This window comes from Mobula birostris, chromosome 2, assembly GCF_030028105.1.
Source record: "Mobula birostris isolate sMobBir1 chromosome 2, sMobBir1.hap1, whole genome shotgun sequence".
In the NCBI taxonomy this organism is placed as follows: Eukaryota; Metazoa; Chordata; class Chondrichthyes; order Myliobatiformes; family Myliobatidae; genus Mobula; species Mobula birostris.
The window spans coordinates 245552184-245840541 of NC_092371.1; the positions used below are offsets into that span (position 1 = coordinate 245552184).

The following is a 288358-nucleotide window of genomic DNA, read 5'->3' on the forward strand; positions in this document are numbered from 1 at the left end:
TGTGAGGTGGTTCATTTTGGTAGGTCAAATATGACGGCAGAATATTGTATTAATGGTAAGACAATTGGCAGTGTGGAGGATCAGAGGGATCTTGGGGTCCAAGTCCAAAGGACACTCAAAGCTGCTGCGCAGGTTGACTCTGTGGTTAAGAAGGCATATGGTGCATTGGTCTTCATCAATCGTGGGATTGAGTTCAAGAGCCGAGAGGTAATGTTACAGCTATATAGGACCCTGGTCAAACCCCACTTAGTGTACTGTGCTCACTTCTAGTCACCTCACTGCAGGAAGAATGTGGAAACTAGAAAGGATGCAGAGGAGATTTACAAGGATGTTGCCTGGATTGGGGAGCATGCCTTACAAGAATAGGTTGAGTGAACTTGGCCTTTTCTCCTTGGAGCGACAGAGGATGAGAGGTGACCTGATATAGGTATGTAAGATGATGAGATAGTCAGAGGCTTTTTCCCAGGGCTGAAATGGCTAACATGAGAGGGCTCAGTTTTAAGGTGCTTGGAAGTAGGTACAGAGGAGATGTCAGGAGTAAGTTTTGTACGCAAAGAGTGGTGAGTGCATGGAATGGGCTGCCAGTGACTGTGGTTGAGGCGGATACAATAGGGTCCTTTAAGAGACTCCTGGACAGGTACATGGAGCTTAGAAAAATAGAGGGCTCTGGGTAACCCTAGGTAATTTCTAAAGTAAGTACCTGTCCGGCACAGCATTGTGGGCCGAAGGGCCTGTATTGTGCTGTAGGTTTTCGATGTTTCTATGTTTCTGTGTCTATAATTAAGTTTCTGCTGCCTTCCTCTGTTCTTAAAGAGTGGAATGACATTTGCAATTTTCCAGTCCTTTGGCACCATGACAGGGTCTAATGATTTTTTTGAAAGATCAGTACCTATGCCTCCAGAATCTCTAACTCTACCACTTTCCGAATTTATGTCTTTCAGCTTTTTGAGCACCTTTCCCTTGTAATAGTAACTGCACTCAATTCTCTTCTCTCACACCCTCGAACTTTTTGCACACTGCTAGTGTTTTCCACAGTGAAGACTGATGCAAATGCTCATTTAGTTCATCTGCCATCTCCTTGTCCCCCATTATTATTTCTCTGGCCTAATTTTCTGGTGGTCCTATATCCATTCTCATTTCTCTTTTATTTTTTACCTTTGAGGTGGCATGGTAACTTAGCAGGTTAATGTAACACTAATACAGTGCCAGTGACCTGGGTCAATTTCGCCACTCTCTGTGAAGGACTTATACGTTCTCCCTGCATGCTCACGGATTTCCTCTGGGTGCTCTGATTTTCTCCCGCATTCCAAAGATGTTCAGGTTAGTAAGATAATTGGACACATATGTATAATTGGTTGGCATGTGCTTGTGGGCCAAAAAGGCAAGTGACAATAAGGTATTTCTATCAGAATTTGAATCAGGTTTAATATCACCAGCATATTGCTCTTATGGTGATATAATCATATGACCATAAGATATAGGAGCAGAAGTCGGCCATTTGGCCCATTGAGTCTGCTCTGCCATTCAATCATGGGCTGATCCAATTCTTCCAGTCATCCCCACTCCCCTGCCTTCACCCCATACCCTTTGATGCCCTGGCTAATCAAGAACCTATCTACCTCTGCCTTAAATACACCCAATGACTTGGCCTCCACAGCCACTCATGGCAACAAATTCCACAGATTTACCACCCTCTCACTAAAGTAATTTCTCCACATCTCAGTTCTAAAAGGACGCCCTTCAATCCTGAAGTTGTGCCTTCTTGTCCTAGAATCCCCTACCATGGGAAATAACTTTGCCATATCTAATCTATTCAGCTTTAACATTCGGAATGTTTCTATGAGATCCCCCCTCATTCTCCTGAACTCCAGGGAATACAGCCCAAGAGCTGCCAGACGTTCCCCATACGGTAACCGTTTCATTCCTGGAATCATTTTCATGAATCTTCCCTGAACCCTCTCCAATGTCAGTATATCCTTTCTAAATTAAGGAGCCCAAAACCGCACACAGTACTCCAAGTGTGGTCTCACGAGTGCCTTATAGAGCCTCAACATCACATCCCTGCTCTTATACTCTATACCTCTAGAAATGAATGCCAACATTGCATTCTCCTTCTTCACAACCAACTCAACCTGGAGGTTAACCTTCAGGGTATCTTGCACAAGGACTCCCAAGTCCCTTTGCACCTCTGCATTTTGAATTCTCTCCCCATCTAAATAATAGTCTACTTGTTTATTTTTTCCACCAAAGTGCTTGACCGTACACTTTCCAACATTGTATTTCATTTGCCACTTCTTTGCCCATTCCCCTAAACTATCTAAGTCTCTCTCCAGGCTCTCTGTTTCCTCAACACTGCCCGATCCTCCACCTATCTTTGTATCATTGGCAAATTTAGCCACAAATCCATTAATACCGTAGTACAAATCATTGACATACGTCATAAAAAGCAGTGGTCCCAACACCGACCCCTGTGGCACTCCACTGGTAACCGGCAGCCAGCCAAATTAGGATCCCTTTATTCCCACTCTCTGTTTTCTGCTGATCAGCCAATGCTCCACCCATGTTAGTAACTTCCCTGTAATTCCATGAGTTCTTATCTTGCTAAGCAACCTCATGTGCAGCACCTTGTCAAAGGCCTTCTGAAAATCCAAGTACGCTACGTCCACTACATCTTTTTTCTTCTCTGTAATTTCCTCAAAGAATTGGAGTAGGTTAGTCAGGCAGGATTTTCCTTTCAGGAAACCATGCTGGCTTTAGCCTACCTTGTCATGTGCCTCCAGGTACTCCGTAATCTCATCCCTAACAATCGATTCCAACAACTTCCCAAACACTGATATGTACAATATGTACTCTGATAATACATTTTACTTTGAACTTTGATATGTCATGAAGTTTGTCTATGGCAGCAGTACATTCCCCCAAAGAGGATTGATGAGTTCCCTCGTCTTAGCCTTTAAAAACTGCATTAAAAACAATAAAAATAAATAATAGGCAGCCAAGAAGATGAAGAGTGCAGTCCCTGAGACCATTCTAGCGTTGTGGATTGCTATTGATGATCAAGAGTGCTGTTTTCTCAAGGGAAGGGTATTTATCTGTCATGGGAGGGGTAAGAGTTCAAAGGAAATGACTGTGATTTGTATTTGATATCTTGGTGCAGGGAATGGGTGAAAAAGTTAAGAGCCTGAAACATCGACTGTTTATTCCTCTCCATAGATGCTGCCTGATCTTCTGAGTGCTTCCAGCATTTTGAATATATTGCTCACTGCGGTGTTGGTTGTTAATACAAATGACAAATTTCATTGTACATGTAAGAAATAAATACATCTAAAAATAAATCTGAATCAGATATCTAGCACCCATAGTATCTTGTGTCTGAGTTAAGAACTACAAATGTAAATGAATCAATGGGATTGGTGTAGATATGTGCTTCGTGGGCGGCCAGGAATCTGAGATGCAGAGGACCTTGGGAGTCCTTGTGGAGAACACCATAAGGGTTAATTTGCAGGCTGAGTCGGTGGTGAGGAAGACAAATGCCATGTTAGCATTCATTTCAAGAGGTCTAGAATACAAGAGCAGGGATGTGATGCTGAGGCTTTATACGCCACTGGTGAGGCCTCACCTTGTTAACAGTTTTGGGCCCCTCATCTGTGAAAAGATGTGCTGGCATTGGAGTGGGTCCAGAGGAGGTTCACAAGGATGATTCCAGGAATGAAAGGGTTATCATACGGGAATGTTTAATGGCTCTGGATTTGTACTCGCTAGAATTCAGAAGGATGAGGGGGGATCTCATTGAAACCTTTCGAATATTGAAAGGCCTAGACAGAGTAGATGTAGAAAGGATGTTTCCCATGGTGGGAGAGCCTAGGACAAGAGGGCACAGCCTCTGGATTGAGGGGAGCCCTTTCCAAACAGAGATGCGGAGAAATTCCTTTAGCTAAAGGATGATGAAGTTGTGGAATTTGTTGCCACATGCAGCTGTGGAGGCCAGGTCATTGGGCAGAGATTGATAGGTTCTTAATTGGACATGGCATAAAAAGTTACCAGGAGAAGGCTCGGAACTGGGGTTGAGGAGGAGATTTGAAAAAGGACCAGCCATGATTGAATGGCGGAGTAGACTCGATAGGCCAGTTGGCCTAATTGTGCTCCTATGTATTATGGTCTGATGGTCTCTAATGGTCTAAGGGGCTTGTGTCTGTATGCTGTGACCTTTGGAATCTATTACTGTGAACCGCAGACTGTTTCTGGAGCAGTGAACACTGAAACACTCCACCTGCTTCTGGAAGATTATTAACCTGTTTTAAGACTCCCTCAGGTCTGTTTGAGGGTTGATGTTCTTTCACTGCAAAGAGCTATCTGTAACCACATGAATCCTCTTAGAAGTTTGTGAAGATTTGGCATGTCCTCTCATCTAAAACTTTGGCAAACTCCTTTAGCTGCACGGTGGAGAGTATCCTGACTGGTTTCATGATGGTCTGGTTTGGGAACAACAATGCCCAGGCATGGAAAAGCACACAAAAGCTCAATCCATCTCTGGAAACACCCTGCCCATCACTGAGCACATCTTCAAGGAACACTGTCACAGGGAAGCAGCATCCACCAACAAGGACCCTCTAGACAGGGGTTCCCAACCTTCTTTATGGCATGGACCAATACCATTAAACAAGATTTCCATGGACCCCTAGGTTGGGAACCCTTGGTTGCTGGTAGAAGTTGATAGGTGAAGCCATATTGGTGGGGGAAGGGGATGAACTAAGAATCTGGAAGCCCCAACCACCAGGATTCACCTATCACCTTCTAGCTTGTCCTCCTTGCCCTCCCATCATCTTCTTATTCTGGCTTCTTACCCCTTCCTTTGCAGTCCTGATGAAGGGTCTCAAACCAAAATGTTAACAATTTATTCATTTCCATAGATGCTGCCTGACCTGCTGGGTTCCTCCAGCATTTTGTGTGTGTTGCACTGGATTTCCAGCATCTGCAGAATCTCTTGTGTTTATACATTACCACCCTATCTACTTGTTTTGCTACTTTCATGGGGGTATGGGCTTGCACCTTGAGATCCCTCCATACATCAATGTTCCTAAGGCTCCTGATATTTATTGTATACTTTCCTCGTTCATATGACTTCCCAAAATGTATCACTTCACACTTATGGGATGAAACATCATCTGTCATTTCCTCACCCATATTTTCAACCGGCCTGTATCCTGCTATATCATTTGACAGCTTTACTCATCACCCACAGCACCACTAACTTGTGTGTTGTGAGTAAACTTACCAATCAGACTACCACACTTTCCTCCGTATCATTTACATACTGTATATTACATACTTTACAACACTTATTCTTGTGGAATAGACCACTGATCAGAGAAACATCACTCCACCATTACCTTGTGTGATCTATATCCAAGCCAATTCTGTATCCAACCATGGATACAAGGATCTTGTTGAACACTTTACTAACGTCAAGGTAGATAACATCCACTATCCTACCTCTATTGAGCTAATGATCACAATTCCATTAATTTCAGGATAATTATGGAGAAGGTTAGGTCTGGTCCTCAGGTTAAGATTCTAAATTGGAGAAAGACAAATTTTAATGACATCAGAAAGGATCTGGCAAGTGTGGATTGGGATAGGTTGTTTTCTGGCACTGCTCTGCTTGGTAATGGGAAGTTTATAAAAGTGAAATCTTGAGAGTACATAGTTTGTAACAGCAAATAAGGCCATCAAAGCTTGCAGCAGGATCTGGAACAGCTGGAATAAATGGGCTGACAGGTAGATAGGGTTGTAAAGAGAACTTCTGGAGCATTGGCCTTCATGAATCAACGTATTCTTTTTCAATATTTTTATTAATTACTTACATAGATGAATACAAAATACACTATGATATTATGGAACCAGAAACAAGATTGAAATGCCCCATATCTATGTGTAGTAAATTAACCTAATATTGAAAAGGTATATTTTATTCTAATCTAAAGGAAAATCAAAACCCCATAACTAACAAAAAAAAGAGAGAAAAAAAACAAAAAACAGCTGTTTGGTTAGAAGAAAAGAAAAAAAATCTTGGACACATAGTCGTAAATTCAAACATATAATAGCCATCGTCATTGCTGAACAAGTTGAAAATTGTGAAAGTAGTTCTAAAAAGGTCCCCATAATGTGAAAAAATCTTGACTTGGTATAGAAATAGAACACCGAATCTTCTCTAGATTTAAACATGACATAACATCAATCAACCAATGGGCATGAGCAGGCAGAGTGGAATCTTTCCATTTAAGCAACAAAACTCTTTTGGCTAAAAGAGAAATAAAAGCCAAAATCTGCAAATCATTTCCTCCAACAATGCCAAACAAGACAGTCAGAGGGTTGGATTTAAAGTTTACTTTAAAAAGCTCTGAGAAGGTTTGAAATACAGCTTTCCAAAACTTATCAAGCCACGGGCAGGACCAAAACATATGAATTAGAGAGGCCTCTTCGACATTACACCTATTACAGTATGGAGAAAAATCCGAGTAAAAACGAAAGAGCTTATCTTTAGACGTATAGGCTCTATGAACCACTTTAAATTGTAAAAGAGAGCGACGCGCACAAAACGAAGAGGTGTGAACGTTTAAAAATTTCATTCCAAGCATCCTCATCAATTGAAATCTATAGAACTTGTTCCCAGAGGTTTTTAATTTTGTCTAATGGAATGTTTCTCATTGCCAACAACATACTATAAATATTAGAAATAGATCCATTATAGAAAGGTTTCAGAGTAAAAATTGTACAAATTAAATTCTTATCTGGACATTTAGGAAATGCATGAAGTTGAGAATGCAAGAAATCTCTAATTTGTAGATATCTAAAAAAGTGAGCTTTACGAAGATTATATTTAATAGATAATTGATCAAATGAGGAAAGACTATCTCCATCAAACAGATCCTGAAAACATTTAATATCTAGTCTATTCCACTCTTTAAAAACTACATCAGTCAAAGAAGGTTTAAAAAAAAATTAGAAAAAATGGGACTAGAGAGTGAAAAACCAAATAACCCAAGAATTTTCTAAATTGTAACCAAATCCTCAAAGAATGTTTAACTACATAATCATCAGTTAAATTACTTAAGGATAGAGGAACTGAAGAACCAAGAAAATAAATAATAGAAAATTTATTAACAGAATTAACTTCGGAAGAAACCCAAACCGGACACGAATAATATAGTATAACCAAGACGTGAGGTTGCGTATGTTGACTGCCCAGTAGTAAAACCTAAAATTGGGTAGGGCTAATCCCCCATTTTTTTTAGTTTTCTGAAGATGAACTTTTTTTAATCGGGGGGTTTTATTCTTCCATGAGTAAGAAGATATAATTGAGTCTAAAGATTCAAAAAAGGATTTCAGAATAAAAACAGGTAGGGCTTGAAATACATATAAAAATTTAGGCAAAATATTCATTTTAATAGAATTGATACGTCCAATCAGCGATAAAGAAAGGGGAGACCAATTTGATAGTACCTTCTTAACATACTCCAAAAGAGTGATACAGTTTTCTTTAAAATGAAATTTATAATTCCCAATAATTGTTATACCTATATAAGTAAATTGATTTCTAACAATTTTAAAAGGAAAGTCAAAGTTGACTGATTATTCAAATTATTCAAAGGAAAAAGTTCACTCTTATGAAGGTTAAGTTTATATCCTGAGAACTGACTAAATTCAGAAAGTAAAGAAAGTATTGAGGGTAGAGAGGACTCCACCTTAGAGATGTAGAGCAAAAGGTTATCAGCATAAAGCGACACCTTATGAGTAATACCCCTCCTTAAAATACCGGAGATGTCAACGGATTCACAAAATGCCATGGCTAAAGGCTCTAAAGCCAAATCAAAAAGCAAAGGACTCAAAGGACATCCTTCTCTAGTTCCACGTTGGAGATTAAATGGTTTGGAACTCTGAGAGTTAGTGAGAACCTGTGCAGTGGGAGATGAATGAAGTAATTTAATCCATTGAATAAAATAGGACCCAAAGTTAAATTTTTCTAATATTCTAAATAAATAATTGCGTTCAACCCGGTCAAAGGCTTTCTCAGCATCTAAAGAAATCACATATTCAGAAGTTTCTTTAGAAGGAGAATAAATAACATTCAGTAAATGACGAATGTTAAAATGAGAATAATGATTTTTAATAAATCTGGTCTGGTCATCAGAGATAATAGAAGGCAGAATGTCTTCTATTTAGATAAAATTTTAGCATCAACATTAAGTAAAGAAATAGGTCTGTAGGAAGAGCAATCAGTTGGATCTTTATTCTTTTTGAGAATAAGTGAAATAGAGGCGTCATAAAATGATTGTGGCAACCTGCCTAATTTGAAAGTCAGAAAGGACAGAAAATAAGTGAGGAATAAGCAAAGGAGCAAAAGTCTTATAGAACTCTCCAGAAAATCCGTCAGGACCGGGAGCCTTCCCCAAACTCAGAGAATGGACAACCCGGGCAATTTCCTTAGAAGGAAAAGGTTGATCTAACCATTTTTGATTGTTTAGTGTAAAATTCTCTAAAAGTATTGTTTATTTCTAATTGATCAGAAGTTATATCACCATTCGCTTTGGAGATTTCCTTAATTTAACTATTAAGGTTTTAAGTTGATTAGCCAAAAGTTTGCCCATTTTATCACCATGAACATAGAATTGACTTTTATCTTTTAAAAGTTGAGTTTCAACAGGGTAAGTTAAGAACAGATCATATTTAGTTTTAACTTTCGTACATCTTTTATATGAGACAGGATCTGGATCAGAAGCATATTTTTGATCTAGATGTTTCAACCGTTTGGCTAAATCAGTTCTCTCCTTATTGGCTTTTTTCTTAATACTTGCTGTATAGGAAATAATTTGGCCTCTAATATAAGCCTTGAAAACATCCCAAATAAGAAGGCTAGAAGTGGCATCTAGCATATTCTCTTCAAAGAAAAAAGTAATTTGATTCTCTAAAAAATTTTTTTAAAGCCTTATCCGATAGTAAAATTGGATTAAAACGCCAAAATCTGTTTGATCGAGAAACACCCAGAAGATTTAAAGATAAAAAAATGGGGGCATGATCTGAAACAGCAATTTCTTTATAATCACAGGATCGCACAGAGGGTATCAAATGAATATCGACAAAAAAAACCAATCCTGAAATAGGTATGATGAACATGAGAAGAAATGAAAAATTCTCTACTTGTTGGGTATAAAAAACACCAAACATCAATAGTGTCACATTTTATTAGAAAAGATTGGATGTAGGAGGCAGATCTATTAATATTCAATCGTTTCAAAGATGAATAGTCTAAAACTGGGTCAAGACAGCAATTAAAATCACCTCCCAAGATTAAGGAGTACAAATTTAAGTCTGGTAAAAAAAAAAGAAAAAAACGTTCAAAAAAGCCAGGATCATCTATATTTGGAGCATAGGGATTAGCAAAAACCATTAGTTTGTTATCTAATTTCCCTGAGACTATAACGAACCACCCATTGGGGTCAGATGTTACATCATGTTGAACAAAAGCAACTGAATTGTCAATCAAAATCAAAGTAACTCTGGCCTTGGCTTGAAAGGAAGGATGAAAAGCTAGACCATTCCAACGTTTGAACAAATGCCCACAGTCAGACATGTGTCTCTTGTAAAAAAATAATTGAGGCATTCAGTTTCTTAACGTAGGTAAAAATCTTATAATGTTTCACAGGGTGGTTTAAACCATTCACATTTAAACTAAGAAAATTAATATTGTATACCATTTAAATATGCTTAAAACAGAGGTTAAACATATAAACCACTGGAATAAAACAAACATCCAAACTTTAAAATTCTTGACCAAACAATAGACGAAGCAGGGATAACCAAACAGCTGATAAAAAGGAAAAAGAAAAAAAAAACAGCCCACTCCCGCCCACTCCCCTCCCAAAAGAAAAAAATCACCCAAGAGAGGGCGAAAGCTAATCTACTGATAAATCCCACCCTCGATATCCTACTGTCAAAGCTCCAGGAGAAGAAAAGATTGGTACAGAATGAGTTCCAACCTAGACTAAATAACCTTAAAAAGAACTAAAAAAATTTCAAAATATAATGTTTGCAAGAAATAATTACAAAGAAAACTTACTGAAGTTAAGTCTATTAATTTTCTAAACAGAAAAAATAAAAAATTGAAAAGTAAAAGAAGGATTATTTATGAAAATATATTGAAAAAAAGAATTGTTCAAAGAAAGAAGTAATAAACAGATAAACTGCACAATTGCAATGAATTGATCAGTCAAACTGAGGAAACAAGATTATATGAAGCAGAAATAAACATTTAAACTTCTGGAGTTGATAGACTAAATATTTTTCAAAAGAGCTAAAGAAGAGTTCAAAACATCATGTTGAAAAAAAATTAACTCAGCAAAGAAAATACAATAAGAACAGAAACTAATTATAAGAGTATACAAGAATAGAAGAGAGAATTGTTCAAAAGAAAGACGTACTAAACAATTAGATTGCAAACTTCCAAAAACAAAGAATCCGTTAAGCTAAGGAAGCGTAGTTTGATGATACAGTATTAAACAATTAGTGTTCTGGACTTGATTTGGCCTGAAGAAAATCATGCACTTCCTCAATCAAAAGAAACCACTTAGGAGAACCATTTTCCAAAATGATCCTGAGGCGAGCGGTGTAATTTAATGAAGGTTTATAGCCTTTGTTATATAACTCCACTGACATTTTTATACTTAAAACGTTCATTTAATACCTCAGGTGAATAATCTTTGACCAGCCTTGTCTTATAATTTTCAAAGTTAATCATACCTAACTGACGAGATTGACCAATTATAGTAACCTTTGTTTGGAAGTCATGAAAAGCAATTATCACAGGTCAAGGTTTTTGTTGAGAAGCGGGTCTAAACACTGGGACTTGGTGTGCCCGGTCTATTCTTGGTGGAGAATCCAAAACATCAGAAAACAAACGAGCCAACAGATTTGCAAAAAATTCTAAAGGTTGTTTGCCTTCAACCAACACAGGAAGACCCAAAATTCGTATATTGTTACTTCTTGATCTATTCTCCAAGACAACAATCTTTTGTTTTAAAGATTCCCAATGATTTTCGATTGTTTATCTTCAAAAATTTCCAACTCATCCATCTTAGTATCCAGTCTTGTTAAAGCATCTTCATGTTCTTGAATGTGAGTAGTATGTTCCTGTAAAGTTTTTTGAATAGCCTGCAGCAGAATCTCCATTTGTTTAAGCTCTGTGAACATAGAACATAGAATAGTACAGCACAGTACAGGTCCTTCAGCCCACAATGTTGTGCCGACCCTCAAACCCTGCCTCCCATATAAGCCCCCACCTTAAATTCCTCCATATACCTGTCTAGTAGTCTCTTAAACTTCACAAGTGTATCTGCCTCCACCACTGACTCAGGCAGTGTATTCCATGCACCAACCACTCTCTGAGTTAAAAAACCTTCCTCTAATATCCCCCTTAAACTTCACACCCCTTACCTTAAAGCCATGTCCTCTTGTATTGAGCAGTGGTGCCCTGGGGAAAAGGCACTGGCTATCTACTCTATCTATTCCTCTTATTATCTTGTACACCTCTATCATGTCTCCTCTCATCCTCCTTCTCTCCAAAGAGTAAAACCCTAGCTCCCTTAATCTCTGATCATAATGCATACTCTCTAAACCAGGCAGCATCCTGGTAAATCTCCTCTGTACCCTTTCCAATGCTTCCACATCCTTCCTATAGTGAGGCAACCAGAACTGGACACAGTACTCCAAGTGTGGCCTAACCAGTGTTTTATAGAGCTGCATCATTATATCGCGACTCTTAAACGCTATCCCTCGACTTATGAAAGCTAACACCCCATAAGCTTTCTTAACTACCCTATCCACCTGTGAGGCAACTTTCAGGGATCTGTGGACATGTACGCCGAGATCCCTCTGCTCCTCCACACAAGTATCCTGCCATTTACTTTGTACTCTGCCTTGGAGTTTGACCTTCCAAAGTGAACCACCTCACACTTCTCCGGGTTGAACTCCATCTGCCACTTCTCAGCCCACTTCTGCATCCTATCAATGTCTCTCTGCAATCTTTGACAATCCTCTACGCTATCTACATCACCACCAACCTTTGTGTCATCTGCAAACTTGCCAACCCACCCTTCTACCCCAACATCCAGGTCGTTAATAAAAATCACGAAAAGTAGAGGTCCCAGAACAGATCCTTGTGGGACACCACTAGTCACAATCCTCCAATCTGAATGTACTCCCTCCACCATGACCCTCTGCCTCCTGCAGGCAAACCAATTCTGAATCCACCTGGCCAAACTTCCTTTGATCCCATGCCTTCTGACTTTCTGAATAAGCCTACCATGTGGAACCTTGTCAAATGCCTTACTAAAATCCATATAGATCACATCCGCTGCACTACCCTCATCTATATGCCTGGTCACCTCCTCAAAGAATTCTATCAGGCTTGTTAGACACAATCTGCCCTTCAGAAAGCCATGCTGACTGTCCCTGATCAGACCATGATTTTCTAAATGCCCAGAGATCCTATCTCTAAGAATCTTTTCCAACAGCTTTCCCACCACAAACGTAAGGCTTACTGGTCTATAATTACCCGGACTATCCCAACTACCTTTTTTGAACAAGGGAACAACATTCGCCTCCCTCCAATCCTCATGTACCATTCTCGTGGTCAACGAGGACATAAAGATCCTAGCCAGAGGCTCAGCAATCTCTTCCCTTGCCTCATGGAGCAGCCTGGGGAATATTCGGTCAGACCCCGGGGACTTATCCGTCCTAATGTATTTTAACAACTCCAACACCTCCTCTCCCTTAATATCAACATGCTCCAGAACATCAACCTCACTCATATTGTCCTCACCATCATCAAGTTCCCTCTCATTGGTGAATACTGAAGAGAAGTATTCATTGAGGACGTCGCTCACTTCCACAGCCTCCAGGCACATCTTCCCACCTTTATCTCTAATCGGTCCTACCTTCCCTCTTGTCATCCTTTTTTTCTTCACATAATTGAAGAATGCCTTGGGGTTTTCCTTTACCCCACTTGCCAAGGCCTTCTCATGCCCCCTTCTTGCTCTTCTCAGCCCCTTCTTAAGCTCCTTTCTTGCTTCCCTATATTCTTCAATAGAGCCATCTGATCCTTGCTTCCTAAACCTCATGTATGCTGCCTTCTTCCACCTGACTAGATTTTCCACCTCACTTGTCACCCATGGCTCCTTCACCCTACCATTCTTTATCTTCCTCACCGGGTCAAATTTATCCCTAACATCCTGCAAGAGATCTCTAAACATTGACCACATGTCCACAGTACATTTCCCTGCAAAAATATCATCCCAATTCACATCCGCAAGTTCTAGCCTTATAGTCTCATAATTTGCCCTTCCCCAATTAAAAATTTTCCTGTCCTCTCTGATTCTATCTTTTTCCATGATAATGCTAAAGGCCAGGGAGCAGTGATCATTGTCCCCCAGATGCTCACCCACTGAGAGATCTGTGACCTGACCCGGTCCATTACCTAGTACTAGGTCTAGTATGGCATTCCCCCTAGTTAGCCTGTCCACATACTGTGACAGGAATTCGTCCTGGACACACTTAACAAACTCTGCCCCATCTAAACCCTTGGAACTAATCAGGTGCCAATCAATATTGGGGAAGTTAAAGTCACCCATGATAACAACGCTGTTATTTTTGCACCTTTCCAAAATCTGCTTCCCAATCTGCTCCTCGGTATCTCTGCTGCTACCAGGGGGCCTATAGAATACCCCCAATAGAGTAACTGCTCTGTTCTTGTTCCTGACTTCCACTCATACTGACTCAAAAGAGGATCCTGCTACATTGCCCACCCTTTCTGTAGCTGTAATAGTATCCTCGACCAGTAATGCCACCCCTCCTCCCCTTTTTCCACCCTCTCTATCCCTTTTAAAGCACTGAAATCCAGGAATATTGAGAATCCATTCCTGCCCTGCTACCAGCCAAGTCTCTGTAATGGCCACTGCATCATAATTCCATGTACGTATCCAAGCTCTCAGTTCATCACCTTTGTTCTTGATGCTTCTTGCATTGAGGTACACACATTTCAGCCCTTCTACCTTACTACCTTTACACCATTTATTCTGTTTCTCTTTCCTCAAACTCTCTCTATGTGTTAGATCTGGCTTTACTCCATGCACTTCTTTCACTGCTCTATCGCTCTGGGTCCCATCCCCCTTGCAAATTAGTTTCAACCCTCCCGAACCATGCTAGCAAACCTACCTGCTAGGATATTGCTTCCTCTCGAGTTCAGGTGCAACCCATCCAATCTGTACAGGTCCCACCTTCCCCAGAAGAGATCCCAATGATCCAAAAATCTAAAACCCTGCTCCCTGCACCAACTCCTCAGCCATGCAATTCAACTGCCATCTTCTCCAATTCTTACCATCACCGTCACGTAGCACTGGCAGCAATCCTGAGAACGTCACCCTTGAGGTCCTGTTCTTCAGCCTTCTGCCTAGTTCCCGAAACTCACACTTCAGGACCTCATCCCTCTTCCTGCCTATGTCGTTGGTCCCTACATGTATCACGACTTCTGTTTGCTTTCCTTCTCGTACAAGGATGTCGTGCACCCGGTCAGAAACATCCCGGACCCTGGCACCCGGGAGGCAACAAACCATGCGGGTGTCCTTCTCACGTCCACAAAATCTCCTGTCTGCCCCCCTGACTATAGAGTCTCCAATGACGACAGCTCTCCTCTTCTCCGTCCCACCCTTCTGCACCACAGGGTCAGACTCAGTGCCAGAGGCCCTGCCACCGTGGTTCACACTTGGTCAGTCATCCCCACCAACAGTATCCAAGATGGTAAACTTATTATCCAGGGGAATGGCTACAGGGGTGCCCTGCACTACCTGTCTGCTCACCTTCGCTTTCTCCCCTCTGATTGTCACCCAACGACCTGCTTCCGACAGCCTAGGTGTGACTACCTCCCTGTAGGTCTCATCTACGACTGCCTCATTCTCCCTTATGAGTCGAAGGTCATCCAGCTGCTGCTCCAGATTCCTTACACGGTCTTCCAGATCGCCCAGCCGTGTGCACTTCTGGCAGATGTGACTCTGCGGGAGAGGGGCGTTCCCCCAAGACTGCCACATCTCACATGAGAGGCACATCACCGTCTCAGGAGACATTGTAAAAACTAACTGCAAGCTAGCTTGTCCTCTGCCTCTTCTCTTCAAAGCCTCTCGAGTCAAAGCCTCAAAGCTCCACTCCTTCATTGGCCCACTCTCTCACTGGCCATTTCACTTGTGCTATCCCTCTATTTATTTGTTTGAGCTTTTCAAAATGCTTGGTCACCTGAGCTCGATTGCCCAATCAGCTGCTTTCTGCTGAGTCTGAGCTATTCAAATCTTGATTGTCTAATCAACGGCTTTCCGCTGATCTATTCAAATCTTGATTGACTTGATTGCACAGACTAACTGCCAAAACTGCCAAAATCTCTCGAGTCAAAGCCTCAAAGCTCCACTCCTTCACTGGCCCAGTCACTCACTGGCCGCTTTCCACATTAACTTTCAAATACACATCCGAAAGTTGTTCAGATGTTTTGCTCTGAGCTTTCTGAATTAGCTCGGCCATAGCTTCCATGGTCACGGGAAGGTCCTCTTCTTTTTCAGAAGTTTTAGCACAAGACATCATAATACTCCAAGAGTAAATTTTCGAAGTAGATTGGATTCAGTAATTTAAAAACACGTCTATTCCATTCATTGCCAGTAGGAGGAGTCTATGAATCAAAGTATTAAGATGTTATGTTGAAGTCGCTGAGACCAGATTCAAAGTATTGTATACAGTTCGAGTCAATGAGATAGAAAGATTACAGATAACATTTACAAAGATGTTGTCGGGACGTGAAGTGGATGGGCTACAGCAGTCGAAGATCATACCCAGTTCCACTCCTGACTTGAGGATCTGTGTAACAGGGAAAGGACTTCACTCCATTCAGCAAAGTGGATTGAGGGAAGATTTGATCGAAGTATACAAAATTATGAGGAGTACAGATAGGTTAAATGCAAGCAGGTTGAATGAAACTACAACTAGAGGTCATGGGTTGAGGGAGAAAGATGAATTATTTAAGGAAACCTGGAGGGAATTTTTTTACTCAGCAGATGTGCGAGTGTGAAAAAACTGCGAGTGGAATTTGTGGATATGGGTTTGATTTTGACACAAGAGAAATTTGGATTTGCACTACGTGGATGGGAGGGGTATGGAAGGCTAATTGTCCAGGTGCAGGTTGAAAGTACTCGGCAGATTAATAGTTTAGCATGGACTAGATGGGCTGAAGGGTTTCTGTGTTCTCTGACTCTATATGGAGCCTAAATAATACCACGTCTCACTAATCCCTGAGTCAGTTTGTGTTGTTTTTGTTTTACTCTGTTCCACCACAGTGCTCCATGCAATGAATTGATCTGCATCAACATATGCAAGACAAGCTATACCTGCTTTTCAGTGCCTGTGACAAAAAAAACCAATTCCAATTCCGATGATGCTGACTAGGTGAGGCACCCAATTCCAGACTCCTACTCAAAAATTTTATCTTCAGGTGTTCATATCTCATAATCAGTAGAAAATATTTTCTTCAGAGAGTTTGAGGTTTAACATTAAGCACAACTTGGTGGTATTTCAATTTATTCTTTTTACTTTAGTGGATGAAAATAAAGCTCAATAAATGTGTGAGTTAAGACAGGAAACCACGAGACTGAGAAACACTAATAGCTTAGTAGATCATTTCACTTGCTTCAGCATCCCTTCAGTGAGACATTTATTTTCATTTTTCTCCGAGAATCTTCACCTTGTCGTGGTGGAAAAGCTTGTGAGTTCCTGAGATCCCAAGAGTGATGCCGTTTTGTGTTTAGCTCCTGGTAGGGTCACCCATGGTGGAAAGGTCAAAGGGAAGGTTCCAGACAAACTGCGATCCAACCACGAGCTAAACGCTGGAGCTGGCGGAAGATGACGACACGTCACAATGGCAGTGAAGGCGGAGGAAGGCTTCAGCAGGGGAGGGTCCCCATTGGTCTTGCATGCCATGTCACTGGACCCTGACCCCGATCTGCCAAAGACCATGTGGTGGCTGCCCGTGCAGCAACCTCCCCGCGTTAAACAAAGTCACACACAGGTGTTCTCCATTATTTTCATTCCATGTTTGCTCTTGCATCTGTCATAAATACTATCATCTGTCAAATAATACTTCAAAGAATTACCTTAAGACTCAGCAATTGTACCAATACTGTGTTGATAAGCAAGGAGGAAAACAAATATTGATAAATTTGACGGGTTTAGCTGTTGCTAATATGTTCCAGGTTATTTTGATATACTTTTATTTATTTAGAGATGCAGTGTCTAACAAACCCTTCCAGCCATTTGAGCCGTGCCACCCAGCAACCCACAGATTTAACCCGAGCCTAATGACGGAACAATTTACAATGACCAATGAACCAACTAACCGGCACGTCTTCGGAAACCGGAGCAACTGGAGGAAACCCACGCAGTCATGGGGAGAAAGTACAAACTCCTTAGAGAGGGCATGGGAATTGAACTCAGAACTCCAATGCCCATTACACTAGCTCAAACACAATGATCTCCACAAAATGACCACTGGCAGTCTACTGAAGAGCAATAACCATATAACCATATAACAATTACAGCACGGAAACAGGCCATCTGGCCCTTCTACTTCATGCCGAACTCTTACTCTCACCTAGTCCCACCGACCTGCACTCAGCCCATAACCCTCCATTCCTTTCCTGTCCATATAGCTATCCAGTTTAACTTTAAACGACAACATCCAACCTGCCTCAACCACTTCTGCTGGAAGCTCGTTCCACACAGCTACCACTCTCTGAGTAAAGAAGTTCCCACTCATGTTACCCCTAAACTTTTGCCCTTTAACTATCAACTCATATCCTCTTGTTTGAATCTCCCCTACTCTCAATGGAAAAAGCCTATCCACGTCAACTCTATCTATCCCTCTCATAATTTTAAATACCTCTATCAAGTCCCCTCTCAACCTTCTACACTCCAAAGAATAAAGGCCCAACTTGTTTAACCTTTATCTGTAACTTAGGTGATGAAACCCAGGTAACATTCTAGTAAGCCTTCTCCGTACTCTCTCTATTTTGTTGACATCTTTCCTATAATTTGGTGACCAGAACTGGACACAATACTCCAAAGTTGGCCCCACCAATGCCTTGTACAATTTCAACATTACCTCCCAACTCCCATACTCAATGCTCTGATTTATAAAGGCCAGCATACCAAAAGCTTTCTTCACCAGCCTATCCACATGAGATTCCACCTTCAGGGAACTATGCACCATTATTCATAGATCCCGCTGTTCTACAACTCTCCCAAACACTGCTGCTTACAGCTCAAGGTGATTTCAGAATTTCAGATTTCCCACAGGAGCAGTCCTCAATATTTAGAGCCTTTCCCTGCAACGTCATGATTTTCATGGAAACACACAGTAATCAGGACATTTTGGACAGCTGAGAGTTTCCTGGGATGGGGTCAAGAGGCAAAGGGGAGCAGTGACCAAAAATGAGTTTAGGATGACTAGGGGATAAGATCAAACACATTGGACTTGGGGTCCTCTAAGGATGAGTATTGGGTTAAGAATTAGAAGATGAAGGGAAATGGCTGCTTTAAACCAGAAAATAAATGTTGTCAACAAACTAGAATCTTTCTACTTTCAAGGTCAAAGTAAACTTATTATTAAATTATAGATACCCTCAGTACAGGAGCGGACCTGGTGTGGTCTTCCACTGTTGTAGCCCATCCACCTCAAGGATCGACATGTTGTGCATTCAGAAAAGCTCTTCTGCACATCACTGTTATAATGTGTGGTTATCTGAGTTACTGTCACCATCCGGTCTGGCCATTCTCCTCTGACCTCTCTCATTAACTAGGTGTTTTTGCCCACAGAACTGCCGCTCACTCGCTTTTTTTGTTTGTTTCTGGTACCATAATCTGTAAACTCTAGAGACTGTGGTGTGTGAAAGTCCCAGGAGTTCTACGGTTTCTGAGATACTCAAACCACCCTCTCTGGATCCAACAATCATTCCATGGTCAAAGTCACTTAGATCTTCCGCATTCTGATGTTTGGTCTGAACAACAACTGAACTTCTTGACCATGTCTGCATGCTTTTATGCATTGAGTTGCTGCCACATGATTGGCTGATAAATTGACCAGAGTGTGTGTTACTCTATACTAACTTGAGATCCATTTTCAAAGTTCAAAGTAAATTCATTATCAAAATATATATACGCCACCAAATGCAACCCCGAGAATTAGCAAAAAAAAATTAAATAAGATGAGTTCTTGACCTCAAAATCTACCTAGTTATGATCATGCACCACACTGTCTGCCTGAACTGCTATTCTGCAGCTGTTGCACTTTAATCTGCATTCTGCTACTGTTTTACATTGTTCTACCTGAATGTGCTGTGTAGTGATTTGACCTGTATGAACAGTATGCAGGACAAGCTTTTCTCTGTATCTCAGTGCATGACAATAATAAACAAATGCCAATTCCAATTCAAGTTTGTTTTATAAGAAGCTCAGCAGTAAGTTCAGGCTGTGTCAGAAAATGATATTCTTTCAACATTCCTTTCTAGGATGTTTCCTATGATGGAGGAGTCGAGGACTAAGGGCACAGCCTCAGAATAGAGGGGCATCTATTTAAAATGGAGATGAGGAGACAGAGGACGGTGAATCTGTGGAATTCGTTGCCACAGGTAGCTGTGGAGGCCTGGTCTTTGGGTATCTTTAAGGCAAAGGTTGATTCTTGATTAGTCAGGGCATGAAGGAATGTGGGGAGAAGGCAGGAGGTTGGGGCTGAAAGGAAAATGGATCAGCCATGATGTAATGGCCAAGCATATTCAATGAGGTAAATGGCCTAATTTTGCTCCTAGACCTTATGGTCTTATGGGGTTAACATATGAGAAGCATTTGGCAGCTTTGGGCCTGTACTCACTGGAATTTAGAAGAATGCATGAGGATTTCATTGAAACCTACAGAATGTTGAGGACTAGATAAGGTGGATGTGGGGAGGATGTTTCCTATGATGGGGGTACCTAGAACTAGAGGGCACAGCCTCAAAATTGAGGGGCGACCTTTTAGAACCCAAGTAAGGAGGAATTTTTTTTAGCCAAGGAGTGGTGAATCTGTGGATTGCAGTGGAGGCCAAGTCCATTGAGTGTATTCAAAGTGGAAGTTGATAGATTCCAGACTGGTCAGGGCATCAAGGGAGATGGTGAGAGAGCATGTATATGGGATTGAAGGGAACCTGAGATCAGACATGGTGAAATAGTGCAGCAGACTTGATGGGCTGAATAGCCTAATTCAGCTCTTATGGTTATGGTTGTATGATCTTATGGTCTTCTTTCAGGATTGTCGGCATTCTTATCTGGCACTTTGATCTTGATCTTAAACTTGTTGCATTTTTAGCATTTGAGAAACTATGTTCCTAGGATCCTAATGGTCTTTGTTCTTTCCTTTTATAGGACACATTATGATGTCAACTCATAAAGGAATTTTACATACCTTGTTAATTTCCATCATCATTTTGGGCTGCCTGGTAACTTTGTTGTTACTCTATGTTAAACCATCTAACAGCTGGATATATGCTCCCATGGAATCTGCCACCTCTGTTCTACGCATGAAAAATATCTTTGCTTCACAACAAGAGGACAATGCAACTATTGTGCTCATTTGGCTGTGGCCCTTCGGTCAGACATTTGAGCTCAATTCTTGCGAATCAGAGTTCAACATCTGTGACTGTCGCTTGACAGTGGATAAGAACCTGTATAACAAATCCCACGCTGTCCTTATCCATCACCGGGACATCAATGCAGATTTGTCCAACCTGCCCATACAGCCTCGGCCAATATTCCAGAAGTGGGTTTGGATGAATTTGGAGTCACCTACTCACACTCCAAAGAAGACTGAGCTTGACCGACTCTTCAATCTGACATTGACCTATCGAAGGGACTCAGATATCCCTGTGCCTTATGGATCACTATCAATTAATAAAGTTCCACCGGCCTTTGAATTGCCAAGTAAGAGCAGTCTAGTGTGTTGGATTGTCAGCAACTGGAACTCTGAACATGCCAGAGTCAGGTATTACAATGAACTCTACAAGTATGTTGAAATCAACACATACGGTCAAGCTTTTGGAGAATATCTGAGCAATATTGATTTTATCCCAACAATATCCAAATGCAAGTTCTATCTTTCCTTTGAAAACTCGATACATGAAGATTACATCACTGAAAAACTCTACAATGCTCTTCTTGCAGGGAGCGTCCCTGTGGTCCTGGGCCCACCCAGGGAAAACTATGAAAATTATATTCCAGCCGATTCCTTCATTCATGTGAATGACTTCCTGTCACCGAAAGAGCTGGCCGACTACCTTCACATGCTGGATGGCAACGAAGATTTATACATGAACTACTTCAAATGGAGGAAATATTATACAGTGAGGATGACTCGCTTCTGGGATGAGCACGCCTGTTCTGTCTGTGAACATATTCAGCAACATAAAGAATACAAAAGCCTCTCCAGTTTGGAGAAATGGTTTTGGGATTGAACTCGAAAATATGTAAATAAGGTCAATCATCAGCAGCATCTATTATATTCAATTGGCTTTTATCTCAAAAGAACATATTTTTGGATTAATTCTCTAATTTGACTAAAGAATTGTTTTTATTCCATTACACAAGAATTCAACGCAGAGCGATGGATTGCTAATGGTTAAATTCTCAATGTACACTGACCTCCAGTAGAGACGTAGAAATAAAAAGCATCAGAAATGCTCAGCAGGTCTGTGGAAAGAGAAACAAGAGTTAATGTTTTGGGCTCAACTCCTTGATCAGAACTGTGGAAGAGGGAAAACACATTAATTATAAGTTTCAGAGAGAATGGGAGGAAAGATCTACGGAATTAGTAAAAAACTTTGACGGGCTTGGCACAGGGATAAGTTATAGAGGTATTTCAATCATTGGCTAACCAGGAGAGAAATGAAAAAAAAGCTAGGGAGTAAAAGTATGAGCAAAGAAGCCGTGAAATGCTGAGCCTTGGAACGAAGGAGGAATTGATGGAGGTATACAAAATTATGAGGGGTATAGATAGGGTTAATTACTGGGGGTTTTCCGCTGAGGTTGGATGAAGCTAGAACTAGAGATCATGGGTTAAGGGTGAAAGGTAAAATGTTTAAGGGGAACATGAGGGGAAATGTATTCACTCAGAGGGTGGTGAGAATGTGGAACGAGCTGTCAGCACAAGTAGCACATACAGTCTCAATTTTAATGCTTCAGCAAAGTTTCAATAGGTACAGGGATGGTAGGGGTATGGAGGGCTAGGGTCCCGATGCAGGTCGATGGGAGTAGGCAACACTCATACTACGCTAGAGGAACTCAGCAGGTCGGGCATCATCCGCAGAAATGATCAGTCAACATTTCGGGCCGGAACCCTTCATCAGGTGTGAGTATTGTTTTGACCCCAGCATCTGCAGAGTATTTTGTGTTTACGATGGGAGTAGGCAGTTTAAATGGTTTGGCATGCACTAGGATGGGCTGAAGGGCTGTTTCTGGGCTGTGCTTTTCTGTGGTTCCATAAACATAAAGTTGTGAAAAGCTGGCCTGTGGGACAAAGGAGCGTAAAAGTTGTGAAAAGCTGGGCTGTTGTGGGCATGCTCAGTCTGTCAGTCTGAGAGATAATGAACCTCAGTGTGAATTATAGACCGAGATGGGTGGTGGGGTAGCGGGAGAGATGGAGGCAGAGGAAAGTGAACGGGGAAGAGATCTGAAAAGGTATTTGAAATCTAAAGCTGTTAAAGTTTGTGATATTCAACATCTGAGAAAATGGTTGCAGCATCAATGCAGAAGCAATTAAGTGGAACTGAAGTCAAGAACAGCTGACGGGGGGAGAGATGTAATGTAACTGCAGAGGGGGATCATGGGTGCACATATGATTTGGTATGGCATTAAGATTAGATTCAGGATGAAGTGATTATGTGCGTACCTACGATCCAGCGTAGATCCAGATTGGGAAGGGTGAAATCTATATGAGATGTGCCAGTGTGGAAACATTCCCTAAGAAAAGAGACAATTGCTGTAAAATCTGGAGATGAGAAGGAAAACAAAATCCATGGAGAGTGAACAAGCAAAGACTCAGATGGAAATTCTGTTGGTGAATGAAGAACTATGTCTTCAAGGATGACAATACTGGAAGAGAAATAGTACTGACTTCAAAAATCAATGAAGAGCATCTACAGTAAGTTCCTTTTTGTTATTAAGTTATTGTGATGATTTTATTGATGCCGAGCACCCCTGAGAAACAGTCTGTGTAGCCTCAAACAGCCACGTTATTCTCTGACAACTCAATGGCCAAATGAGTGAAATAACAACCATTCTTCATGGACATGTTGGACTCCAAATAGTTTGGCAAGAAACCAACACAAATACAATGGTACCAGTTTTGGGTAGTTCCTTTGGATGGAAACTGTTGGAATGAAAGCATTTGGAATGGAGTGAGAAACTACTTCTTTTCTCTTTTGGCCAAATACAGACTTAATTTGTAGACATCTGAGATGCTTATTCCAAACTTCTTACATATGCAGATCGGGCTATGTTGCTTACATAAGAGGAACATATTAAATGGTAAGAACATAGAGGATTGAACAGTATAGGCAGGCCCGTCGGCCCATTATGTTGTGCCAACCTTTTAACCTACTGTAAGATCAATCTCACCCTTCCCTCCCACATAGCCTCCATTTTTCTATCACAGACATTATTGAAGGAAACCTGCCACTGCAGTCAGTAGATGCCAATAAAAAAAAACATTTTAAGCTTTTTGGTTTATTTGTGGCAAGCTTCAAAAGAAACAGAACTTCAATTCACAGTCCTCTAGGGACTCCAGGGATGTGTGTGGCTCTCTCTAAAGCACTTTACACACTGCAACTCATTTCCACAGGTCCTTTGTAGTTAGCACTGCTAACAGAATTCAACTCTCATCCAGAGGTTTCATATTGCCTTTTAAAATTGTCCATCCTATCTCCTGTAACTCCCAGGACACCTGTTACTTGCACTGGGAGTTAATGTCATTGGCATTGACACAATTGGACTCTTTCTGGGCTGTGTACTTCTTTCACTGTAGATACCATAAATACCATATTCTGTCATGCTGTGTGTCTCTCCAGGCTACCACAGCTCAGCAGCAACTAAGAATATCATCCTATTGATCTTCTGGAATTTCAACACCTGCCTTGAAATCAGCTAAAAACTGTTGGAAGAGTACAGTACAGTACTGGCCCTTTGGCCCCCAGTGTTGTTCCAACCTTTTAACCTGCTCCAAGGTCAATCTCACTCTTCCGTCCATTTTTCAATCATCCATCTGCCTATTGATTGCATCTTTACCTCGATCATTAATCCTCCATATCATCAACTATTTGACTCAGTATATGTCTTGTGTATGTCAAAAAACTAGGAAGACATTGCACTCAACAGATACATCTGGAGGAAATCTGTTCAAGAGGGAGCTGAACGACATGAGAACGACCTTTCGCTGTGTCGCAGAGAACAAGCTGCAGCTGCGAAGCAAGAGACTGAACAACCAAAAGACTTCAGCAAGGCATTTGACAAGGTCCCGCATGAGAGGTTAGTCCAGAAGTTTCAGTCGCTTGGCATTCAAGCTACGGTAGAGAATTGGATTAGAAATTGGCTGTGTGAGAGAAGCCAGACAGTGGTAGTAATGGTTGCCTCCCTGAGTGGAGTCCTGGGGCTAGTGGTGTGCCGCAGTGATCGATGCTGGGTCCTTTGTTGTTTGTCATCTATATCAATGATCTGGAAGATGATAAGGTTAACTGGATCAGCAAATGTGCGGATGACATCAAGACTGGGGCTGTAGTGGTCAGCCAGAAAGGCTATCATGGCTTGCAGTGGGATCTGGACCAGATGGAACTTAATGCAGACAAGTGCGAGGTTTTGCACATTGGTAGGACCAACCAGGGTACGACTTACTTGGTGAACGGTAGGTAGGGCACTGAGGAGTGTGGTAGAACAAAGTGATCTGGGAATACAGGTCCATAATTCATTGAAAGTGGTAGATAGGTTTGTAAAGAAAGCTTTCGGCACATTGGCCTTCATAAATCAATGTACTGAGTACAGGAGCTGGGATGTTATGTTGATGTTGTATAAGATGTTGGTGAGGCCTAATTTAGAGTACTGATGCAGTCTTCATCACCTACCTACAGAAAAGATGAAATCAAGGTTGAAAGAGTGCAGAGAATATCTACATGGATGTTACTGGGTTTGGAGGGCCTGAGTTGTAAGGGAAGATTGAATAGGGTAGGACTGTATTCCTTAGACAGTAGAAGATTGAGAGGAGCTTTGATAGAGATATACAACATTATGAAGGGTATAGATAGAGTTAATGCAAGCAGACTTTTTACACTGAGGCTGGGTGAGAGTATAAGCAGAGGTCCTGGGTTAATAGTGAAAGGTGAGAAGTTTAAGGGGAACCTGAGGGGAAACTTCTTCACTCAGAGGGTCATGAGAGTGTGAAATGAGCTGCCAGCATAAGTGGTGCACTCAGGGCCAACAATCCTGACTAGTCAAACAAAACTTCTATGGAAACAGCAGTGAAGAATCCTTTCACATCTGCATGCTCTTATTCCTGGGGCTTGTATGTCTGACAGCGTTGAAAACAGTGAGGAGGCCCTGAACACCGTCAAAACCAAGATGGTCAAGGACAGACAGAGATGGAGACCTTCATTACTGGCCCAAATGCCAGCAAAATAACGGGCAGTAAGTAACACTGCACCAGGATATATGTATCTCGGATTAGCCTGAGTACCGAGCAATAGACAACCCCTTAGGAGAACATCATACTCAACTGGAGTGATCACACAACCACTACAACATGATTTATACATTTGAAGTACTATTTCAGTTCAAAGTGTTATATCCTGTTAAAAACTAATGTTGAATTGCACTGGGTCCGCTGGATAAAGTGATCAGTGAAACTATCATACACTTCTACTCATTTGGCCTCCATCTCAGTCAATGGTTAATCACATATCACTTCTCAGCTCTCTTTTGTACTTTCAGTGAGAAACTTCAAAGTAAATTCATTATCAAAGTAATACGGTACTGTGCAACTTGTTACGTACACCTGTTAGGGTGCATTCTCCAGTTACCTTATGAGGTAACCGTAGCCTTCAGCCAGGAGCAGATGTCAGCAGATGGTTCCCAGCCTTCACCGAGTGTTTCGACCCTTAACCACGACACTCTCCAGTTGGTGGGCCAACAGTGGTGGCCAAATCACTGCCCGTCTGCTCCTGGCTTCCAGCTCCCCTCCTCTCGCCTACTCCAAATCCAACAAGAAGCTCGTTCTGCCTCTTCCCCCATCCTACGAGCTGCTTGTTTTTAGCTCCTTTCATCTTAGGCACACATATATAGCTAGGGTACCTAGGACTTCTGCGCAGAACTCTACGAGGGGTGATTGATAAGTTCGTGGCCTAGGGTAGAAGGAGATGAGTTATACAGCTCTCGTTACATGCACATGCAGTTCAACTCTTTGTGTAATTATGCAGAAAGTTTGGAGTTAATAACTCATTTCCTTCTACCTTAGGCCATGAACTTATCAATCATCCTCGTATTTGTCAACATGGAGCAGAGAGTGAGTTGGCAAATCAGTCAGGAGCAAAGAATATTGGGAATGGTGAGGCTGGAGTGCCACAGGAGGGGTGTGGGACAGGTGGCAGAGAAGGGGTGCCAGGGGCAGGAGGTGGTGTAGGCACAGCCAGCCATGAGACACCAGGCAAGGCCATTTGATTCCAAACAATTAGTTTATTGAGTATTACAGAATGTCTCTCTGGTGCTTCCCACTCCCTGCCCTCTCCCTTCCACTTTTCCCAACCATGATTCTCCTCTCCCTGTCCCCTTCCCACTCTCAGTCCACAATAGAGACCCGTATCAGAATCAGGTTTATCATCGCTGACATATGTCATGAAATTTGATTTTTTTCATGGCAGCAGTACAGTGCAAAACATAAAATTACTGTAGTACTGTGCAAAGGTCTTAGGCAATCTTGCTATCTATTTGTGTCTAAGGATTTTGCACAGAACTGTACCTGCGGTAAATAAATCTGATTCTGTACCTGAGTTACAATTAGAACTTTAAAGACCTTCCTTAAGCAGGTACCAAACTAACATAAGATATGTAAAACAACAGAGCAGTCTGAGCAAAGAGCAAAGCCTTCCCCTTTTACCAAACATGATTACCTTCTCCCTGACCCCTCAGTCCACAATAGAGACTCATATCAGAATCAGGTTTATCATCAATTACATCGATTATGAAATTTGTTTTTTTATTTGTGGTAGCAGTATAGTGTAATGCATAAAATCACTACAGTACTGTACAAAATCTTAGACACCCTATCTATATATATGTCCCCAATACATTTGCACAGTACTGTAAATGTTACCATATATACCACCTTGAGATTCATTTACTTGCAGGCATTTACAATGAAAGGAACACAACAGGATTTTACAAAAACACTTATAGAAACAAAGATTGACAGACAACTGATGTGCAAAGATAAACAGCAAATAAAAAGAAGAGTCCTTGAAAGTGAGTCTACAGGCCGTGGAGTTAATTTAGCATTGAGGTGAATGAAGCTATGTATCCATCCTAGTTCAGGAGCCTGATGGTTGAAGGCTAATAACTATTCCTGAAACTGGTGGCATGGGAACTGAGGCTCCTGTACCTCCTTCTTGATGGCAGCAAAAGAGAAAAGAGCATGGCCTGAATGGTGGAGGCGCTTGATGACGGATGCCAGCACTCGTTTAGATGTGCTCAGTAGTGGGGAGGGTATTCCCTCTGATGGACCTGGCTGTATCCACCATTTTCATTAGACTTGTCCAGGCCTGGGCATTGGCATCTCCATACCGGGTCATGATGCAACCAATTAACTCCACTGGGCATCTATAGAAGTTTGTCAAAAAATTTAACAATGGAGTGATGTTGACTAAGCTTAATGTGTTTATCTCTTCCTTTGGAATCATTATTTGAATATATTCCATGATTAGTACATTCTGTGGGCATTTTTTGGCTAACAGGAATTGTTTTTGATTCATTATCATGCCAACAGCATCCACGGAGCAAGAAATCTTAGAGAGACAATTTTTTACCCCTTTGGCATTTCTGTTGTCAGTTTCACACATTTTGTACTTTTAGCAATAGATCTATTTTTTTCACCTCATAAAAATTTTATGCACCACGTTTCTATATACTGAAATTATCAGCAGTTTGAAATTTTGTAATTGTGAAAGGTCTGATAACAGCACAATGGAATTTACTGTCTTTGAAGGATCTGGGTGAGGACAAAAACTCTTCAATGTGACTAATATATATAAATAATTTAAATTTTGTAAAAAATGTGTTGGAAAAGATATTATATGTATGTTGATAAAATTACCATTTCTAGCATGATGTAGTTTGCTTATTAGTTTACCAATTGCAATTACATTTGCACTAAGCAGCTAATATCATAAATCTATAATTAATATGGCTTCTATTTATGCTTCCTCCTGTAGACAGCAAAACTATGGATCTGCTTTAGACTTTGCACAGGGTTACTGAGTGGAGGTGATAATGCATTCTGAACCAAGTTTCTGAGAAAAAACTTCAAAGGAATAATTAGAAGTACACTCAATGGCTACTATATTAGTTACCTCCTGTACCTAACAAAGTGACCACTGAGTCTTGGTCTTCTGCTGCTGTAGCCCAACCACTTCAAGGCTCAATTTGTTGTGCATTCAGAGTTACTGTCACCTTCCTGTCAGCTTGAACCAGTCTGGCCATTCTCCTCTGGTCTCTCTCATTAACAAGGCATTTTCACCCACAGAACTGCCTCTTATTGGATTTTTTTTGCTTTATGCACCATTCTCAGTAAACTCTAGAGCAGGGGTTCCCAACCTTTTTACTGCCATGGACCCTTACTATTAACCGAGAGGTCTGTGGACTCCAGGTTGGGAATCCCTACTGCAGAGACTGTTTTGTGTGAAAATCCATGGAGATCAGCAGTTTCTGAGATATACAAACCACCCCATCTGGCACCAGCAATTATTCCATGGTCAAAGTCAGTCAGATCACATTTCTTCCCCATTCTGATGTTTGGTCTGAACAACAACTGAACCTCTTGATCATGTCTGCATGCTTTTATGCATTGAGTTGCTGCCACATGATTGACTAATTAGATATTTATATTTATGAGTAGTTGTACAGGTGGACAATAAAGTGGCCACTGAGTATTTATTTACACCTAACTGGTTACAAATGCCACACAGAAATAGTTCTTAATTTAGAATTATTGTATTGTAGAAAGGAACATCAGTGTATTTTTTGCTTAAATGATAAGAACTTGAACGCTATCCTTGTTCTGTCACTGAACTCTCTGGCTGTTATAATTTCACATGGATATTTTCAGTTAATACAAGTCATTCTTTTAAAAACAACTAAAATAGTTTGAAATTTTATATTCAAATTTAAATAGGGAAAAACAGCAGTAATAAATAACAAATACAAAATTGAAAGAGAAAAAATTTAATATTTTACAAAACCACCTTCAATATAAGGTTTTCACCTTTCTGCTTGTACAAGCGAACTTTTATTGATATGTCTGTCTGTGGTGTTGCATGTTTCAGCTCTTAACACTAAACCCTGGACAATAATGAACTACAGACCATTCACACCAGCTAGAAGTAGACATTGCCATAAAACTATATTGTAATAACTGTGCTCAAGGTGATGACTTGTCCTGAGTAACTTTGTGAGTTGACTCATTTGTTGAATATTTCACCATATTTTGTCAAATGTGCTTTAGAGTACTGCCATTTCTAATACCAACCTGAAAATGATAAAAAAAAACTGACCATAATTTTGTATATAACAGAACAAACATATTAAAATAAATAAGATGTGTTTCTCTGCATTCTTGTCATTTTTTACTTGGACTGTTTCTCCATATTATAAATTCCTTCAAAATTTCTACTGTACTTGTTGGAGTTTAGAAGAATGGAGCGGGAGTTATTGAAAGGCCTAGACTCCCAGCTTGGAGTCCATGAACCCTTCAGTTAATAGCAAGGATCCTCAGCATAAACAAGTTTGGGAATTCCTGGCCTAGACCGAGTGAACATGGAGAGGAGTCCAGGAGCAGAGGGCACAACCTCAGCATTAAAGAATACCCCTTTGGAACAGAGACAACAAGGAATTTCTTCAGTCAGAGGATGGTAAGTCTGTGGACTTCATTACCACAGATGGCTGTCTAAACATTCACCAAAGCTGCAACGTTTGATGTGGGCACAGAAAGGTAAGAAATTATTGAGACTATAAATTGGGAGCAACACACATAAAAGTTGCTGGTGAACGCAGCAGGCCAGGCAGCATCTCTAGGAAGGGGTGCAGTCGATGTTTCAGGCCGAGACCCTTCGTCAGGACTAACTGAAAGAAGAGCTAGCAAGACATTTGAAAGTGGGAGGGGGAGGGGGAGATCCAAAATGATAGGAGAAGACAGGAGGGGGAGGGATAGAGCCAAGAGCTGGACGGGTGATTGGCAAAAGGGATACGAGAGGATCATGGGATAGGAGGCCCAGGGAGAAAGAAAAGGGGGAGGGGGGAAGCCAGAGGATGGGCAAGGGGTATAGTGAGAGGGACAGAGGGAGAAAAAGGAGAGAGAGAAAAAGAATGGGTGTATATATATATATAAATAAATAAATAAATAACAGATGGGGTACGAGGGGGAGGTGAGGCATTAACGGAAGTTTGAGAAGTCGATGTTCATGCCATCAGGTTGGAGGCTACCCAGACGGAATATAAGGTGTTGTTCCTCCAACCTGAGTGTGGCTTCTATAAATTCTATAAATTGGGAAATTGTGCTTTTGATCTCCTTGTGAATTCCTTAGACCTTAATAATCACTTCATATAAAAACATATGTATTAAGGTAATGAAGAACAATATGCAGATTACATAGGAACTATCAATGTTATGCTGAAATGAATATTCTGGTACTACAGGTGCCAATTAGATTTTTCTTGGAGCCATAAATGTACATTTTAAGTTGCACAAGAGATTCTGCAGATGCTGTAAATCATGAGTAACAAACACAAAATGCTGGAGGACCTCAGAAGGTCAGGCAGCATCTGTGGAGGAAAATGGACAGTCGATGTTTCAGGTTGAGACCCTGCATCTGGACTGAGAGATGAAAGGGAGATGGAGAGGTGGAGCAAGATCTGGCGGCGATAGGTAGATCTGGCTGGCGGCGATAGGTAGATCTGGCAGCCGGTAGGTAGATCTGGCTGGCGGCGATAGGTAGATCTGGCAGCAATAGGTAGATCTGGCTGGCGGTGATAGGTAGATCTGGCAGCTGGTAGGACGATCTGCCTGGCAGCGATAGGTAGATCCAGGTGAGAAAGGCGATTGACAGGTGGAGACACACACAAAATGCTGGAGGAAATCAGCAGGTCAGGCAGCAGCTATGGAGGGAAATAAAATCTCCCTCATTCACCTCCTTTTTCTGGCTTCTTCCTCCATCCTTCCCAGTTCTGAGGAAGGGTATTGGTCTGAAACGTCAACTGCCTAACCCTGTGAGTTCCTCCAACATTTTGCGAATGAACACTTTCAGCTTGATTTGAACAGTCAGATGAATTAGTTTCAATGAGATTGCAAGCACTCTCATGCATGCTGGAAGTAGGAAGAGCCTGTGATGTTGGTGCTGGAAGCATGGCGACCCTTGCAAGCTTCCCCCAGCACACCCTCGGACAGTGTTGGCCATTGACGCAAACGGCACATTTCACTCCATGTTTCAATGTACATGTGACAAATAAAGCTTATCCGAACTGTTTTGGGACTGGTAGCCAGGTGAATCGAACAACTGAGTCTGCAGTAAAATCTTTAAATTAAATGAAGGAGGATTTGGATATTTAGAAAGTCGCAAAACATAGAACATAGGATAGTACAGCACAGTACAGTCCCTTCGGCCCACAATGTTCTGCCGACCCTCAAACCCTGCCTCACATATAAACCCCCAACTTAAATTCCCCAATATACCTGTCCAGTAGTCTCTTAAACTTCACTAGTGTATCTGCCTCCACCACCGACTCAGGCAGTGCATTCCACACACCAACCACTCTCTGAGTAAAAAACCTTCCTCTAATATCCCCCACTCTTGTGGATTAACTACGTGACAGTCACACCTTCGTATTCGAATGGAACTCAAACTCACCCTTACGGGCTACTTAGAGAGAGAGTCCGAACAGTGACTTCTTTGTCACTAGGTTTCTTCTGTTTCAAACCTTTCTCTCCCCTTGACCACAACAAAGGGGACCATTCTTCTGTGGTAGAATTATCAACCCAGGCAAGGGTCAGACACACGAATAACTCCCCACCGGTCACACCTTTTCCACACTGTGAGAGCCACTGATCGATTCCCCTGTTCAATCCTCCAAAAAACCCACCCTTCTGTGGCCACAACAAAGCTCATCCAGTGTCCAAAACCATGTGCCTGTGAGTCTATCATCTGACAGTATATTTATCTCACCATGCTGAACACCAGCTGTCCATCAAGTAGCTCCTCCCTTCTCTCTCCGTAGGAACACAGAAGCTGGCAGTGCCCTTGCAGAAGTGTAAACATGCTGCAGAGAAACCATAACACCATCTCCAAGCAGTCCTCGCCTCTCTCTCTTTCTTAATGACAAGGTGTCTGTGTTTTACAACTCTCGCTCTCTTTTTAAAAGGTATAGTCCATAAAAAAATATGACCCCTAGGGGTACATAACAGTGACCATACACTTTCCAACATTGTATTTCATTTGCCATTTCTTTGCCCATTCTCCAAAACTATCTAAGTCTCTCTGCAGGTTCTCTGTTTCCTCAACGTGCTCCGCCACCTACCTTTGTATCATTGGCAAATTTAAACACAAATCCATTAATCCCATAGTCCAACTCATTGGCCTACATCATAAAAAGCAGCGGTCCCAACACCGACCCCAGTGGAACTCCATTGGTAGCCAGCAGCCAGCCAGAATAGGATCTCTTTATTCCCACTCTCTGTTAGAAACATAGAAACATAGAAAATAGGTGCAGGAGTAGGCCATTCGGCCCTTCAAGCCTGCACTGCCATTCAGTATGATCATGGCTGATCATCCGACTCAGAGCCCTGTACCAGCCTTCCCTCCATACCCCCTGATCCCTTTAGCCACAAGGGCCATATCTAACTCCCTCTTAAATATAGCCAATGAACTGGCCTCAACTGTTTCCTGTGGCAGAGAATTCCACAGATTCACCACTCTCTGTGTGAAGAAGTTTTTCCTCATCTCGGTCCTAAAAGGCTTCCCCTTTATCCTTAAACTGTGACCCCTCATTCCGGACTTCCCCAACATCGGGAACAATCTTCCTGCATCTAGCCTGTCCAATCCCTTCAGAATTTTATACGTTTCAATAAGATCTCCCCACAATCTTCTAAATTCCAGCGAGTATAAGCCTAGTCGATCCATATGAAAGTCCTGCTATCCCAGGAATCAATCCGGCGAACCTTCTTTGTATTCCCTCTATGGCAAGAATGTCTTTCCTCAGATTAGGTGACCAAAACTGCACACAATACTCCAGGTGTGGTCTCACCAAGGCCTTGTACAACTGCAGTAGTACCTCCCTGCTCCTGTACTCAAATCATCTTGCTATGAATACCAGCATACCATTCGCCTTTTTCACCGCCTGCTGTACCTGCATGCCCACTTTCAATGACTGGTGTATAATGACACCCAGGTCTCATTGCACCTCCCCTTTTCCTAATCGGCTACTATTCAGATAATAATCTGTTTTCCTGTTCTTGCCACCAAAGTGGATAACCTCACATTTACCCACATTAAATTGCATCTGCCATGAAGTTGCCCACTCACCTAACCTATCCAAGTCACCCTGCATTCTCTTAGCATCCTCCTCACAGTTAACACTGCCGCCCAGCTTCATGTCATCTGCAAACTTAGAGATACTGCATTTACTTCCCTCGTCTAAATCATTAATATATATTGTAAACAACTGGGGTCCCAGCACTGAGCCTTGCGGTACCCCACTAGTCACTGCCTGCCATTCTGAAAAGGTCCCGTTTATTCCCACTCTTTGCTTCCTGTCTGCCAACCAATTCTCTATCCACATCAATACCATACCCCCAATACCATGTGCTTTAAATTTGCACACTAATCTCCTGTGTGGGACCTTGTCAAAAGCCTTTTGAAAATCCAAATATACCACATCCACTGGTTCTCCCCTATACTCTACTAGTTACATCCTCAAAAAATTCTATGAGATTCGTCAGACATGATTTTCCTTTCACAAATCCATGCTGACTTTGTCCGATGATTTCACCGCTTTCCAAATGTTCTGTTATCACATCTTTGATAACTGACTCTAGCATTTTCTCCACCACCAATGTCAGCCTAACTGGTTTATAATTCCATGGTTTCTCTCTCCCTTCTTTTTTAAAAAGTGGGGTTACATTAGCCACCCTCCAATCCTCAGGAACTAATCTAAAATCTAAAGGGAGTTTTGAAAGATTATCACTAATGCATCTACTATTTCTTGGGCTACTTCCTTAAGCACTCTGGGATGCAGACCATCTGGCCCTGGGAATTTATCTGCCTTTAATCCCTTCAATTTACCTAACACCACTTCCCTACTAACATGTATTTCCCTCAGTTCCTCCATCTCTCCAGACCCTCGGTCCCCTACTATTTCCGGAAGATTATTTATGTCCTCCTTAGTGAAGACAGAAGCAAAGTAGTTATTCAATTGGTCTGCCATGTCCTAGTTCCCCATGATCAATTCACCTGTTTCTGTCTGTAAGGGACCTACATTTGTCTTAACCAATCTTTTTCTTTTCACACATCTATAAAAGCTTTTACAGTCAGTTTTTATGTTCCTTGCCAGCTTTCTCTCATAATCTTTTTTCCCTTTCCTAATTAAGCCCTTTGTACTCCTCTGCTGGACTCTGAATTTCTCCCAGTCCTCAGGTGTGCCGCTTTTTCTGGCTAATTTGTATGTTTCTTCTTTGGAATTGATACTATCCCTAATTTCCTTTGTCAGCCACGGGTGCACTACCTTCCCTGGTTTATTCTTTTGCCAAACTGAGATGAACAATTGTTGTAGTTCATCCATGCGATCTTTAAATGCTTGTCATTGCATATCGACCGTCAACCCTTTAAGTATCATTTGCCAGTGTATCTTAGCTAATTCACGTCTCATACCTTCAAAGTTACCCTTCTTTAAGTTCAGAACCTTTGTTTCTGAATTAACTATGTCACTCTCCATCTTAATGAAGAATTCCACCATATTATGGTCACTCTTACCCAAGTGGCCTCTCTCGACAAGATTGCTAACTAACCCTTCCTCATTGCTCAATACCCAGTCTAGAATGATCTGCTCTCTAGTTTGTTCCTCAATATGTTGGTTCAGAAAACCATCCCGTATACATTCCAAGAAATCCTCTTCCTCAGCACCCTTACCAATTTGGTTCACCCAATCTATATGTAGATTGAAGTCACCCGTTATAACTGCTGCTCCTTTATTGCACACATTTCTAATTTCCTGTTTAATGCCATCCCCAACCTCACTATTACTGTTAGGTGGTCTGTGCACAACTCCCACCAGCATTTTCTGCCCCTTAGTGTTATGCAGCTCTACCCATAACGATTCCACATCCTCCCGGCTAATGTTCTTCCTTTCTATTGCGTTAATCTCCTCTCTAACCAGCAATACCACCCCAGCTCCTTTTCTTTCATGTCTATCCCTCCTGAATATTGAATATCCCTGAATGTTGAGCCCCCTTCCTTGGTCACCCTGCAGCCATGTCTCTGTGATCCCAACTATATCATATTCATTAATAACAATTTGCACATTGAATTCATCCACCTTGTTATGAATGCTCCTTGCATTGACACACAAAGCCTTCAGGCTTGCTTTTACAACACTGTTAGCCCTTATACAGTTATTTTCAAATGTGGTCCTTTTTAATTTTTGCCCTAGATTTGCCTGCCTGCTACTTTTACTTTTCACCTTACTACTTTTTGCTTCTACCCTCATTTTACACCCCTCTGTCTCTCTGCATTTGTTCCCATCCCCCTGCCACATTAGTTTAAATCCTCCTGAACAACAGTAGCAAACGCTCCCCCTAGGACATTGGTTCCCGTCCAGCCCAGCTGCAGACCGTCCTGTTCGTACCAGTCCCACCTCCTCCAGAACTGGTTCCAATGCCCCAGAAATTTGAATCCCTCCCCCTTGCACCATTTTTCAAGCCACGTATTCATCTGAAATATCATCCTATTTCTACTCTGACTAGCAGGAGTGTTTTCTGCTGAACACCCAATGTTCCACCCACGCTAGTAACTTCCCTGTAATTCCATGGGCTCTTATCTTGCTAAGCAGTCTCATGCATGGCACCTTGTCAAAGGCCTTCTGAAAATCCAACTACACCACTTCTACTGCATCCCCTTTGTCTAACCTGCTTGTCATTTTCTCAAAGAATTACAGTTGGTTTGTCGGGCAGGATTTGCCTTTCAGGAAACCATGCTGGCTTTGACCTTTCTTGTCATGTGCCTCCAGGTAGTCCATAATCTCATCCCTAACAATCGATTCCAACAACTTCCCAACCACTGATGTCGGGATAACAGGTCTATAGTTTCCTTTCTGCTGCCTCTCACCCTTCTTAAACAATGGAGTAACATTTGCAATTTTCCAGTCATCCAGTGCAATGCCAGAATCTATCGATTCTTGAAAGATCATTGTTAATGCCTCCACAATCTCTCCAGCTACTTTCTTCAGAACCCGAGGGTGCATTCCATCAGGCCCAGGAGACTTATCAACCCTCAGAACATTAAGCTTCTTGCGCACCTTCTCAGTCGTAATTTTCACTGCACAAACTTCACTTCCCTGACACTCTTCAATGTCCGGTATACTGCAGACGTCTTCCACTGTAAAGACTGATGCAAATTACGCATTGAGTTCCACTGCCATCTCTGCATCTCTCACTACAATATCTCCAGTGTCATTTTCTATTGGTCCTATATCTACCCTTGACTTTCTTTTACCCTTTATATATTTAAAAAAGCTTGTAGTATCTTCCTTGATATTAGTCACCAGCTTCCTCTCATAATTCAACTTTTCCTTCTGAATGACCTTCTTGTTTTCTTCTGCAAGTTTTTAAAAGCTCCCCAAACCTCTATCTTCCCACTAGCTCTGGCTTCCTTGTATGGCCTCTCTTTTGCTTTTACTTCGGCTCTGACTTCACTTGTAGCCGCGGTTGTGTCCGTCTTCCCTTTGAAAATTCCTTCTTATTTGGAATATATCTGTCTTGCACTTCCCTCATTTTTCACAGAAACTCCTGCCATTGCTGCTCTGCTGTCTTTCCTGCAAATGTCCCTTTCCAGTCAACTACGGCCAGAACCTTTCTCATGCCATTGTAATTTACTTTATTCCACTGAAATACTGACACATTGGATTTTATTTTTCCCTCTCAAATTTCAATGTGAACTCGATCATATTGTGATAACTGTTCCCTTAGGGTTCTTTAACCTTGGTGGTTGGATCCAGTGGGAGGTGGCACCACACGAAAGCAATAAGTTTGCATCAACACAAAGGTGTTAGGTAGCAAATGCTAGCTGAATTCATTGCTCTGGACAGCTGTGGAGACCAAATTACTGGGGCTGAAAGGATTAATGTATGAGGAATGTTTGATGGCACTGAGCCTGTACTCGCTGGAGCTTAGAAGAATGATAAAGGATCTCATTGAAATCTACTGAATATTTGAAGACCTAGATAGAATGGATGTGGAAAGGATGTTTCCTATTGTGGAGGAGTCTAGGACCAGATGGTACAGCCTCAGAATAGAAGGATGTTCTTTTAGAAGAGAGATGGTGAGGAATTAATTGACTCAAGTGGCTTTGGAGGCCAAATCATTGGGTATTTTTAAAGTAGGGGTTGATAGGTTCTTAAGTATTAAGGGCATCGAAGGTTCTGGGGAAAAGGCAGGAGAATGGAGTTGAGAGGGATAATAAATCAGCCATGATGAAATGGCTAAGCAGATTGATGGGCTGAATGGCCTAATTCTGCTCCTTTGCCTTATAGTGGCACTAACAGTTTTCTGCTCTTGAAGTTATGTCTTTTTTTTGTATTTACCATATAACCATGTAATAATTACAGCACAGAAACAGGCCATTTCATGCCGAACTCTTACTCTCACCTAATCCCACTGACTTATATAACCATAAACCATTCCTGACCATTCTTGAGGGCACTTCTCTGTTTTCGTGGATGTTTGCGAAGAAAAAGCATTTCAGGATGTATATTGTATACATTTCTCTGACATTAAATTGGACCTTTGAACATTCTGGGAGAATTCTGCCTAATGAAATTAAGGAGTCCCAACAATAGAATATGAAAGCAATGTTGCCAACATATCCTTTTTGGGCCCTGTATCTCGAAAGGATGTGTTGTCATTGGAGATAGTCCAGAGGAGGCTCAAGAGGATGATTCAAGATTCAAGATTCAAGATTCAAAAAACTTTATTGTCATTCTAACCATACATCAGCTCTGCAGGGCAGAATGAGACAGTGTTTCCCAGGAGCAGTGCAATCATAACATAACAAATGCAACACTAAATAATAAACATAACAATAAATAGTAAAACACAACAGCCACATGTCAGTTAAGATCAATTTATAAAGTGTCCAGTGCAAGTTAAAAGTGTCCAAAGCAGAGTCAGGTGGAGCAGCTATTTAGCAGTCTGACTGCCTGTGGGAGGAAGCTGTTTAGTAGCCTTGTGGTTTTAGTTTTGATGCTCCTGTAACGTTTGCCTGATGGCAGAAGAACAAACATTCTGGGAATGAAGGGGTTAACATACGAGGAGCATTTAGCAACTTTGAGTCTGTACTCACTGAAATTTAGAAGAATGCGGCGGGGTGGAATCTCGTTGAAACGTACCAAATGTTGAAAGGACTAGATAAGCTAAATATGGAAAGGATGTTTCCTATGGTGGGAGTGTCCAGAACTAGAGCAGTGGTCCCCAACCACCGGGCCGCGGACCGGTACCGAGCCACAGAGCATGCAACACACATCAAAGTTGCTGGTGAACGCAGCAGGCCAGGCAGCATCTGTAGGAAGAGGTACAGTCGACGTTTCAGGCCGAGACCCTTCGGCAGGATAGTCCTGACGAAGGGTCTCGGCCTGAAACGTCGACTGTACCTCTTCCTAGGGATGCTGCCTGGCCTGCTGCGTTCACCAGCAACTTTGATGTGTGTTGCCTGAATTTCCAGCATCTGCAGAATTCCTGTTGTTTGCGCAGAGAATGCGCTACCGGGCCGCGAGGAAGCGATATGATTTGGCCAGCTGCACCTTTCCTCATTCTCTGTCACGGCCACTGTTCAGCCACTACGCACGCGAGGTCATCCGTGTCAGGGTGGGAAGAAGATCAACTCCTCGAGTTTGCAAATGACGACGGGCTGCAAAGTATGTTTGACATAACATCTCTGCCGGCATTCTGGATCAAAGTCAAGGCTAAGTATCCTGAGATAGCCACGAAAGCACTGAAAATGTTGCTTTCATTTCCAACATTTTTTTCTGCGAAGCGGAGCTTTCTGCAATGAATGCAACGAAAACTAAATTGCGGAATAGACTGGACATAAGGAACCCCCTTCGAGTATCGCTGTCTCCCATCACCCCTCGATAGGACCGTCTTGTTGCAGGGAAACAAGCCCAGGGCTCCCACTGATTCAGCGATATTGGTGTGTTGCAATGATTTCATATGTTCATACGGGGAAAATATGTGCTGTGCGTTTAATATCCAAATATTACTTAAAATGTTACGATGCTATTGATTTATAAGTGACCTATATAACCATATAACAATTACAGCACGGAAACAGGCCATCTCTGCCCTTCTAGTCCGTGCCGAACGCTACTGTCACCTAGTCCCACCGACCTGCACTCAGCCCATAACCCTCCATCCAATTTTTTTAAATGATCATATCGAACCTGCTTCTGCCACTTATACTGGAAGTTCGTTCAACACGTCAAGCTCCCCTGATAATTGACTTATCATTATATCCATGCGAGGAAAATATGCGCTGTGTGTTTAATATTAAATTCATTAGATAAACCCTTTTAGAAACAAAATTGAGTGTATTACCCACTTATCACCTATATTCCGGTAGTGATTAACACCCCCCCTCCCGCCCCACGAACAGAATCGCCAAAAAGGATTTGCTGGGGGGAGGGGAGGGGGCTGAGGAAACGGCAGGTCACGATGCGCATGCGCATTGGTGCCCGCGCAAGGCTTCATGGTCATTGTAGTCTTTTGGGTAAACGCATTGGACTGCTACTCTTGTTCGTTGGCAACCCTACCCCCCGCCCCGCCCCGCCCCCTGGTCGGCCGGTCCGCAAGAATATTGTCAATATTAAACCGGTCTGCAGTGCAAAAAAAGTTGGGGACCCCTGAACTAGAGGACACAGCCTTGAAATTGATGAGCGACCTTTTAGAACAGAGGTAAGGAGGAATTCTTTTTAGCCAGAGAGTAGTGAATCTGTGGAATGCTTTGCCACAGACTGTGGTGGAAGCCAAGTCTGTGTGTATATTAAGACGAAAGTTGATTGTTTCCTGATTGGTCAGGACATCAAAGGATATGGTGAGAAGGCAGGTGTATGGGGTTGTTTGGGATCCAGGATCACCCATGATGGAATGGTGGAGCAGACTCGATGGGCTGAATGGCCTGATTCTGCTCCTATGTCTTATGGTCATATATGGTGACATATATGCACTTTGATAATAAAATTATTTTGAACGTTAGAGAAAGTTAAAAGGTCAGCACAACATTGTGAGACGAAGGGCCTTTACTGTGCTATAGTGTTCTATGTTCTAAAGGCAGTCATACTGCAATTAAACTCAGTATGTGCATGCCATTCCTCAGCTCCCTATCGACACGGCCCACTTTGCAGCACTTGTGCCATGGTATTTTCAGGTGCTTATCTGTAAATACCTCTTATGAGTATCCTCCACCTCCCCGTGTCAAGCAGTGTGGTTTCAACCAGTATCTACATCAAATCAGCTCTAAGTCTCCCACCGTTACTCTTATCAACTTTAGTGATCATGGGGCCATTTATAAGGTAGCATTTTAACTTATCAGATGTTCTCCAACTTAGTTCACTTTTGGAGTCTGAAAATCTCAAAAAATATTGAAATTACACAGAGCGGCCAAGGCTTCTTGACTTCAGGTGACCAAAACTACAGAAATTAAAAATATCACCTTTACATTATGTTTGATACAAGATTTGTTTCTCTTTGGCTATAAGTTTTATTACCTTTATGGTGGATTGCTGGTTAGGATCTTCTCTTGAAAAAAGTCGACCCACACCGACAGAAGGTAACTGTGTCTGGAACACAGATATGCGCCCTCCTGTCGGAGACATAAGTTTAAATGCAGAGCTGGCCCCAGCGCACTATGGGTCTCTCTTGTGCTAGTGATTATTGTGGGTAGCATTTTCAGTAAATCCTTAACAAGTTCTCCGTTTTCTGCCTTGCTTGAAATAAATCTTTATTTTTTTCTGAAGATCTCATTTCAGTGATGGTGTACAGGAGTTGCACCGGAAGTCGACATGCCCTAAAAACACACTGCACAATCTGTTCACATTCAATTTGTTGTCCCTTCAGGGAACAAGATCTTGCGCCACACACACACACACACACACACACACACACACACAATGCTGGGGAGACTCCGCAAGTCACAGGTGTTCAAAGCGACCTGTGGTCAGCCTGGATACAATCCTATCTAGGGTAACCCTTTCATTGCTGGGATCATTCTCATCAAATAGCCTTTCAGAAGGACCAGGATCAGTCTCTTAGGGTTCAGAATCAGAATCAGGTTTAATATCACCGGCATATTTATAAACACGAGAGATTCTGCATACACTGGAAATCCAGTGCAACACACACAAAATGCTGGAGGATCTCAGCAGGTCAGGCAGCATGTATGGAAAGGAATAAACAGTCGACATTTCAGGCTGAGACCCTTCTTCAAGTCTGGAAAGGAAAAGGGAAAATGCCAAAACAAAACGTTTAGGGAGGGGAAGCATATTTAAATGAAATTTGTTGTTTTGCAGTGCAGTGCAATACATAATTTAAAAAGTAGATTACAATAACATATATGCATTAAAGATTTAAATAAGTGGTGTAAAAAGAGAGCAAAAAACTGGAAAAACTCATAAACACGCAAGTGATTAAAAAACATGAAATCAAAGCAAAATATTCTGCAGATGCCGGAAATCTTGAGAAACCTGTAAAATGCCGAAAGAACTCAGCAGGTCAGGCAGGTGTCCCAGATATCCTGGGATCAGCTGAGATACAGCCCTGTTGCTACACGCAGGGACAGAGAAACATAGTTAATAATATTTGGTCTTTTGGCAGCACTGCTACGAGTTAGAAATGTTATCACTAGGGAAACTTACCATCAGGAAGAGAAGAGCAAAAGGAAATCTGTGATAATGTGGAAGGTGGGAGCTGGTAACTAAACGGGTAGTGTAGTGGCACAACAGTTAGCATGACACTATCACAGCACCAGTGACGAGCGATCGGGGTTCAATTCCCACCACTGTCTGTAAGGAGTTTGTACGTTCTCCCTGTCACAGGGAGAGCTAGATTGAACTGAACATGCCTGCACTTGTTCAATTTTGCATTTTATATTCTGTGTTTTTTGCTTGATTGGTTTTCCTTTTTTGCCATTTGCATGATTTGTTTTTCTTTTTGCACATTGGGGAGTGGGTTTGATGTTTTTCTTTGGGTGGGTTCCAGGGTTTTCTTTGTTTTGTAACTGTCTTGGGAAGACAAATTTTCAGGGTTGTATACTGCATAATTACTTCAATAATACGTATTTTTATCAAGGTACTGTCCAAAGACCTATAGGTTGGGATGAGTGAGTTGTCGGCGTGCTGTCTTGTGCTAGAAACATGGAAAACTTGCTGTCTGCCCCCCACAGAATCTTCACTGATTTCATTCAATACAAAGGGCACATTTCACTCAATGTTTTGATGGCTTAATTCTGCTCCAATGTCTTATAGTTTTATAGAACATAGAACAGTACAGCACAGTACAGGCCCTTTGGCCCACAATGTTGTGCCGACCCTTAAACCCTGCCTCCGCACCTTAAATTCCTCCATATACCTGGCTAGTAGTCTCTTAAACTTCACTAGTGTATCTGCCTCCACCACTGACTCAGGCAGTGCATTCCACGCACCAACCACTCTCTGAGTAAAAAACCTTCCTCTAATATCCCCCTTGAACTTCCCACCCCTTACCTTAAAGCCATGTCCTCTTGTATTGAGCAGTGGTGCCCTGGGGAAGAGGCGCTGGCTGTCCACTCTATCTATTCCTCTTAATATCTTGTATACCTCTATCATGTCTCCTCTCATCCTCCTTCTCTCTTATGGAGTTTGAAGCATCACAAACTTGCAGGATGCTCCAAGCACATAGTGGGGACTCTGCTGGACTTTTTCACAAATGAAGTATTTCACTGTGTGTTCTGATGTTTCAATATATATGTGACAAAGAAAACTAATAAGACCATAAGAATTCAGCCATTCAGCCCATCGAGTCTGCTCCACAATTTCATCATGGCTGTTCCATTTTCCCTCTCAGCCCTAGTCTCCTGCCCTCTCCCCATAACCTTTCACACCCTGACTAATCAAGAATCTATCAACCTCCGCTTTAAGTATACCCAATGACTTGGCCTCCACAGCCACCTGCAGCAATGAATTCCACAGATTCACCACTCTCTTGCTAAAGGAACTCCTCCTCATCTCTGTTCTAAATAGATGTCCCACTATTCTGAGGCTGTGGCCCCGGTCCAAAACTTCCCCACCATAGGAAACATCTTCTCCACATCCACTCTGCCGAGGCCTTTCAACATTCAATAGGTTTCAATGAGATCAGTTCATTTCCCTTAAGCTGCCTAACCAGATTTTGTTCATTACCGTCCTTAGATCATACTTGAGCCAGCCTACTTCACTTTCTTTCCCCTGGCCTGACCATACTGGCATTAGAAAGGAGTTAAGGCCAAAATAAATCCACCAAGATCTGAATGACTGACCAGGCAGTCTTTATAGGCCTGGAGGCCTGCTGGCCTGCTGTAGCATCCGCTTCCTTGTGATTATTACTGACTTATTAATTACTTATCTTCACTCAACTTCACTTGCCCCATCATGATCCAACCTATGGGCTCACTCTTCATCTCATGTTCTCAATATTTATTGCTTATTTATTTATTATTATCATTTCTTTCTTTTTGTATTTGCCGTTTGTTGTTTCCTGCACTCCAGTTGTCTGCCCTGTTGGTGCGGTCTGTCATTGATTCTGTTATGGTTCTTGGATTTATTGGGAATGCCAGCAAGAAAACAAGCTCAAGGTTGTATATGGTGACATATGTGTATTTTGATAATAAATTTATTTTGAACTTTAGACAGTGAAAGATTGCTGCGTGCTGCTGTGCAGAGGGACTTGGGAGCGCTTGGGAATCACGACAGGTTGCTTTGCAGGCGCATCAGGACACCAAGAAGGCCTTCATTGCTAGAGGTTTTGAATTTAAGAGCAGGGAGGTTATGCTGCAACTGTACAGGGTCTGGAGTACTTCGTGCAGTGGGAGGGAGGGAAGAATGGGGCTTGTTCGTTATTGTTTTGTTGCTGGTTGTGTTCTGTGTTGTTGTACTGGACATTGTGGGTAGCTACGCTGGAACTGGAAGGTGCAGTGACACTTGTGGTCTGTCCCCAGCACACTCTTGGGTGTGTTGGATGTTAATGCATTTCACTCTATGTTTCAATCTATATGTGACCGATAAACTTGAATCCTGTGGTGGGTTTACTTGCAGAAAGATATACCAGCTTTGGAATTACGCAGAGGAGGCTCACAAGTTTGATTCTAAAAATGAGGGGGTTAGCCTCTGAGGAGAGAGTTACCTGGAACATAATGCAATTCAGAAGAATGAGAGGGGATCTCATAAAAAAACATTTAAAGTTATTGAAGGGATTGGTAAAATAAAGGCAGGAAACTTGTTTCCACTGTTAAGCAAGACTATTACTAGGGGACATAGCCTCAAGATTTGGGGGAATAGATTTAGGACAGAGATGAGCAGAAACTGCTTTTCCCAGAGAGTAGTGAATCTGTGGAATTCCCTGCCCGGAGAAGTAGTCAAGGTTTCCTTAGTAAATATGTTTCAGACACAGTTAGATAGATTTTTGCTCAGCAGGGGAATTGGAATTAAGAGTTCTGGGGAAACAGCAGGTAGTTGGAAATGCATCGATGGCCAGATAAGCCATGATTTTATTGAATGCCTGCACAGACCCGACTCCTGCTCCTCGTTCTACTGTTCTTGTGCCCTGTCGTGGCGTGGCACCGCGGATCCAAACTTCACTGCCGTCACTGTCCTGTGAAGTGCGGCCACCCAGAAATAGAGATTTGACCTCTCGCCCTGCCTACAGAGCTCCTAGTGGTATTCAGATCGTTTGCTGAAGTGAACAGAGACATTTAAAATCAAATTCAAATAATTAAAAGGATAAATATTTTCACAGATTTAAAAAATTAATGATATAAGACCATAAGACAAAGGAGCAGAAGTCGGCCATTCGGCCCATCGAGTCTGCTCCGCCATTTTATCATGAGCTGAGCCATTCTCCCATTTAGTCCCACTCCCCCGCCTTCTCACCATAACCTTTGATGCCCTGGCTACTCAGATACCTATCAACCTCTGCCTTAAATACACCCAATGACTTGGCCTCCACTGCTGCCCATGGCAACAAATTCCATAGATTCACCACCCTCTGACTAAAAAAATTTCTTCGCATTTCTGTTCTGAAAGAGCGCCCTTCAATCCTGAAGTCATGCCCTTTCGTACTAGACTCCCCCGTCATAGGAAACAACTTTGCCACATCCACTCTGTCCATGCCTTTCAACATTCAAAATGTTTCTATGAGGTCTCCCCTCATTCTTCTAAACTCCAAGGAATACAGTCCAAGAGCAGACAAACGTTCCTCATATGTTAACCCTCTCATTCCCGGAATCATTCTAGTGAATCTTCTCTGTACCCTCTCCAACGTCAGCACATCCTTTCTTAAATAAGGAGACCAAAACTGCCCACAGTACTCCAAGTGAGGTCTCACCAGCGCCTTATAGAGCCTCAACATCACATCCCTATTCCTCTAGAAATGAATGCCAACATTGCATTTGCCTTCTTCACTACTGACTCAACCTGGACGTTAACTTTAAGGGTATCCTGTACGAGGACTCCCAAGTCCCGTTGCATCTCAGAACTTTGAATTCTTTCCCCATTTAAATAATAGTCTGCCCGTTTATTTTTTCTGCCAAAGTGCATAACCATACACTTTCCAACATTGTACTTCATTTGCCACTTCTCTGCCCATTCTTCCAATCTATTCAAGTCTCTCTGCGGACTCTCCGTTTCCTCAGCACTACCGGCCCCTCCACCTATCATCATATCGTCAGCAAACTTAGCCACAAAGCCATCTATTCCATAATCCAAATCGTTGATGTACAATGTAAAAAGAAGCGGCCCCAACACTGATCCCATCACACCACTGGTAACTGGCAGCCAACCAGAGTAGGATCCCTTTATTCCCACTCTCTGTTTCCTGCCAATCAGCCAACGCTCTATCCACGTATGTAACTTTCCCGTAATTCCATGGGCTCTTATCTTGTTAAGTAGCCTCATGTGTGGCACCTTGTCAAAGGCCTTCTGAAAATCCAAATATACAATATCCACTGCATCTCCCTTGTCTAGCCTACTGGTAATTTCCTCAAAAAATTGTAATAGGTTTGTCAGGCAGAATTTTCCTTTAAGGAATCCATGCTGAGTTCTGCCTATCTTGTCATAAGCCTCCAGGTACTCTGTAACCTCATCCTTGACAATCGACTCCAACAACTTCCCAACCACCGATGTCAAGCTAACAGGTCTATTGTAAAGCATTGGATAATACTTAAAATTGTAAGGCTTAAGTGATGGTTCCTTAAGGTTGTTATAACCGGTGGGGGCTGGGGGTTGTGGTAGTAGGGATAAGCTCCCACTACCTATTAAATGCTCCAATAGTGTGCCTCTCTCAAATAGACTCTGGCAACCAGGTCCAGCTCCTGGCCTTTACATGTGAATTAGTTACTAAGTATGACGGAACCATTTCTACTGACAGGAGAAGGGGCAAAGGAGGGTTACCGCTGCCCGAAAACCATTTGCTTCGGGCAGGTAACACTCTTCAGCTATGGCTGGCAACTCACCTAGGACAGCGGTCCCCAGCCACCGGGCCACGGACCGGTACCAGGCCGCAAAGCATGTGCTACCGGACCGCGAGGAAACAACATGATTTGGCGATATGAAACGATATGAGTCAGCTGCACCTTTCCTCATTCCCTGTCACGCCCACTGTCGAACTTTAACACACGTGAGGTCATCAGTGACCCAAGATGCAAATGACCCACGATGTGTAAAGGAATGGGTATGTGACCCATTTGTGAATGTTTCCGGTGAATCATCCATGTCAGCGCGGGAAGAAGATCAACTCCTCGAGCTTGCAAATGACGGCGGGCTGAAAAGTATGTTTGACATAACATCTCTGACGGCATTCTGGATCAAAGGCAAGGCTGAATATCCTGAGATAGCCATGCAAGCACTGAAAACGTTGCTTCCATTTGCAACATCATATCACTGCGAAGCGGATTTTTCTGCAATGAATGCAACGAAAACTAAATTGCGGAATAGACTGGACATAAGGGACCCCCTTCGAGTATCGCTGTCTCCCATCACCCTTTGATAGGACCGTGTTGTTGCAGGAAAACAAGCCCAGGGCTCCCACTGATTCAGCGATATTGGTGTGTTGTAATGATTTTGTATGTTCATACGAGGAAAATATGATTGTGTGTTTAATATTAAATTTGTTAGATTAACCCCTTTAGAAACAAAATTGAGTGTATTAGCCACTTATAAGTGACTTATAGTTGACTTATCACCTATATTCATGAAAGGAAAATCATGTCTGACGAATCTCATAGAATTTTTTGAGGATGTAACTAGTAGAGTGGACAGGGGAGAACCAGTGGATGTGGTATATTTGGATTTTCAGAAGGCTTTTGACAAGGTCCCACACAGGAGATTAGTGTGCAAACTTAAAGCACACGGTATTGGGGGTAAGGTATTGGTGTGGGTGGAGAGTTGGTTAGCAGACAGGAAGCAAAGAATGGGAATGAATGGGACCTTTTCAGAATGGCAGGCGGTGACTAGTGGGGTACCGCAAGGCTCAGTGCTGGGACCCCAGTTGTTTACAATATATATTAATGACTTGGATGAGGGAATTAAATGCAGCATCTCCAAGTTTGCGGATGACACGAAGCTGGGTGGCAGTGTTAGCTGTGAGGAGGATGCTAAGAGGATGCAGGGTGACTTGGATAGGTTGGGTGAGTGGGCAAATTCATGGCAGATGCAATTTAATGTGAATAAATGTGAAGTTATCCACTTTGGTGGCAAAAATAGGAAAACAGATTATTATCTGAATGGTGGCCGATTAGGAAAAGGGGAGGTGCAACGTGACCTGGGTGTCATTATACACCAGTCATTGAAAGTGGGCATGCAGGTACAGCAGGCGGTGAAAAAGGCGAATGGTATGCTGGCATTTATAGCGAGAGGATTTGAGTACAGGAGCAGGGAGGTACTACTGCAGTTGTACAAGGCCTTGGTGAGACCACACCTGGAGTATTGTGTGCAGTTTTGGTCCCCTAATCTGAGGAAAGACATCCTTGCCATAGAGGGAGTACAGAGAAGGTTCACCAGATTGATTCCTGGGATGGCAGGACTTTCATATGAAGAAAGACTGGATGAACTGGGCTTGTACTCGTTGGAATTTAGAAGATTGAGGGGGGATCTGATTGAAACGTATAAGATCCTAAAAGGATTGGACAGGCTAGATGCAGGAAGATTGTTCCCGATGTTGGGGAAGTCCAGAACGAGGGGCCACAGTTTGAGGATAGAGGGGAAGCCTTTTAGGACCGAGATTAGGAAAAACTTCTTCACACAGAGAGTGGTGAATCTGTGGAATTCTCTGCCACAGGAAACAGTTGAGGCCAGTTCATTGGCTATATTTAAGAGGGAGTTAGATATGGCCCTTGTGGCTACGGGGATCAGGGGGTATGGAGGGAAGGCTGGGGCGGTGTTCTGAGTTGGATGATCAGCCATGATCATAATAAATGGTGGTGCAGGCTCGAAGGGCCGAATGGCCCTCTCCTGCACCTATTTTCTATGTTTCTATGTTTCTATTCCGGTCGTGTTTAACATTCCCCCCCCGCCCCGGGGTCGGCCAGTCCACAAGAATATTGTCAATATTAAACCGGTCTGTGGTGCGAGAAAGGTTGGGGACCCCTGACCTAGGAGAAGGAAATCTCTGACCTGAAACTCTGCTGCCTTGCGGCTATACCCACTCATGGGGAAGGCTTCGGGAGTAAATCCTGAGCAAAAACCTGCAGCTGGAGTCCCTAAAGCAGAACTACATTGAATTCGATGCTGACTGGCAACTCCTGCGATGCCACTTTATCAGACTCTGCGTTCCTTTGGGTCCATCAGCTGCGTGGAGAGGGGGAGTCTGCTACATGATAGTACTGCCCCGGCTTGAATATGATGTTGATAACCAGGCCGCAAATTCCATGGTCGGCTCAACCAACGGGGAGGCCTTCAATTGAGTGGCTATGATTGAATGAACAAAGGAAATTTACAGTGACCCAATTCTGGGTTGGTGTCACCTAGCCAATTTAATGGACTATTATCACACAACTGTTTGAGAGATGGAAACTCTGGGATTTGAGTCGTGCTGTACCAATGTGTAGAGTCAAATAAGGGAAACGTAAAGATACATTAGACCAATGTGGACCAATTAGACCAAGGAAGAACTCAGATCTACCTAGAAAGAAAGATGCAAGGGAAATAACTTAGGCGAAAAATGGTGTGAAGGTTTGCATTGCACCACTTCAACTTAGACCTCTGCCATTAGATTTCTGAATGCACAATGAACCCATGGACACTGCCATCAGGTTTGTGAATGGACAATGGACCCAGGGACACTGCTATCAGATAAATCAATGTATTTTGTACAGAAGATGGAACATTTTATTGAGATTGTATAAGACTTTTGTGAGGCCTATATGGAATTTTGAGTGCAGTTTTGGTCACCTACCTGTAGGAAAGATGTAAACAAGATTGAAAGAAACATAGAAAGCCTACAGCACAATACAGGCCCTTCGGCCCACAAAGCTGTGCTGAACATACCTTAGAAATTACCTAGGGTTACACATAGCCCTCTATTTTTCTGAGCTCCATGTACCTGTCCAGGAGTCTTTTAAAAGACCCTATTGTATCCGCCTCCACCAATGTCGCCAGCAGCCGATTCCACGCACTCACCACTGTCTGCATAAAAAACTTACCCCTGACATCTCCTCTGTACCTACGTCCAAGCAACTTAAAGCTGTGCCCTCTCATGCTAGCCATTTCAGCCTTGGGAAAAAGCCTCTGGCTATCCACACAATCAATATCTCTCATCATATTCTACACCTCTATCAGGTCACCTCTCATCCTCTGTTGCTCCAAGGAAAAAGGCTGAGTTCACTTAACCTATTCTTATAAGGCACACTCCCTAATCCAGGCAACATCCTTGTAAATCTCCTCTGCACCCTTTCTGTGGTTTCCACATCCTTCCTGTAGTGAGGCAACCAGAAATGAGCATAGTACTCCAAGTGGGGTCTAACCAGGGTCCTATATAGCTGCAACATTACCTTCTGGGTCCTAAACTCAATCCCACAATTGACGAAGGCCAATGCACCGTATGCCTTCTTAACCACAGAGTCAACCTGCGCAGCAGCTTTGAGTGTCCTATGGACTTGGACCCCAAGATCCCTCTGATCCTCCACACTGCCAAGAGACTTCCCATTAATACTATATTCTGTCATCATATTTAACCTACCAAAATGAACCACCTCACACTTATTTGGGTTGAACTCCATCTGCCACTTCTCAGCCCAGTTTTGCAGCCTATCAATGTCCTGCTGTAACCTCTGACAGCCCTCCACACTATCCACAACATCCCCAACCTTTGTGTCATCAGCAAATTTACTAACCCATCGCTCCGCTTCTTCATCCAAGTCATTTATAAAAATCACAAGGAGTGGGGGTCCCAGAACAGATCCCTGAGGCACACCTCTGGTGATAGACCTCCATGCAGAATATGACCTGTCTACAACCACTCTTTGCCTTCTGTGGGCAAGCCAGTTCTGGACGTACAAAGCAATTTCCCCTCGGATCACATGCCTCCTTACTTTCTCAATAAGCCTGGTATGGGGTTCCTTATCAAATGCCTTGCTGAAATCCATATACACTATATCTACTGCTCTATCTTCATTAATGTGCTTAGTTACATCCTCAAAACATTCAATCAGGCTCGTAAGGCACGACCTGCCCTTGACAAAGCTATGCTGACTATTCCTTATCATATTATACCTTTCCAAATGTTCATAAATCTTGCCTCTCAGGATCTTTTCCATCAACTTACCAACCATTGAAGTAAGACTCACTGGTCTATAATCTCCTGGGCTATCTCTATTCCCTTTCTTGAATAAGGGAACAACATCCGCAACCCTCCAATCCTCTGGAACCTCTTCTGTCCCCATTGATGATGCAAAGATCATCACCAGAGGCTCAGCAATCTCCTCCCACGCCTCCCACAGTAGCCTAGGGTACATCTCGTCTGGTCCTGGTGACTTATCCAACTTAATGCTTTCCAAAAGCTCCAGCACATTCTCTTTCTTAATATCTACATGCTCAAGCTTAACAGTGCAAAGAAAATTTACAAGGATGTTACCGGGTCTGAAGGACCTGAGTTATAAGGAAAGATTGACTAGGTTTGGACCGTTTTCTTTAGAATGTAGAAAACTGAGAGCAGATTAGATAGAGGAATGCAAAATTATGAGAGGTATAGATACGATCAATGCCAGCAGTCTTTTTCCACTAAAGTTGGGTGGGGCTACAACCAGAGGTTATGGGTTGAGGGCAAAGCATGAGAAGTTTATTGGGAACATGGGAGGAAACTTCTTCACTCAATAGGTCGTGAGTGTGTGAAATGAGCTGCAAGCGCAAGATTGATTTCGACAGCACAAAACTACTGTGCCGTGCCAATAATTTTTTGGGACCGCCTAGTGAAGGGAGCTATTGAAATAAAACTAGAGGAAAAGAATTTTAACAAAGGCAAAAGTCTCGCTGTGGGTAATAACTGGAATTTTATTATAAACAAGGTGGGACACCAGAAACCTGATTGGATGAGGACCAATTGATCAGGAGGGGCAGTGGGTTATAAATACCACTGGACTAGGCCTGCCCAAACATCATCACTGATGATGATAGCAGAGTTTGTCATTGAAACATTGGTTAATATCAATACTTGTACCCGGCTAGAAGCCCGGAAAGAGTTTATAAGATTATGTTTTGTTTAAAAATGGATGAGACTGGTTCAGTTGACAATGTAAAATTCATTAAGATTTGTAGCTGACTAATTCGTGGATTCAAAGTTCAAAGTAAATTTATTATCAAAGTACATACATGTCACCATATACAACCCTGAGATTCATTTTCTTGTGGGCATTCACAGTAAATACCAGAAACACAGTAGAAGCAATGAAAGACCACACACGACTGCACATACAAGCGATGTGCAAAAGACAACCAACTATGCAAATGCAAAAATGTTTTTAAAAGAAATAGTAATAATAAGTAAGCAATAAATGTTGAGAACCTGAGATAAAGAGTCCTTGAAAGCGATTCTATAAGTTGAATGAACAGTTCAGCAATGGGGTGAGTGAAGTTATTCCCTCTGGTTCACAAGCCTGACGGTTGCAGGGTAAATTAGAACTGTTTATTAGACTGAGAAAAGAAACCGAGGTTTTCTTGATGATACAAATATGAGTAGCAATGAGGTTATCAGACTTCTCCTCGGACCGACATTCTGGTGAGTGAAGTTACTCACGGCGGTCCAAGAGCCTGCAGGCCTGGTTATTATTTCAAGATAGCGTAGTAATTTGGAACAATTTCTGTTGACTTTTTATTCCTTTCCATAGACGCTGCCCGACCTGTTGAGTTCTTCAGCATTTTGTGAACAATTTTTATCTCTTTTTTTACTCTACAGGAAACAATATGGTAACAGCAGCAAAGAAGTGAAAGTTGCACTCACTTTTACATTCTGTCATCATTGTGGGCTGTTTTTTATTCTTGCTTTTGCAATACATGAGGCCACTTCATAGCTGGATAAATGGACCTTCAAGAATTCTAAACATGGAAAAACTTTCTATCCCCTCGAAGAATGAAATTATTGTGCTGATTTGGTTGTGGCCTTTTGGTCAGCCATTTGAACTCAATACTTGTAAATTAGATTTTCACTTCAATAATTGCTATTTAACTGCAGATTGGAGCTTGTACCATAAATCTCAAGCTGTCCTTTTTCACCACTCCGACATCAGGAAGGACTTGGCCAACCTCCCCTTACATACTTTGCCAACTTTTCAGAAATGGGTTTGGATGAATCTGGAGTCACCGTCTCACACACGAAGAAAGCACGGCCTCAACCAACTCTTGAACTTGACCTTGACGTATCGACGGGATTCAGATATCTATGTGCCTTATGGATCTTTGAGAAGGAGCAAAGTTCCATTAGATTTTAAATTATCAAGTAAAAATGTCTTGGTGTGTTGGATCATTAGCAACTGGGATTTGCAGCATGCCCGAGTGAAGTATTACAATACGCTCCGCAAATATGTGAAGGTTGTCATTTCTGGTCGATTCCTTTGGTATCGCCTAAATGATAATGATTTTATCCCAACAATATCCAAATGCAAGTTCTACCTTTCCTTTGAAAACTCGATACATGAAGATTACATCACTGAAAAACTCTTCAATGCTCTTCTTGCAGGGAGCGTCCCTGTGGTCCTGGGCCCACCCAGGGAAAACTATGAAAATAATATTCCAGCCGATTCCTTCATTCATGTGAATGACTTCCAGTCACCGAAAGAGCTGGCCGACTTCCTTCACGTGCTGGATGGCAATGAAGATTTATACATGAACTACTTCAAATGGAGAAAATATTATACCGTGAGGAAGACTCGTTTCTGGGATGAACATGCGTGTTCTGTCTGTGAATTTATTCAGCAACATAAAGAATATAAAAGCCTCTCCAGTTTGGAGAAATGGTTTTGGGATTGAACTCTGAAGTATGTCTCCAGTTAATGTCCGTATCTATGGAATTTAATTGCTCTTTCCTTAATAGAAGTCTTTTTTTTAAATTAAAAATGTGCATTGTAAAGAATATGGAGCAGAGATCAGGTTCTTCAACACATTGTGTCTGTGGAAACCATGATTGCTGTCCAAACGTATCCTATCTGCCTGCAGATGGTCGATATTCCTTAATTCCCTGCCGGGCTAAATAGCTCTTAAATGTAACTATCGTAGATGCTTCTACCACCTCCCCAGCAGCATGCTTCAACGTACTATCCCTTTCTATTTTTAAAAACAAATTCCCATATTTTGGGCGGCATGGCAACATAGCAGTTAGTTACGAAGCCTGGGTTCAATTCTCACCATTGTCTGTAAGGGGTATGTACCTCTACCTGTGATTGCGTGGGTTTCCTCCAAGTGCCCCAGTTTCCCCTCACATCCCCAAGATAGTAGGTTAGTAGGTTAATTGGTCACATGGATGTAATTGGGTGGCATGGGCTCATAAGTCACCATGCTGCATTTCTAAATAAATAATTATATAGCTATCTAGATAGATGGACAGACACAGATAGATAGATGGACAGACAGACAGATATAAAGACAGACACATAGATAGATAAATAGGTACATAGATAAACAAATAGATAGATACGTTACAAGAATCACCCCTTGTAATAATGATCAGGGAGGCACAGAGAGAATCTGTAAGTACTGTACCTTTACTGTCTCAACTGAAGAACATGTGTACTTACACAACCGAATACTTGTGTGCACACCAACTAAATTTTCCTGGCTTTCTATGAACAGTCAAATACAGAAAATATAATACTAGTTAAAAAGGAATTTCTGATGTTGGCCACGTTTCTCGTATTCGCATTTCGAATCTTCATGTATCCATGGGTACCTCACATCCGCGATAGTCAGTCTCCTACAGAGTTACCACTGCCAGTATGTATTTTTATATTCATTCCTTACTGATTCAAATGTTGAATTCCAGTGTCATTGACTATTGGTCATGTGTCTGACCTTTAATACCATTTTATTGGCTCTGCTCCAGGCCAGCATTCATTTATTGCCCTCTTCAAGCAAATGACAGTCGGTAATTTAGGGCTCTTTCTTCTCAATCTGCAACCATTTGAATCACGCAGAACAGGTTCAAACCCCAACAGTCAAAAACCTGCATGTTATATCCAACACCTCACAAATAACTTCTTATTTGGAAATGGTCCCTCGTTCAGCAGATTACCTGAGCCATCATTGTGTCAACTTTAAAACTCCTATCAAGCCAAGCAACTGACTCACAAAATGAAGAAGTCTGTTCATAAGATGGCAGCCTCCATCTCCTCCCTCAAAGCAAGAAATAAGGCAATTGGTCTATCTGCTTCTTACTGCCCTTGATTTATTCAAGTTCACTGATTGTAGACCGTAGGTCTTTCTGGACAACAATAGATAGATAGAGAAACATTGAAGGATAGACAGACAGACAACAGATAGACAGACAGACAGCAGAATCAGAATCAGGTTTGTTATCACTGGCATATGTCATGAAATCTGTTAACTTAGCAGCAGCAGTACAATGCAATACATGATAATACAGGAAAAATAAGTAAATCAATTACAGTAAATATATATGTATATGAAAAATAGTGCAAAAACAGAAGTAATATATATTTTTAAAAAGTGAGGTAGTGTCCGTGGGTTCGATGTCCATTTAGGAATCATATGATAAAAGAGAAGGAGCTGTTCCTGAATCTCTGTGAGTGTGTCTTAAGGCTTCTGTACCTCCTTCCTGATGGTAGCAATGATAAGGAGGCACGTTCTGGGTGATGGGGGTCCTTAATAATGGATGCCACCTTTCTGCAGCAGCGCTCCTTAAAAAAGTCTTGGATACTACAGAGACTAGTACCTAAGATGGAGCTGGCTAACTTTACAACTTTCTGTAGCTTCTCTTGGTCCTGTGCAGTAGTCCCCTGCACTAGACAGTGATGCAGCCTGTCAGAATGCTCTCCATGGTTGTCACAAAAAAAAACTGTGGGTCAATTGTTTAAGAAAAATAACAAGATGGCTTGAGTCACAAAAATAGAGTGAGGTGCTTTTATTTACCTCAAAACAAGACAAAAACTGGAAAAATAAACAAAACATATTATAGCCACCCTCAAACTAAACACAAAAGAAAACTACCCCCCAAAGCCTTGGTAACCTGAGGCTTATAACTGCTAAGCCCCTCTCCCTAGACCAATCAAAAGCTAATTAACTCAATTATCCAATTAAAGATGGTATCCTCCACCATCAGCACACCTGTGCAGGTTGCTGCTGCCTATATATGAGACAGCTCCATACAGCAGCTCTGTTTCAGACCCAGTCACTATTACTGCTGGGGATGAGTGTTTTACTGAGTGTGCCATGTGCCATCCATAGTCAGTGACGGGCCTTTGTCACATTACCACCCTCCTCTCCTGCAGCGGCAATGTTTGGCAGTCTTGACAGGAAGTCCGCTGTGATGTTCTCCTTGCCTGCTTTGTGCGGCACACAGAACCTGAAAGGTTGAAGTTCCAGGTACCACCTAGTCACCCTGGCATTCCGGTCCTTCATTGTCTGGATCCAGGTCAGGGCTCTGTGGTCCGTCTGGAGGCCAAACTCCCTCCCAAGAAGGTAGTACCTGAGGCTGTCCGACACCCATTTGATTGCCAGACACTCCTCTTCGATTCTGAAGTACTGTGTTTCACGGGGCAGAAGTCTCCTGCTGAGATATAACACAGGATGTTCCTCACCTGGCTCTCCCTGAGCCAGTACTGCCCCGATGCCTACACCTGAGCCATCCACCTGCACCAGGAAGCGGTGTTCAAAGTCAGGACTCTGCAACATGGGGGAAGAGCATAATTTCTCCTTCAGGCCCTGGAAGGCACTTTTATACTCCTCACTCCATTCCACAAGATTACGGGCCAACTTGCAGGTGAGGCTGGTCAGTGGGGCTGCCAGAGTTGAGAAGTGAGGGACGAATCGTTGGTATCAGCCCACTAGGCCAAGAAACATCTATAGAAATTTTTGAATGTTAAGTTAACAAACCAAATGCCTTTGAACTCCTAATGAAATATAGCTGCTGTTTTGCCTTCTTTATAGCTGCATTGATATGTTGGGACCAAGTACGATCCTCAGAGATCTTGACATCCAGCAACTTGAAACTGCTCACTCTCCACTTCTGATCCCTTTGTGAGAACTGGTATGTGTTTCCTCGTCTTACCCCTTCTGAGGGCCACAATCAGCCCTTTGGTCTTACTGACATTGAGTGCAAGGTTGTTGCTGCAGCACCACTCCACTAGCTGGTATATCTCACTCGATAGGTAGATAGATAAATTGATAAATCTTCTTTAAACTTACCTGTTCACACTATAGTAGTGTCCACCCTAGTATTTGACATTTCCACCATGGAAGAAAGGCTTGCTCAAGGCCATAGGATCAAAGAACCATAAGACAAAGGAGCAGAAGTTGGCCATTCAGCCCATCGAGTCTGCTTCGCCATTTTATCATGAGCTGATCCATTCACCCATTTAGACCCACTCCCCCACCTTCTCACCATAACCTTTGATGCCCTGGCTACTCAGATACCTATGAATCTCTGCCTTAAATACGCCCAATGACTTGGCCTCCACTGCCGCCTGTGGCAACAAATTCCACAGATTCACCACCCTCTGGCTAAAAAAATTTCTTCGCATCTCTGTTCTGAATGGGCGCCCTTCAATCCTTAAGTCATGCCCTCTCGTACTAGACTTCCCTACCATGGGAAACAACTTTGCCACATCCACTCTGTCCATGCCTTTCAACATTCGAAATGTTTCCATGCGGTTCCCCCCCTCATTCTTCTAAACTCCAAGGAGCACAGTCCAAGAGCGGACAAACGTTCCTCATATGTTAACCCTCTCATTCCCAGAATCATTCTAGTGAAAGCAACCAGAAGCCATGATACACGTTGGGACCAACGACATCGGCAGGAAGAGGGATGAGATCCTGAAGTGTGAGTTTTGGGAACTAGGCAGAAGGCTGAAGAACAGGACCTCAAGGGTGGCGTTCTCAGGATTGCTGCCAGTGCTACGTGACGGTGATGGTAAGAATTGGAGGAGATGGCAGTTGAATGCGTGGCTGAGGAGTTGGTGCAGGGAGCAGGGTTTTAGATTTTTGGATCATTGGGATCTCTTCTGGGGAAGGTGCGACCTGTACAGATTGGATGGGTTGCACCTGAACCCGAGGGGGAGCAATATCCTTGCAGGTAGGTTTGCTAGCATGGTTCGGGAGGGTTTAAGCTAATTTGCAAGGGGAATGGGACCCAGAGCGATACAGCAGTGAAAGAAGTGCATAGAGTAAAGCCGGATCTAACATACAGAGAGGCTTTGAGGAAAGAGAAGCAGAATAAATGTGTAAAGCAGAATAAATGTGTAAAGACAGAAGGGCTGAAGTGTGTGTACCTCAATGCAAAAAGCATCAGGAACAAAGATGATGAACTGAGAGCTTGGATAATCCTGGAATTATGATGTAGTGGCCATTACAGAGACTTGGCTGGCACCAGGGCAGGAATGGATTCTCAATATTCTTGGATTTCAGTGCTTTAAAAGGGATAAAGAAGGGGGGAAAGGGGAGGAGGGGTGGCATTACTGGTCAGGGATACAATTACACCTCCAGAAAGGGTGGGTAATGCAGTAGGATCCTCTTTTGAGTCAGTATGGGTGGAAGTCAGGAACAGGAAGGGGGCAGTTACTCTATTGGGGGTATTCTATAGGCCCCCTGGTAGCAGCAAAGATACAGAGGAGCAGATTGGGAGGCAGATTTTGGAAAGGTGCAAAAATAACAGGGTTGTTATCATGGGTGACTTTAACTTCCCTAATATTGATTGGCACCTGATTAGTTCCAAGGGCTTAGGTGGGGCAGAGTTCGTGAAGTGTGTCCGGGACGGATTCCTGTCACAGTATGTGGACAGGCCGACCAGGGGGAATGCCATACTATATCTAGTACCAGGTAATGAACTGGGTCAGGTCACAGATCTCTCAGTGGGTGAGCATCTGGGGGACAGTGACCACTGCTCCCTGGCCTTTAGCATTATTATGGAAAAGGATAGAATCAGAGAGGACAGGAAAATTTTTTATTGGGGAAGGGCAAATTATGAGGCTATAAGGCTAGAACTTGCGGGTGTGAATTGGGATGATGTTTTTGCAGGGAAATGTACTATGGACATGTGGTTGATGTTTAGAGATCTCTTGCAGGATGTTAGGGATAAATTTGTCCCGGTGAGGAAGATAAAGAATGGCAGTGTGAAGGAACCATGGGTGACAAGTGAGGTGGAAAATCTAGTCAGGTGGAAGAAGGCAGCTTACATGAGGTTTAGGAAGCAAGGATCAGACGGGTCTATTGAGGAATATAGGGAAGCAAGAAAGGAGCTTAAGGGGCTGAGAAGAGCAAAAGGGGCATGAGAAGGCCTTGGCAAGTAGGGTAAAGGAAAACCCCAAGGCATTCTTCAATTATGTGAAGAACAAAAGGATGACAGGAGTGAAGGTAGGACCGATTAGAGATAAAGGTGGGAAGATGTACCTGGAGGCTGTGGAAGTGAGCGAGGTTCTCAATGAATACTTCAACATAATTGTATAAGGGCTAAGAGAGTTGTAAAAGAGCGCCTGAAGGCTTTGTGTGTCAATGCAAGGAGCATTTGTAACAAGGTGGATGAATTGAAAGTGCAGATTGTTATTAATGATTATGATATAGTTGGGATCACAGAGACATGGCTCCAGGGTGACCAAGAATGGGAGCTCAACGTTCAGGGATATTCAATATTCAGGAGGGATAGACATGAAGGAAGGGGAGGTGGGGTGGCGTTGCTGGTTAAAGAAGAGATTAACGCAATAGAAAGGAAGGACATAAGCCGGGAAGATGTGGAATCGATATGGGTAGAGCTGCGTAACACTAAGGGGCAGAAAACGCTGGTGGGAGTTGTGTGCAGGCCACTTAACAGTAGTAGTGAGGTCGGAGATGGTATTAAACAGGAAATTAGAAATGTGTGCAATAAAGGAACAGCAGTTATAATGGGTGACGTCAATCTACATGTAGATTGGATGAACCAAATTCGTAAAGGTGCTGAAGAAGAGGATTTCTTGGAATGTATGCGGGATGGTTTTTTGAACCAACATGTTGAGGAACTAACTAGGGAGCAGCCTATTCTAGATTGGGTTTTGAGCAATGAGGAAGGGTTAATTAGCAATCTTGTCGTGAGAGGCCCCTTGGGTAAGAGTGACCATATTATGGTGGAATTCTTCATTAAGATGGAGAGTGACATAGTTAATTCAGAAACAAAGGTTCTGAACTTAAAGAGGGGTAACTTTGAAGGTATGAGACGTGAATTAGCTAAGATAGACTGGCAAATGACACTTAAAGGATTGACGGTGGATATGCAATGGCAAGCATTTAAGGATTGCATGGATGAACTACAACAATTGTTCATCCCAGTTTGGCAAAAGAATAAATCAAGGAAGGTAGTGCACCCGTGGCTGACAAGTGAAATTAGGGATAGTATCAATTCCAAAGAAGAAGCATACAAATTAGCCAGAAAAAGTGGCTCACCTGAGGACTGGGAAAAATTCAGAGTTCAGCAGAGGAGGGCAAAGGGCTTAATTAGGAAGGGGGAAAAAAGATTGAGAGAAAACTGGCAGGGAACATAAAAACTGACTGTAAAAGCTTTTATAGATATGTAAAAAGGAAAAGACTGGTTAAGGCAAATGTAGGTCCCCTACAGACAGAAACAGGTGAATTGATTATGGGGAGCAAGGACACGGCAGACCAATTGAATAATTACTTTGGTTCTGTCTTCACTAAGGAAGACATAAATAATCTTCCAGAAATAGTAGGGGACAGAGGGTCCAGTGAGAGGGAGGAACTGAGCGAAATACATGTTAGTAGGGAAGTGGTGTTAGGTAAATTGAAGGGATAAAAGGCAGATAAATCCCCAGGGCCAGATGGTCTGCATCCCAGAGTGCTTAAGGAAGTAGCCCAAGAAATAGTGGATGCATTAGTGATAATTTTTCAAAACTCGTTAGATTCTGGACTAGTTCCTGAGGATTGGAGGGTGGCTAATGTAACCCCACTTTTTAAAAAAAGGAGGGAGAGAGAAACCGGGGAATTATAGACCGGTTAGCCTAACGTCGGTGGTGGGGAAACTGCTGGAGTCAGTTATCAAAGATGTGATAACAGCACATTTGGAAAGCAGTGAAATCATCGGACAAAGTCAGCATGGATTTGTGAAAGGAAAATCATGTCTGATGAATCTCATAGAATTTTTTGAGGATGTAACTAGTAGAGTGGATAGGGGAGAACCAGTGGATGTGGTATATTTGGATTTTCAAAAGGCTTTTGACAACGTCCCACACAGGAGATTAGTGTGCAAACTTAAAGCACACGGTATTGGGGGTAAGGTATTGATATGGATAGAGAATTGGTTAGCAGACAGGAAGCAAAGAGTGGGAATAAACGGGACCTTTTCAGAATGGTAGGCAGTGACTAGTGGAGTACCGCAAGGCTCAGTGCTGGGACCCCAGTTGGTTACAATATATATTAATGACTTGGAAGAGGGAATTAAATGCAGCATCTCCAAGTTTGCGGATGACACGAAGCTGGGCGGCAGTGTTAGCTGTGAGGAGGATGCTAAGAGGATGCATGGTGACTTGGATAGGTTGGGTGAGTGGGCAAATTCATGGCAGATGCAATTTAATGTGGATAAATGTGTTATCCACTTTGGTGGCAAGAATAGGAACACAGATTATTATCTGAATGGTGGCCGATTAGGATAAGGGGAGATGCAACGAGACCTGGGTGTCATTATACACCAGTCATTGAAAGTAGGCATGCAGGTACAGCAGGCGGTGAAAAAGGCGAATGGTATGCTGGCATTTATAACAAGAGGATTCGAGTACAGGAGCAGGGAGGTACGACTGCAGTTGTACAAGGCCTTGGTGAGACCACACCTGGAGTATTGTGTGCAGTTTTGGTCCCCTAATCTGAGGAAAAACATCCTTGCCATAGAGGGAGTACAAAGAAGGTTCACCAGATTGATTCCTGGGATGGCAGGACTTTCATATGAAGAAAGACTGGATGACCTGGGCTTGTACTCGTTGGAATTTAGAAGATTGAGGGGGGATCTGATTGAAACGTATAAAATCCTAGAGGGATTGGACAGGCTAGATGCAGGAAGATTGTTCCTGATGTTGGGGAAGTCCAGAACGAGGGGTCACAGTTTGAGGATAAAGGGGAAGCCTTTTAGCACCGAGATTAGGAAAAACTTCTTCACACAGAGAGTGGTGAATCTGTGGAATTCTCTGCCACAGGAAACAGTTGAGGCCAGTTCATTGGCTATATTTAAGAGGGAGTTAGATATGGCCCTGGTGGCTACGGGGATCAGGGGGTATGGAGGGAAGGCTGGTGCAGGTTTCTGAGTTGGATGATCAGCCATGATCATAATAAATGGCGGTGCAGGTTTGAAGGGCCGAATGGCCTACTCCTGCACCTATTTTCTATGTTTCTATGTTTTTCTTCGGTATTCACCAATGAGAGGGAACTTGATGGTGAGGACAATATGAGTGAGGTTGATGTTCTGGAGCATGTTGATACTAAAGGAGAGGAGATGTTGGAGTTGTTAAAATACATTAGGACAGATAAGTCCCTGGGGCCTGACGGAATATTCCCCAGGCTGTTCCACGAGGCGAGGGAAGAGATTGCTGAGCCTCTGGCTAGGATCTTTATGTCCTTGTTGTCCATGGGAATGGTACCGGAGGATGGAAGGGAGGCGAATATTGTCCCCTTGTTCAAAAAAGGTAGTGGGGATAGTCAGGATAATTATAGACCAGTGAGCCTTATGTCTGTGGTGGGAAAGCTGTTGGAAAAGATTCTTAGAGATAGGATCTCTGGGCATTTAGAGAATCATGGTCTGATCAAGGACAGTCAGCATGGCTTTGTGAAGGGCAGATTGTGTCTAACAAGCCTGATAGAGTTCTTTGAGGAAGTGATCAGGCATATAGTGCAGTGGATGTGATCTATATGGATTTTAGTAAGGCATTTGGCAAGGTTCCACATGGTAGGCTTATTCAGAAAGAAGGCATAGGATCCAGGGAAGTTTGGCCAGGTGGATTCAGAATTGGCTTGCCTGCAGAAGGCAGAGGGTGGTGGTGGAGGGAGTACATTCAGATTGGAGGATTGTGACTAGTGGTGTCCCACAAGGATCTGTTCTGGGACCTCTACTTTTCATGATTTTTATTAACGACCTGGATGTGGGGGTAGAAGGGTGGGCTGGCAAGTTTGCAGAGAACACAAAGGTTGGTGGTGTTGTAGATAGTGTAGAGGATTGTCGAAGATTGCAGAGGGATATTGGTAGGATGCCGAAATGGGATGAGAAGTGGCAGATGAAGTTCAAACCTGGAGAAGTGTGAGGTGGTACACTTTCGAAGGACAAACTCCAAGGCAGAGTACAAAGTAAATGGCAGGATACTTGGTATTGTGGAGGAGCAGAGGGATCTCGGGGTACATGTCCACAGATCCCTGAAAGTTGCCTCACTGGTAGATAGGGTAGTTAAGAAAGCTTATGGGGTGTTAGCTTTCATAAGTCGAGGGATAGAGTTTAAGAGTCGCTATGTAATGATGCAGCTCTATAAAACTCTGGTTAGGTCACACTTGGAGTACTGTGTCCCGTTCTGGTCGCTTCACTATAGGAAGGATGTGGATATTGGAAAGGGTACAGAGGAGATTTACCAGGATGCTGCCTGGTTTAGAGATTATGCATTGTGATCAAAGATTACGGGAGCTAGGGCTTTATGCTTTGGAGAGAAGGAGGATGAGAGGAGACATGATAGAGGTGTACAAGATATTAAGAGGAATAGATAGAGTGGATAGCCAGCGCCTCTTCCCCAGGGCACCACTGCTCAATACAAGAGGACATGGCTTTAAGGTAAGGGGTGGGAAGTTCAAGAGGGATATTGGAGGAAGGTTTTTTACCCAGAGAGTGGTTGGTGCGTGGAATGCACTGCCTGAGTCAGTGGTGGAGGCAGATACACTGGTGAAGTTTAAGAGACTACTAGACAGGTATATGGAGGAATTTACGGTGGGGGATTTTATGGGAGGCACAACATTGTGGGCCGAAGGGCCTGTACTGTGCTGTATTATTCTGTGTTCTATGTTCTATGACTTGGGTCCCACGAAAACTGGGAAGTTGGGATATAGAACATAGAATAGTACAGCACATGATTCTCTAAATGCCTATAGATCCTATCTTTAAGAATCTTTTCCAACAGCTTTCCCACCACAGATGTAAGGCTCGCTGGTCTATAATTACCCAGACTATCCCTACTACCTTTTTTGAACAAGGGGACAACATTCGCCTCCCTCCAATCCTCCGGTACCATTCCCGTGGACAACAAGGACATAAAGATCCTTGCCAGAGGCTCAGCAATCTCTTCTCTCGCCTCGTGGAACAGACGGGGAGGGATGGAGCCAAGAAGTTCCTTTTGCCAATCACCTGTCCAGCTCTTGGCTCCATCTCTCCCCCTCCTGTCTTCCCCTATCATTTTGGATCTCCCCCTCCCACTTTCAAATCTCTTACTAGCTTTTCTTTCAGTTAGGCCTGACGAAGGGTCTTGGCCGGAAACATCAACTGTACTTCTTCCTATAGATGCTGCCTGGCCTGCTGCGTTCACCAGTAACTTTTAGGTGTGTTGCTATTTAGAACAGTATGTTCGAAAACATACTGTGCTGTTCTATGTTTTATGGAAATAGACTCTATGGCCCAACTGGTCCACACCAACCCTACCAACATTCCTGCTAGCCCCAGTTGCCCGCTTCCAGCCTGTAACCTTCTAAGCCCCTCCCCTCCATGTACTTATCCAAATGCCTCTTAAATATTTCACTTCCTCTGGCAGTTCCACCAGTTACTTACTATCCTCTGTGTAAATAAGTTATCTCTCAGGTCTCTTTTAAATTTCTCCCATCAAATCTTAGAGTCATGGAGTCACAGAGACATAGAAAAGTACAGTACAGAAACAGACCCTTCGGCCCATCTAGTCTGTGCTGAAACCATTTAAACTGCCTACTCCCATTGTAGAATTTTAGAGCAGGGATGTGATGCTGAGACTTTATAAGGCACTGATGAGGCTTCACCTTGAGTACTGTGAACAGCTTTGGGCCCCTCATCTTACAAAAGCTGGCATTGGAGAGGGTCCAGAGGAGGTTCATAAGGATGATTCCAGGAATGAAAGGGTTATTATCTGAGAAATGTTTAATGGCTCTGGGTCTGCACTCATTGGAATTCGGAAGGATTGCGGGGGGGGTGGTCTCATTGAAACTCCCGAATATTGAAAGGCGGAGACAGAGTAGATGTGGAGAGGATGTTTCCCATGGTCGGAGAGTCGAGGAAAATAGACAATAGGTGCAGGAGTAGGCCATTCGGCCCTTCAAGCCCAGCACCGCCATTCACTGTGATCATGGCTGATCATCCACAATCAGTATCCAGTTCCTGCCTTATCCCCATAACCTTTGATTCTGCTATCTTTGAGAGCTCTATCCATCTCTTTCTTGAAAGCATCCAGAGACTTGGCCTCCACTGCCTTCTGGGGCAGAGCATTCCACATATCCACCACTCTCTGGGTGAAAAAGTTTTTCCTTAACTCTGTTCTATATGGCCTACCCCTAATTTTTAAACTGTGGCCTCTGGTTCTGGACTCACCCATCAGCGGAAACATGCTTCCTGTCTCCAGCGTGTCCAATCCCTTAATAATCTTATATGTTTCAATCGGATCCCCTCTCATCCTTCTAAATTCCAGTGTATACAAGCCGAGTTGCTCCAATCTTTCAACATGTGACAGTCCCGCCATCCCGGGAATTAACCTTGTGAACCTACGCTGCACTCCCTCAATAGCAAGAATGTCCTTCCTCAAATTTGGAGACCAAAACTGCACACAATACTCCAGGGCCCTGTACAGAAGGCCCTCTTCTGCACAGAAGAGGGCACAGCCTCAGGATAAAGGGGCACCCTTTCGAAACAGAGATACGGAGAAACTTCTTTAGCCAATGGGTGGTGAATTTGTGGAATTTGTTGCCACATGCGGCTGTGGAGGCCAGGTTGCTTGGTGTATTTAAGGCAGAGATTGATAGATTCTTGATTGGACATGGTATCAAGGGTTACAGGGAGGAGGCCGGAAACTGGGGTTGAGGAGGAGTTTAAAAAGAAGTATCAGCCATGATTGAATGGTGGGGCAGACTCGATGGACCAGATGACCTAATTCTGCTCCTAAGTCTTATGGTCTTGCACTGGGACCTTACCGCTTCATATCCCTATCATCCATGAACCTATCCAAGCTTTTCTTAAACTTTGAAATCGAGCTTGCTTGGACCACTTGTTCTGGCAGCTCGTTCCACACTCTCACCGCCCTCAGAGTGAAGAAGTTTCCCCTCGTTCTCCTTAAAGTTTTTACCTTTCATCCTAATCCTTTGTTGTAGTCCCATCCAACCTCAGTGGAAAAAGGCTGCTTGCCTTTACCCTGTCTATATCCCTCAAAATTTTGCATACCTCTATCAATTCTCCTGTCAGTCTTCTATGTTCTAAAGAATAAAGCTCTAACCTATTCAATCTTTCCTTGTAACTCAGGTTCTGCAGGCCCAGCAACATCCTTGTTAATTTTCTCTGTATTCTTTCAGCCTTATTCACATCTCAATATTATTGCGAAGAAAGCACAGCAGTGCCTCTGCTTACTCAGGAGTCCGTGGAGATTTGGCATGCCATCAAAAACCTTGGCAAACTTCTATAGATGTGCGATGGAAAGTGTGCTGACCGGCTGCGTTACAGCCTGGTATGGGAACACCAATGCCTTTGAGCGAAAATTCCTAAAAAAGGTAGTAGATTCAGCCCAGTACATCATGGGTAAAACCCTCCCAACCATCTACATGAAATGCTGCTGTAGAATAGCAGCACCCATCATCAAAGATCCTCACCACCCAGGCCATGCTCTTTCCTTGCTGCTGCCATCAGGTAGAAGGTACAGGTGCCCCAGTATTCCCACCACCAGGTTCAAAAAGTTACTACCCCCAACCATCAGGCTGTTTAACAAAAAGGGATAACTACACTCATTTAGGGACTCTGTTATATTGTTATTTCATGCTCGTTATTTATTGCTATTTATTTATTTATATGCATATTTGCACAGTTTGTTTACAGTTGACAGTCCCTGATGATTACGATTTACAGTTTCCTGTTCCGCTAACTATGCCGGCTGAAAAAGAACCTCGGGGTTGTATGTGGTGACATGCATGTACTCATAAATTTTACCTTGAACTTTGAGGTAGGTGGCCAGAGCTACACATAATACTCCAAATGAGGCCTCACCAATGTCTCATACAGCTTCAACATACAGCAGCATCCCATCTCCTGTACTCAGTACTTTAATTTATGAAGGCCAATGTACCAAAAGCTTTCTTTTCGGACATATCTACCTGTGACACTACTTACAATGCAATATGGAGCTGCATTCCCTAATCCCTTTGTCCTGTCACACTCAGTGCCCTACCGTTCACTGTGTAACACCTACTCTGGTTGAAGTGCAACACCTCACACTTGTCTGTGTTAAATTTCATCTTCTATTTTTCAGCCAGTTTCCAGCTGATGCATTTCCCTCTGCAAGCCATGTCAGCTTTCCTCACTGTACACTACATCCCCAATCTCAGTGTCATCCCCAAATTTGCTGATCCAGTTAACCACTTCATCATCCAGATCATTGATATAGATCTGTGTTCTCGCGTTTTGGGATTCTCCAGCCCTGGAGAAAAGACTATGATATATCTACGCACCTCATGATTTTAATGATAAATAAGAAAAAAAATTAATAAAGTTTATTTCAAGATACAGTGTGGAATAGGCCCTTCTGGCCCAACAAGCCACACCTCCCAGGAGCTCACCAATTTAACCCTAGTCTAATCACAGTAGAATTTACAATGAACAATGAACCTTCTAACCGGTATCTGTTTGGACTGTGGGAGGAAACTGGAGCATCCGCAGGAAACCCACTCGGTCATGGGAAGAGTCTACAGACTCCTTACAGACGATGCTGGGATTGGACCCAGGACACAGGAATGCCCCAGGTTGTAATAGTGTCACGCTAACTGCTGTGCTACTGTGGCACCAAAGCAATTCATTTTATCGTACTTGAAATAACCAAAAAATGCTGGATGAACTCAGCAGGGCAGGCAGCATCTATGGAGGGGAATAAGCAGTCGATGTTTTGGGCCGAGACCCTTCATCAGGACTGAACAAAAAAGACACATACGTTGGAATGCTGACTTCAGTTCAGCACTCAACACAATCATTCCTCAGCACCTGATTGGAAAGCTGAAACTGCTGGGCCTGAACACCTCCCTCTGCAACTGGATCCTAGACTTCCTGACTAGGAGACCTCAGTCAGTTCGAATTGGTACCAGCATCTCCAACACCATCCCACTGAGCACGGGGCCCCCCAGGGCTGTGTGCTCAGTCCACTGCTGTTCACTCTGCTGACCCAGGACGGTGCTGCAACACACAGCTCGAACCACATCATCAAGTTTGCCAATGACTCGACCGTGGTGGGACTCATCAGCAAGAGCGATGCGTCAGCATACAGAGAGGAGGTGCAGCGGCTAACGGACTGGTGCAGAGCCAACATCCTGTCTCTGAATGTGAACAAAACAGGAGAGATGGTTATTGACTCTAGGAGGACACAGAGCGACCACTCTCCGCTGAACAGTGATGGCTCCTCCGTTGAGATCGTTAACAGCACCAAATTTCTTGGTGTTCACCTGGCGGAGAATCTCACCTGGTCCCTCAACACCAGCTCCATAGCCAAGAAAGCCCAGTAGCGTCTACTTTCTGCGAAGGCTGAGAAAAGTCCATCTCCCACCCCCATCCTCACCACATTCTACAGAGGTTGTATTGAGAGCATCCTGAGCAGCTGCATCATGGCCTGGTTCGAAAATTGCACCATCTCGGATCGCAAGACCCTGCAGCGGATAGTGAGGTCAGCTGAGAAGATCATCGGGGTCTCTCTTCCCGTCATTACAGACATTTACACCACACGCTGCACCCACAAAGCTAACAGCATTATGAAGGACCCCACACACCCCTCATACGAACTCTTCTCCCTCCTGCCATCTGGCAAAAGGCACCAAAGCATTTGGGCTCTCACGACCAGACTATGTACCAGTTTCTTCCCCCAAGCCATCAGACTCCTTAGTACCCAGAGTCTAAATTGACATCTACATTATTTATTATTATATTGCAATTTGTCCTCTACTGTGCCTATTGTCTTAATTATTATTGTACTGCGCTGTTGTGTGCACTTTATGTAGTCCTGTGTTGGTCTGTAGTCTAGTGTGGTTTTTGTGTTGTTTTACGTAGTTCAGTGTAGTCTTGTGCTGTCTCACATAGTCTAGTGTAGTTTTGTGTTGTTTCATTAGCACCATGGTCCTGGAGGAACGTTGTTTCGTTTTTACTGTGTACTGTACCAGCAGCTTATGGTAAAAAATGACAATAGACTTGACTTGAAAGGAACAGGTGAAGAACCTGCAAGATATTTCGTGTTTATTAGTACTTGAAATAAACTCGTTTTTGTTTAAAAACAAAGCACACTTCCAAAACAAAACTGATTCAAAAGTGCGAGATTGAAAGTATATTTATTCTCAACGTATGCGGTGTACAACCGAGATCGTTTCTTTCCACAGGCACCAAACAGAAAAGCCATTCAAAGAAAAACATCAACCACCCACCCCACGCAAAAACATGTGCAAACGGCAAAAAGCAAGCAAAAAATATGAGAGTATAAAAACAAAATCGCAAGGGTGGAGGCATATTCATGCTGAACTTTAAATGTTCACAAAAGCTTTCTAACTGGTTGCATCGCCGTTTGTTATGGAGGGGCGCCTGTACAGGATTGGAAGAAGCTGCAGTAAGTTGTAAATCATGGGCACCAGTCGCCCCATCACCCAGGACTCCACACTGGTACTGTCAGGAAGGAGGTACAGAAACCTGAGGGGAGGGCACACACTCAACGACCCGGGAACAGCGTCTTCCCCTCTGCTATCCGGGTTCTGGATGGCAGCAGCCACGGCATAAAATCCCTTCTTTCCCTTTTGTTATTTATTTTTGTAATCTGTGGCAAGGCTGATTTCACACCCCGCAGGTCAGTGATTCTCACTTTGGAAGTGTTGCTCTGCAGAAGAGCAGAGAGGCGGAGTGAATTTCGCCAGAGGAACGAGAACGCCTGTCGTGCGGAGAGGTTTGGCCGCGCCGAGAGCCCGTACGGCAGCTGTACTGCGGACGTGTGATTGCGGCGGGTCCCGAGTGCACATCCCCGGGCCCCGGGCCCTGTCCGCCGTACACCCCCGGCTCCGCCAGCGACCATCACAGCCGGCCGGCTGACCGACCGAGCGACCGAAAATGGCTGCAGACTGGGCCGAGATCCGCCGGCTGGCGGCCGACTTCCAGCGAGCGCAGTTCGCCAGCACCGCGCAGAGGTAGTCAGAGTGGAGGGGATGAGGGGGGAGAGATGGAGGGGCAGCGGGAGGACGGGTAGGGAGGGGAGTGTGGAGGGAGGGTAGGGGTAGGGAGGGGTGTGGAGGGAGAGGGGGAGGGGGGAGGGAGGAGAGACGGAGGGGAGTGTGGAGGGAGAGGGTAGGGAGGGGAGTGTTGGGGGAGAGACGGAGGGAAGTAGGGTGGTGGTGGACAGTGGTACGCAAAACGAGTCATCTATAGAAAGGCTCCTGCTTTATCCGGCTGCCGTATAGAGCCCCCTCCCCAAGGGTATACCCCAGTACACACGCACCCCAAATCCCCCCGGGTACTGCCACCCTACCCCGGGGTACACATTTCCTCTCCAACCCTCTCAGGTACACATTCCCTTGCTACCCCACTCACTTCCTATAACGACTGCGCTCAGTTCCCTTCGGCCTGAAACTTTCAGCAGCCGTGCATCCCGCGTTAAAGGCCCAGTTCTGCAGAGACGGGTGATGGTTTAGTTCAACTTTGTGTCAGTCCCGTTTTCCTATTTAGTACTAATTGGCCTTTCACTGATCACTTTACCTGTCGTCGTGCTTTAACGCTTTATGGACTCTAAACAAAAATCAACGGCTGTATGTCTGAAAATAATCTACATTGACATAAACCTTACCATTTTAAAGAAAACACATGTGCGAAGCAAGTGAGTAATTTTGGAATTGTTACTTCCAAACTTGGAGACTGCAGTTGCTTCCATATGTTTGAGGATTACAGAGCTGTTGTGCATTCTGAAGTTACTCACTTTCATGTAGTATCTTCAAAGTGCAGTTTCTAATTCCACCCTGTGGAACCACAATACCGTCGAAGAGATTAGCTTTATTTGTCATAAGTAGATCAAAACATGCAGTGAAACAATCTGTGCCCAGAGTCACATTATCCTGTTCCAGTTGGCCCCTCCACCACCCCATCTATCACATCAATCACTGCGCAGTAAACTCTAACCCACTTTGCTGTCCATGTTGAACATGCCAGTATTTATGCACTTTTAAATCCATATTTGTACTTTCACCTCTATCTTTATTTTCATATAATTCTTTTTCCTTTAAAATTATTGAACTTTTTTTTGTTGTATGTCATGCCAACAAACCAGGACAAATCCCTAATGCAGGTAACTGCATATGGCGAATAAATTTGATCCTTGAAAAAGATAGGAAAGTTTCTCCGGTTAGCGGACCTTCATGCCGCTCTGACGTAGTGGGGAACCGCGTACAAGGCAAGTTACAGAAGTGGTTTGCCATTGCCTTCTGCCGGGTGAGTTTCCAAAGAGATCACCAGCTCGTAACCCAGCACGGATGGAAAGTGTGCAGGGGAGCCAGCTGGATTCAAACTCAGGACCTTTCGTCCCAAAGTCCAGCACTGATGCCACTACGCCACCAGCCTAAAGACAAGAAAATCTGCAGATGCTGGAAATCCAAAGCAACACACACAAATGCTGGAGGAACTCAGCAGGTCAGGCAGAGAAATTAATGAATAGTCGACATTTCGGGCTGAGACCCGTCTTCAGGACTGGAAACAAAGGGGGAGGATGCCAGAATAAAAAGGTTGGGGGGTGGAGGAGGATAGCTAGAAAGTGATTCGTGAAGCTAGGTGGGTAGGAAAGGTGAAGGGCTGGAGAGGAGGGAATTCGATCAGAGAGGAGAGTGAACCATAGGAGAAAGAGAAAGAGGAGGAGACACAGGAGGAGGTGTTAGGCAGGTAAGAAGAGGCAAGAGACCAGAGTGGGGAAATAGAAAAAGATTGGGAGGGAGGGAGAGGGAAATAAACTACTAGAAGGAAAAATCAATATTCATGCCATTAGGTTGGAGGCTACCTTAAAAAAGACATATAGTTTGAGTACCCCCTATTTGAAATGCTTGGGGCCAGAAGTGTGTCGGATTTCAGATTTTATGGGATTTTGGAATATATAATGAGATAGCTTGAGATCACCATAATTCCCGACACTGAATTTGTGTGCTACTGGTAAGCAGTCTTCATCTTACACTTCATCACACATCTGTACTGATACAGCTGTTCATGTTGGATTTTCATCAGCAATGATCTTGGCAAACTCATCAGTGAATTTCTTTGCTGCTTTGTGATCAGCAGATGCTTTATCACCACAAATCTTTAAATTTAATGCTATGCCTTTTGTTAAATCTCTGTAACTGGCCTGTTGAATATTCACAATTGCCTTCAATTTCAGTTCATTGTGATAGACCTTTGCTTGTTTCATGATCAGCGCACTGTGAAGCAACATGTGTTCAGTCTGACGAATCCACTGTTTCAATGCATTATCCAGATCTTCACTTTTTGCTTTATTGAGTGTTTTTCTATTTTTGATTGACTGCTGTTTATTACATATGTGAAATCACTTCTCGGAACTGTGTGGTGCGCAGCGACTTGTGCATCAACCTTCCCAGCGTCTTGGAGGATTTTCCATTTGTGATGTCATGTCAGCACTGAAAAGAATTCCACATTTGAAAGTTTTTGGATTTTATAATTTTGGATAAGGGCTAGTCGACCTGTATTTTAAAAATGAGCAACATAGTATTATGCAAAAGTCTTAGGCGCATATATAGCTAGGAAGCCTAAGACTTTTGCACAGTACTGTAGTAATTTCATGCATTGCACTGTACTGCTGTTGGGGAAAAAAATGAGTGATGATAAACCTGATTCTGATAAGGGTCTGTATTGTGGACTGAGAGTGAGAAGGGGACGGGGAGAGGGGAATCATGTTTAGGAAAAGAGGAAGGGAGAGAGGAGGGAGAGGAAAGCACCAAAGAGACATTCTGTAATGATGAGTAAACCAATTGTTTGGAATCAAGTGCCCTTGCCTGGTGTCTCGGGGCTGGGTGTGTCTGCCCCTGGCTTTCCTCTGCCACCTGACCCACAACTCTCCCGTGGCGTTCCTCTCTCACCATTCTGAACATCCTTTGCTCCTGCCAGGTTACAAACGTGCTCTCCGCTCCACCTTGACTGATACAGTACTGTGCATGCACTCTAGCTATACATATGTGCAGAAGACTTTTGTGCAGTACTGTAGATCTGATTTTATTTACAATCTCATTTCTGTAGGTTATCGGAACGAAACTGTGTTGAAATTGTTGCTAAGCTGATAGCGGACAAACAGTTGGATGTGATACACACATTGGATGGTAAGGAGTATATCACTCCAGCTCAAGTTGCTAAAGAGATGCAGGATGAGCTGTACATTCATGGAGGTGAGTTTGCAAATTGTATGCCACTTGGTAATTGGAACTCCCTTCAATCAGGATATAGCACTGAAGTAGGATATTTGGCCCAATGAGTTTCTGTCTTCACTTTCAAAGAACAAGCTGGTTCATTCCATCCATGTAATTCTTTTTTCTTAAAACATTTATCAATTTAAACTTTTTCAATGGACATATTTGATGGCCAGAATAGCCTAATTCTGCTGTTGGGTCTAAATGGTCTTTACCAGATCTCTGCTAAATTTTAAGAGACTGTATAAAGGCAATATGAATTTAATGTGAAAACTATGTTATGTACCCCGTAACTGGATTGCCAAACCAGCAGAAATGGACCACTTAGTTGGAGTCTGGATTACTGGAACTAAGAAAGTTTTATTAAAGAAATAAGTAACACAGTACTCTAATAGTAAGGATAGAAATGCAACAGGTTAGCAATGATAAAACACACATGTACACAGAACTAGGATAATAGGATCAATCAAGCTCTATGGCAGTCTAGGGGTAAAATTATCAGTCTCAAGTGACACAGAGTTCAGTTCAGTTTCAGTTTGCAGTAATCGCCGTCGTGCCGTTGGGGGGAGAGAGAGAAAGCGAATGCTGATATTCAGATCGGATTCAACAGACCTTTGATGTTCCTCGCAGTTAACTTTCGGCATGCGCCGTTTTTAATGTCTTCTGAGGTCACCGACTGTGACCCCTCCGTTCCGGATACGACCGTTCTTCCACAGTGAACCCGGCACCCAGGCAAGGGTGGACACACACACCAGGTTCCCGCCGATCGTACCTTCTCACCCTGTGCGTCTATGGTTGGTCCCGCGAGCAGACCTCCAAAACTCCCACCAACTTGTGGGGGCACACCGCTTTTCCAGGGTCTCGTTATCTCGTGGTGTCGTGTGTGTCCCTCGCCTTAGCAAACCTGTTCCTTTTATCCCCCTGCTGGGGTATCGCCTGTCCATCAGACTTCAAACAGTTCAGGTTCAAAGCAACCGGTCTCTGACAATACTCGGAACTGTGTCTCCTTTTTGTTAATCCCTCTCGTCTCTCTCTCTCTTATTAGCATTTTGAATGTTTCCCCAATTTGTCTCTTTCTTATCTCTCTTATCGGCATCTTCTGATAACTTGGTCACACCCCTACCCTTCAAAGGATTTTTACCGGGGTAAAAATTATAGGCATGAATACATTATTAGATACACACAAATATACACGTTCATCAGCTATTTGGCTAATACAGAGAATTTTAAGTTGCCAACACCTTGACAGACAGTCAGCAATCACATTTTCCGTTCCTTTTATATGTGTTATTTTAATAATCCTCTAAGACCAGGCTCCAACTTAGCAAACTTCATAGTGGCCAAAAACACTAATGGGTTGTGATCAGTGTAACTTCTCAGTGCTTTTCCCAAGATAACAAGAGTCGTCCTGGACCAACTTAGCATTCTTTGGCAAAAGCTTAGTAAGAGGGTGGGTAATATAGAAACATAGAAAATAGGTGCAGGAGTAGGTCATTCGGCCCTTCGAGCCTGCACCGCCATTTATTATGATCATGGCTGATCATCCAACTCAGAACCCCGCCCCAGCCTTCCCTCCATACCCCCTGATCCCCGTAGCCACAAGGGCCATATCTAACTCCCTCTTAAATATAGCCAATGTACTGGCCTCAACTGCTTCCTGTGGCAGAGAATTCCACAGATTCACCACTCTCTGAGTGAAGAAGTTTTTCCTAATCTCGGTCCTAAAAGGCTTCTCCTTTATCCTCAAACTGTGACCCCTTGTTCTGGACTTCCCCAACATTGGGAACAATCTTCCTGCATCTAGCCTGTCCAATCCTTTCAGGATTTTATACGTTTCAATCAGATCCCCCTTCAATCTTCTAAATTCCAACGAGTACAAGCCCAGTTCATCCAGTCTTTCTTCATATGAAAGTCCTGCCATCCCAGGAATCAATCTGGTGAACCTTCTTTGTACTCCCTCTATGGCAAGGATGTCTTTCCTCAGATTAGGGGACCAAAACTGCACACAATACTCCAGGTGTGGTCTCACCAAGGCCTTGTACAACTGCAGTAGTACCTCCCTGCTCCTGTATTCGAATCCTCTCGCTATAAATACCAGCATACCATTCGCCTTTTTCACCGCCTGCTGTACCTGCATGCCCACTTTCAATGACTGGTGTATAATGACACCCAGGTCTCGTTGCACCTCCCCTTTTCCTAATCGGCCACCATTCAGATAATAATCTGTTTTCCTATTTTTGCCACCAAAGTGGATAACTTCACATTTATCCGCATTAAATTGCATCTGCCATGAATTTGCCCACTCACCCAACCTATCCAAGTCATTCTGCATTCTCTTAGCATCCTCCTCACAGCTAACACTGCCACCCAGCTTCGTGTCATCCGCAAACTTGGAGATGCTGCATTTAATTCCCTCATCCAAGTCATTAATATATATTGTAAACAACTGGGGTCCCAGCACTGAGCCTTGCGGTACCCCACTAGTCACCGCCTGCCATTCTGAAAAGGTCCTGTTTATTCCCACTCTTTGCTTCCTGTCTGCTAACCAATTCTCCATCCACATCAATACCTTACCCCCAATACCATGTGCTTTAAGTTTGCACACTAATCTCCTGTGTGGGACCTTGTCAAAAGCCTTTTGAAAATCCAAATATACCACATCCACTGGTTCTCCCATATCCACTCTACTAGTTACATCCTCAAAAAATTCAATGAGATTCGTCAGACATGATTTTCCTTTCACAAATCCATGTTGACTTTGTCCGATGATTTCACCGCTTTCCAAATGTGCTGTTATCACATCTTTGATAACTGACTCCAGCAGTTTCCCCACCACAGACGTTAGGCTAACCGGTCTATAATTCCCCGGTTTCTCTCTCTCTCCTTTTTTAAAAAGTGGGGTTACATCAGCCACCCTCCAATCCTCAGGAACTAGTCCAGAATCTAACGAGTTTTGAAAAATTATCACTAATGCATCCACTATTTCTTGGGCTACTTCCTTAAGCACTCTGGGATGCAGACCATCTGGCCCTGGGGATTTATCTGCCTTCAATCCCTTCAATTTACCTAACACCACTTCCCTACTAACAAGTATTTTGCTCAGTTCCTCCATCTCACTGGACCCTCTGTCCCCTACTATTTCTGGAAGATTATTTATGTCCTCCTTAGTGAAGACAGAACCAAAGTAATTATTCAATTGGTCTGCCATGTCCTTGCTCCCCATAATCAATTCACCTGTTTCTGTCTGTAGGGGACCTACATTTGTCTTAACCAATCTTTTTCTTTTCACACATCTATAAAAGCTTTTACAGTCAGTTTTTATGTTCCTTGCCAGCTTTCTCTCATAATCTTTTTTCCCCTTCCTAATTAAGCCCTTTGTCCTCCTCTGCTGAACTCTGAATTTCTCCCAGTCCTCAGGTGAGCCACTTTTTCTGGCTAATTTGTATGCTTCTTCTTTGGAATTGATACTATCCCTAATTTCTCTTGTCAGCCACAGGTGCACTACCTTCCTTGATTTATTCTTTTGCCAAACTGGGATGAACAATTGTTGTAGTTCATCCATGCAACCTTTAAATGTTTGCCATTGCATATCCACCGTCAATCCTTTAAGTGTCATTTGCCAGCCTATCTTAGCTAATTCACGTCTCATACCTTCAAAGTTACCCCTCTTTAAGTTCAGAACCTTTGTTTCTGAATTAACTATGTCACTCTCCATCTTAATGAAGAATTCCACCATATTATGGTCACTCTTACCCAAGGGGCCTCTCACGACAAGATTGCTAATTAACCCTTCCTCATTGCTCAAAACCCAGTCCAGAATAGCCTGCTCTCTAGTTGGTTCCTTGACATGTTGGTTCAAAAAACCATCCCGCATACATTCCAAGAAATTCTCTTCCTCAGCACCTTTACCAATTTGGTTCACCCAATCTACATGTAGATTGAAGTCACCCATTATAACTGCTGTTCCTTTATTGCACACATTTCTAATTTCCTGTTTAATACCATCTCCGACCTCACTACTACTGTTAGGTGGCCTGTACACAACTCCCACCAGCGTCTTCTGCCCCTTAGTGTTACGCAGCTCTACCCATATCGATTCCACATCTTCCCAGCTTATGTCCTTCCTTTCTATTGCGTTAATCTCTTCTTTAACCAGCAACGCCACCCCACCTCTCCTTCCTTCATGTCTATCCCTCCTGAATATTGAATATCCCTGAACGTTGAGCTCCCATCCTTGGTCACCCTGGAGCCATGTCTCTGTGATCCCAACTATATCATAATCATTAATAACAATCTGCACTTTCAATTCATCCACCTTATTACGAATGCTCCTTGCATTGACACACAAAGCCTTCAAGCGCTCTTTTACAACTCTCTTAGCCCTTATACAATTATGTTGAAAAGTCGCCATTTTTAATGCTTGCCCTGGATTTGTCGGCCTGCCACATTTACTCTTCTCCTTAGTACTTTTTGCTCTACCCTCACTTTACACCCCGCTGTCTCTCTGCACTGGTTCCCATCCCCCTGTTGTGAACTAACCTCCTCACGCCTAGCCTCTTTAATTTGATTCCCACCCCCAACCATTCTAGTTTAAAATCACCTCAGTAGCCCTCGCTAATCTCCCTGCCAGGATATTGGTCCCCCTAGGATTCAGGTGCAACCCGTCCCTTTTGTACAGGTCACGCCTGCGCCAAAAGAGGTCCCAATGATCCAAAAACTTGAATCTCTGCCCCCTGCTCCAATCCCTCAGCCACGCATTTATCCTCCACCTCATCGCATTCCTACTCTCACTCTCGCATGGCACAGGTAGTAATCCCGAGATTACTACCTTTGCGGTCCTTTTTCTCAACTCCCTTCCTAGCTCCCTATATTCTCCTTTCAGGACCTCATCCCTTTTCCTACCTATGTCATTGGTACCTATATGTACCACGACCTCTGGCTCCTCACCCTCCCGCTTCAGGATATCTTGGACACGATCAGAAATATCCCGGACCCTGGCACCAGGGAGGCAGACTACCATCCGGGTCTCTGGACTGCGTCCACAGAATCGCCTATCTGACCCCCTTACTATCGAGTCCCCTATCACAACTGCCCTCCTCTTCCTTGCCCTACCCTTCTGAGCTACAGGGCCAGACTCTGTGCCGGAGGCACGGCCACTGTCGCTTCCCCCGGGTAAGCTGTCCCCCCCAACAGTACTCAAACAGGAGTACCTATTGTTAAGGGGTACAGCCACCGGGGTACTCCCTATTACCTGACTCTTCCCCTTCCCCTTCCTAACCGTGACCCACTTGTCTGCGTCCTGTGGCCCCAGCGTGACCACCTGCCTGCAACTCCTCTCTATCAACTCCTCACTCTCCCTGACCAGACAAAGGTCATCGAGCTGCAGCTCCAGTTCTGTAACGCGGTCCCTTAGGAGCTGCATCTCGATGCACTTGGCGCAGATGTAGACGTCCGGGAGGCTTGGAGACTCCAGGGCCTCCCACATCCGACACCGAGAACAGCAAACTGCCCTCACACTCATACTGCCCCTCTCCTCAAATAACAACAGAAAATGAATGCCAAACCTTCCTTGCCTCGCCCGTTTCTGCCTAAGCCCGTTGAGCCGAAGCCCTTAAGCCTTCACTCTGCTCCCGGCTCACTCCGCCGCCCGCTCTATGAGGCTCTGTTCCTTTTAAATCTGCCGTGCTGCACAGCCCGACGTCACTCGCCTGCGCAGTCCCGCCTCTCAGAACGCCGTTGGAGAAAAAAAAATAACGAAAATTTCAAAAATATCTTTCTCGGCACTCCCACTCAGACTCTCAGACTCCTTCTTCGAATCAAACCCGAAGCAGGATTTCTGCCCTTTTAAATCTGCCGCAAAGTTCTTGCAAAACTTCCTATAGTACCCCACCATCTCCAAGAACCTTCTCAGGGCTCTCTTGTCTGTCGGGGTTGGGACGTCAGAGAGATAGCCCGCACCTTAACTTGCATCGGTGCCAGCTGCCCGTCTTACCACAAATCCTGGATAAGTGATTTCTCCCTGGCCGAATTCACTTTTTGCGAGGTTCACTGTCAGGCTGGCTTTAGACAGCCGTTTAAACAGTGCCACAATGTGCTTTCCCCACGTGTCACTCCGGACCACTACATCGCCAATATACACTTCTGTGTTCTTTAGCCCTTTTGTCACTGAATTAATCATTCTATAGGGGTGTTGCTCACTAGGCTGACCTGATGTGACAACAACTCCATACCCAGCTCTTTGCATCACCTTGGGACATTTGGACCTATGTGTGCGTGCCGTTTAATTAGCTCTCTTACGGGTCGCTTTGTTCGGGGATTAAGGGAGAGACCTTATCAGCAAAACTCATCAAAACAATAGACACCTCCCATCTGGTCGGCCCCATACTTATCTTTTCAAAATGGGTTTTCCCCTTATCAGGTGGCAGCCTAGCCTCATTAATTTTTGTGATAACACCGACTAAGTTTGTTCGCCTATCGTGGCAAGCTGTTAACATATCAAAAGCCTGTAACTGTGTCAGCTTACGTCTGCAATAATCAATATCATCCTTCCTCCTGTGCAGCAGTAAAACTCTTTCATGATTCTGCCAACTGTTTTCCTCCCCCCAAAATGTCCACTGAGGGGTATCTTGTGGGCCAGGTTAAGAATCTCATCCCCATAAATTTTTGGCACCATCCCCCGTATCTCATCTGCGGGCACGGTACTTGGTCTCTATTTCTTCCTTAGTACTCCCTCCTTCACATAATAGCCCACTGGCTCCCTTTTTAATTCTGCGTCAGAGAGAGCTGTCTCCGCCGAAACCATCAGCTCCTCGTCTCGCTCCTGTGCCTGTACAAATTCCTTCTTGGCTAATGCTAAGTCTGCCGCAGCTCCCTCACTTCCTCCTGTTCCACTACGCTCCTCCTTTTCACTTTCTGACCCCCCCCGGTACAAGGCTGGTAAAAACGTCTCGGCCAATTCTATAGTTACTTCGGCAGCCTTTCTGGACACACGCCGAGTCACTGCGCCAACGGGATAAACCTGTGAGTCCATGGGCGGGGCCTCAATGCTGGCAGGCTGGCTTGTCAGTTTTACTGCTGAGAACACATTTCCGCTGGCAAGGTCATTACCGAGTAAGACTTCCACGTCTTTCATCAGTAGTTCGGGCCTTACCCCGATTGTGACCAGTCCGGAGACCAAGTCGCTTTTCAGGTGTACCTGGTGCAAAGGTACTGCCTCAGTCCCTTCCCCAATGCCTTTTATGACCCTGACTTTCCCAGTCTCGGTCTCTGAACTAAAGTCTAACACACCCTTTAATATCAATGACTGACACGCTCCCGTGTCTCTCCAGATCCGTACTGGAACTGGGTTTAACCCTTCCTTCACCGACACCAATCCAGCCGAGATAAACCTCTCGCGCCCTTCCTGAACTTTAAAAGATCTCTTCTCTCCTAGCGGTTTGCTTACCAGCTCAATACAGCCAGTTGGAACCGCTGTTTTCCCTTTTCCCGTCTCCTTCTTTGGGGCAAAGCACCTGGACGCGAAGTGTCCGACTTTCCCACAATTATAACATACGACCCCAGGAGACTTCCTACCAAACTGCTCCCAGTCTACCTTATCCTTCTCACTAGTCCCCGGCTTACTTTCTGACTTTTCTGGCGGACTCTCCCCGCTGTCCTGACTACCCTTCTGGTAGCCTTTACTCGAGCAAACTTCGTTTTATGTGTCAACTCGTATTCATCCGCTAACTTAGCAGTTGCGGCTAAAGTGTCTGCCTCTTTCTCATCTAGGTAGGGTCTCATACCTTCAGGGACACAACCTTTAAACTGCTTAATCAGGATTAGCTGTAGCAGTCTGTCATAATCCCCATTGACCCCTTTCGAGGCACACCAACGCTCACAATATGTCTGCATCTCACGGGCAAACTCTAAATACGTGCGGTCCCACTGCTTCCTTGCATTCCGGAACCTCTGCCGGTATGCCTCCGGGACCAATTCATAAATCCTGAGGATGGCCTCTTTCGCCACCTCATACCTCTGGGCATCTTCTGCGGACAAAGCCGAGTAGGCTTGTTGGGCTTTTCCTTTAAGTACACTCTGAAGCAAAACAGCCCACTTATCCCTCAGCCAGTCCTGACTTGCAGCAACTTTTTCAAAATGGAGAAAGTACCGATCAACATCGGTCTCGTCAAATGGGGGAACCAGCCTAACCTCCTGGGTCGCCCTGAACCCTCCACCTCAGTTCGGCATGGGCCCCTGCGCTGCCATCATCTTTAACCTCTCCAGCTCAAATTCTCTTTCCTTCTGTTTCTCCAACTGCCTCTCTTCTCTCTTTCTCTCTCTCTCTCTCTCCCTCCCTCCCTCCTGCCATTCTAACTGCTTCTCTCTCTCTTGCCGTTCTGTTTCTCTTCGTGTTCTAGCTGTCTTACCCGGAACTCAAGCTCGAGTCTCAATTTTTCCATCTGCACCTGTACTGCGTCTCCACCTGGTTTTCCCATAGATATCACCTCCAGCTCCCTTTGGGGAAACACACCTTTAGACACATAATGCTCTGTGATAGCTCTGTGCATCTCCTCTCTCCTCATTGTTGACTTCCCCTTAACAAGATTCGACCGTTTGGCCACAGCTGCCAATTCTACTTTCCTGGCATCCTCTAATGCCTCCAAGGTTGGCGCCTTTAGAAATTCCTCAATCTCCATTTCTGCTGTTTGCCTTTTCTTTCTTTCGGGAATTTTAACCCAATCAATTTACTCCGTCCCAAATTTAGCATTCAAAATTGCGGACGAGAACCCCACTTATGTTATGTACCCTGTAACTGGGTTGCCAAACCAGCAGAAATGGACCACTTAGTTGGAGTCTGGATTACTGGAACTAAGAAAGTTTTATTAAAGAAATAAGTAACACAGTACTCTAATAGTAAGGATATAAATGCAACAGGTTAGCAATGATAAAACACACATGTACACAGAACTAGGATAATAGGATCAATTAAGCTCTATCGCAGTCTAGGGGTAAAATGATCAGTCTCAAGTGACACAGAGTTCAGTTCAGTTTCAGTTTGCAGTAATCGCCGTCGTGCCATTGGGGAGAGAGAGAGAAAGCGAATGCTGATATTCAAATCGGATTCAACAGACCTTTGATGTTCCTCGCAGTTAGCTTTCGGCGCGAGCCCTTTTTAATGTCTTCTGAGGTCACCAACTGTGACCCCTCCGTTCCGGATACGACCGTTCTTCCGCAGTGAACCCGGCACCCAGGCAAGGGTGGACACACACACCAGGTTCCCGCCGATCGTACCTTCTCACCCTGTGCGTCTATGGTTGGTCCCGCGACCAGACCTCCAAAACTCCCACTAACTTGTGGGGGCACACCGCTTTTCCAGGGTCTCGTTATCTCGTGGTGTCGTGTGTGTCCCTTGCCTTAGCGAACCTGTTCCTTTTATCCCCCTGCTGGGGTATTGTCTGTCCATCAAACTTCAAACAGTTCAGGTTCAAAGCAACCGGTCTCTGACAATACTCGGAACTGTGTCTCCTTTTCGTTAATCCCTCTCGTCTCTCTCTTATTAGCATTTTGAATATTTCCTCCATTTGTCTTTCGCTTATATCTCTTATCGGCATCTTCTGATAACTTGGTCACAACTATAACTGATGTTGGAAGGTATAGTCCAGCATTACTGAGTCATGATCAACATGGGCACATTTCACTTTATAGAACTTATTCATTACCCATCTTAAGCCTTTTATGTATGTAATAACTTAACTGATTATGAATTAAGTGTATAATGTATTAAATACATTCTACCGATACACCATTGTCAAAATCCATCTAAAGAAAATCACTTTGTAAAAGGCTCTCACATTTCATATCTGTAGTTGGTGAGAGGAAAGCCAGTATGAAAGATCAATTTTGCCTATTGTAAAAATTGCGTCATTTACCATTCACAAAATAATTCTGTGAACGGCTCTCAGTGTGCACATGTCTATCTTTCGCTGTTGACTTCCACTGTATTTTCTGTGGCCAAAAGTTAGGATTTAAAACTTAAACAAGGGAATGATAGTGGAAGCATATGTACAAATGAATGAACAGTCAATGTTTTAGGCTGAGACTTCTTCAGAACTGAGGAATTTGAATCTTGTTCAAAGTTAATTTTATTATCAAAATACATATATGTCACCCAATACTACCCTGAGATTCATTTTCTTGCAGGAATTCACAGTAGAACAAAGTAGTGAAATAGAATCAATAAAAACCTAAATGCAAATATTAACAAGTAATAACTATTAAATAAATAAATGAATGAACTGATAAGATTAGTTATAGAGTCCTTGAAAGTAAGTCCAAAGGTTGTGTTCAATGATCAGTGTTGTGCTCCGTGAAGTTATTTCCTCTGGCTCAGATACCTGATGGTTAAAGTAAAATAACTTCCTGCACCTGGTAGTATGGGACCTCTTTCTCCTGTACCTCCTTCCTGATGGTAGCAGTGAGAAGAGAGCATGGCCTAGGTGATGGGGGTCCTTGATGGATGCTTCTTACAGCAGTACTTCTTGTACTAGATATACGCAATGGTGGGAAGGGTCTAATATGGTGCGGAGTATTTTTCTGTTGCACTTTAGGAACAGTATTGGATATATCTGTTTATCAATGCCTTTCTGTCTTTCCTAAAAAATTATTTAAAGACCTGTGTTTACCTGTCCATCGCGGGTAAAGCCCTCCCCACTATTGAACACATCTGCATGAAGTGTTGTCCCAAGAAAGCAGCATCCATCATCAGGGACACTCACCACCCAGTGGTCATTCTCTCTTCTCACGGCTGCCATCAGGAAGAAGATACAGAAGTCTCTGTGCTCACACCACCAGGTTCAGGAGCAGTCATTACCCCTCAGCCATCAGGCTCTTCAGCCAACTCACTCAACTTCCCTTGCCCTGTCATTGAAATGTGCCCACTACGAGTGTGCTTACTGCGAGGGGATCCTGGAATGCCCCTATTAACTGTTTGGAGAGAGACATTTATCATTGATGGTTTGTTTGGAAAGGAGAGAGAGAGAGAGAGAGAGCGAGACAGAGTTATTTACCACCGATATGTTGCTTTTGAAAAGAGAGAGAGAGAGACAAAGATTAACGGTTGGACTGTCACTTTAAGGCATTGGAAGTAACTTTGGATTTCTACTGAGTTTGGAGTTGGAGACAGCACTGAGCAGCTCATAAGTTGCTATGGTGACTGAAGGCAGTATTATTTAATGGACACTCGATGTTATGATTTTCAGCTTGTTATTGATGTTACTTCCAAGGACAGGTTGCCTGCTTGTGCATTTCTTCACAGACAAAGGAGGGAGGGACTCTTTGAGTGACAGGTGATGCTCAGCCTGGTGGGATAAATGGGAGATCAGATGATACAGACCTCAGGACACATGATCTGGACACTAAATGAGCATTGTTGTGCCTGCAGAGAAAGTGGGTTTTGGAGGATCGATCCAAATTGCTATTCCATCGGTGAAGAAGGGGTTGAGTGTTGGGGAGTTGTCTGTGTGTCCACCCTCGCCTGGGTGATAGCTCCACCACAGGAAAACCGGTCCCCCTGGTTAAAGTCACAGTCGGTGACTTGTAAAGGATTTCGGAGGACGACGAGAAGATCGACGGCATCAGCTCACCTGAAAACTCAACTCACTCTCTCACTGTCTCTCCATCACTACTCAACTAAATACCACGAACTGAACTGAACTGAACTTTACTCAACATCGTAAGACTGTATCTTTTTACCCCTAGACTTAAAGAAGCTTGGTTTTCATACATATATATTCCACACTTACTTTTATATATAATCAATGCTAACCTGTTTGATTTATCTACATTTATATTACTGTATTGCATAGTTACTAATAAATATTATTAGTTTATAGCAATACGAGACTCCAAAGTGTTTTCCATCTCTGCTGGTTCTTTATCCCCGTCACAGGGTACGTGACATTACTTTCAAGGACTCTTTGTCTCATGCTGTCAAAATTTATTCCTTGTTTATTTATTATTATTATTCCTGCTTTGTGCATTTGCTGTTTGTCTCCTCCAGTCTGTTTCAGTGCCCCAGCTGGACGGTCTTTCATACATGCCTACAAGAAAATGAATTTCTGCGTTGCATATGGTGACATATATATACCATAATAAGATTTACTTTGAACACTTTTTAACAAGCTTGAACTTAAGGTTTCTATCTGATATTTTCAGCTGAATTCAGATTCTAATACTGTAGGTTTCCCACTCCTGTTTTGCCATCTTTTCCATAGATTTTTGGCAAATTATAGATAGATTTTTTAAAAGTAGGAAAAAGGTACGGTTTTGAAAGCTATGTTTTGGGTGAATATTTTATTAGAGGGAACAAAAATGGCTATTCAACTTTTATATAAATTTTAATTTGCCTTTTTAAATATTTAAAGTGATCTGTGATTATATATGCAAACCCCTAATGTTGTTTTTCAAAAGTCAGTAAAGACTGGTGAAATCACTAAGGACTGGAAGTGGGCTAATGTTGTCCCGGTATACAAGAAGGGTGTCTGCACTGACTCTGGTAACGGTAGACCAGTAAGCTTCATGTGTATTGTAGGTAAGATAATGGAAACAATAACAAAGAATGAAATGGAAAAGCAGCTGATAAGAACAAGCATGTTAGCAGAAAGTCAGCATGGGTTCAGAAAGGGGAAATCATGTTTTACTGATATGCTGGAGTTCTACGAAGGGGCAACTACAATTTATGATAACAGTAATGGTGATATAATTTACTTGGACCTTCAGAAGGCTTTTGACAAGGTAGCTCACAAGAAGTTAATTATCAAATTCCAGGAGGTAGGGATTCAGGGTAAGGAGCGTGAATTGCCTCAAAAACAGAAAACAAGTTGTGGTGAGAGGATCACTTTCACACTTAGAAGATGTTAAAACTGGGGTTCCGCAGGGATCAGTTTTGCGGCCACTGTTGTTTTTAATTTACATTAAGGTTTTGGGTAAGCACATAACAAATAAACTAGTAAAGTTTGCCAATGACACAAAATTAGGGGGCCGGGTTGATAACATTCAGACAGCAGAATCAACAGTTAGATCTAAACAAAATCCAGATGTGGGCAGATAAATGACAGATGAAATTTAATACAAGTAAATGTAAAATATTACATACAGGAAGTAGAAATATTAGATATAAACATACAGTGGGGGTCTTGAGTTAGAAAGTGCACTGCACGAGAAGGATTTGGGCGTCCCAGTAGACCCATCACTATCAGTATCTAGACAATGCACAGGAGTGATTAAGAAGGCTAACAGAATATTGGGCTATATCATGCGCTCAATGGAGCTCAAGTCGAGAGACGTTCTTGTTAGGCTTTATAATGCTCTTGTGAGGCCACACCTTGAGTACTGTGTACCATTTGGGTCTCCATATCGTGTGAGAGATGTGAAGGCACTGGAGAGAGTCCAGAGAAGGATGATGAGACTCATTCCAGGTCTGCAGGGTATGAGCTGGGAAGATAGATTGAAATAATTAAATCTTTTTAGCCTAAGTAGACAGAGAATGAGGGGAGACAGGATAGAAGTGAACAAAATCATTAAGGGCATCAGTAAGGTGGATACTAGCTGCTACTTCAAAATTAATCCACATTAAAGACCCGAGGCCGTAGTTGGAGACTAGTTAAAGGGAGATTTCAGACTAAAATCAAGAAGGATTTCTTTACACGGCAAGTTGTGAACATATGGAACAAACTACCTAGTTGTGTAGCTGAAAGTAGTACCTTAGAGACTTGCAAATCTAAACTTGATAGTTACTTCAACACACTATTTGAATAGGAAATTGGCAAGCTTTGTTGGGCTGAATGGCCTCTTCTTGTCTAAAAACTCTCTAATGTTCTACTTCCCTTACTTTTCAGGCAGGATAAATATTGTGGATCTTCAACATGTGAGTAAATGTTTTGTTTAAAATCTTTATTTTAATTTTGCACATTGAATGTCCAGTTTGAGTTTAATTTTAGGTTCAGATGTCTGCAATCTTTTAACAATGACCAAATTAAAGCAGTGAATGTATTGTTGGTGCCTATTTGTATAGACAGACCTGGCTCTGATGTAAAACCCTTGAAAGAAACTAGTTTGGACAGAACCATAAGGTTAAAAATAAATCTCTCTCAGAACAGAATACTTTAGATTATGAGGACACGCAGTCCTCTTTTAGTGTCATTTTTAATGCATGCATTAAGAAATGATACAATATTTCCTCCGGTGTGATATCACAAAACACAGGACAGACCAAGACTGAAAAAACTAACAAAACCACATAATTATAACATATAGTTACAACAGTGCAACAATACCATAACTTGATGAAGAACAGTCCATGGCACAGTAAAAAGTTCAAAGTCTCTCGAAAGTCTCACATCTCACGCAGACAGGAGAAGGAAGAAAACTCTCCCTGCCATGCTGACTACAATCCGACTCTGAGTCATCCGAAAACTTCGAGCTCTGATCAGCCCTCCGACACCAGGTACCGACCACCATCTCTATCCGAACGATTGGACCTCAATCTCGGTCGCCAGCAGCAGGCAAAGCCGGGGATTTTGGGGCCTTCCCTGGGAAGATTCTCGATCGCCCAGTAACAGCGGCAGCGAACCTGCATTTCAGAAATTTCTCCAGATGTTCCTCTGTGCTTTCACGTCTGTCTCCATCAAATCAGAATTGTCCACGGCCCCTATTTAACGGATACGATATCATTTTCACCGGAGGGCTGCGCGCACTCGGCACGCTGCTATCTCCTCCTCCCACCAGAGGAGTACTTTAAGTTTGATTTGGGACACTAACAATGCTTAGTTAATTTGGCTACAGACCAAGTGCTGCTAAACGGAATAAGTCAAGGTGGTTGGCATGGAGATGGTGGACCAAAGAGTCTATTTTTGTTCTGTCTGACTCTATGCTGAAGGGCGCGAGACAATCTGCATGAGAAAACTAACTTTAGTCTAGTTTTTTTTTTGTAATAATTTGTAAATTGTCCATGTTGTAATTAGGGCAATGAAGTGATCAGTTCTCTGTTTGAGTACCTACCTTGTATCGCATGTAAATAAGAGGAGAGAAGCAGTCAAGCCCACACTGTTTTTGACACAATGTATATTTATTAAACCCCAACTACCATGTTATGATAATACATGCAACATTGCATTAGTTGCTTTCAAAATGCAATTTGTAGGCAAATAATCAGTTTATGAAGGGTATTCTGCGCAGGTACACAAAATGCACACAGGTTTTTTTTGCCTCTGCTGTGATTTCTGAACAAATTTCACAACATATGCCAATGATATTAAACCTGGTTCTGATTCTGAACACTACCTCACTATTTTGCGCTATTTTTGCACTCTTTATTTTATGTTATTGTAATTTATAGTAATTATTGTGTATTGCAATGTAATATTGTTGCAAAATCAATTTCATGAAGTATGTCAGTGATAATAAACCTGATTCTGAAAATGATTTGTACACAAAGAAAATGAAATGGCCTGGGGATAGTGCAGGTAAATGGCAATGATGTGGAGGTAAACAGTAACTTTCCTGTAATGCCATTGGTTCTTAACTTGGTAAGCAGCCTCATGTGTAGCACCTTGTCAAAGGCCTTCTGGAAGTCCAAATATACAACATCCAATGCATCCTCTTTATCTATCCTACTTGTAATCTCCTCAAAGAATTCCAAAGGTTCGTCAGGCAAGATTTTCCCTGAAGGAAACCATGCTGACTTTGTCCTATCTTGTCCTGTGTCACCAAGTACTCCACAACTTCGTCCTTAACAATTGACTCCAGCATCTTCCCAGCTACTGAGGTCAGGCTAACTGGTCTATAATTTGCTTTGCCGCCTTCCCTCTTTCTTGGAGAATGGAGTGGCAGTTGCAGAGTTCTAGTCCTCTGGCACCATGCCAGAGTCCAATGATTTTTGAAAGATCATTACTAATACCTCCACAATCTCTACCACTACCTCTTTCAGGACCCTAGGGTGCAGCTCATCTGGTCCGTGTGACATATGTACCCTTAGGTCTTTTGACTTTTTGAGCACCTTCTCCCTTGTAATAGTAACTGTACTCAGTTCCCTTCCCTCACACCCTTCAACTTCTGGCATACTGCTGGTGTCTTCCATAGTGAAGACTGATCCAAACTACTCATTTAATTCATCTGCCATGTCCTTGGCCCCAGTTATTTTTTTCTAGTGGTCCTATATCCACTCTCATCTCTCTTTTAGTTTTTAAATACTTGATAAAGCTTTCACTATCCACTTTGATATTGTTTTCTAGCTTGCTTTCATATTTCATCTTTTCCCTCCTAATGATTCTTTTAGGCACTCTCTGTAGGGTTTTAAAAGCTTCCCAATTCTCTGTCTTCCAACTAATTTTTGCTTTTTTGTATGCCCTCTCTTTTGCTTCTACATTAGCTGATGAAATTGTAGGGCCGACTCGTTGGGCCAAATGGCCTAATTTGGCTGCTGTAGCTTCTGGTCTTGTGGTCTTACCAAGTGTTTGCCAATAGATGATACCATAAAATCTAGAAGCAGAATTAGGCCATTCAGCCCATTGAACCTGCTCCATCATGGCTAATTTCTTATCCCTCTCAAGCCCATTCTCCTGCCTTCTCTCCATAACCTTTGACATCCTTATTAATCAAGAATCTAGAAATCTCCACTTTAAATATACCCAATGAAATTGACCTCTGCATCGGTCTGTTGCAATGAATTAAACCGATTCACCAATTCTGGCTGAACACAGGATATATGATTCACATGTCTTGTTTAGTGTGGGCACGTGGCCAAGTGGTTAAGGCATTGGACTAGCGACCTGAAGGTCGTGAGTTCGAGCCCCAGCCGAGGGAACGTGTTGTGTCCTTGCTCTGCGACGACACTGGTGCCAATGCCCTAATGCCCTTCCCTTGGACAACATCGGTGTCGTGGAGAGGGGAGACTTGCAGCATGGGCAACTGCTGGTCTCCCATACACCCTTGCCCAGGCCTGCACCCTGGAGAGTGAAGACTTTACAGGCGCAGATCCCAGGTCTCGCAAGATTATTTATTGTCTTGTTTGGATTCACATCTTATTTGTTATTTGATGTTGAGATATATATTTCTTGTGATGCACTTGGACATGATTGGATGTCTATCCAAGGCCCAAACTGCACGTCATTGTACTTCATTTAATTCATTTGGAGTTGTTCTTCGGGGTTTTCAGCAGTTAGCCAGCATCTTTTATCTTATTATCCACTGGCATGACCATAACCAGTTAGCTTTTCTTAACAACTTATCTCTCAAGATTCAAAATCGGCACTGTCTGAAGTGTATTTCCTCATCTGTTTTCCCATAGGAACACCAGACTCAAAAAGCAGTTAATTTCTTCAACCAGTACAGTTGATCAACACCTGGCCCACAAATTCACCCCACCACCAGTATGTGGCATTATTGCCAGGGCACCAGACTCAAACACAATTACTTTTTCCAAGCAGTAAAGCTGATCCACCTTTCCACAGCTCCAACTGCATTATCATTTCCTGTCAGTCACAGTATGTACAGCCTAGTGTCACTTTATGGACATACAATTAAGCTATGTATATAAGCTATCTTATGCATTTATAGTTGTATTCTTTATCACATATTTTATTTATATGCTGCATCAGATCCAGAGTAATAATTACTTAATTCTCCTTTACACTTGTCTACTGGAAATGACATTAAACAATCTTGAATCTTGAATATGTTACTCTGATAATTTGCACAGTCTTAAACTATATTAAAATTTTGTTTTTGAACATTTCCTTAGATTCTCAATGTGGATCTAACACACATTGAAAGCAAAGCAAGTGACATTGTTAAATCAAACCGAGATATTCAGCTTGTTTTAGGCCAGCTGATCGATGAGTGAGTATTGCCAATTTCTTTATCCTAATTTACCTGAAACAATGGAAAGATTTTAACATTAATTGGATTTCAAAGGCACATTAGCTTGTGTTTCATTCATCTCTGGTTAGGCACAGTGGTGCAACCAATAAAGCAATTGTCTCACATTGTTAGAGATCCAGGTACAGTCCTGACCTTGAGATGGAGTTCACCATTTGGGTTTAAAGATTAGCTTTATTTGTCATGTGCACATTGCGGCATACAGTGAATGCATCATTTCTTCCAGCTCACGTCAGTGTGGATCGTACTGGGCAGCCCATAAATATCACCATGCTCCTAGTACCAGCACAGCATGTCCATAATTCACTGACATTAACCTGTACGTCTTTGCAAGATGGGAAGAAGGTGGAGCACACGCATGAAAGCTAAGCAGTCACAGGGAGAGCATACAAACTCCTTACAGTGGCCAGTGATCGAATCCCAATTATACATCTGGTGCTGCAGTAGCTTTACTCTTTACCACTGCTCTACCATGTCACTGTGCAGAGTTTTCACAAGGTGTTACAGTTTCCTTCCGCATCCCCAGACACATGGGTTGGGAGGTAAATTGGCCACTGTAGATTGCCACTTGTACATCGGTGATTGGTGATCTGTGCACTCATTGGACAAAGGAGCTATTTCTGTGCAGTCTCTCTTGATAACTTCTCAAACCATCTCTCTGGCCATTTCCCAAGACCACACGTGAGCTTTACCCCTCATCAACCCCTTTACTCCATAATTTTAATTTGTCCCCAAGCCCATGGTGCCTGCCCCCCCAATCCCCATTATCAGTATAGACTAGCCTCCTGACTGCATTTTTCTACTCTAATCAAATGTTGTCACCAGCATTAACTTGTTCTTTACCCCCAGCATGTCTCCTGCTTTTTTAATCCTCCCTGAAGGTAACCCTTTTCCTCAATAACGGCCAAGTATCTGGCCTTTTCCTCTGATTCCTATTTGCCTTTTTTGTGATTTACACTTTGAATTCTTACTATATTAACCTACTGCAAACGTACATGTAACGTTCTGGTTCTGTGCGATTTTTTTTTCTCACTGTCACTTTTCGTGTAAGCTGTCTCCTTCCTCTTCTGCTGTCATGTACCTGACACGATTCCCTTGATTCCTTTTGTAGCTGTTGCACTGGAGCAGCCCAGGTCAAAGATTTAATTGTGTAATTTTTGTGTTAGGAATTCCCTTTCTTGCTTTACATTGGGAAAGCTTTGTCGCAGAAATGTCCAACAACAAGTGGTCAATTTCGTTCAATGCTTTAGCAGGACAGGGGCTGCCATAGTATTGTGGCAAAATATAAAAAATCTGGCACAATTAAATGGTAGCCCTGTTCTTTCGGAGCATTGAATCAAGCTAGCCACTTGTCCTTGAGCATTTCTGGGACAACAAGGTTTAACCAATGCAAAGCAAGAAGGGAATTCCTGGTCATTCAATCTCTGGATGTCCAGGTCTCCATCTTGATCCCTGGACCTTCTGAACATGAATACTCCCCAACCACTCCACTCCAGTCCTGGTCACCAACCCTGAGATCTCTCCTAACCCCTCTTCCTAAACCCATCCGAACAGACCACTAGCCAATTTCTTCTGTTTGGAGAATCAGCAGCTTCTGTTTGGTTTCATGGCAAGACCGTAGATGGATTGAAATAGAAGGGCAAAAGTTTTAAATTAGTGATTCAAGGAGTTAATGTCAATTATAGAGATGATAAAATGGTACATAATATAGAATTAGATAAGAACTTTAGAATTTTGTGTTAAGTAAAGTTAAGGGTGACTGTTCAGAATGACAAGCAGACTGTTATGATGCAGCAGGTGTCAAACGTATATTCAGTGTTTTATGTCAAATGAGTCACAATAGGATTAGAGGTAGGCCATGTTCATAATGGAAAGGATTTAAGATTAGAAGCGCACCTTGGACGTAGAGCTATTAAATAATTTAACCGTGAAGGCGTTGAGTATGAGGATTAAGCTTATGTTTTTGCCCCGCTGTTTGTGACAAGCACGAACTCACGATTCTCAATGCTTGCTTCAATGAAAGGGGAAATTAAGCAAGATGCAGAACTGGCTTTTGTTTCCATAGCAACTGGTCTCATTCAGACATTAGGTAAAATAAGATGTTATGTCAAGTTGTATAAGATGACGCCTAATTTGGAGTTTTGTGTGCAGTTTTGGTCACCTGCCTACAGGAAAGATATAAACAAAGTTGAAAGTGTGCGGAGCAGATTTACAAGGATGTTGCTGGGTCTGGAGCACCTGAGTTATAAGGAAAGATTGAATCGATTAGGATTTTATTCCTTGGAGCATAGAAGACTGAGAGCAGATTTGATAGAGGTACACAAAATTATGAGGGGTACTGATAGGGTAAATGCAAGCAGGGTTTTTCCACTGAGCTTGGGTGGGACTACAACCAGAGGTCATGGCTTAAGGGTGAAAGGTGAAAAGTTTAAGAGGAATATGAGGGGAAACTTCTTCACTCAGCGGGTTGTGAGAGTGTGGAATGAGCTGCCAGCACAAGTGGTACATGTGAGCTTGATTTCATCATTTTGGAGAAATTTGGATAAGTAAATGGATAGTAAGGGTATGGAGGGCTTTGGTCCTGGTGCAGGTCAATGGGAGTAGGCAGTTTAAGTGGTTCAGTATGGACCAGCTGGACAGAAAGGCCTGTTTCTGTGCTGTACTTCTCTATGACTAATTATGAATCTGAAAACAGGTAAATAGTGACAGTATTTGAAATACTACTTTTTAAATTACATAACATTTATTTGCTCAACAGTAGTTTGATACGCAAGTTGCCGACACTTATATTAATTTCAAATGGCTAACTTAAGTTTATAAAATCTTCAGAGATTATTTGTCACATGTATATTGAAATATACAGTGAAGTACATCGTTTGTGTCAAATCAGCTATAATTGTTCTGGGGCAACCCACAAATGCCTTTACATTTCTGGTGCCAACTTAGCATGCCCACTCCTTACTAACCTTAACCGTACGAGTGTGGGAGGAAACTGGAAAACTGGGAGAATTCCCATGCAGTCACGGGGAGAATATACAATCTCCTTGCAGATGGCTACAGGAATTGAACCCCTGTCAGTGATTACTGCTGCCGTAAAGTGATTGCACTAACCATCGCATTAATATACCACCCCAAGACTAAGTATTGTTGTTGCTTTTTAAACTAGGGCCTACCTGGATCGAATGGCAGAAGAGGTAAACGATCGCCTGCAGGAAGCTGGGCATGTGACCATAGCAGAACTCTGTAAATTGTATGATCTTCCAATTGATTTTCTCACAGAGGTGAGTGGTTAATTTTCCATGATGGGTAAAATATCATAACCACTGATATACAGCAATCAGGTTGTAAAAGGTTTACCAATAGTTCTCTGTGTAATTGGTTGAAACACTATCAGGTTTTCTAACTAATAAAACTGACTAAACCTGGAACCATCAATTACAAATGGAATAAAAATAGAATAAATGCAAAATGTAACGTAAGTATATATCGCAGAGCATTGTGATAGTGGCACTTTGAATCTGTCTGGCATGCTTTTGTGCTTTGTAGCTTGATGCCCCATAACCTGGACCATCAAAAGGTGTGGAATATTTTCAGCATTTCATGTTTTTATTTCTATTCTCCAACTGAACAATTTAAGTTATAAATTGAAAATGTTATCTGCGATAAGAAATCTGAAATTTTTTTTAACACAATTGAGTCATAGAGCACTACAGCATAGAAGCAGGTCTTGCCGAAGGATCTTAGCCTGAAATTATGACTGTTTATTCCTCTCCATAGATGTTTCCTGACCTGCTGAGTTCCTCCAGCATTTTGTCTCTGATACTCTGCAGAATCTCCTGTGTTTAAGAACAGATTGATTTTGTGTAGTATGGGAGCTTCAGTTCTAAAGTACTCACTGGTTCCCATAACTTTGAATATAGACATTCTTTTACTGCTATTGTTAAGATTATAAGATAATTTTACATCTTTCAGGTGCTACCAGTTTTGACTGTAGATGGTAATGTGTTAGGAGTTTAAGACTAGCTGGATAGTGTGGCTTTAAAAAAAAAACTACAGGTGCCAAGACAATTAGGAAAGGCACCTGATGCATACGCAGACTTGTGTAGTACATAACACGGCACATGCTATGTGGGTGAGGTAGTAATGTAAATGCGTCAGAAATATGCAGAGTAGGCAGATTAGAACCAGTTGAATTGAAACCAGCAGTGACGGTTTGAAGTTCAATATCCACTTACTGATCTTATCCATAAGCTGCCTAATATAGCAACTATATTACTATAGCAACTAATATACATATCAGATGTCATGTTGAAACATTTGAGGCACTTATAAGCCCCAAAGCCTATGAAAGAGTCACATTCATCTTTCTGTTGGATCTCAGTTTGTTTTCTGATTTTCCAGGAGTCAGGAATGACAGGTAGTCTTAATTCCAAGATTTCAGTTCATTTTGGAGTACAAACAAACATGCAGATACTAAATAAAGAGCTGAAAATGATGCTAAGTGGGGAATTAATGCAAAGACAAATTTTTAAAAAGCCAGGAAGGCCTCTGAAAAAATCTGTCCCTTTTATTGACGACATTCCTTAGATAGGAGTAAACTAGCAGATAGGCTTCATAATTAAATCAATTATATCATGTGGGTAATGTGCTAATACTTAGCCAATGAAAAACGGGAAAGGTAATAAAGTTTAGCTGCTATACCGCTTTCTGCCAGTGAGTGTGAAAAATACATGTTTGTTTGAAAAGTACAAATCTTATATAAAAAAAATTGTTAAAATAGAACAGCGGTCTTCAACATTCCCTCACCTTGCAATGAATGCCCATATGGTGATCAGTGCACTGAAGGGGAGCTCAAGCCACTTTGCTTGGTCAGGCCTTTGCTTGAACCCTAAGGCAGATTCAGTAAAATAATTAAGTCCTGAACTATGTCACTTTACAACCAATATGTTGACACATTTTAGACAAGAGCTTTTGTTGCTATGTTCCTGCACCTTTATACGTTACTCTGTTTTAAATTTTTAAAGGAATTATCACGTCGCCTCGGCAGAATTATAAATGGACAGATGGACACCTATGATCGAGGTGTCATTTTCACAGATGCGTTCATTGCCCAACACAAGGCCAGGATTCGTGGACTTTTCAGTGCGGTGACTAGGTATCGATTAAGATGTCACTCTTATCCATCAAATTAGTTTTAAAAAATTAAATTGGGGAGTCCTGATGAAGGTTCTTGACCCACGCTGTTCACTATCTCTTTGATCTGTAGATGCTGCTTGACCCGCTGACTTAGATCATAAGATGTAGGAGCAGAATTAGTCCACTCAGCCCATCGAATCTGCTCTGCCATTCCATCACGGCTGATTCCAGATCCCATTCACCTGCGTTCTCGCCATATCTTTCGATGCCCTGACTGATCTTGGTGTCGGATGTGGGAGCTCCTGGAGCCTCCTAGCCTCCCGGACGTCCACACCTGCACCAGGTGCACAGAGCTGTAGCTCCTAAAGGACCGTGTTAGGGAACTGGAGCTGCAGCTCAATGACCTTTGTCTGGTCAGGGAGAGTGAGGAGTTGATAGAGAGGAGTTACAGGCAGGTGGTCACACCAGGGCCACAGGAGGCAGACAAGTAGGTCATGGTTAGGAGGGGGAAGGGGAAGGGTCAGGCAATAGAGAGTACCCCAGTGGCTGTGCCCCTTGACAATAAGTACTCCTGTTTGGGTACTGTTGGGGGGGACAGCTTACCTGGGGGAAGTGACAGTGGCCATGCCTCTGGCCTTGTAGCTCAGAAGGGTAGGGAAAGGAAGAGGAGGGCAGTAGTAATAGGGGACTCAATAGTTATGGGGTCAGATAGGCGATTCTGTGGACGCAGTCAGGAGACCCAGATGGTAGTTTGCCTCCCTAGTGCCAGGGTCCGGGATATTTCTAATCGCGTCCAAGATATCCTGAAGTGGGAGGGTGAGGAGCCAGAGGTTGTGGTACATATAAGTACCAATGACATAGGTAAGAAAAGGGAAGAGGTCCTGAAAGGAGAATATAGGGAGTTGAGAAGAAGGACCGCAAAGGTAGTAATCTCGGGATTACTGCCTGTGCTACGCAACAGTGAGAGTAGGAATGGAATGAGGTGGAGGATAAATGCGTGGCTGAGGGATTGGAGCAGGGGGCAGGGATTCAAGTTTTTGGATCATTGGGACCTGTTTTGGCTCAGGTGTGACCTGTACAAAAAGGACGGGTTGCACTTGAATCCTAGGGGGACCAATATCCTGGCGGGGAGGTTTGCAAAGGCTACTGGGGAGATTAAACTAGAATGGTTGGGGGGTAGGAATCAAATTAAAGAGACTAGGAGAGAGGTGGTTAGTTCACAAATAGAGAAAGCTAGTAGACAGTGTATGAGGGAGGATAGGCAGGAGGCAGAGAACCAGAGCATTCAGACCGAAGATGTAGGGGAGAAGGAAGAAAAAGATAACAAAGTTGTTTGCTCCTTTAGGGATGAACAGAGAGTAAGAGGTGGAGAGTTTCTTAAATGCATTTATTTTAATGCTAGGAGCATTGTAAGAAAGGTGGATGAGCTTAGAGCATGGATTGATACCTGGAAATATGATGTTCTAGCTATTAGTGAAACATGGTTGCAGGAGGCGTGTGATTGGCAACTGAATATTCCTGGATTTCATTGCTTCAGGTGTGATAGAATCAGAGGGGCAAGAGGGGGAGGTGTTGCATTGCTTGTCAGAGAAAATATAAAGTGGTGCTTTGGTAGGATAGATAAGAGGACTCGTCTAGGGAGGCTATTTGGGTGGAATTGAGGAATGGAAAAGGTGTAGTAACACTTATGGGGCTGTATTGTAGACCACCTAATGGGGAGCAAGAATTGGAGGAGCACATTTGTAAGGAGATAGCAGATATTTGTAGTAAGCACAAAGTTGTGATTGTGGGAGGTTTTGGTTTTCCACACATTGACTGGGAAGCCCATTCTGTAAAAGGGTTGGATGGTTTGGAGTTTGTCAAATGTGTGCAAGATAGTTTTTTGCAGCAATACATAGAGGTACCAACTAGAGAAGGGGCAGTGTTGGATCTTCTGTTAGGGAATGAGATAGGTCAGATGACGGAGGTATGTATTGGGGAGCACTTCGGGTCCAGTGATCACAATACCATTAGTTTCAATATAATTATGGAGAAGGATAGGACTGGACCCAGGGTTGAGATTTTTGATTGGAGAAAGGCTAACTTTGAGGAGATGCGCAAGGATTTAGAAGGAGTAGATTGGGACAATTTGATTTATGGGAAGGATGTAATAGAGAAATGGAGGTCATTTAAAGGTGACATTTTGAGGGTACAGGATCTTTATGTTCCTGTTAGGTTGAAAGGAAAGGTTAAAAGTTTGAGAGAGCCATGGTTTTCAAGGGATATTAGAAACCTGGTTCGGAAAAAGAGAGGGATCTGCAGTAAATATAGGCAGCTTGGAGTTAATGAGGTGCTCGAGGAATACAAAGAATGTAAAAAGATCTTAAGAAAGAAATTAGAAAAGCTAAAAGAAGATATGAGGCTGCTTTGGCAAGTAAGGTGAAAATAAATTCAAAGGGTTTCTACAGTTATAATAATAGCAAAAAGATAGTGAGGGATAAAATTGGTCCCTTAGAGAATCAGAGTGGACGGCTATGTGCGGAGCCAAAAGAGATGGGGGAGATTTTGAACAATTTCTTCGGTATTCACTAAGGAGAAGGATATTACATTGTGTAAGGTAAGGGAAACAAGAAGGGTAGTTATAGAAAGTATGATGATTAAAGAAGAGGAAGTACTTGCACTTTTAAGGAATATAAAAGTGGATAAGTCTCCGAGTCCGGACAGGATATTCCCTAGGACCTTGAGGGAAGTTAGTTCAAATGTCATTAGAAACGGGGATGGTGCCGGAGGATTGGCGTATTGCTTAAGTTGTTCCATTGTTTAAAAAGGGTTCTAAGAGTAAACCTAGCAATTATCGGCCTGTGAGTTTGATGTCAGTGGTGGGTAAATTGATGGAGAGTATTCTTGGAGATGGTATATATAATTATCTGGATGGACAGGGTCTGATTAGGAAAAGTCAACATGGATTTGTGCGTGGAAGGTCATATTTGACAAATCCTATTGAATTTTTTGAAGAGGTTACTAGGAAAGTTGACGAGGGTAAAGCGGTGGATGTTGTCTATATGGACTTCAGTAAGGCCTTTGACAGGGTTCCACACGGAAGGTTAGTTAGGAAAGTTCAATCGTTAGGTATTAATATGGAAGTAGTTAAATGGATTCAGCAGTGGTTGGATGGGAGACGCCAAAGAGTAGTGGTGGATAACTGTTTGTCAGATTGGAGGATGGTGTCTCGTGGTGTGCTTCAGGGATCTGTACTGGGTCCAATGTTGTTTGTCATATATATTAATGATCTGGATGATGGGGTGGTAAATTGGATGAGTAAGTATGCAGATGATACTAAGATAGGTGGAGTTGTGGATAATGAAGTAGGTTTTCAAAGCTTGCAGAGAGATTTACATCTCTTAGAAGAGTGGACTGAAAGATGGCAGATGGCTTTTAATGCTGATAAATGTGAGGTGCTACATTTTGATAGGACTAATCAAAATAGGACATACATGGTAAATGGTAGGGCATTGAAGAATGCAGTAGAACAGAGGGATAGGAATAATGGTGCATAGCTCCCTGAAGGTGGAATTTCATGTGGATAGGGTGGTGAAGAAAGCGTTTGGTATGCTGGCCTTTATAAATCAGAGCATTGAATACAGGATATAGCATTGATAATCGAGCAAGCAAACAACAAACGTCGACTGTACCTCTTCCTAGAGATGCTGCCTGGCCTGCTGCGTTCACCAGCAACTTTGATGTGTGTTGTTTGAATTTCCAGCATCTGCAGAATTCCTCGTTTTTACATTGAGTATAGTTCGGATGTAATGTTGAAATTGTATAAGGCATTGGTAAGGCCAAATTTGGAGTACTGTGTACAGTTCTGGTCACTGAATTATAGGAAAGATGTCAATAAAATTGAGAGAGTACAGAGGAGATTTACTCGAATGTTACCTGGGTTTCATCTCCTAAGTTACAGAGAAAGGTTGAACATGTCGGGTCTTTATTCTTTCGAGCGTAGAAGGTTGAGGGGGGACGTGATAGAGGTATTTAAAATTATGAGGGGGATAGATAGAGTTGACGTGGATAGGCTTTTTCCATTGAGAGTGGGGGAGATTCAAACAAGAGGACATGAGTTAAGAGTTAAAGGGCAAAAGTTTAGGGGTAACATGAGGGGGAACTTCTTTACTCAGAGAGTGGTAGCTGTGTGGAACGAGCTTCCAGCAGAAGTGGTTGAGGCAGGTTTGATGTTGTCGTTTAAAGTTAAATTGGGTAGATATATGGACAGGAAAGGAATGGAGGGTTATGGGCTGAGTGCAGGTCGGTGGGACTAGGTGAGAGTAAGAGTTCAGCAAGGACTAGAAGGGCCGAGATGGCCTGTTTCCGTGCTGGAATTGTTATGTGGTTATATGTTCAAGAAACGATCAACTTCTGCCTTAAATATACCCATGGACTTGGCCTATACTTTGGAGCATTCCACAGATTCACTCTTCTCTGGCTAACAAAATTCCTCCTTGCCTCTGTTCAAAAGGGTCACCTCTCAATTTTGATGCTGTGCCTTCTAGTTCTGGATACTCCCACCGTAGGAAACATCTTCTCCACATAGAAACATAGAAAATAGGTGCAGGAGTAGGCCATTCGGCCCTTCGAGCCTGCACCGCCATTCAGTATGATCATGGCTGATCATCCAACTCAGAACCCTGTACCAGCCTTCCCTCCATACCCCCGATCCCTTTGGCCACAAGGGCCATATCTAACTCCCTCTTAAATATAGCCAATGAACTGGCCTCAACTGTTTCCTGTGGCAGAGAATTCCATAGATTCACCACTCTCTGTGTGAAGAAGTTTTTCTAATCTCGGTCCTAAAAGGCTTCCCCTTTATCCTCAAACTGTGGCCCCTTGTTCTGGACTTGCCCAACATCGGGAACAATCTTCCTGCATCTAGCCTGTCCAGTCCCTTTAGGATTTTATACGTTTCAATCAGATCCCCCCTCAATCTTCTAAGTTCCAACGAGTATAAGCCTAGTTCATCCAGTCTTTCATCATATGAAAGCCCTGCCATCCCAGGAATCAATATGGCGAACCTTCTTTGTACTCCCTCTATGGCAAAGATGTCTTTCCTCAGATTAGGGGACCAAAACTGCACACAATACTCCAGGTGTGGTCTCACCAAGGCCTTGTACAACTGCAGTAGTACCTCTCTGCTCCTGTACTCGAATCCTCTCGCTATAAATGCCAGCATACCATTCGCCTTTTTCACCGCCTGCTGTACCTGCATGCCCACTTTCAATGACTGGTGTATAATGACACTCAGGTCTCGTTGTACCTCCCCTTTTCCTAATCGGCCACCATTCAGATAATAATCTGTTTTCCTGTTTTTGCCACCAAAGTGGATAACTTCACATTTATCCACATTAAATTGCATCTGCCATGAATTTGCCCACTCACTTAACCTATCCAAGTCACCCTGCATCCTCTTAGCATCCTCCTCACAGCTAACACTGCCGCCCAGCTTCGTGTCATCCGCTAACTTGGAGATGCTGCATTTAATTCCCTCATCCAAGTCATTAATATATATTGTAAACTACTGGGGTCCCAGCACTGAGCCTTGCGGTACCCCACTAGTCACTGCCTGCCATTCTGAAAAGGTCCCGTTTATTCCCACTCTTTGTTTCCTGTCTGCCAACCAATTCTCTATCCACATCAATACCCCCAATACCGTGTGCTTTAAGTTTGCACACTAATCTCCTGTGTGGGAACTTGTCAAAAGCCTTTTGAAAATCCAAATATACCACATCCACTGGTTCTCCCCCATCCACTCTACCAGTTACATCCTCAAAAAATTCCATGAGATTCGTCAGACATGATTTTCCTTTCACAAATCCATGCTGACTTTGTCCGATGATTTCACCGCTTTCCAAATGTGCTGTTATCACATCTTTGGTAACTGACTCTAGCAGTTTCCCCACCACAGATGTTAGGCTAACGGGTCTATAATTCCCTGGTTTCTCTCTCCCTCCTTTTTTAAAAAGTGGGGTTACATTAGCCACCCTCCAATCCTCAGGAACTAGTCCAGAATCTAAAGAGTTTTGAAAAATTATCACTAATGCATCCACTATTTCTTGGGCTACTTCCTTAAGCACTCTGGGATGCAGACCATCTGGCCCTGGCGATTTATCTGCCTTTAATCCCTTCAATTTACCTAACACCACTTCCCCACTAACATGTATTTCCCTCAGTTCTTCCATCTCACTGGACCCTCTGTCCCCTACTATTTCCGGAAGATTATTTATGTCTTCCTTAGTGAAGACAGAACCAAAGTAATTATTCAATTGGTCTGCCATGTCCTTGCTCTCCATAATCAATTCACCTGTTTCTGTCTGTAGGGGACCTACATTTGTCTTAACCAATCTTTTTCTTTTCATATATCTATAAAAGCTTTTACAGTCAGTTTTTATGTTCCCTGCCAGTTTTCTCTCATAATCTTTTTTCCCCTTCCTAATTAAGCCCTTTGTCCTCCCCTGCTGAACTCTGAATTTCTCCCAGTCCTCAGGTGAGCCACTTTTTCTGGCTAATTTGTATGTTTCTTCTTTGGAATTGATACTATCCCTAATTTCCCTTGTCAGCCACGGGTGCACTACCTTCCTTGATTTATTCTTTTGCCAAACTGGAATGAACAATTGTTGTAGTTCATCCATGCGATCTTTAAATGCTTGTCATTGCATATCCACCGTCAACCCTTTAAGTGTCATTTGCCAGTCTATCTTAGCTAATTCATGTCTCATACCTTCAAAGTTACCCTTCTTTAAGTTCAGAACCTTTGTTTCTGAATTAACTATGTCACTCTCCATCTTAATGAAGAATTCCACCATATTATGGTCACTCTTACCCAAGGGGCCTCTCACGACAAGATTGCTAATTAACCCTTCCTCATTGCTCAATACCCAGTCTAGAATAGCCTGCTCTCTAGTTGGTTCCTTGACATGTTGGTTCAAAAAACCATCCCACATACATTCCAAGAAATCCTCTTCTTCAGCACCCTCACCAATTTGGTTCACCCAATCTACATGTAGATTGAAGTCATCCATTATAACTGCTGTTCCTTCATTGCACACATTTCTAATTTCCTGTTTAATACTATCCCCAACCTCACTACTACTGTTAAGTGGCCTGTACACAACTCCCACCAGCGTTTTCTGCCGCTTAGTGCTATGCAGCTCTACCCATATCGATTCCACATCTTCCCGGCTTATGTCCTTCCTTTCTATTGCATTAATCTCCTCTCTAACCAGCAATGCTACCCCACCTCCTTTTCTTTCATGTCTATCCCTCCTGAATATTGAATATCCCTGAATGTTGATCTCCCATCCTTGGTCACCCTGGAGCCATGTCTCTGTGATCCCAACTATATCATATTCATTAATAACAATCTGCACTTTTAATTCCTCCACCTTGTTACGAATGCTCCTTGCATTGACACACAAAGCCTTCAGGCTTATCCACCCTATCTAGTCCTTTCAACATTCGTTTCAGTGAGATCCCCACACATTCTTCTAAATTCCAGAGAGTTCCGGCCCAAAGTTGCCAAATGCTCCTCATTTGTTAATCCCTTCCTTCCTGGAATCATCCTCGTGAACCTCCTCTGGACTCTCTCCTATGACAACACATCCTTTCTGAGATATGGGGCCCAAAACTGTTGACAGTTCTCCAAGTACAGCCTGCCTAGTGTCTTATAATGGCTCAGCATATCTCCTTGTTTTTATTTCTATTTCCCTTGAAATAAATCCCAACATATCATTTGCCTTCTTAACCACAGACTCAACCTGTAAATTAACCTTCTGGGAAGTTTGCATGAGGACTCCTAAGTTCCTCTGCACATCTGATGTTTGAGCCTTCACCCAATTTAGAAATTAATCCGCACTATTGTTTCTTTTACCAAAATGCATTATCATACATTTCCCAACACTGTATTCCATCTGCCAATTTTTTGCCCGTTCTTCCAATTTGTCAAAATCCTGCAGCAATCGCATTGTTTCATCAACAATACCTACCTCTCCACCTATCTTTGTATTCCCCACAAATTTTGCCACAAAGCCATCAATTCCATTATCTGAATCATTGACAAACAATGTGAAAAGCAGCAGTCCCAATACTGGCCCCTGAGGAACACCACTAGTCACTGGCAGCCAACCAGAAAAGGCAGCCTTTATTTCCACTCACTGCCTCCTGCATGTCAGCCATTCTGCTATTCATGCCAGTGTCTTTCCTGTAACACCATAGGGTTTTATTTTGTTACGCAGTCTCATGTGTGGCACCTTTTCAAATGCCTTCTGAAAATCCAGGTAAATGACATCCACTGCATCTCCGTTGTCCACCTGCTTGTTACTTCTTCGAAGAACTCTTAACAGATTTGTTAGGCAGGACTTCCCTTTGCAGAAACTATGCTGACTTTCACTTATCATTCGTCTCCAAGAACCCCAAAACTTCATCCTTAATAATAGACTCCAATACTTCCCCAACCACTGAGGTTTGGCTAACTGGCCTATAATTTCCTTTCTTTTGCCTTCTTCCTCCCCTCTTAAAGCATGGATTCTTCTAATCGATTTTTTTAATACAAAGTAATGAATTAGTCCTGTTAACACCTTGAATAAGATGCTACGTATACTGTAATTAACTGACATAACTAAGCTACGTGTATTTAATTTGCAGAAGTTATAGATTAGTTTACCCAGGTAATTTTTTTACGGTTGTGATCTGCCCATAACCTAAATACCAGGAAGTTAAGCTCTATCATTGTAGCTAAAGTCCCATACTTTCCAGTTGATAGCTATTCATTTTCAATCTGACTGTCCAATAATATGAACATAGATTGCATTAAGTGTACCTCTCCCACCCTGTCCCTTTTCTTAGTTCCTCTGCCTCCGTTGCATCTGTTCTGAGGATGAGACTTTCCATTCCAAAACACCAGAGATGTTCTGCTCCTTCATAGAACGGGGCTTCCCTTCCTGTACCATTGACGCTGTCCTCGCCTGCATCTCCCCCATCTCCCAGACATCCGCCCTCACCCCATCTTCCTGCTGCCTCAACGGGGATAGAGTTCCTCTTGTCCTTACCTACCACCACCGCGAGCCTCAGCATCCAGCATGTCATACTTTGTAACTTCCATTGTCTTCAATGGGAACCCACCACTAAACTCATCGTGTCCTCCCACACTCCCCACTTTCCTCAGCTCTCCAACTTACCCCTCCCCAACTTCTTACTTCATCTTCCTTCCCCATCTACCTCCCAGCTCATACTCCATCCTTTCTTTCTACGGCTCCTGCCCCTTTCATTTCCAGTCCTGATGAAGGGTCTTGACTTGAAATAGTAAATGTTTATTCATGTATGTGTTGCTCTGAAATTCCAGCATCTGCAGCTTCTCTTGTGTGTGTATAGATTACGTTGTGCTGATTTTCTTCGTGCACTATCCAATAAGCTGCAAATACATCCAAATGCTACATTTGGATCTACAACAGGTCGTCAAAACATCCCTGTCCATTACTGGCACTAGCCTGCCCGCCATCAAGGACCTACAGTGGTATGCAACAGTTTGGGCACCCCGGTCAAAATTTCTGTTACTGTGAATAGTTAAGTGGGTAGAAGATGAACTGATCTCCAAAAGTCATAAAGTTAAAGATGAGACATTCTTTTCAACATTTTAAGCAAGATTAGTGTATTATTTTTGTTTTGTACAATTTTAGAGTGGGGGAAAAAAGGAAAGGAGCACCATGCAAAAGTTTGGGCACCCCAAGAGATTTGAGCTCTCAGATAACTTTTACCAAGGTCTCAGACCTTAATTAGCTTGTTAGGGCTATGGCTTATTCACAATCATTGTTAGGAAAGGCCAGGTTATGCAAATTTCAAAGCTTTATAAATACCCTGACTCCTCAAACCTTATCCCAACAATCAGCAGCCATGGGCTCCTCTAAGCAGCTACCTAACACTCTGAAAATTAAAATAATTGATGCCCACAAAGCAGGAGAAGGCTATGAGAAGATAGCAAAGCGTTTTCAGGTAGCCGTTTTCTCTGTTCGTAATGTAATTAAGAAATGGCAGTTAACAGGAATGGTGGAGGTCAAGTTGAGGTCTGGAAGACCAGAAAACGTTCCGAGAGAATTGCTCGTAGGATCGCTAGAAAGGCAAATAAAAACCCCCGTTTGACTGCAAAAGACCTTCAGGAAAATTTAGCAGACTCTGGAGTGATGGTGCACTGTTCTACTGTGCAGCGACACCTGCACAAATATGATCTTCATGGAAGAGTCATCAGAAGAAAACCTTTTCTGTGTCCTCACCACAAAATTCAGCATCAGAAGTTTGCGAAGGAACATCTAAACAAGCCTGATGCATTTTGGAAACAAGTCCTGTGTACTGATGAAGTTAAAATAGAACTTTTTGGCTGCAATGAGCAAAGGTATGTTTGGAGAAAAAAGGGTGCAGAATTTCAGGAAAAGAATACCTCTGCAACTGTTAAGCATGGGGGTGGATCGTTCATGCTTTGGGCTTGTGTTGCAGCTAGTGGCACAGGGAACATTTCACTGATAGAGGGAAGAATGAATTCAATTAAATACCAGCAATTTCTGGAAGCAAACATCACACCATCTGTCAAAAAAAAGCTGAAGATGAAAAGAGGATGGCTTCTACAACAGGATAATGATCGTAAACACACCTCAAAATCCACAATGGGCTACCTCAAGAGGCGCAAACTGAAGGTTTTGTCATGGCCCTCACAGTTCCCTGACCTAAACATCAGCGAAAATCTGTGGATAAACCTCAAAAGGGCAGCGCATGCAAGACGGCCCAAGAATCTCACAGAACTAGAACTAGAAGCCTTTTGCAAGGAAGAATGGACAAAAATCCCCCAAACAAGAATTGAAAGACTCTTATCTGGCTACAGAAAGCGTTTACAAGCTGTGATACTTGCCAAAGTGGGTGTTGCTAAGTACTGACCATGCAGGGTGCCCAAACTTTTGCTTCAGGCCCTTTTCCTTTTTTGTTATTTTGAAACTGTAAAAGATGGAAATAAAAAAAGTAATCTTGCTTAAAATATTAAAGAAATGTGTCATCTTTAACTTTTTGCCTTTTGGAAATCAGGTCATCTTTTACTTGCTTAGCTATTAACAGAAATTTTGACCAGGGATGCCCAAACTTTTGCATGCCACTGTAAATACAGAAAGCTGTTGAAAAAGGGCCAGTAACATCATGAAGAATCCCACACAACCTGATCATGTTTGTCCTACTCCCATCTTGGAGGAGGCTACGTAGCATCTACGCCAGGGCCACCAGACTGAAAAACTGTTGCAGTTGCAAGACACAAACGAGAAAATCTGCAAATGCTGGAAGTCCGAGCGATATACACAAAATGTTGGAGGAGACTTTGAAAGGTGGGGACCTTTCATATCTACTCCTGAGCTGTTTTTCTCCAGTCTTGCTGAAGGGTTTCAGCCTGAAATGTCGACTGTGCTTTTTTCCATAGATGCTGCCTGGCCTGCTGAGTTCCTCCAGCATTTTGTGTGTGTTACAATTGCAAGAAATAGTTTGTGAACCCTTTGCAGTTACCTGGTTTTCTGCGTTAATTGCTCATGAAATGTGGTGGTGTCTTCATCTAAGTCACAATAACAGACAAACACAAACTGTCTAAACTACTAACACAATTGTACTTATTAATACTGAGTACACCATTTAAACATCACAGTCTATGTTCAAAAATGTATGTGAGCCTCTGGGGTAATGCCTTCTACAAAAGCTCTATGGAGTTGGGCGTTGCAGTCAATGAGCTGAGATTGGAGGTGTGGGTTGTGGAGGGGTCCTGCCCTATAAAAAAGACACAGTCAGATTACTGACAGAGCCTGCTCTTCTCAAGAATAATCTGTTTATGCACAGCAAGCCTCAATCAAAACAACTTTCAGAGAAACTTAGAAGAAGAATTGTAGAGACTCAGGAAGGGGTAAAAGGATATAAAAGCATTTCTAAAGACCAGAGCGTTCATCAGTCCACAGTAAGAGAAATTGTCTACTAATGGAGGAAACTCTGTACTGTTACTACTCTCCCTAGGAGTGGGCGTTCTGCAAAGATCACACCAAGAGCACAACATACAGTGCTGAAGGAGGTGAAAAAGAATCCAAGGGCAACAGCAAAATATCTGCAGAATTCTCCAGAACTTGCTAAAATCTATGTTCATGTGTCCACTATTAGAAAAACATTGATCAAGAATGGTGTTTATGGAAGGGTACCACAGAGGAAACCACTACTCTTAAGAAACATTGCTGCGTGTCTCAAGTGTGCAAAAAAACACCTGGATGTTCTGTAGTGCTTCTGGGACAATGTGCTGTGGACAGATGAGACAAAAGTTGAACCTTCTGGCAGAAATGTACACCGTTATGTTTGGAGGAAAAAGTGTACTGCACACCAACACCAAAATCTCATTCCAACTGTGAAACATGGTGGAAGGAGCATCGTGGTGTGGGGCTGCTTTTCTGCCTCAGGGCTAGGACAGCTTGCAATCGTTGAGGGGACAATGAAATCAAAATTGTATCAAGACATTTTACAGGAGAATGTCAGCGTAGCTGTCTGTCACCTGAAGGTTAATAGAAGTTGGATGATCTAATAATACAATGATCACAAACATGAGAGTAAATCAGCAACAGAATGGTTTAAAATAATTCACGTTTTGGAATGACCAAGTCACAGTCCAGACCTTAACCTAATTTGAGATGCAGTGGCATGACCTGAAGAGGGCTGTTCATGCAAGGTATCCCAGAAATATTGATAAACTGAAACAGTTTTGTATGGAGGAATGGCCTAAAATTCCTCCTCACTATTGTGCAAGTCTGATCAGCAACCACAGGAAACGTTTGGTGGAGGTTATTCCTGCTAAAGGAGATTCTACCGGTTATTAAATACAAGGGTTCACATACTTTTTCCAGCCTGGACTGTGAATGATTAAATGATGTGTTCAATAAAGACATGAAAAGTAACTGTCTGTGTGTTAATAGTTTAGGCAGATTGTATTTGTCTATTATTGTGACAGATGAGGATCAGACCACATTTTATGAGTAGTTAATGCATAGAAACCTAGAAAGCCTACAGCACAATACAGGCCCTTCGGCCCACAGAATTGTGCCGAACATGTCCCTAACTTAGAAAATACTGAGGGTGACCCATAGCCCCCTATTTTTCTAAGCTCGATGTACCTATCCAGGAGTCCCTTAAAAGACCGTATCGTATCCGCCTCCACCACCATTGCCGGCAGCCCATTCCATGCACTCACCACTCTCTGTATATATAAAAAAAATATTTAAAAATAAGTAAATAAATAAATAAATACCCCCTGACACCTCCTCTGTACCTACTTCCAAGCACCTTAAAACTGTGACCTCTCGTGCTAGCCTTTTCAGCCCTGGAAAAAAGCCTCTGACTATCCACACGATCAATGCCTCTCATCATCTTATATACCTCTATCAGGTCACCTCTCATCCTCTATCGCTCCAAGGAGAAAAGGCTGAGTTCACTCAACCTGTACTCATAAGGCATGCTCCCCAATCCAGGCAACATCCTGGTACATCTCCTCTGCACCCTTTCTATGGTTTCCACATTCTTCCTGTAGTGAGGCGACCAGAATTGAGCACAGTACTCCAAGTGGGGTCTGACCAGGGTCCTATATAGCTGCAACATTACCTCTCAGCTCCTAAACTCAATTCCACGATTGATGAAAGCCAATGCACCGTATGCTTTCTTAACCACAGAGTCAACCTGCGCAGTAGCTTTGAGTGTCCTATGGACTTGGACCCCAAGATCCCTCTGATCCTCCACATTGCCAAGAGTCTTACCATTAATACTACATTCTGCCATCATAATTGACCTACCAAAGTGAACCACCTCATACTTATCTGGGTTGAACTCCATCTGCCACTTCTCAGCCCAGTTTTGCATCCTCTCAATGTCCCGCTGTAACCTCTGAGAGCCCTCCACACTATCCACAACACCCCCAATCTTTGTGTCATCAGCAGATTTACTAACCCATCCCTCTGCTTCCTCATCCAGGTCATTTATAAAATCATGAAGAGTAGGGGCCCCAGAATAGATCCCTGAGGCACACCACTGGTCGCCGACCTCCATGCAGAATATGACCCGTCTACAGCCGCTCTTTGCCTTCTGTTGGCAAGCCAGTTCTGGATGCACAAAGTAATGTCCCCATGGATCCCATGCCTCCTTACTTTCTCAATAAGCCTTGCGTGGCGTAACTTATCAAATGCCTTGCTGAAATCCATCTACTATTAACCTCATGGCATGAACATCGACTTCTCTAACTTCCGCTAATGCCCCACCTCCCCCCTCGTACCCCATCTGTTATTTATTTTTATACACACATTCTTTCTCTCACTCTCCTTTTTCTCCCTCCGTCCCTCTGACTATACCCCTTGCCCATCCTCTGGGTTCCCCCCACCCCTTGTCTTTCTCCCCGGACTTCCTGTCCCATGATCCTCTCATATCCCCTTTGCCAATCACCTGTCCAGCTCTTGGCTCCATCCCTCCTCCTCCTATCTTCTCCTATCATTTTCGATCTCCCCCTCCCACTTTCAAATCTCTTACTCACTCTTCCTTCAGTTAGTCCTGACGAGGGGTCTCGGCCTGAAACGTCGACTGTACCTCTTCCTAGAGATGCTGCCTGGCCTGCTGCGTTCACCAGCAACTTTGATGTGTGTTACTGTTCTACCTTCATCGATGTGTTTAGTCACATCCCCAAAAAATTCGATCAGGCTCGTAACGCATGACCTGCCTTTGACAAAGCCATGCTGACTATTCCTAATCATATTATACCTCTCCAAATGTTCATAAATCCTGCCTCTCAGGATCTTCTCTGTCAACTTACCAACCACTGAAGTAAGACTCACTGGTCTAATGCAGAAAGCCAAGGAATTGCAAAGGTACCACGCGTGCACTGTACTTTCCTTGAACAGTAGGGCTGTAATCCACACCTCCCCCCCCCCCCCCGCCAAAACCCTTATCCACCACTACTTTATCATTTCCTGTCGGGGTCCCTTGTGTACAGGCACTCTGGAGCCTAAGGTCACTCATTAAATACTTCTTTTCAATTCTTGGGATAATAATTGTTTTGGATTAGAAAGCAAACTGGACAGTGATTTTGAATTAGCTTTGGGGAGCTCAAGTTTAGAGCAATGTGTGTTTTAATGTTTAGTAATTTTTTTCAAATGGGATTATTACACTGTTCTTTTTTTCAACAGGCCAACACCAATAAGCTCTTTGATATCTCAATACAAATTTCAAGAACATCTTCTTTATTGTAAGTCTTGTATGGAACTATATTTTTAATGCAGAAAAGATTGTTTATTGTCATTTAAATATATACATTTATGTAACCACATAATGCATATCGAACCAGGGTGTAAAGCACAGTAGTACAGTACACATAACACACGATAGCTTATGAAGATGATACAATCTACAGGTGAATCACACATAAATAACAAACTAAAGTGTATTAATATTAAATATAGTAAGGTACGGAACAGTTTAACCAGTGACAATTCTAATATGAGGTGGCAGGGAGTTCAGAAACCTAATGGCATGAGGGGAAAGTATTTTCTCTTTGTAACCGTGCTTGTTTTTATGCATTGTACTCTCCTGCTTGATGGTAGAAAGTCAAGGAGGATGTTGGATGGATACTCAGTGTATGCAATGCTCCTGATAAATGGCCCTGATGGATGGTAGGGAGACCCCTATGATACTCTCAGTCCTTTGTGGGGATTTCTGGTCCAATGCTCGACTTCTCCCAATCTAGAAGGACATGCAGCTTGTCAGGACACTCAGTGGTGCTCCTGTAAAATGCATTTAAGATGACGGGGAAGTGGAGGCGCTGCTATGCCGTCTTGTTCAGGGAGGTGATGTTAAGGGACTAGGTGAGGTGTGAACTCCCAGGATCTTGATGTAGTTAAATTGCTATGGAGGAACCAGGTATTTGCAGAGGGGGATGATTTGTCTGCACCTTCTGGAAGTCTACAATGATTTCCTTTGTCTTCTTCACCTTCAGGCTTAAGTTGTTGTTCTCACACTAATCCACCAATTGCTCCACTTCCTCTCTATACTCCGTCTCGTCATCATTCTTGATAAGGCCAACCATTGTTGTGTCATCTGCAAACTTGATGACACGTTTTGAGCTGGATCCTGCGGCACTGTCAGGCATCAGCCGTGGGTTGAGAGCACAGCCTTGGAGAGTGCTAGTGCTCGGCATAATGGGACAAGAGGTGTTAGAAACATAGAAAACCTACAGCACAATACAGGTCCTTTGGCCCACAAAGTTGTGCTGAATATGTCCCTACCTTAGAAATTACTAGGTTTACTCATAGCCCTCTATTTTTCTAAGCTCCATGTACCTATCCAAAAGTTTCTCAAAAGACCCTACCGTATCCGCTTCCACCACCGTTGCCGGCAGCCCATTCTACACACTCACCACTCTCTGTGTAAAAAAACTTACCCCTGACATCTCCTCTGTACCTACTTCCCAGCACCTTAAACCTATGTCCTCTTGTGGCAACCACCTCAGCCCTGGGAAAAAGCCTCTGGCTATCCACACGATCAATGCCTCTCATCATCTTATGCACCTCTATCAGCTCACCTCTCATCCTCCGTCGCTCCAAGGAGAAAAGGCCGAGTTCACTCAACCTGTTTTCATAAGGCATGCTCCCCAGTCTAGGGAACGTCCTTGTAAGTCTCCTCTGCATCCTTTCTATGGTTTCCACATCCTTCCTGTAGTGAGGCGACCAGAATTGAGCACAGTACTCCAAGTGGGGTCTGACCAGGGTCCTATATAGCTGTAACATTACCTCTCGGCTCTTAAACTCAATCCCATTGATGTTGCTACCCACACGGACTGGCTGTGGGCTTACTGTTAAGGCCAGTATTCATTTGCAGAGGGAGGTGTTGAGACCCAGTGAAGACAGTTTCCCCACCAGTTTCTGGGGTATGATGGTGTTGGTCGCCGAAGTGAAGTCTATAAACAGTCTGGCATATGAGACCCCGTTTCCCAGGTGTTTCAGGGACGAAACAGACAAATAATGACAGAACATGAACTGCAGTGTCCCTAAAAGTAAGTCCACAGCTATGTAGCCATTTCAGCACCGCAACCAGTCCAGGAGCCAGGTTCAGCACTGAGTCGAGTGCTGACTCGGTATTTGAAATCCTGAGGCTTCTCTCTCCCACTAAGCATGCAACGGATTTGTTCTGCTCTATGATGGCAGAATAAGAACCTTGGAGCATGTTAACCAGTCAAGGCCTCTTCAATTCCACATGACTTCTTTTGACCTCACACCCTATAAAATTCATATTTGCAGAAAACAGATGTGGCCTCTCAGAGCAGAGTCACATTTTATATCATTAACCATAAGCCGATGCAGACAATGGTAAAAATGTCTGCATGTTCAGAGTTAATTGAAGTTTCAGGGCTGAAACTTTGGATTTCCATAAGCTTTCTGCAGGATTCTCCATGTTTAGTTCAAAGTTCAAAGTAAATTTATTTTCAATGTACATGTATGTCACCATATACTACTCTGAGATTTATTTTCTTGTGGGCATTCATAGTAAATACAAGAAACACAATAGAATCACTGAAAAACCACACACAACAAAGACAACTTCCTGTGCAAAAGACGAAGTGTGCAAATAAAGCATATATTTAAATAACTAAATAAGCAGTAAATATCAGCAAAGTGAGCTAGATAGTCCTTGAAAGCAAGTCCATAGGTTGTGGGATCAGTGTTGATGTGAGTGAAGTTATCCCCTCTGGTTCAAGAGCCTGCTGGCTGAGGGGTAATGACTGGTTTTGAAGCTGGTGACATGAGTCCTGAGGGTCCTGTACCACCTTCCTGATGGCAGTAGTCAGAAGAATGCATGGCCTGGGCAGTGGGCTCCTTTATCCTTGTAGATGCACATTGAGATAATCATCGGTGCATTAATTTTATTTCTTTAAATTTTAAAATTCTTTAAATTTCAGTTTAAAGTTTCATTACGTGTTTGTTTTGATGACCGAATTGATTTGCCACTGATAAGATCATGTAAAACAAAAACACCAACCAAAACCATGGAGCTGATTATTGAGATCAGGAGCAGAAAACCAGTGGTCCATGAGCCAGTCTTCATCAGAGGTGAAGAGGCTCAGCAGCTCGGTGTCATTGTTTCGGACAGCCTGTCCTGAGCCTGGCATGCAAGTGCAATTATGAAGAAAACACAGCAGAGCTTCTGTTTCCTTAGAGACTCGATGTGACACTTAAAACTTGGACAAACTTCTATAGATATGTAGTGGAGAATATTTTGACTAGCTGCATTATGGCCTGGTATGGAAACCCTAATGCCCTTAAACGGCAAATCCTACAAAAAGTAATGGATACAGCCTAGTCCATTACAGGTACAGCCCTCCCCTCCATTGAGCATGAAACACTGTCACAGGAAAGCAGCCTCCATCATTAGGGACGTCCCCCGCCACCACCACCACCACTCAGGACATACCCTCTTCTCACTGATGCCATCCGGAGCCTCAGGACTCTCACCACCAGGTTCAGGAAGTTACTACCTCTCAACTGTCAAGCACTTGAACCAAAGGGAATAACTTAACTCCACGTGCCCCATCACTGAACTGTTCCCACAACCTAGGGACTTATTTTTAAGGACTCTTTATCTCATGTTGTTGATATTTATTGCTTATTATTATTATTTCTTTATTTTTGTATTTGCACAGTTTGTTGTCTTGCACACTGGTTGAATGCCCAAGTATAGATTTATTGAATATGAATCTCATTTGTATGTGGTGACATGTATGTACTTTGATAATAAATTTACTTTGAACTTTAAGATTGCAGAAGATAGCTATTTTGTTCATCTGTATATAGTTTTGCTGGTTTTTTTTGTCTTACAGCTGAATTTATGAAATACTACTAATTTTTCTCCATGTCATTTCTGGTGTGGATTACTATTTTTACAGCTTTTCTTGAAGAGTTCATTAGTATCGGTCGTTTGAATGGAGCAGTGATTGGTGGCAGACAGGACAAGGCCGTCTACGTCCCTGATATATATTCCAGAACTCAAAATAACTGGGTCGATTCATTTTACAAGCAAAACGGCTATTTGGGTAACTGTTGTAACATTTCATTATTAATTAACTTTACCTTACATATAGAAGTTATTTGTAATTGCATATTTTAAATCATTTTTGCATTTGATTCACAGTGGTGCAAACTTGAAGTGATCAATTGGGTGCCATAGTAGTGTAGCGGTCGGCGCGATGCTATTACATCTTGGGGCATCGGAGTTTGGAGTTCAGTTCTGGTGTTCTCTGTACATCTTCCCCCTGGAATGTGTGGGTTTCCTCTGGGTGTTCCAGTTTCCTGCCACAGTCCGGTAATGTACTGGGTAGGTTAATTGGTCATTGTAAATTACCCTGTGATTAGGTCAGGGTTCAATCGGGGGTTGCCAGGGCGGGGGCACTCAGCTCAAAGGGCTGGAAGGGCCTTCTCTGCACTGTATCGCGAAATAAATACAAAACAATTTAAACCTACCTCATTGGTGTGTTAAGTATATTTTAGGATCATACATTAATCATGTTTCCTGTTCCAGCTTCTGATACGGACGGTATTGACAACATGGCGTTTAAGATATGTGTGCAGATTTTAGAACTGGCTTATTTATGCTGTTTTTATTGAAGAAATTACTCGGTACGCACATGTCGCTGGGCAGAAAATTGCACAGCACAAGATTTTTGTGCACACTGGTTATTACAAATTAGAGGGAACATTGCTCACAACTGCATGCATTAAAAGTTAGCTTTGCGGAATTGTTGCTTAAGTCAACAGGATTATCACATATTTAGTGTTTGCAACCAGTAGGCATGTTTCTACCTGAAGGTAGGACCGATTAGAGATAAAGGTGGGAAGATGTGCCTGGAGGCTGTGGAAGTGAGTGAGGCCCTCAGTGAATACTTCTCTTCGGTATTCACCAATGAGAGGGAACTTGATGATGACGAGGACAATATGAGTGTGGTTGATGTTCTGGAGCATGTTGATATTAAGGGAGAGGAGGTGTTAGAGTTGTTAAAATACATTAGGACAGATTAAGCCCCTGGGGCCTGACGAAATATTCCCCAGGCTGCTCCACAAGGCGAGGGAAGAGATTGCTGAGCCTCTGGTTAGGATCTTCATGTCCTCATTGTCCGTGGGAATGGTACCCGAGGATTGGAGGGTGGCAAATGTTGTCCCCTTGTTCAAAAAAGGTAGTAGGGATAGTCCGGGTAATTATAGACCAGTGAGCCTTACGTCTGTGGTGGGAATGGGAAAGCTGTTGGAAAAGATTCTTAGAGATAGGATCTATGGGCATTTAGAGAATCATGGTCTGATCAGGGACAGTCAGCATGACTTTGTGAAGGGCAGATCATGTCTAACAAGCTTGATAGACTGCTTTGAGGCGGTGACCAGGCATATAGATGAGGGTAGTGCAGTGGATGTGATCTATATGGATTTATAGTAAGGCATTTGACAAGGTTCCACACGGTAGGCTTATCCAGAAAGTCAGAAGACATGGGATCCAGGGAAGTTTGGCCAGGTGGATTCAGAATTGGCTTGCCTGCAGAAAGCAGAGGTTCATGGTGGAGGGAGTACATTCGGATTGGAGGGTTGTGACTAGTGGTGTCCCACAATGATCGGTTTTGGGACCTGTACTTTTCGTGATTTTTATTAACGACCTGGATGTGGGGGTAGAAGGGTAGAAGTTTGCAGACGACACAAAGGTTGGTGGTGATGTAGATAGTGTACAGGATTGTTAAAGATTGCAGAGAGACATTGATAGGATGCAGAAGTGGGCTGAGAAGTGGCAGATGGAGTTCAACCCGGAGAAGTGTGAGGTGGTACACTTTGGAAGGACAAACTCCAAGGCAGAGTACAAAGTAAATGGTAGGATACTTGGTGGTGTGGAGGAGCAGAGGAATCTGGGGGTACATGTCCACAGATCCCTGAAAGTTGCCTCACAGGTGGATAGGGTAGTTAAGAAAGCTTATGGGGTATTAGCTTTCATAAGTCGAGGGATAGAGTTTAAGAGTCGCGATGTAATGATGCAGCTCTATAAAACTCTGGTTAGGCCACACTTGGAGTATTGTGACCAGTACTGGTTGCCTCACGATAGGAAGGATGTAAAAGCAGTGGAAAGGGTACAGAAGAGATTTACCAGGATGCTGCCTGGTTTAGAGAGTATGGATTATGATCAGAGATTAAGGAGGCTAGGGCTTTACTCTTTGGAGAGAAGGAGGATAAGAGGAGACATGATAGAGGTATACAAGATAATAAGAGGAATAGATAGAGTGGACAGCCAGCGCCCCTTCCCCAGGGCAGCACTACTCAATACAAGAGGACATGGCTTTAAGGTAAGGGGTGGGAAGTTCAAGGGGGATATTAGAGGAAGGTTTTTTTACTCAGAGAGTGGTTGGTGTGTGGAATGCACTGCCTGAGTCAGTGGTGGAGGCAGATACACTAGTGAAGTTTAAGAGACTACTAGACAGGTATATGGAGGAATTTAAGTTGGGGGGTTATATGGGAGGCAGGGTTTGAGGGTCGGCACAACATTGTGGGGCAAAGGGCCTGTACTGTGCTGTACTATTCTATGTTCTATGTACCTCGTTATCTCTGAACAGCAGTAATGTTTCTCGCAGGTTGGCAACGCTTGTTCAAAAGTACAGAAGAGACAAAGTGGGCGGCTATTGTTGGGAGTAGACCAGTGGTGAGAGAAGGTCAGGCTTTGGCTCAAAGGAAGCTTGGGCTTGAACGAGACATTGGGTCTCAGTAAGCGTTTGTTAGGGTTCCCGTTTCTTTTCCTCTTTCTGTACCTAGTTTAGTAAATGGCCATTGTGTGTTCTTCATGGCAGATGTTGGAGTCCTGGGAGAGCCAGTGTCCCAGGGAACTGCATCTGTGTGAAATGCATCCAGCTGCAGCTCCTTGAAAACTGTGTTAGGGATCTGGTGCAGGAGCTGGATGGCCTTCAGCATGTATGGGAGAGTGAGGAGATAGTCAGAGTTACAGGAAAGTAGTCAGCCCAAAGTTTCAGGAGGCGAGTAGCTGCGTGACTGTCAGGAGAGATGGGAATGTAATAGGCAATTAGCACAGAGCACCACTGTGGCCACTCCCCTCAATAATAAGTATACAACTTTAGGTACTGTTATGGGGGATGAGCTCCCAGGGCAATGCCACAGAGACTGGTCACTGGCACTGAGCATGCGTCCGTGGTGCAGAAGGGAAAGAGGGAGAAGAAGGGAGTGGTCGTTATAGGGGACTCGATAGTGAGGGGAACAGACAGGAGATTCTGTGGACGTGAACGGGACACCCGGATGGAATGTTGCTTCCCAGGTGCCAGGGTCAGGGATGTCTTGGATCACGTCCACAACATTTTGGAGAGGGAGGGAGAGAAGCCCGATGTCTTGATGCATATTGGTACCATTGACCTAGGAAGGAAAAGCAAAGAGATCTTGAAAAGAGAATTTAGAGAACTAGCAGAAAGCAGGACCTCCTGGGTAGTAATTTCTGGATTGCTGCCCTTGACGCGCGTTAGTGAGGGTAGAAATAGAATGATTTAGCAAATTAATGCGTGGCTGAGAAACTGGTACAAGGGGCAAGCCTTCAGGTTCTTGGATCATTGCCATCGCTTCTGAGGCAGGTTGCACCTGAACCCGAGGGGAACCAATATTCTCGCAGGCAGATTTGGTAGGGCTGCTGGAGAGGGTTTAAACTAATTTTGCAGGGGGTGGGAACTGGAGTGAAGAAATTCAGCACAGGACAGATGGTAAAAAAAAAGCAAAGACAGGCAGATTATAGGATATAAATACGAAGCGTAAGGTAAAAGAAAACTTAGAAGGCAGTGATCACAGTGTGATTGAGTTCAACTTGACATTTGATAGGGAGAAAATCAAGTCTGTTGTAGCACTAATTCAGTGAAGTGAAGGAAATTGTAAAAGTATGAGAGAGGAGTTGGCCAAAGTAAATTGTAAGGAGATGCTGGCAAAAGAGACGGTATGCAATAAAGCATAAATTAGTGGGAAGACAGAGGACTGGGAAGCTCTTAAAAACTAGAGAGCAACTAAAAGAATCATTAGGAGGGCAAAGGTAAAATATGAAAGCAAGCCAGCAAACAATATCAAAGTAGATAGTAAAAGCTTTTTCAAGTATGTTTTAAAAAAAATAAAAGAGAGATGAGAGTAGATACAGGATCACTAGAAAATCAACCAGGGAAATAATAAGGGGGACTAAGGAGGTGGCCGATGAACTAAATGAGTATTTTGCATCATTCTTTGCTGTGGAAGATACTAACACTGTGCCAGATGTTGAAGGGTGTGAAGGAAAAGAAGTGAGTGCAGTTACTATTACAAGGGAGAAGGTGCTCAGAAAGCTGAAAGAACTAAGAGTACACAAGTTACCTGGACCAGGTAAACTGCACCCTAGGGGTCTGAAAGAGGTAGCGGTATATATTGTGGAGACATTAGCAATGATCTTTCAATAATCACTGGACTCTGGCATGGTGCCAGAGGACTGGAAAATTGCAGATGCCACTTCACTCTTTAAGAAAGGAGAAAGGCAGCAGAAAGGAAATTATAGACCAGTTAGCCTGACCTCAGTGGTTGGGATGATGTTAGAGTCATTTGTTAAGGATGAGGTTATGGAGTACTTGGTGACACAGGACAAGATAGGACAAAGTCAACATGGTTTCCTTAAGGGAAAGTCCTGCCTGACAAACCTGTTGGAATTCTTTGAGGAAATTACACGTAGGATAGATAAAGTGAGTGCAGTGGATGTTGTATATTTGGACTTTCAGAAGGCCTTTGTCAAGATGCCACACATAAGGCTGCTTACCGAATTAAGAGCCCATGATATTACAGGGAAGTTACGAACATGATTAGAGCATTGGCTGATTGGAAGAAGGCAGCGAGTGGGAGTAAAAGGATTCTTTTCTGTTTGGCTGCCAGTGACTAGTGGTGTTCCGCAGGGGTCGGTGTTGGAACCACTTCTTTTTATGCTGTACATCAATGATTTAGATGATGGAATAGATAGCTTTGTTGTCAAGTTTGCAGATGATACAAAGGTTGGTGGATGTGCAGGTCGTTTGAGGAAGCGGGTAGGCTGCAGAAGGACTTGGACAGATTAGGAGAATGAGCAAGAGAGTGGCAAATGAAATACAATGTTGGAAAATGCATGGTCATGCACTTTGGTAGATATACAGGCTATTTTCAAAACAAGGGGAAAATCCAAAAATCTGGAATGGAAAGGGACTTGAGTCCTTGTGCAGAACACCCTGAAGGTTAACTTGCAGGTACAGTCTGTAGTGAGGAATGCAAATGCAATGTTAGCATTCATTTCAAGAGGTCTAGAATACAAGAGTAGGGATGTGATGCTGAAGCTTTATAAGGCACTGGTGTAGATTCACCTTGAGTATTGTGAACAGTTTTGAGCTCCTTATCTAAAAAAGATGTGCTGGCATTGGGCGGGGGGGGGGGGGGGGCCAGTGGAGGCTCACAAAGATGATTCCGGGAATGAAAGGGTTATCGTATGAGGAACGTTTGATAGCCCTGGGTCTGTACTCGCTAGAATTCAGACGGATGAGAGGGTATCTCATTGAAACCTTTTGAATATTGAAAGGCCTAGAGAGAGTAGATGTGGAAAGGAAGTTTCCCATGGTGGGTAAGTCTAGGACAAGAGGACACAGTCTCAGGATAGATGGGCATCCATTTAAAACAGAGATGTTGAGAAATTTCTTTTGCCAGAGGGTGGTGAGCTTGTGGAATTTATTGCCACATGCAACTGTGGAGGCCAGGTCGTTGGGTGTATTTAAGCCAGAGCTTAACAGGTTTTTGATTGGACATGGCTTCAAAGGTTATGGGGAGAAGGCTGGGGAGTGGGACTGAGGAGAGGGGAGAAAAGATCAGCCATGATTGCATGGCGGAGCAGAATCGATGGGCCAAATGGCCTAATTCTGCTCGTATGTCTTATGTCTTCATTTGGTAAAATCACAAGGATTAGTCATGTGTGACAACCAAATCATAACACTTTATATTTTTGCATATTTATAGTTGTAGCTGGAAATCAACCACTATATTTCTTTCTGTAGAATTGTATGTAAATCTGTCTTTAGTAGCTGGCATTTAATTTGAGCTGAACAGTTTTGTGGTGTCTTAATTACCTTATAAAATGTCAGCAGATTTGTTCAAAGGTGAGCAGCAACCAATGATTAGCTTTATTTGTCACATGTACATTGAAGCGTACATTGAAATGTGTCACGTGAGGAATTCTGCAGATGCTGGAAACTCAAGCAACACACATCAAAGTTGCTGAAGAATGCAGCAGGCCGGGCAGCATCTCGAGGAAGAGGTACAGTTGACGTTTCGGGCCGAGACCCTTCGTCAAGACTCTTCGTCCTGATGAAGGGTGTCGGCCCGAAACGTCGACTGTACCTCTTCCTAGAGATGCTGCCTGGCCTGCTGCGTTCACCAGCAACTTTGATGCTGATTGAAATGTGTCATTTATGTCAACGACCAATATAGACCAAGGATATATGATACTGGGGGCAGCCTGCAAGTGTTCACAATATAGCATGCCCACAATTTACTAACCATAATGTAGGTCTTTTGGGATGTGGAAGGATAACCGGTGCCCTCTGCAGAGACCCACTTAGTCAAGGGGAGAACATAGGAACTCCTTATAGATAGTGGTGGGAATTAAATAACGGTCACTGGTGCTGTAAAGGGTTAACGCTAGCTACTACACTACTGGGCGGTTTTAATCAGGAACAAAAGGTTCTATTTTTTTTTTTACCATGGCCCTTCACAGAATTCTAGTTGTTCTTGTTCAACTGCCAAATGTTATGCTAGATATTTTACTTATCAGATAAAAGTTGAATTTCCAGAATTTCAAACAGAAGATATGATATTTGAAATTAAAATACTGAGCTGGAAATTGTTGCTGGTCTCTATATTTAGAAAGAACAGTTTTAAAAATATTGGCATGTAGACATTAAATTGAGCATATAGGCATTAAGAAAGAGGATGTGCTGGAGCTTTTGGAAGGCATTAAGTTAGATAAGTCACCAAGATCAGATGAGATATACCCCAGGCTACTGTGGGAGGCAAGAGAGGAGATTACTGAGTCTCTGGCAATAATCTTTACATCATCAATGGTGACGGGAAAGGTTCCGGAGGATTGGAGGTTGTTCCCTTATTTAAGAAAGGGAGTTGAGGTAGCCCAGGAAGTTATAGACCAGTGAGTCTTACTTCAGTGGTTGGTAAGCTGATGGAGAAGATCCTGAGAGGCAGTATTTATGAACATTTGGAGAGGCATAATATGATTAGGAATAGTCAGCATGGTTTTGTCAAAGGTAGGTCGTGCCTTACGAGTCTCATTGAATTTTCTGAGGATGTGACTAAACACATTGATGAAGGTAGAGCAGTAGATGTAGTGTATATGGATTTCAGCAAGGCATTTGATAAGGTACCCCATGCAAGATTTGCCTTGACTTGGCAGTCAAAGTGAAGGATAATCCAAAGAGCTTTTACAGGTAAATTAAGAGCAAAAGGATTGTAAGGGATAAAATTGGTCCTTTTGAAGATCAGAGTGGTTGGCTATGTGCGGAACCAAAGGAAATGGGGGAGATCTTAAATAGGTTTTTTGCGTCTGTATTTACTAAGGAAACTGGCATGAAGTCTATGGAATTAAGGGAAACAAGTAGTGAGATCATGGAAACTGTACAGATTGAAAAGGAGGAGGTCCTTGCTGTCTTGAGGAAAATTAAAGTGGATAAATCCCCGGGACCTGACAGGGTGTTCCCTCGGACCTTGAAGGAGACTAGTGTTGAAATTGTGGGAGCCCTGGCAGAAATATTTAAAATGTCGCTGTCTACAGGTGAGGTGCCGGAGGATTGGAGAGTGGCACATGTTGTTCCGTTGTTTAAAAAAGGATCGAAAAGTAATCCGGGAAATTATAGGCCAGTAAGTTTAACGTTGGTAGTAGGTGTGTTATTGGAGGGAGTACTAAGAGACAGAATCTACAAGCATTTGGATAGACAGGGACTTGTTAGGAAGAGTCAACATGGCTTTGTGCGGGTAGGTCATGTTTGACCAATCTATTGTAGTTTTTCGAGCAGGTTACCAGGAAAGTGGATGAAGGGAAGGCAGTGGATGTTGTCTACATGGACTTCAGAAAGGCCTTTGACAAGGTCCCGCATGGGAGGTTAGTTAGGAAAATTCAGTTGCTAGGTATACATGGAGAGGTGGTAAATTGGATTAGACATTGGCTCAATGGAAGAAGCCAAAGAGTGGTAGTAGAGAATTGCTTCTCCGAGTGGAGGCCTGTGAGTAGTGGTGTGCCACAGGGATCAGTGCTGGGTCCATTGTTATTTGTCATCTATATTAATTATCTGGATGATAATGTGGTACATTGGATCAGCAAATTTGCTGATGATACAAAGATTGGAGGTGTAGTAGACAGTGAGGAAGGTTTTCAGAGCCTGCAGAGGGACTTGGACCTGCTGGAAAAATGGGCTGAAAAATGGCAGATGGAGTTTAATACAGACAAGTGTGAGGTATTGCATGTTGGAAGGACAAACCAACGTAGAACATAGAGGGTTAATGGTAATTCACTGAGGAGTGCAGTGGAACAGAGGGATCTGGGAATACAGATACAAAATTCCCTAAAAGTGGCGTCACAGGTAGATAGGGTCGTAAAGAGAGCTTTTGGTACATTGGTCTTTATTAATCAAAGTATTGAGTATAAGAGCTGGAATGTTATGTTGAGGTTGTATAAGGCATTGGTGAGGCCGAATCTGGAGTATTGTGTTCAGTTTTGGGCACCAAGTTACAGGAAGGATATAAATAAGGTTGAAAGAGTGCAGAGAAGGTTTACAAGGAAGTTGCCGGGACTTGAGAAACTGAGTTACAGAGAAAGGTTGAATAGGTTAGGACCTTATTCCCTGGAGCTTGGAAGAATGAGGGGAGATTTGATAGAAGTATATAAAATTATGATGGGTATTGATAGAGTGAATGCAAGCAGGCTTTTTCCACTGAGGCAAGGGGAGAAAAAAACCAGAGGACATGGGTTAAGGGTGAGGGGGGAAAAGTTTAAAGGGAACATTAGGGGGGAGTTCTCCACACAGAGAGTGGTGGGAGTATGGAATGAGCTGCCAGATGAGGTGGTAAATGCGGGTTCTTTTTTAACATTTAAGAATAAATTGGACAGATACATGGATAGGAGGTGTATGGAGGGATATGGTCCGTGTGCAGGTCAGTGGGACTAGGCAGAAAATGGTTCGGCACAGCCAAGAAGGGCCAAAAGGCCTGTTTCTGTGCTGTAGTTTCTATGGTTCTATGGTAAGATTTGTTGAGAAAGTAAGGAGGCATGGGATCCAAGGGGACCTTGCTTTGTAGATTCAGAATTGGCTTGCCCACAGCAGGCAAAGAGTGGTTGTAGACGAGTCATATTCTGCATGGAGGTCGGTTACCAGTGGCATGCCTCTGTTCTGGGACCCCTACTCTTCGTGATTTTTACAAATGACCCGGATGAGGAAGTGGAGGGATGGGTTAGTAAATTTGCTGATTACAGAAAAGTTGGGGGTGTTGTGGATAGTTTGGAGGTCTGTCAGAGGTTACAGCGGGACATTGATAGGATGCAAAACTGGGCTGAAAAGTGACAGATGGAGTTCAACCCAGATAAGTGTGAAGTGGTTCATTTTGGTAGGTCAAATATGATGGCAGAATATAGTATTAATGGTAAGACTCCTGGCAGTGTGGAGGATCAGAGGGATCTTGGAGTCCGAGTCCATGGGACACTCAAAGCTGGGTGACTCTGTGGTTAAGAAGGCATATGGTGCATTGGCCTTCATCAGCCATGGGATTGAGTTCAAGAGCCGAGAGGTAATGTTACAGCTGTATAGGATCCTGGTCAGACCCCATTTGGAGTACTGTCCTTATTTCTGTTCACCTCACTACAGGAAGGACGTGGAAACCATAGGAAGGGTACAGAGGAGATTTACAAGGATGTTGCCTGGATTGGGGAGCATGCCTTATGAGAATAGGTTGAGTGAACTTGGCCTTTTCTCCTTGGAGTGACGGAGGATGAGAGATGACCTGATAGAGGTGTACAAGATAATGAGAGGCATTGATCATGTGGATAGACAGAGCACGAGAGGGCACAGTTTTAACGTACTTGGAAGTAGGTACAGAGGAGATGTCAGGGGTAAGTGTTTTTGCACAGAGTGGTGAGTGCGTGGAATGGGCTGCCGGCAATGGTGGTGGAGGCGGATGCAATAGGGTCTTTTAAGAGACTCTTGGATAGATACAGGGAGCTTAGAAAAATAAGAGGGCTATGGGTAACCTGAGGTAATTTCTAAAGTAAATACATGTTCAGCACAGCGTTGTGGGCCAAAGGGACTGTATTGTGATGAAGGTTTTCTATGTTTCTAAAACCTAACTGATAATGTCATGCATAGCTTTAAGATGGTCACACTAAAAGAAACTGTGGAGGTGTCTGAATTGGAGAGTACCCGTAAACAAGTGTGGGAATCAGATTCACAAATAGCATGCACCCATAGTTGGTCCTGTATGCATCCTTCTCCGAGGATCGTCACCTTATCGTGATGGAGAAGCTTGTGAGTTCCTGACATCCTGAGAGCAATGCCCCCTCGAGTTTATCCTTCTGACAATTGGCTCCTTGATGGAAAGGTCAGGAGGTGGGGAGAGTCCAGACAACCAAGACCTCAGCGGCGGAACTTGCAAAAGATGATGACACATCGCAGTGGGAATGAAGGCGGAGGAAGGCTGCAGCAGTGATGGGTTCCCAGTCATCTGACACAACATGCCTCTGGACCCTGACTAGGTTCTGTCCAGGACCGTGTGGTGGCTGCCTGTGCATCAACCTCCCCACGTTAAATGAAGTCACGCATAGGTGTTTGCCAATAATAGACAACCCTTTTGGAGAGCATACTCGATTCAAGTAATCACAATGCGGCTGACTGCTGGTTAATATGATTGCCACATGACCAAGGTAGACAGTTGTCTTTTAACACTACTGGAATTTCATTTTTATACCACTTTGGTGCATTTTTCAAATTACTCTTGATGAAGAATTATTCCAAACTACACATGCAACTCTCTTCAATATGATTGCCCCAGACATTTCAAGAACGATGTTGTCAGAGGTTCAGCAATCTCCTCCCTCACTTCCAACAATAGCCTCAGGTTCCTGATCCAGTGGGGATAACTTGATTCACCTCAGCGCTGAACTGATTCCACCATCTAAGTGCTACACCTGCACAAGCAGGATACATGGATAGTAAGGAAAAGGAGGGCTATGGTCCCAGTGCCTATCAATGGGAGTGGACAATTTAAATGCTTTGGCATGGACTAGATGGGCCAAAGGGCCCTCTTTGTGAGCTGTGCTTTTCTATTATTCTAAATGCCTGTAAATTTAAAAAATGAATCTCAGGGTGGTATATGGTGACATGTACTTTGATAATAAATTTACTTTAAACTTTATTATATAAAACAGAGAGGTTAATTTTGGATACAACATTGTTCTTTCAAGGAGATTATTTTTTGTGTCCTCTGTTCTAGAATTCGATACTCTGTCTCGGCTGGGAATCCCAGACCCAGTGAGTTATATAAAGAAGCGATACAAATCGGCATCAATGACCGTATTGAAAGCGGTGTGTGTTGACCAGACCATTGTGGACCAAGTGGAGGCTTCAGTAGAGGAGGCTATCCGTTCTGGCACGTGGGTGGATATACAGGTACTGTTTCTGTAACACAGCCTTAAGCATTCTTCTGAATTAGCAATGCAGATGAAGAAATTGAGACTTCAAATACTATCTGGAAACACTTAATTGGGGGTAAGGGGAAATATGCTATATGCAGGAACTTGGGAGCGTAAATGGGAGGAGATGTTCTCAGAGAACTGCATGCAAAAATGTGGCAAATGTTCAGGGAACATTTGCATAGCGTTCTGCATAGGTATGTTCCATTGAGGCAGGGAATGCACGGTAGGGCAAAAGAATCATGGTGTACAAAGGTTGTATAAAATCTAGTTGAGAAGAAAAGAAAAGCTTGTGAAACTAGGTTCTGTTAGAACTCTAGAAAATGACAAGGGTGCCAGGAAGGAGCTCAAGAATGAAATTAGGAGAGCTAGAAGGGGCCATGAGAAGGACTTAGTGAGCAGGATTAAGGAAAACCCTAAGGCTTTCTACAAGTGAGGAGCAAGAGGATGAGCCGTGTGAGAATAGGACCAATCAGGAGTGAGAGTGGAAACGTTGCATGGAACCGGAGGAGGTAACGGAGGTACTTAATGAATACTTTGCTTCAGTATTCACCAGTGGAAAGGACCTTGGCAATTGTAGGGCTGACTTACAGTAAAGAGGGTGTACTGGAGCTTTTGAAGGGTATTAAGTTAGATAAGTTGCTGAGACTGGATGAGACATACCCGAGGCTACTGTCGGAAGTGAGGGAGGAGATTGTTGTGCCTGTGGCAATAATCTTTGCATCATCAATAGGGACGGGGGAAGTACCAGAGAATTGGAAGGTTACAAATATTGTTCCCTTGTTCAAGAAAGGGAGTAGAGATAACCCATGGAATTATAGACCAGTGAGACTTATTTCAGTGGTGGGTAAGTTGTTGAAGATCTGATTAAGGACAGTCAGCATGGCTTTGTCAAGGGCAGGTCTTGCCTTATGAGCCTAATTGAATTATTTGAGGAGGTAGCAAAACACATTGATGAAGGCAGAGCAGTGGATGTAGAGTTTATGGAATTCAGTGAGGCTTTGATAAAGTTCCCCATGCGAAGCTCATTCAGAAAGTAATGAGGCATGTGATCCAAGGAGACCTTGTTTTGTGGATCCAGAAGGCAAAGGGTGGTTGTAGATGGTTCATATCCTGTATGGAGGACGGTGACCAGTGGTGTCCGGCAGGGAGCTGTTCTGAGACCCCTCCTCTTTGTGGCACCTCAGCATTCAACACCATAATTCCCTCCAAGCCTGACAAGAAGCTCAGAGACCTCGGCCTTCACCCTGCCTTGTGCAGCTGGATCCTGGAGTTCCTGTTAGATTGCCAGCAGGTGGTAAAAGTGGGCTCCCTCACCTCTGACTCTCTACACAGGAGCCCCCCCCCCCACCCCACCAGGGCTGTGTCCTAAGCCCCCTCCTTTACTCTCTGTATACCTATGACTGTGTTGCCACCCACAGCTCCAGTCTGCTAATTAAATTTGCAGATGACACTACACTGATTGGCCTTATCTCAACTAATAATGAGGCAGCCTACAGAGAAGAAGTCATCACCCTGATTCAGTGATATCAAGAAAACAATCTTTCTCTCAATGTCACAAAATCAAAAGAGCTGGTTGTGGACTACAGGAGGAATGGAGATAGGCTAACTCCTATTGACATCATTGGATCTGGGGTTGAGAGGGTGAACAACTTCAAATTCCTCGGCATACACATCACCGAGGACCTTACTTGGTCTGTAGATACTCGCTGTGTGTTCAAAAAAAGCACAACAGCGCCTCTTTCATCTCAGACTGTTGAAGAAGTTCGGCATGAGTTCCCAAATGCTAAGGACTTTCCACAGGGGCACAATTGAGAGCATCCTGACTGGCTGTATCACTGCCTGGTATGGAAACTGTACTCCCCTCAATCACTGGGCTCTGCAGAGAGTGGTACGGTCAGCCCAGCACATCTGTGCATGTGAGCTTCCCACTATTCAGGACATTTACAGTTACAGGTGTGTAAAAAGGGTCCAAAGGATCATTGGGGACCAGAGTCACCCCGGCTAAAAGCTGCTACCATCCAGAAAGCGGTACCACAGCACTAAAGTTAGAACCAACAGGCTCTGGGAATGCTTCTTCCACCAGGCCATCAGACTGATTAATTCACGCTGACAAACTGTATTTCTAAGCTATAATGACTGTTCCATTGTATATCTTGCTGTATGTACTATTTATTAAAAGTTATTATAATTTGCAGATTCAGACGGGGACGTAATATGAAGGATGTAAGAAATAAAGTCAGTTCAATTCAATTCAATTTTATAAATGGCCTGGATTTTATAAATGTGTTCAAGAGCTGTGCGTTTATGTTACAGCTATATAAGACCTTGGTTAGACCACACTTGGAGTACTGTGTTGAGTTCTGATCACCTCATTACAGGAAGGATGTGGATACTATATAGAGAGTGCAGATTTACAAGGATGTTGCCTGGATTGGGGAGCATGCCTTATGAGGCTTTTTCTTAGTGCTGAAATGACTAACACTTTAGTTTTAAGGTGTTTGGAAGTGGTTACAAGGGGGATTTCAGAGGTAAGTTTTTCATAGAGCAAATGGTGGGTGCATGGAATACACTACCAGAAAAGGTGGTAGAGGCGGATACAATAGGGTCTTTTAAGAAGCTCTTGGAGCTTAGAAAAATAGAGGGCTATGTGTAGGGAAATTCTCTGCAGTTTCTAAGAGTAGACTACATTGGCCCACAATGTTGTAATGACCAAGAGCCTATAAAGTGCTGTAGATTTCTGTTTTTTTGTTTCTAATGTACCATTCTGGTCGCCTCATTATAGGAAGGATATGGAAGCTTCGGAGAGGGTACATAGCAGATTTACCAGGATCCCGTCTGGACTAAAGAGAGTGTTGGTTTGTTTGTTTGCCTGTTTGTTGATTAGTTGATTGATTTATTGTTTATTTAGAGATATAGGACGTAACAGACCCTTTCAGCCCAACGAGCCGCACCGTCCAGCAATCCTAGAGGAGAAGTTGAACGAGCTAGGGCCTTTCTCTTTGGAACAAAGTGGGATGAGGTGTGACATAATAGAGGTGTATAGATGATAAGAGCATTCCATCCAGTGGATAACCAGAGACATTTTCCCCAGGGTGGAAAGGGTTAATACGAAATGGCATAATTGTAGTGTGTTTGCAGGATAGTATATGGGAATGTCAGAGGTGGAACACCCTGCCAGGGGTGGTGGTACAGGCAGATAGATTAAGGGCTTTTAAGAAATTTTTAGATAGGCACATGGATGATTTAAAAAAAAATGGAGGGCTATGTTGGAAGGAAGGGTTAGATTGATCTTAGAGTTGATTAAAAGAAGGGCACAATATTGTGGGTGGGGGGGGGCTGTGCTGTGCTGTAGTGTCCTATGCTCTAAGTAAAATGATCATACGATATCATAGTGTATTAAAACTCAATAAACTGTAATCAAAGATGGAGCAAAGAACATTTTATAGCAAATCAAAAATAAATAGTTTTTTAAGAATTAATGAGCTTCTTAAATGTGCCTTTTCATAAACATTTTATCTTGAGGAAAATACCAGTTATGGTATCTGATCAGTCATTTATGATCGTTTGCTGGTAAACTGAAACTGACCTCGTGAGGTTGCGTTTCATATCCATGCTGCCTTCATCAGTCACCGCCTGGTCCCCAGCTCTCGCACAAGATCACAGCCTTTCATATGACTTTACTTCCTGCTTCCATGTTTGGAATGACTACTAAATATTAAAACGACTGTTAAATATTAAAACAATTAAATAAGAATTCTAACTCCAACAATTTGACATCCTTGAGGACTTCGGTGAGGCAGCATATTGGCACAGTTCCATTTACTGGGGTTTTTGAACAATTGGGTATTGGATTATCAGACCTTCATTGTATTTATTATTCTTAGGTTAAAGCAGAACAGCCATTGCTTGATAAAGCTACTGTACGAAACAGTGCAGTTTGTGATTTTTATTTTACAATGAGTTGAAAATTTTCAGGTGTTTCAGTTAAAGTTTTCAATTGTGAAACTGATGCCGTAAATTAATAGTAGGGATTGTTCTTACTGACTGATGGGAGGAATTATGATTGTAGTAGAAAGGACCTGACTATCTGTTTGTCAAAGTTAGGTCAGTATCATTGAAAATATGTACTCAGGCACTGGAAGAATGGGGTTAGGAGCTCTCCAACAATAATGGAACTAAAGGTCTGGATTGGCCACGGTCCAAATTGGGCTGGGTCTGTGTCTTAATTGGTTGAAGTTGGGCAGATCCAAGTCTGGATTGGTCACAGTGGCATCAGGTCTGGATTTGGATTGGCTGCATTTGACCTGGTCTGTATCAGGATTGGCTGAAGTTGGCCTGGGTCTATGAAATGCTACCAGGCTGGGCCTGAGTCTGGATTGGCAGATGTTGCGCACAGATCCATGTGTATATTAGCCTTGATTGGTCCGGGTTTTGTACATAAGCCAGTGCCAAACAGCAGTTTCCCCACACAGGCTAGTTCTTTGGCATTCAAGTCTGGCAACCGAGGCCTGTACCGGAAAACCAGGCATGATTTGCGGAGAGTTATTTCAAGGGCGAAGAGACAATTTCGAATGAAGTTGGAGGCAACATCGAATGTACGGCAACTCTGGCAGGGTTTGCAAGGCATTACTTCCTACAGAGCAAAACCCAATAGCATGAATGGCAGTGATGCTTCACTACCAAGTGAACTCAATGCCTTCTTTACCAGCTTTGAAAGGGAGAATACAACTACAGCTGTGAGATTTGTGTTGCACCTGATGACCCTGTGATTTCTGTCTCAGAGGCCGATGTTAGGCTGCCTTTAGAAACATAGAAAATAGGTGCAGGAGTAGGCCATTCGGCCCTTCGAGCCTGCACCGCCATTTATTATGATCATGGCTGATCATCCAACTCAGAACCCTGCACCAGCCTTCCCTCCATACCCCCTGATCCCCGTAGCCACAAGGCCCATATCTGACTCCCTCTTAAACATAGCCAATGAACTGGCCTCAACTGTTTCCTGTGGTAGAGAATTCCACAGATTCACCACTCTCTGTGTGAAGAAGTTTTTCCTAATCTCAGTCCTAAAAGGCTTCCCCTTTATCCTCAAACTGTGACCCCTCATTCTGGACTTCCCCAACATCAGGAACAACCTTCCTGCATCTAGCCTGTCCAATCCCTTTAGGATTTTATACGTTTCAATCAGATCCCCCCTCAATCTTCTAAATTCCAACGAGTACAAGCCTAGTTCATCCAGTCTTTCTTCATATGAAAGTCCTGCCATCCCAGGAATCAATCTGGTGAACCTTCTTTGTACTCCCTCTATAGCAAGGATGTCTTTCCTCAGATTAGGGGACCAAAACTGCACACAATACTCCAGGTGAGGTCTCAGCTAGGCCTTATACAACTGCAGTAGTACCTCTCTGCTCCTGTACTCGAATCCTCTCGCTATAAATGCCAGCATACCATTCGCCTTTTTCACCGCCTGCTGTACCTGCATGCCCACTTTCAATGACTGGTGTATAATGACACCCAGGTCTCGTTGCACCTCCCCTTTTCCTAATCGGCCACCATTCAGATAATAATCTGTTTTCCTATTTTTGCCACCAAAGTGGATAACTTCACATTTATCCACATTAAATTGCATCTGCCATGAATTTGCCCACTCACCCAACCTATCCAAGTCACCCTGCATCCTCTTAGCATCCTCCTCACAGCTAACACTGCCGCCCAGCTTCGTGTCATCCGCAAACTTGGAGATGCTGCAGTTAATTCCCTCATCCAAGTCATTAATATATATTGTAAACAACTGGGGTCCCAGCACTGAGCGTGCGGTACCCCACTAGTCACTGCCTGCCATTCTGCAAAGGTCCCGTTTATTCCCACTCTTTGCTTCCTGTCTGCTAACCAATTCTCTATCCACATCAATACCTTACCCCCAATACCGTGTGCTTTAAGTTTGCACACTAATCTCCTGTGTGGGACCTTGTCAAAAGCCTTTTGAAAATCCAAATATACCACATTCACTGGTTCTCCCCTATCCACTCTACTAGTTACATCCTCAAAAAATTCTATGAGATTCGTCAGACATGATTTTCCTTTCACAAATCCATGCTGACTTTGTCCGATGATTTCACCTCTTTCCAAATGTGCTGTTATCACATCTTTGATAACTGACTCCAGCAGTTTCCCCACCACCGACGTTAGGCTAACCGATCTATAATTCCCCGGTTTCTCTCTCCCTCCTTTTTTAAAAAGTGGGGTTACATTAGCCACCCTCCAATCCTCAGGAACTAGTTCAGAATCTAACGAGTTTTGAAAAATTATCACTAATGCATCCACTATTTCTTTAAAGAGAGAACCCTCTCAAGGCAAAAGGTCCTGATGGAGTACCTGGTAAGGCTCTGAAGACCTGTGCCAACCAACGGGCGGGAGTATTCAAGAACATTTTCAGCTTCTCACTATTACGTTCAGGAGTTCCTACTTGCATCAAAAAGGCAACAATTATAGCAGTGCCTAAGAAGAATAATGTGAGCTGCATTAATGACTATCGCCCGGTAGCACTCACATCTACAGTGATGAATGCTTTGAGAGGTTGGTCATGACTAGATTGAACTCCTGCCTCAGCAAGGACCTGGACTCATTGCAATTTACCTATTGCCGCAACAGGTCAACAGTAGATGCAATCTCAGTGGCTCTTCACATGACTTTAGACCACCTGGACAACACAAACACCTATGTCAGGATGCCATTCATCGACTATAGCTCAGCATTTAATACCATCATTCCCACAATCCTGATTGAGAAGTTGCAGAACCTGGGCCTCTGTACCTCCCTCTGCAATTGGATCCTCGACTTCCTAACCGGAAGATAGCAATCTGTGCAGATTGGTGATAACATCTCCTCCTCACTGACGATCAACACTGGTGCACCTCAAGGATGTGTGCTTAGCCCAGTGCTCTACATTCTCTATACCCATGACTCTGTGGCTAGGCATAGCTCAAATACCGTCTATAAATTTGCTGATGATACAACCATTATTGGTAAAATCTCAGATTGTGATGAGAGGGCATACAGGAGCGAGATATGCCAACTAGTGGAGTGGTGTCGCAGCAACAACCTGGCACTCAACGTCAGTAAGACGAGAGAGCAGATTGTGGACTTCAGGAAGGGTAGGACGAAGGAACACATAACCAATCCTTACAGAGAGATCAGAAGTGGAGAGAGTGAGCAACTTCAAGTTCCTGGGTGTCAAGATCTCTGAGGATCTAACCTGGTCCTAACATATCGATGTAGTTACAAAGAAGGCAAGGGAGCAACTATACTTCATTAGGAGTTTGAAGCGATTTGGTATGTCAATAAATACACTCTAAAACTTCTACAGATGTACCGTTGAGGGTATTCTGACAGGCTGTATCACTATCTGGTATGGGTGGGTTGGGGGCGGGGGGGGGGGCGACTGCACAGGACCAAAAGAAGCTGCAGAGGGTTGTAAATCTAGTCAGCTCCATCTTGGGTACTAGCCTACAAAGTACCCAGGACATCTTCGAGGAGCAGTGTCTCAGAAAGGCAGCGTCCATTATTAAGGACCTCCAGCACCCAGGACTGTTGCCATTTCTCACTGTTACGATCAGGTAGGAGGTACAGAAGCCTGAAGGCACACAGTCAGTGATTCAGGAACAGCTTCTTCCCCTCTGCCATCCGATTCCTAAATGGACATTGAACCCTTGGACACTATGATTATGATCATGAGGACACACAGTCCCCTTTTATTGTCATTTAGTAATGCATGCATTAAGAAATGATAAAAACACTACCTTACTTTTTAGATATATATTATTTGTTTTTGCACGATTTTTAATCTATTCAATATATGTATACTGTAATTCATTTACTTTATTATTTTTTTTCTTCTATATTATGTATTGCATTGAAGTGCTGCTGCTAAGTTAACAAATTTCACGACACATGCCGATGATAATAAACCTGATTCTGACTCTTTCCACTTTCCAAAACAATGCGGTTCTGTGATTGTTCAGGGGACTTTATTCCAAGAAGGAAAAGAGAGATGAATTCTTACTCAGTATTTGGTGATGATTGAAGTTTGCATTTGTGGTTACAATCCGAGCATCATCAACCTTAGTGAGTGACGGAGCAGGTTTGAAGGGTGAATCTTACTATCATTACAGAATGGATGTCCTCAGGATTTCCTTGAACTAAATAAGGCAAAAACAGTTTTTTTTTGTTCGTGGCAGTAATAAAAAGAGTGTGAATCTTAGAAATAAACTTGATCATCTGGCCTTACAGAATTTAGGTGTTAAAATTGACTCTGAGCTAAATTTCAAATTATACATTAGCCATATTACTAAGACTGCATTGATTCACTTGAGGAGCATTGCAAAAGTTGTTGTTATTATTATTCCAAGCAAACATGTCCATAAGTTCATCAAAAACGATAGTACATGAAATATTGGTGTAACCATTGTAAGATGACTTGGCAAATGTTTAAAGTTCAAAGTAAATTGATAGCAAAGAGCAAAACTATTAAATTAATTATTACTTTTTCCTCAATAAAATATTACTTTTTTTCTTCACTAAAAATGCTACCATGCCGATGAGTGATGTTTGATTGTGTACTGTTTTGTGTCCAGCCCCTATTGCCCAGTTTGTTCTCTGTGGAAGATGCCTCCATTTTACTCCAGCAGTTAATGAGGACAATGAACAAGCATTCTGCTTCCAGGATCTTTGCTGATACCATTGTGGTCAGTGAACAATTTATCAGCAGCTGTGTGGCACTGTTTGAGCAGAGGATGCAACACAAGGCAGAAAAGGTAAAAATCATTTTCATCTTTAGAACCAGTAAAAAGAAATGGTCTTTGTCGGACAGTAGAATATTATTAGACAGCAACGTCATGTATTTAAAGATCCTAGTGTTTAGTTTAAATCGGCGTCAGCATTGGTGAGTAAAATGACCTATCCAGTGTATATGTATGTATACAATACTGTGCAGAAGTTTCAGACACATATTTATAGCTAAGATGCAGAAGACTCTTGCACAATACTGAGTGATTTTATATAAATCACTGTACTGCTGTCACACAAAAAAAAATAAATTTCATGACGTGAGTAATGATAAACCTGATGCTGATATGGATCTCTATTGTGGACTGAGAGTGGGAAGGGGTCAGGGAGAGGGGATCATGGTTGGAAGAAGGGGAAGGGAGAGGAGAGAGAGTGGGAAGCACCAGAGAGACATTCTGTAATGATGAATAAACCAATTGTTTGGAATCAAATGACCTTGCCCGGTGTCTTAGGGCTGGGTGTGTCAGCACCAACACCACCTACTGCCTCGTCACTCCTCTGCCACTTGTCCCACATGTCCCACACGTCTCCCATGGTGCTCCACCCTCACCCTTACCGACATCCATTGCTCCCATCAGATTTACAAACTTGCTGTGCGCCACTTTGACAAATACGGTGCTGTGCAAATGTGTGAGGCACCCTGTAGCACTATATATGTGCCTAAAGCTTTTGCACAGTACTGTGTATGTAATATAGACATAATATACTGTACATTGATAGTCCTCACCCACCCCGAGCATTTTCTCTTTGCACCGTACAGAAGATATAAAAGCTTGAAAGCATGTATCACCACACTCAGTGATGCTTTTACCCTGCTGTTATCTAACTCTGGAACTGCCTCTTGTACAATTGTGCTACCTCAGTGCACTGTGTAATGATCTGATCTGTGTGAACAGTATATACAACAAGCTCTTCACTGCATCTAGGTACATGTGACAGTAATGAAAGAAGTTCCAATTCGGTTTTGAATTCAGACTATAACTAAAGTTTCGGAGGATGTTATACAATCCCAGTTACATTTCATCCCAGCCCATTAACCTGCGTTTCTTTTAAAGTCGTAAACATGAGGAATTCTGCAGATGCTGGAAATTCAAGCAACACACATCAAAGTTGAAGGGTCTCAGCCCAAAACGTCGACTGTACCTCTTCCTAGAGATGCTGCCTGGCCTGCTGTGTTCACCAGCAACTTTGATGTGTGTTGCTTGTCTTTTAAAGTAATTCTTTAGATTATTAGGACAAATTTTCAAATCTTAGGTCGTAAAGTGTAAGTGACTTCTATGCTAATAAACATTATGATCACCAAAGCATCAGATCAAGAGCATCTCAAAGTCGGGGTTCCCAACCTTTTTTATGCAGTGGACCAATACCATTAATCAAGGGGTCGATGGATCCCAGATTGGGAACATCTGACCTAAGTAGTTGGGAGTTAGCTGCATTGCATGTTATTTAAAGTTGCTGTTCTTACTGTTTTTCTGTTATTGAATTTGGATATCTAGGTCCTTGATTTTGAGAGGAATCTTTACAAAATCAAGTTTATTGTCATTCACCCATGCACATAGTGGCCACTTTGTCAGGTACACCTATACACTGGCTCATTACTGCAGTTATCTAGTCAGCCAATGCAAATAAGTGAAGAGGTTCAGACAAAACATCAGAATGGGGAAGAAATGGGATCTAATTTACTTTGAATGTGGAATAGTTGTTGGTGCCAGACAGGGTGCTTTGAGTGTCACACTGCTGATCTGCTGAGAGTTTATATACAACAGTCTCTAGAGTTTACAGTGAATGGTGCAAAAAAAAAGAAAATATTCAGTGAGCGGCAGTTCTATGGGCAAGAAGGCCTTGTGAATGAGAGAGGTCAGAGGAGAATGGCCAGACTGGTTCAAGCTGACAGGAGAGTGACAGTAGCTCGAATAACCACATGTTGGAAGAGTGATAGAAGAGCACCTCTGAATGCATAACGTGTTAAACCTTGAAGTGGATGGGCTACAGCAGCAGAAGACCACGAACGTAGACTTAGTGACTGCTTTATTAAGTACAGAAGACACCTAAAATGGTAACCACTGAGTACACATATGTACAGCTAAATAAAACATTGCTCCTATGGGGCCACAGTACATACAGAGTCATAGAGAAGTACAACGCAGAAACAGGCCCTTTGGCCCATCTAGTCCATGCCGAAAACCATTTAAACTGCCTAGTCCCAATGACCTGCACTGGGACCATAGCCCTCCATATCCCACTGTCCATGTACCAATCCAAACTTCTCTTAAACGTTGAAATCAAGCTCACATGGACCACTCGTGCTGACAGCTCATTCCACACTCTCACGACCCAGTGAGTGAAGAAGTTTCCCTTCATGTTCCCCTTAAACTTATCCCATTTCATCCTTAAGCCGTGACCTCTGGTTGTAGTCCCACCCAACCTCAGCGGAAAAAGCCTGCTAGCATTTACCTTATCTATACCCTTCCTAGTTTTGTATACCTCTATCAAATCTGCTCACAATCTTCTACGTTCTAAAGAAAACAGTCCAAACCTATTCAGTCTTTCCTTATAACTCAGGTCCTCCAGACCTGGCAATATCCTTGTAAATTTTCTCTGCACTCTTTCAACCTTGTTTACATCTTTCCCATAGGTAGATGACCAGAACTCCATATTAGACCAATGTATTATACAACCTCAACGTAACATCCATCTGCTGTACATTGATTTATGAAGGCCAGTGTGCCAAAAGCGTTCTTTACGACCCTATCTACCTGTGACATTACTTCAACCAAATTAAGTACCTGTTTTTCCAGATCCCTTTGTTCTGCCACACTCATTGGTGCCCCACAATTCACTGTTTAAGGCCTACCCTGGTTGGTCCGACTGAAGTGCAAAACCTCACACTTGTCTGCATTAAATTCCATTGGCAATTTCAGCCTATTTTTCCAGCTGTTAAATGCCTCACTAAAGTCCATGTAGGCAACATCCACTGCCTTATCTTTATCCATTTTCCCCAAAACTGTAAGATTGATTAGACATGACCTACCTCGCACAAAGCCATAAGTCATAGGAGCAGAATTAGTCCATTCAGCCCATCAAGTCTGCTCTGCAATTCCAACATCGTTGATCACAGATCCCACTCAACCCCGTACGCCTGCCTTCTTGTCATATCCTTTGATGCTCTGATCGTTCAGGAAACAATGGACTTCTGCTTTAAATATACCCACGGACTTGGCCTCCACCACAGTCTGTGGCAAAGCATTCCACAGATTCACTACTCTCTGGCTAAAAAATATTCCTCCTTACCCACTTGCTTCAAAAAGGCACAATTATACCAGTACCTAAGAAGAATAATGTGAGCTGCCGTAATGACTATAGCCTGGTAACATTCACGTCGACAGTGATGAAATGCTTTGAGACGTTGGTCATGACTAGACTGAATTCCTTCCTCAGCAAGCACCTGAACCTATTGCAATTTGCCTATTGTCACAATAGGTCAATGGCAGACGCAATCTCAATGATCCTCTACACAGCTTTAGACCACCTGGACAACACAAACACCTACGTCAGGATGCTGTTCATCAACTACAGCTCAGCATCTAATACCATCATTCCCACAATCCTGATTGAGAAATTACAGAACCTGAGCCTCTGTACCTCCCTCTGCAATTGGATCCTCGACTTCCTAACCAGAGACCACAATCTGTGCGGATTGGTGATAAAGGATACAGAGGAGATTTACCAGGATGCTGCCTGGTTTAGAGAGCATGGATTATGATCAGAGATTAAGGGAGCTAGGGCTTTACTCTTTGGAGAGAAGGAGAATGAGAGGGGACATGATAGAGGTGTACAAGATAGTAAGAGGAATAGATAGAGTGGATAGCCAGCGCCTCTTCCCCAGGGCACCACTGCTCAATACAAGAGGACATGGCTTTAAGGTAAGGGGTGGGAAGTTGAAGGGGGATATTAGAGGAAGGTTTTTTACTCAGAGAGTGGTTGGTGTGTGGAATGCACTGCCTGAGTCAGTGGTGGAGGCAGATACACTAGTGAAGTTTAAGAGACTACTAGACAGGTATATGGAGGAATTTAAGGTGGGGGCTTATATGGGAGGCAGGGTTTGAGGGTCGGCACAACATTGTGGGCTGAAGGGCCTGTACTGTGCTGTACTATTCTATGTTCTATAACATATCCTCCTTAGTGACGATCAACACCAGCACACCTCGGGTGTGTGCTTAGCCCACTGCTCTACTCTCTACATACACATGACTGTGTGGCTAAGCATAGCTCAAATACCATCTGTAAATGACGATACAACCATTGTTGGTAGAATCTCAGGTGATGACGAGAGGGCGTACGGGAGTGAGATATGCCAACTAGTGGAGTGGTGTTGCAGTAGCAACCTGATACTCAATGTCAGTATGACGAGAGAGCTGATTGTGGACTTCAGGAAGAGTAAGGCAAAGGATCAGAAGTGGAGCGAGTGAGCAGTTTCAAGTACCTGGGTGTCAAGATTTCTGAGGATCTAACCTGGTCCCAATATATCGATGTAGTTATAAAGAAGTCAAGACAGCGGCTATACTTCATTAGGAGTTTGAAGAGATTTGGCATGTCAACAAATACACTCAAAAACTTCTGAAGTTGTACCATGGAGAGCATTCTGACAGGCTGCATCACTGTCTGGTATCGGGGGCGGTGGGAGGGGGTGGCTACTGCACAGGACTGAAAGAAGCTGCAGAAGGTTGTAAATCGAGTCAGCTCCATCTTGGGTACTAGCCTACAAAGTACACAGGATATCTTCAGGGAGCGGTGTCTCAGAAAGGCAGTGTCCATTATTAAGGACCTCCAGCACCCAGGGCATGTCCCTTTCTCACTCTTACCATCAGGTAGAAGGTACAGAAGCCTGAAGGCACACACTCAGCAATTGAGGAACAGCTTCTTCCCCGCTTCCATCCGATTCCTAAATGGACATTGAAGCTTTGGACATTACCTCACTTTTTTAAATATACAGTATTTCTGTTTTTTGCACTTTTTTAAATCTATTCAGTATACATATACTGTAATTGATTTATTTGTTTATTTTTTCTCTTCTAGATTATGTATTCCATTGAACTGCTGCTGCTAAGTTAAGAAATTTCACGTCACTTGCCAATGATAATAAACCTGATTCTGATTCTGATTCTGACTCTGACTCAGTGAGATCCCCGAGCATTCTTTTAAATTCCAGTGAGTACAGGCCCAAAGCTGCCTCTGGCTTCTCTCCAATGACCACACATCCTTTCTGAGATATGGGGCCCAAAACTGTTGACAGTACTCTTAAGTGCGGCCTGACTAGTGTCTTATAAAGGCTCAGCATTTTCTCCTTGCTTTTATATTCTATTCCCCTTAAATAAATATGGCAAATGTTCAGGGGATATTTGTGTGGAGTTCTGCATAGGTATGTTCCAATGAGACAGGGAAGTTATGGTAGGGTACAGGAACCATGGTGTACAAAGGCTGTAATAAATCTAGTCAAGGAGAAAAGAAAAGCTTACAAAAGGTTCAGAGAGCTAGGTAATATTAGAGATCTGGAAGATTATAAGGCTAATAGGAAGGAGCTTAAGAAGGAAATTAGGAGAGCCAGAAGGGACCATGAGAAGGTCTTGGTGGGCAGAATTAAGGAAAACCCCGAGGCATTCTACAAGTATGTGAAGAGCAAGAGGATAAGACGTGAGAGAATAGGACCTATCAAGTGTGACAGTGGGAAAGTGTGTATGGAACCGGAGGAAATAGCAGAGGTACTTAATGAATACTTTACTTCAGTATTCACGATGGAAAAGGATCTTGGTGATTGTTGTGATGACTTGCAGCGGACTGAAAAACTTGAGCATGTAGATATTAAGAAAGAGGATGTGCTTGAACTTCTGGAAAGCATCAAGTTGGATAAGTCACCGGGACTGGATGAGATGTACCCCAGGCTACTGCGGAAGGCGAGGGAGCAGATTGCTAAGACTCTGGCGATGATCTTTGCATCATCAATGGGGAAGGGAGAGGTTCTGGAGGATTGGAGGGTTGCGGATGTTGTTCCCTTATTCAAGAAAGGGAGCAGGGATAGCCCAGGAAATTATAGACCAGTGAGTCTTACCTCAGTGGTTGGTAAGTTGGTGGTGAAGATCCTAAGAGGCAGGATTTATGAACATTTGAAGAGGTGTAATGTGATTTGGAATAGTCAGCATGGCTTTGTCAAGGGCAGGTCGTGTCTTACGAGCCTGATTGAATGTGACTAGACACATTGATGAAGGAAGAGCAGTAGATGTAGTGTATATGGATTTCAGCAAGGCATTTGATAAGGTACCCCATGCAAGACTTACTGAAAAAGTAAGGAGACATGGGATCCAAGGGGACATTGCTTTGTGGATCCAGAACTGGCTTGCCCACAGAAGTGGTTGTAGATGTGTCATATTCTGCATGGAGGTCAGTCACCAGTGGAGTGCCTCAGTGATCTGTTCTGGGACCCTTACTCTTCGTAATTTTTATAAATGACCTGGATGAGGAAGTGGAGGGATCAGTTGGTAAGTTTGCTGATGACACAAAGGTTGGAGGTGTTGTGGATAGTGTGGAGGGCTGTCAGAAGTTACAGCGGGACATTGATAGGATGCAAAACTGGGCTGAGAAGTGGCAGATGGAGTTCAACCCAGATAAGTGTGAAGTGTTTCAATATTGGTAGGTCAAATATGATGGCAGAATATAGTATTAATGGTAAGACCCTTGGCAGTGTGGAGGATCAGAGGGATCTTGAGGTCCGAGTCCTTAGGATTCTCAAAGCAGCTGTGCAGGTTGACTCTGGTTAAGAAGGCATACAGTGCATTAGCCGCCTTCAACTGTGAGACTGTGTTCAAGAGCCAAGAGGTAATGTTACAGCAATATAGGACCCTGGTCAGACCCCACTTGGAGTACTGTGCTCAGTTCTGATCCCCTCACTACAGGAAGGATGTGGAAGCCATAGAAAGGGTGCAGAGGAGGTTTACAAGGATGTTGCCTGGATTGGGGAGCACGCCTTATGAGAATAGGTTGCGTGAACTTGGCCTTTTCTCTTTGGAGCGATGGAGGACGAGAGGTGACCTGATAGAGGTGTATAAGATGATGAGAGGCATTGATCGTGTAGATAGTCAGAGGCTTTTTCCCAGGGTTGAAATGGTTGCCACAAGAGGACACAGGTTTAAGGTGCTTGGAAGTAGGTACAGAGGAGATGTCAGGGGTAAGTTTTTTACCCAGAGAGTGGTGAGTGCGTGGAATGGACTGCCGGCAACGGTGGTGGAGGTGGATACGATGGGGTATTTTAAGAGACTCCTGGACAGGTACGTGGAGCTTAGAAAAATAAAGGGCTATAGGTAAGGCTAGTAATTTCTAATTAGGGACATGTTCAGCACAACTTTGTTGGCTGAAGGGCCTGTATTGTGCTGTAGGTTTTCCTTGTTTCTATGTTAAATGCTAACTTTGCATTTACCTTCTTTAATACAGACTCAACCTGTAAATTAACCTTTTGGGAGTCTTCCATGAGGAGTCCTAAGTCCCTCTGCACCTCTGATGTTTGAACCTTCTCCCCATTTAGATAATAGTCTGCACCATTGTTCCTTTTACCAGGATGCATTATCATACATTTCCCAACAGTGGATTCCATCTGCCACTTATTGCCCATTCTTCCAATTCGTCCTAGTCCTGCTGCAATCACATTGCTTCGTCAGCACTACCTACTCCTCCACCTATCTTTGTATCATCTGCAAACTTTGCCACAAAACCATCAATTCCATTATCTAAATCGTTGACAAACAATGTGAAAAGTTGCGATCCTGTGCTGACTGTTATTAATCAGTCCATCACTATCCAAATGCTTACCTATCCAGTCCCTTGGAACACCTTCCAGTAACTTTCCCACAATTGATGTCAGAATCAGCAGCCTGTAATTTCCTGGTTTCTGCTTATAGCATAATCACACACAGCACATGTAGTTATGATCCATTACATACAGTCACAAAATAATATCAGCACAAGCCCTTGAGCAGCATGGCCTGAAGATTAATATGTTAACATAAAATGTTGTATTTGCTTTTCCAACTATCCTGTTTTCTCGTAGTACATTTATCCATTGCCTGTTGCTCACCCTCTCAGGAGCTGCAGAACAATCATGCACATGTGTTAACAGAGGAGGACCTGAAGCAAGCTGCCATTATTGCAGAAAGTATGATCTCGGTTAAAAAGGACAAGCGAGAGGACAGGAAGAAGAAAGCATTAGGTTGGTTTATGAATCATGAAGTTCATGCATTTATTTTTGTGGATTTACTTTTACCAACTTTCTTTGAAGGCTTTAAAAACTTGAATGAAATCACAATATTTAAAACAACAGAATTAAAATTATAATACCATTTGCCATTCAGCCCATCGAGTGCACTCCACTATTCTATCATGGCTGATATATTATCCTTCTCAGCCCTCAGTCTTCTGCCCTCTCCCTGTATTTTTGACACCCTGACTAATCAAGAACCCATCAATCTCTGCTTAAAGATACCCAGTGATTTGGTCTTCACAGCCGTCAGTAGCAATGAATTCCACAGATTCACAACCCTCTGGCTAGACAAAAGCTTGTTCACCTCTGTTCAAAAGGTATGTCCTTCTGTTCTGAGCCAGTTCTCTCTGGTTCTAGACTTCTCCCACTATAGGAATTAGCTAATTTTTTCATTAAAGACTGCAGTTTAGTATTTTTTGCAAAATTAAAGAAAGTTGCAATCTTGTTCAAAGTCAAAGTAAATTTTATTATCAAAGTACATGGGTGCCACTTATTGCTGTTGGCGCTACATTGTTACAACTCTGGACGTTCCAGAGTTCCGAGTTCAAGTTTGACGTCCTTTGTAAGGAGTCTGTACATCCTCCCTGTGGTATTCATGGGTTTTCCCTGAGTACAATCCAAAGACACCAGATAGGTTGAATGGTCATTGTAAATTGTCCCATGGTTAGCTTGGGGGGTTGCTGGGACGATGTGTCTTGAAGGGCCGGAAGGATCGACTTCGCCTAGTATTGTTAAATACAATGTACTACTCTGATGGGTGGCAGAGTGGAGCCACGTCTCTACCAAAAGAGGTGTAGGGTGCTCCTTCCTTCTACTAGCCTGCAAGTCACCGTTGGGCAGGGTGTAGACAGCTGCTTAGCCCCCCCCCCCCCCCGCCCCCGGTCAGGGTCATGTGAACCCATGGAAGCAGGTGGTGGATGTTTGTATAAGCAACTGGTACGTGTCACAAGTCCTGGTCATGTCAGGCAATCTGAGGAGTATTGATAATTTTGGGGTCACCTGTCTTGTAAAGACACTGCCCAGAAGCAGGCAATGCCCAACCACGTCTGTAGAAAAATTTGCCAAGAACAATCATGGTTATGGAAAGATAATTCCATATCTCTGTCATATGGAGATAATTAGGCACATGATGATTCTACCCTGAAATTCATTTTCTTGCAGGCATTCAAAAGGTAACCAATTTTCCCTTGGTTTGCAATATTGCAGTGATGGAATCCCCAGAGCACCAAGAATGGGGTTGGCTATAATGCAAAACTTCTTACCAGCTACCAAACTGGCAGAGATTTTCTGGTCAAAATAATTGAAGTGAAAGGGATTCATGTGTACGTATGTGTAAGTGATGGAGCAACTTTGAGTAGAGGTCAGCATAGTAGTGAAAGAAGATTATTCTAAAGCTGTTGCTCGAGTTTGGGTCCATTGCAATTAACTTCATACAAGAAGTATTATAACGTTGTGCGGGTTCTTGGATTAATGGAGGTTAAAAGGATGTCTGATGACGCATACAAGGTCATCAGTTGTGTGGGTGAGGTAAACAGCATTATGCTGTTACAGGAAATATGGAGAAAAGATCTATTTATGCAGAGAGATTTATAATATGGTAATGGAACTGATATAGAACTGATATAGCCAGCATAGAATTAATGCATTTATAATATTTATTATAAATGTTATATGCAATAATTAAAATATAATTTATTTAATTGAATATTAAATGACTAACTATTAATATATTATAAATCTTGTATTTAAATTTTATATTCTTTATATAGGAATACTGTGTATATAATGTTAAAGAATTTGTAATGGGGGAATGGAACTAGAAGTACGAGAAGCTGGCATAGATTCAATGGGTCTTTTCTGTGCTATTACAATTAGAAGCACTAATTGCTGAAAGCAGCTAAATGGCACTGAGACAACTTTCAGGCTTTTCTATTAGAGCAGGGGTCCCCAACCTTTTTTGCACTGCAGACCGGTTTAACATTGACAATATTCTTGCAGACTGGCTGACCCGGGGGGTGGGGGGGGAGGGTGGGTGTTCAAGTAGGGTTAAACTCACCTCAACATATCTTTTACAGTTAGAGTTGCCAACTTTCTCACTCCCAAATAAGGGACAAAAGTAGCAGTCAAATCCCAGGACACTTTACCCCAGGAAAGACTACAATGACCATGAAGCCTTGCGCGGGAACCTGTGTGCACGTGCATGACGTGCGCGTGCGCGTACGTGCCGATTTTTCTCCCCACAAATCGGTTTTGCCTTCATCTTCCCAACTACATTGTACATACATTATTTCTACTTTATATAGGCTGTGTATTTATCATATCATTCCTGCTGTTACTATATGTTAGTGTTACTTATTTTCGGTTTTGTGTGTTATTTGGTATGATTTGTTAGGTTATTTTTTGGGTCTGGGAACGCTCAAAAATTTTTCCCATATAAATTAATGGTAATTGCTTCTTCACTTCGCGCCATTTCGGCACGAAAGGTTTCATAGGAACGCTCTACCTTAGCGGGGGAAACACGGGACAAGGGCGGTCCTCGTATGGGACAAACCAATTTAGCTCAATATACGGGATGTCCCGGCAAATACCGGACAGTTGGCAACCCTATGTTCAAGTTCAACAGTGCATGACAGGGAATGAGGAAAGGTGCATCTGACTCATATCGTTTCCCCGCGGCCCGGTGGTTGGGGACCACTGTATTAGAGTATATTGCTTCAGATTGTCTTTTCAGTTCAGGGTGTAGTCAGTCAATCCTCGTTTTCCCTGCTTTCATTCTTTCTATGTATTTGGTTTGACTTTGAACTCATCCTTTCTAGATTACAGTTCCAAATCAATAGAAGATGGCTTTAGTTTGTTAAATGTGCTGCATTGTTAGCCGTTGTTGTTTTCAGCACACCACACAATCTACCTCATTATGATCTTGCACTTTTCAGTAGCTCTTGCACTTTATTCTGTATTGTTGTTTTACCTTATTCTAGCTCAATGCACTATGTAATAATTGGATGGCGGGGTGGAGATACATCTCCACCAAAGGAGGTGTAAGGCATTCCTTCTCTCTGCTAGCCTGCAAGGTGTAGCACCTACTTAGCCCCCGATCAGGATCATGTGAAGCCATGGTAGCAGGTGGTGGATGGTTGTATGAGCAGCTGATGTATATCATAGGTCCTGGTTATGTGACCATTGATGCCAGGCAGACAATTTCTGAAAGTATTGATAATGGCTGCGGTCACCCGTCTTGTAGAGACATTGCCCGGAAGAAGGCAATGGCAAGCCACTTCTGTGGAAAAAATTGTCAAAAACAATCATGGTCACATGATCGCCCACATCATATGACAGGGCACATAATGATCATCATGATGATGAATCAATATGTAAGACATGGTTTTCATGGTATCTTGGTACATGTGACAATAATAAACCAATTCCAGAAAGAGAACTTCATTGCAATTGACCCATTGTAATCAGCCTGCAGATTTCCAGTTTGAATCAACATGAGGATGCTGTTGTAATATGGAACATTACCTAGAAGGAGTAGTTTAAGCCTACTTGAATTCATATTATCCCTAAAAACGGAGAAGAAAATCCCACTTTAAGAGCTGATCCGATATTTGCATTTCATGTGTCCTCCACTAGATGGCAGTGGAAGCACCCGAGCAGGAGGCGGTGGCAATGCAAGAGAAATCAGGACCAAAAAGAGCAAGAAGAGAGGAAAGAAAGATGAAGATAGTGATGAAGAGACCCAAAGCACAGGTGTGTGTGAGGACTAATTATTGGTAATTTTTTTTGATTATTAGTGAATTAGAACCTGTAAATTTGTTGCAGTCGTACATGACGTTAGTGACGCTAAATTTGGAGTATTGTGTGCCGTTTCCGTCACCTATCCACAGGAACAATATCAATAAACTTAAAATTTATGAGTAAGTTGCCAGGAATTGAGGACTTGGATTAAACAGAAAGGTTGAATGAGTTAGGACTTGATTGCATGGAGCATAGGAGAATGAGGGGAGAATTGATAAGAGTTATACAAAATTATAGATAGGGTTAATGCAAGCAAGCTTTTTCCTCTGAGGGACAAGAACCAGAGGTCACAGGTTAAGGGTGAAAGGCAAGATATTTAAAGGGAACATCTTCACCCAGAGGGTGGTGAGAGTGTGGCAATCACATTCATTCAGAGGGTGCCAGAGGAAGTGGGGATGTGGGGTCAAATTCAACATTAAGGGAAATTTGGGAATGTACATGAATAGAAGGCAGAATAACCGTTTGGTATGGACTAGATGGTCCGAAGGGTCTGTTCCTGTACTGTAATCCTCTATGAGTAAATACAATACTCAAAGTGTTATATCTCAATGCATGGAGTGTAAGAAGTAAGGTGGATGATCTTGTTGCACTTCTACAGATTGTCAGGTATGATGATGTGGCCATCACTGAATTGTGGCTGAAGGATGGTTGTAGTTGGGAGCTGAATGTCCAAGGTTTCAGGTTGTATCAGAGGGATAGGAAGGTTGGCAGAGGGGGTGGCGTGGCTCTGCTAGTAAAGAATGGCATCAAATCAGAAGAAAGAAGTGATGTAGATGTTGAATCTTCGTGGGTTGAGTTAAGAAATTGCAAGGTTAATAGGATCCTAATGGCAGTTATGTACAGACCTCCCAACAGTATCTGGGATGTGGACAACACATTACAATATGAAATAGAAAAGGCGAGTCAAAAGGGCAATGTAATGGTAGTCATGGGAGATTTCAACATGCAAGTCGATTGGGAAAATCAGGTTAGTAATGGATCTCAAGAGAGTGAGTTTGTAGAATGTCTACGATTTGACTTTTTAGAGTGGTTTGTCATTTAGCCTAATAGGGAATCAGCTACAAACAGGAGAAAATCTGCAGATGCTGGAAATTCAGTGAACACACAGAATGCTGGAGGAACTCAGCAGACCAGGCAGTACCTTTGGAAAAGAGTACAGTCAATGTTTCAGGCTGAAACCCTTCAGCAGTCCTGCCGAATGATCTTGGCCTGAAATGTCAACTCTACTCTTTTCCTCTAGGGAATCAGCTACACTGAAATGGGTGTTATGTAATCAGCTGGAGGTGAATAGGGAGTTTAAGGTGTAAGAACCCTTAGGAGGCAGTGATCACAATATGATTGAGTTTAACTTGAAATTTAATAGGGAGAAAGTAAAGTCTGATATAGCAGTATTTCAGTGGAATAAAGGAAATTATAGTGCTATGAGAAAAGAGTTGGCTAAAGTAAATTAGAAGGAGATGCTGGCAGAGATGACAGCAGAGCAGCAATGGCATGTCTTTCTGGGAGAAATGAGGAAAGTGCAAGATAGATGTATTCCAAAAACAAACAAATACTCAAATGGCAAAATATTACAACTATGGCTCACAAGGGAAATTAAAACTAATGTAAAGGCAAAAGAGGGCATACAACAAAGCAAAAATTAATGGGAAGATAGAAAATTGGGAAGGTTTAAAAACCCTATGGAGAGCAACTAAAAGAATCATTAGAAGAGAAAAGATGAAATATGAAAGCAAGTTAGCAAGCAATATCAAAGTGGATGGTAAAAGCTTGTTCAAGTATGTAAAAGAGAGGTGAGAGTGGATATAGGACTGCTAGAAAATGAGGCAGGAGAAATAATAATAGGGGCCAAGGAGATGGCAGATGAACTAAATGAGTATTTTACATCAGTCTTCTCTGTGCAAGAAACTAGCAGTGTGCCAGATGTTGAAGGGTGTGAGGGAAGAGAAATGAGTGCAGTTACTATTTCAAGGGAGAAGGTGCTCAAAAAGCCGAAAGACCTAAGGATACGTGAGTCACCCGGACCAGAACTGTACCCTAGGGTTCGGAAAGAGGTAGTGGTAGAGATTATGGAGGCTTTAGTAATGATCTTTCAAAAATCATTGGACTCTGGCATGGTGCCGGAGGACTGGAAAGTTGCAAATGTCACTCCACTCTTTCAGAAAGGAGGAAGACAGCAGAAAGGAAATTATAGACCAGTTAGCCTCACCTCAGTGGTTGGGAAAATGCTAGTGTCAATTGTCAAGGATGAGGTTATGGTGTATTTGGTGACACTGGACAAGATAGGTCAAAGTCAGCATGGTTTTCTTAAGGGAAAATCGACGAATCGGTTGGAATTCTTTGGGAGATTACACATAGGATAGATAAAGAGGATGCAGTAGATGTATATTTAGATTTTCAGAAGGCATTTGACTAGGTGCCACACATAAAGCTGCTTACCAAGTTAAGAGCCCATGGCATTAGGATAGTTGCTGCCATGATTGGAGCATTGGGTGATTGGTAGGAGGCAGTGAGTGAGAATAAAAGGATCCTTGTCAGTTTGGCTGCTAGTGACTAGTGGTATTTTGCAGGGGTCAGTGTTGGGACCTCTTCTTTTATGCTGTATATGAATGATTTAGATGATGGAATAGATGGCATTGTTGCCAAGTTTGAGATGATAGGAAGATTGCTGGAGGGGCAGGTAGTGTTGAAAAAACAGGAAGGGCTACAGAAGGACTTGGACAGATTAAGAGAATGGGCAAGAGAGTGGCAAATGAAATACAATGTTGGAAAATGCATGGTCATGCACTTTGGTAGTAGAAGTAAATGTGCAGACTATTTTCTAAACGATAAGAAAATCCAAAACTCTGTGATGCAAAGAGACTTGGGAATTCTTGTGCGGAACACCCTTAAGATTAACTTGCAGGTTGAGTCAGTGGTGTGGAAGGCAAATGCAGTGTTAGCATTCGATTCAAGAGGGCTTGAATACAAGAGCATAGATGTGATGCTGAGACTTTATAAGGCACTGGTGAGGCCTGACCTTGAGTACTGTAAACAGTTTTGGGCTCTCATCTAGGAAAAGATGTGCTGGCATTGGAGCGGATTTCAGAGGAGGTTCACAAGGATGAATCCGGGAATGAAACGGTTATCATACAAGGAAAGTTTGATAGTTCTAGGTCTGTACTCGCTGGAATTTAGAAAGGTGAGGGGGATCTCACTGAAACCTTTCGAATGTTGGAAGGCCTAGACAGAGTAGGTGTGGAAAGGATGTTTCCCATGGTGGGGGAGTCTAGGACAAGAGGGCACAGCCCTAGGATGGAGGGGTGTCCATTTAAAAGAGAGATGCGGAGAAATTTCTTTAGCCAGAGGGTGGTGAATTTGTGGAATTTATCACCACAGGCAGCTGTGGAGGCCAGGTTGTTGGGTGTATTAAGGCAGAGCTTGATAGGTTCTTGATTTGGACATGGCATCAAAGGATCAGGGAGATGTGGGGCTGAGGAGAGGAGAAGGATTAGCCATGATTAAATGGTGGAGCAGAGTCGAGTGGCCAAATGGCCTAATTCTGCTCCTATGTCTTATGGAGTTGTATAGCAATGATTAGGTGTTGAACTTGCACTGATGTTTTAGATTTTTTTGTTCTTGACTTTCCAGGTAAACACAAGCCAAAGGAAGTACTTTTCTTGCCGAAAGAAGAAATTGAAAGCATTTTAAGGAGTTACAACGAGGAGTGTCCTGAGGAAATGATAAGTGAACTCGCTGAACATTTGATCAGGTAGAAGTTTAACAGATGGATAAGTATAATCTGGACAAAGTGTCCACTCACTCTCAAAAATAACCAGATTGATAATTGTTCCAATGAATTGCTCACTCTCAAAAATAACCAGATTGATAATTGTTCCAATGAATTGCAGACAAGAGTCTGAAGGGAAATCAGTGTCATTTGAAAATTGAGATGGAATTTGTGGTGTCTACAAACATGCTGGAAATCTCAAGTAACACATGCACAATGCTGGAGGAACTCAGAGGTCAAGAAAAGAATAAATAGGACTGATGAAGAGTCTCGGCCCAAAACATCGACTGGTTATTCTTTCCCATCAATGCTGAGGTCTTCTTGCATTTTGTTCTGTTTTGTTGTGGTGTCTATGATGCTTAATTGCCTCACAAAGTTTGAGTCTTGATATCAATCAAACAATTTTGAATAGTCATTCAGCAAGTACCCACAGTCTGAAATCAGAGCCAATGCTCTGGCTTATCAGCTAAACGAAAGAAAGATTAGCTTTATTAGTCGTATGTATACCAGAACATACAGTGAAATGCGTCATTGTTGCGTCAACCACCAACACAGTCCGAGGATTGTGCTGGGGACAGTCCGCAAGTGTTGCCATGCTTCCAACACTAACATAGCACGCCCACGTCTCTCCATTCCTAACCTGTACATTTTGCAATGTGGGAGGAAACCTATGCGGTCACGGGAAAAACGTACAAACAGGTTGAGAATTGAACCCTGATTGGTGTTCGCTGGCATGTAAAGCGTTGCAACTGTTATGCTACTGTGCCGTCCCTATCTCTTTTAGGATGTCTCTCATGTCCTTTTACAGGTAACATACTGTTTCCTCTGCAACATGCTATACTGTTAAACCCATCCATTAAGCTCCAGACAACTACACATGGTAGAAGAATGTGTACGCTGTAATAAGTATTTTAAAACGGTTGAGAAACAATACAAATTAGATTAGAAAATTTAAACAGTAAGTGACACCAGGAGGCACAGATATTGTAGCTACTTGGCCACAATAACAATCCTACGGCTAACCCAGAGCGCTGCCGTAGGTTAAGCATGTCAGTCACGAGGAGAGAGTTGAAAGACTAGGTTTGTTTTCTTTGGAGGATGGATAGCTGGAAGGAGCCTTAACAGAACATAGAATACTAGAGCACAGTACAAGTCTTTGATCTATGACCTTGTGCTGAACTTTTAACCTACTCTACGATCAGTCAGACCCTTCCCTCCCACAGTCCTTAATTTTTCTGTCATCCATGTGTCTATCTAAGAATTTTTAAAATGTTCCTAATGTATTTGCCTCTCCCACCACCTTGGGCAGCATGTTTCATGCACCTACCACTCTCTGTGTTTAAAAAGAAACTACTTCTAACATACTTTCCTCCATTCGCCTTCAAGTTATCCTCCTCATATTAGCCGTTTCCACCCTGGGAGAATGTCTGTGGCTGCCCACTCGATCTACGCCTATCATTTCGTACATCTTATCAAGTCACTGCTCATCCTCCTTTACTCCAAAGAGAAAACCCCTTGCTTGTTCAGCCTATCCTTGTAAGACATGCTCGCTAAGCCTAGCGGCGTCCTGGTGAATCTCCCCTGAACCCTCTAAAGCTTATATGTCCTTCCTATAGCGAGGCATCCAAAACTGAACACGTTATGGTCTACCCAGCGTCTTATAGAGCTGCAACATTACCTCATACCTCTTGAACTCAATCCCCCAGTCAGTGGCCAGCACACCATACATCTTCTTAACAGCCCTTTCAACTTGCGTGGGAACATTGAGGGATCTGTATTGAGGTATGCAAAATTATATTTAAAAAGTAGCACGGGCATTTGCTGAGAGACCAAAACTATCAAAGCTCAAGCTTTGAGAGACAGTTAAACCTTCGAGACACCACAATTTCTGTGTATGGGTATTATTTCCTAATAGCAGAAATGTATGTACAACCGGCTCAGGTTCAGAGTAACAGGTGGGAAATTTAAAGAGGATTTAATTTAACTTAATATCGAGATACAGCACAGCAGCAGGCCCCATCTAGCCCAATGAGCCCTCACTGCCCAGTTACATACACATGACCAGTTAACTTACTAACCTGTATTTAAAACCAGAGCACCCAGAAGTAACACATGTGGTCGCAAGTATTTGAGGACTTTTTCTCCTTCCGAGTGGTGGAAGCTGTATCACATTACCCTAAGGAGGCGATGGGAGGCAGGTGCCACGGTAGCATAGCAATGAGTGTGACACTATTACGGCTTGTGTCGTTAGTCAATTCCAGTGCCATCTGTAAGAAGTTTGTACACATTCCTCTGAACATGTTGTTTTCCTCTGGGTGCTCCAGTTCCCTCCCACAGTCCAAAGACATGCTGGTTTGTAGATTAATTGGTCATTGTAAGTTGTTCTATATTTAGGCTAGGGTTAAACTGGTGTGTTACTGGGCCGGAAGGGCCTGTTCTGCACTGTCTTTCGATAAATAAAATATTCTCACAACATGTAGGAATCCTTTAGCAGTGCCATGGCACGGAAGCCGGCATGGTCCTGGAAAGGGGAAACAGTATGAACAACAGCGTGAAGGGGGTCTTCCCCACAGGCAGTGATCCGATTAAAGACGGATGGAAGACGCTCATCGCCCACGCCATATGATATGGCGCATACTGATGATGTTGATGAGATAATAACCAACAGGTAAAATGAAAAAGCCTCTTTCTGTGCTGGATGACTTATGGATCATGTTGAAGTGTCACGTGTCAGAAATCTAAACCTGCCAAGGCTAGCTGCTGAGCCAAAGGCTCATGCATCCCGGGTGTTCAGTGGCAGTCAGCAAGTCGCAAAAAAGGGAGGGAGATCTGCGTATTCCCTCTGCAGCTTGTTTTACAACTTTTAAAGCTACTGGATTCAAACATCAGAAGTGCTTCACATCATTACCAGAAGCGATTTGATTCTAAGCCACATTAAGACGTTAATAGAAAAATGGAGAGCTGTTTATTTTATTGAGAAATACAGCAAGCAATAGGCCCTTCCAGCCCTTCAAGTCCACACCGCCTAGCAATCCCCCGATTTAATATTTGCTAATCACAGAACAATTTACAATAACCAATTAACCTGCTAACCAGTATGTGAGGCCTCACGTACTGGTATTGTGAACAGTTTTGGGCTCCTCATCTAAGAAAAGACGTGCTAGCATTGGAGAGGATTCTGAGAAGGTTCATAAGGATGATTCCAGGAATGAAAGGGTTATCATACGAGGAATGTTTGATAGCTCTGGGCCCGTACTTGCTTGAATTTAGAAGGATGAGTGGGCATCTCATTGAAACCTTTCGAATGTTGAAAGACTTCAACAGGGTAGATGTGGAAAGGATGTTTCCCATGGTGGGGGAGACTTGGACAGGAGGACACAGCCTCAGGATAGAGGGGCGTCCATTTAAAACATAGATGCAGAGAAATTTCTTTAGCCAGAGGGTGGTGAATTTATGGATTTTGTTACCACAGACAGCTGTGGAGGCCAGGTCTTTGGGTGTATTTAAGGCAGAGCTTGATAGGTTCTTGATTGGACATGGCAACAAAGGTTACAGGGAGAAGGCTGCAGAGTGGGACTGAGGAGGGGAAAGAAGGATCGACCATGATTGAATTGTGGAGCAGACTGGATGTGCCAAGTGGCCTAATTCTGCTATGTCTTATAGTCTTTTGACCTGAGCTCTGAGCTGTAATAGCGTTGTGCTAACTACTATGCTACTGTGGCTATGTCGGAGGGAAGGGTTATGTTGACTTTAGAGTGGGATGAAAGATTGGAACAACATTGTGGGCTAAAGGGCCTGTACTATGTTCTGTGTTCTGACATTACAGTATGAATGGTGAAATATTTAGTTTTATGAAGAGGAGAGAGATACAGAGGGATAATAATAGCAAAGGAATAAAATATGAATTCCTAGTTACTCAGATAGAAATACCTATGATCTCCGAGCCTGTTTTTCTGTCTGGATGATTTGGAAATCACAACAGTGATTTTAATCATTAGGCATCCATTAGTCTTGCGAGACCATGGATCTGTGCCTGGAAAGTCTTCACTCTCCAGGGCGCAGGCCTGGGCAAGGTTGTGTGGAAGACTGGCTGTTGCCCATGCTGCAAGTCACCCCTCTCCACGACACCAATGTTGTCCAAGGGAAGGGCATTGGGACCCATACAGCTTGGCACCAGTATCGTCGCAGAGCAATGTGTGATTAAGTGCCTTGCTCAAAGACACAACACGCTGCCTCTGCTGGGGCTCAAACTCACGACCTTCAGATCGCTAGTTGAACACCTTAACCACTTGGCCACGTGCCCACATTTTAATCATTGTTAGACACACAAAATGCTGAAGGAACTCAGCAGGTCAGGCAATATCTATTGAGAGGAATAAACAGTCAAAGTTTTGGGCTGATTGACTTCACCAGAGCTGGAAAGAAAGGAGGCAGAAGCCAGAATAAGACAGTGGAGGGAGGGGAAGAAGTACATGCTGACAGGTGATATGTGAAGCCAGCTGAGGGGGAAGGTGGATGAGGGTCTCAGCCCAAAGTGTCAACTATTGTAAACATCTATGGAGAAGAAAGATGAAAGTAAATTTATTATCAAGATACATACAGTACTGTGGAAAAGTGTTAAGCATGCACATATATATATATATATATACATTCATTTCTGTATCTGTAATTATAGTTATTACATGTAATTATAGTTATTACAGGAACGTCTGCGCTGAGTATGGATTGGACTCTTCCCCAGTCCAAATGGGAAACTCCCGAGAAGGTAGTGGAGAATGACAGAGCTGAGATCCCGTGGGGCTTTGAAATACAGATGGTAAACAGGTACTGGCCACCAACCAGACATAGTAATACAGGACAAAGGACAGGAGGAAGCAATAGTAATATAGATGTGGCAATCCAGAATGACAGTAACATCAGGAAGAAAGAATATGAGAAGCTGGAGAAATACCAGGTTGAAAGAACAGATAGAAAGGATGTGGAAGGTTAAAGCCAGAGTAATCCCGGTGGTGACAGGAACACTTGGAGGTGTGACACCTGAACTGGGAGAGTAACTTCTACAAACCCCGGGAACAACATCTGAGATCTCGGTCCAGAAGAGCGCACTGCTAGGACCAGAGATTGAGAGGGAAAAATACACATACCACCCATAAGGGGTGAGAAAATTTTTTTTATATATATAATACTTTTGCACAATACTGTATATTATCTCTTTCTAGTTACCAAATGACACATTACTGCTCAGTTAATGCAAAGCTACGTATTCTTATTTCTGTTTCCTAACCACCTTCCTGTTTTAATCAATTATGCAGTACTGTACAAAAGTCTTGGGTACTCTAGCTATATATATTTAAGACTCTTGCACAGTACTGTAAATATCACCGTATACTACCCTGAGAATAACTTTCTTGTGGGCATTCATACAGAACAGAAAGAAACGCAATAGAATCAACAAAAAACTGCATATGACCCGACTTGCTCCAGCGTTTGTTACTCTGATTTCCAGCATCTGCAGAATCTCTTGTGATTTAACATTGTTTAATATATGGGTAATGTATTGACAGACTTATTACTTGTGTTATCTATATTGGTTTGAATAATGAAATATAATTGCACCCTGAATGAAAATATATATATTCCAAAAACAGATGCTGTGTTCTTGTGGACTGATAGTTATTGTTCATTTCGTTAACAGACCTTTAAACAAGAGCTATCAGGAAGTGTTACACACGGTGTTCACATCCACTGCCTCCTCCATCTCAGGGGCAAGTCGGAAAAAGACGGTGAAAGAACTGCAGGAGGAGGTCTCGCAGTTCCACAACAACATAAAGTTGTTTGAGAAGGGAGCCAAGCTCTTTACAGGTAAAATCTCTCTACGTGAACACAGGATTTGTACTTCCTCAAATCAGTGAGGTGTTCCCAAGGAAGTGTTATTGAACCAGTTTACACAATACTAAAATCCACTGAGGTCTTGTGAGTTACGTGTGATGCAACAGCATAGTATTAGACCATGCAAGCTGGATTGTCTTCTATCTACGCAGCATGATGGTGATCAAAGAAGAAAGGACTAAGATTAGTTCTGATGCAATATCAAAGTGGATAGTAAAAGCTTTTTCAAGTATGTAAAAAAAAATAACAGAGATGAGAATGGATAGAGGACCGCTAGAAAATGAGGCTGGAGAAATAATAACTGGGGGGGGGGGGGGGTCAAGGAGATGGTAGATGAACTAGATGAGTATTTTGCTTCATTCTTCGCCGTGGAAGACACTAGCAGTGTGCCAGATGTTGAAGACTGTGAGGAAAGAAATGTGAGTGCAGTTACTATTACAAGGGAGAAGGTGCTCAAAAAGCTGAAAGACCTAAGGTCACCCGGGCCAGATAACTGTACCCTGGGGTTCTGAAAGAGGTAGCAATAGAGATTGTGGAGGCAATAGTAACGATCTTTCAAAAATCATTGGACTCTGGCATGGTGCCAGGGGACTGGAAGATTGCAAATGTCGCTCCACTCTTTAAGAAAGGAGGAAGGCAGCAGAAAGGAAATTATAGACCAGTTAGCCTGACCTCAGTGGTTGGAAGGATGTTGGAATCAATTATTAAGGATGAGGTGATGGGGTACTTGCTGACACAAGACAAGATAGGAGAGGAAGGCAAATGCAATGTTAGCATTCATTTCAAGAGGTCCAGAATACAAGAGCAGGGATGTGATGCTGAGGGTTTATAAGGCACTGGTGAGGCTTCACCTTGAGTACTGTGAACAGTTTTGGGCCCCTCATCTTACAAAAGATATGCTGGCATTGGAGAGGATTCAGATGAGGTTCACAAGGCTGATTCCAGGAATGAAAGGATTATCATATGACAAATGTTTGATAGCTCTGGGTTTGTACTCGTTGGAATTTAGAAGGATGAGGGGGGATCTCATTGAAACCTTTCGATGTTGAAAGGCCTAGACAGAGTAGATGCAGAAAGGATGTTTTCCATGGTGGGGGAGTCTAGGACAAGAGAGCACAACCTCAGGATGCGGGGACACCCATTCAGAATAGAGATGCGGAGAAATTTCTTCAGCTAAAGGGTAGTGAATTTGTGGAACTTGTTGCCACATGCAGCTGCGGAGACCAGGTCACTGGGTGTATTTACGGCAGGGCTTGATAGGTTCTTGACTGGACATGACATCAAAGGTTACAGAGAGAAGGCTGGTGAGTGGGGCTGAGGAGGAGAAAAAAAAGATCAGCCATGGTTGAATAGTGGAGCAAACTTGATGGGCCAGATGGCCGAATTCTGCTCCTTTGTCTTATGGTCTTTTGACTCTGGGAGGAATTCTGCTTCTATGTTTTATGGTCTATCAAAACCACAGTTTTAAAGGTATTGAATATTTATTTATTCAGCAATACTGTATGGAGTAGGGCCTTGCAGTCCGTCGAGCCACGCCACCCCAGCAACCCCTGACCATCCCAATTCACCCTAATCTAATCACAGGACAATTTACAATGACCGGTTAATCTACTGCTATGCCTTTGGACAGTGGGAAGAAACCAGAGCACCCAGGGAAAATTCACACATTCCATGTTGAGAACGTACAAACTCCTTACAGACAGTGCCTGAATTGAACTCTGAACTCCAGAATGCCCCAAGCTGTATAATGTCTCACTAATCACTACGCTACTGTAGCACCCGGCTCCCTTTCAGCATCTAAGTGCAGTGGAATAAAAGCAATCCTTAAGAAGTTGCTGTCAAGGTGCAACTAACCTTTTATGTTCAGAATTGTTATGTCAAATCTGCGCAATAATTCTCTGTGCTATCTTCCCTCAGCACTTACCAAGGTCAGTATATCTCACCTGAAGAGCAGAGCAGTGCTCAGAGCTAAACATGAGATTCCAAATAGACTCGTGCTCTGGTACACACTCTGAACAGGAGCACTTGCTTTCTCTTTCCTCTTGATGGAAAGATGTGCTTAAGCTGAAAATTAGCTTAGTGGTATTACAGTGCCAGTGACACAGATTCAGTTGCCGCCACCGTTTGTAAGGAGTTTATTGATCCTCCACATGTCCACGTGGGTTTTCTCCCACATTCCAAAGGTGTACAGGTCAGTAGGTTAATTGGTCACACGGGTATGACTAGGTGGCGTGGGTTCATTAGGCCTGTTTCTGTGCTGTATCTCTAAGAATGAATAGGAAAAGAAAATCATGTACTTTGGAAAGTTAAACTTAAGCACAGGGTACAAGTTTAATGGCAGGATTCTTAGCAGTGTGGAGGAACTGAGGGATCTTGGGGTCCAGGTACAACGATCCCTCAAAGTTGCCACACAAGTTGACTGGGTGGTTGAGAAGGTGTATAGTGTGTTGGCCTTCAGTGGTGATGGAATTGATGGCTTTGTGGCAAAGTTTGCAGATGATACAAAGATAGGTTGAAGGGTAGGTAGTACTGACGAAAGAATGCGATTGCAGCAGGTCGTAGAGGAATTGGAAGAATGGGCAAAAAAGTGGCAGATGAATACACTGTTGGGAAATGTATGATAATGCATTTTGGTAAAAGGAACAAAAGTGCAGACTGTTATCTAAACGGGGAGAAAATTCAAACATCAGAGGTGCAGAGGGACTCGGGAGTCCTCATGCAAGACTCCCAGAAGGTTAATTTACAGGTTGAATCTGTGGTGAAGAAGGCAAATTTGCCAAAACCAATTGCAACTCTAGCTATATCCCTTTCTGTTAAAAGGTCATTGACATGAAATATTATTTTTGTTCCTTTCTATATGACTATTACCTGACCATTTTCTTTAATTTCAGATTTCTGTGATCAACAGTACTTCGATTAGTAAACAGCAGGAGTAGTGTATGATTACTTTTTTAAACGTGGCGTGATTGCTTTCAGCAATCAGCCTGAATTTGTATTTCCTGTTTCAATTACCATAAATCTCTTCAAGCATCCTCTGGATAGCAGAAGTTTTCTGAGGACTATTGCAGTGACCATTTTGCATGATGCAGCCAGGAAGTGTGATTGTTTATCGACCATGAGTTTTATTGAGAATTTGAAAGTGAACATACACTCAGTGGCCAATTTATTCGATACAGGAGGGGGCCACTGAGTGATTGTTCATTCGTAAGAGCACGCAGAGGCCCATCCACCGAAAGGTCACTGAAGCCTCCTTATTAGGTACAGAAGTGGAACCTGGTGGGGCCGTCTGCTTTTCTAGCCCATCGACTTCAAGGTTCGACGTGTTGTGTGTTAGAGATGATCTTCTGCACAGCACTGCTGTAACATGGGGCTACTAGAGTTATTGTTGCCTTCCTTGTTAAGTATTTAGTATTTCAATAATATTTGAGCAATCTTGTGTGATATATAGTTTAATTAAGCATTCTTGTTCATTTAAATAATTTATTAACGGGATATATGTAGAAATACGCAAGTTGCATATGTCACCACGCTACCATCTGAGACGTGCACACTTCGCTTAAAGTAAAGACGAAGTTACACCCTCATTTCCTGGACTCCCCTGTTTCCTTTGACTTATTTTGATGTTTTGAAGTTACAAAACATAACATTCCTGTCAGCTGGCCACTCCAGTCAGGCCACTCTCCTTTAACCCCCCTCATTAACAAGCTGTTTTCGCCCAAAGAACTACTTTGCTTGTTTTCCTCACCATTCTCTGTAAACTCTAGAGGTGGTTGTGCACAAGAGCTCAGTTTCTAAGATACTCAGACTACCCCATCTAGCACCAACAAATCATTCCATGGTCAAAGTCACTTGGATCACATTTCTTCCCCATTCTGATGTTTGGCCTGGACAATAACTGAACCTCTTGACCGTGTCTGCATGCTTTTATGCATTGAGTTGCTGCTGCATGATTGGCTGATTGGGTATTTGCTTTGACAAGTAGTTGTACTGGTGTACCTACTGAATGAAGTGGTCACTGAGTATATATTTATCTTATCTAGCTCACTGTGCTCACGTTGTTAATTATACCATGAAAACAAATGATGTTCTTGGATATTTTAGATGACACACAAGTTCAATTAGAAAAGCACTTGTTGAAGACCATTTCCACTGATATTTGCAATCTCCTTTTCAATTTCGTGGCTGGGGACCTCATGATGGCAGTGGAAAACTACACGTCAATAACCTCAGAGGTGATGATAAATCAACAACTGTGTGTAATCTATCTAAACATTCTTGCTCTTTGCATGTGCTAAGCTAAATTTGTATCCTTTTTAACGTGCAGCTCAGATTGAAAATTCTGGCAAAACTACCCGAGGAAACCAGAGGTCCTCTTTTGAAGCTCCATAATTCACTGAATGGCAAAGTAAGTTTTGATTGTTCAGTAAGTACTTTTACCTCAACTTGTTTTTACAGATATTTCTTGCCATTGTGTGCAAGCTCAAGTTAGATGATGTTAGGATGTAGGGTTTTCTATTGGTTCAAATTCATTTTTATTGTCATCCAGCTATACACTAAATGAAACATCACTCCTCTGGAGCCAGGGTGTACATATGGTCACACACAGAGCATACAGTTACGATCCAGTACATACAGTCACGGCAGCAGGGCATTCAAACAGGGTGTACCTGTGTGCTGAGTGGCAGCAGGGTGTTAAGTAGTCTAACAGCCTGGGGGGAAGCGGTTACTCAGCTGGACAGTTCTTGTACTTGTGCTTTAGTACCTTCTGCCTGACAGCAGGAGGGTAAAGGGATTGTGTGAAGGATGGGAGTGGTCTTTGACAATGCTGGAGGCACTGCTTATGCAGTGCTCCTGATGTATGTACTGAGATTATGCCTTTGAGATCTCCTTCTGACTCTCAGAACAAGCTCTCCCTCTAGTAGATTGTTTCTCCTTCCCTCCTCCTCTCTCTTTTTCCCCTCTCATCCCTTCTCAAAGTTCAAAGTAAATTTATTATCAAAGTGCGTATCTGTCACCATATACAACCCTGAGATTAATCTTGCAGGCATTTGCAGGAAAGGAAGTAAATATTAGGTTTTGTAACTCCATAAACTAACCGGAAGACAAACTCGTGAGCCCCGGGATAAACAGATGTTCTTCATTCTTTACTTTAGAGAAGTGTGCACATATGACATGGTGGTGTAATGACGTATGCCATTCGTGTACTTTTACATATAACCTATATAACCCAAAGACTTGGATCCACAGCCATCTGTGGTAGTGAATTCCACAGCTTCACCACCTTTTGGCTAATGAAATTCCTCCTCATCTCTGTTCTAAATGGATATCTCTTAGTTTTGAAGCTGTGCCCTCTTGTCCTAGTCTACCCCTCTATAGGAAACATCCTCTCCACATCCAGTCTGTCATGTTTTGTAACTCCAAAACATAAATCTAATTGGAAGAAAAAACAGAGAGCTGGGACAACGTGCTTACTTCATTCTTACTTTAGTAAGGCGCTCACATATGATGTGGTGGCATAATGACCTATGCCATTCACATGATTTTACATGTAATCAGTAATGAATTGTATAAACAAAGAATCATAAATCAAGCAATATATATACAATATTATTCAAATATTACTGACGTATTAAATACACAACACTCCTCCCTGCTTACCTATAAACTCCAACTCGTATAGAATGAATCTCAACCTATATACACTGTGTTCTATATAATACAATTACTATATTAACATCCACAGCATAGTAAATTTTAAACTGTCCCAATCAAGCCTGAGGATTTAATCACTGTGGAGGATTTCTTACTCTTGTGGGATAAAACCTTTCCTGACAAGGGAAGAATGTGATTGTGGTTGGAAAATGAGACTTGTGGCTGTGAAACAATCTCCGGTTCTGGGGCCTCATCTGTGGTGGTTGTAGGAGTTGATGCTGAGTCCGCAGGGATGGTTCTGACAGCTCTGGACATCTTTCTTCTTCAACAATTGACTGTATCCTCATCAATTGATAGGTGTGTCATTTCCAAATGATATCAGACGCAATCTTCACTGCATAGGAGAGTTCTGTCCTTTATCTTTTCAAGTTCATGTTTTTGATGACCTCTGTAGTCCCTCACCAAGACTGCTTGTCCAGGAGTGAAACATTGAACCTCCTTGTCTAAGGAGCCCTCAGTTTATCTCAGCCTGTTATTGGCTTCCTCCTGATACTGCGTTTGAGGAGATCCAAGCATGTATGCAGGGGACAACCCAGGAACAGCATAGTTGGAGAGTTGTCGGTTGTGAAGTGTGCTGCATTCTGATAAACAAGGAGGAAGGTGGCGAGCTACTGATTCAGTGTAGTGTGTTTTGCTGACATTGCTCGCAGTATGTCCTTTAACATCTGCCGGACAATGCTGAGGATGTTCTATGAGTCTGTGGTGGCCAGTACTATCATGTTTGCTGTTGTGTGCTGGGGCAGCAGGCTGAAAGTAGCAGATACCGACAGAATCAACAAACTCATTTGTAAGGCCAGTGATGTTGTGGGGATGGAACTGGATTCTCTGACGGTGGTGTCTGAAAAGAGGATGCTGTCCAAGTTGCATGCCATCTTGGACAATGTCTCCCATCCACTACATAATGTACTGGGTGGGCACAGGAGTACATTCAGCCAGAGACTCATTCCACCGAGATGCAACACAGAGTGTCATAGGAAGTCATTCCTGCCCGTGGCCATCAAACTTTACAACTCCTCCCTTGGAGGGTCAGACACCCTGAGCCAAAAGGCTGGTCCTGGATTTATTTCATAATTTACTGGCATAATTTACATATTACTATTTAACTATTTATGGTTTTATTACTATTTATTATTTATGGAGCAACTGCAATGAAAACCAATTTCCCCCGGGATCAATAAAATATGACTATGACTATAGACTCTGGACAAACCTTTCCATCAAGCCATTTGTATTGGGTGGTACAGTGCTGGTGTAATATGGCTTAGTCAATTCATATTCAGGAATGATTAAAAATGTTCTGCAACAAACTGCTCCGTTGTCCACTAAGTGTTCTGGAATACCAGTCCTTCCAAAGAGGCTTCTCAAAACACCGGCAGTGTGTGAGACTGTAGTGGAGGCTATTGTGAACACTTCTTGCCACTTGAATCCTTTGCGTTGCAATGCAGGCCATTCCCAGGGATGGAAAGGCACTTCTCTTGGCATCTTCTCGAACAGTGCATGGCAAGCTGCTCAATCAGCTGATCTATCTCAGGCCACCAGACAAGGTTTTGAGCAGCATGTAGCTCCTCCAACACTTCAGCTCTCAGCTTGGATGATACAACTCTCAATCCCCACACAAGGCAACCTCTGCCAAGGGCAAGTTCATCCCGATGCAGGTAAAAATAAGGGAAATGGAATTTCTGCTCCACGTTCTCGCCAGTTTTGGTGGCCATGTCAACCTAGGACATTGTGGGGTCTTTTCTGGTTTCCCTTTGGATCATCTCTGCTGTAATAAGGAGACTTCTGACTTGCATAATGGAGAATACGTCAACAGGAGTGTCCTGTTTTGTAAATTTTTCAGGAATTTCCTTTTCCAAGGGTAAATGGGACAAACCATCAGCATTTTCGTGATAAGATGCCCTCTTGAATTTGATCTTGTAATTGTGTCCTCCAAGAAACAGAGCCCATCTCTGCATTTATGCTGCTGCTCTAAGTGGAACACCCTTCTGTGGATTGAAAACGGACACTAGTAAATGGTGATCAGTAATGAGGGTAAACTTTGCTGGACAATGAGAATCATAATGTGTAAATATAGTGTCTGCCAACACCATTTCCTTTGCCTTCTGGAAAACCACCTCATACTGCTTTATCCATTGCCATTTCTTCCCAATCTCTAGTAGTGAGTTCAAGGGATGAACACAGTAGCCAGGTTTGGCAGGAACCTGTTATAGTAATTAACAAATCCTAAAATGGAGCACAACTGTGACACTTCCTTTGGCCTTGGGGGGGATAAAACAGTGTTTAAATTTCCTCAGCACACTAGTGTAATAATTGTGTCAATGGTGTGAACATAGTAAGTGATGCTTAGTTTAAAGAATTCTCAACTGGTGTCTGAGCCCATAAATCTTCTCATCTTTTTAATGGCATCTTGAGATTTTGGAATCTACCAGCCTTCTCCTTCCCACCCTCCCCCCACCTTCTTTATAGGGCCTCTGCCCCTTCCCTCTACAGTCCTGATGAAGGGTTCCGGCCCAAAACATCAACCAGTCTTTTCCACGGATACTGCCCGACCTGCTGAGTTCCTCCAGCGTGTTGTGAGTGTTGCTTTGACCCCAGCATCTGCAGAATATTTTGTATTTGAGATTTTGGAGATGTTCCTTGTCATCCTTACCAGTGACAATGATGTCATCTAGGTGGCGCTATTGCCTGGACAGTCTTGTGTCACCTAGACCATCGTTTTCTGCTGGTGTATGTAGGTGCAGATGCTACTCCAAAAATAAGCCTATTATAGCGATAAACCCCTTTGTGAGTGTTTATGGTGAGACCATAAGATATAGGAGCAGAATTAGATCTTTCAGCCTGTCATGTCTGCTCATGGCTGATCCCAGATCTTACTCAACCCCACGCACCTGCTTTCTCACCATTTCCAGGAAATGATCAGCTTCTGCCTTAAATATACCCACGGACTTGGCCTCCACCACAGTCTCTAGCAGAACATTCCACAGATTCATCACTCTTTGGCCCTATAGATCTGGATACCCTCACCGAAGGAATCAATCTCTGCACATCCACCCTATCTAGTCCTTTCAACATTCGGTAGGTTTCAATGAGATTCCCCCCCGCATTCTTCTAAATTCCAGTGAGTACAGGCTCAAAGCTGCCAAACACGCCTCTGTGTTAACCCCTTCATTCCCAGAATCATCCTCGTAAACCTCCTCTGGACTCTCTCTGATAACAATATATCCTTTCTGAGATACAGGGCTGAAAACTGTTGACAATACTCCAAGAGCGGTCCGACTAGTGTCTTATAAAGGCTCAGCATTGTCTCCTTGCTTTTATATTCTATTCCCCTTGAAATAAATGCCAACATTGCATTTGCTTTCTTTACCACAGTCTCAACCTGTGACTTAACCTTCTGGGAGTCTTGTACGAGGACTCCTACATCCCTCTGCACCTCTGATGTTTGAACCTTCTCCCATTTAGATAATAGTCCTTTTACCGGAATGTATTATCATACATTTCCCAACAGTGTATTCCATCTGACACTCTTTTGCCCTATCTTCGTATTATCTGCAAACTTGGCCACAAAGCCATCAGTTTCATTGTCTAAATCATTGACGAACAATGTGAAAGTTAGCAGTTCCATTACTGACCCCTGAGCACCACCACTGGTCACCGGAAGTGAAAAACACTTTGAACTCTTCTTCTTGCTCCAGCTGTAGAAAGGCCTCAGCGAAGTCCACTTTGCTGAAGTGTTTTCCTTCAGAAAGGTTTGCAAAGATATCCTGTATCCTGGGAAGAGGCTATTGATCTACTTCCAATACTAGGTTGATGGTGAGCTTAAAATCACCACAGATCCTGCCAGACCCATCCTTCTGAGCTACCAGGACCACTGGTGCTGCCCATGGGCTCCAGTCAGTCTTGCAAAGAATTCCTTCAGCTCTGCAACCCAGTTCACTGACTACTTTATTACGAATGGTATAAGGAACTGGGCAGGCCTAGTAAAACAATGGGTCTGGCATTTTCACTTAACACTATTTTACCCTTGATATGTTTGTATTTTCCAGTGCTCTCCAGAACACTGCTGTGGCATCATCCTGTACCTTTCTTAAATTCTCTTCCAGTTAACTCTTCTAGAGAGGATGTGGCATGCAAATGATGGATGGATCTCCATTCAAGTTGTAGTAGTCTCAGGCAATCATGGCCTCACAATGCTGGCCCACCTCTCTTTACCACATACAAGCCCAATGTGGCTTGTTGGTTATTGTAACACCATCTCGAGATTTTTTACACCATCTTACGATTTTGGAGATGTTCCTTCTCATCCTTACCAGTAACAATGGTGTCAACCAGTTAACATTGAGTGTCTGGGCAGTCTTGTCCTTTCCATAGGAATGATCTTTTCTCCATATGAATTCTCAGTTGGATAAGTGCAGGCTTCAGTTCAGTATCTTTGAAATGCCGTACACTGCTGGTGTGAGTGATATTGCTTGTATCCTGTTAGCCTTCACATTACGAATCTCTAGGGTAAGCAGTCCTGCATCACTCTCATCATTATCAGATTTTCGTCTACAGCATGCAGATTTGTCTTGGGCACCCTCGCTTATATAATGTGCGTAAGCCTTTTGCACAGTACTGTATTGTCAATGAGGAATGGAGAGAGAGTTTGTAAATTCAGCAGAAGCAAAGAACATTGCGGGGGGGCGTGGGGCAGGTGGCAGAGAAGGAGTGTCAGGGGCGGGGTGGTGGTGCTGCTGTACCTTTTCGATTGGAATCAAAATCAGGTTTATTACCATTGACATACGTTATGTATGAAATTTGTTTTGTGGCAGTAGTACAGTCCAAGATGTGACTCTAAATTACAAGCAGAATATATTACTTAATTTATAGTAATTTTATGCTATTTGATAGTAGGTAGAGAAAACTGAATTCTGTTAATTTTAAGCTTCTTGAAATTAGAGAAAGCAGTTAATTCCAGCTCAACATTTCTATTTAGCCTACACTTGAAAGTGGTGAAGCAACAGAGCCCAAAAGCAGCAAGTACTCATCAAAAGGTTTACTGAAGCATTAAAACAGAACCAACCTCTTCAGAGGAAATTTCCTGATCGACTTATTCAGGGCATTTGGTTGACTGATTTCTTTCATTTCCATTCAGTGCATTGAGGAATTTCTATTCGTTTTGGATGGCGCGACAGATGTTTGTGGAATTATGCTGAAAAAGGGCGACAAAAAGAAAGAAAGGTAACATTCAAAGAAAAATTTTCAAGTTGGGAGATATAATTTCAGAATCATGTGTAGTATCACTGACGTTTGTCATAAAAAAAATTGTTTTGTGGCAGCAATACAGTGCAATATATAAAATATGCTATAAATTTATATTTAAAAATTAGTGCAAAAAGAGTTAAAATTTGTGAGGTAGTGCTCATGGGTTCATTGACCATTCGTAAATCTGAGGGCAGAAAGGGAGTAGCTGTTCCTGAAACATTGAGTGTGTGTCTCCTCAGTTGGTAGTAATGAGAAGAGGGCATGTGCTGGGTGATGGGTGTTCTTAGTGATGGATGCCGTTTTCTCGAGGTATCACCTTTTGAAGATATCCTCATTGTTGCCCATGATAGATTTGGCTTAGATAACAATTTTCTGCGGATATTTCTGATCCCGTGCAGTGGTCCCTAAGTGATTTTCAGTGATTTTTCTAGGATAAATCTAAGTGTAGACCCTTTTAAAGAAAACAATAAGTAGCAACATTTTACCTAGAAATTGGACTTATTTGGAACTTTTTTCGATTTGTAAATACTGTCTGGGTGACAGGATGGAGATGGGTCTCTACCAAAGGAAGTCTAAGGTGCTCCTTCCCTCCACTAGCCTGCAGATGACCTCTGGGCAAAGAGGTGCTTAGCCCCTGATCAGGGTCAAGTGAAGCCATGGGAACAGGTGGTGGATGGTCGTATGAGCAGCTGGTGCTTATCGCAAGTCCTAGTTATGTGACCACTGACACCAGGCAGACAATCTCTGAAGAGTATTGATAATGCTAGGATCACCCATCACTGCCCAGAAGAAGGCAGTGGCAAACCACCTCTGTAGAAAAATTTGCCAAGAACAATCATTTTCAGGAAAGACCATGATCGCCCAAATCATATGACACAGCAAATAATGAGCAAATTAAATAGTGTCTAAAATGCACTATTTTCCAGTGTTGAAGTGTTTGTTTCCAATTACAGTGAAGTCCCATCCATCAGGAAATTGGACCAGGCACATCCAGGAAAGCTTTCATTTGTCCTCGATGCAACACACACAAAATGCTGGTGGAACACACAGGCCACGCAGCATCTATAGGAAGAAGTACAGTCAACGTTTCGGGCTGAGACCCTTCGCCAGCATTTTGTGTGTGTTGCTTGAATTTCCAGCATCTGCAGACTTCCTCGTATTTGCCCTTGATGTTTCCATCGTATGAGGACATCCTCTATGTGTGGTGTTCCCTTTAAAATTAACAAGAGAAATTAGGTCCAGAGGCCACAACTACCAACATTATAATAGCGCACTCCCATTCCCACTTTTCCATTATCTCATGTACCAGTTGTCAGTCATCTCTGCATTGCATGGTGAGATTGCAAGAAACGTGTGGACCAGCTTGCATGGATGATGTAAGCAACTGCCATCAATTAAAGGTATAAATCATATTTTAATAATCTCAGAGGTGAAAACTACAGTAAGAATTTCTTATTCTAAGGCTGTTTCTTCTTTATCATTTCCAATGCAGCACGAACACAACACAGCATCCAGGTAAAATGTCTAAAAATCCATTTTCTAGCTAACTTTTTAAAAACGTCCTTGAAGCACACTTGCATTTTGAACTGAGGTTATTTATTTCAGGAAGGTAATTTATTTTCAAGTACGTTTATTATCAAAGAATGTTTAAGTCGTACAACCTTAATTTGCTTGCTCACAGGTAGCCACGAAGCAAGAAATCCGAAAGAACCAAATTTAAAGCAAAAAAAAAGAAAAATAGACGACCAGAACTCGATGCGCAAGAGAAAGAAAAAAATACAAATCGTGCAAATAATTGAAGCGAACAACATGATTTGTAATGTTTTTTCTTTCTCTCACACATTGTTGGTCTTTTATTTTTGTTTTTTATTAGTTTCTTGCTTTGTGGCTATAACATAGAATATAGAATAATGCAGCACAGTTCAGGTCATTTGGCCCACAATATTATGCCAGCCTTTTAACCTTTCTAACCATAGAACCATAGAAAGTACAGCACAGAAACAGGCCCTTTGGCCCTTCTTGGCTGTGCCGAACCATTTTCTGCCTAGTCCCACTGACCTGCACACGGACCATATCCCTCCATACACCTCCTATCCATGTATCTGTCCAATTTATTCTTAAATATTAAAAAAGAACCTGCATTTACCACCTCGTCTGGCAGCTCATTCCATACTCCCACCACTCTCTGTGTGAAGAAGCCCCCCCCCCAATGTTCCCTTTAAACTTTTCCTCCCTCACCCTTAACCCATGTCCTCTGGTTTTTTTCTCCCCTTGCCTCAGTGGAAAAAGCCTGCTTGCATTCACTCTATCTATACCCTTCATAATTTTATATACCTCTATCAAATCTCCCCTCATTCTTCTACGCTCCAGGGAATAAGGTCCTAACCTATTCAACCTTTTTCTGTAACTGAGTTTCTCAAGTCCCGGCAACATCCTTGTAAACCTTCTCTGCACTCTTTCAACCTTATTTATATCCTTCCTGTAATTTGGTGACCAAAACTGAACACAATACTCCAGATTCGGCCTCACCAATGCCTTATACAACCTCATCATAACATTCCAGCTCTTATACTCAATACTTCGATTAATAAAGGCCAATGTACCAAAAGCTCTCTTTACGACCCTATCTAACTGTGACAACACTATTAGGGAATTTTGTATCTGTATTCCCAGATCCCTCTGTTCCACTGCACTCCTCAGTGCCTTACCATTAACCCTGTATGTTCTACGTTGGTTTGGCCTTCCAACGTGCAATACCTCACACTTGTCAGTATTAAACTCCATCTGCCATTTTTCAGCCCATTTTTCCAGCTGGTCCAAGGCCCTCTGCAGGCTCTGAAAACCTTCCTCACTGTCTACTACACCTCCAATCTTTGTATCATCAGCAAACTTGCTGATCCAATTTACCACATTATCATCCAGATCATTGATATAGATGACAAATAACAATGGACCCAGCACTGATCCCTGTGGCACGCCACTACTCACAGGCCTCCACTCAGAGAAGCAATTCTCTACCACTACTCTCTGGCTTCTTCCATCGAGCCAATGTCTAATCCAATTTACCACCTCTCCATGTATACCTAGTGACTGAATTTTCCTAACTAACCTCCCATGCGGGACCTTGTCAAAGGCCTTACTGAAGTCCATGTAGACAATATCCACTGCCTTCCCTTCATCCACTTTCCTGGTAACCTCCTCGAAAAACAACAGATTGGTCAAACGTGACCTACCACGCACAAAGCCATGTTGACTCTCCTTAATAAGTCCCTGTCTATCCAAATGCTTGTAGATTCTGTCTCTTAGTACTCCCTCCAATAACTTACCTACTACTGACGTTAAACTCACCGGCCTATAATTTTCCGGATTACTTTTCGATCCTTTTTTAAACAACGGAACACCATGAGCCACTCTCCAATCCTCCGGCACTTCACCCGTAGACAGCGACATTTTAAATATTTCTGCCAGGGCCCCCGCAATTTCAACACTAGTCTCCTTCAAGGTCCGAGGGAACACCCTGTCAGGTCCCGGGGATTTATTCACTTTAATTTTCCTCAAGACAGCAAGCACCTCCTCCTTTTCAATCTGTACAGTTTCCATGGTCTCACTACTTGATTCCCTCAATTCCATAGATTTCATGCCAGCTTCCTTAGTAAATACAGACGCAAAAAACCTATTTAAGATCTCCCCCATTTCCTTTGGTTCCGCACAAAGCCGACCACTCTGATCTTCAAGAGGACCAATTTTACCCCTTACAATCCTTTTGCTCTTAATATACCTGTAAAAGCTCTTTGGATTATCCTTCACTTTGACTGCCAAGGCAACCTCATGTCTTCTTTTAGCCCTCCTGATTTCTTTCTTAAGTATTTTCTTGCTCCTCTTATACTCCTCAAGCACCTGATTTACTCCCTATTTCCTATACATTTCATACAACTCCCTCTTCTTCTTTATCAGAGTTGCAATATCCCTTGAGAACCAAGGTTCCTTATTCCTATTCAATTTGCCCTTAATCCTCATAGAACATACAAACTCTGCACCCCTCCCTCCCGTACAGCCCTCCATTTTTCTTTCATCTATATGCCTTTGTAAGAATCTCTTAAAGGTCCCTAATGTTTCTACCTCTACCACCACTCTTGCAGTTTGTTCCATGCACACATCGATCTGTAAAAAAATTACTACCACTGACATGACCATTATGGCATATTTGTAAATGGCTTGGCATGGACTAGATGGGCCAAAGGGCCTGTTTCTATTGTCATGGCGGAACAACCCGATGCAAGAGCGCAAATACCACGAACACAATAAACCAAGCAATATTTTATCAAACTTTACTCTTTATTCATAGCATGCTATGGGGGAAGTTACAGACTGATCTCCCAAAGAGCCAGTCTGGGCACTACCCTCCCCAGAATCACAATCCTTCACAATTTATAATCATGCAGGCAGGAAATCTTACATTACGCAAGTTAAGACAGTTTTAGAATAGTTTCGATCCCATGTCAATAGTTTCAATCATATGCTAATATACTATTAGCTGTAAAATCATCATTGGTTAGTTATAATTATTTTCTGCCAAAGCTAGCCTGGATACAACATCAGTTCCTGATATTGACACCTTCCCCTTTCCCTCGAACGTTCTGTCTCCTATGCTATCCTTCCCATATTTAGTTAATACCTTGAGATATTCTAGCATTTTCAGAGAACAATATCTAGTACGTCACCTGTTGCTGGGTAGGGTTTCTTTCTGACCTGCCCAGTGACAGTATTGATCATTAGCTAATCATTGTGCTTAGTCTATACCCATATTTACCTATCCCTCTACTCTTATCATTATGCTGTACTTTTCTATGACCCTATGACTCTGCTTTCCTTCAATCACCTTTGCTATTGCTGTCCTGGGGAAAAGATGTTTGCTGCCCACTCAAGATACACCCCATCTCAGCTTATACTCAACAACATCATTATAGAAACATAGAAAACCTGCAGCACAATACAGGCTCTTCGGCCCACAAAGTTGTGCCGAACATCTCCTTACCTTAGAAATTACTAGGCTTACCCATAACCCTCTGTTTTTCTGAGCTCCATATACCTATCCAAAAGTCTCTTAAAAGACCCTATCGTATCCACCTCCACCGCCGTTGCTGGCAGCCCATTCCACACACTCACCACTCTCTGAGTAAAAAATTTACCCCTGACATCTCCTCTGTACCTACTCCCCAGCACCTTAAATCTGTGTCCTCTTGTGGCAACCATTTCAGCCCTGGGAAAAAGCCTCTGACTATCCACACAATCAATGCCTCTCATCATCTTATACACCTCTGTCAGGTCACCTATCATCCTCGGTCGCTCCAAGGAGAAAAGGCCAAGTTCACTCAACCTGTTTTCTTAAGGCATGCTCCCCAATCCAGGCAACATCCTTGTAAATCTCCTCTGCACCCTTTCTATGGTTTCCACATCCTTCCTGTAGTGAGGCGACCAGAACTGAGCACAGTACTCCAAGTGGAGTCTGACCAGGGTCCTATATAGCTGCAACATTAGCTCTCGGCTCCTAAACTCAATCCTATGATTGATGAAGGCCAATGCACCGTATGCCTTCTTAACCACAGAGTCAACCTGCACAGCAGCTTTGAGTGTCCTATGGACTCGGACCCCAAGCTCCCTCTGATCCTCCACACTGCCAAGAGTCTTACCATTAATATTATATTCTGCCATCATATTTGACCTACCAAAATGAACCACTTCACACTTATCTGAGCTGAACTCCATCTGCCACTTCTCAGCCTAGTTTTGCATCCTAGCAATGTCCCGTGTCATGTGCCATATGAGGTGGGTGATCATCATCTTTCATCTGTCTTTTATCCCCCTTCATGCTGTTCTTTTCTCTATCCATGGCGATGATAGTCCTTGGCAAATTTTTCCACAGAAGTGGTTTGCCATTCCCTTCTTCTGGGCAGTGTCTTTACAAAACGAGTGACTCCAGCCATTATCAATACTCTCCCTGGTCTCCCTGGTGTCAGTGGTCACATAACCAGGATTTGTGATCTGCACCAGCTGCTCATACGACCATCCACCACCTGCTCCCGTGGCTTACCATGACCCTGATTTGGGGGGGGGGGGGGGGGTAAGCAAGTACTACACCTTGCCCCAGGGTGACCTGCAGGCCCGTGGCCAGTAGATGGAAGGAATGCTTTGCACCTCCTCAGTCAACTGTACTCTTTTCCATAGATGCTGCCTAGCCAGCTGAGTTCTTCCAGCTTTTTGTATGTGTAGCTGGGATTTCCAGCATCTGCAGATTTTCCCTTGTTTAAGACGGCAGATGACAAGTAAGACCAGATGAGAAGGAAGTTGGGGGAGTTGGGATGAAATAAGAAGCGATAGGTGGAAAAGGTAAAGGGCTGAAGAAGAAAATGTGATAGGAGAGTAAGAGTAGGCAACACAAATAAAAATGATTTTAAAAATTGATGCAGGGAATCAACATTGACGTTGCACAGAAGAAAAGGTGAAGCCTGGGACAGATCACCCACCACCATATTCAATATGATGAGGGAGATACGTTAGGGACGTTTAAGAAACTCGTAGACAGACACACAGATGATAGAACAATGGAGGGCTATGTAGTAGGGAAGGGCTAGGTTGATCTCGGAGTAGATTGAAAGATCAGCACAACATTGTGGACCAAAGGGCCAGGACTGTTCTCTAATGTTTCATGTTTTAATACACTGGGAGGCTTGAGGTGTCAAGTGATCTACTTAGAACACAGAACAATGCACAGCACAGGCCTTTATATCCTGCTATAATATCAATCTAATGCTTCCCTCCAACAAAGCACTCTAATTTTCTCTCATCCATTTGCTCATCTAAGAGTCTCTTTACTCCCTGAAAAGTTAATTGTTTATTCTCCTCCGTAGATGCTGCCTGACGTGCTGAGTTCCTCCAGCATTTTGTGTGGGTGTTGCTCAATCTCTTGTGTAGACAGTAGATTCCATTTTCGGGTTGTGCTCTGTAGCTGATAATTCTGTTAGCATCACTCTGAAGCGTGAGTTGACTTTCATCCAGAATGTCCTCTTGTCCTAGGCAGGTCCTGTTCCAGCACCGGCAGGCATTGCTTGAACAAGTCAAAGGCACCGAGGACCCAGCGCTGGTTCTGCATCTGACCTCCGTTTTGTTGTTCCAACTCTCAACGCACCACATGCTTCATGCACCTGGCAGATGTGTACCACAGGTCATCAGTTTCCTCAGCAGCAAGATTCCTGAGGTAACTTCATAACCACTCGACATTTTGAAATTGCAGGTTCCCCTTTGAAATTTACACTCTGTTAGGTACCTCCTGTACTTTCAAAGTCAAAGTACGTTTATGCCAAAATGCCTCCTGTAGCTAATGAAGTGGCCACAGAGTGTATGTTCATGGCCTGCTTCTGTAGCCCAGCTAATTCAAGGATTATCCTGTTGTGCATTCAGAGATGCTGTTTTGCAATCACTGTTGTAATGCATGATTATCTAGTTCCTGTCAGTTTGAACCAGTCTGACCATTCTTCTCTGACCTCTCTCATTAACAAGGCATTTTCCCTCACAGACCTGCCTCTTACTGGAGGGCTTTTTTGTTTTTCACAGCTTTCTCTGTAAACTCTAGAGACTGTTGTGCATGATGATCCCAGGAGATCAGCAGTTTCTGAGATACTCAAACCACTCCGTCTGGCATCAACAATCATCCCGTAGTCAAAGTCACTTAGATCACATTTCTTCCTCATTCTGATGTTTGCTCCGAACAGCAGCTGAACCTCTTGATCATGTCTGCATGCTTTTATGCATTGAGTTGCTGCAACATGATTGGCTGATTAGATATTTGCATTAATGAGGTGTACAGGTGTATATAATCAAGTGGCCACTACAAGTATAGAGGTAAGGAGGAATTTTTTTATCCAGAGGGTAGTGAATCTGTGGAATGCTCTGCCACAAGTTCATGGGTATATTTAAAGCAGAAGTTGGGATTGAGTGGGATCTGGAATCAGCCATGATGGAATGGTGGAGCAGACTTGATGGGCTGAATGGCCTCATTCTGCTCCTATATCTTATGCTCATATGGAAACAAGAAAATGGCAGAGGAGTAAAATACAATTTTAGTGGAAAATAAGGCAAACTTTCCATTAAAACTGATTAACACCAGTAAGGAATTAAATAATGCCACATCACAAGAGAATTAATAAGACCATAAGATATAGGAGCAGAAGTAGGCCATTTGGTCCATCGAGTGTGCTCCGCCATCAAGTCATGGGCTGATTCAATTCTTCCAGTCATCCCTACTGCCCTGCCTTCTCCTCATACCCTTTCATGCCATGGCTAATCAAGAATCTATCTATCTCTGCCTTAAATACACCCAATGACTTGGCCTCCAAAGCCGTTCAGCAACAAACTCCACAGATTTATCACCCCCTGACAAAAGTAATTTCTCCGCCTCAGTTCTAAAAGGATGATCTTCAATCCTGAAGTCGTGCCCTCTTGTCCTAGAACCCCTACCATGGGATATAGCTTTGCCATATCTAATCTCTTCAGGCCTTTTAACATTCGGAATGTTTCTATGAGATGCCCCCCCTCATTCTCCTGAACTCCAGGGAATACAGCCCAAGAGCTGCCAGACGCTCCTCATACAGTAACCCTTTCATTCTCATGAATCTCCTCTGAACCCTCTCCAATGTCAGTATATCCTTTCCAAAACTGCAAACAATACTCCGTATGGTCTCATGACTGCCTTATAGAGCCTCAACATCACGTCCCTGCTGTTATACTCTATACCTCTAGAAATGAATGTCAACATTGCATTCTCTTTCTTCACAACCGCCTCAACCTGGAGGTTAATCTTGAGGGTATCTTGCACAAGGACTCCCAAGTCCCTTTGGATCTCTGCATTTTGAATTCTCTCCCCATCTAAATAATAGTCTGCCCATTTATTTCTTCCACCAAACTGCATGACCATACACTTTCCAACATTGTATTTCATTTGCCACTTCTTTACCCATTCTCCTAAACTATCTAGGTCTCTCTGCTGCTCTCTGTTTCCTCAACACTACCTGATCCTCCACCTATCTTTGTATCTTCAGCAAATTTAGCCACAAATCCATTAATACCGTAGTCCAAATCATTGACGTACATCGTAAAAAGTAGTGGTCCCAACACTGACCCCTGTGGAACTCCACTGGTAACCAGCAGCCAGCCAGAATAGGATCCCTTTATTCCCACTTTCTGTTTTCTGCCGACCAGCCAATGCTCCACGCACACTAGTAACTTCCCTGTAATTCCACGGGCTCTTGCTAAGCAGCCTAATGTGCGGCACCTTGTCAAAGGCCGTCTGAAAATCCAAGTACACCACATCTACTGCATCCCCTTTGTCTACCCTGCTTGTAATTTCCTCAAAGAATTACAGTAGGTTTGTCAGGCAGGATTTTCCTTTCAGGAAACTATGCTGGCTTTGACCTATCTTGTTATGTGCCTCTGGGTACTCCATAATCTCATCCCTAACAATCGATTCCAACAACTTCCCAACCACTGATGTTAGGCTAACAGGTCTGTAGTTTCCTTTCTGCTGCCTTCCACCCTTCTTAAATAGTGGAATAACATTTGCAGTTTTCAGTGCAGGGAAGTGACGTTTGTGCAGTGAAAATTACGACTGAGAAGGTTATCAGGAAGCTTAATGGTCTGAGGGTGTAAAAAGGGCCCAAAGGATCACTGGGGACCCGAGTCACCCCAATCACAATTATTCCAGCTGCTACCATCCGGGAATTTTCAAACAAAAATTGTAGCTGGTGTAAGATTGGAGAGGTGGAGTCTCCATCTTGTTGCTGGGCACTCCAGTGTGATCGGGAGTCACCTGTAGAGACTTGGTGGGCTCCAGTGACGAAGGACAGGGACGGGTGTACCTTCCTTTGGGTTACAGCAGATCTGTGTAAATTTAGCACCTACCTGGGGTGGCTGACCACTGGCATTTCAGCAGAAACTTTTTAAAGCCTGTGTTTCCCAGTCACTCATATACCCCACATTGACAGCCATCCCTCAAACACCCCAAGCTACAGTGTCAGAAATTCCCTCCTTAAACTTGTGTCTGTCTGTCTCTCCCTCTCTCTCTCCCTCCCTCCCTCCCGGTCTCCCACTGTCTTGGAAATTAAATATTAGGCTGTTTAAAAAGGGGATAAGAATTGTTATGATTCCTACATGAGGGATTATTAATTTTTTGACAACACCAACCACACCTCAAGACATTTTGATAGAAAATTTGCTGGAACAGAATCAAAATCCTTATGAAGTAAGTGAGATCTTCTGTTATTTTTTTTCTCCCTCAGGATCAATACAAATTCCTAGTGAAGTATCAAGGTCTAGTGGTGAAGCAACTCGTAGGTCAACACCGAAAAAACAAAGAGGGCGAGGACTCTGGAGAATGCAGCAACCTTGAGAAAGATGCAGAAAATGATGTAGAGGCAGTTCGAAAGGAGCTGCAAGAATTAACTCCATTTGTCAAAGATCTTGTGCTGAAAGCCAGAAAAATTTCAGTGACAGAAGAGTGAAATTCCATTGGAAATGAGATCTTGTGGAATGACTGAATTTACCAATCAATATGTACATTAGAGAGTTATAAAATTTTAAAAATGTCATTTAATATTAAACAGAGAATAAACTGCCATAGATCATCTTGATTAAATTCATAACAATTCTTTTAATAAAATGTACCTATAAGACCTATCTATTTTGGATTGTAACATGAACATTTAATAGTTGGATGTGACAGTGTGATATTTTTCTTAATTGCCTAATACAATTCAGATACAGAGAAAAGAGTAAGATATTTACCATTCTGCTCAGATTAACACTCATTAATCTGTTCATTCTGCCATATTTATTTGAATATTCTTGACTTATAACATAGAAAAATTAATTCTGCAGGCTGATAATGTTGCCAAATCTTACTGTGCCATTCTACAAGAATCTTCACAGAAATGGGCTGATGTTTTTTCCCACAAAAAAAAAGCTTTGTTGAGAAGGAGTAAACAGTCGATATTTCAGGCTGAGACCTTTCATCAGGTCTTAGCCTGAAATGCTGAATATTTATTCATTTCCATAGATGTTACCTGACCTCCTGAGTTCCTCCAGTGTTCTGTGTGTGTTGCTGTGGATGTCCAGCATCTACAGAATCTCTTGTGTCTCTGATGCTCCAGAAATTCTCAACGCACTATTCTACTGGTAGCCTGGTCAGATACAGTACCAGGAATTGTTGTCCAAAAGGTTAAGCTTGAAATAAATTGTTGGAAGCCATCTGTGCATATGTTGAGGACCTCGAGTACTTTTCTGTTCTTATTTAGGAAAAAGCAATGATATTTTAAAAAAATACTAGTGTCACCTTGCACCACAATGTCTTAAATAGCAAACAAAGATCAATGCTTGATAATCTGGAATAAAAATACTTGATTAAAAACTCATTGATTTTAAAACATTAATACGGATTCTCTTTCTGAATTCTACTTCCAGCATTTTGTTTCAGAGTCACACATAATTTCCTTCTCATATTTTCCTGTATTTTGACTAGTACTCTATGGAATGAACATAGCTCAGTGTAGAAGACAAGAGGATTCTGGAGAATGCAGCAACATTGAGAAAGCTGCAGGATACAATGTAGAGGCAGTTCAAAAGGTGCTGCAAGAATTAACTCTATTTGTCAAAGATCTGCTGAAAGCCAGAGAAACTTCAGTGACAGTAGAGTGAAAATCCGTTGGAAATGGGATCTTATGGAATGGCAGAGTAGATTTGGGCCAAATGTCCTAATTGTTTTATAGTCTTACAGCACAAGTTCCCTGAAAAACAGCCCAGAGAATTCTGAAATGATGAATACTGTTCTATTAAAAGAAGTTAACAACTAATATTACAATAACAAAAATATATTTTCATTAAAGAAAATAAGTGAAATTCATCAATTCTGTTCCTTTAATTGTTTGAATTCTACTGTTAAGGTCAAAGTAAATTTTTTTTTGAAGTACGCACCAATAAAAAATTACACAGATTCATTTTTTTATGGGTACTCATATATAAAGAAACAAGAGAATCAATAAAAACTACATGCAAAGATGACAAATTGTGCAAATACAAAAAGAAACATTAACAATAATAAGTAAATAAATAAAACAAAAACCTACAGCACATTACAGGCCCTTTGGCCCACAAAGCTGTGCCGACCGTGTACTTACCTGAGAAATGTGAGTCTTTGAAAGTGAGTCCACAGGTGGAATCTGTTCAGCGTTGAGGAGAGTGAAGTTATCCCTTCTGGCTCAGGAACCTGATGGTTGGTGGGTAAGAACTGTTCCTGAACCTGGTGATGTTGATCCTATGGCTCCTGTACCTCCTGCCTGATTGGCAGCATCAAGTCATGAAGAAATTCACACAATTCTCCAGTGTCTTTGTCATAAGACATAGGAGCAGAATTAGGCCATTTGGCCTGTTGAATCTGCTCAGCCATTCAATCATGGCCGATTCTTTTCTTCCCCCCCCCACTCCCCAGCCTTCTCCCCATAACCTTTGATGCCGTGCCCAATCAAGAGTTTATTAATTGCTGCCTGAAATACCTCCAACGTCCTGGCACCCACAGCTGCATGTGGCAACAAATTCCACAAATTCACTACCCTCTGGCTAAAGAAATTTCTCCACATCTCTGTTTATAATGGACACCTCTCTAACCTGAGGCTGTGCCCTCTTGTCCTAGACTTCCCCCACCATGGGAAATATCCTTTCCACATCTAATCTATCAAGGTCTTTCAATATTCAAAAAGGTTTCAAAGAAATCCCCCCCCCCCAATCCTTCTAAATTCCAGCGAGTACAGACCCAGAGCCATCAAATGTTCCTCGTATGATAACCCTTTCATTCCTGGAATCATCCTTGTGAACCTCCTCTGGACCCCCTCCAGTGCCAGCACATCTTTTCTAAGATGGGCCCAAAACTGTTAACAATACTCAAGGTGAGGCCTCACCAGTGCCTTATAAAGCCTCAGCATCACATCCCTGCTTTTGTATTCTAGACCTCTTGAAATGAATGCTAACATTGCATTTGCCTTCCTCACCACCAGCTCAACCTGCAAGGTAACACTTAGGGTGTTCTGCACAAGGACTCCCAAGTTCATTTGCATTTCAGATTTTTGGATTTTCTCCCCCATTTAGAAAATAGTCTGCACATTTATTTCTACTACCAAAGTGCATGACCATGCATTGTCCAACATTGTATTTCATTTGCCATTTCCTTGCCCATTCTCCTACTCTGTCTAAGTCCTTCTGCAGCGCACCTGTTCCCTCAACATTTCCTGCCCTCCCCCAATCTTGTATCATCTGCAAACTTGGCAACAAAGCCATCTATTCCATCATTTAAATCATTGATGTACAGCATAAAAAGAAGTGGTCCCAACACCGATCCCTGCGGAACACCACTAGTCACTGGCAGCCAAACAGGAAAGGATCCTTTTATTCCCACTCGTTGCCTCCTACCAGTCAGCCAATGTTCTAAACATGTTAATAACTTCCCTATTATACCATGGGCTCTTAACTTGGTAAGCAGTCTCATGTGTGGCACCTTGACCATGGCATTCTGTAAGTCCAAATATACAACAGCCACTGTATCCCCTCTATCATACTTGTAATCAAAATCAGAATCAGGTTTATTATCACCAGCATTTGTCATGACATTTATAGACTTGGCAGAGGCAGTTCGATGCAGTATATAATATAGAAGAGGGGAAAAATAAAATAAAATAATAAATAAATATGTAAATCAATTGTTTATCCATCGTCATCGTTGATGAAGACCTCGACACTATGATGATGATAGTGCCGAGATTAGCGTGTAATTTGGACTTAAGTGAGGGAGAGTTGCGCAGCATCAGCCTCACTCTGTCTTCCCAATTCCCATCTGGGTCCAGTGGCAAGACAGAGTCTAGACGGCTGGAGATGGGACTAGACGCAGTGGATGACCAGGACGTCTTCTGTGTCTTGTCCTACTCTACACATTCCACAACACTTGCAGAGGCCGCCTTCTTGACCATTGGACCTTCCATTGGTCTCGTCTACTCAATCCACCTGAGCCTGTCTTCACATGCTGTCTTCATATGCTATATAGTATCCGTATATTGACTAGATTAAGAATTGTGCAAAAGAACGAATGTATTAAAACAGTGAGGTAGTTCTCATGGGTTCAATGTCCATTTAGGAATTGGATGGCAGAGGGGAAGAAGCTGTTCCTGAATCGCTGAGTGTGTGCCTTCAGGCTTCTGTACCTCCTACCTGATGGTGACAGTAATAAAAGGGCATGCCCTGGGTGCTGGAGGTCATTAATAATGGACGCTGCTTTTCTGAAACACCACTCCCTGAAGATGTCCTGGGTACTTTGTAGGCTAGTACCCAAGATTGTGCTGACTAAATTTATGACCTTCTACAGCTTCTTTCCATCCTGTGCAGTAGCCCCCTGCCCCTCCCATACCAGACAGTGATGCAGCCTGTCAGAATGCTCTCCACGATACATCTATAGAAGTCTTTGAGTATATTTGTTGACGTGCCAATTCTTGTCAAACTCCTAATGAAGTATATTCGCTGTCTTGCCTTCTTTATAACTGCATTGATATGTTGGGACCAGGTTAGTCCACAATCAGCTCTTTCGCCTTACCAACCTTGAGTGCCAGGTTGTTGCTGCGACACCACTCCACTAGTTGGCATATCTCACTCCTATACACCCATTCTTCTCCATCTGAGATTTTACCAACAATGGTTGTATCATCAGTAAATTTATAGATGGTATTTGAGCTATGCCTAGCCACACAGTCATGTGTATATAGAGAGTAGAGCAGTGGGCTAAGCACACACCCCTGAGGTGCACCAGTGTTGATCATCAGCGAGGAGAAGATGTTATAACCAATCTGCACAGATTGTGGTCTTCCGGTTAGGAAGTCAAGGATCCAATTGCAGAGGGAGGTACAGAGGCCCAGGTTCTGCAACTTCTCAACCAGGATTGTGGGAATGATAGTATTAAATGCTGAGCTATTGTCAATGAACAGCATCCTGACATAGGTGTTTGTATTGTCTAGGTGGTCTAAGGTTGTGTGAAGAACCATTGAGATTGCATCTGCCGTTGACCTATTGAGGCAATAGGCAAATTGCAATGGGTTCAGGTCCTTGCTGAGGCAGGAGTTCAATCTAGTCATGACCAACCTCTCAAAACATTTCATCATTGTAGATATGAGTGCTACCGGGCGATAGTCATTAAGGCAGCTCATATTATTCTTCTTAGGCATTTGTATAATTGTTGTCTTTTTGAAGCAAGTAGGAACTTCTGCCCGTAGCAGTGAGAAGTTAAAAATGTCCTTGAATACTTCTGCCTGCACAAACTTTCAGAGTCTTACCAGATACTCCATCGGGACCTTCCGGCCAGACTCCTCAAAGCATTCCAACAGGTTCGTCAGGCAAGATTTTCCCTTAAGGGAACCACGCTGACTTTGTCCTATCTTGTCCTGTGTCACCAAGTACTCCGTAACCTCATCCTTGACAATTGACTCCAACATCTTCCCAAACACTGAGGTCAGACTAACTAGTCTATACTCTCCTTTCAACAGGAATTCTGCAGATGCTGGAAATTCAAGCAACACACATCAAAGTTGCTGGTGAACGCAGCAGGCCAGGCAGCATCTGTAGGAAGAGGTGCAGTCGACGTTTCAGGCCGAGACCCTTCGTCAGGACTAACTGAAGGAAGAGTGAGTAAGGGATTTGAAAGTTGGAGGGGGAGGGGGAGATCCAAAATGATAGGAGAAGACAGGAGGGGGAGGGATGGAGCCAAGAGCTGGACAGGTGATTGGCAAAAGGGGATACGAGAGGATCATGGGACAGGAGGTCCGGGAAGAAAGACAAGGGGGGGGGGAACCCAGAGGATGGGCAAGAGGTATATTCAGAGGGACAGAGGGAGAAAAAGGAGAGTGAGAGAAAGAATGTGTGCATAAAAATAAGTAACAGATGGGGTACGAGGGGGAGGTGGGGCCTAGCGGAAGTTAGAAAAGTCGATGTTCATGCCATCAGGTTGGAGGCTACCCAGACGGAATATAAGGTGTTGTTCCTCCAACCTATACTCTCCTTTCTGCTGCCTCTCTTCTTTCTTAAAGAGCAGAGTGACATTTGCAATTTTCCAGTCCTTTGGCACCATGCCAGAGTCCAATGATATTTGAAAGCTGATTACTAATGCCTTCACAATCTCTACCCCTACCTCTTTCAGAACCCTAGGGTGCAGATCATCTGGTCTGGGTGACTTATATACCCTTAGGCCTTTCAGCTTTTTGAGCACCTTCTCCCTTGCAATAGTAACTGCACTCACTTCTCTTCCCTTACACCCTTCAACACCTGGCATTCTGCTAGTGAAGATGCAAAATACTCGTTTAGTTCATTAACCATCTCCTTGTCTCCTATTGTTATTTTTCCTGCCTCATTTTCTAGCAGTCCTATATCCACTCTCATCTCTCTTTTATTTTTTACATACTTGAACATTTCCCTTTGACACACCTTTTCTATTTCCCATTTTCTATTTGTCAAACTTCAGTCTGTGATGAATTGAAAAAGGGCAGATTACCTGCCTGTCTGTCTGTCTGTCTACCGATTACCTGAGCTTGTTGTGGGACAATTTGTTGGACTGAGGGTAGAGGACTTGTGGAGAAGAGGTAGTTGTAGGGGTAGGGAGATAAATCTGTGAAAGAATAGTTGAACATAAAGGGGGTAGAACAGTCCTGAAGACGGGTCTCAGCCCAAGGCGTCGACTAGTTATTCATCTCCATCGATGCTGCATGAACTGCTGAGATCCCCCAGCATTTAGTTTGTGTTGCTCTGGATTTCCAGCATCTGCAGAATCTCTTGTGTTTAGAAAGTTGACTTGTTCGGTGCCAGTCTGTGTAACACTGCATTGTTTTACATTTCTAGTATTTGTAAGTAATTTGAATCAGTTTAATATCACTGGCATATGTCCTGAAATATATTGTTATGCAGCAGCAGTACATAGCAATAAACTATAATTTACAATATATAAAAATATTAAATATGTAGTGCAGAAAGAGAGGAAATCAAAATAGCAAGGTAGTGTTCATGGTCTACTCAGAAATCTGATGGCAGAGCAGAAGAAGCTTCTCGAAAACATTGAGTGAGTGTCTCCTTCCTTGAGCAATGAGAAGAAGGCATACCCAAGGAAATGGGGTCCTTAATGAAGAATATGACCTCTTGAAGATATCCTCGATGCTGGGGAGGCCAGTGCCCATGATGGAGCTGGCTGAGTTTACAACTTCTGAAGCTTTTTCCGATCCTGTGCAGTTGCCTCTCCATTTTAGGCATTGATGCAAGGATAGATCCAATGAATAAGTTAAAGTAAACTGAACTGGCTCTTAAGATTAGTCCCCTCACATCAAGGTTGTAAACATTGTGCTCCATGCTAACACAGCATCAAACTTACAAAGAGGTCGGCTGTTTGTGAATATGGCTAAGTGCTAGAAAACTTCTAACAAAAGCTTAGTTTGTGTTTATATGTTGATACCGTTGTACATTAGAAACAACATCTAATACTTTGCCTCCAAAATTCAGTTACTGAAATCCCTGCAGTGATATGTAACCAACTAATGCACAACATAGTGTTATGTTTGAAAGTTCAAAGGCAGAGCTCAAATTCCTGCGTACAGCAGTAAATCAAATTATTGTGAAATTATTCTTGTGACTTTTTGTTTCAGTAATCCATTGGAAATTGTTTTCCTGTGATTTTCAGTGTTCACTCTTCAGCATTCAGAGAATATTTGCTTCTGATTTGATAATAAGCATCTTTAAAAAATGCTGTTTTCTGACCACAAAACTCATAATGTGTGTTCTTTGTGTATGTCTACCAGGCCAATTCAATGTACTCAAAGACCAAAGAGGTTCATCCAGAAACTGGAAATCTTGAGCAACTCACACAAAAAGCTGAATTCTGGCTTCCTCTCCCTTCCTTTCCGGTCCTGATGAAGGGTCTCAGCCCAAAACACCAACTGTTTATTCATTTCCATCGATGTTGCCTGACCTGCTGATTTCCTCCAACATATTGTGTGTTATTCGCTCATTTTAATACAGCTTACGTTGTTGTTCTCCTTTAAACAGTAACAAAAAAAGATGTGAAATGTTAAGCTTCAGTGCCATTGTTATTCCATTTGTTATTTTTAAGGATTATGGAATAAACCAGTTACGCAGTCTTGCATAAATTGCTTTTGGAGAAGAGGGGGTCGGTGGGTAATACCGTTCCGCCTGACCGGAAGTGCACTGAGAGCAGTAAGCGTAAAGGAGTTTGGTGCTTACTGATCTGGTTAACAACAGATGGTGCAATCCGGGGTATATTACGATCGAGGAGCGTGTTTGTAGACCGGATATTGAACTTTTTACTGTTGGACTTCGGCCACATTCCACCGTGATACAACACTTGGTGGCACGGGAGGTTGTTCCTGCCTGTGGCCATCGAACGTGCAGCTCCTCCCGTGGATGGTTAGACACCCTGAGCCAATAGGATGGTCCTGGACTTATTTTCCATCTGGCATAGTTTTGCATTTTGTTGTTTGATTGTTGGGGTTTTTGTATTGCTATATTTACGCTCTATTCTCGGTTGGTGCGGCTGTAACAAAAGCAAATTTCCCTCGGGATTAATAAAGTATATCTATCTATCTCACGGACTTCCTCTGCGTGTTCGAGTTTCCTCTCGCAGTCGACAGAAGTACCAGCTCGGTTAATTGGTCATGGTTAGAGTAACCAGCTAGGTTAATTGCTCATTGTAAGTTATCCCGTGATTAGGTTAGAGTAAAATCAGAGTTGTTAGGTTGCTAAGTATCATGGCTCGAAGAGCCTATTCTGTGCTGTATTGCTAAATAAAAAATAATATCGCTAACTCTTCAGATAAAATTACAACACAAATACAAAGGGACGTGTTCTACAAAATAACAATTGATAAAATTGTACAACGCATAAATGGACCTTTAATCTCCATGGCAACCTTTTCCACATCTGCAGTAATGCCATCTGCTGCATTAGGTCCACATACTGTACTTCTATGGCTTGCCTGTTGAAGTGACTGTTTCTGTGGCTTTTAAAAGTATTGATGGCATATGACCTCACCACCTCCTCTGGCAGCCACTTCCTGATATTAAACACTCTCTTTATAAATAAAACTTTCCCTTAAGATACACTTTAAATATCCTTCCTCTCAGTTTAAATGTCTGTCTTATTTTCATTCATTCATTCAGGTGCCTTGCCATTCGGCGTGGGCCATCATGTCTCTCTATCCATCACGGTCCCCGACCCTCCCAATTGTAGTTGTTGCCTCCCTGTTTCTACCCATGATGTTATTCCATCTATCATTTTCACTCTCTGTCGCCTCTGCCTCTCTTTCCTTCCACCTGTCCAGTAAATGTTCTAATGTCTCTCTTCGCATGATCTGCCCAAAGAATTTTGATTGCTGTTTTCTGATTTTTTTAAGTAATGTATGTTTTGTTTTTGTTCTCTGTAGAACTTCTTCGTTGGTTATCCTGTCCGTATATGATATGCATAGCATTCTTCTGAGGAACCACATCCCTGCTACATTGATTCTTCTTTCCAGTGCATTTGTGATGGTCCATGACTTGCAGCCATACATCAATATAGGAAGAATGTAGCAGCTGAGAGTTCTAAGGCAGATGATTGCTATTTTCTTGTTCGTTAGGATGTTTCTCATTTCTGTAAATGCTGTTCTTGCCATTGCTATTCTTGCTTTTATGTCTGTTTCGCATTTGCCATCAGATGTTACCCATGATCCAAGGTACTTGAAGTTGTGAACTTGTTTCAGGATTTCATTTCCCAATACGATCCTACAGTTTGGGATATCAGGTTTCTTTGATATTACCATTACATCAGTTTTCTTTTTGTTTAAGGTTAGGCCAAGTCTTTCGCTCTCTGTGTTGATGGTAGATTCTAGTTTCTGTAGATTTACTTCACTGTTTGCTATCAGTACTGTATCATCCGCACAGCGGAGGTTGTTGATATTGTATCCTCCTATACTTATTCCAGATAGGTCTTGTATGGTTCTCATGAAGTACAGGGAGAACAGGTCTGGTGATAGAACACAACCCTGTGTGACTCCTCGCTTTATTGGCTGATGTTCACCAATCTCATTGTCTATCCGTAGGGCTGCACTTTGTTGCCAGTATGATTATTCTTAGATCCTTTCTGTCAATATTAATATTTTTAAGCATTTTCATGATGACTTGGTGTTTCACTGCGTCAAAGGCTTTTGTGTAGTCAATGAAACAGAAGTATAGGTCTTAACCAACCTGGTAAACTAGACAACATCAAACAGGAAATGGAAAGATTAAAAATCATCGTCTTGGGAATGTGCGAGACGAGGTGGAAAGGAGCTGGTAAAACAGGCTCAGAGGGATATTCCATCATTTACTCAGGAGGAGAAATACATGAAAAATGTGTTGGAATTATGTTAGATGAAAAACATGCAAAATCAATAAAAGGCTATTGGACAATATCAGATCGAATGTTACTTGTGAAACTACATGCAAAACCTTCTGATATTAACATCGTTCAATTTCACACCCCAACAGCAGACAACAGTGAAGAAAGCATCGATCAATTTTATGACGAACTAGAAACAGCATTAAGACAATGTAAAAGCTCAGAAAATACTATTATTCAAGGTGACTTCAATGCAAAAGTAGGCAAGACCAGGGACGAGGACAATATGGGGCATTATGGCATAGGTGAGAGAGATGAGAGAGGTGAACGACTTGCTACATGGATCACGGTAAAAGATTATATAATTGGTAATACCGTCTTCAAGCAACACCCGAGAACACTATAGACATGGAAGAGCCCGGGGATAACACCAGAGACCAGATTGATTACGTGCTTATAAGGAGAAGGTATAGAAATGCTCTGAAATCATGCAAAGCATATCCGGGTGTAGACTGCCACAGTGATCACATACCAATAGTCAGCGTGATGTACCTGAGACTCAGAAAGCTTAATAGACCAAGAGTAGAGCCAAAGCTGAATCTGGGACTTTTGAGAAAAAAACAGTGACATCAAAAATAAATTCCAAATAACAGTGAAGAACAAATTCGTGGCTCCACAAAACATCACTAGTATAGAACAGCAATGGGAAAACCTCAGAGACAGCATAACACAAGCAGCACAAGTGGTGATTCCCAAACAACAGAAAAAAGCTAAAAAGAAATGGATGACAGAAGAAATTCTGAATGTAACCATACAACAATTACAGCACGGAAACAGGCCATCTCGGCCCTTCTAGTCCGTGCCGAATGTTTACTCTCACCTCGTCCCACCGACCTGCACTCAGCCCATAACCCTCCATTCCTTTCCTGTCCATAAACCTATCCAATTTAACTTTAAACGACAACATCGAACCTGCCTCAACCACTTCTGCTGGAAGCTCGTTCCACATAGCTACCACTCTCCGAGTAAAGAAGTTCCCCCTCATGTTACCCCTAAACTTTTGCCCCTTAACTCTCAGCTCTTATGGAACAAAGAAGAAAACGTAAGGAAAACGAAAAAGCCTACGTATCCTTGCTTGCAACCAAGTGCAAGGAAGCAAAAGAAAAGTGGCTTAAGGACAAATGTGAGTTAATAGAACAATTGCAGAAGACCAACAACAGCAAACGTATGCACAATGAAATCAAAGAGGTCACAAATCGGAGGAAAAGCGGGGCAACAACAGGATGTATAAAAGCAAAAGGCGGCTCTACAATTATGGAAAAAGGAACAATAATGCAAAGATGGTCAGAATACATCAAAGACCTATACGACGACAAAGACCGAGAGAATAACTTTGATATTGGTAACAACAATGAGGGCCCAGCAATACTGAAAGAAGAAGCGGAACATGCTATGAAGAAAATGCGAAAGGGGAAATCATCAGGACCAGATAACATTCTGATTGAACTGTATGAAGCGCTAGAAGATTTTGGTGTAGAGAAATTAACAATCTTATTGAATTACAGTGGCAAAGTACCAATAAGATCTTTTAAAGACAGTATTCATTGCACTGCCAAAGAAACCAGGTGCAACAAAGTGTGGACAACACAGAGCAATTAGTTTAATGAGCCACCTCACAAATGTTCTACTTAGAATCATTATGCTCAGAATAAGAAACAAAATTAAACCAGAGATCAGTGAAGAACTGTGCGGCTTTGTCAAAGGCAAGGGAACATCAAACATCTTATTTTAGATATCCTTAATATGGTAAGAAGATTCTTATCTATACCTCTTATAATTTTCTGTACTTCAATCAGGTCACCTCTTGGTCTCACCTTCCTGACTTGGAAACATATCGCCATTCCTTCATTGTTGCTGGGTCAAAATCACGGCATTCCCTCCCTGTGTGGATTTGTGTGTACCTACAAAGGCTTACTGTACATTCCCAAATCAAAAGCTGTGGATGAACCAGGACAGTTTCTGCTGAAGGCTAGATCTGTGGCTTTCAAGTCTGGCGACCCAACCCGATACCAAAAAAACAGGTCTGATCTGCAGAGGGCTATTTCAAGGGCGAGGTTGGAAGCGACATCGGATGCACGGCAACCTGGCAGCGTTTGTAAGACATTACTTCCTACAAAGTGAAACCCAATAGCATGAATGACAGATTTCACCTACTTGTAATAGTTCTGATGTGAGGTGGCAGGAGAAGCTTGGTGTCTGTGCCAGTGTATCGTAGTGAAGCCTTGGCCTTTGCTTGTCAATTCTATATCTATCACTTCTTGCTGAATGAACAACTGTTCCATTAGTAATCTACGAGAGAGGACACAATACTTAATCTCCTATTAGAGAACCAAACAGGTCAGGTGAAAGAAGTATGTATAGGCAAACATTTTGGGTCCAGTGACCATAATGTCATTAATTTCAAGTTAATTATGGATAAGGATCGGTCTGGTCCTTGAATTGAGTTTCTAAATTGGAGAAGGGCCAATTTTGCGCAAATGGTTGAAGGGCCTGTACTGTGCTGTACTATTCTATGTTCTTCTGCACACCCCTGTTGTAACGTGTGGTTATTTGAGTTACTGTCACCTGCCAGTCAGCTCAAACCAGTCTAACCATCCTCCTTTGTCCTCCTGCATTTACAAGGCACTTTTGCCCACAGAACTTCTGTTCACTGGATGTTTTTATTTTGGACCATTCTCTGTAAACTCTGGAGGCTGTTGTGTGGGAAAATCCCAGGAGATCAGCAATTTCTGAGATACTCAAACCACCCCGTCTGGCATCAAGAGTCAAAGTCGCTTAGATCACTAACAACAACTGATGAATAACAATTGAACCTCCAGACCATGCCTGCATGCTTTTATGTTGCTGCCACAGGATTGGCTGATTAGATATTTGCATTAATAAGCAGGTGTGCAGGTGTACCTAATAAAGTGGCCACTGAGTGTATTTTGACACAAAATTAAATAAGGACTAGAGGGGAAACCACTTTCCTCAGCGTGTTTCAACAACAACAACCTTGCAGTCAACGTTGGCAAGACCAAGGGACTGATTGTGGACTTTGGGAAGGGGAATCGAGGGAAAACACACCAGTCCTCATGGAGGGGTCGGCAGTGGAAAGGGTGAGTGGTTTCAAGTTTCTGGGTGCAAACATCTCAGAGGATCTTTCCTGGGTCCAACGTATTGATGCAATAATGGAGAAGGCATGCCCAGGGCTATTTTTTTTTTAGAGTTTGAGGAGATTTGGTTTGTCACCAAAGACTTGTGAATTTCTATGGACGTACAGTGGAGAGCATTCTGAATGGTTGTGCCTCTGCCTGGTACGGAGGCTGCAATGCGCAGGATCGAAAGAGAATGCAGAGCTCAGCCAGTTCTAGCATGGGCACTGTTTCCCCCGAGTCCCATCGACCAACAGCAGGACTATAACCCTCCACACACTCCCATCCCCTGAGTCCCATCGACCAACAGCAGGACTATAACCCTCCACGCACTCCCATCCCCTGAGTCCCATCGACCAACAGTGGGATTATAACCCTCCACACATTCCCATTCCCTGAGTCCCATTGAGCAACAGTGGGATTATAACCCTCTACACATTCCCATCCCCTGAGTCCCATTGACCAACAGCAGGACTATAACCCTCCACACACTCCCATCCCCAAACATCAATTATATCAAACATCAATAAATAACCAGTAACTGAAGGCAGTTACTGCAAGTAGAAAATAATTCGAGTTGTATTTAAACTGAGCTCTAAAATGATAACATACCATTGTGATTTTCATATTAATTAGGAATTAGGAATTAATTAGGAATTCACTGATGCCTGGGGAGATGTTTGATGGAGAGGTACTAGAAATGTAAAGTTTTGAGTTGTCAGATGTTGTGTTTTATCTTAAAGTACTTGTAGATTAATACAATTATTATTTTTAATGTACCTTAATTAGACCTGGAGTTTCATTCAGTATGTACATCCTAAAAAATTTTTTGTCAGAATCTTTTCCCAATGACCAAACATTTTGATTCTGATTCCTATTCCCATTCCGACCTGTCAGTTCATGGCCTACCCTTGTGCCAAGATGGGGCCACCCTCAGAGTGGAGGAACAACACCTTATATTCCATCTGGGTGGCTTCTAACCTTTAGGCATGAACATTGATTTCCTTTTCCAGCAAAGAAATCCACCCCCCTCCAATTCTCACTCTGACCTCTTCCTTCTTCTCCCCTGCCTATTACTTTCCCCTGGGTCCCCTCTTCCTTCCCTTTCTCCTATGGTCCACTCTCCACTTCTAATAGGTTCTTTCTTGAAGTACCTGTAGATTAATGCACCTTAATTAGACCTGGAGTTTCATTCAGTATGTACATCCCTAAAAAATGTTGACCTTGACCTAAGGTCAAGACCCTAAGACCTTGACCTTTCCCTCTCATCTGGGCTTCACCCATCACCTTCCAGCTATCCTGCTTCCCCTGCCCCCCACCTTTTTATTCTGGCATTTTCCCCCTTCCTTTCCAGCCCTGATGAAGGATCTCAGCCTGAAACATTGACGTGTTTATTCTTTTCTATAGATGCTGCCTGACCTGCTGAGTTCCTCCAGCATGTCGTGTGGGTAACTTTGGATCTGCAGACGTTCTCATGTTTACATTTTTCAGCATCTATAGAGATGAGCACGTTCTTGTATTGAGACACAGCAGATTATTTGAACTAAGTTGTGGTTTATTTTGTCTGAAATATTTGGTTATTGCTGAACATGGATTTAACTGAGTGGCGAGTGTGGGGAACAGCTGCCAGTCCGGGAGGAGGGAAGGATTAGACTGGTTTTAGAGTACTGCGATCACTCCAGTCGAGTATGATATTCTCCTAAGAACATAGAACATAGAATAGTACAGCACAGTACAGGCCCTTTGGCCCACAATGTTGTGCCGACCCTTAAACCCTGCCTCCCATATAACCCCCCATCTTAAATTCCTCCATATACCTGTCTAGAAGTCTCTTAAACTTCACTAGTGTATCTGCCTCCACCACTGACTCAGGCAGTGCATTCCACGCACCAACCACTCTCTGAGTGAAAAACCTTCCTCTAATATCCCCCTTGAACTTCCCACCCCTTACCTTAAAGCCATGTCCTCTTGTATTGAGCAGTGGTGCCCTGGGGAAGAGGTGCTGGCTATCCACTCTATCTATTCCTCTTATTATCTTGTACACCTCTATCATGTCTCCTCTCATCCTCCTTCTCTCTAAAGAGTAAAGCCCTAGCTCCCTTAATCTCTGATCATAATGCATACTTTCTAAACCAGGCAGCATCCTGGTAAATCTCCTCTGCACCCTTTCCAATGCTTCCACATCCTTCCTATAGTGAGGTGACCAGAACTGGACACAGTACTCCTAGTGTGGCCTAACCAGAGTTTAAGGGGCTGTTTATTGATCCGGGATGTTAAGATGGATAGTCTTAATGGAGAAGTCATTCAAATGACTTTGCTTAACGTGGGGCACGGGCAGCCAGCTGCCACACCGTCCTTGACAGTTTGCATCCAGTGCAAGATGACTGGGGACCTTTCACTGCTGCAGATCTCCTCCGGTCACTGTCATTGTGATGTATCAGCATCTTCCACCAGCTCCACCACTGAGCTCTTCGTCTGGAATCTCCCCCTTGACCTTAGCGCCATGGGTGACCCTCCCAGGAGCAAAACTCCAGATGGCATCACTCTCGGAATCTCAGGAATTCACAACCCTCTCCACCACGACAAGAGGACGATCCTCGGAGAAGGATCTTAGAGTAGATTAAAAGGTCGGCACAACAGTGTGGGCCGAAGGGCCTGTACTGTACTGTGTTGTAATGTTCTATGAAGTATTGACTGCCTTAGCATGGTAAAGACTGTTCAGGCCCAAGCACCACTCTTCTGTGACAGCAAGCTACCCTCCACAGCTTACCCCCCCAGTGGCCTGCCCTACTTTCTTCTATAACATCAGCAGAACTCCGATCTGTTCACAGTTTCTATTGCACCAGCGAATTTCATTCACACAACCGTTTCTACATCAGGCTCTGAGTCTCTTCTGGCAGATTCATACAAACTTTTGCCAATTATTTTTGGACGGAAGATGATAGCTTTACTCTAAAGAGTGCACAATGAATTCTAGCAATAATTATTTATTCAAACCAATTACTGAAAATGATCATTTTCTGCTGTGAAATCCATCTTGGAGTTATAATACATTACTTCAAACAACAAATAACACAACTTAATTTAAATAATTTGGCTGTGTCTCAATGCAAGAAGATGCCAGTCTCCATTTATAGATACTAAAAAATATTTGTTGTTAAGGCATACATACAAAATAAAAGCCAAGACTCATTCAAGACAGACTAATATAATTATTGTTTGCTTTTAATCTATAGGTTTTAAAAGATAAAATTCAATATCTTCACATTTTGGGCTGAGATCCCTCATCAGGACTGGAAAGGAAGGGGGAAGAAACCGAAATAAGAAGATGGGGGAGGGGAAGAGTACAAGCTGGCAGGTGAAAGGTGAGGCCAGGTGAGGGGGAAGGTGGGTGGGTGGGGAAGGGGGGATGAAGTGAGAAGCTAAGAGGGGACAGGGGAGACCAGGGGAGTGGGTATGTGAGGGAGGATGAAGTGGGAAGCTGGCGGCTAAAGGGTGAGACCAGGTGAGGGGAAGGTGGGTGGGTGGGTGAGGGAATGTAGTAAGAATCTGGGAGGTGACAGATGGAAGAGGTAAAGGGCTGAAGAAGAAGAAATTTGATAGAAAAGAGCACCATGGAAGAAAGGGAAGGAGGAGTGGAGGTGATGGGCAGGTGAGGAGAAGACTATGGTAAGAAGGAGTGTTGTATGTTGAAAGGTTCAAAGTAAATTTATTATCAAAGTACATATATGTCACCATATGTAACCCTGTGATTCATTTTCCTGCTAGCATTCACAATGAAGAAGAGAAATACAATGATATCAAAGAATCTGGCTTTTGTCTCCAGTGTATATAAGAACCCTCCTCTTTTTTGTTATATTGCTAGCCTCTCATCCATCAGTGCTTGACCCACAAACTAAATCTGATTCCATCACCACCCTGTTGAAACTATATTAACAATTCACGCAATACCTCCACTGTCTGAAGTCCAGCTTTATTGTCATCTGAGTGTACATATATACAACATATATATTGTACATATATACATACAAACAAAACAATGTTCCTGATAACAACACACATGAAAGTTGCTGGTGAACGCAACAGGCCAGGCAGCATCTCTAGGAAGAGGTACAGTCGACGTTTCAGGCTGAGACCCTTCATCAGGACTAACTGAAGGAAGGGCTAGTAAGAGATTTGAAAGTGGGAGGGGGAGGGGGAGATCCAAAATGATAGGAGAAGACAGGAGGGGGAGGGATGGAGCCAAGAGCTGGACAGTTGATTGGCAAAAGGGATATGAGAAGATCATGGGACGGGAGGCCTACGGAGAAAGAAAAGGGGGAGGAGGGGGAAACCAGAGGATGGGCAAGGGATATAGTGAGAGGGACAGAGGGAGAAAAAGGAGAGAGAGAAGGAATGTGTGTATATACGTAAATAACAGATGGGGTATGAGCGGAAGGTAGGGCATTAGCGGAAGTTAGAGAAGTCAGTGCTCATGCCATCAGGTGGAGGCTACCCAGACGGAATATAAGGTGTTGTTCCTCCAACCTGAGTGTGGCTTCATCTTTACAGTAGAGGAGGCTGTGGATAGACATGTCAGAATGGGAATGGGAATGTTCCTGATGTGCATTTAATACTTTAGTAATATTTGAGTAATCTTATATAGTTTGATTAAGCATTCTTGTTTGTTTGAATAATTCATTACAGGTTATATATATATATAAATACGTCAACTGCATAAGTCATCATGCTACCACGCCTCACTTAAACAGAAAATTAGACCCGAATTCCCAGACTCACATGTCTTCCTTTGAATTAGTTCAATGTTTTGAAGTTACAAAACATAGCAGTTCCTCTGGACCACAGTGCACTCACAAAACATATATCACCTACAGAACGTTAAGGAAAATATTACCATCAATAAGTTAATAAACTATAATTCAAAATGTATGTAGTGAACAGCCCAGGTAAACAGCAAACAGCTCACTGTCCGAGTGACGAGACCTTGGTGGTGCCAGGGTATTCATTAGTCTCACAGACTGAGGGAGGAAGCTGTTAGCCAGTCTGGCCGTCCTAGTCCTGATGCTCCTGTACCTCCTCCCTGATGGTATTGGGTCAAAGAGATTGTGGGATGTGTGGTAGGGATTCTCAACAATGCTTCCTTTTCAAGTTGTTAGTTTTCCAAGCTCAAAGGATATTTAACTCTCATGATATAACATCAGTCACTGGCAGTTGTGTATTTATGCCTGTCTCATGTTCCAGGCATATCTCTTCTATTAAGCATTCTTTAAAGCCAGTATTGATTTGCCAAAGACAGAAATGTTATACTTCCTGCCCCGCTCAGCTTCCGCCACAGTGTTTTTACTTGGTCAGCGGGGGATTGCGAATGCCAGTATACCAATGTTTATTTTTCTGATCTATTCCTGCAGAACAGCCATTGGCTTGCACAGACTTTGAACAGGATTAGAAAACTTGCCTCCCCATCACTTCCTCTGTAAAATGAGACACAGATGTAAATGTTACTTCTGTTAGCTGGCTATTGCTGGTTCTTTTTTGAATTTACCCAAGAATTTTGTGCTAAAACAGCCGATCAGTATTGTACATTCTGACCCCAAGGTAGACACTGTGAGTATGCACTCATCATATTTATAATTACTGTTATATTTTTAAGGAAGAAAAAACTTAAAAGATTTTTAAGAGCAACACACACAAAATGCTGGAGGAACTCAGCAGGTCAGGCAGCATCTATGGAAAGGAATAAACAGTCGATGTTTTGGGCCAAGAAGTGTCCTGTTGAAGGGTCTCAGCCTGAAACCTCAACTGTTTATTCATTTCCATCGATGCTGCCTGACTTGCTGAGTTCCTCCAGCATTTTGTGTGTGTTGCTCTGGATTTTCAGCATCTGTAGAATCTTTTGTGTTCAAGTTTTTTGGATTTTTTTTATTAGGCAGGTGTTTATGTGAGAAGATCTTGCTGGTGCTGCAAAAACAAAATTAGCAGCCATCAATAGTTATCAAAATACTGTTTTCTGACATCATGGTCAAATTAGTACAAGTTATAATGGTTTTCAATTTCATATTGTCATTTAATTTTAGAAGTGTTGACATATTAATATGAAGTGTTTAAAAGTTAAAATATTCTAAGCATAACTTAGGCTAAAAGTAAAACATTTAGTGTTAATTAATTGTGAATGCCAAATGAAGTAAAGGATTAAGAAAAAGATAAATAAGATCTTCTCACTTGATTCCTCAGAAACCAAAAATTATGAAATAGTTATATCTTCCTCATGCCAAAGTATGAATTTAGGTGCCTACTGAAGTATTAATACCAGCAAGCTTCTTCCACTGAGGTTGGGTGAGATGACAACTAGAGGTCATGGGTTAAGCATGAAAGGTGAAATGTTTAAGGGGAACCTGGCAGGGAACTTCTTCAATCAGAGGGTGGTGAGAGTGTGGCATGAGCTGCCAGCGCAAATGGTGGATGCAGGGTTGATTTCAATACGAACGAGAAATTTGGATAGGTACGTGGATGGGAGGCGTATGGAGGGGCGATAGTCCGGGAGCAGGTCAATGAGTCGAAGGACCTGTTTCTGTGCTGCAGTGCTCTATGACTCTATTGTTGTACAAAGGGAATCTTAGCCATTCTGTTCACATTTAAATCTAAACACAATCAAGTCCATATGTTTAGCAGCAACAATAGTGGCCTGTGTGGTAATCTATTCAGATTCAGGAATCATCAATCAGGAATAGTGCAGGAACAATCTGTAACAGTGCTCAATTTGACCAAATTGGTTGAATTTTTAACTACAAGTAGTTTCATCACACAAGTGAGCTTCGAATCCCAGAGAGAGACCTGTAGTGTGTTTATGTACACTAACTTGTGATCATTTCTAGATTGTTTCCTTGTTAATTTAATGCCTGTGTATTTAAGGCAGAGATTGATAGGTATCTGAGTAGCCAGGGCATCAAAGGTTATGGGAAGAAGGCAGGGGAGTGGGACTAAATAGGAGAATGGATCAGCTCATGATAAAATGGCGGAGCAGACTCGATGGGCTGAATGGCTGACTTCTGCTCCTTTGTCTTATGGTCTAATCACTGTGCTGAAGTCCTAACCTTTGGCATTCCGGATCTAAGCATTCCATACTTCTAGTTCTCTTTCCTCCTTTTCAAATGCTCTCCAAAACCATAAGCCATAGGAGCAGATGTGGGCACCTTGGTCGCCGTGGTAGTGTAGCAGGTAGCATGACGTTTTACCGATTGGGGTGTTGGAGTTCAGAGTTCAATTCCAGTGCCACCTGTAAGAAAGATTGGACGTACTTCCTGTGTGTACGGGGTTGTTCCAGATGCTCTGGTTCTCTCTCACAGTCTAAAGACATCCCGGTTGGTAGGTTAATTTGTTAATGTAAATTGTTCTGTGATTACATTCGGGTTAAATAGGTGGCTTGTTGAATGGAAGGGCCAGTTTCACACCGTATCTCCAAATAAATAGATGAGGCCATTCAGTCCATTGAGTTTGCTCCGCGATTTAACCAATTTCCCCCAGGATCAATGAAGTATGACTATGACATTCCATCATGGCCGATTTATCATCCCTCTCCTGCCTACTCCTTGTATCCTTAGAGACGCTTACTAATCAAGCACTGTCAACCTCTGCTTTTATTATACCCAATGGCAATGAACTCCACAGATTGCTTGCAACACTGTGTGTCCGACAGAGTGATCAGCAGCACTGGGGCTCCACAGGGAACTGTCTTGTCTCCCTTTCTCTTCACCATTTACACCTCGGACTTCAACTGCTGCACAGAGTCTTGTCATCTTCAGAAGTTTTCTGATGACTCTGCCATAGTTGGATGCATCAGCAAGGGAGATGAGGCTGAGTACAGGGCTACGGTAGGAAACTTTGTCACATGGTGTGAGCAGAATTATCTGCAGCTTAATGTGAAAAAGACTAAGGAGCTGGTGGTAGACCTGAGGAGAGCTAAGGTACCGGTGACCCCTGTTTCCATCCAGGGGGTCAGTGTGGACATGGTGGAGGATTACAAATACCTAGGGATACGAATTGACAATAAACTGGACTGGTCAAGGAACACTGAGACTGTCTACAAGAAGGGTCAGAGCCGTCTCTATTTCCTGAGGAGACTGAGGTCCTTTAACGTCTGCCGGACAATGCTGAGGATGTTCTACGAGTCTGTGGTGGCCAGTGCGATCATGTTTGCTGTTGTGTGCTGGGGCAGCAGGCTGAGGGTAGCAGACACCAACAGAATCAACAAACTCATTCGTAAGGCCAGTGACGTTGTGGGGATGGGACTGGACTCTCTGACGGTGGTGTCTGAAAAGAGGATGCTGTCCAAGTTGCATGCCATCTTGGACAATGTCTCCCATCCACTACATAATGTACTGGGTGGGCACAGGAGTACATTCAGCCAGAGACTCATTCCACCGAGATGCAGCACAGAGCTTCATAGGAAGTCATTCCTGCCTGTGGCCATCAAACTTTACAACTCCTCCCTTGGAGGGTCGGACACCCTGAGCCAAAAGGCTGGTCCTGGATTTATTTCATAATTTACTGGCATAATTTACATATTACTATTTAACTATTTATGGTTCAATTACTATTTATTATTTATGGTGCAACTGTAACGAAAACCAATTTCCCCCGGAATCAATAAAGTATGACTATGACTAGATTCACCACCCTCGGGCTAAAGAAATTCCTCCTCATCTTTATTCTAAAGGGGTATTCCTCTATTCTGATGCTGTGTCCTCTGGTCCTAGACTCCCTCACTATAGGAAACATCCTCTCCACAACAACTCTATCCAGGCTTTTCAACAGTTTGTGGCCTTTGTACACAACGCTCCCGGTAAATGTTCCAAATAGGGATGTGGGGAGACCCCAGTGATGCTTTTTCACTGTCCTCTGTCTGGTCTTGTGGTCCAAAGTCTTCTAGCTCCCATACCACACAATGCTGCAGCCAGAATGTTCTCGGTGATGCTCCTGTTGAGAACTGTTAGAATGTGAGTGGAGAGCCTTGCACACCTCAATCTCCTCAAAGAGTAGACCCCGCTGTCTGTTCTTGACTAATGAGAAGTTGTAGATGCAGGTTAGATCATCCATTATGTGCACACTAAGGAACTTTCTGTTAGAAACATAGAAAACATACAGCACAATACAGGTCCTTTGGCCCACAAAGCTGTGCCAAACATGTCCTTACCTTAGAACTACCTAGGTTTTACCCATAGCCCTCTATTTTCCTAAGCTCCATGTATCCATCCAGGAGTCTCTTAAAAGACCCCATTATTTCTGCCTCCGCCACTGCCACTGGCAGCCCATTCCACGCACTCGCCACTCTCTGTGCAAAAAGCTTACCCCTGATATCTCCTCTGTACCTACTTCCAAGCACCTTAAAACTGTGCCCTCTCATGCTAGCTATTTCAGCCCTGGAGAAAAGCTTCTGACTATCCACATGATCAATGCCTCTCATTATCTCTCGGCTCTTAAACTCAATCCCACGACTGATGAAGGCCAATGCACCGTATGCCTTCTTAACAACAGAGCCAACCTGTGTAGCAGCTTTAAGCATCCTATGGACTCAGACCCCAAGATCCCTCTGATCCTCCACATTGCCTGGAGTCTTACCATTAAGACTATATTCTGCCATCATATTTGACCTACCAAAATGAACCACCTCACACTTATCTGGGTTGAACTCCATCTGCCACTTCTCAGCCCTGTTTGCATCCTATCAATGTCCCATTGTAACATCTGACAGCCCTGCACACTATGCACAACACCGCCAACCTTTGTGTCATCAGCAAGTTTACTAATCCATCTCTCCACTTCCTCATCCTGGTCATTTATAAAAATCACAAACAGTAGGGGTCCCAGAACAGATCCCTGAGGCACACCACTGGTCACCAACTTCCATGCAGAATATAACCCCTCTACAACCACTCTTTGCCTTCTGTGGGCAAGCCAGTTCTGGATCCACAAAGCAATGCCCCCTTGGATCTCATGCCTCCTTACTTTCTCAATAAACCTTGCATGGGGTACCTTATCAAATGCCTTGCTGAAATCCATATACACTACATCTACTGCTCTACCTTCATCAATGTGTTCAGTCACATCCTCTCAATCAGGCTCGTAAGACACAACCTGCCTTTGACAAAGTCATGCTGACTATTCCTAATCATACTTAAGGCATCCATTAGTCTTGCGAGACCATGGATCTGCACCTGGAAAGTCTTCACTCTCCAGGGCGCAGGCCTAGGCAACGTTGTATGGAAGACCAGCAGTTGCCCATGCTGCAAGTCTCCCCTCTCCACGACTCCAATGTTGTCCAAGGGAAGGGCATTAGGACCCATACAACTTGGCACCAGTGTCATCGCAGAGCAATGTGTGATTAAGTGCCTTGCTCAAGGACACAACACGTTCCCTCGGCTGGGGCTCGAACTCACGACCTTCAGGTCGCTAGTCCAATGCTTTAACCACTTGGCCACGTGCCCACACTAATCATATTATGCCTCTCCAAATGTTCATAAATCCTGCTTCTCAGGATCTTCTCCATCAACTTACCAACCACTGAAGTAAGACTCACTGGTCTATAATTTTCTGGGCTATCTTTACTCCCTTTCTTGAATAAGGGAACAACATCTGCAACTCTCCAATCTGGAACCTCTCCCATCCTCATTGATGATGCAAAGATCATTGCCGGAGGCTCAGCAAGCTCCTCCCTCCACCTCCCACAGTAGCCTGGGGTACATCCCGTCCAGTCCCGGAGACTTATCCAACTTGATGCTTTCCAAAAGCTCCAGCACATCCTCTTTCTTAATATCTACATGCTCAAGCTTTTTAGTCCACTGCAAGTCATCACTACGATCGCCAAGAATTAATGAAGCAAAGTATTCATTAAGTACCTCCTCTATTTCCTCTGGTTCCATACACACTTTTCCACTGTCACACTTGATTGGTCCTATTCTCTTACGTCTTATCATCTTGCTCTTCACATACTTGTAGAATGCCTTGGGGTTTTCCTTAATTCTGCCTTCTCATGGCCCCTTCTGGCTCTCCCAATTTCATTCTTAAGCTCCTTCCTGCTAGCCTTATAATCTTCTAGATTCATTTTATTACCTAGTTTTTTGAACCTTTCATCAGCTCTTTTTCACTTCTTGACTAGGTTTGCAGCAGCCTTTGTACACCACAGATCTTGTACCGTACCATCCTTTCTATGTCTCATTGGAATGTACCGACTCAGAACCCCACGCAAATATCCCCTGAACATTTGCAATATTTCTTTGGTATGTTTCCTTGAGAACAACTGTTTCCAATTTATAGAAACATGGAAATATAGAAAATCTACAGCACAATACAGGCCCTTCGGCACACAAAGTTGTGTCGAACATGTCCTTACCTTAGAAATTACCAGTGTTACCCATAGCCCTCTAATTTTCTAAGCTCCATGTACCTATCCAAAAGTCTCTTAAAAGACCCTATCGTATCCACCTCCACCATTGTTGCTGGCAGCCCATTCCACGCCCTCATCAGTCTCTGCGTAAAATCTTACCCCTGACATCTCCTCTGTACCTACTCCCCAGCACCTTAAACCTCTGCCCTCTCATGGCAACAACTTCAGCCCTGGGAAAAAGCCTCTGACTATCCACAAGATGCTTCCAAGTTCCTGCCTGATAGCCTCATAGTTCTCCTTACTCCAATTAAACATTTCCCTACCTTGTCTGTTCCTATCCCTCTCCAATGCTATGGTAAAGGAGATAGAATTGTGATCACTATCTCCAAAATGATCTCCCACTGAGAGACCCGACACCTGACCAGGTTCATTTCCCAATACCAAATCAAGTACAGTCTCTCCTCTTGTAGGCTTATCTACAGATTGTGTCAAGAAACCTTCCTGAACACACCTAACAAACTCCACCCCATCTAAACCCCTTGCTCTAGGGAGATGTCAATCAATATTTGGGAAATTAAAATCTCCCACCACAACAACCCTGCTATTATTACTCCTTTCCAGAATCTGTCTCTCCATCTGCTCCTTGATGTCCCTGTTACTATTGGGTGGTCTATAAAAAAACCCAGTAAAGTTATTGACCCCTTCCTATTCCTAACTTCCACCCACATAGACTCCGTAGACATCCCCTCAATGACTTCCTCCTTTTCTGCAGCCGTGACACTATCTCTGATCAACAGTGCCCACCCCATCTCTTTTGCCTCCCTCCCTGTCCTTTCTGAAACATCTAAAGCCTGGCACTTGAAGTAGCCATTCCTGCCCCTGAGCCATCCAAGTCTCTGTAATGGCCACAACAGCATAGCTCCAAGTACTGAACCAGGCCCTAAGCTCATCCACTTTATTCATAATACTCCTCGCATTAAAATAGACACATCTCAAATCATCGTACTGAGCGCATCCCTTGTCTATCACCTGCCTATAGTCATAGTCATACTTTATTGATCCCGGGGGAAAGTGGTTTTCGTTACAGTTGCACCAAAAATAATAAATAGTAATAAAACCATAAATAGTTAAATAGTAATATGTAAATTATGCTAGGAAATAAGTCCAGGACCAGCCTACTGGCTCAGGGTGTCTGACCCTCCAAGGGAGAAGTTGTAAGGTTTGATGGCCACAGGCAGGAATGACTTCCTATGACGCTCTGTGTTGCATCTCGGTGGAATGAGTCACTGGCTGAATGTACTTCTGTGCCCAACCAGTACATTATAGAGAACATAGAAACATAGAAAATAAGTGCAGGAGTAGGCCATTCGGCCCTTCGAGCCTGCACCGCCATTTATTATGAACATGGCTGATCATCCAACTCAGAACCCTGCACCAGCCTTCCCTCCATACCCCCTGACCCCCGTAGCCACAAGGGCCATATCTAACTCCCTCTTAAATATAGCCAATGAACTGGCCTCAACTGTTTCCTGTGGTAGAGAATTCCACAGATTCACCACTCTCTGTGTGAAGAAGTTTTTCCTAATCTCAGTCCTAAAAGGCTTCTCCTCTATCCTCAAACTGTGACCCCTCGTTCTGGACTTCCCCAACATCGGGAACAATCTTCCTTCATCTGGCCTGTCCAATCCCTTTAGGATTTTATATGTTTCAATCAGATCCCGCCTCAATCTTCTAAATTCCAACGAGTACAAGCCTAGTTCATCCAGTCTTTCTTCATATGAAAGTCCTGCCATCCCAGGAATCAATCTGGTGAACCTTCTTTGTACTCCCTCTATGGCAAGGATGTCTTTCCTCAGATTAGGGGACCAAAACTGCACACAATACTCCAGGTGTGGTCTCACCAAGGCCTTGTACAACTGCAGTAATACCTCCCTGCTCCTGTACTCGAATCCTCTCGCTATAAATGCCAGCATACCATTCGCCTTTTTCACCGCCTGCTGTACCTGCATGCCCACTTTCAATGACTGGTGTATAATGACACCCAGGTCTCGTTTCTCCTCCCCTTTTCCTAATCGGCCACCATTCAGATAATAATCTGTTTTCCTATTTTTGTCACCAAAGTGGATAACTTCACATTTATCCACATTAAATTGCATCTGCCATGAATTTGCCCATTCACCCAACCTATCCAAGTCACCCTGCATCCTCTTAACATCTTCCTCACAGCTAACACTGCCGCCCAGCTTCATGTCATCCGCAAACTTGGAGATGCCGCATTTAATTCCCTCATCCAAGTCATTAATATATATTGTAAACAACTGGGGTCCCAGCACTGAGCCTTACGGTACCCCACTAATCACTGCCTGCAATTCTGAAAAAGTCCCACTTATTCCCACTCTTTGCTTCCTGTCTGCTAACCAATTCTCTATCCACATCAATACCTTACCCCCAATACTGTGTGCTTTAAGTTTGCACACTAATCTGCTGTGTGGGACCTTGTCAAAAGCCTTTTGAAAATCCAAATATACCACATCCACTGGTTCTCCCCTATCCACTCTACTAGTTACATCCTCAAAAAATTCTATGAGATTCGTCAGACATGATTTTCCTTTCACAAATCCATGCTGACTTTGTCCGATGATTTCACTGCTTTCCAAATGTGCTGTTATCACATCTTTGATAACTGACTCCAGCAGTTTCCCCACCACCGACATTAGGCTAACCGGTCTATAGTTCCCCGGTTTCTCTCTCCCTCCTTTTTTAAAAAGTGGGGTTACATTAGCCACCCTCCAATCCTCAGGAACTAGTCCAGAATCTAACGAGTTTTGAAAAATTATCACTAATGCATCTATTATTTCTTGGGCTACTTCCTTAAGCACTCTGGGATTCAGACCATCTGACCCTGGGGATTTATCTGCCTTTTATCCCTTCAATTTACCTAACACCACTTCCCTACTAACATGTATTTCGCTCAGTTCCTCCATCTCACTGGACCCTCTGTCCCCTACTATTTCTGGAAGATTATTTATGTCCTCCTTAGTGAAGACAGAACCAAAGTAATTATTCAATTGGTCTGCCATGTCCTTGCTCTCCATAATCAATTCACCTGTTTCTGTCTGTAGGGGACCTACATTTGTCTTTACCAGTCTTTTCCTTTTTACATATCTATAAAAGCTTTTACAGTCAGTTTTTATGTTTCCTGCCAGTTTTCTCTCATAATCTTTTTTCCCCTTCCTACTTAAGCCCTTTGTCCTCCTCTGCTGAACTCTGAATTTCTCCCAGTCCTCAGGTGAGCCACTTTTTCTGGCTAATTTGTATGCTTCTTCTTTGGAATTGATACTATCCCTAATTTCTCTTGTCAGCCACGGGTGCACTACCTTCCTTGATTTACTCTTTTGCCAAACTGGGATGAACAATTGTTGTAGTTCATCCATGCAACCTTTAAATGCTTGCCATTGCATATCCACCGTCAATCCTTTAAGTGTCATTTGCCAGTCTATCTTAGCTAATTCATGTCTCATACCTTCAAAGTTACCCCTCTAAGTTCAGAACCTTTGTTTCTGAATTAACTATGTCACTCTCCATCTTAATGAAGAATTCCATCATATTATGGTCACTCTTACCCAAGGGGCCTCTCACGACAAGATTGCTAATTAACCCTTCCTCATTGCTCAAAACCCAGTCCAGAATAGCCTGCTCTCTAGTTGGTTCCTCGACATGTTGGTTCAAAAAACCATCCCGCATACATTCCAAGAAATCCTCTTCCTCAGCACCCTTACCAATTTGGTTCACCCAATCTACATGTAGATTGAAGTCACCCATTATAACTGCTGTTCCTTTATTGCACACATTTCTAATTTCCTGTTTAATACCATCTCCGACCTCACTACTACTGTTAGGTGGCCTGTGCACAACTCCCACCAGCGTTTTCTGCCCCTTAGTGTTATGCAGCTCTACCCATATCGATTCCACATCTTCCCGGCTTATGTCCTTCCTTTCTATTGCATTAATCTCATCTTTAACCAGCAACACCACCCCACCTCCTTTTCTTTCATGTCTATCCCTCCTGAATATTAAATATCCCTGAACATTGAGCTCCCATCCTTGGTCACCCTGGAGCCATGTCTCTGTGATCCCAACTATATCATAATCATTAATAACAATCTGCACTTTCAATTCATCCACCTTGTTACGAATGCTCCTTGCATTGACACACAAAGCCTTCAGGCGCTCTTTTATAACTCTCTTAGCCCTTATACAATTATGTTGAAGAGTGGCCCTTTTTGATGCTTGCCCTGGATTTGTCGGCCTGCCACTTTTACTTTTCTCCTTACTACTTTTTGCTTCTACCCTCACTTTACACCCCTCTGTCTCTTTGCACTGGTTCCCATCCCCCTGTTGTGAACTAACCTCCTCTCGCCTAGCCTCTTTAATTTGATTCCCACCCCCCCAACCATTCTAGTTTAAAGTCACCTCAGTGGACCTCGCTAATCTCCCTGCCAGGATATTGGTCCCCCTAGGATTCAAGTGTAACCCATCCTTTATGTAGTGGATGGGAGACATTGTCCAAGATGGCATGCAACTTGGACAGTATCCTCTTTTCAGACACCACTGTCAGAGTGTCCAGTTCCATCCCCACAACATCACTGGCCTTACGAATGAGTTTGTTGATTCTGTTGGTGTCTGCTACCCTCAGCCTGCTGCCCCAGCACACAACAGCAAACATGTTAGCACTGGCCACCACAGACTCGTAGAACATCCTCAGCATCATCTGACAGATGTTAAAGGACCTCAGTCTCCTCAGGAAATAGAGACGGCTCTGACCCTTCTTGTAGACAGCCTCAGTGTTCTTTGACCAGTCCAGTTTATTGTCAATTCGTATCCCCAGGTATTTGTAATCCTCCACCGTGTCCACACTGACCCCCTGGATGGAAACAGGGGTCACCGGTACCTTAGCTCTCCTCAGGTCTACCACCAGCTCCTTAGTCTTTTTCACATTAAGCAGCAGGTAATTCTGCTCACATCATGTGACAAAGTTTCCTGCCGTAGCCCTATACTCAGCCTCATCTCCCTTGCTGATGCATCCAGCTATGGCAGAGTCATCCGAAAACTTCTGAAGATGACAAGACTCTGTGCAGTCGTTGAAGTCCGAGGTGTAAATAGTGAAGAGAAAGGGAGACAAGACAGTTCCCTGTGGAGCCCCAGTGCTGCTGATCACTCTGTCGGGGACACAGTGTTGCAAGCACACGTACTATGGTCTGCCAGTCAAGTACTCAGGAATCCATGACACCAGGAAAGCATCCACCTGCATCGCTGTCAGCTTCTCCCCCAGCAGAGCAGGACGGATCCTCTCTTTTGTACTGTCTCCAAACTTTCTCTGTTTGTGAGCCAACTACCCTTTCCTCAGTCACTTCAGTTCAGTTCCCATCCCCCTGCAATTCTAGTTTAAACTCTCCCCAATAGCCTTAGCAAACCTTCCTACCAGGATATTGGTCCCCCTCGGATTCAAGTGCAACCCGTCCTCTTTGTACAGGTCACACCTGCCCCAAAAGAGGTCCCAATGATCTAGAAATCTGAATCCCTACCCCTGCTCCAATCCCTCAGCCACACATTTATCCTCCACCTCACTCTATTCCTCTACTCACTGTCACGTGGCACAGGCAGTAATCCTGAGATTACTACCTTTGAGGCCCTGCTTCTCAACAACTTCTCTCTCTCCCTGGCAGACCCATTGATGTGCAAGGGAGAGTGGTTGATCTCTGCCTTCCTGAAGTCCACAATCATCTCTCTTGTCTTGTTCATGTTGACACTCAGCTTGTGGTTCTCACACCATTTGCTCAGCCTCTCAACATCCTTTCTGTATGCAAAACTCATCATTGGTGCTGATGAGGCCAGCAGCCATAGTATCATCAGCAACCTTGTGAAGGGAAGCTGGGAGTGAAAAATAAAATACAAAATGCTGGAAATTTTCAGACGTAGAGGTTGTTATGTGACAAACATTGAGAAACAGAATTAACACTTCAGCTTTTCAACTTGCTGAGCAATTCCCACATTTTCTGTTTTTGTTTAAGAGAAATAATTAAAACTAAATACATTCAAATTCAAGTACTCTTAGAAGCCCAAGAAGGAAACAAGAGAAGTTGGTCATAGGTATCGACTGTGCACTGGCTGAAATTTGGTAGTGTATTGGTTAGAGCAACACTATAACACCTTGTGGTGTCGAGAGTTCAATACCTGCATATTCAGTGGTTGTGCACTGAAAGATATTGGTAGTCGTCAGCAGCCTCTCTACATTGGCATTTGATGAATTAAGATAATGGTCCTCTTAATTTCTGATTATTGCATGACATGCAAGCTAAATTTATCAAAGTGGCATTGCTTCCTATTAAATCATGAATTAACATTAATTGAATTTGAAAATCATGAGTTTCCAAACACTTGGGAATTGTACTTTCATGTTGTGTTATGGATCAGTGTGTATGTATTTATTTAGAGATACAGTACAGTGTGTAACAGGCCCTTCCAGCCCAATGAGCCACACCACCTGGCAGTGTTGGATCTCCTGTTAGGGAATGAGACAGGTCAGGTGTCGGAGGTTTGTGTCGGGGAGCACTTCGGGTCCAGTGATCACAATGCCATTAGTTCCAATATAATTATGGAGAAGGATAGGTCTGGCCCCAGGGTTGAGAGTTTTGATTGGAGAAAGGGTAACTTTGAGGAGATGCAAAAGGATTTAGAAGGAGTGGATTGAGACAATTTGTTTTTATGGGAAGAATGTAATAGAGAAATGGAGGTCATTTAAAGGTGAAATTTTGAGAGTACAGAAACTTCTGTTAGGTTGAAAGGAAAGGTTAAAAGTTTGAGAGAGCCATGGTTTTCAAGGGATATTGGAAACTTGGTTCGGGAAAAGAGAAATATCTACAATCAATATAAGCAGCATGGAGTAAATGAGGTGCTCAAGGAATATAAAGAATGAAAAAGAAACTTAGGAAAGAAACTAGAAAAGCTAAAAGAAGATATGAGGTTGCTTTGGCAAGTAAGGTGAAAATAAGTCCCAAGGGTTTCTACCATTATATAAATAGCAAAAGGATAGTGAGGGATAAAATCGGTCCCTTAGAGAATCAGAGTGGACAGCTATGTGTGGAGCCAAAAGAGATGGGGGAGATTCTGAACAATTTCTTTTCTTTGGTATTCACTAAGGAGAAGGATATTGAATTGTGTAAGATAAGGGAAACAGGTAGGGAAATTATGGAAACTATAATGGTTAAAGAAGAGGAAGTACTGGAGCTTTTAAGGAATATAAAAGTGGATAAGTCTCCGGGTCCTGACAGGATATTCCCTAGGACCTTGAGGGAGGTTAGTGTGGAAATAGCAGGGGCTCTGACAGAAATATTTCAAATGTCATTAGAAACGGGGATGGTGCCGGAGGATTGTCGTATTGCTCATGTGGTTCCATTGTTTAAAAAGGGTACTAAGAGTAAACCTAGCAATTATCGGCCTGTGAGTTTGACGTCAGTGGGGGGTAAATTGATGGAAAGTATTCTTAGAGATGGTATATATAATTATCTGGATAAACAGGGTCTGATTAGGAACAGTCAACATGGATTTGTACGTGGAAGGTCATATTTGACGAATCTTATTGAATTTTTTGAAGAGGAAAGTTGACAAGGGTAAAGCGGTGGATGTTGTCTATATGGACTTCAGTAAGGCCTTTGACAAGGTTCCACATGGAAGGCTGGTTAGGAAGGTTCAATTGTTAGGTATTAATATTGAAGTAGTAAAATGGATTCAACAGTGGCTGGATGGGAGACGCCAGAGAGTGGTGGTGGATAACTCTGTCAGATTGGAGGCCGGTGACTAGTGGTGTGCCTCAGGGTCTGTACTGGGTCCTATGTTATTTGTCATATACATTAATGCAGGGGTCCCCAACCTTTTTTGCACTGCGGACCAGTTTAGTATTGGCAATATTCTTGCAGACTGGCCAACTAGGGGTGGGGGAGGATTGCCAACGGACAAGAGTAGCAGTTAAATACGTTGTGTTTACCAAGAAAGACTACCATGACCACAAAGCTTTGCGCGGGCACCAGTGCCATGCGTGTACCTGCTGAATTTTTCTCCCTGCAAATCGTTTTCGACGATTCTATTTGGGGGGGGGGGGTGTTAATCACGACCGGAATATAGGTGATAAGTGGCTAATACACAGAATTTCATTTCTAAAAGGGCTTATCTAACAAATTAATATTAGGCACAAAGCGCATATTTTCCTCGCATAAATATAGTGATGTCAATTTTCAGGGGAGGACGGGGGAGCTTGAAGTAAGTGTTGAATGAACTTCCAGTAGAAGTGGTAGAGGCAGGTTTGATAGTATCATTTAAAGAAAAATTGGATGGGTATATGGACAGGAAAAGAATGGAGGTTTATGGGCAAAAACACGGCGCAAGCGCTCTCCAGTAACCTTTAAGCTATGAAGCTGCCAAATCATACCAAACAACACGTAAAAATACACAGCCTATATAAAGTAGAAATAATGTATGTACAGTGTAGTATCACTTACTGGAATTGGGACAGCGCTGAGCACACTGATGATGGTGTGTTAGGCTGAGTCGTCGCAGGCTGGGTGGTACAGTGGCCCCCACCCTCCGGGCAGCGAACTGATACCGATCCACGAAGAATGCAGTGGTGCAGCAGTGGCCAGAACGCACCCAGCACACCTTTAAGAAAAGAGCTGAAATAAACAAGCTAATTGATTAGGTGCCGCTCGTCACGTAAATGTCGGCCCAGATCAGAGTCGACGCAATTGGCAATCGCAATCGTCGGCCCAGATCAGAGTCGACGCAATTGGCAATTGGTAGCGTCCTGGCTACCGCTGCATTCTTCACGGATTGGTATTTGTCCGTGGCCCGGGGGTTGGGGTGGTGGGATACTGGGGTGTCATCTTGTCGTCTGTTTCCATTAGCGCAGGCAGGTCATCTTCTTCTATGACTGCCTACCTCGATGTCGAAGGTCGTGGTTCATCGTCTGCTGTGGCTGATTTGGAAGGCTTGCTTGACTACTTAGCCTCGCGCATTTTTAGATCATACAGTTCTTTGTAAGCAAATATGCCCTAAACCGACGTACCCTTTCAAAACTAAAGTTGTACTTTATCATTGCAGCTAAAATCTCACACAGTTGCTTCATGTTCAGTTCCTGGACGACTTCACTTTCTGTCTGTTCGCTACTGCATTTGGTTTTGATTGTTATCCTTTCCTCTTCTAATTGCATCAGCTCTTCATCTATCAGTTCTTGGTCATGGGATGCCAATACTTCTTCAACATCATCTTTGTCAACTTCCACAAGCCAAACTCACTTTGTCCTTACTTCGTTCACCACGATCGAAATGCTTAATTATGTCTAGTTTTACGTTAAGTGTAACACCCTTACGAGCTCTTTCAGGCTTTTCCAATACCTTGGAACTCATCTTGCTCATGGCTGCTCACAGGCACGTGTTTAAGTAATGCCGGCTAGAATGTAGTTCCGAATCCAGGGGAGGAGGGGCTGCTCAGGGCACGCGCTGCTTTTTCTGCGCGCTGCCTTTCTTCGTAAGTGAAAACACCTTCTGTTAGCGAAAACAGGGTACTAATGTAGGTCTTTCATAACAGTTAGGTTTCGTAAAGTGAACGTTCAAAAAGCAGGGGACACCTGTATAGGAGTTGGGATGTAATGTTGAAATTGTACAAGGCATTGGTGAGGGCAGATTTGGAGTATTGTGTACAGTTTTGGTCACCGAATTATAGGAAAGATGTCAACAAATTAGAGAGAGTACAGAGAAGATCTACTAGAATGTTACCTGGGTTTCATCACCTAAGTTACAGAGAAAGGTTGAACAAGTTGGGTCTTTATTCTTTGGAGTGTAGAAGGTTGAGAGGGGACTTGATAGAGGTATTTAAAATTATGAGAGGGATAGATAGAGTTGACGTGGATAGGCTTTTTCCATTGAGAGTGGGGGAGATTCAAACAAGAGGACATGAGTTGAGAGTTAAAGGGCAAAAGTTTAGGGGTAACATGAGGGGGAGCTTCTTTACTCAGAGAGTGGTAGCTGTGTGGAACGAGCTTCCAGCAGAAGTGGTTGAGGCAGGTTTGATGTCGTCGTTTAAAGTTAAATTGGATAGATATATGGACTGAAAAGGAATGGAGGGTTATGGGCAGAGTGCAAATCGGTGGGACTAGATGAGAGTAAGAGTTCGGCACAGACTAGAAGGGCCGAGATGGCCTGTTTCCATGCTGTAATTGTTATATGGTTATATTATAACCCATCTGTTTAACTCTTGCCTAATCTCTGAGTCATTTACAATGACCAATTAACCTACGAGCTGGTACGTCTTTGCTCTCTGGGAGGAATCAGGAGCATTCAGGCGTTCCTGGGGAGGATGTACAAATTCCTTACAGACTGTGTTGGAATTGAACTCTAAACTCTGATGCCCTGAGTTGTAATAGCATCATGCTAAACATTATGCTACCATAGTGGTTAATGCATAATTTTGGTATTTGCACAGAAAATGTTACCTACATTTCCAAAGTCTGTAAAGCCTATATATTTTTATCAGAATTATGGTGAAAATATTCTCTGGTCACTATGTTCACAGAAATTGTGAGCAGGTTTGAATTTGCTTGAAATGCTGATGAGGAAGTAAATATCCCCTGAAACACAAGAGATTCTGCAGATGCTGTAAAACTGAGCCACACACACACGATGCTGGAGGAACTCAGCAGGTCAGGCAGCATCTGTGGAGAGGAATAAAGAGACAGCATTCAGACTGACTCCCTCCATCAGGAAAGATGAAGGGTCACGGCCCGAAATACCCAGGACTTATACAACATCAGGAATGGTCACTGAAAGAGTCTTTTAGGATATTTAACAGTTACGAAGGCATGTTTAAATATTGTAAGGTTATTTGGATAAATTTTACCCACATATGTTTTCCACAAAATCACAGGTTATGAGAAATTACAACGGGAACATTTCACTTTAAAGATCTATTAAAGCTACAAAGATAAAAGGCAAACTACCATCTGTTTCAAATAAAATTTATACCACAGCAAATTCGAATTACTCTGATAAAAGATTACCGAGTTTCTGTGAAATCTGTTTAATTTGCCTTGACGTAAGTGAAGTAGAGATCAAAGTTGAAAGCTGATTCGTTATCTGAACAGTGGCAGTGTGGGCTTGCATGCAATATATAGCCCCGCAGCAGGGGACTATCAGTGAACCTCCTCAAACAAATGCCCTCCAAGTCCAATAACTGGAATTCCTCAGTTATATTCGTACAACTCTAAACCTTCCATTTCCTGAGGCTGTAAGTGGACTCAGATTGATAATGAGTTATAAATCATTGCTTTTTACCTGCAATTTTTGTTTAATAGAGGGGACGCTACTACAGCTTGAGGCATCGGAGTTCATTCCCAGCATTCTCTACAAGAAAGTTCGTATGTTTTTCCCGTGTGCATGTACGTTTCCTCTGGGTGCTCTGGTTTCCTCCCACAGTCCAAAGTTGGTAGCAGGTTAATAAGACCATAAGATACAGGAGCAGAATTAGACCATTCTCTCCATCAAGTTTGCTCTGCTATTTCTTCATGGCTGATCCAGTTTCCCCCTCAGCCCCAATCTCCTGCCTTCTCCCCAGTACATATAGTCACATACAGCACAGACAGTTACAATCCAGCATATAGAGTCACAAAATAATATTAGCACAAGTCCTGGAGCAGCAGGGTCTGAAGACTGACAGGTTGACATCAAGTACAAGCGGTATGTTTATGTAATACACTACAAGAGGTGATTGATAAGTTCATGGCCTAAGGTAGAAGGAGTCAAGTTTAGAAAACCTAGTACATTTATTTTTCAACATAGTCCCCTCCTACATTTACACACTTAGTCCAGCGATCGTGGAGTATACGGATCCCTTCTTTGTAGAATTCGGCATCTTGGACCTCTAGTAAGTGGTCCACAGCAGGGGTGATTGATAAGTTCGTGGCCTAAGGTAGACGGAGATGACTTATACAGCTCTCGTTACATGCATGTGCAGTTCAACTCTGAGTGACTATGCAGAAATTTTGAAGTTAATAACTCATGTTACTTATCAATCACCCCTTGTATAATGTTAGTGGTGCTATTATAATGGAACAGGCAGTCGTATAAACATATGAAACAGCAGCAATAAAAGATAAGAAGTGACTGGTGCAGGATGAGAGTGTGACGGTGAATTGGGGAGCGAGGGGAGGAGAGCGACAGGGCATTCAGACAGGGTGTATGTGTGTGCTGGGTGGCCGCAGGGTGTTAAAATTGCTAACAGTCTGGAGGAAGAAGCTGCTAGCCAACCAGACAGTTCTTGTATTAATGCTGTGGTATAACTACATAGTGCAGTAACTGAATTCTGCAGGGTCAGTTAGCCCATGAGTAGCTGAATAAATTAATGTGAGTGAGGCCTCTGTTGGTCAGGGTCGACCCTGAATGTTGTCTAGCTGTCCAAATATGCAAACCTGGGCAGTACGATGTAGAGAGCCCCCTGTTGCCCAGGTAGCAGGCTCCCCCTCTCCACACAGCTGATGAATCCAAGGAAACGGCAGAGACCAAAACAGTTTGGCACCAGCAGTGTCACAGGAGCTGCCAGTCAGCATTGAACTCACCGTAGGACTCCAGCTCCGGATTTTTCCTCAAAGTTTACTCCCGAAGCCTTCCCTGTGAATGAGTACAGTTGCAAGGTAGCAGAGGTTTGAGATCAGCTTTCCTTCACCTAGATGAGCTGCCAACCACAGCTGTAGAGTCCCGTCTGCCCAAAGCAACCAGTTTTAAGGCACTAGTAGTCCACCTTTTCCCTTCTCCTCTCAGTAGAAACTGTTCTGCTGGGCTTAGTAAGTATGCCACACTTGAAGGCCGGGAGCTGGACTTGGCTGTCAGAGGCTATTTAAAACCCACGCCATGGGAAGCATTTAATTGAGAGCTTATCCCCTGCCCAGCTATAACCAAGAAATTAATGAGACTATTCTGTTGTTTTTCTATGACAAAGTATCAACTATCATTAGATGTACCAAAATACTCTTGGAAAATACTCTGCTAGTGGAAAATGTGGGTGCAAGATTCATCTTCTTAGCACCTTTACTCCTGGTGCTGTCTTCCAAACAAGACCAAATTCTGGTTAAGCTGATCATAGACACAAGAGATTCTACAGATTCTGGAAATCCAGAGTAATACAGACTAAAGTGTGTTCTCGGGTCTCCACACGAAAAGTCGGCTCTTTATTCTTTTCTTTAGATGCTGCCTGATCTGCTGAGTTCCTTCAACATTTTGTGTATGTTATTCAGGTTAAGGTGAGATTTCTCTGACGATAATATTTGTAGATTTGCACAAAACTGTTTGACCAAAGTCAGATTAATGTTTTGGGAGTTTAAAATGCACGAAGGGCTTGCTCATGATTTGCACATGCACAGAGACACGCACGCAGAGAGACGCACGCACACTATATTGCCCTATGAGAGCAAATGAAGTCCACGTCTGAATATAACCTAATGGCATTGAAAATCGTGTCACAATTTGTTTCATAAATGGTGCTCAAACTGCAATGCAGTTATCCCACATAATGAGTTTCTTTAAATCTGATGTGCCAAATGTGCAAAAGTGAGTTCAATTTGTGATCAACACTCTCACATACTGTACATTTAGTCTTCACAGCTGAAGATGAACTCCCCCCCAGACTGGCAGGGTGAAACCCCTCTTGAATACCATCTCCTAATTGTTGGATATCCTGAGATAGACGAGGTCAATAATTAATCTAATGGTATCTTGGATGAACAATCTTGCATCTATTTGTGAGGCAAAGAAAACAATTTATCTTATAATATTAAGACATAGTATATAATCTTGATATATATAGATATAATAAAAACATTATAAAATATATAATTTTTATTCAGTGAGTGGTGAATCTGAGGAATTCATTGCCAAGGACAGTTGTGGAGGCCAAGTCAGTGGATATATTTAAAGACCATAGACCATAAGAAAGCAGAGCTTGATAGGTTCTTGATAAGTCAGGCTGACAAATGTTATCGGGAGAAGGCAGGAGATTGGGGTTGAGAGGGATAATAAATCGGCCATGATGGAATGGCTCAGTAGACTCGATGGGCTGAATGGAATAATTCTGCTCCTGTGTTTTATGGTGTTGTAAGATCAGAATTTTTATAGAAATATAAGTACTTATTAAAAGTTATAGAAATGACATCAACCATGTCTGTTCGAGACGCTACGAAATGGCTTGTGTACTCGTTCATTCATTCTGTGCCGTGTTGTATGACATGGGAGATCACGGTCTTTCCATGGCCACGATTGTTCTTGCCAAATTTTTCTACAGAGGAGGTTTTCCATTGCCTTATTCTAGGCTGTGCCTCTATATCAACAAGTGAACCTAGCCATTATCAATACTCTTCAGATTGTCTGCTTGGTGCCAGTGGCCACATAACCAGGATTTGTGATCTGCACCAGCTGCTCATATGACCATCCACCACCTGCCCCCACGGCTTCATATGACCCTGATCAGGGGTGGGGGGGATAAGCAGGTGCTTCAAATTTCCCGAGGGTGACCTGCAATATAGTGGAGAGATGGAGTGCCTTACACCTCCCTTGGTAGTGACACATCTCCACTCCGCCACACATTAAGCATGTAAAGGGATATATCAGAAGGGTCCCAACACAAAATGCTATCTCTTTATTCCTCTCCATAGCTGCTGTCTGATCTGTTATAGACAATAGACAATAGGTGCAGGAGTAGGCCATTCGGCCCTTCGAGCCAACACCACCATTCACTGTGATCATGGCTGATCATCCACAATCAGTATCTAGTTCCTGCCTTATCCCCATAACCTTTGATTCCGCTATCTTTAAGAGCTCTATCCATCTCTTTCTTGAAAGCATCCAGAGACTTGGCTTCTACTGCACCAGTCTCTGGGTGAAAAAGTTGAGTTCCTCCAGCATTTTGTGCGCTCTGGATTTCCAGAATCTGCAGAGTTTCTTGTATTTATTACTAAGGAAGGATAGTCGGAGTATTCAGGAAGTGTTGAATAAAATTTCTAAGCATACAGATACAACTAGCATAAAATCCACTCTGATATGCTTTTAATTCCTTATTGATCTTAGCTTTGCATCTTAATTTTCTTAGGCCTGTACCTCACTGCTAACTACCACTGCAAACGCTCCCAGCTAAACATATCTTAATTCTGAGCATTCAGATTTCTTCCAAAGGAAATCCAATATGAATCGATTAAGACCAGAAGACATAAGAGCAGAATTAGGCCATCTGGCTCATCAAGTCTTCTCCACCATTCCGTCAGAGGTGATCTTTCTCTTCCCCTCCTAAACCTTCTCCCTGTAACCTTTGATGCCATGTCTAATCAAGGGATCTGGCCTCCACATCTGCCTGTGGTAACAGATTTCACAAATTCACCACCCTCTGGCTAAAGAAATTTCTCCACATCTCGGTTTTAACTGGACACTCCTCTATCTTGAGGCTGTGTCTTCTTGTCCGAGACCATCCTACCATCAGAAACATCCTTTCCACATCTACTCTGTCTAGGCCTTTCAACAACCGAAAGGTTTCAATGAGATCCCCTCTCATCCCTCTAAATTCCAGTGAGTACAGACACAGAGCTATCAAATGTTCCTCATATGATAACCTTTTCATTCCTAAAATCATCCTTGTGAACCTCCTCTGGACCCTCTCAACTTTTCTTTGATGAGGAGCCCAAAATCTGTTCACTATACTCAAGGTGAGGCCTCACCAGTGCCTTATAAAGCCTCAGCATTACATCCCTGCTCTTGTATTCTAGACCTACTGAAATGAATGCTAACATTGCATTTGCCTTCCTCACCACCCTTAGCAATCCCTTGTTCAGAATTCTGAGATTAGATATTCTGTACTTTGAATCTCCAGTCATTCTTCCCTCCTGCGGTGCAATTTATGAATGAGGGAATATATACAATATGTTTTATTTGCTACTTCACTTTGTGACTTTTTTAAACATAAATTAACCTATATAATTAAAGTTTTCAGTTACATATTGGAGCAGAAATGAATCTCACTTGCTACTGAGTCACTCACTGATGATAATTACCAAATCTTTTATTTTGATAAAATATTAACGCTGAACAGTGAAGATGGAAAAAGTGGCCTGGACTATCAGCAATGACAACACATCTTTTCTGAGATATGGGGCCCAAAACTATTGACAATACTCCAAGTTTGGCCTGACTGGTGTCTTATAAAGCTTCAGCATTATCTCTTTGTTTTTATATTCTATTCCCCTTGGAAAAAAAACAACATTGCATTTGCCTTCTTTACCACAGACTCAACCTGTAAATTAACCTTCTGGGAGTCTTGCACAAGGACTCCTAAGTGCCTCTGCACCTCTGATGTTTGAACCTTCTCCTCATTTAGATAATAGTCTACACTATTGTTCATTTAATAAAATGCATTATCATACATTTCCCAACACTGTATCCCATTTGCCCCATTTTTGCCCATTCTTCCAATTCATCCAAGTCCTGCTGCAATCGTATTGCTTCCTCAGCACTACCTACCCCTCCACCTATCTTCATATCATTCGCAAACTTTGCCACAAAGCCATCAATTCCATTACCCAAACATTAACAATGTGAAAAGTAGCAGTCCCAATACTGACTCCAAGGGACATCACTAGTCACTGGCAGATCAACCAGAAAAGTCCCCTTTTATTCCCATTCACTACCTCCTGTCTGTCAGCCATTCCTCCATCCATGCCAATATCTTCCCTGCAATGCCATAGGGTTTTATCTTGTTAAGCAGCCTCATGTGTGGCACCTTATCAAATGCCTTCTGAAAATCCAAGTAAATGACATCCACTGCCTCTCCTTTATCCACCTTCCTTGAAGAACTCTGACAGATTTGTCAGGCAAGATTTCCCTTTACATAAACCATGCTGACTTTGACTTATTTTATCATTCGTCTCCAAGTACCCCGAAACCTCATCCTTAATAATAGACTCTAACAGTTTCCCAACCACTCAGGTTAGGCTAACTGTCCTATAATTTCTTTTCTTTTGCCTTCCTCCATTCTTAAAGAGTGGAGTGACATTAACAATCTTCCAGTCCTCCGAGATCATGACAGGATCAAGCGATTCTTGAAAGATCATGACCAATGCATTGGTTACTTCTTCAGCAACCTCTTTCGGGACTCTGGGATGTAGTCTATCTGATCCCGATGACTTATCTAACTTAAGACCTTTGAGCTTGCCTAGCACTTTTTCCCTTCTAATAGCAATGGCACTCACTCCTCCTCCCTGACACTCACGGACCTCTGGCCCATTGCTAGTGTCTTCCACAGATGCAAAGTATGCAAAGTACCCATTAAGTTCATCTGTCTTTTCTTTGTCCCCCATTGCTATCTCACCAGCATAATTTTCCAGTGGTCCAGTATTAACTCTCATCTCCCTTTTACTCTTTATATAACTGAAAAAACTTCTGGTATCCTGCTTTATATTATTGGCTAGTTTGCCTTCATAGTTCATCTTTTCCCTTCTTATGGTTTTTTTTGTTTGCTTTTCACTGGATTTTAAAAGTTTCTCAATCAGCCAACCTACCACTCACTTTTGCTACCTTATATGCCCTTTCCTTGGCTTTTATGCAGTCCTTAACTTCCCTTATCAGCCACCGTTGCCTACCCCTACCATTTGAGAACTTCTTCTGTGGGACCTATCTATTCTGCGCCTCGTGAATTATTTCCAGAAACTTCAGCCACCTCTGCTCTGCCGTCATCCTCACCAATATCTTCCTCCAATCCACCTGGACAAGCTCCTCTCTCATGCCTCTGTAATTCCCTTTATTTCATTGCAATACTGATACATGTGACTTATGCTTCTCCCTCTCAAATTGCAGTAGGAATTTAATCATATTATGATCACTGCCTCCTAAGGGTTCCTCTACGTTAAATTCTCTCGTAATATCTGGGACACAACACCCAAATTAAGATAGCCTTATCCCCGAGTGGGCTCAAGCACAAGCTGCTCTAAAAAGCCATCTCACAGGCATTCAACAAATTTCTTCTCTTGCGATCCGACACCAACCTAATTTTCCCAAACCCCTTGCATATTGAAATTCCCCATTACAAATGTGACATAACCCTTATTACATGCCTTTTCCAGCTCCCTTTGCAATCTCAACCCCACATCTTGGCTACTATTTGGAGGCCTATATATAGTTCCTATAATGGTTTTTTGACCCTTGCAGTTTCTCAACCCCACCCACAAAGATTCAGCATTTTCTGACCCTCTGACACGTTGGGAAAGAGGAAATCATTGTGTTACCTTCCGTGCTGTTTGCGTTTAGCTCTGGTTTTTACGACTGAGTGAACGTTGTAACTAAACTCTTTAGCTACTGCTAAATTCACATCAGTGTGGACTATAAACCACGTGAGCAGAATTGGGGACTATCTACTTATGTGGTAGCTATGAGCAATTCTCATTGAGATAAGAGAAAAAAGTCGTTACTGAACAAGGTATGGAAATCAAGGTATGCAATAGGCTGATTAGTTTGGCTGTTGCCAAGTGGTAAATTAGCAAAAATTATTCACATGTGCACACACACACACGCACACACTCAGAGACCATAAGGTCATAGGACCCATAATAGCAGAATTAGGCCATTCAGCCTGCTCCACAATTCCATTATGGCTGATCCTGGATCCCACTCAACCCCATACACCTGCCTTCTCGCCATATGCTTTGATGTCCACAGACACGTAGGCACAGGCACACACACACACACACACACACTTACACAGACACTCAGATACTCTCACACGCATAGACATACACACACACGCACACACACACACCTGTTCACTGCCAGGCATAGAGAAGGTGCTGAATGTTGAGGTTTTCAGTCGGCCTTCCCTTTTATTCCACTATTCTTAACTTTTAATTTGGTATCCTAGCAACTGAGGATTTTTTTAGTGAGCTGTTTACCCCAGTGAGTTTTATCAATTCTTTTCCTCAAACCTTTAATTGTTCTAAGGCCATCTGTTCCCCAAGAAACGCAAGCCGAATTTCCAGATTATATCTGACAGTGATATTTACTTTAAACTCTCTGACAATCAAATTACAAATATTTCTGCTGTCATTGGATATGGAAGAATATCCAGGCTGTTATAGTAATACATAAATAAGCAATAAATATTGAGGGCATGAGATGAAGAGTCCCTTGGTTGTGGGAACAGTTCAGTGATGGGCCAAGGAAGTTGAGTGAAGTTATCCACTCTGGTTCAGGAGCCTAATGGCTGAGGGGTAATAACTGTTCCTGAAGCTGGTGGTGTGAATCCTGAGGCTCCTGTACCTTCTTCCTGATGGCAACAGAGAGGAGAGACCATGTCCTGAGTGGTGGGAGGCCCTGATGATGGATGCTGCTTTCCTGCATCATCGCTCCATGTAGATATGCTCAGTGTTAGGGAGGCTTTTAGCAGTGATGGACTGGATCGTACCACCACTTTTTGTAGGATTTTCTGTTCAAGGGCATTGGTGTTTCCAGACCAGGTTGTGATGCAGCCAGTCAATGTACTCTCCACTGCACATCTGTGGAAGTTTTTCAAAACTTTAGATACCATGCTGAATCTTCATAAACTCCAAAGGAAATAAAAGTGTTGCCGTGTTTTCTTCATAATTGCGTTTACATGCTGGGCCCTGAACAGATCCTCCAAAATGATGATAACACCAAGGAATTTAAAAGTGCTGACCCTCTCCTCCTCTGTTCCTCCAATGAAGACTAGTTCATGCACCTCAGGTTTCCTTCTCCTAAAGTCAATAACCAGCTCCTTGGTCTTGCTGACATTGAGTAAGAGGTTGCTGTTATGACATCACTCAGCCAGATATTCAATCTGTCTTATATGGTGATTCATCAGGTTCTTAGTTTGGCCAGTGACAGTGGTTTTATCAGCAAGCTTGAATATGGTACTAGAGCTATGGTCCTGGGGCAGGTAATGGGAGTAGGCAGTTTAAATGCTCTTGGATTTGACTAGTAGGCCCGAAGGGCCTGTTTCTGTGTGTACCTCTCTGTGTCTCTAAAATCAGTGAATCAGTAAGTTGCTTTAATAGCACATTGTTCAATGGGAAATGATATGCTGCAGATTGCAGTGAGGGTAATTCAAAGAGGTATATTTAGAAGTGTTGTACGTAGCCCATAGAACGTCATCATGGTCCTCCAGCACCACCTTGCATTCATATATTTATATTTATTGTGTGTTTTATTATTGTGTTCGTTATCTTACTGTGTGTGTTTTTGTGCTGCTTCGGATCCAGAGTAACAATTATTTTGATCTCCTTTACACTGACCATATTTTCCAATACAGTTCAGGTAAGACTATAAGATATGGGAACAGAATTAGGCCATTCAGCCCATCGAGTCTGCTCTGCCATTCCATCATGGCTGATCCCAGAACCCACTGAACCCCATACACCTGCCTTCTCGCCATATCCTCTGATGCCCTGACTGTTCAGGAAACTACCAACTTCTGCCTTAAATATACCCACGGACTTGGCCTCCACCCCAGTCTGTGGCAGAGCATTCCACAGATTCACCACTCCCTGGCTAAAAAAAATTCCTTAGGCAATTCCTTTAAGGTAAGACAGTGAATGTGAAATAAACACACAAGTGTTTCTAAAGATGGAAACAAGAGCTTCTGTAGATACTGGAAATCCAGAGAAACACATACAAAATGTTAGAGGAACACAGCAGGTCAGACAGCATCTATGAATCCATAGATGTTGCCTGACCTGCTGAGTTCCTCCAGCATTTTATGTGAGAAAGTAACATGGAATGTTATCTTGGAATAATATTAATTTTAGTTAAATTATGCTTCTTTAAAGGTTAATCAATGTTCAATTAGTGTCCTGACTGGCTGAATCACGGTCTGGTACAGGAACAGCAATGTCTTTGAGCGGAAAATCCTACAAAAGGTAGTGGATTCAGCCTGGTACATCACAGGTAAAACCCTCTGACCATTGAAAACATCTTCATGAAACATTGCCGTGGAAAAGCAGCATCCATCAGCAAAGAACCTCACCAACCAGGCCATGCTCTTTTCTCACTGCTGCCATCAGGTACAAGAGCCTCAGGACTCACACCACCAGGTTCAAGAACAGTTACTCTTGAACATTTTAGGATGCTGTTACATTGTTATTTCATATCGTTATTTATTACTATTTATTTATTATCTGCATTTGCACAGATTATTTACAGTTTACAGACCCTGATGTTTACAGTTAATATTCTATAGATTTGCTAAGTATGCCCAAAGAAAAAGAATCTCAGGGTTTTATGTGGTGACATGTATGTACTCTAATAACAAATTTTACTTTGAACTTACTTTGAACTTTTGAACTTAATGTTCACCTCTTTTCTTTTGTTTCAAAACGCATCAGATAAACCACCGATAAACGTTTATACCATATCTAAGTACTTACCATAGTCTATGATAACTTTAAAAATTATTTTCTTTTCCAGTCTAGAAGTGAGCATTTAAAAACAAAATGGGGGATGACTTTGATTGTCATTCTTGCAAGGATTCCCTCCTTGGCAAGAAATACATCTTGCGAGAGAGCAATCAGTATTGTACCAAGTGCTATGACAATCTCTACTCCAATACATGTGAAGACTGCAAGAAACTGATTGGGAGTGATTGCAAGGTAAATGAACTCTCGGAATAATTGCATTTTAACTGTGGTCTAACTAAACCTGGAAAAGTGTGAAGTGATTCACCGTGGAAGGCGAAGCAGAATACAAGGTTAACGTCAGGTTTCTTAGCAGTGTAGAGGATCACAGGAAAGTTGGGGTCCACATTCATAGATCTCTCAAAGTTGCTGTGCAAGTTGATAAGAAAGTTTAGAAAGTGCATGGTGTTCATTATTCAGGAGGGATTGAGTTCGAGTCATGAGGTAATGTTGCAGCTCTATAAAACACTGGTGACAACACTTGGAGTATTGCATATAACCATACAACAATTATAGCATGGAAACAGGCCATCTCGGCCCTTCTAGTCCTTGCTGAACTCTTACTCTCACCTAGTCCCACCGACCTGCACTCAGCCCATAACCCTCCATTCCTTTCCTGTCCATATAGCTGTCCAATTTAATTTTAAACGACAACATCGAACCTCCCTCTACCACTTCTGCTGGAAGCTCATCCCACACAGCTACCACTCTCTGAGTAAAGAAGTTCCCCTCATGTTACCCCTAAACTTTTGCCCTTTAACTCTCAACTCATGTCCTCTTGTTTGAATCTCCCCTACTCTCAATGGAAAAAGCCTATCCACGTCAACTCTATCTATCCCCCTCATAATTTTAAACACCTCTATCAAGTCCCCCCTCAACCTTCTACGCTCCAAAGAATAAAGACCCAACTTGTTCAATCTTTCTCTGTAACTTAGGGGATGAAACCCAGGCAACATTCTAGTAAATCTTCTCTGTACTTTCTCAATTTTGTTGACATCTTTCCTATAATTCGGGAGCAACGAGATAACATGGCAGGGGGAAAAGGGGATAGGAAATAGTGAAGGGGAGGCATTACTGGAAGTTTAAGAAATTGATGTTCATGCCATCAGGTTGGAGGCTATCAAAATGGAATATAAGGTATTGTTCCTCCAACCTAAGTGTGGCCTTATCACAACAGTGGAGGAAGCCGTGGAAGGAATGGGAAGTGGAATTAAAATGAATCGCCAGCGGGAAATCTCACTTGTTCTGGCGGACGAGGAGTTGATGCTTGGTGAAGCGGTCTCCCAATCTACGTTGGGTCTCACCAATATACGGGAGGCCACACCGGGAGCACCGAACACAGTGTATGACCCCAACAGACACACAGGTGAAGTGTCCCCTCACCTGGAAGGGCTGTTTGGGGCCCTGAATGGTAGTGAGGGAGGTGGTGTAGGGGCAGGTGTAGCACTTGTTCTGCTGGCAAGGATAAGTGTCAGGAGGGAGATCAGTGGGGAGGGTCAAATGGACAAGGGAGGTGTGTAGGGAGCGATCCCTGCAGAAAGCAGAAAGTGGGGGGGGCGGAGGGAAAGATATGTTTGGTGGTGGGATCCAGTTGGAGGTGGCAGAAGTTTTGGAGAATTATGTGCTGCACATGGAGGCTGGTGGGGTGGTGGCTGAAGACAAGAGGAACCCTATCCCTGGTAGGGTGGCGGGAAGATGGGCTGAGAGCAGATGTGCGTGAAATGGAAGAAATGCGGTTGAGGGCAGCGTTGATGGTGGACCATTAACTATCAACCTCCACCATCAACTCAACTACGTCAACCTACACCCTCATCAACCCGACGTAGATTGGGAGACAGCTTCACCGAGCATCCACGCTCCGTCCGCTAGAACAAACAGGATGTCCACTGTTGGGATAAGGCCACACTTAGGTTGGAGAAACAATGCCTAATATTCCGTTTGGGTAGCCTCCAACCTGAGGGCATGAACATCAATTTCTCAAACTTCCAGTCATGCCTCCACCCTCCTTCAGCATTTCCCATCCCCTTTTCCCTCTCTTATATTACCTCCTTGCCCTCCCCATCACCTCCCTCTGGTGCTCTTCCACCCCCATTTTTTTTCTTTCTTCCATGGCCTTCTGTTTTCTCACCAATCAACTTTCTTGCTCTTTGCTTCACCCCTCTCCCTCCAAGTTTCACCTATCGCTTGGTGTTTTTCTCTCTCCTCCCCCCATCTTTCAAATCTACTCCTCAGCAGACCTGCCGAGCAGCTCGAAACGTCGACTCTGCTTTTTTCCATAGATGCTGCCCAATCTGAGTTCCTCCAGCGTTTTGTGTGTGTTGCTGGGATTTCCAGCATCTGCAGATTTTCTCTTGTTTGTGGATGAGCTAGAGGGCCCACTTTTCTGACCCAGTGTTCTCCGACTCTATGACTATGAATGTTGAGGATTTATAAGTCACTGGTGAAGCCTCACTTGGAGTATTGCAAGCAGTTTCAGGCCCCATAGGATGTGCTGCCATTGGAGAGGGTTCACAGGAGATTCACAAAAATTATTCAGGGATTGAAAGGCTTATGATTTGATGAGCATTTGATGGCTTTGTGTCTGCACTCACTGAAATTCAGAAGAATGAGGGGTGACCTCATTGAGATCTATCAAACGTCGAAAGGCCTGGATAGAGTGGATGTGGAGAGGGTGTTTCCTATGGTGGAGGAGATGCAGAGTAAGTTCTTTAGCCATTGAAGCGTGAATCTGTGGAATGTGTTGCCACAGACGGCGGTGGAGGTCTATTCATTGGGTATATTTAAGGCAGGGGTTGATAGATTCTTGATTAGTCAGGGCATGAAGGAACACGGGGGAAAGGCAGGAGATTGGGGCCGAGAGGGAAACGGATCAGCCATGATGAAATGGAGGAGCAGACTTGATGGGCCAAATGGCCTAATTCTGCTCCTCTATCTGTTGGACTGTAATGTGCATGGATGATAGAATAAATGTAGGGCTATGTGGGAGGGAAGGGTTAGAAACTCAGACCTATAACACACAAGATAACAGTACCACAAATAAATTAACAAAGAATAAAGTATTGGTTAATACTTTAACTGTCTCATAATAGCAGCATATGTTTTTTGGACTTACTGTATTTCATTGTTTTATCCAAGGATTTGTCCTACAAGGATCTTCACTGGCATGAACAGTGCTTCAAGTGTGCTAAGTGTGGACACTCTCTTGCGGAGAAACCTTTTTCTACCAAGGACGATAGCCTCCTGTGCATGGAATGCTATTCTGATGAGTATTCTTCGAAATGCTTCACCTGCAAAAAGACCATCATGCCTGGTAAGATTTAATAAGAAGGTTTTTCCATCTACTCTATCAACGTTGCACAGCGGTTAGTACAATGCCCTGTAGCACCAGTGATCCAGATTCAATTCCTTTCCCTTCTTCTTCTGACTTTTAATGGCGGTTGGCAGTCCAACTTAAAGGCATTACGCCACCAACTGGACTGGAGTGTGATGTAGAGAGTTGGGAAATAAAACCTCGACTGGTTCTTTATTAAATGAAAACTAAACTACCCCCAAAAGCCCGATAGATTTTAAGTAGTGAAAACAATACTGTGAATTAATGTCACCCCCATAACTTAATAAAGTTTTTGAATGAAAACTATCAGCCCCTAAAGATAGTAGTGAAGCCTGCATTTGCTTTCTTTCTCATTTGTTTCATGCGGCAATAAAATGTGTTCAACTGTTTCATAATGATAACAAAACCTACACCCAGAGTGATGTTTTCCAATAAGATATAAGGAATAATAAAGCAAAATATGTCCATTTCTAAGTTGTGTCAATATAACTCTTTCCCTTCTTGTCTTACCCACTTCTCCCATCAAGCCAACAGTTTTATGTATTCTGTAAAGATGTCTCTCCTTATGCTCATGGTCTCATAAGTCTTGCGAAGAATTATCCCACAATTCTTAACTCTTAGCTTCTGATTTGCTATGCAGAATGTCTAAATCCACAGCTGAACAGGGGTTTGCTGGATTATGCAATGTCCCACTGGAGCCTTCTCAGCAGCCCCACTTTAGTTTTTTCTCCCCCCAAAGACTTTAGTTGATTGTAGATTATATGATTTAATAAAATCCTAGGATCTGATGTGTCTGAGAGCCTATTCGTTCATCAAAGTCTGGCGGTCTAGGTACCATATTTGACGTGGACTTTGGTGACCATGGTTTTCCATATAGATCTATCCTTCGTTTTTTGGGTGACTTCCATTTCCTTGATGTGTAGCCACCTGGCTGGGCTTTTGATGTACATAAGCTGAGGTCTTCCTCTAGGTTTGCTCCCCTCAATCTTTCCAGAGAGCATGAGTTTCTCTAGTTCATCTTTCCGCATGATGTGTCTTAGGAATCTGAGTTCAATATGTTAAGAAAAATTATGATAGGTTTACTGATTGGATCGAAAGATAATTTAACTGGGAATTTTAGTATGGCTGTTTTTGTGCCTGAATTACAGGTAATGATAAAGAAAAGTCTTAGAAAAGTCTTTCTCAGCTAAACACTCAACCCATTCATTCCCTTCAAAACTTCTCTGTTCAGGAACCCATAAGAAGAAAACATGTAACCCAATAGTTTGTACATGAAATAAAGTTTGAATATCTTCCAACAATAAACCTGACCTACTGCTAGAATGACCTGTTTTAAGAACTCATCAAAAGCAAAAAAGAATCTAAATAAATTACAACTTTGCAAGGACAAATTTTCCCCAACCACTGTTAGCCCAAAATGATGCTAAACACGTAAAAAACCTGGAAACATAGAAAACCTACAGCACAATACGGGCCCTTCGGCCCACAAAGCTGCGCGGAACATATCCTTACCTTATAACTATGTAGGCTTTACCCATAAGTCCTGTATGTTTCTAAGCTCCATGTACCTATCCAGGAGTCTCTTAAAAGACCCTATCGTATCTATCTCCACCACCATCGTTGGCAGCCCATTCCACGCACTCGCCACACTCCGCAAAAAAAACTTACGCCTGACATCTCCTCTGTACTTAATTCCCAGCACCTTATTCCTGTGCCCTCTCGTGTTAGCCATTTCAGCCCTGGGAAAAAGCCTCTGACTATCCACATGATCAATGCCTCTCATCATTTTGTACACCTCTATCAGGTCACCTCTCAACCTCTGCTGCTCCAAAGAGAAAAGGCCAAGTTCACTCAACCTATTCTCATAAGGCATGCTCCCCAATCCAGGCAACATCCTTGTAAATCTCCTCTGCACCCTTTCTATAGTTTCCACATCCTTCCCGTAGCGAGGTGACCAGAACTGAGCACAGTACTCCAAGTGGGGTCTAACCAGGGTCCTATATAGCTGTAACATTACCTCTTTAACTCAATCCCATGATTGATGAGGGCCAATGCACCATATGTCTTTTTAACCACAGACTCAACCTGCGCAGCTGCTTTGAGTGTCCTATGGACTCGTACCCCAAAATCCCTCTGATCCTCCACACTGCCACGAGTCTTACTGTTAATACTATATTCTGCCATCATATTTGACCTACCAAAATGAACCATCTCACACCTATCGGGGTTGAAATCCATCTGCCACTTCTCAGCCCAGTTTTGCATCCTATTGATGTCCCGCTGAAACCTCTGACAGCCCTCCACACTATCCACAACACCTCCAACCTTTGTGTCATCAGAAAATTTACTAACCCATCCTCCACTTCTTCATCCAGGTCATTTATAAAAATCACGAAGAGAAGGGCTTCCAGAACAGATCCCCAAGGCACACCACTGGTGACTGACCTCCATGCAGAATATGACTCATCTACAACCACTCTTTTCCTTCTGTGGGCAAGCCAGTTCTGAATGCACAAAGCAATGTCCCCTTGGATCACATGCCTCCTTACTTTCTCAATAAGCCTTGCATGGCTTATCAAATGCCTTGCTGAAATCCATATACACGACATCTACTGCTCTACCTTCATCAACATGCTTAGTCACGTCCTCAAAAAATTCAACGAAGCTCGTAAGGCATGACCTGCCTTTGACAAAGCCATGCTGACTATTCTTAATTATATTATGCTTCCCCAAATGTTCATAAATCCTGCTTTTCAGGATCTTCTCCATCAACTTACCAACCACTGAAGAAAGACTCACTGGTTTATAATTTCCTGGGCTATCCCTACTCCCTTTCTTGAATAAGGGAACAACATCTGCAACCCTCCAATCCTCTGGAACCTCCCTTGTCCCCTTTAACAATGCAAAGATTATTGCCAGAGGCTCAAAAATCTCCTCCCTTGCCTCCCACAGTAGTCTGGGGTACATCTCATCCAGTCCCGGAGACTTATCCAACTTGAGGTTTTCCAAAAGCTCCAGCACATCCTCTTTCTTAATGTCTATTTGCTCAAGCTTTTCAATCTGCTGTAATTCATCCCTACTTACAATCACCAAGATCCTTTTACATAGTGAATACTGAAGCAAAGTATTTTGAAGCAAAGCAAAATATTTGGAACGTAGAAGGTTGAGAGGGGACTTGATAGAGGTGTTTAAAATTATGAGGGGGATTGATAGAGTTGACGTGGATTGGCTTTTTCCATTGAGAGTGGGGGAGATTCAAACAAGAGGACATGAGTTGAGAGTTAAAGGGCAAAAGTTTAGGGGTAACATGAGGGGAAACTTCTTTACTCAGAAAGTGGTGTCTGTGTGGAACGAGCTTCCAGCAGAAGTGGTTGAGGCAGGTTTGATGTTGTCGTTTAAAGTTAAACTGGACAACTATAAGGACAGGAAAGGAATGGAGGGTTATGGGCTGAGTGCAGGTTGGTGGGACTCGGTGAGAGTAAGAGTTCGGCATGGACTAGAAGGGCCGAGATGGCCTGTTTCCGTGCTGTAATTGTTATATGGTTATATGGTTATAAAGTATTCATTAAGTACCTCTGCTATCTCCTCTGGCTCCATACACACTTTTCCACTGTCACACTTTATTGGTCCTATTCTCTCACGTCTTATCCTCTTGCTCTTCACATACTTGTAGAATGCCTTGGGGTTTTCTTTAATCCTGCTCGCCAAGGCCTTCTCATGGCCCCTTCTGGCTCTCCTAATTTCATTCTTAAGCTCCTTTCTGCTGGCCGTATAATCTTCTAGATCTCTATCATTACCTAGTTTTTTGAACCTGTTGTAAGCTTTTCCCTTCTTCTGGACTAGATTTTCAACAGCCTTTGTATGTCATGGTTCCTGTACCCTACCATCCTTTCCCAGTCTCATTGGAACATACCTATGCAGAATGTCATGCAAATATCTCCACACAAATACTTGCGCTGTATATACTGATAAATGGTTCATAAGACATTTCTTTATCATTACCTGTAATTCAGGCACAAAAGCAGCCACACTAACATTCCCAGTTAAATTATCTTTTGATCCATCAGTAAAAATGGTTAACATATCATAATAATTTTCCTTAACATATTGATGAACCAATGGACTCTCTAGCATATCAGGATCCTTGGACTTCATGAAATCGTGCAACCTAAAATACAAGGTGAGGTTAGCAGATTATAGTATAATCTAGCAAACCCATATTCCTAATGTGATACAAACTCGGCCAGCCAAAACTAAAAGCATTCTTCTTGTGATGTTCCCGCAGTACTCCAACACACTTTTGACAGGATGATCATTTCTTTGCCCCTCAAATTAATCCAGTGTGTTAACTTCAGCTTCCGCAAGTGTAAGGGTAATTGTCCTACTTCAACCGGTAAAGCCAAAACCGGGGATAACTTAATTGCACCACAACACAATCTTAAAGCCTGTGCTTGTGTCACATCCAAACTCTTTAAAGTTATAGATGAAGCTGATTCATAAACCACACAGTCACAATCAAGCATGATCTAATTAAACAAATATAAATGGTCAACAAAGATTTTCATGAAACCCACTAAGGATACCCACATAGACACCTGAGAATATTAAATCTCCTTTGCATTTACCAGTTATTTTACTGATATGGTGCTTCCACGTCAGATTATTATCCAGACACATGCTGAGAAATCTTACTACTGACACTGCTTCAAGAGTTTAATGGTAGAATTTCAAATCAAGTGTAAGTCTATTGATCCTCTTTGTAAAACACGTAACTTGTGTTTTAGTTACTGAAAGCTTAAATCCCCGTTTATTTGCCCGCTGTTCAAACTTATTAATTGCTAATTGCATCTTATATACAGTAAAATTGAAATTTCTGCTTCTAATTCATAAAGCGCCATCATCTGCATTCAGTGATTTATGCACCCCAGTACCTATCCCAGAGAAAATATCATTATATTAGTAATAAAGGGTTACAACCACTGCTTTGTGGGGTCCCATTCATAGAAATCCAAATATACAGTAACTTCTCCACCCTTACCTGCAGACTATCTGAATAAAAAACTCAAAGAAATTATACAATTTTCACCTCACTCCTAATATCCATAATTTAATCAAAAGACCTTCCTTCCATAACATATCATATGCCTTTTCAATATCAAAAATACTGCTAATACAATTTCTTATTTACCTATACTTTCCTAATATCATCTTCCAAACATAAAACTGAATCCAATGTCATTCTACCCTTCCAAAATCCACTCTGATAAAATGGTGATAAAAATCCACTCTGATAAAATGGTGATAAAAATCCACGCTGATAAAATTTCCAAAATATAATTCAACCACTCTATTACCATATGTTCCTTAAGTTTACACAATAAGACATTAATCATATTGGTCTATAACTAGTAAGATCTGACAAGGGTTTCTCAGGGTTTAGAACAGGCACTACTAATGCCATTTTCCATGAGGAAAGGAGATGGCCTAACCTTCCAATATGATTCAAAATGTTAATATTATCTCAAGAGAGTTGTTAGTCATATATCTAATCATACAATAACATATATCATCCTTTCCTGGAGAAGTCTGACCAGCATTAATGATAGTCTTAAATGCACAGAAAGAAAACTCTGCATCAGTGAAACTGTCATTGCTACAGCTGGCTTCCATCACCTCAGCCTCAGGGCATTCACTTAGAAACTTATCCCTTCATTGTTTAACCTCTTCACTTAAAATGCAGCCAATAACTTCACCTTCACCATCATATTACCTTCATTAATCAAAACCAGAATGTTATTAACTCTATGAATCTCCCCATTTTCTTAATCATTCCCCAAATATCTCCAAGTTTAATATCCCTTCTAATACTATCAGAATATATAGTGCCTATAAAAATTATTCTCCCCCGCCTCCCCGGAAGTTTTCATGTTTTATTGTTTTACAATATTGAATCGCAGTGGATTTAATCTGGCTTTTTTTGACACAGTGAAAACAGATGTCTACAAAGTGATCTAAATTAATTGCAAGTATAAAACTCAAAATTATTGATTGCATAAGTATTCACTCCCTTTAATATGACACATCAAATCATCACTGCCGCAGCCAATTGGTTTTAGAAGTCACATAATTAGTTAAATGGAGATCACTGTGTGCAGTCAAGGTGTTTCAATTGACTGTAGTAAAAATACACCTGGATCTGGAAGTTCCAACTGGGTCTGAATGTTTGGATGGGATGGGGTTGGATGGGCAGGCAGGCGGCGGCGGCGGCTGCTGCTATCATCATCATCATCATTGTCGCGGGGTGTGTGAGGAATGAGGCAGTGAGCTGGGACTAGAAGCAGGCAGCTCGGGAGAAATGGATTATTGTGAAGGGAGAAATAAAGGGAATGAGAAGATAGTGAGGGGATGGATGAATGAAAACTGAGACAAAGGGAATAAAAGAATAAGAATAAAACAATGGAGAGAGTTCTGAAAGTGAGGAAGATGAACAAATTCAGAGAGAAGGTGTTGTCATAATTAGGTTTAATGAGAAGGCTCAAGGAAACATGAAGAAAATGATCCTGTTTATGCTAACAACAACTCGGCAAATAAGATAGGGGAAATAGTATTTGCAAAAGTTCTTAATGATGGCAACCTATTGGTAAGATGTGCAAATGAGGAACAACTTGAGAAAGCACTCAAGCTAAAAGAGATAGGAAAATGCAAGGTGGAATACACAGGGAGGGTAGGAGCATGAAATGGTGGTGGATGTAAAGGAGTGATCACGGGGGCACCAATAAGTATAATTATAGAGGAGTTAAAGAAGAATATCAAAGGAGGAAAAGTAATTGAGGAAATCAAGTAGTGAGACCATGGAAACTGTACAGATTGGAAAGGAGGAGGTGCTTGCTGTCTTGAGGAAAATTAAAGTGGATAAATTCCCGGGACCTGACAGGGTGTTCCCTCGGACTTTGAAGGAGACTAGTGTTGAAATTGCAGGGGCCCTGGCAGAAATATTTAAAATGTCGCTGTCTACGGGTGAAGTGCCGGAGGATTGGAGAGTGGCTCATGTTGTTCCGTTGTTTAAAAAAGGATCGAAAAGTAATCCGGGAAATTATAGGCCAGTGAGTTTAACGTCAGTAGTAAGTAAGTTATTGGAGGGAGTACTAAGAGACAGAATCTACAAGCATTTGGATAGATAGGGGCTTATTAAGGAGAGTCAACATGGCTTTGTGTGTGATAGGTCATGTTTGACCAATCTGTTGGAGTTTTTCGAGGAGGTTACCAGGAAAGTGGATGAAGGGAAGGCAGTGGATATTGTCTACATGGACTTCAGTAAGGCCTTTGACAAGGTCCCGCATGGGAGATTAGTTAGGAAAATTCAGTCGCTAGGTATACATGGAGAGGTGGTAAATTGGATTAGACATTGGCTCGATGGAAGAAGCCAGAGAGTGGTGGTAGAGAATTGCTTCTCTGAGTGGAGGCCTGTGAGTAGTGGTGTGCCACAGGGATCAGTGCTGGGTCCATTGTTATTTGTCATCTATGTCAATGATCTGGATGATAATGTGGTAAATTGGATCAGCAAGTTTGCTGATGATACAAAGATTAGAGGTGTAGTAGACAGTGAGGAAGGTTTTCAGAGCCTGCAGAGGGACTTGGATCAGCTGGAAAACTGGGCTGAAAAATGGCAGATGGAGTTTAATACTGACAAGTGTGAGGTATTGCACGTTGGAAGGACAAACCAAGGTAGAACATACAGGGTTAATGGTAAGGCACTGAGGAGTACAGTGGAACAGAGGGATCTGGGAATATAGATACAAAATTCCCTGAAATTGTCGTCACAAGTAGATAGGGTCGTAAAGAGAGCTTTTGGTACATTGGCCTTTATTAATCAAAGTATTGAATATAAGAGCTGGAATGTTATGATGAGGTTGTATAAGGCATTGGTGAGGCCGAATCTGGAGTATTGTGTTCAGTTTTGGTCACCAAATTACAGGAAGGATATAAGTAAGGTTGAAAGAGTGCAGAGAAGGTTTACAAGGATGTTGCCGGGACTTGAGAAACTCAGTTTCAGGGAAAGGTTGAAAAGGTTAGCACTTTATTCCCTGAAATGTAGAAGAATGAGGGGAGATTTGATAGAGGTATATAAAATTATGATGGGTATAGATAGAGTGAATGCAAGCAGGCTTTTTCCACTGAGGCAAGGAGAGAAAAAAACCAGAGGACATGGGTTAAGGGTGAGGGGGGAAAGTTTAAAGGGAACATTGGGGGGGGGCTTCTTCACACAGAGTGGTGGGAGTATGGAATGAGCTGCCAGACGAGGTGGTAAATGCGGGTTCTTTTTCAACATTTAAGAATAAATTGGACAGATACATGGATGGGAGGTGTATGGAGGGATACGGTCCGTGTGCAGGTCAGTGGGACTAGGCAGAAAATGGTTCGGCACAGCCAAGAAGGGCCAAAAGGCCTGTTTCTGTGCTGCAGTTTCTATGGTTCTATGGTAATGAATGTTCAAAGACTGAAAACAACAAAGGAGGAAGTGAAACAGTATTGACTGAATTTGAAAAAGAAAGAGTGCTGAGGAAAGTGTTCCTGAGTTTCTTAAGTTACCCAGTAAGGGGGTATGTACTAAAGCCATTGAAATGCTATGATTGTCAAAGGTTTGGACACATACCTAAAGACTGTAAAAGGCAGAGGAGATGTGGGGGTGATCATGAATATGGGAAGTGCGGAACAGGAGTGCAACCAAAATGCTGCAATTGTGGAGGAGCTCATAATGTGGCATATAGTGGGTGTGAAGTTATGAGATGGGAGAATAAAATTCAAGAAATAAGAGTGAAAGGAAAGATCATTTATGCAGAAGCTGTAAGAATGTCAAGAGAAGAGAATAATGCTCCTAATGAACAGGGAGCAATAGGGATGCAAGAGATGCCACAAAGAACAAATGACAGGATTTATGTAGACAAAAAGGCTCTAGTAACATTCATTGCCGGAGTGATTAACAGTACGGCTGAGGTAAAATCAAAAAGTGACAAAATTCAGCTGGTGGTCAAAGCAGCAGTAAACCATTTAGGGTTAGTAGGACTGACATGAGAGGAAGTGAGGGAGACCCTCACTAATCAGTCTAGCCAGGAAGTGTCATGTGTTGGTTAATACTAATTATGGTGATTCTTTTGCAATGGAATGCAAGGAGCTTACTGGCCAGTAGCCAGGAATTCAAGAAATTTATTAAAGAAATGGTTGTAAAACCGGATGTAGTGTATATTCAGGAAACTTGATTGAAACCAACTTTAGACTTTGTGGTATATGGGTATACAACGATAAGGAAAGATAGAAATCTAGGGGGAGGAGGGGGTTGTGCTATGTTAATCATGCAAGGTATACCATATAGAGTACTGGAAAAAGGAGATGTTCAGGAATACATGGTGGTGGAAGTGTGGGAGAGAGGGGAAGAAATGGTTATAATTAACTACTGTAATCCATGTAAAAGGTTGGATTTGGACAGCCTATTAAGGATACAAGGACAAAACAGACAAAGTAGTGTGAGTGCAGATTTCAATACTCACAGCACAATATGGGGGAATCGTTATTTTTACTTTAGCCCGTTACTTTTCATCATTATGATCAATGATGTTTTCACAAAGGTACCAGTGGATATAGGTAGGTCACTGTTTGCGGATGATGGGGCCTTATGGAAAAGAGGCAGGAACATGGAGCATATAATCAGGAAACTACAAGGAGCAATTGATGAAGTGGTGGAGTGGGGTTATGATTGGGGATGTAGATTTTCAGTTGAAAAAACTCAAACTGTATTTTTCACCAGAGAAAGAATTGAGGTAGAGAAGAAGTTAAGGATGTATGAGATTGAATTAGAAAGGGTTGGATCATTTAACTTTCTGGGAGTTATATTTGATTCACGATTAACATGGGCAGACCATATCAGGAAAGTTGAGGAGAAATGTGAAAAAGTAATAAATGTGATGAGATGTTTGACTGGTAGGGAATGGGGAGCAAGTTGTTCAGTGGTGAAGAGAACGTAGGTGGCTTTAGTAAGGTCTGTGTTGGACTATGGAAATAAAGCAAATGGATCAGCAACTAGGTCTCTCATAAGGAAACAGGATGTGATTCAGGCTCAGGCTTTGAGAGTGTGCAGTGGGGTCTTTTAAAACATCACCAGTATCAGCCCTACAGGTAGAAGTGGGAGTAATGCCTTTGGAACTAAGAAGGATGCAATTGATGGCAAACTACTGGGCTAATTTGCAGGGACCCAATGATTCTCACCCTGCTAAAAGAGTGTTGCAGGAGTGCTGGGAAAATGGGAGGTTTCAGAGGGATAACTTTAGTCGAGTAGGGAATGATATTGCTAAAGAATGTGGAGTGTTTGATCTAAGGATAAGTTCTTCAGTAGTTTATCCGGTTGTAGCTCTATGGAAGATTGTATGGCCTGACATAGACTGGTATTTGTTAGAGGTAAAAAGGAAAGGAAAATATAACATTGATTTGGTAAGTGCATTTAACTGTCATGTGATGGAAAAATATAGTGATTATACTCAGATTTAAACGGATGGTGCTAAGGAACCTGAAACAGGAGTGACAGGGTTTGGGGTGACTATACCAGTAAAAGAAATTGGAATCAGCAGAAGAATGTCTAATAAGTTAGGGGTGTATACAGTGGAGATGCTGGCGGTGTTGGTTGCGTTGCAATGGGTGCAGAAAGCCAGACAAGCCAAAGCATTGATATGCTCAGATTCATCCTCAGTTCTAGCAAGTTTAAAGTCTTTTCACTCAAACAGTCGGCAAAATATACTTTACGAAGTCCTTCAGTCAGTCACAAGAATTGCAAATCAGGGAGGTCAGGTAAAATTTCTATGGGTTCCAGCACATGTAGGGGTGAAGGGGAATGAGAGGGTGGATGAGTTGGCAAAGAGGGCATTAAAGAAAGAGAATGTAGAAATGCACATTAGTATCAGTAAAGCAGAGGTTAAGTGTGTAATCTGGGAAAAAAATCGACCAAATGTGGCAAGAAAGATGGGACAGGGAGGGGGAAGGGAGGCATTTATATCAAATACAAAAGAGTGTTGCAGGTACTAGGGTCAGTGGTGGATACAGAAGAGAGGAGACTGTGTGGACTAGGTTAAGGCTGGGGTACTGTGCATTAAACAAAACATTGAAAATGATAGGGATACACCAGGCAGGATTGTGTGAGGAACATCAGGAAGAGGAGTCAGTAGAACATGTAGTTCTGAGTTGCAGGAAGTATGGGATACAGAGAGAGATGATGAGAATTAATCTAAGGGAATTGGGGTGCAGGAATTCACATTAAAAGGGTTGCTGGGCATGAGCGAGAGAGCACAGGTCAGGGTATTTTTAGCTTTCTTAAGGGGTACAGGGGTTTTTTATAGGATATGATGGATAAGCAGGAATAGGGTACTAGGATGGCCAAAGATGGGAGGATAAAGTGCAGGTTAGGGGTGGGGTGTGTGTGTGTGTGTGTGTGTGTGTGTGTAGGGATTTAGAATGTAAGTCTATTGCACACTCTGGAGCAGAGGGTGGCGGTAATGCACCATTAAGCTGGGTGACAACCGCCGTAAAACAAGACAGAGAAGAAGAAGAAGTTCCAACTGCTGGTGAGTCAGTCTCCTGGCAAAGACTACATCATGAAGACAAAAGAACACTCCAAGCAGCTCAGCAAAAAGGTTATTGAAAAGCACAAGTCAGGAGATGGACACAAGAAAATTTCCAAGTCACTGAATATCCCTGAGTACAGTTAAGTCAATCGTCAAGAAATGGAAAGAACATGGCACAGCTGTAAATCTGCCTAGAGCAGGCTGTCCTCAAAAACAGAGTGACCATGCAAGAAGGGGACTAGTGAGGGAGATAACCAAAAGATGTATGATGAATTTGGAGGAGTTACAACCTTTAGTAGCTGAGATGGGAGAGACTGCACATACAACAACTGTTGGCCGGGTGCGTCACCAGTCACAGCTTTATGGGAGAGTGGCAAAGAGAAAGCCACTGTTGAAAAAATCTCACATGAAATCTCAGCTAGAGTTTGCCAGAAGGCATGTGAGAGAGTCTGAAGTCAGCTGGAAAAAGGTTCTATGGTCTGATGAAACCAAAATTGAGCTTTCCGGCCATCAGACTAAATGTTATGTTTACTGTAAGCCAAACCCCACACATCAAAAACACACCATCCCTACTGTGAAGATTGTGGTGGCTGCATCATGCTGTGGGGATGTTTCACTGCAGCAGGCCCTGGAAGACTTGTGATGGTAGAGGGTAAAATGAATGCAGCAAAATACAGGGAAATCCTGGAGGAAAACCTGATGTAGTCTATAAGAGAACTGCAACTTGGGAGAAGATTTATTTTCCAGTTAGATAATGATCCCAAGCATAAAGCCAAAGCTATACAGGAATGGCTTAAAAACAACAAAGTTAATGTCCTGGAGTGACCAAGTCAGAGTCCAGACCTCAATCCAACTGAGAATTTGTGGCTGTACTTAAAAAAGCCTGCTCCCCATGCAATCGACAGCTTGCAGTTTTGTAAAGAAGAATGGAAAAAAATTGCAGTGTCCAGATGTGCAAAGCTGATAGAAACCATAGAAACTACAGCTCAGAAACAGGCCCTTTGGCCCTTCTTGGCTGTGCCGAACCATTTTCTGCCTAGTCCCACTGACCTGCACACGGACCATATCCCTCCATACACCTCCCATCCATGTATCTGTCCAATTTATTCTTAAATGTTAAAAAAGAACCCGCATTTACCACCTCGTCTGGCAGCTCATTCCATACTCCCACCACTCTCTGTGTGGAGAAGTCCCCCCCTAATGTTCCCTTTAAACTTTTCCCCCCTCACCCTTAGCCCATGTCCTCTGGTTTTTTTCTCCCCTTGCCTCAGTGGAAAAAGCCTGCTTGCATTCACTCTATCTATACCCATCATAATTTTATATACCTCTATCAAATCTCCCCTCATTCTTCTACGCTCCAGGGAATTAAGTCCTAACCTATTTAACCTTTCTCTGTAACTGAGTTTCTCAAGTCCCAGCAACATCCTTGTAAACCTTCTCTGCACTCTTTCAACCTTATTTATATCCTTCCTGTAATTTGGTGACTAAAACTGAACACAATACTCCAGATTTGGCCTCACCAATGCCTGAAACAACCTCATCATAACATTCCAGCTCTTATACTCAATACTTTGATTAATAAAGGCCAATGTACCAAAAGCTCTCTTTACGACCCTATCTACTTGTGACACCACTTTTAGGGAATTTTGTATCTGTATTCCCAGATCCCTCTGTTCCACTGTACTCCTCAGTGCCTTACCATTAACCCTGTATGTTCTACCTTGGTTTGTCCTTCCAACGTGCAATACCTCACACTTGTCAGTATTAAACTCCATCTGCCATTTTTCAGCCCAGTTTTCCAGCTGGTCCAAGTCCCTCTGCAGGCTCTGAAAACCTTCCTCACTGTCTACTACACCTCCAATCTTTGTATCATCAGCAAATTTGCTGATCCAATTTACCACATTATCATCCAGATCATTGATATAGATGACAAATAACAATGGACCCAGCACTGATCCCTGTGGAACACCACTAGTCACAGGCCTCCACTTGGAGAAGCAATTCTCTACTACCACTTTTTGACTTCTTCCATTGAGCCAATGTCTAATCCAATTTACCACCTCTCCATGTATACCTAGCGACTGAATTTTCCTAACTAACCTCCCAAGCGGGACCTTGTCAAAGGCCTTACTGAAGTCCATGTAGACAATATCCACTGCTTTCCCTTCATCCACTTTGCTGGTAACCTCCTCGAAAAACTCCAATAGATTGGTCAAATATGACCTACCACGCACAAAGCCATGTTGACTCTCCCTAATAAGTCCCTGTCTATCCAAGTGCTTGTAGATTCTGTCTCTTAGTACTCCCTCCAATAACTTACCTACTACTGACGTTAAACTTACTGGCCTATAATTTACCGGATTACTTTTTGATCCTTTTTTAAACAACGGAACAACATGAGCCACTCTCCAATCCTCCGGCACCTCACCTGTAGACAGCGACATTTTAAATATTTCTGCCAGGGCCCCTGCAATTTCAACACTAGTCTCCTTCAAGGTCCGAGGGAACACCCTGCCAGGTCCCAGGGATTTATCCACTTTAATTTTCCTCAAGACAGCAAGGACCTCTTCCTTTTCAATCTGTACAGTTTCCATTATCTCACTACATGTTTCCCTTAATTCCATAGACTTCATGCCAGTTTCCTTAGTAAATACAGACGCAAAAAACCTATTTAAGATCTCATCCATTTCCTTTGGTGCCACACATAGCCGACCACTTTGATCTTCAAGAGGATCAATTTTATCCCTTAAAATCCTTTTGCTCTTAATATACCTGTAAAAGCTCTTTGGATTATCCTTCACTTTGACTGCCAAGGCAACCTCATGTCTTGTTTTAGCCCTCCTGATTTCTTTCTTAAGTATTTTCTTGCACTTCTTATACTCCTCAAGCACCTTATTTATTCCCTGCTTCCTATACATGTCATACAACTCCCTCTTCTTCTTTATCAGAGTTGCAATATCCCTTGATAACCAAGGTTCCTTATTCCTATCCACTTTGCCTTTAATCCTGACAGGAACATACAAATTCTGCACTCTCAAAATTTCTCCTTTGAAGGCGTCCCACCTACCGATCACATCTTTGCCAGAGAACAACCTGTCCCAATCCACGCTTTTTAGATCCTTTCTCATTTCTTCAAATTTGGCCTTCTTCCAGTTCAGAACCTCAACCCTAGGACCAGATCTATCCTTGTCCATGATCAAATTGAAACTAATGGTGTTATGATCACTGGAACCAAAGTGCTCCCCTACACAGACTTCTGTCACTTGTCCTAACTCGTTTCCTAACAGGAGATCCAATATTGCATCCCCTCTAGTTGTTCCCTCTATATATTGATTTAGAAAACTTTCCTGAACACATTTTACAAACTCTAAACCATCTTGACCCCTAACAGTATGGCAGTCCCAATCAATATATGGAAAATTAAAATCCCCTACCACCACAACTTTATGTTTCCTGCAGTTGCCTGCTATTTCTCTGCAGATTTGCTCTTCCAAGTCTCGTTGACTATTGGGTGGTCCGTAATACAATCCCACTAATGTGGCCATACCTTTCCTGTTTCTCAGCTCCACCCATAAGGACTCATTTATTGAGAGGTAAGGTTATGAGAGGCCTATCCACACAGACTCAAGGCTTTATTTGCTGCCAAAGGTGCATCAACTAAATACTGACTTGAACGGGGTGAATACTTATACAATCAATTATTTTCTGTTTTATATTTGTTATTAATTTAGATCACTTTTTCACTTTGACAAGAAAGAGTCTTTTTCTGATGATCAGGGTCAAAAAAAGCCAAATTAAATCCACTGTGATTCAATGTTTGTAAAATAATTAAAATGAGATCTTTCAAGGTGGGGGGAGGTGAATACTTTTTATACACACTGTAAACTCCAGTCCTGACGAAGGGTCTCGGCCCGAAACATCGACTGTACCTCTTCCTAGAGATGCTGCCTGGCCTGCTGCGGTCACCAGCAACTTTGATGTGTGTTGCTTAAACTCCAGTAAACCTTTTTCGCAACCTTCACCACGGCCTGTGCCCTTTTATACATAATAAGGTCACTTGGTGAGTGATACTTCTGAACTTCCCTACACTCCTTGTTTCTCTCCATAACTGCCTCTGCATACTTGTCCCTACACCACAGTACAGCCTTTTGTCCTCCTAATGCCCTTCAAATAGGAATTACTTCCAATGCAGTTTGATGAATAACATGACATAACCTTTCATTACAAAAATCCACATTATCCTCAACATTCAGCCCTTCATCATGCATCATGTAAAACATTAAACTAAGACCATAAGACAAAGGAGCAGAAGTCGGCCATTCAGCTCATCGAGTCTGCTCCGCCATTTTATCATGAGCTGATCCATTCTCCCACTTAGTCCCACTCCTCCGCCTTCTCACCATAACCTTTGATGCCCTGGCTACTCAGATACCTGTCAATCTCTGCCTTCAATACACCCAATGACTTGGCCTCCACTGCCGCCCGTGGTAACAAATTCCATAGATTCACCGCCTTCTGGCTAAAAAATTGTCTTCACATCTCTGTTCTGAATGGGCGCCCTTCAATCCTTAAGTCATGTCCTCTCAACTACTCCCAATTTGCTTTACCAAAATTCCATTTCCTAAAGGTGGCCTCCTATCCCTGATATAAATCCAAGCCCAAGCTTATAAAGACAGGAAAATGATCAGTCCCCAATGTTTCATCTCCCCTAACATCCCACACACTCTCTCCAGCCAGAATATTTGAAACGAAAGTTAAATCTATCGGAGTTTCAGAACTATTATGAACATCAAATCTCAGACCTCTCCCATCATAAAGACAGACAAGATGTGAAATATCTAAAAATTCTTCTACAATCAAACCATTACCATCATTCTGCGAATAACCCCACACCATACAACCCTTGGTGAGCTTCAGCTACATATACGTTTGAACAAATACATTGAGAGCTTTCCATGAGAGTTGTAACAATTTACCATTTTAATACCCCTACCTGTGAATCAAATATTTCTACTACAAGTAAGCCTATCCACAACTCGATCCTATCCCTTTCCTTATAAAACTGGTAATACCACTCCCTCTATCAACCAACCTATCACACCTAATTACAATATAATCCTGCAAAGAAAAACTTGAATGTGGTAACAACCAGGTTTCCTGAATATACAGTGTATAACATTGGGAGGATTTGACAGATCAGAAATCAACTTCTTAAAGTCTTGACCATTAGAAATCAGTCTTCCACTGCAATATTTTTAATGCCATTACGTACTTTCACAAGTAGACTGAAATAAAGATACCCCACTTATCACAGCCTCGCTTACAGCTTCCCACATAACACCAGTTATTCCAAAATACTTTTCAGCAGTTTTCAAAATCATTTTAGTTTTCTCAGTACGATTAGATGTCTGAGCAGTACAATGCAACACATCTGTTGTAAATGTCACAAACTTCATTTGACTGGCAATGCTTCCCCAACATTCAGTTTAACTTTTTGGCATAAACAAACAAACAGAGCATCTGACCCACAGCACACAACATGAATCATGCACCAATCCTGCAATCAGCATCAAATGCGTGCTTTTCAACTGAAAATCTTAACACTAATCCACGATGTCACAATCATTAATCCACAATATTCGCATTACATGACAGACAATGCCAAAAGATACACCGTTATTAAAGTCAAATAAGACAAACAACAGATGCAAGGCTTTACCAGGAGTTGGACAAATCGTACTCTGACCATGCAATACCTCAATTAATTCAGCTACTGAATTTAAAACAAAAATCAACAGAATAACCACTTGGAAGTCTAAGCAAAACCAGTAGGCTTAATAGCAGTAAATGTAATATTTTAGGATTTGCAGGAAACATAAGGACTATGGGGTATCCACCACAAAATAATAATAATAATTGGCATTAGTATTGACCCAAAGTTAAAAATAAGCAGCTGCGCAGTTTCAAAAAACTCCCCCGCTTGTGGTACATTGCTCACAACATCCACTAAAACAATGTTAAGTCTGTGAGCATAGCAGTGTATATAATGCCTGCGGGACCTCTTTCCTGAACCTCTCTTGTACCCCGTTATTGCACCCGGGCATCACTGCCGCCCCGTCATAACACTGACCTATACACACGTTCTTATCAATAACACACTGGGCGAGTGTCTGTTCAATGCTTTTAAGAGACTCCGCATCCAACCCTTCTGCTGGAGTGAAGTGCAAGAATTCTTCAAGCACTGTTTCATTATTCAAATACCGCACCACCACTGATATTTGCTCCTTTTTACTCAAGTCTTTACTTCCATCCACCATGATGGCAAAATGTCCAGCCTCCTTGATTCCCGCACTTATTTGACGTCTGACCATATCTGCCATAACACCCATAATTTCATTTTGGATATCATGATGGGTGTTTTTTGCATTTCCAGGATTGTCCTCTATTTTTTTAGTTACAGTCTTATCAAACTGCCCAATTACACTGAGCAACTCAACGAAGTTTCCCCTATTGCCAGATCCGTCATCCTCCCAATGTCCTCGCTGGGCAGTGCCTTGGCACGCAGTATAGCGTAGAGACCCAACCACTGCTCTCATATACTCACCATTTTCTTGGACAATCTTTGCATGTCTTTTATCAAGCATGTCACTTTCAATTAAGACAGGCTTAGGCTGAGACACCACTGATTCCTCTGGATGAGGTCGTTTTCTGCCTAAAAATCGATCCGTTTTTCACGCTGGCCAAAATAATGCACGTGCCAGCCCCACTCTAGCTTGTAAAAGCGCAATGTGCTCGTGTGACATCCATTAGTCTCGGGAGACCATGGATCTGCGCCTGGATGTATACTATCAATCTCTCGCGTGTGTGACATCACCACCTTAAGTGATCTTAGATCAGCTTAACTGATCTGAGGACAGCAACGGCAAGACATTGACAACGAACGAATAAGCAGAAGTGTAGAGTGGATCTGACAGAGTTTATAACTTTATTGCTGCATGGGTGCTATGGTAATTGGGGGCGCTGTTTCACTCGATCAACTGGAGAAACAAGCTGTATTCAAAACTATACAGAGAAAGAAAAGCAGCTGCAATTTGTATGTCAAATTTCAGTTAATTTCTTGGTGGTGCTTTTGTAATAAGTACCAACTCAGTGTCACCCCGTGTATGTCTAATTTCATAAAGCAACATAGATACTATCTTTTTGCCTAATGAAGGCTTCAAACATAATGCCTTCTCACACTGTTTCTTATCCTGACAAACAATTAACATATTCCCTCATCTCAAAGTACGAAGACAATCTATATTCCCTATAGCAGATTTCAGCCCTCTAGTTAATGGGATTTATGGAAGAAGGTTGTTCCGGTACAAATTTAAATAATACCTTAATGTCTTCCTTAACAAGAAAAAATCTGCAGAAGCTGGAAACCTGAGCAACACACACCAAAATCATGGAGGAACTCAGCAGGCCAAGCAGCATCTACGGAAAAAGTACAACTGATGTTTTGGCCCGAACGTCGACTGTACTTTTTTTCCATAGGTGCTGCCTGGCCTGCTGAGCTCCTCCAGCATTTTGTGTGTGTTGCTTAATGTCTTCCTTCCTTTATTTCAAAAAATCCTGCCATTCCTCTCCATCACTAGAAATCAGTCCAATATTATGTTTCTTTTTCTGCTTTCCAGATCTAAATTCAATTTCATTCCAACCTCCCACTGCCAACCGGCAATCTCCTGAACCCTCCATTTCTGGTTCCTTTACCAGATCCTCTGCACTATCTGAACCTACACTTCTTGCCAACATCCCCACACCAATCACAGTCCAGTGCCAGCAACCGCCACTCCGAGCCGAGCCCAGGCAACTGTTCTTTTGAAGGCTGCTCCTCTACCTCTCCCGCGTCCCTAGGTTCAATTCCTGCCACTGGGATGTCTTAAAAAGGTGCCTGTTCATGGTGACGCATGCTTGGTGCTGGCTCAGAGGAAGAGTTCATTTCAGGAGATGGGGTAAAGTGCTGGCTCCTAGAAAATTATTAGTTATTGATTGATTTGTCACTGGAAGATTAGCGGTACTTGTGGCAGCCCCCAGCAGTATCCGCAGGCTGTGTTGGTCATTGATGCAAACAGAGCATTTCACAGCTTGTTTCGATGTACATGTGACAAACAATGCTGTTCTTTGGTCTAAGAATTTCAATTGAATTGAGCAGGATCGACCCCAAAAAACAGAAAACAGTGAGTTATGGTGAGAGGATCGTTTTCACACCTAGAAGATGTTAAAACTGGGGTTCCGCAGCGATCAGATCTGCGGCCGCTGCTGTTTTTAATTTACATTAATAATTTGGATAAGCGCATAACAAATAAACTAGTAAATGTGCTGATGACACAAAATTAGGGGGCAGGCTGTTAACATTCAGGCAGCAGAATCAACACAAATCTAAACAAAATCCAGATGTAGGCAAATAAATGACAGATGAACTATAATGTAAGTAAATGTAAGATATTACATATAGGAAGTAGAAACATTAGATATAAATATATGGGGGGGGGTCTTGACTTAGAAAGTGCACTGCATAAGAAGGATTTGGGCGTCCCGGTAGACTCATCTCTCTCAACATCTAGACGATGCACAGAAGTGATTAGGAAGGCTAATAGAATGTCTGGCTCTATAATGCGCTCAATGGATTTCAAGTCTAGAGACGTTCTTGTTAAGCTTTATAATGCACTTGAGGCCACACCTTGAGTACTGTGTACCATTTGGGTCTCCATATCGTGTGAGGGATGTGAAGGCACTGGGGAGTCCAGAGAAGGGTGATGAGACTCATTCCAGGTCTGCAGGGTATGAGCTATGAAGAAAGATTGAAAGAATTAAATCTTTTTAGCATGAGTAGATGTAGAATGAGAGGAGGCACGATAGACGTGTTCAAAATCATTAAGGGTATAAGTAAGGTGGATGCCAGCTGCTACTTCAAAATTAATCCATCAGCAAGGACTTGGGGCCACAAGTGGAAACTGGTTAAGGGGAGATTTCAGACTGACATCAGGAAGCATTTCATTACACAGTGAGTTGTGGACACATGGAACAAGCTACCTAGTTGTGTATTTGAGAGTAGTACTTTAGAGACTTGCAAATCTACACTCGATAGTTATTTCAACACACTATGTGAAATGGAATTTGGCAAGTTTTGTTGGGCGTGTTCTCATCAAAAACTTCCTGATGTTCTATTGTTTAATTAAAATTACCCTTGTGTGCCCTGAACTAAATCAGCATCTTTTAAAATCATTGTGCTAGCCAGGCAACAAGAGCAGCTACTCTCGTCCTCTGTGCAGCTGAACATGTCTCCTATTAAGCATTTTGTTTTACTTCCATTCCACTTACTGGTGTTGCCATGGAAATCTGCAGTACTTATCTTTCTGTGAAATATGCTGAGCACTCAGGGTCCTTTCGTTGAAGCAGTCTGTCATTGCCGTGATATTGCCCTCAGTCACAGATCTTCTCTTAGCCAAGCTGCAAATTACCACTTCTCCCTAAGCTTTTTAAACCTCTCAATGGTCAGGGACTGGAGAACATCACAGAATTGCTTTCATTTCACAAACTTGCTTGAGCTCTCAGTTCTTTTTCTGTCACTCTCTTAAATTTAAATGATCTCCCTCAAAAGATAATTGGAAGGTCAGCTTTTTGAACTACGCTCCAAAACTGTGGAACTGAATACCAAAAACTCTGAGGGATGCAAGCTCAGCTGACACTTTTAAATGCCAGCTCAAAACCTATTTAGTATTCCTTTTAACTAACATATTTTTGTCTTTTGTTTCCACGTTTGCACTTTATCCCATTGTAAAGCACTTTGAGCGACATCAGCTGTATGAAAAGTGCTCCATAAATTATTATTTATAAATTTGCCCTCCATCTATCCTACAACAGTTAAACATACCATTAGATTTATTAGTCACATCTATTCCCGGGGAACTACATCTGCATGAAGTGCATCCAGCTGCAGCTCCTTGAAGACCACGTTAGGGATCTGGAGCAGCAGCTGGATGACCTTCGGCTTGTACGGGAGAGTGAGGAGATAATTGATCAAAGTTACAGGGAAGTAGTCACCCCAAAGTTGCAGGAGGTGAGTAGCTGGGTGACCGTCAAGAGAAATGGAAATAGGCCGTTAGAGCAAAGCACCACCGTGGCCATTCTCCTCAAAAACAAGTATATCGTTTTGGGTACTTTTGTGGGGGATGACCTCCCAGGAGAATTCCACGGAGACCGGGTTACAGGCACTGAGCGTGGGTCCATCATGCAGAAGGGAAAGAGGGAGAAGAGAGGAATGGTAGTGATAGGGGACTCAATAGTCAGGGGAACAGACAGGAGATTCTGTGGACATGAACGGGACTCCCGGATGGGATGTTGTCTCCCAGGTGCCAGGGTCAGAGATGTTTCATCCTCAGCACTTTGGAGGAGACTGAGAGCAGCTGGATGTCTTGGTACATATTAGTACCAATGACATAGGAAGGAAAAGCAAAGAGGTTGGGAAAAGAGAATTTAAAGAGCTAGTCAGAAGGCTGAGAAGCAGGACCTCAAGGTGATAATTTCTCTATTGTTGCCAGTGAGGGTAGAAATAGCATGATCTGGCAGATAACTGCGTGGCTGAGAAGCCAGTGCAGGGGACAAGGCTTCAGGTTCCTGGATCATTGGGATCTCTTCTAGGAGAGATATGACCTGTACAGAAGGGATTGGTTACATTTGAACCCAAGGAGGGCCAATATTCTCACCGACAGGTTTGTTAGAGCTGTTGGGGAGGGTTTAATCCAATTTGGCAAGTGGGTGAGAACTGGAAGGAAGGGACTCAGGACAGTAAACAAGCAAAGACGACATGCAGTCAGACTATCAGGAAGGGCAGTTAGATAATAGGACAAAATTGCAGCCAGCAGGGTGAGTATCAGTGCATTAGGGATGCAGAATCAAAAAGGATAGCAAATACAGTATTCAAAGTGTAATATCTCAATGCACAGAGTACAAGAAAAAAGGTGGATGATCTTAATGCACTTTTACAGATTGTTGGGTATGATATTGTGACCATCACTGGTCCGTGGCTGAAGGATGATTGTTCAGGGTTACACGTATCAGAGGGATAGGAAGGTAGGCAGAAGGGTTGGTGTGACTCAGCCAGTAAAAACTGGTGTCAAACCAGTAGAACAATGTGGTGGAGGATCAAAAGATGCTGAATCCTTGTGGGTTGAGTTTGGAAACTGCAAGGGTAAAAGGACCCTGATGGGAACCTGATGGGAATTATTTACAGGCTGGGATGCAGACCACAGATTACAACAGGAAAGAAAAAAGCTGTGTCAAAAGGGCAATGTTATGAGATTTCAACATGCAGGTCAATTGGGAAAATCAGGTTGGTAATGGATCTCAAGAGATTGAGTTTTTTGAATGCCTAAAGATGGCTTTTTAGAGTAGTTTGTCATTAAGCCTACTAGGGATCAGCTATACTGGATTGATAATAAACCAGAGGTGATTAAGGAGCTTAAGGCAAAAGAACCCTTAGGAGCCAGTGATCACAATATGATTGAGTTCAACATGAAATTTGATAGGGAGATAGTAGCTGATATACCAAAATCTGATAGCAGTATTTCAGTGGAGTAAAGGAAATTACAATGTTATGAGGGAGGAGTTGGTCAAAGTAAATTGGAAGGAGATGCTGCTGGCAGGGATGAGAGCAGAGCAGCAGTTGTGTGAGTTTCTGGGAAAATGAGGAAGGTGCATGATAGATGTATTCCAAAAATGAAATACTCAAATGGCAAACTCGTACGATCATGGCTGTCAAAGGGAGTCCAAGCTAATGTAATAGCAAAAAAGAGTGCATTAAACAATGCAAAAATTAGCATGAAAATTGAGGATTGGGAAGCTTTTAAAAACCTACTGAAAGAATCATTAGGAGGGAAACAATGAAATATGAAAACAAGCTAGCAAACAATATCAAAGTGGATAGTCAAAGCTTTTCCAAGTGTGTAAAAGATGAGAGATGTGAGTGGACATAGGACCGCTATGTGGCCAGAGAAATAATAAGGGGACAAGGAGATGGCTGATGAACTAAATTAGTACTTTGTATCAGTCTTCACTGTGGAAGGCACCAGCAGTGTGCCAGATGTTGAAGGGTGTGAGGGAAGAGAAGTCAGTGCTGTCACTATTGCAAGAGAGAAGGTGCTCAAAAAGCTGAAAAAACTAAAGATAAGTCACCCGGACCAGGTGAACTGCACCCCAGGGTTCTGAAAGAGGTAGCAGTAGAGATTGTGGAGGCATTTGAAATGATCTTTCAAAATATTTGGAATCTGGCATGACGTCAGAGGACTGGAAATTGCAAATGTCACTCCACTCTTTAAGAAAGGAGGAAAGCAGCAGAAAGGAAATTATAGACCAGTTAGCCTGATCTAAGTGGTTGGGAAGATGTTGGAGTCAATTGTTAAGGATGAGGTTATGGAGTAATTGGTACACAGGACAAGACAGGACAAAGTCAGCATGGTTTCCTTAAGGGAAAATCTTCCCTGATGTACCTTTGGAATTCTTTGAGGAGATTACAAGTACATTTGTAGTATAGATAAAGGGGATGCAGTGAATATTCTATATCTGGACTTCCAGAAGGCATTTGACAAGGTACCAAACGTGAGGCTGTTTACCTAGTTAAGAGCCCATGGTATTACAGGGAAGTTACTAGCATGGTTAGAGCATTGGCTGATTGGTAGGAGGCAGTGAGTGGGAATAAAAGGATCTTTTTCCACCTAAGTGGTGTTCCTTAGTGGTCGGTGTGGGATCAATTCTTTTTATGCTGTATATAAATGATTTAGATGATGGAATAGATGGCTTTGTTGCCAAGTTTGCAGATGATATGAAGATTGGTGGAGGGGCAGGTAGTGTTGGGGAATTAGGCAGGCTGCAGAAGAACTTAGACTAGGAGAATGGGCAAGAAAGTGGAAAATTAAATGCAATGTTGGAAAATGTATGGCTCTGCACTTTGGTAGAAGAAAAAAATGTGCAGACGATTTTCTAAATAGGTAGAAAATGCAAAAAACAGAGATACAAAGGGACTTGGGAATCCTTGGGCAGAACACCCTAAAGATTAACTTGCAGGTTGAGTCAGTGGTAAAGGCGGCAAATGCAATGTTAGCATTCATTTCAAGAGGTCTGGGATACAAGATCAGGGATGTGATGCTGAGACTTTATAAGACACTGGTGAGGCCTCACCTTGAGTATTGTGAACAGTCTTGGACTCATCTAAGATAAAATGTGCTGGCATTGGAGAGGGTCCCCGAGGCAATTCACAAGGACAATTTCGGGAATGAAAGGGTTATCATACGAGAAACGTTTGTTGGCTCTGGGTCTGCACTCACTGGAATTCAGAAGGATGGGGGAGATCTCATTGAAACCTTTTTGAATGTTGAAAGGTCTAGACAGAGTAGATGCGGAAAGGATGTTTCCCATGGTGGGGAGTCTAGGACAAGAGGACACAGCCTCGGAATAGAGGAGTATCTATTGAAAACAGATGTAGAGAAGTTTCTTCAGCATTTGTGAAGTTGTTACCCCAGTCAGCTGTGGAGGCCAAGTGCTTGGGTGTATTTAAGGCAGGAACTGACAGGTTCTTGATTGGACACGGCATCAAAGGTTATGGGAAGAAGGCCAGAGAGATGTGCAGGATTTGGGCTGAGGAGGGGAGAGAAGGATCCGCCATGATTGAATAGTGGAGCTGATGCAATGGGCCAAATGGCCTAATTCTGCTGCTCTGTCTTATGGTCTTATATACAGTACATTGAAACAAACAATGAAATGTGTCATTTGCATTAACAACAAACATGATTTGTGGATGACATAAAACATAGAAAACCTACAGCACAGTACAGGCCCTTCGGCCCTCAAAGTTGTGCCGACCATGTCCCTACCTCAGAAATTACTTACCCATAGCCCTCTATTTTTCTAAGCTCCATGTACCTATCTAAACATCTCTTAAAAGACCCTTCGTATCCGCCTCCACCACCGTTGCCAGCAGCCCATTCCACACACTCACCACTCTCTGTGTAAAAAAAAACTAACTTACTCCTGACATCTCCTGTGTACCTACTCCCCAGCACCTTAAACCTGTGTCCTCTTGTGACAACTATCTCAGCCCTGGGAAAAAGCCTCTGGCTATCCACACGATCAATGCCTCTCATCATCTTATACACCTCTATCAGGTCACCTCTCATCCTCCGTCGCTCCAAGGAGAAAAGGTTGAGTTCACTCAACCTATTCTCATAAGGCATGCTCCCCAATCCAGGCAACATCCTTGTAAATCTCCTCTGCACCCTTTCTATGGCTTCCACGTCCTTCCTGTAGTGAGGCAACCAGAACTGAGCACCATGACAGTTGAGGACAGCCCACAACTGTCACCATGCTGGCAACACCAACGTAGCACGTTCATCATGTTCAACAGATGAACATACAGATAACATACAAGAAGACACTTCCACATCTTACTCCACTACCTCCCACTAGGGGGCACCAGCCCTCATCCTCGGGGCCTGCTGACCACAGGGATCGCTAATCTTCATCCTCAGTATTGCCAGCCTGACCTCTGTCCTCAGGTCACTGGATTCAGACATCTGGACATGGAGTCTGACATCAGGCCACCCTCGTGCCTCTGGATCTCCAGATGAATAATCTGCATTTCATTTTCAAACAAAGGAAAACATACACAAAATGTTCCGCAGGTCAGGCAGCATCTATGGAGGGGAATGAACAATCAAGGTATTGGTAAAACCATATTTAATGGACACCCATTGGTGCCCTGAGATGGTGGTTATGTTGCCACCTCACTGAAATTTCTTCAGATTGATACCTGCTTCTGCCAAAAAATATCCAGATCAAAACAGAAAATTTCTGCTACTAACATCACCCTGAAGCTACAAGAGTCATAGAGCACTGCAGCACCAAAATAGATCCTTCAGCCTATCTAGTCCGTGCCAAAATGTTCTTCTACCTAGTTCTATTGATCCGCACCCGGGTCATATCCCTCCATACCCCTCCCGTCCAAGTACCTAGCCAAATTTCTCTTGAATGTTGAAATCAAACCCGTGTCCACTGGTAGCTGGTTCCACACTCTCACCACCCTCTGACGAAGAAGCTCCCCCCTCAGCTTCCCCTCAAATATTTCACCTTTCACCCTTAACTTAGTGGTTAGCACAACACCATTACAGCTCGGGGTGTTGGAGTCCAGCCCCAGCAGCCTCTTATGTCCTCCTCGTGGTATACGTGGGTTTTCTCCAGGTGCTCCAGCTTCCTCCCATAGTCCAAGGATGTACCAGGTAGGTTATAGCCTACTGTCCTGTGATTAGGTTAGAGTTAAACCACGTGTCACAAAAAACTGTGGGTCAATTGTTTAAAAAAAAATAACCAGATGGCTTGAGTCACAAAAATAAATTGAGGTGCTTTTATTTACCTCAAAACAAGACAAAAACTGGGGGAAAGAAAAACAATATATATATATATATATCCCACAAACTAAACACAAAAGAAAACTAACCCCAAAGCCTTGGTAACCTGAGGCTTATAACTGCTAAGCCCCTCCCCCTAGACCAACCAAAAGCTAATTAACTCAATTATCCAATTAAAGATGGTATCCTCCACCATCAGCACACCTGTGCAGGTTGCTGCTGCCTCTGTTTGAGACAGCTCCATGCAGCAGCTCTGGTTCAGACCCAGTCACTATTACTGCTGGGGATGAGTGTTTTACTGAGTGCACCATGTGCCGTCTGTAGTCAGTGACAGGCCTTCAAGGGTTACTAGGTGGTGCAGCTCATAGAGCCAGAAGAACCCATTCTGCCCTGTATCTGTAAATAAATAGATAGAAAGATAGGGCACAATAGAGACCCATAACCTCTGGTCGTAGTCTCACCCAGCCTCAGTGAAAAAGCCCGCTTGGATTTATCCTATCTATGCCCCTCATTAAACACATGTGTTAGTAAGGAAGAGAGACCTCTAGATGATTATTAGATTGTTATGATCTCATATTGTAATGCAATATTCAGATTTTATCACAAGCCTTTGTAAGTTTGCCGTCATTCGTAGTACTGATGTGTATTGCTTCAAATGGATTGCCTACTGTGAGGTGCCATGGTAACGCTGCAGTTAGAATGATGCTATTACAGTTCGGGGCGTCGGAGGCTGGAGCTCATTTTTGACGTTCTCTGTAAGCAGTTTGTACGTACTGTCCTGTGAGTGTGTGAGTTTCCTCCGGGTCTTCTGGTTTCCTTTCATAGCCTAAAGATGTTCTGGTTAGTAGATTAACTGATGATTGTAAATTGTCCTGTGACTAAGCTCAATAGACAATAGACAATAGGTGCAGGAGTAGGCCTTTCGGCCCTTCGAGCCAGCAGCGCCATTCACTGTGATCATGGCTGATCATCCACAATCAGTATCCAGTTCCTGCCTTATCCCCATAACCTTTGATTCTGCTATCTTTAGGAGCTCGATCCATCTCTTTCTTGAAAGCATCCAGAGACTTGGCCTCCACAGCCTTCTGGGGCAGAGCATTCCATATATCCACCACTCTCTGGGTGAAAAAGTTTTTCCTCAACTCCGTTCTAAATGGCCAACCCCTTATTTTTAAACTGTGGCCTCTGGTTCTGGACTCACCCATCAGCGGGAACATGCTTCCTGCCTGCAGCGTGTCCAATCCCTTAATAATCTTATATGTTTCAATCAGATCCCCTCATCCTTCTAAATTCCAGAGTATACAAGCCCAGTCACTCCAATCTTTCAACATATGACAGTTCTGCCATCCCGGAAATTAACCTTGTGAACCTACGCTGCACTCCCTCAATAGCAAGAATGTCCTTCCTCAAATTTGGAGACCAAAACTGCACACAGTACTTCAGGTGTGGTCTCACCAGGGCCCTGTACAGCTGCAGAAGGACCTCTTTGCTCCTATACTCAATTCCCCTTGTTATGAAGGCCAGCATGCCATTAGCTTTCTTCACTGCCTGCTGTACCTGCATGCTTGCTTTCAGTGACTGATGTACAAGAACACCTAGATCGCGTGTTAAGTTGCTGGGTGGTAGGGCTCATTGGGCTGTAAGAGCCTATTCTGCACTGTATCTCTAAATAAGTACTAAATAATTTTCAGTTCCTGAGATCAGAAGTATGCTTCTTGCTCTTCATTACTAACAGAAACTCAATTTTTTAGTTATCTCCCTTCACCCTGATATTACATGTGTGGAGTGATGAATCAGTGAATCACAAGTGGGCAGTGTTCCTCATTAACTTTCAGCTTGTCGATGCGTGGCACACATATTCATTCATGTTACGCCATGCATATCAGAGTGAGCTTTGAATTCACCTTATGTACAGCCAGTCCTGTGCCCGCATCACTTTATGGACGTGCAATCAATCTAATTAACTATCTGACGTATTTATATTTATTGTGTTTTTGTTATGATTGTGCTCTTTATCTTATTGTGTGTTATTCTTTTGTGCTGCATCCTATCCAGAGTAAAAATTATTTTGTTCTCCTTTATGCTTGTGAACTGGAAATGACAGTAAACAAATTTGAATTCTGAATTCAACGCTCTGTAAGTTGCTCCAGATTCCAGCATCCGCATTCTGAAAATACGGTGCATTTTGAATTCTGTTTTACTGACAGGGTCTCGTAAAGTGGAATACAAGGGAAACATCTGGCATGAAGCATGCTTTGTCTGTGAACACTGCCGGCAGTCAATAGGAACCAGGACTTTTATTACTAAGGAAAATAATAACTACTGCGTATCCTGCTATGAGAAGCAGTTTGCACACTCCTGCTCGTCCTGCAAGAAGGTACAGAGTTCTGTTAAATGTGGTCATTACCTTCTTTTTAATCTGAGGATGTCGTTGAACAGAGATGTGGAGGATTTTCTTTAGCCAGAGGGTGGTGAATCTGTGAAATTCATTGCCACAGACAGCCACAGAGGCCAAGTCTTTGGGTATATTGAAAGTGAAGATTGATAGGTTCTTGATTAGTAAGGATGTCAAGGCAAGAATGCGGGAGAATGGTGTTCAGAGAGATAATAAATCACCTATCATAGACTGGTGGAACAGACTTGATGGGCTGAGTGGCCTAACCCTCTCTTATGGCTAACTGTTTATTCCCCACTATAGATACTGCTTGATGCTGATGTACTGAGTTACTCTAGAATTTTGTATGTGTTGTTCAAGATTTTCGGTGTCTGCAGAATCTCTTGTGTTCACAATTTACAGGAGGGAACTGCAGAGGGATCATTAGCATTTATTAGGTTTCATTAAAGGTGTCTTCATTTAATATGAGATTCAAAAACAAACTTCTGATTATGCACAATTCCATCAGAATAGCATTTGTGGGAGGCTATCATTTTCCAACTTACACCCAGGACTAAGCTTGAACAAAAAATCCTGCAACCCAGAGGTGAACGAATTACCAATTGTTGCTATGCACACACCGTGTCACTGGAGCAGATCCCACCACGCCATGGGAGCAGGTCTTTAAAAATAAAAAGAACAAGCTATGAAAACTTCCCACAAAGTATTAACACATTCTAAACTCACTCACCGCTTTTTTTTAGATACAGGAGTGTGGTCTTCGGCTGCTGTATCCAATCTACTTCAAAGTTGAACATGTTGTGCATTCAGAGATGCTCTTCTGCACACCACTGTTATAATGTGTGGTTATTTGGGTTATTGTTCCTTCCTGTCAGCTTGAATGTTTGGCCATTCTCCTCTGACCTCTCTTATTAACAAGGCATTTTCGCCCACAGATCTGCCGTTCACTGGATGTTTTTTGTTTTTCACACCATTCTCTGTGATCTCTAGAGATGGTTATGTGTGAAAATTCCAAGAGATCAGCAGTTTCTGAGATACTCAAACCACCCCATCTGACACCAACAATCATTCCACCATCAAAGTTGCTTAGATCATGTTTCTTCCCCATTCTGATGTTTGGTCAGAACATCAGCTGACCCTCTTGACCATGTCTGCATGCTTTTGTGCATTGAGTTGCTGCTATATGATTGACTGATTGGATATTTGCATTAATGAGTAGGTGTACATTGTACATAATACAGTGGCCACTGAGATTAGTTTTGTGTTCATCTATGTTCTTCAGCCAATAATGACTGGAGGTGTGAGTTACCATGACCGCCCATGGCACAGGAAATGCCTGCTGTGTACTGGATGCAAAATGCAGCTGGCGGGGAACCGCTTCACCTCAAGGGATGACTTCCCTTATTGCCTGGATTGTTTCACCAAACTCTACACCAAGAAGTGCGTTGCCTGTTCCCAAGCAATTGCGGGTGAGTAAGAGTGTGATTCTGTGAATATAAACCATATAAACCATATAACAATTACAGCACGGAAACAGGCCATCTCGACCCTTCTAGTCTGTGTCTAGTCCCACTGATCTGCACTCATCCCATAACCCTCCCTTCCTTTCCTGTCCATATAGTTGTCCAATTTAACTTTAAACGACAACATCGAACCTTCCTTAACCACTTCTGCCGGAAGCTCGTTCCACACAGCTACTACTCTCTGAGTAAAGAAGATCCCCCTCATGTTACCCCTAAGCTTTTGCCCTTTAACTCTCAACTCATGTCCTCTTGTTTCAATCTCCCCCACTCTCAATGGAAAAAGCCAATCCATGTCAACTCTATCTATCCCCCTCATAATTTTAAACACCTCTATCAAGTCCCCCCTCAACCTTCTACACTCCAAAGAATAAAGACCCAAATATAAAATATGTACAAAATTGTTATATTGAGTACTTAAGCAAAAACTGCTATGTGACAACATGGTGGTCCCTCAGAACTGTACTAAACTAACACCGTAAGACGTAGAGGCAGAATTAAACCATTCAGTCCATTGAGTCATTTCTGCCATTCCATCATGGTTGATTTATTATCCCTCTTAACCCCATTCTCCTGCCTTTTCCCCTTAACCTTTGATGCCCTGACTAATCAAGAATCTATCAGCGCAACCGTCTGTGGCAAAGAATTCCACAGATTCACCATCCCTCTGGCTAAAGAAATCCCTCCTCATCTCTTCATATCTGTTCTGAAAGGATAATCTTGTATTTTGAAGTTGTCCGTTCTGGCTCAAGATGCACCCTCCCCCCCCACAACCACAGGAAACATCCTCTCCATATCAGAATCAGAATCAGGTTTATTATCACTAGCATATGACGTGAAATTTGTTAGCTTAGCAGCAGCAGTTCAATGTAATACATAATCTAGCAGAGAAAAAAATAATAATATTAATAAATCAAATAAAACATAATAAATAAATAAGTAAATCAATTATGTATATTGAATGGATTTTTTAAAATATGCAAAAACAGAAATACTGTATACTGTATTAAAAAAAAGTGAGATAGTGTCCAAAACTTCAATGTCCATTTAGGAATCGGATGGCCCAGGTGAAGCTGTTCCTGAATCACTGAGTGTATGTTTCAGGCTTCTGCACCTCCTACCTGATGGTCACAGTGAGAAAAGGGCATGCTCTGGGTGCTGGAGGTCCTTAATAATGAACGCAGCCTTTCTGAGACACCGCTCCCTGAAGATGTCCTGGGTACTTTGTAGACTAGTACCCAAGATGGAGCTGACTAGATTTACAACCCTCTGCAGCTTCTTACAGTCCTGTGCAGCAGCCCCTCCATACCAGACAGTGACACAGCCTGTCTGTATCCACGGTACAACTATAGAAGTTTCTGAGTGCATTTGTTGACATGCCAAATCTCTTCAAACTCCTAATAAAGTATAGCTGCTGTCTTGCCTTCTTTATAACTACATCGATATGTTGGGGCCAGGTTAGATCCTCAGAGACCTTGACACCCAGGAACTTAAAGCCACTCACTCTCTCCACTTCTGATCCCTGTATGAGTTTTGGTATGTGTTCCTTTGTCTTACCCTTCCTGAAGTCCACAATCTGCTCTCTCGTCTTACTGACGTTGAGTGCCAGGTTGTTGCTGCGACACCACTCCACTAGTTGGCATATCTCACTCCTGTACGCCCTCTCGTCACCATCTGAGATTCTACCAACAATGATTGTAACATCAGCAAATTTATAGATGGTATTTGAGCTATGCCTAGCCACACAGTCATGGGTATAGAGAGGGCTAAGCACACACCCCTGGGGTGTGCCATTCTATCTCGGTCTTTCAATATTTGATAGGTATCAATAAGTTCCCCCTCATTTTTTTAAACTCCAGTGTGCACAGACCCAGAGCCATCAAATACTCCTTACACATTAACTCTTTCGTTCCCATGATTACTCTTGTGAAACTCCTCTGGACCCTCTCCAATGTCAGCACATCCTTATCAGATAAGGGGCACAAAACTACTCATAGAATCAAAGAACACTACAGCACAGAAACAGGTCCTTCAGCCCATCTAGTCCATGCCAATCCATTTAAACTGCCTGCACCTGGACCATCGCCCTCCATACCCCTCCTTCCATGTACCTATCCAAACTTCGCTAAAGTGTTGAAATTGAACTTGCATTCACCACTTGTGCTGGCAGCTCATTCCACACTCTCATCACCTTCTGAGTGAAGAAGTTTCCCCTCATGTTCCCCTAAAACATTTTACCTTTCACCCTTAACCCATGACCCCTGGTTGTAGTTCCACCCAACTTCAGTGGAAAAACCTTCCTTGCATTCATCCTATCTATACCCCCTCATAATTTTGTATATCTCTATCAAGTATCCCATCTGTCTTCTACTTTCTCGGGAATACATTTCTCACCTATTCTGTCTTTTTTATATAACTTAGATCCTCCAGTTCTGGCAACGTCTTTGTAAATTTTCTCTGTACTCTTTCAAACTTATTTACATCTTTTCCAAAACTGCACACAATACTCCCAATTAGGCCTCACCGATGTCTTGTTCAACTTCAGCATAACATCCCATCTCCTGTACTCAGTACTTTGATTTATAAAGGTCAATATACCAAAAGCTTCCTCAACAACCCTATCTACCTGTGACGCCACTTTCAAGGAATTACAGATCTGTATTCCCAGATGCTTTTGCTCCACAATGTCCTACTGCTCACTGTATAAGACCTACTCTGGTTGTTCTTCTTAAAGTGCAACACCTCACACTTGTCTGCATTAAATTCCATCTGCCATATTTCAGCTGATGCAGATCCCTCTGCAAGACTCTACACCCCCAGTCTTGGGTGTCATCTGCAAGTTTGCCGATCCAGTTAACCACATTATCATCCAGATCCAGATAGAGATGACAAAGAACAAAGAACCCAACATCTATCCCTGCAGTGCACCATTAGCCACAAGCCTCCAATCAGAGAGACAACCCTCTACTCCCACTCTCTGGCTTTTCCCACTAAGCCAATATCTAATCCAATTTACTACCTAACCTTGAATGCCAATCCACAGAGCCTTCTTGACCAACCTCCCATACAGGACCTTGTCAAATGCCATGCTAAAGTCCATGTAGACAACATCTACTGTCTTGCCTACATCATCTTTCCTGGTAACATCCTCAAAAAATTCTATAAGATTGGTTAGAAATGACCTACCACGCTCAAAGCTATGCTGACTATCCTGAATCAATCCCTGTTTATCCAATTACTCATATGTCCAGTCCCTTAGAATGCCTTTCAATTACTTTTCCACTATTGATGTCAGGCTTACTGGCCTATAATTTTCTGGTTTACTTTTACAGCCTTAAACAGCAGAACAAAATTAGTTATCCTCCAATCCTCTGCTGCATCACCTGTCGCTATGGATGAGTTAAACACAGTATCTCTGCTAGGGCCCCTGCAGTTTCTGCACTTGCCTCCCAAAGGGTCTGAGAGAACACCTTGTCAAACCCTAGGATCTCCCTCAAGAAACCAAAGACCTCTTCCTCTGTAATCTGAGCGGCTACAGAATGATTCACTAGAATGATTCCAGGAATGAGAGGGTTAACATATGAGGAACGTTTGTCTGCTCTTGGACTGTATTCCTTGGAGTTTAGAAGAATGAGGGGAGGACCTCATAGAAACATTTTGAATGTTGAAAGGCATGGACAGAGTGGATGTGACAAAGTTGTTTCCCATGATGGCGGAGTCTAGTACGAGAGGGCATGATTTAAGGATTGAAGGGCGCCCATTCAGAACAGAGATGCAAAGAAATTTTTTTAGCCAGAGAGTGGTGAATCTATGGAATTTGTTGCCACGGGCGGCAGTGGAGGCCAAGTCATTGGGTGTATTTAAGGCAGAGATTGATAGGTATCTGAGTAACCAGGGGATCAAAAGTTATGGTGAGAAGGCGGGGGAGTGGGACTAAATGGGAGAATGGATCAGCTCATGATAAAATGACTCGATGGGCCAAATGGCCGACTTCTGTTCCTTTATCTTATGGTCTAATCTGTATATGGTCCATAACCTACAAGAGAAAATCTGCATATGTGTGTGTGTACCTTGCTGCTGCTTTGCCTCACTTCTATACACTCTGTATCCACCTCCTGCAGAAGTCCATTTGAGATCTCTGCCATCTCTCTTGGCTCCATGCATCGACTACTATTCTGGTCTTCTGCAGGATCGATTATGTCTCTTGTAATCCTTTTGCTCTGAATACACCTGTAGAATTCCTTAGGGTTCCCCTTCAGCTTGTCTGCCCCACAGCATCCTCACGCTTTTTGTTAGCCCTCCTGATTTCTTTCTTAAGTGTTCTCTTGCATTTTTATCCTCCATAAGCACCTCATTTGTTCCTACCTGCCTGCACCTACTATGCACCTCCTTTTTTTTCTTAACCAGGAGTTCAATCTCTCGAAAAGCAAGGTTCCCTAAAACTGCTACCCCTGCCTTTTATTCTGACGGGCACATACAAGCTTTGTAATCTAAAAATTTCATTTTTAAAGGCCTCCCACTTACCAGCTTCACCTTTGCCAGAAAACAGCCTGCCCCAATCCACACTTGCCAGATTCTTTCTGGTACCATCAAAATTGGCCTTTCTCTAGTTTACAATCTCAATCCACAGACCAGATATATCTTTTTCCATATTTACTTTGAAACTAATGTCATTGTGGTCACTAGATGCAAACTGTTCCCTCACACAAACTTCTGTCTCCTGCCCTATCTCATTCCCTAATAGCAGATCCCATATTGCACACTCTTTCATTCGGACTTCTACATGCTGATTAAGGAAGCTTTCCTGAACACATTTGACAAACTCTATCCCATCTAGTCCTTTTACAATATGGGAGTCCCAGTCAATATGTTGAAAATTAAAATTTGCTGCTATAACAACCCACGGTATGTTTCTTGCAACAGTCTGCCTGCAATCTCTCTACAAATTTGTTTCTCTAAATCCCATGGACTGTTGGGTGGCCTATAATACAGCCCCATTAATGTGCTCATACCTTTGTTATTACAAACAAGAGAACATTTGCAGATGCTGTGTGTGTGAGATACCTTTCTTATTTCTCAGTTCCACCTATAAGCCCTCAGTTTGTCCAGTCTAAACTTCAACTGTTTATTCCTCTCCATAGATGCTGCCTGTCCTGCTGAGCTCCTCCAGCATCTTGTGTGTGTTTATTAAACAAAAATCAAATTTGCAATCTCATGAACATGCCAAAATGAGAATACCTCCTCTGTTCTTGTCTTTGCAGGTCTTGGAACCTCAAAGTACATCTCATTTGAGAACTGCCAATGGCACAATAACTGCTTCAAATGCAAGAACTGTGCCAGTTCCTTGGTTTGCTCTGGATTTCTCTCAAAGCATGGTGAAATCTTTTGTCCTGAATGTGGTCGAGACGTTTAGATTGAAAATTAAAATTGTGCCTGGCATTGTGGTATATTCCTAATGTTAAACATACACTCAGTGGCCATTTTATTAGATGCAGATGTGGAACCCGATGAGGTGTTCTGCTGCTGTAGCCCATCAACTTCGAAGTTCACTGCAAGTTCCAGTATTATACTCAGTAGCCACTTTATTGGGTACCTCCTATGCCTAATAAACTGGCCTCCGAATGCACATTCATGGTCTTCTGCCGTAGTCCACCCACTTCAAGGTTGGACATGTTATGCATTCAGAGATGCTCTTCTGCATACCTCTGTTGTAATGTGTGGTTATTTGAGTTACTGTCGCCTTCCTGTCAGCTTGAACCAGTCTGGCTATTCTCCTCTGACCTCTCTCACTAACAGGGCATTTCCACCCACAGAATTGCCTCTCACCGGATATTTGTGTTTTCCACACATTTCTCTGTAAACTCCAGAGACTGTTGTGTGTGACAATCCCAGGACATCAGAAGTTTCTCAGATACTCAAAAAAGCCCAAACAGTACTAACAATCATTTCACAGTAACTTAGATCACAATTCTTCCCCATTCTGATGTTTAGTCTGAACGCCAACTGATCCTCTTGGCCATGCCTGCATGCGTTTATGCATTGAGTTGCTGCCACTTGTGTGGTTAGCCAAGCAGGTGTACGGTGTATCTAACAAACTGGCCACTAAGTGTGTATGCAGACATTTGAACAAAGTCAGCATATTGTCAAACACTCAAATACAACTTAAATTCTATATTAACCTCTGTTTGGTTGCAGCTTCTATGTGTTTATCAACATCAAAATAACCATTTTTTAGAATATGCATTTATTTCCTACTGCTTTATTATAAAAGCTTTCAACCTAGTGGATATAACAGTAATCAAATAATACTCTATTGAGCAAATAACATGGGAAAATTGGTACCATCACACCAGAAATGAATTAATAAGAGACCTGAAGGATCACGATTACCATGAAAGTAACTGTGTAACAAGATGGATTGCAGCATCTCCAGCTCTGAAGACTGAGATTATACTTGAACAATTTCAATTATAATTGATTAAAATTGTCTGTGAAATCAATTTTGCAATTTAGATTAGTTAAGCTTTCTTTGTCACATGTAGATTGAAACATGCATCATTTACGATGGGGCAGCCCACAAGTGCCAGCATGCTTCTAGCATCAACATAGCTTGCCCACAACTTAATAACCCTAACTTGTATATTTTTGGAATATAGAAGGAACCCAGAGTGAATTTTGTTGTGAAGATCGTATTTCTAATAAGACCATGAGATATAAGAGCAAAATAAGGCCATTTGGCCTATTGAGTCTGCTTCATCTTTTCATCATGGCTGATTCATTTCGCTCTCAGCCCTAATCTCCCGACCTCTTCCCCTATCCGTTCATGCTCTAATCAAGAACCTATTTATGTCTGCTTTAAATATATCCAATGACTTGGCCTCCACAGCCACCGGTGGCAACAAATTCCACAGATGATGAGAGATATTGATGGTGTGGATAGTCAGAGGCTTTTTCCCAGGGCTGAAAGGGCTAACATAAGAGGGCAAAGTTTTAAGGTGCTTGGAAGCAGGTACAGAGGAAATGTCAGGGGTAAGTTTTTTTACGCAGAGTGGTGAGTACGTCGAATGGGCTGCTGGCAATGGTGGTGGAGGCAGATACTATAGGGTCTTTTAAGAGACTTTTGTATAGGTACATGGAGCTTAGAAAAATAGAGGGCTATGGCTAAGCCTAGTAATTTCTAAGGTAAGGACATGTTCGGCACAACTTTGTGGGCTTAAGGGCCTGTATTGTGCTGTAGGTTTTCTATGTTTCTATGATTCACCACTCTCCGGCTGAAGAAATTCCTCCTCATCTCTGTTCTAGATGAACACCCTTCTATTCTGAGGCTGTGTTGTCTGGTCTTAGGTTACCCTACCATTGGAAACATCCTCTCCACATCCACTCTCTCTCGAGGCCTTTGAATGTTCGATAGGTTTCAGTGAAATCCATCCCCCTCCATTCTTCGGAATTCCAGTGAGTACAGGTCCAGAGCCATCAAAAGCTCCTAATATGATATGCCTTTCAATCCCAGAATCATTTTTATAAACCCCCTTTGAACCCTCTCCAATGTCAATACATCCTTTCTTAGATAAGGAGCACAAACTGCTCACAATACTCCAAGGAAGGCCTCACCAGTACATTATAAAGCCTCAACATTACATCCTTGCTCTTATATACTCGTCCTCTTGAAATGAATGCTAACATTGCATTTGCCTTTCTCACCAGACTCAACTTGCAAATTAACTTTTAGGGAATCCTGCATAAAGAATCCCAAGTCCCTTTGCACCTATTTTACAAAACCTACAGCACAATACAGGCCCACAAAGCTGTGCCGAACATGCCCTTACCTGAGAAATTACCTAGGCTTACCCATAGCCTTCAGTTTTTCTGAGCTCCATAAACCTGTCCAGGTGTCTCTTAAAAGACCCTATCATATCTATCTCCACCGCCGCCGCCGGCAGCCCATTCCACACACTCACTACTCTCTGCATAAAAAAACTTACCCCGACATCTCCTCTGTATCTACTTCCCACCACTTTAAAACTGTGCCCTCTCGTGCTAGCCATTTCAGCCCTGGGAAAAAGCCTCTGACTATCCACACGATCAATGTATTATTGTATTTTCCCTTCATTTAGGAAATAGTCAACTCTTTAATTTCTCCTACCTAAGTGCATGACCATACATTTCCCAATACTTTTCCTTCTGTCACTTCTTTTCCCATTCTCCTAATTTATCTGTCCTTCTGTAGCCTCTCTACTTTCTCAAACTACCTGACCCTCCACCTGTCTTTGTATCATCCACAAACTTGACCTTCAATTCCATCATGCGGATCATTGACATATAATGTAAAAGTAGGTGGCTCCAGGACCGACCCCTGTGGAACATTATTAGACACCAGCAACCAAATAGAAAAAAGCCTCTTTATTCCAACTCTTTGCTTTCTGCCGATCAGCCAATGCTCTATCCATGCTAGAATCATTCCTGTAATACCATAGGCTCTTAACTTGTTAAGCAGCCTCATGTGCTGCACCCTGTCAAAGGCCTTCTGAAAATCCAAGTACAAAATATCCACCAATCCTCTTTCATCTTTCCTGCTTGTTATTTCTTTAAAGAGTTCTAACAGATTCGTCAGGCAAGATTTTCCCTTAAGGAAACCATGCTGACTTTGGCCTATTTTATTATGTGCCTCCAAGTACCCTGAAACCACATCCTTAACAATGGACTCCAACATCTTGCCAATCGTTGAGGTCAAATTAACTGATTTTTAATTTACACATAAAAGTTGCTGGTGAACGCAGCAGGCCAGGCAGCATCTCTAGGAAGAGGTGCAGTCGACATTTCAGGCCGAGACCCCCGTGTGTTGCTTGAATTTCCAGCATCTGCAGAATTCCTGTTGTTTGGTTTTAATTTCTTATCTTCTGCCTCTCTCCCTCCTTGAAAAGCGAAGTGATATTTGCAATCTTCCAGTCCTCTGGAACCATATCACATCAATTGATTCTTGAAAGATCATTACGAATGCCTCTACAGTCTCTTCAGTCACCTCTTTCAGAATCCTGTGGTTTAGACCATCTGTTCTGGGTGACTTATCTACCTTCAGACCTTTCAGCTTCCCAAGAACCTTCTCCCTAGTAATAGCATCTTTATTCATTCCTGCCCCCTGACATTGTTGAGCTTCCAGCATAAAGCCAGTGTCTTCCACAGTGAAGACTGATGCAAAATACTTACTTGGTTTGTCTGCCATTTCCTCGTCCCCTATTAGTACCTCTCCAGCATCGTTTTCCAGTGGTCTGATATCTACTCTCAGCTCTCCTTTACACTGAATATATCTGAAGAAATTTTTGGCATTCTCTTTAATATTATTGGTTTGCATACCTTTGTATTCCATCTTTTCCTTCTTTATGGCATTTTTAGTTGCCTTCTGTTGATTTTTTGAAAGCTTTCAAATCCTCTAACGTCCCACTAATTTTTGCTTTATCATGGTCATAGTTATAGTCATACTTTATTGACCCTGCGAGAAATTGGTTTTCATTACAGTTGCACCATAAATAATTAAATAGTAGTAAAACCATAAATAGTTAAATAGTAATATGTAAATTATCCAGGAAATAAGTCCAGGACCAACCTATTGGCTCAGGGTGTCTGACTCTCCAAGGAAGGAGTTGTAAAGTTTGATGGCCACAGGCAGGAATGACTTCCTATGACGCTCTGTGCTACATCTCGGTGGAATGAGTCTCTGGCTGAATGTACTCCTGTGCCCAACTAGTACATTATGTAGTGGATGGGAGATGTTGTCCAAGATGGCATGCAACTTGGACAGCGTCCTCTTTTCAGACACCACCAGTTCCATCCCCACAAAATCACTGGCCTTACGGATGAGTTTGTTGATTCTGTTGGTGTCTGCTACCCTCAGCCTGCTGCCCCAGCACACATTAGCAAACATGATAGCACTGGCCACCACAGACTCGTAGAATATCCTCAACATCGTCCGGCAGATGTTAAAGGACCTCAGTCTCCTCAGTCTCCTATGGCCTCTCCTTGGCTTTTATGTTGGCTTTGACTTCTCCTGTCAGCCACGATTGCATCATCCTGACTTTGGAATACTACTTCTTCTTCGGTACATATCCGACCTGTGCCTTCTGAATTGCTCCCAGAAACTCCTGCCAATGCTGCTCTACCATCATCCCTTCCCTTCAAATCAATTTTGGCCAGCTCCTCTCTCATGCCTCTGCAATTCCCTTTACTCCACTGTAATACTGAAACATCTGCTTCTCAAGTTGCAGGGTGAAATCTACCATGATCACTGGTCCTTTACCTTAAGCTCTCTAATCAATTCCAGTTCATTGCACAGCACCTAATCCAGAATACCTGATCCCTAGTGGGCTGAGCCATGAACTGCTCTAAAATGCCATCTCACAGGCATTTTATAAATCAGAAAAAAAACCTATAGCACAATACAGGCCCTTCGGCCCACAATGTGGTGCTGAACATGTACTTACTCTAGAAATTACCTGGGTTTACCCATAGCCCTTGATTTTTCTAAGCTCCATGTACATTCTTTCTCTTGTGATCCAGCATCAACCTGATTGTCCCAATCTTCCTGTATATTGAAATCCCCCATGACTGTCATAACATTGCCCTTTTGATACACATTTTACTTCTGTTTGAGGGTCTGTATATAACACTCATCAGGAACTTTTTTTCCCTTTGCAGTTTCTTAGCTCTACCCACCAGGAGTCTACACAATTGCATCCTATGTCACCTCTTTCTAACAATCAATTTAATTTTTTACCAACAGGGCCACCCCACCCCCTTTGCTTACTTGCCTGTCCTTTCGAAACAATGAGTATCCTTGGACATTAAGCTCCCAGCTGTCGTCCTCTTTCAGCTACAATTTTGTGATGCCAACAACGTTATACATGCCAATCTGTAACTATGAAGCCAAAGAGTGGTAGTAGAGAATTGCTTCTCTGAGTGGAGGCCTGTGACTAGTGGTGTGCCACAGTGATCAGTGCTGGGTCCATTGTTATTTGTCATCTATATCAATAATCTGGATGATAATGTGGTAAATTGGATCAGCAATTTTGCTGATGATACAAAGATTGGAGGTGTAGTAGACAGTGAGGAAGGTTTTCAGAGCCTGCAGAGGGACTTGGACCAGCTGGAAAAATGGGCTGAAAAATGGCAGATGGAGTTTAATACAGACAAGTGTGAGGTATTGCATGTTGGAAGGACAAACCAAGGTAGAACATACAGGGTTAATGGTAAGGCACTGAGGAGTGCAGTGGAACAGAGGGATCTGGGAATACAGATACAAAATTCCCTAAAAGTGGCGTCACAGTTAGATAGGGTTGTAAAGAGAGCTTTTGGTACATTGGCCTTTATTAATCAAAGTATTGAGTATAAGAGCTGGAATATTATGATGAGGTTGTTTCAGGCATTGCTGAGGCCGAATCTGGAGTATTGTGTTCAGTTTTGGTCACCAAATTACAGGAAGGATATAAATAAGGTTGAAAGAGTGCAGAGAAAGTTTACAAGGATGTTGCCGGGACTTGAGAAACTCAGTTACAGAGAAAGGTTCAATAGGTTAGAACTTTATTCCCTGGAGCGTAGAAGAATGAGGGGAGATTTGATAGAGGTATATAAAATTATGATGGGTATAGATTGAGTGAATGCAAGCAGGCTTTTTCCACTGAGGCAAGGAGAGAAAAAAACCAGAGGACATGGGCTAAGGGTGAGGGGGAAAAGTTTAAAGGGAACATGGGGGTGGTTTCTTCACGCAGACAGTGGTGGGTGTATGGAATGAGCTGCCAGACGAGGTGGTAAATGTGGGTTCTTTTTTAACATTTAAGAATAAATTGGACAGATACATGGATGGGAGGTGTATGGAGGGATATGGTCCGTGTGCAGGTCAGTGGGACTAGGCAGAAAATGGTTCGGCACAGCCAAGAAGGGCCAAAAGGCCTGTTTCTGTGCTGCAGTTTCTATGGTTCTATGGTTCTATGCTACAAGTTCATCTACTGTGTGAATTCAAATATAAGACCTTCAGTCCTGTGTTCACCCTTTTTGATTTTGTCCCCCTTTTACATTGCCACTCATCCAGTTGACTGTAATTTAGCCTGATCATCAGCCTCTCTTTGCTAGCAGTCTGACTACACACTGTATCTGTTTCTAAACCAATTACTCTATCCTCAGCCCAATCATTCCTGCTTCCATCACCCTGCCAAATTAGTTTAAACCCTCACAAACAGTTCTAACAAACCTGCCCACAGGGATATGTGTTCCCCCTTGGGTTATGCATAACTCATCCCTTTTGTGCAGGTCATATATTCCCAATGATCCAGAGATCTGAATCCTTGCCCCCTGCACCAGTTCCTCAGCCAAATGCCCCTAAACTTACCCCCAGTGGCGCATGGCAAAGGCAGCAATCCAGAGATTACTCCCCTGGCTGGAGATCTGCTTTTCAGCTTTCTACCTAACTCCCTGAATCCCTCTTCAGGACCTCACCAACTTTCCTACATACAGTATGTTATTTCCTACATACTTGTTACATACGCCTGTTAGGGTGCATTCTCCAGTTACATCATAAGGTAACCGTAGCCTTCAACCTGGAGCAGATGTCATCAGGTCGTTCCCAACCTTCACCGAGTGTTTCAACCCTTAACCACGACACTCTCCAGTTGGTGGGCCGGCAGTGGTGGCCAAATGACTGCCCATCTGCTCCTGGCTTCCAGCTCCCCTCCTCTCGCCTACTCCAAATCCAACAAGAAGCTCGTTCTGCCTCTTCCCCCATCCTACGAGCTGCTTGTTTTTTGCTCCTTTTGTCCAGGCCCAGATCTGACAACAACCACCATGCTGATTTGGCTGGAAAGCCTCTGCAGCCGAGCTCCACAGGGAAAAACCATGCCTGCCGTCCTTTGTCTTTACACTCCTGCAGAAAGGGCTGGTACTTCAAGGCCTTTCTCTCATGGGCCTCTTCCCATCCTTCCTCCCATGGAACAGTCAGCTCAACCAGAATTATTTTCTTGTCTTCGGTCAACCACAGTACAATGTCTGGGCGTAGGGTTGTGTGCACCACATCCGGGAACTGCAACCTCCTTCCCACATCGACCCTCATCTCCCAGGACGTGGCCATTAGCACCAGATTGGGCTCTGGTTGTTTGGTTATGAAAGGCCTAGGTGAAGGTGATGGCCTTCCTCAAATCTGTGCCAGCCGTCCTCTTCTTGCATCTCTCCTGCTCTAGTGTGTCAGCAAGAGCCAGAAGCACCTTATTTCCTACATACAGTATGTTATTGGTGCCAATATGTTCCAAGACATGCGGCTGCCCCTTTAGAATGCTGAGACCTCACTGACCCTTGCACCTGGAAGGCAACATATCATCCTGGTGTCTCTATCACTTTCACAGAATCTTGTCTCTGTTCCTCTGACTATGGAATTTCCTGTCACTACTGCAGTCCTCTTCACCACTCTTCCCTTCTGACCTCGACTAAGAGCCAGAGATCTGGTCACCATGCCCCCCCCCCGCCCCCCAGGTAGGTCATCCCTATTAACAGTATCCAAAGTAGTATAGTTATTATTGAGGGGAACGGCCACAGGGGTACTCTGCAATGATTGTCCATTTCCCTTCCTTCTCACCTAGTTATCTACATCCTGCAGCTTCAGGATGACTACCTCCTGGTAGTTCATACAGCGTCTATCACTTCCTCAGTCTCCCGTCTGAGCCGAAGGCCGTTGAGCTGAGCTCAATGCACTTGTTGCAGATGTGGTTATCTAGGAGGCCAGAGATCTTCCAGAATTCTCACATGCCCAGCTTGCCCCTGCATTATTATTACTCGCCCCTTCTAGTGAGTCCCGTTTACTGATTGGGCACAGTCCAACTCCAAAAACTGCCTTTTTTAATCTTCAACCACAGATAAGTGAAATCTCCACTGCTTTTCATTCTCCCATTCACAGGTTGGATGCAGTCGAGCTTCGAAATCTGCCACTAAATGCTGCCTTTCAGCCCAATGAGTCTCTTCCACGCCATTCCATTATTTTCCTTGTTGCTTTTCCATGAAGATGGCGATGTGCTTGGATGCAGTGGCTTCTGTGGGGCCAATCAAAGGTGTTATTGTCTTTGTTATGTTCACAAGACCCTGCTGGACGTTAAGAACTTACAGGCCTAGCCCATCAGTGAGGTGCTCGTTGGAGGAACTGGACTTGGTGCCGGTCATGCTGCCTGTGTTTGTGAGGCTTCAGAATCGGAGCGCAAAGACGCTCTAACAACAAGTGATTGTCTTAGTTGCTTCTCTAGTGATCGCAAGACCCTACTTGACATTGTTAAGGTGGAATGCTGCCAATCCCATTGGTTGATTTGTTGTGGACAGCTGGGGCAGCACGGCCTCGGTCGTAGAGAGGACAAGACCTCTAGTCGCGATGTCACCTGTTTACAGCCACTCAGGAGAGAGGCATTGGAGTCGGTGTGGTATGGTGTCCAAGCTGGAACTGTTGCTACCCCCTCATGTTCGCTTGGCAGAAAACAGGCCATATTGTGTTCGACTGCCCACTGATGCAACATTCATGGACTATATTTTTTGTGTGTTTGTATTTTACTGATATCGTATATGTGCCTTGCGCTGTATATGACTGTTGGTATTGTGCTTTACACCTTAGACCCAGAGTAACGCTGTTTTGTCTGGCTGTATTCACGGGTTCATGTATGTTGAATGATAATTAAACTTGAACTCGATCAGGACTGATTTATTGTCCTTCTCAACGCCATTCCCCTGCCTTCTCCCCAGAACCTTTGACAACCTGACTAATCAAGAACTTATCAAACTCCGCTTTAAATACACCCAATGACTTAGCCTCAACAGCTATCTGTGGCAATGGATTCCACAGATTCACCACCCTCTGACTAAAGAAATTGCTCCTCATCTCTGTTCTAAGGGAATGACCTTCTATTTTGAAGTTGTGCCCTCTGGTACTAGACTCCCCACTGTCGGAAACATCCTCTCCACATCCACACTGTCCAAATCTTTCAATATTCATTAGGTTCAATGAGATCCCACCTCATTCTCCTGATCTCCAGCCAGTACAGGCCCAGAGCCATCAAACGCTCCATATACGTTAACCCTTTATTTCTGGGATCATTCTCGTAAATTTCCTCTGAATTATCTCCAATGCCAACATATCCATTCTCAGATAAGGGTCCCGGGGGGTGGGGGGGAGAACGTTGACTCAGACCATGAGAGGCCTGCATTGGGCATTTTCATGCCTTACAAGGCACAGATTGGAAGTCTGTGTGGGGCGCCACTCCTCACACAGTCTAGAGCAATGTGTGATTAAGTGCCTTGCTCAAGGACACAAACACGCTGCCACAGCTGAGGCTCGAACTAGTGACCTTCAAATCACTAGACGAACGCCTTAACCACTTGGCCACATGCCCAACACAAAACCGCCTGCAACACTCCAAGTACAGTTTGAACAATGCCTTATAAAGCCTCAGCATCACATCCCTGCTCTTATATTCCAGTCATCTTGAAATGAATGCTAACCTTCACTTTGCCTTTCTCACCACCAACTTTAGGGAATCCTTTACTTGATTCAAAAGTAGACAGATACGAACGAGGTTACAATGATAATTTTATAATATGTATGTATTAATGATACTGAAACATGAATTAATCAAACAGCTACACATCTAATCTTCATGAATCAATTTTAGCGAAACCTTATTATAGCTTTAATACTTTATCTCAACACAGGCACACAACTAAATAAATAAATAAATGTTTACAATGTCCTATGATGGAACAGAAAACAAATCTGAGCTCTGTATTTAAACAAAATCTGACTGATGTTGAGAATTCTATGTCTGAATATGTAGCTTTGGAAATCTGGCTTTCTAAACAGCTGTGATTCTCAGTGATCACTGCAAACCTAAAATTTCCGCTCAACACTGTGATGAAATTAAACTTAATGATCCTCATTAGGGTGCCGGCATCAGAACAATAATGAGTGGAATTCTTGCAAAGAACATCTGTGCACATATTTCTGTTTCTCCTCACAATGGAAGTTTTTCATTAACCCACCTCCTCCCTATATTAGCCTGGTTCAGAAACCTTGATTGATCACTACTCTACTACTACGTAAAGTCCAAGCGGAGTTATCAAAGATAAAACTGTGATTCAACGATAAGAAAGTGGCCAGTGTAAAGATTACAAATGGTTTAAGTTGCATATGTTTGCAATACCCAATGTAGCTGTTAAAAAAGTAGTTTCCAGGATTGAACCTGCTCTGACATATATGAGAATTAGAATCTGGTTTAACATCATCGACATTTGTCATGAAATTTGATATCTTTGCAGCAGCAGTACAATGCAATGCATAATGATAGAGAAAAAAATTGTGAATTACAGTGAGTATATATATGTAAATATATACACACACATATACACACAAACACACACACACACACACACACACACACATATATATAAAAATATATGCTATTTAAATTAAATAAATGTAAAGAATAGAAATAAACTGTAGTGGGATAGAGTTCATGGATTCAATATCCATTCAGAAATCCGATGGTAGATGGAAAGAAGCTGTTCCTGAATTGCTGAGTGTGTGCCTTCAGGCTCCTGTACCTCCTTCCTGATGGCAACAATGAGAACAAGACATGACCTGGCTGATAGAGGTCCTTAATAACGGATGCTGCCTTAAGATGTCCTGGATTCACCGAGACTTCAAAGTTCAAAGTAAATTTATTATCCAGGTACATATATGTCAATATATACAACCCTGAAATTCATTTTCTTGCAGGCATTTATAGGAGAATAAAGAAATACAATAGAATTTATGAAAAACCATAAATAACAAAGGCTGATTAAAAATGTTTAAAAGAAGAAAAATTGTCAAATAATATAAATAATACTGAGAACATAAATTGTAGAATCCTTGAACGTGAGTCCATAGGTTGTGCAGTTAGTTCAGTGTTGAGGTGAGTGAAGTTATCAGAGCATCAAACTCTGACGCCAAATTGATTCTGGAAGAAACTCAAACTGAGCAGCAGCAAGGATATTGTTGTTGTGTGTATGCCAATTCATATAATGAGACTGTTCATCATTTCAATTGAAGGTAAGCATTAGGGAATGGAATCTGTTCTATTTTTGAGGACGGAACAATGCTGAACCATTCTCAACACTGCCTTGGAAATGAGGGTTCTGCATTGCCCAGACTGTTTGGGGATTGACTCACTCTTAAGCACTGGTTTTCAACATTGTGAGGGCCTTGAGGATGGAATCCAAAACACATTTCAGCCCAAACCCACTCCCCCTTCTTCTCGCTCATTGGTGCCGGAGTCCATGGGACTTGGGCAACGTTTAATCGATGTGGTTTGAGGATCAGACTCTGTAGTTCACAAGATGATGTGTCTCTGGTTTCTGGTCGCTCCTTTTTTGTTGTTTTATGTGATTTTGATCCAGGCGGACTGCAGATAGCTCAAGACACAGTTCTGGATTGAACTGAACTGAGCTGAACTGGGCTGTTTGTGATTTGGTATTTTGTATTCTGTGCTTAACACTCATTTTGGGGGACGCCCCTGCTGGTTGTGAATGGAGTAACAGCTTCTTGCAGTTGCTCCTATCTCACTTACTTTACTGTTTCCAATCTGTTTTGAATCCTCACTTTTAAACTGATATTTTTTACTGTGAGTATGAGGGGTGCCAAAGGTACTGAAAAAGGTGCTCCTGCATCCTTGGATTCTATAATGGATTTGCTTCGAAAACACAGAAAAGAATCTTCTGACGAGTTCCAACAACTTAGATCTGAATTTAAACTAATGGACGCAAAATTGGATTCTATTCAAAAAAACTTAACTGAGCATGATAAACGAATAGAAGAGAATGAAGAAACTATGACAATTTTGGATACAAGAATGGATGACCTGCAAAAGCTCTGTGAAAAGCAATCTAAATCTAATGAGAAATTAAGACAGAAGATTATCGATTTAGATAACAGAAGCAGAAGAAATAACCTACGAACACTGGGTCCTGAAGAGTTAATGGAAGGTGATCAGCCTACTGAATTCTTTGCAAGCTTTTTGGTACAATTATTTCCTAAAATCTTACCGTCTGTGCCAATGATCGATCGAGCTCATAGATCGCCTATGTCCAGACCACCTCTGGGAGCCAAACCCAGATCAGTTATAATTTGTTTTCATGAATTTCAAACAAAGGAACGTTTAATTCATGAATCTCGTCAAAGAGGAATGATTGATTACAAGGGTCAGAAGATTAGGATTGTTGAGGATTTTTCACCCAAGCTCATGAATGAACGTGCTAAATTCTTTCTTTTTCAATCTTTTTATTAGTTTCAACAACAAACACATTACAAAAAGTAAGTACAGAGAAATTGGGATTGTATTAATTGATAATAATTATTGAAGTTTACAGTCAGGTAACACATAGTTAGTAAACATCCCAAAATCACACAGATCAGCAACAAAATATATAAGGAGTATACATAAAATACAAAAATATCATAAAAAAACAGAAAAAGAAAAAAAATCCCCTAAAAAAATCTACCTAAACTAAAAGAAAACTATGGAAAAAAAAGAAAGAGCTATTATGATACCTCAGATAGAACCGATAGTGTCGCCACTCCCGCTCCTCTCCCCGAATATTGAAATCACAAAATAGATTTGGCAAGGGTCAAATTACATCATGTGGAAGTATTGAATAAATGGTCTCCAAGTCTCATCAAATTTAATAGATGGATCAAAAATGACACTTCTAATTTTTTCTAGATTTAAACAAGATATAGTTTGAGAAAACTATATGGGTGACAAGTGAGGTGGAAAATCTAGTCAGGAGGAAGAAGGCAGCAAGGATCAGATGGGTCTATTGAGGAATATAGGGAAGCAAGAAAGGAGCTTAAGAAGGCGCTGAGAAGAGCAAGAAGGGGGCATGAGAAGGCCTTGGCAAGTAGGATAAAGGAAAACCCCAAGGCATTCTTCAATTATGTGAAGAAAAAAAAGGATGACAGGAGTGAAGGTAGGACCGATTAGAGATAAAGGTGGGAGATTGTGCCTGGAGGCTGTGGAAGTGAACGAGGTCCTCAATGAATGCTTCTCTTCGGTATTTACCAATGAGAGGGGACTTGATGATGGTGAGGACAATATGAGTGAGGCTGATGTTCTGGAGCATGTTGATATTAAGGGAGAGGAGGTGTTGGAGTTGTTAAAATACATTAGGACAGATAAGTCCCCGGGGCCTGACGGAATATCCCCCAGGCTGCTCCATGAGGTGAGAGAAGAGATTGCTGAGCCTCTGGCTAGGATCTTTATGTCCTCGTTGTCCACGGGGATGGTACCGGAGGATTGGAGGCAGGCAAATGTTGTCCCCTTGTTCAAAAAAGGTAGTAGGGATAGTCCGGGTAATTATAGACCAGTGAGCCTTACGTCTGTGGTGGGAAAGCTGTTGGAAAAGATGCTTAGAGATAGGATCTATAGGCATTTAGAGAACCATGGCCTGATCAGGGACAGTCAGCATGGCTTTGAGAAGGGCAGATCATGTCTAACAAGCCTGATAGAGTTCTTTGAGGAGGTGACCAGGCATATAGATGAGGGTAGTGCAGTGGATGTGATCTATATGGATTTTAGTAAGGCATTTGACAAGGTTCCACACGGTAGGCTTATTCAGAAAGTTAGAAGGCATGGGATCCAGGGAAGTTTGGCCAGGTGGATTCAGAATTGGCTTGCCTGCAGAAGGCAGAGGGTGGTGGTGGAGGGAGTACATTCAGATTGGAGGATTGTGACTAGTGGTGTCCCACAAGGATCAGTTCTGGGACCTCTACTTTTCGTGATTTTTATTAACAACCTGGATGTGGGGGTAGAAGGGTGGGTTGGCAAGTTTGCAGACGACACGAAGGTTGGTGGTGTTGTAGATAGTGTAGAGGATTGTCAAAGATTGCAGAGAGACATTGATAGGATGCAGAAGTGGGCTGAGAAGTGGCAGATGGAGTTCAACCCGGAGAAGTGTGAGGTGGTACACTTTGGAAGGACAAACTCCAAGGCAGAGCACAAAGTAAATGGCAAGATACTTGGTAGTGTGGAGGAGCAGAGGGATCTGGGGGTACATGTCCACAGATCCCTGAAAGTTGCCTCACAGGTGGATAGGGTAGTTAAGAAAGCTTATGGGTTGTTAGCTTTCATAAGTCGAGGGATAGAGTTTAAGAGTTGCGATGTAATGATGTAGCTCTATAAAACTCTGGTTAGGCCACACTTGGAGTACTGTGTCCAGTTCTGGTCACCTCACTATAAGAAGGATGTGGAAGCATTGGAAAGGGTACAGAGGAGATTTACCAGGATGCTGCCTGGTTAAGAGAGTATGCATTATGATCAGAGATTAAGGGAGCTAGGGTTTACTCTTTGGAGAGAAGGAGGATGAGAGGAGACGTGATAGAGGTATACAAGATATTAAGAGGAATAGATAGAGTGGATAGCCAGCACCTCTTCCCCAGGGCACCACTGCTCAATACAAGAGGACGTGGCTTTAAGGTAAGGGGTGGGAAGTTCAAGGGGGATATTAGAGGAAGGTTTTTTACTCAGAGAATGGTTGGTGTGTGGAATACACTGCCTGAGTCAGTGGTGGAGGAAGATACACTAGTGAAGTTTAAGAGACTACTAGACAGATATATGGAGGAATTTAAGGTGGGGGCTTATATGGGCAGCAGGGTTTGAGGGTCGGCACAACATTGTGGGCCTAAGGGCCTGTACTGTGCTGTACTATTCTATGTTCTATGTTCTAAAACCAATGAAGTGTAGTAGGAGGATTAATCTCTTTCCAATTCAATAGTATAGATCTTCTAGCCATTAAAGTAACAAAAGCAATCATCCGACAAACTGAAGGGGTCAAATGATGTTTTTCAATCATTGGTAAACCAAAAATGGCAGTAATAGGTTGAAGTGGTAAATCAATGTTCAAGACAGTGGAAATAATATCAAAAATATCGTCCCAATATTTCTTCAATAAAGGGCAAGACCAAAACATATGAGTTAATGAAGCAATCTCCGAATGACATCTATCACATACAGGGTTTATGTGAGAGTAATAACGAGCTAATTTATCCTTAGACATATGAGCCCTATGTACAACTTTAAACTGTATCAATGCATGTTTAGCACAAATAGAGGAAGAATTAACTAATTGGAATTTTTTTGCCATTTCTCGATAGGTAAGGTAAGCTTAAGTTCCCTTTCCCAGTCATTCTTAATTGTATTGGAAACATCTGGATTTATTTTCCTTATCATATTATAAATAATTGCTATTGAACCTTTCTGAAAAAGGTTTAAATCCAAAATTTTCTCCAATATTTCAGTGGAATATGAAATCGGAAAGGTAGTAAGAACAGTATTTAAAAAGTTTCTAATCTGTAAATATCTAAAGAAATGTGATCTAGGTAAGTTATATTTATTAGATAATTGTTCAAAAGACATAAAACAATTATAGAAACATAGAAAATAGGTGCAGGAGTAGGCCATTCGGCCCTTCGAGCCTGCACCGCCATTTATTATGATCATGGCTGATCATCCAACTCAGAACCCTGCCCCAGCCTTCCCTCCATACCCCCTGACCCCCGTAGCCACAAAATAATCAGAAAAATGTATTATATTCTTTGTTTTCCAGACCATATATGCTTGATCCAAAAAAGAGGGTTGAAAAAGAAAGTTGGATATAATAGGGCTAGTTCGAATAAATTGATTCAGTCCAAAAAATTTTCGAAACTGAAACCATATTCGAAGAGTATATTTAACTATTGGGTTATCCATTTGTTTGTCCAATTTAGGAAAGTGAAAAAGAAGTGGGGTCCCTAAAATAGAACCCAATGAAAATCCTGAAACTGAATTACATTCAAGATTAACCCATTGTGGACTAGGAACTGTATCCCAATTCCATGTCCAAAATTTTAAATAACGAATATTAATCACCCAATAGTAGAATCTAAAGTTTAGCAATGCTAAGCCAGCCTCCTTTTTGGGCTTCTGTAAGTGTCTTTTACCTAATCTAGGATTTTTATTCTGCCATATGTATGAGGAAATTTTTGAATCAACATTGTCAAAAAAGGATTTCGGAATAAAAATAGGCAATGCTTGAAATAAATATAGAAACTTCGGTAAAATAATCATCTTAACAGCATTGATCCGACTAATTAATGATAAAAACATTGGTGACCATTTAGTTATCAAACCTTTAATCTGATCAACACTCACAACACACTGGAGGAACTCAGCAGTCAGGCAGCATCCATGGAAAAGATCGGACGACGTTTCAGGCCAGAACGCTTTGTCAGGACTGTAGAGGGAAGGGGCTACACCTGTCCCTACACCTCCTCTCTTGCCACCTTTCAGGGCCCCAAACAGTCCTTCCAGGTGAGGCAACACTTCACTTGTGAGTCTGTTGGGGTCATCTATTGCATCCAGTGCTCCCGGTGCGGCCTCCTCTACATCAGTGAAACCCAACGCGGATTGGGGGATCACTTCGTCGAGCACCTCCGCTCCCTCTGCCACAACAGACAGGATCTCCCGGTTGCCACCCACTTCAACCCTGCTTCCCACTCCCATTCAGATATGTCCATACATGGCCTCCTCTACTGCCATGATGAGGTTAAACTCAAAATGGAGGAGCAACACCTTATATACCGTCTAGGTAGTCTCCAGCCCCTTGATATGAACATAGAATTCTCCAACTTCCGGTAATTCCCTCCCCCTCCCTTCCCCTATCCCTATGTCACTCTGCCCCCTCCTCCAGCTGCCTATCACCTCCCTCATGGTTCCACCTCCTTCTACTACCCATTGTGTTTTCCCCTATTCCTTCTTCACCTTTCCTGCCTATCACCTCCCTGCCTCCCCTCCCCCACTCCTTTATCTTTCCCCTTACTGGTTTTTCGCCTGGAAGCTACCAGCCTTCTCCTTCCCACCCTCCCCCTACCTTCTTTATAGGGCCTCTGCTCCTTCCCTCTACAGTCCTGATGAAGGGTTCTGGCCCGAAACGTCGACCGATCTCTTCCACGGATGCTGCCCGACCTGCTGAGTTCCTCCAGCGAGTTGTGAGTGTTACTTTGACCCCAGCATCTGCAGAGTATTTTGTGTTTAATCTGATCAAGTAAGGGTAAAAAATTAACCTTAAATAAATCCTTGTGCTCTTAGTAATTTTAACTCCTAAATAAGTAAATTGATCAGTAACTAATCTGACTGGTAAACATTTATAGTTTGAAACCATCATATTTAACGGAAAAAGTTCACTCTTATTAAGATCCAGTCTGTAAGCAGAAAATTTACTAAACTTATCCAACAAGTATATCGAGGGAGAGAGGAAGAGGAGAGCCATCCACAGTACCACCGATGCGGCAGAGAGGGCCTCAAGATGGCTGTGGCTCAAAAGTGGGGAGTCATAAGTAGCTAGCCACCTGGACACAAGCTGGGGTCTGATCAGCCCCGGCTGGGTCACCTGGAGGAGGTTGTATGATGTTGAAAGACCCGAAACACCCGATGATTCCAGGAACATCACTGAAGATGTGTCCAGAAGCATCAATAGATGTATGTACACAGATCCAACAAGGATAAAGTTGCAAGAATGGATTTTTCTGGGTCAGAAATATATAACAGTAAATCATCTGCATATAATGATAACTTATGTATCTCTTTCCCACGAGTAATACCAAAAATGTTTGGTGAATCTCGAATTCCAATTGCTAAGGGTTCTAAAGCAATATCAAATAATGAGCGACTTAAAGGACAACCCTGTCTAGTGCCACGAAATAATCGAAAAAAGGGAGATCTTTGATTATTAGTCAAAACTGAAGCTAAGGGAGTATGATATATCAGTTTAATCCAGGATATAATTATTGGGCAAAAGTTAAACTTCTCAAGCGTAGTAAATAAATATGGCCATTCAACTCTGTCTTTAACAAGTATGATGTACGTGTTAAAAGGAAGAAAATTCTTTATCCTTGGGATGTAGAAACCTCCAAATCTCGGAGATTCCAGAAACGATCAAAAACAAATTGATAAGAGTGGCCGACTTATTTGGTAGTGCCTGAGTTGGTATAGATTTATCCATCGAAGGATTTAAGCAGCAATTAAAGTCACCCCCCATTATCAACATGTAATCACTTAAATTAGGAAAAGAGGTAAATAATCGTTTAAAAATTCAGGGTAGTCCACATTCGGGGCATAAACATTAACCATAACAACTTTCTTATTAAAAAGTAGACCAGTAATTAACAAAAATCTACCATTCGGATCAGAGAAGGTGTTGTGATGTACAAATGCAATTGAAGAAGCTATGAAAATTGAAACTCCTCTCACTTTAGTTTTGGAGTTTGAGTGATACTGTTTGTCCTTCCAAAACATAAAAAAAAAACGCTGATTATCCTCTCTCCTCACATGATTTTCTTGGGCAAAAGTAATATGGGTATTCATTCTGTGGAATACTTTAAAAATCCTTTTTCTTTTAATCGGATGGTTTAGTCCATTTGTATTCCAAGAAACAAAATTGATCCTCTGAGCCATGTTAACCCTGAATCAATCTTTTGGTATATAAAGGGTTAACAAGAGTACAAACCTGTGTAACTGGACCCAGCATTCAGAAAGAAAACGGAAGTTGCGACAAAGCAGACATTGTTGTAGTTCAGAATTAGCCCAATGAGAAAAAAGAAAAAGCCCCCCCACCCATCACCCAAGAACCCTAAAACTAAGCCAAGAAAGGCCAGAAAGCTAACTAAGACTAAATCTACCCCCATTTCTCCAGAGGGCGGCTCTCAAATATATGTTGGTAAAAAGACCACCTGAAAAAACTACACTATAACAGCGAAAAAAAACAATAAATTTAACAAATACAGTAAAATAAAATACCTTAGTATTATAATCACTAACGTGCTCATAAAACAAAGAGAAAAGAAGAGATACCAATACATATTATTCAATGTAAAATATTTGTAAGGGAGAACAGATAAGTGTAAAAAAATGGCGTATCCGGCAAGAAAAGTATTCTGGGGAGAAGAACCCAAAAAGATGGCTCGGTAAAAAAAAAGGTATAATGGAAAGAAGAAGACAAAATGCCATCATGTTTATACCACAGGGGAAAAAAACATAATATTCCCCCACATACAATATTAAAAGAAATAGAAAATAACCGATAACAACGGTAAAATTAAGTATAAAGAATACCAACACTACCGATCAAAACTAGAAGTCTTATACTTATAAAAGTCAATCTTCAAAAACGAATCATATGATTAATAGAATTTGAAAAAAAAAACGAAAAGCCAAAGCCAATATCGCAAGGATCATATATTAATTAAACCGTGGCGGCTGATTCAAGTTCTTCCAGAAAGCTTCGAGCTGCACTTGTAGAGTTGAAAAAAAGTCTCTGGCTGTTCGGAGGAGAAATTCTTAAGCGGGCAGGATACAGTAACACCGATTTAAGATCTTTTTGGTAGCATTCCATCATCAGAGGTTTGAAAGCCAATCACACTCTATTAATTCAGGGCTAAAGTCCTCATACAGTCGGAATTGATGGTTTTCAAATTTAAAATCATTCCCTGCCGCTGGGCTACTCGTATGAGTTGCTCTTTAACATGAACATAATGAAATCGGATGATTACTGGTCTCGGTTTAGATTGAGAATCTGATTTATTCCGAAAAATACGATGTGCGCAATCGAGCAATGGAGGATCATCCGGGAATTCAGAGCTAAACACAGTCTTAAAAGTTCAGAGAACAATACTGAAGAGTCTCCTGTCTTAACTCCCTCGGGGAGACCAATTAAATGTAAGTTCTTTCTTCTGGATCGGTTTTCCAGGTCAGTAATCTTAAGTTTAAGACTTCACTGTTTATCTGTCGAAGAAACTTTTTGTTCCAAACTCTCATTTTTTTCATCTTTCTTTCATGCATCTTCCTTCGGTTCGGTGATAGTATTTTGTTGCTGTTGAACTTGGTGGTCAAGCACACCATAAGCTTGCATAATTGCGGTAATATCTTCTTTAACACCTCGGCGTATTTCCTCAGTTTGATCACAAAACAAATTCATCAACAATTCGTGAGTTATCTCAGGATGTTTAGGATCAGGTTTCTTTTTTCTGTGCCATTGGCATCTTTTGCAGGTTTAGTGTCTCGAATTTTAGGTCTTGTAGCTCATTCTTTACTCATCTCTTCAAAGTTCAAAATCCAAACTTAAAAGTAAATTAAATAAAGGTGATCATAGATATAAGGTGAAATGGTAATGGAGCGAAGCCGAGAAGTGACCTCACTGCGTGAGTGCCATCTGGAGAATCCCTGAGCGTGCTAAATTCAAAAAGGTTATGTCAGAGCTTTTTAACAAAGGTTTAAACTGCCATCTCTTTGTTATCCTGCTCGTCTTAGAATCACTCTGCAAGATGGTTCTAAAGAATGGTTTCATTCAAGTGAAGAAGCCCGGGATTTCTTAAAACAATGGATTGACTGTTTAGTATCTTGCTATGTGAATAATTGCTTCTCTTACTTTTGGTGAACCTTCGCAGCGAAACTTCCTTGTGATTTAAATGCTTTACTTAGAGAATGAGATTTTAAGTAGTTAATACCAAGTGTGGTTATATATTAAGAATTTTGATAAGTTTTTTTATTATTTCATAGGCTTTTCTCGAGGTTTTTTTGATCAATGTGGCTTAGTTTGGGTATTTTTCATTCTGTTGTTTTGAAACGGTAATAATTAATCTATTTGTGTTCCTGTTTAAGTTTTCAAGTTTTTTTTGGCCGTTATTTAGTCTAGTCTAGAATACAGTTGACCTTCGAATTAATTAGGAGTCAAATCAACAGGTCGTTTTAGAAGGGTGATATCATTAGCTGTAGCTGCCAGCTTTCTTTTGGCTGGCCTTCTGACTTTGGTGGGGAGGGGAGGGTGTTGTCTTATTCTGGGAGCTGTTTTGGGATGTTGGCCAAATCTGTTGCTTGGTTATTCTATTTCAAGGCTTATTGTTTGGATTTAATATTCATTTTACTGGTTATTACTTTAATTTCTCTATTAAATAGTATTAATAATGGGTCATACTATTAACTTACTCAGTCTTAACGTGAAAGGATTAAATCACTCTGTGAAGCGGAATAGGATTGTTGCCTATATTAAAAAAACTTAAGGCCCCAATTATTTTTACAAGAAACACATACAGGTTTTCTCCCGCCATCCGAAGGTAGAGCATTCCTATGAAACGGTTCGTAAGCCGGGATGTTGTAAAGTGAAGAAGTAATTACCATTTATTTGTTTGGGAAAATTTTGTGAGTGTTCGCAGACCCAAAAATACCTACCAAATCATGCCAAATCACATTTAAAACCTAAAATAACAGTAACATATAGTAAAAGCAGGAATGATAAGATAAATACACAGCCTATATAAAGTAGAAATACTTTTCCACAATTATTGCCGGCACTGTTCTCCGTAGCGAAAATCTCATGCAAGCGCTCTTGGCAGAAATTCTCACACAAGTGCTGTTGGCAGAAACAGTCTGTCCAGTAACCTTTAAGCTATGAAGCTGCCAAATCATACCAAATAACATGTAAAAATACACAGCCGATATAAAGTAGAAATAATGTATGAACAGTGTAGTATCACTTACCAGAATTCGGACAGCGCCGAGCACACTGATGATGGTGTGTTAGACTACGTCGTCGGAGGTCGGGGTGGTGCAGTGGCCCCCAACCTCTGGGCCACTGACCGATACCGATCCGCGAAGCATGCAGGGGTATAGTGGTAGCCGCGATGCACCCAGCACATCTTTAAGAAAAAAGCTG

General features: G+C 42.6%; 3 protein-coding genes and 1 pseudogene across 3 annotated transcripts; all 4 read left to right on the forward strand.

The window, feature by feature from the left end:
• Nucleotides 1-20545: 20545 nt before the first annotated feature.
• Nucleotides 20546-21622, forward strand: LOC140210434 (4-galactosyl-N-acetylglucosaminide 3-alpha-L-fucosyltransferase 9-like). Its single transcript, XM_072279392.1, has one exon. It carries the CDS (start codon nt 20546-20548, stop codon nt 21620-21622), a length of 1077 nt encoding a protein of 358 aa, XP_072135493.1.
• A 31729-nt stretch (nt 21623-53351) lies between these two features.
• LOC140210441 (4-galactosyl-N-acetylglucosaminide 3-alpha-L-fucosyltransferase 9-like) lies at nt 53352-54413 on the forward strand (annotated as a pseudogene).
• Nucleotides 54414-70559: 16146 nt separating this feature from the next.
• On the forward strand, nt 70560-181628 carry ufl1 (UFM1-specific ligase 1). The gene is made up of 19 exons (XM_072251669.1): nt 70560-70976; nt 74071-74216; nt 88112-88140; nt 92014-92111; nt 95317-95431; nt 97175-97305; nt 112529-112587; nt 116278-116424; nt 127922-128097; nt 136754-136933; nt 145095-145218; nt 148903-149019; nt 152695-152815; nt 158529-158695; nt 162824-162954; nt 163047-163127; nt 169569-169654; nt 176753-176933; nt 180010-181628. Exons 1-19 carry the CDS (start codon nt 70900-70902, stop codon nt 180229-180231), a joined length of 2388 nt encoding a protein of 795 aa, XP_072107770.1. The 5' UTR covers nt 70560-70899; the 3' UTR covers nt 180232-181628.
• A 44135-nt stretch (nt 181629-225763) lies between these two features.
• LOC140210448 (four and a half LIM domains protein 2-like) lies at nt 225764-265982 on the forward strand. The gene is made up of 6 exons (XM_072279418.1): nt 225764-225887; nt 226291-226472; nt 229413-229587; nt 258862-259031; nt 260332-260518; nt 265831-265982. The coding sequence occupies exons 2-6, from the start codon at nt 226317-226319 to the stop codon at nt 265980-265982; spliced, it is 840 nt and encodes a 279-aa protein (XP_072135519.1). The 5' UTR covers nt 225764-225887; nt 226291-226316.
• The last annotated feature ends 22376 nt before the right edge of the window (nt 265983-288358 follow it).

Bases quoted from the DNA above. Each gene is read 5' to 3' on its own strand.
- LOC140210434 (XM_072279392.1), top strand. From the start codon at position 20,546: ATGATGTCAACTCATAAAGGAATTTTACATACCTTGTTAATTTCCATC.
- ufl1 (XM_072251669.1), top strand. From the start codon at position 70,900: ATGGCTGCAGACTGGGCCGAGATCCGCCGGCTGGCGGCCGACTTCCAG. The intron at 128,098-136,753 runs GTACTGTTTCTG...TTTTGTGTCCAG, and splicing joins GCACGTGGGTGGATATACAG to CCCCTATTGCCCAGTTTGTT. The intron at 149,020-152,694 runs GTGTGTGTGAGG...TTGACTTTCCAG, and splicing joins TGAAGAGACCCAAAGCACAG to GTAAACACAAGCCAAAGGAA.
- LOC140210448 (XM_072279418.1), top strand. From the start codon at position 226,317: ATGGGGGATGACTTTGATTGTCATTCTTGCAAGGATTCCCTCCTTGGC. The intron at 226,473-229,412 runs GTAAATGAACTC...GTTTTATCCAAG, and splicing joins TGATTGGGAGTGATTGCAAG to GATTTGTCCTACAAGGATCT. The intron at 259,032-260,331 runs GTACAGAGTTCT...TATGTTCTTCAG, and splicing joins CCTGCTCGTCCTGCAAGAAG to CCAATAATGACTGGAGGTGT.